The 288358-nt window shown below is 42.6% G+C and overlaps 1 protein-coding gene, 2 long non-coding RNA genes and 1 pseudogene across 7 annotated transcripts; 3 read left to right on the forward strand and 1 right to left on the reverse strand.

Annotated features, from left to right (window-relative positions):
- Positions 1-6015: 6015 nt before the first annotated feature.
- Positions 6016-18198, forward strand: LOC138836339 (uncharacterized). The gene is made up of 3 exons (XR_011374938.1): positions 6016-6110; positions 17308-17416; positions 17511-18198. It is a non-coding gene; the product is annotated as an uncharacterized lncRNA (long non-coding RNA).
- A 9642-nt stretch (positions 18199-27840) lies between these two features.
- On the forward strand, positions 27841-29090 carry LOC138838061 (mitochondrial glutathione transporter SLC25A39 pseudogene; annotated as a pseudogene).
- Positions 29091-48162: 19072 nt separating this feature from the next.
- On the reverse strand, positions 48163-66882 carry LOC138839819 (uncharacterized). Of its 4 annotated transcripts, none has more exons than XR_011376021.1 (4): positions 66707-66882; positions 50520-50640; positions 50148-50317; positions 48163-48572 (listed from the first exon to the last, which is right to left on the reverse strand). It is a non-coding gene; the product is annotated as an uncharacterized lncRNA (long non-coding RNA). The 4 variants fall into 4 exon arrangements; XR_011376020.1 differs by having other exon boundaries at positions 50148-50336; XR_011376022.1 differs by lacking the exon at positions 50520-50640.
- On the forward strand, positions 65781-237892 carry Ano6 (anoctamin 6). Of its 2 annotated transcripts, XM_070039342.1 has the most exons (21): positions 65781-66076; positions 112013-112075; positions 134900-134979; positions 169307-169435; positions 185022-185087; positions 186409-186696; positions 187186-187299; positions 189035-189150; positions 190879-191013; positions 193711-193816; positions 196198-196258; positions 202410-202552; positions 207588-207665; positions 210538-210760; positions 212211-212380; positions 212805-212902; positions 216008-216138; positions 222101-222306; positions 226175-226377; positions 229310-229415; positions 234174-237892. In XM_070039342.1, the coding sequence occupies exons 1-21, from the start codon at positions 66007-66009 to the stop codon at positions 234378-234380; spliced, it is 2793 nt and encodes a 930-aa protein (XP_069895443.1). In that variant the 5' UTR covers positions 65781-66006; the 3' UTR covers positions 234381-237892. The 2 variants fall into 2 exon arrangements, with proteins under 2 accessions (XP_069895443.1, XP_069895446.1); XM_070039345.1 differs by lacking the exon at positions 112013-112075 and having other exon boundaries at positions 65782-66076.
- The last annotated feature ends 50466 nt before the right edge of the window (positions 237893-288358 follow it).

A 288358-nucleotide genomic window follows, 5' to 3' on the forward strand; every position in this document is an offset into this window, starting at 1 on the left:
GTTCAAGTGCCAGTATTTGTGCATCTGAACACACACACACACACACACACACACACACACACACACACACACACAGTTATTACAGGAGCATTTGATAGCATTTTTTCAAAGAAATTTAAAGTTATCACCTATCCTCCTAACCAAAATTATTAAAAAGCACAATCTCTTATTGTTAAGCAATCAGGTCTTCTTAACTTCTCCAAAACAATACTATAATGGACAACCTATACCATAATCTCTCTATACATTGTGATAATTTCTCAGGACAAATCCCCTCACATATAATTTCCAGATTGTCAAGGCATGGATATTTCTGTGTGTGCATGCACATGTGTGAACAAGCCAGCATTAGGGCTGGAATTTAGGTCCTCACTCTCTTGTTTGGCTTTTTCACTCAAGTCTGAAGCTGGTCAGACTTTGGCTGATCAATTAAATTTGAGAATCCTTTTTTGTTTTGTTTTGTTTTGTTTTGTTGCCGGTATCGGAGCTTGAACTCAGTGCTGTCCCTTAGCTTTTTTTTTTTTCTTTTTTTTTTTTCTCAAAGCTGGTACTCTACCATTTGAGCCGTAAATCTACCATTTGAGCCACAACTTCACTTACAGCTTTTTGTTAATTGGAGATCAGAATGTCACAGACTTTCTTGCCTAGGCTGGCTTTGAACTTCAATTCTCAGATCTCAGCTTCCTGAGTAGCTAGGTGTACAGATGTGAGCAACTGACACTGGGCTTCTTCCTCAACCTTTGGATGGCTGTCCACCCCAAGCTGTATGATGACCCTTTTTTTTTTTTTTTGCCAGTCCTGGTGGTTGAACTCAGGGCCTGGGCACTGTCCGTAAGCTTTTGCTCAAGGCTAGCACTCCACCATTTGAACCACAGTGCCACTTCTAGCTTCTTCTGTTCATGTGGTACTGAGGAATCAAATCCAGGGTTTCATGCGTGCTAGGCAAGCACTCTACCACTGAGCCATATCCCAGGCCATATGATGACCCTTTTTTTTGGGGGGGGGTCCGGACCTGGGGCCTGAACTCTGGGCCTGGGCGCTGTCCCTCAGCTCTTCAGCTCAAGTCTAATGCTCTACCACTTGAACCACAGCGCCACTTCCGGCTTTTTTCTTTTGCTTATGTGGTGCTGAGGGCCTGAGGCATGCAAGGCAAGCGCTCTACCACTGAGCCACCATCCCAACCCTGATGACACTCTTCAATCTTACTTCTCACCTACACTTACCTCTCACCCCCATTCCTTCTCTTTCCTGGTTTCCTAGGCAACATTTTTCCAACTTCATAATGAACCAATACTTGCCAAGTGAATGTAACAGAAGATCAACGGAAAGCCCAGGATTCTCCTTTGTTCTTACATATTACCTTCAATCTTAGGCTTCCGTTCTGAGGATAGTTCCAGGAACTTCCTTAGATATCTGATCTTAAAGGAGGTTGGGATTTCCTGAAGGGAGTGGGTGATATAGATTTTGAGAGAATTATTTTTTGGAGAGAGAAACTTTGCAGTATCCTTCAAATCCAGTTACATAAGCTGCTGTCTGCTGATTAGTTAAGCAGAGTCATTTTCAGAAATAAACTCGTGTGTTCAACATTCTGACTACAAAATTAATTCAGGTTTATCTACATTTTACCTCCAAAGGTCTACAAGGAATTTATTGTCCTATAGTGGAGGGCTCTGAGAGAGAAAAAAGGGAGCTAGTAGGTAGGTAAATAGGGATAAGAAATGGTGAACAGCTGGGCACTGATGGCTAATGTCTGTAATCCTAGCCACTCAGGAGTCTGAGATCTGAGGATCATAGTTGGAAGCCAGCCTGGGCAGGAAAGTCTGTAAGACTCACCTCCAGTGAACCATCAAAAAGCCAGAAGTGAGGCTATGCTTCAAGTGGTAGATTGCTAACCTTGAGCACAAAAGCACAGCAGTCAGGCCCTGAGTTTAAGCCCCAGGACTGGCCCAAAAAAACAAAAACCTCCTCCCAGAGGACTCCATTGGACTTCTCTTTGGGTCCCTCTCCTCATGGAGAGTTTTTCAACCTTTTCCCAGCTTTGCCTTCTCTTTCAAATAAGCTTACTGTTTACCTTGATCCCGCCTTAATTCTTTAATGGATAGAAAAAAAAGAACCTGCCCCTAGAAAAGGTATCATGAGAATTCTTCCCTTGCCTACAAGGAAAGAAAGTACTCAAGATGGTCCAGTCTGGCCTTTGGTAAATCTTTATTCCTTTGCTTCTTCAGGCAGGAGACCACAGGTTCACTGGGGAAATACTCCTACAGAGCCCTAACACTTGACTAACCACAGGAAATAAATTTCTGACCAGGTACATATTGAAAAGATAAGTGTCACATGATAAAGTCAGTGAGACTGGCCTTATTATTGACTGTACTTTAGTTAATGACATGAAGTACTGACAGATAGATACATGGCAGAATCTGAAGCAAGTTTGTTGCTATTGAACTGAACAGAGCAGAAGCTGCACCTGGATTTCTCTTCTGCTGACAGAGTGTAGACATCATCAGCTAGCAGGTTGCCTACATTGGAAGGTTGGGCCCAGCTGTATAGCCATTTTGAAGGTCCATGCTATACCCTGAGTTGACCAGAATATGATGAGAGGCCATCTTTCTCCATGAAATGAGGAGAGAAGACCAAAGGGCCAAGGAGAGAAAGAATCTCAGAACACAGGAAGGGCTGAGAGGGAAGATCATGAATCTGATTAATTCATTTGCAGTGTTCACAAGACATTTCTTCCCTGAATCCTGAACCATTGTTATAGCCCTGTACCAAACTTCCTTCCCTTCCTTCCTTCCTTCCTTCCTTCCTTCCTTCCTTCCTTCCTTCCTTCCTTCCTTCCTTCCTTCCTTCCTTCCTTTGTTCATTCCTGTATTGCCTTAACCAATTTCAGTTACCAACAACCTCAGTGGAAAGGGAAATTAAGGAGTCATTACTGGTTGGGTAGACTCTACAAAAGGTAAAGACTGTATTTGAGCACTTTCCTGAGACAAGCTTAAAATAGTAAACAGTAGAACTGGGCCCTGGTGTCTCACACCTGTAATCCTAAACTGCTCAGGAGACTGAGAGCTGAGGATCACGGTTCAAAGTCAGCTTGGGCAGAAAAGACCATAAGAGATTGATAAGAAATGTACTCATTATCTTGCCCATGTAATTGTAACCCCTCTGTACGGTATTTTCACAATAATAAAAAAAAGTCCATAAGAACTCATCTCCAATAAACAACAAAAAAAGAAGCCAGAAATGGATTTATGGCTCAATGGTGGAATATTATCCTTAGGCAAAAACACCCTCAGGGACAACACCTAGACCCTGAGTTCAAGTCCCAGGACCAGCATGAAAGGAAAACAGTAAAATGTTTTCACCGTTGGTAATAAAAATTGCTGGTGGCAAAATTGTGATAAAGCAAATTCAGACTAGTAATAAAAGACACGTTTAAAAAATCCAAAAACATTATAACTAGGGGTTTGCTTAGAGCCCTGAGTAGTACATATCCCAGCTATGATTAGAACATTTGCACAAAACAATTTTGCTTTGCTAGAAAAAAATAAAAAGACCTTTTTCAAAGATAAGTCATATTTTCCAAGTCTGAAAGCTACCAGAAGTTTAGAAATGTCGGGGTTCTTTATCTAGCACCTCCTTACTGCATGCATGAGATAAGAAGTTCCTGCCTTCCCATGTTTTAGTGGATGGTTCTTTTGTTTTAGATCCCCAGAGATTTTCAGACTTACATCAGCAAATTCTTCCAAAAGCTGAGGGAGGCTGCCTTACAAAAACCTTGTGCTGGCTTACAATGAAGCACAAGACATAGACACAGCCATGGGGGGGCGTGGCACTGCCACAGTTCTTTCTCTAGTAGCAGAACTCAGAGTAGCCAATCGCTGACCCAAAGCCAAAGGAGGCTCAGAAGAAGACCACATGAAGTAAGTTGGGTGAAGAAGCAATGACCCTACCAGTGGCTTCTCTGGCTCAAAGGACTTGTTTTCTGTCCTAAATTTGACAGACCTTATAGGAAACTTCCATCAACGTTCCTACATTGCTATATATCCTACTGCCTACCAACTAAAATTTTATTTGTTCTTCCTTTAAGGAGCAACGCAAACTCTTCTCTAAAGAGTCTATTCTTGAGGCTAGAAATGTGGCTTAGTGCTGGAGTGCTTGCCTAGCATGCATGAAGCCCTGGCTTCGATTCCTCAGTACCACATACACAGAAAAGCCAGGAGTGGCGCTGTGGCTCAAATAGTAGAGAGCTAGCTTTGAGCAAAAGAAGCTCAAGGACAGTGCCCAGGCCCTGAGTTCAAGCCCCAAGACTGGCCCAAAAAAAATTTTTTTTAATTAAACTATCTACTCTTGCTAGATACCAGTCACTCACACCTGTAATCCTAGCTACTCAGGAGGCTGAGATCTGAGGATCACTGTTCAAAGCCAGGAAAGGAAAGTCTGTGAGACTGTTATCTACAATTAATCACCAAAGAAGCCAGAAGTGAAGCTGTGATTGAAGTTCTAGAGTGCTAGTCTTGAGGGAAAAAAAGCTCAGGCCCTGAGTTCAAGCCCCAGGACCAGCATCAAAAAAAAAATGAGAATGTTGAAGGGGTGATCAAGATGCATTGTATTCATAAACTGCTTTGTTATATAGCACCTCCTTGGTACAACTACTTAAAGATAATTTTTTTCAGGCAGGAAAAGGTTTATTTTCGAGCTACAGACTGTCTCTGGTCAAGTAGGAAGCCCACTCAGCTAAGAATAAGGTTAAAGATAATTTTTAAAGCAAATAAATAATAAAATAAACCTAAACCTGTTACGGCAAATGAGATGAAGGAAGGAAAATGTAGCTTCCCAAAAGAATAAAGCTTTTCCTTTTGCAGACCATCCTGTCCAGCAATTCTTACTAGAATCCATCTTCACGAATTGTGAAGGCTGATTTAAATTCCCAATTGCAAGTGGAAACACTGAGAAATAAATTAAGACACAGGAAGGTAGAGGAAAAAAAAAATCTCCCAAAGCTAAAATACCATTAAATGAATCTTTCCTACAAAAGAAAAAAAAAACTAAAGCCAGATTACAAATGAGTACTCTCTTTAGTGAGCCGGCTGAATGGATGTGCAGGCCCCGAGAAAAAGAACAATGGCTACCTTCTGACACCAGACTGGGTGTCTGGTGAGCATCTCCTCGTGTAAATGTTAGCACTGTGTGAGTATTTATTGTGTTTCTATAAAGTCCTAATGAGCTCCTTGGGTGAGAGTGAAACCCTTTGCTTTTTCACACTGTGCTCAAGACCCCTAAACTTCATGGGGTCAGCTCGAAAGAAAGGGTAATGGACCATGTGGTCCGGCTTAATAGACCTGATATTAACACAGTAGCAAAAATGTCACCGAATGCAAAGTTTAGGGCAAGCCATGAATGGAAGTATTTGTTACACTTAAATAATATACAGAGGTTATAACGGAGTACTGGCACTACATCAATGTCATCGTGGTAGGACTTTGAACATCTCCCATGTATGAAATTACCCCAGAGCACATCGTTTACTTGCAATAAATGTATTCACAGCAGCAAATAAGAAATCGAAAAGTTACGCAGCTAGTGGTGACTCTCTATTTATTTTTAGATATAGAAAATCTCATAGAAATAATCAATACAGTTCAGCATCTTGTACTTCTATAATGAAATTGCATTCTACTCTGTGTTGATTGCACAGTTTATATGCTTTAATGAATGTTTTCTCTAAATGAGGTAGAGTTGGGGGGTTTTTTTGCATGTTCCAGAATGCAGGGCCTGGGCACAGTACTTTAACTTTTTAGTCAAGGCTGGCACTCTACTACTTGGGCCACAACTCCACTCTGGCTTTTTGCTGGTTAATTGAAGATAAGAGTTACACAGGCTTTCCAACCTGGATGGCCTTGAACTTCAATCCTCAGATCTCAGCTTCCCAAGTAGGATGACATTAGACAATGAGCTACCAGAATCTAGAAAATTTTTGTTTTAATTTTTTTTTTCAGTCATGGGGCTTGAACTCTGGGCCTAGGCGCTGTCCCTCAGCTCTTCAGCTCAAGGCAAGCACTCTACCACTTGAGCCACAGCACTACTTCCGGTTTTCTAGTAGTTTATTGGAGGTAAGTGTCTCACGTACTTTCCTGCCCATGCTGGCTTTGAACTGTGATCCTCAGATTTCAGCCTCCTGAGTAGCTAGGATTACAGGCCTGAGCTACTGGCACCTGGCTCCGGAATTTTTTTGTGTGTGTGAAAAATTTTTTATGTATATATGTGCCAGGCTTGGAGCTTGAACTCAGGGTCAGGGCACTGTCTGTGAGCTTTTGTTCAAGGCTAGTGCTCTACCACTGAGCCACAGCTCCCCTTCCAGCTTTTTTAGCTGATTAATTGGAGATAAGAATCTTGTGGACTTTCCTTCCTAGGCTAGCTTTCAACCTGGATCCTCAGATCTCAGCCTCCTGAGTAGCTAGGATTACAGGTGTGAGCCATTGGTGCCAAGTCAGTGTTTCTTTGTTTTTTTTTTTTTAAATAGTGGTCTGGTGGCTTAGGACAGCACTGATGTCTTTTGTTTTGAAATGGGTAGAACATGGCCAGCCCAAGTCCTCACAGACAGAGCTACTAGTGTAAATATAGGCCTTTTTCATTAGACTTCTTGATCTCTGCAGGTTTGGCCCATTGCAATAACTCTAGTCTCTTCCACAGTGAAATTCCAGTACAGCTGAACACGTGCTGTGGTTCAGATAGAACTATGTCCCATGGTCTTGCTTGTTTGTTAGAATTAGAGATAGCATCCCTCTCAGGGGTAGAAATGGAAGATCTAGGGGTATGGACCAGTAAAAATATTGTGTGTGGCTTGACCTTTCTTGGTTTTTTTTTTATGCTGTGTCTATTAAATAATTTTCTTTGAAATTACCTCAAATAAATTCTAAGTCATTGAAGGACCAATATGTGTCTCTACTTTGGCCACATGTGTGTGTGTGTGCATATGTATGTGCATGTGTGTGTATGCACCCGCATGTACATGCCTGTACTGAGGCTTGAACTGAGGGCCTGTGTCCTCCTCTGTTTTTTTTAACTCAAGGCTGTTGCTCTACCCTTTGAGCCACACCTCCACGTCTGGCTTTTTATTGACTAATTGGAGATAAGAAGCTCACAAACTTTTCTACTCAAGGTTAGTTTCATACCACCATCCTCAGATCTCAGCCTCCTAAGTAGCTAGAACTATAGGTGTGAACCATGAGTACCTGCTTCAGTTTTCAATTGCTTTTTTTTTTTTTAATCAGAGTTATAAGGTATATGTGTTGATTATCTTTTTGCATGTGGATATTGGCCCCATTTTCTGAGCCTGACTTTTCCCCATTACAAGTCTGTTTCTGGGCCCTCCCTATTGTTGGTTGGATATAATTGTCCATTCTCTCACCAGTACAACCTTGCTCTTTTTCAATATCATGTTAGCTATTCTGGACCTTTTGTCTTTCCACATAAACTATAAAGTTAACTTTTTTTAAAGCAACATGTTGGGAGTTCATAGCTGAGATTTTGTTTACTCTATAGATCACAGGACCTACGCAGCTTAATTCATAACAGGAGAGCTTTAGGGTCCCTGGTTGCTCTATTCCAAATCTGAGTGCCAGAATCTAGGTAACAGAAGTAGCCAGGTGTACTTCAGAATGTTTGTTGTGTCTACTTGTGGTATGTTAGATTCCCTAAGCTGCAGAGTACTGGCATCTGTCCTCTTTATTTTTTTTTTGTCAGTCGTGGGGCTTGAACTCTGGGCCTGGGCACTGTCCCTCAGCTCTTCAGCTCAAAGCTAGCACTCTACCACTTGAGCTACAGTGCCACTTCCAGTTTTCTGGTGGCTTATTGGAGATAAGAGTCTCACAGACTTTACTGCCCCGGCTGGCTTAGAGCCGCGATCCTCAGATCTCAGCCTCCTGAGTAGCTAGGATGACAGGCGTGAGCCACCAGTGCCCGGTGGCATCTGTCCTCTTGCTCACTCTTAAATTCATCTAGGTCTTGGCTCAACTGTCATTTTAATAGGCTAACAAAGCTACTGATTGCTGGTCATTGGTGGCTCATGACCACAATCCTAGCTATTCAAGAGGCGGAGATCTGAGGATCATGTTTCAAAGCCAGATTGAGCAGGAAAGTCTGTGAGACCCTTATCTCCAATCAATCACCAAAAAGCCAGAAATGGAGGTGTGGTTCAAGTGGCATGCTGCCATTCTTTTTTTTTTGGGGGGGGGGGTCCTGTCATGGGGCCTGAACTCTGGGCCTGGGCGCTGTCCCTCAGCTCTTCAGCTCAAGGCTAGCGCTCTACCACTTGAGCCACAGCGCCACTTCTGGCTTTTTTCTTTTTGCTTATGTGGTGCTGAGGAATCAAACCCAGGGGCTGAGGCATGCAAGGCAAGCACTCTACCACTGAGCCACCTTCCCATCCCGATAGTGCCATTCTTGAGCAAAAAAGCTAAGGAACCAGTGCACAGGTTATGAGTTCAAGCCCTAGGACTGGCACAAAGAAACATGAGGCTGACAAAGAAAGACCATAACAATACCCTATAATAAAAGTGTCTCTGTGAAATCATCCCTCTTTGGTTTTGTGCACCACAAGCAGTCTCATCCTGGCATTTTTTTTGGCCGGTACTGTCCTTGAGCTTCTTTTTGCTCAAAGCTAACACTCTACCACTTGAACCACACTGCCACTTCTGGCTTTTTCTGTTTATCTGGTACTGAGGGATGGAACCCAGGGCTTCATGCATGCTAGGCAAGCACTCTACCACTGAGCTACATTCCCAACCTCCTGGCACTTTTCTTCTGTGCTTAATGTCTACTGAGCAACATGGAGGAAGATAAGCTCCCCCCCTACTCACTGCTCACTAAAGATTTGAACATCAGCTACAGCACGGAGCCCAAAGTCAGCCTGGGGTTGGACTCTTACCCTAGAACTATTCACCATGTTACTCAAGTGTGAGCTTTTTTGTGTGTGGGCAGGTACTGGGGCATGAACTAAAGGACTCATGTCTATCTTTGCTTTCTTGCCCAAGGCTGGCACTCAACTACTTGAGCCACAGCTCTATTTCTGACTTTTTGATGGTCAATTGAGATAAGAGGTTCTCTGACTTTGCTGCCCAGCCTGGCTTTGAGTTGGGATCCTCAACCTTCTGAATAGCTTGGATTATAGGCATGAGCCACAGGTACCTGGACATACTTCTTTTTGTCTTTCTTTTTTTTTTTTTTGACAGATTGAAATTAGATTCTACCTCTCTTATTAAATTCAGGTGGTGGTGTTGGACATCAATTTTTCATTCATTCTGCTTATGCGTTATGCATATTTAAGCACTCAGATCAAAGCAACTAATAGGTATGACATAAGCTGATGAGTGAGTGGCTTTCATTATAGAGAGAAGTAATGTCAAATTATTATTCCAGGATGTAGGATGAAATATCAGTCATTAACTTATTAAGAAGACTGACATCTATCCTAAACTTACTATATGTGATATAATAAATTTGCTTATAGCATTTTCAAATAGCAAGATTTAGAAAATGTAATATAATTTTTGTTTGAAAATACATGCAAAATATTCATTATTTATTTATTTATTTGGGGGGGTGTCCAGTCGTGGGGCCTGAACTCTGGGCCTGGGCGCTGTCCCCCCCGCTCTTCAGCTCAAGGCTAGCACTCTACCACTTGAGCCACAGCGCCACTTCCGGCTTTTTTCTTTTTGCTTATGTGGTGCTGAGGAATCGAACCCAGGGCCTCAGGCATGCAAAGCAAGCACTCTACCACTGAGCCACCTTCCCAGCCCTTCATTATTTATAATCTTGTGTTTTTGCATGCATATTGAGGGGCGGGGGCAATACTGAAGCTCAAACCTTGGGTGCTGTGCCTTTGCTATTGATTACTCAAGTCTAGTGTTCTACCAATTGAGCCACAGCTCCATTTCTGGCTTTTTGCTGGCTAATTGGAGATAAGAGTCTCATAGACTATCCTCTCCCGGCTAACTTTGGGGCTAACTTTGAATCACAGTCTTCAGATCTCAGTACCTCCAGAGAAGTGAGGATTATGTTCATGAACCACTGTCACCAATTTATATGTGAATTTAAAGGATACACCCTTAGCTGGGTGCCAGTGGCTCACGCCTGTAATCCTAGCTACTCAGAAGGCTGAGATCTGAGGATCACAGTTCAAAGCCAGCCCAGGCAAGAAAGTCCTGTGAGACTCTTATCTCCAATTAACCACCAGAAAACCAGAAATGGCACTGTGGCTCAAGTGGTAGAGCACTAGTCTTAAGCTGAAGAACTTAGAGACAGTGCTCAGGTCCAGAGTTCAAGCCCCATGACCAACCAAAAAAAAAAAAAAAAAGATACACCTTTCCTCAAGAATCAGGAGGAAATGCAACAATATTTAAATAGAGTTAGCTGTCCAAAACAGTTTGGAATAGGAACATACCCTCCACTGAACTAACCAAATCCAAAATAGAAGTGTTGCAAGAACTGAGCTTCGTAAAAGCAACACAGCACAGGTTCTAGTTCGGTAATTGGCTGTGACCATAGCACTCACGCTGCTTTTCTAACATCCTTTTTTTTTTTTCCTTTTCTTTCATTTTTGTTGGTCATGGGTCTTGAACTCTGGGCTTGGGCATAGTCCCTCAGCTCTTCAGCTCAAGGTGAGCGCTCTACCGCTTGAGCCACAGTGCCACTTCTGGTTTTCTAGTGGTTTATTGGAGATAAGATTCTCACAGCCTTTCCTGCCCAGGCTGGCTTTGAATCGTGATCCTCAGATCTCAGCCTCCTGAGTAGCTAGGATTACAGGTATGAGCCACCGGCACCCGGCTTAACCTCCTTTCTCTGCTGAGTTTTGCACACAAAACTTGTAGATGAAAATATGTACACTAATCGTCCTTGAGAACTTCAAAAGCTATCACATATAAACATTATGTTTTTGACAGTGTGCTTATATTAAAAGATTTTAAATGCTAATCTTACAATTTTAAATTCAAGAGAAAAACTTACCACATAAAGGATTTTTCAAATTTTTGTATCATAAACATATCTCTCAATCAGTTTGCTTTGGTAAGTATGTGTGTGTGCACATGCGTGTGCCAAAGTAAGGACTTGAATTCAGGGCCTCACACTCACTTAACTTTTACCCTTTAAGGCTGATTTTCTATCATTTGACCAGCACTTCTACTTCTTTTTTTTTTTTTGGGGGTCTGGGCCTGGGCGCTGTCCCTCAGCTCTTCAGCTCAAGGCTAGCGCTCTACCACTTGAGCCACAGCACCACTTCCAGCTTTTTGCTTATGTGGTGCTGAGGAATCGAACCCAGGGCCTCATGCATGCAAGGCAAGTGCTCTACCACTGAGCCACCTTCCGAGCCCTAGCACTTCTACTTCTTTATGGCTTTGTTGGTTAATTGGAGGTAAGAATCTCACAAGCTTTTCTTGCCCTGGCTGGCTTCGTCTTCACTCCTTAGATCTAGGCTTCCTGGTGGCTCACTCCCGGAAGCGGTGTGATCTCACGACCCTGGCAAGTTTGTTTTTCTTCATTCTGTCTATATACTCATTGTTGGTTGGCTGATTGACTCAAAACATTCTGTTCTTCGAGGTCTCTTCCTGAACTGCCAAGTTGGCAGTCATCACTTTCCATCCACATCCTTCTAATTGAGGATAGCAAAGGTAGTGCTGCCACCAGCAGGAAAATGAAAATGAAGGCCCCTGTTATTCCATTAAGCCAAAACTTTCCAATTCCAATAGAACTCTAGTTAAATAAATAAGGGTATCCTGTGTGTAACAGGGGAAAAAAATGGAAAAAAGCTCTTTAGATGCATGGAACCTAAATTTAAAGCTAAACAAAACAACCTCCTCCTCCTCCTCCTCCTCCTCCTCCTCCTCCTCCTCCTCCTCCTCCTCCTCCTCCTCCTCCTCCTCCTCCTCCTCCTCCTCCTCCTCCTCCTCCTCCTCCCCCCTTTCCTCCTCCCCCCTTTTCTGTCATGGGGCTTGAACTCTGGGCCTGGGCACGGTCCCTGAGTTCTTCAGCTCAAGACTAGCGCTCTACCACTTGAGCCACAGCGCCACTTCTGGTTTTCTGGTGGTTAACTGGAGATAAGAGTCTCATGAACTTTCCTGCCCAGACTGGCTTTGAACAACAATCCTCAGATCTCAGCCTCCTGAGTAGCTAGGATTACAGACGTGAGCCACCAGCATCCAGCAAAACTACTTCTTTTTCTTATTTTTGTTAATGTGGTACTGAGGAATCGAACCCAGAGCCTCTTGCATGCTAGGCAAGCACTCTACCACTGAGCCACCTTCCCAACCCCAAAACTACTTCTTAATAACAAAAAAAAGAAGATACCCAAGACAATAGACTCAAAATCAAATGTTCTAGTAATGACTGTTAAATACCTAGTAGAATCTCCAAAAAAAGATTCTTCCAACAGTGTCATGACTAAAAGACAAAGGAAAATACTCAAAGAAAACAGTAGTACGTGCAGAGTTTCCCTCATTTGTAATAAATAGAATGTGTCTATAAATCTACAAGTAAACCCAATGGACAGTAAAAGACAAATAATTACACCTGGACATGATTAATTAAACATTATTCTAAACATTCACACAGTGAGACCAAAGGAAGATATTCTTAGGAGAGGATCATAAAGGCTCAATAGCTATGTGCATATGATATATATCAAAATGAACTCCAAGAAATGGAAACAGGCTGGGTGCTAGCTACTCAGGAGGCTGAGATCTGAGGATCACGGTTCAAAACCAGGCCAGGAAGGAAAGTCTTGTGAGACTCTTATCTCCAATTAACCACCAGAAAACCAGAAGTGGTGCTGTGGCTCAAGTGGTAGAGCACTAGCCTTGAGCTTCAGAGCTCAGGGTCAGCACCCAGGCCCAGAGTTCAAGCCCATGACTGACAAAAAAGAAAAAAAATGGAAACAGGTTTTTAAATGTAATGTTTTCAATTCTTTTTTCTTTGGTTTATTCCCCTTTGTCTCTATTTTTTATTTTGGTACCCTTTGTATTATATATAATTTTATCTGATTTGGGGAGGGGAAGGGGAAGCAAAGAAACAATGGGGTAAAGGGGGAACCAATTCAGCAGTGATACTCACTAGACACTGCCTTGGAAATAAACTCTACAAGACCTCCCGCCACCCCTACTGCCATCTCCACAAATAAGCTGTGTCTGATATCATGCACCTGTCACCTGGTTACAGTAAAACAGTTAATCTAGTCCAACCTAGGCCTGGGCAAAAACAAAAGACCTTATTTGAAATATAAAGCAAAGAGGATTAGGGTATTGGCTCAAGTGGTAGAATGCCTGCACAGCAAATGTGAGGCCCTGGAGGGAAGAGAAGAGAAAAATGGGGGGGGGGGGGAGAGGAAGGGGGACAGAAGAAGAAAGGGAGGGAAGGAAGGAGGAAAAGAGAGGGTGAGAGATGGAAGCAAAAGGTATAATTTGTACTCCTTTTGCTGTGATGTTTTGTTTCTATTGCAAAAGTAAGAATAGAGCACCAGCCTTGAGTGAAAAAAACTAAATGAAAATGCCCAGGCTCTGAGTTCAAGACCCAGTACTGGCAAAAAAAAAAAAAAAAAAAAAAAAAGGAAATATGGTGGAACAAGAGAGCATATGGCGTAGATATACTACAGGAAGACCACACTTCAGTCCCTGTCTGCTATGTTGGTCGGTCTTCCAAGATTCTTTTGCAATTAATTGTGCAAATGAGAATCTGCATGAGGATAATTGCTTAAAACATTTTCTTGTGTCTGAACTTTAAGCATCATGTTGCTGCTGACATTGAATTTACTGGTAAGCAAGCAATACAAAGGAGGAACTGAGAGTGGAAAGCCGTTGGGGAACTATAAGTGAAGCCTATTTGTCCCAATTGACTGCTCACATGAAGCAACCATCAGTTGGTCTAATCACCCAACAGGCCTTGTTAAATGTCCAATTTTCTGGTGGCTCATGCCTGAAATCTTAGCTACTATACAGGCTGAGATCCAAGAATTGTGGTTCAAAGCCAGCCCAGGCAGGAAAGTATGTGAGACACTGATCTCCAATTAACCACCAAAAATTCCAGAAGTAGAGCTGTGGCTCAATTGGTAGAGTGTTAGCCTTGAACATAAAAAAAGCTCAGAGAGAGGCTGGGAAGGTGGCTCAGTGGTAGAGCACTTGCCTTGCATGCCTGAGGCCCTGGGTTCGATTCCTCAGCAAAAAGAAAAAAAAAACTGGAGGTGGCACATTGGCTCAAGTGGTAGAGTGCTAGCCTTGAGCTGAAGAGCTGAAGGACAGCTCCCAGGCCCAGAGTTCAGGCCCCACAACCGGAACCCCCCCCCAAAAAAAGCTCAGAGAGTGCCCAGACCCTGAGCTCACACCCCAGGACTGGCACACTAAAAACAAAACAAAAAACAAAAACAAAAAAAATCAACCAGAGCTAGAATGTGGCTTAGTGGTAGAGTGCTTGGCTAGCACTGGGTTCGATTCTCAGTGCTATATAAGCAGAAAAAGCCAGAAGTAGCACTGTGGCTCAAGTGGTAGAGTGCTAGTCTTGGGCAAAAGAAGCTCAGGGATATTGCCCACAGGCTCTGAGTTCTAGCCCCAGGACTGGCAAAAAAAAAAAAAAAGAACAAACAAAAAAAAAAAACCCACAATTTTCTTTCCAGATGATGTCTTTCCTTTGTTATCTGATAATTCCTAAATGTAACAAATATAGATGAGAGGCTCAGGAATTAGTTTTATATATGACTTATATATGAACAGCCAATCAAAAGCTGACTCAAGACCCAGTCTTGAAAGTGTTCCTTGTCCCTCTGATTTCTCACAGGGCTGCTGATGGCAGGTTTTCTTCTTCATCCAGGTTTGTAGACTTGGATTAAGCAGTTCTTCCCAGCACTAAGAGTCTAAGTCTATTCTTTATTATTTTCCCTCATTGATATGCTATTACTATTTTTAATCATTCTAACTTCTCACCTTTAGAAAGAAGCCAAGTTTGCTTCTCACAGACTTTTCTGACCAGACTTGCTATGAACCATAACCTTTAGATCTCAGCTTCCTGAGTAGGTAGGATTACAGATATGAGCCACCAGCACCTGGCTTCAAGATAACTTTTTTATACTGTTTAAGATTTGAAGTTCATCTTATATATGGCTATCTTATTGTCCCAGTATCATTTGCTTAATCTTCTGGGTAATAAAATGTGAAATTCACTCCAGACATTTGCAAACATAAAACATATACGTAACAGGTAGGTATATATTGCATAAGCATATATTTGCATAAGCAGTCATGATGTTCAATGAACATATGTGAAAATGGAACTAGCGAACTCCAGAGTATGTATAGGGTTGAGACAAATGGGGAAAAATGATATCGAAAATGATATTAACTGGTGATATTGAACAAGATGCGTCGTACTCACACATTGTTATGCTAAATTGAAGCCCATTTGTACAACTACTTAGAGAAAGAAAGAGAGAGAGAAAGAAATTTTTATTTTTATTTTTTGCCAGTCTTTGGCTTGAACTTAGCCAGGGCTCTGTCCCTAAGCATTTGAGCTCAAGGCTAGTGCTCTACCACTTGAGCCACAGCTCTACTTCTGGCTTTTTGTGGTTTATTGGAGATGAGTCTCACAGACTTTCCTGCCTGGGCTGGCTTTGAACCATGATTCTCAGATTTCAGTCGCCTGAGTAGTAGGATTATAAATGTGAACTACCCGCACCTCACATTAAAGATATATATATATATATATTTTCTAATTTAAAAAAGAAAAACATTGCCAGGCACCATTGGCTCATGCCTGTAATCCTAGTTACTCAGAAGGCTCAGATCTGGGGCTGGGAAGGTGGCTCAGTGGTAGAGCGCTTGCCTTGCATGCCTGAGGCCCTGGGTTCAATTCCTCAGCACCACATAAGCAAAAAGAAAAAAGCCGGAAGTGGTGCTGTGGCTCAAGTGGTAGAGCGCTAGCCTTGAGCTGAAGAGCTGAGGGACAGCGCCCAGGCCCAGAGTACAGGCTTCACGACTGGACCCCCCCCCCCAAAAAAAAAGAAGGCTGAGATCTTAGGATCTCAATTCAAAGCTAGCCCAGGCAGGAAAGTCCCTGAGAGTTTTATCTCCAATAAACCACTCAGAAAACTGGAAGTGGCATTGTGGCTCAAGTGGTAGAGTGCTAGCCTTGAGCTGAAGAGCTGAGGGACAGCGCCCAGACCCAGAGTTCAAGCCCCATGACCTACAGGAAAAAAAAGGAAAAGGAAAAAATTTTAATTAAAAAGATTATGTAACTGTGACCCCCCCTCTGTACATGACCTTTATAATAACAATAAAAAATAATTTTCATTTTAAAGAATTAAAAAGAGAAAAAAAGAATCTTCTTGAGGAAATCACAGTGAGAGTTAAATACATTTTAAAATGCACAATTGAAACAAATAGATTCTCAAACACTCAAGGTCTTAAGAATGCAGAGTATAAACTTTGAAATCCCTTAAGGAGGGAGGGGCTGGGAAGGTGGCTCACTGGTAGAGCACTTGCCTTGCATGCATGAGGCCCCGGGTTCGATTCCTCAGCACCACATAAGAAAAAAGCCGGAAGTGGCGCTGTGGCTCAAGTGGTAGAGTGCTGGCCTTGAGCTGAAGAGCTGAGGGACAGCGTCCAGGCCCAGAATTCAGGCCCCACGACCGGACCCCCCCCCCCAAAAAAAAGAAAAGAAATCTCGAGTTTGGCATGCAGCCCGAACTGCATTCCAAAATGACTTACCAGTTGACTTGTTCCAAAACCTTCCACTTGGTGGCGCTATGGTGCTGTTTCAGGGAGGAGTCTGGATTTGGCTAAAGGTTCAGTTAGGGATTGACTCCTCATGGAAGGTTTCATGATTCTTAAAACATGTGGTCGGACTACAATGTGTGCCAGCAACAGACAATAACCCTAGTCATCTGTGCAGAGGAAGAAAAAAAAAAGCATTTGTAGGTTGTGCTAGCAAAGCCAAAATGGGCAGGATTTAAGACAACTGGTAGGTCAGTTTGAACAAGCAAATGGGTGAAAGCCAAAGCAGCAAGTCTTTTTTTTTTTTTTTTTTTTTTTTTTTTTTAACTCTGGGCCTGGGCGCTGTCCCTCAGCTTTTCAGCCCCTCAGCTTTTCAGCTGTAGACTAGCGCACTACCACTTGAGCCTCAGCCCCACTTTCAGCTTTTTCTGCTTATGTGGTGCTGAGGAATCGAACCCAGGACCTCATGCATGCAAGGCAAGCGCTCTACCACTGAGCCACCTTCCCAGCCCACGCAGCAAGTCTTTCATCTGTATTCTTGACACAAATGTCTCTACAGGTTTACTGTCCTTACCGTCTTACGACCTGACTCTAAGCAGAAAAAGAAATGGAAACTAACAACTTCAACCCAAAAGAGAGTTGTGCAGCAGTGGCTCCTTATCCAATATGTAGGTATTGATATCTACTGTTCTGTCACTACCAGCCATCCTAAGTTACAGTAGAGCAGACTGAACTCTGTTCCTTTCTTTGGATGTTTTGCAGGCTATGTGAGAAGATGAGACGTGTACTGATGAGAAGATGAGCTGTGTACTGAGGAGGAACTAAGTGGAAACCTTCCCTGATGGTTGTAAAGAATGGCTTCTCGCCAGGCCTCTTGTGGCTCACACCTGTAATCCCAGCTACTCAATAGGAGGCTGAGATCTGAGGATCATGGTTTGAAGCCAGCCCAGGCAGAAAAGTCCATGAGTCTTTTATCTCTAATTAACCACCAAAAAGCCACAAGGGGAGCTGTGGTTCAAATGGTAGAGTGCCAGCCTTGAACTGGGAAAAGCCAAGGGAAAACACAAGCCCTGAGCTGAAGCCCCAGTATAAGCAGAAAAACTAAACCAAACCAAAATCCTTTGTAGGTTCCTTGACCTTAATTTTCTAGGTCTCCCTAACTGTACACAATTATGCATAACCCATATAAGGTATTTTGGATTAACAGCCTACATGGACTGAAATTTTTCACAGAAATCCCATTACAGTCTGTTAACCATGTGTTTTTGAAAAGTTTTGCAAGAGTTGAAGGACATAATTCAGCTCATCTCAGACAGCTCTAGGTTAATGCCATTATGTTCTCATTAACTTATTTTCATAGCATTTGTATTTTATGCACATTTCCATTTGTTGAAGGATTATATCCAAAGGAACTGGACAAGTTGGACCTTCCTTGTCCCCCCCCCCCATTCCCCCCATGCTAAGCAGCTGGAAGCAAGCCCTTTTGCCCATGGATTCAAGCCATGGCCATGACAAGTTTTGCCTGTGTTCTTCCTGTGTAAATTTGCATTTTTCCATACAATTTGCATGTTACTATGTATATGTATACCTGCTCCATTTGCATTTTGCTATTTGTGTTATAGTTCCAGACAGTGAGTTGGTACGTCAAGACTGTTATACTAAAGAGTAAAAGTCATCATTGGCAAGCTGACTCTTAAGATTTATATGGAATTGCAAACCATCTATAATAGTTAAAACTACCTTGAATTGGCCTGGCTATGCTTGTAATCCTAGCTACTCAAGAGGCTGAGATCCAAGGATCAGTGTTCAAAGCCAGCTTACACAGGAAAGTATACACACACACACACACACACACACACACACACACACACACACACACACACACACAATCTTGAATAAAGAAATGAATTATTTTTAAATTTCAGAACAACTAGTTATGATTTTAAATGACTTGTATGATCTATGTAGTATGTCACATAGCTTGAACCTATCACTTTAGGACTTGGTTGGCAGATTAGTTTTCATCATAATCAATACGATGAAAAAGAAGACGTCAGAATTTTTTTTTTGGGGGGGGGGTCTGGTCGTGGGGTCTGAACTCTGGGCCTGGGCACTGTCCTTTGGCTCTTCAGCTCAAGGCTAGCGCTCTACCACTTGAGCCACAGCGCCACTTCCAGTTTTTTGTTTTCTGCTTATGTGGTACTGAGGAATCGACCCAGGGCCTCATGCATACAAGGCAAGTGCTCTATCACTGAGCCACCTTCCCAGCCCCTTTCACTGTATTTGATGTTGGTATAATTTGTGGAGGGGAAGGGACAAAAAAAAACAAATCGTTTCAATAGGGATACAGGTGGACCCATTGCAACAATGTGACCTACAAGTCATATGTCGAAAAAACAAACTTTACAACTTTGGTGGGGGGGAGGAGGGTTGGGGGGAGGCGGGGTGGTGGGAGGATGGGAAGGGATGGGAAGGGGAAACAAAGGAGGAGGCTACAACGCTTGATAAGAAATGTACTCATTATCTTGCCCATGTAATTGTAATCCCTCTGTACAGTATTTTCACAATAAAAAATAAATAAAAAGAAAAGACATAAAGAGATAGAGCTAGCCAGGTGCCAGTGGCTCACCTCTGTAATCCTAGCTACTTAAGAGTCTAATATTTGAGGACTGATGTGCAAAGACAGATTGGACAGGCAAGTCTGTGAGACTCTTACCTCCAATTAATCTTTTAAAAGCTGGAAGTAGGGCTGGGAAGGTGGCTCAGTGGTAGAGCGCTTGCCTTGCATGCCTGAGGCCCTGGGTTCAATTCCTCAGCACCACATAAGCAAAAAGAAAAAAGCCGGAAGTGGAGCTGTGGCTCAAGCGCTAGAGCGCTAGCCTTGAGCTGAAGAGCTGAGGGACAGCGCCCAGGCCCAGAGTTCAGGACCCATGACTGGACCCAAAAAAAAAAAAAAAAAAGCTGGAAGTAGAGCTGTGACTTGAGTGATAGAGTGCTAGCCTTGAGCAAAACAAACTCAAGGACAGCACCCAGGCCCTGAATTTAAGCCCCAGTACTGGCACACAAAAGAGATAGAAAGAAAATGAAAGGACAAAAGAGAAAGATTGGGAGAGAAGGGGGAGAGAGGAAGCAAGAGAGGAAGGCAGGAAAAAAGGAAGGAAGGAAAGAAGGCAGAAAAGGAGAAATGATCTTAAAAAATAAATTGCATCTTAAATGCTCCAACTAGAAGGGTTCAACTTCCAATACGGGGGAGACTACACTGGTGGTTGGTCCACTGGGAACGAGAGCCTCCTCCTCCAGTCTTGGCATCCCCTGCTATACCTCCATCACAGGATAGCTCCAGAACTCTACTGCGGTTTCCTGCTGAGAGAACACACTCAAATCTGTTACTGTCTTTCCACCAGACAACTATGCTTCTTTCCTTATATTCCCAACTCATAGTAGACCAGCACTTCCTTTAGGAAGACATTTTAATGGTATGGAAGCAAATGGATGCTTCAGTGTGGGTGGAAGAAAGACACGGACTTCAGCTTGCCCACTTCCTTCTAATATGTTATAAATATCCTGGTAATTTCCGCTAAATGCTATCTGCCCCATACTTAGGCCCTGAGTATGGCTGAAGCTACTGAGAGGGAGCCATACTTCTGTAAGTGGGTGCTTCTGGGTAGTGTTTCTTTTTCTCTGGCCCAATGGAGGAGAAATGTCCAGAACAAAATTTTGGTTAATAATAGGCATGGGGGAAAAAAATCATTGATAAAGTAAGATCTTTGAGAGTCTGGAGAGGATAAGAAGGGAGAACACAGGAAGAAGAGAAATAGTAACAGTTTCTCTTCTGTTCACCAGTAAGAAGAAGGGAGTCAGGGAAAGAGTGGGGGGGAGTCTTAGACTCAGCCCCGTGCCAGAGCTGTAACAGGGACTCAACCACTTACTGGAGTCAGTTAATATTAACTAGTGGCACAGGCAACCAGCTGTTGGTGAGAAAAGCTGTGTTGACATACTTGTCATCAGCAACCAGTCACATGGAACTTGAATGGACAGGTTAGAACACTGGGCTGGGGTGGGGGCTGTGTGGGTGATCTCCCAGGGCCACTGGAATACTCAGTAATCACTCTTTTAATTATAACAATTACCAAATGCACTTCATACTTGATAAAGCTGAAATAAGCTGCGCCAGCAGCCTAAATCCTCTCTCACCTTTAGACATTTCTAGAAGATTAAAGGAACTAATAAGGATTGAGCTCTGAAGTCTGAGGCTTTGTGCCAGTGCCTTAATACATTAGTTCATTTAATTGGTCACAACAACACTATTGAAGGAACTGACTCAAAAAAAAAAAAAATCAAGTAATTTGTCAATCAGTGCCATGGACCAAGAAAGCAGAGTCAGGATTTGAACTCAGACCTGCTTCATTTAAAAGCTCACTTTTGCCTATAATCCTAGCTGACTCAGGAGGCTGAGATCTGAGAATCATGGTTTGAAGCCAGCCCACACTGAAAAATCCGTGAGACTCTTGTCTTTAATTAGCCAACAAAAAGCCAAAAGTGGAGTTTGGCTCAGACGATAGAGTGCCATCCTTGAGTGAAAAAGCTAAGGAACAGTGGCCAGGCCCTATGTTAAAGCCCAAGTACTAACACAGCAATAACAATGACTAAAGGCCACGCTGCATGCCACAAAGCAAAAAGAAAGAAAGAAAATTGAAAATAAAGAAAAGTTTAATCTCCAGTAAATTAATTCTATTCCAGAAAGAACCCATTCCAGCACAGCACAGAGATGATATCCAGCCAAAAAACAAGTGCTCCTCACCTAACTCATCTCTGGAGCCTCTTACTAGAGATTCCTAGATTTGTGTGTGTTTTCAGAAAATTGGCAACTTGAGGATGGCACATAACTTTTTGTCGGTCTCTAGACTCCCCTATTTGTGGTGAGAAAGCAATTGTACAGTGCCTCTTATTTCTCTCTTCCCCTCCCGCTCTCCCTCTCACTAAGTTTGAGGTCCTCTATTATTTTCTTTTGTCAAAAAATTCAGACAAACCTTATTATTTTAGTAAGTCAGTGGCTGTGATTTATACGTCTCCTGGGAGAAGTGACTACAGAAAGAGTGATAAGACATGCCCGCCCCCGAGTGGACTGAGCTCACCCATTAAGTTCACCAGTCTGCCCTGCACTTGACGGTTATTAATGCCTCTGTCCCCTGTAGCGATCCGTGTTTGTCCTTCTGGAGGGCCAATTCCAGATGTTATTGTTGCATTGTGGCGACACTGCCCATCTGTGCCAGTGGTTTTCATATTTGGGGCACAGATTCTTGGTTGGCTCTCCTCCAGTGTGTTATATGGCAAGCTGGAATGGCCAATATAAGCCAGCCTTGGAAATAACTAGCATACTCTGCCGGGCTCAAGCTCTGTTCACATTCAGGAAGCAATCATTGTGTTTTACTAATCTGACCGGAAATACTTTTCTTTCCCTTCTTCAAGCTATATTATATCTTTATAAACTGATCAACTTTGACACAATGACCATTTTACCACCATAATAGTTATCTCTAGCTATAGTGTGGGCAAATAGAAACAATGAGATATAATTTCTTTTTTTATCAGTCTGGTTAGGCTAAGTTATGCTGTTGTAACAAATGATCCCCAAAGCTCAGTGTCTTAGAATAAAGGCTATTTCCCTCCATCCTGTTAAATTGCAACACCCACACATATTGTCTTTATGCCAGGTTAAAGAAGCCACCTCTCTGTAGAACATTTAACAAGCAAAGCAAATGAGACATGACTTACATGTGCAAAATCATTCTTAAAAGTTGTAGCTCCTTGCCAGGTGCCAGTTGCTCACACTTGTAATCCCAGCTACTTAGGAGGCTGACATCTGAGGATTACATTTTAAAGCCAGTCTGGGCCAGAAAGTCTATGATATGACACTCCAATTAACTTAAAAAAGATTAAAAAAAAAAAAAAGCTAGAAGTGGAGCTGTGACTTAAGTGATAGAACACTTAAACCAAAAAGGGACAGTGCACAGGCCCTGAGATCAGGCCCCAGAACTGACATACACATATACAAAAAGGATTCTGCCCCTACTATCAACAAAGCAAGTCACATGGCCACTTCTGATATCAGGAGAGGAAACAAACCTTCATCCCCTACATAGAGAAACAGCATACAGCCATGATGTTGTCTGCTATAATAAAAGCAGCTACACGCACTTTGATGGAGACCTGTCATGCCATTCCAAAATTACCCAGGAAAGAATGCCATGCACAGAGTACATACATCAGGACCGTTGATAGGACTCTGCCAGGCCCGCAGACACCTGCTCATTTTCTCCGCCATACCTGCTATACTGAGTTGAGTTCACCTCATACTGACAGATGGCCCTGATTTCCTGAGGCCTCCCTGAGGTGAGTCAAGGTGTTGATTCAGGTCTTTGTAATCCTGGACTGTATGATTCCCAATAGCTAATGAGGCAGACCTCAACCCTCAGCCGCCCCCTGGGCAGAGGAGGTCCTGAAGTCGTTCCCTGGGAGCCCCACGTTTTTGTCAGTGAAGGACAGTGTACTCTGACTCACTTCTTTTTACAACCTGTCAGAAACCAAATTAGATCACTTTTGGAGAAATATTTTATGACCCATCTGTCTGTTCAAATAAATCAATGACCTTCCTTTTTTCCTTTTTTTTTGGCCTCGCCAGCAGAGTGTTTGATAGAGTTGTCTCTGTAATAAATCTTTACCGGTTTAGTAGTATAAATGTTGTTGAGCTTGACCTTTAATGCTATGATTATTCTTGTACTGAAATGTATAGGCCTTAAGAAGATAATTCAGCCCATGGCAATTTCAGACACATATGACATCAAGATGATTATATTTATGTTAATATACTACAGAAATGTCTGTGCAGAAAGCTCTTCCTTAACGTACAATTATTCAAACTCTAATTGAAGGCCATTTCAAAAGTTAATGTAATACTCAAATTTGCTATTTGTGGTTTATACAGATAGACATAGACACCCAGACAAGTTTTACATAGGGGTATGGTGTGTAGTGCTATTGGGACTTGAACTCAGGGCCTGAGCACTGTCCCTTAGCCTTGGCATTCAAGGCTGGTTCTCTACCAGTTGAGCCACAGCTCCACTTCCAGCTTTTTGGTGGTTAATTGGAGATAAGAATCTTACAGACTTGCTTGCACAGGCTTGCTTTAAACTGCAGTCCTCAGAACTCAGCCTCCTGAGTAGCTAAGAATACAAACGTGTGCCACCAGCACCGGGTTTGTTCATAGTTCTTTGATTATCGTAGCCCTAAGTCAACAGTTCAAAAATAGTTTCTTGTTATCATCTGATGAAAAAAGAAATAAGTACACAAAAGAAATAAGTATAATAAATTATATACAATAAATTATATATTTATATATATTCTGACATCTAATAAATTAGATGTCAGAAAATTGTGTTGAGAAAAACAACCAGAGAAAGCAGATAAAGAGTTCTGGGTCAACGGGAAGATGATTTTTCAATAGGGTGGTCCAGAGAAGGTGTTAGCGTTGACATATGAAGTGTAGCAGGTCCCTAGCTGGTGGCATGCTATCTTGGGAGGTGATGGAAACTTTAGGAAATATAATCTAGGTTACAGGGAATGACTGTTGGGAGGTGTTGTGTCCCAGCCCCCTCCAATCTTCCATGAGATGTATAGTTTCCGTCACACCTACCTGCTGCCATGATGCCTTGCCTCCCTACAGCCCAGAGATAATGGAACCAGCCACACTCTGACCATGAGCCAAAAATAAGTCTGTTCCCACTTCAATTGTTATGGCAGATATTTTGGTCACAATGATGCAAAAGTAATTAATACAGTCAGGCACTGGTGGCTCACTCTTTTAATCCTAGCTACTCAAAAGGTTGAGATCTGAGAATTGCTGTTCAAAGGCAGCCCAGGACAGAAAATCTGGGAGACCTAGCTCCAATTAACCAGTAAAGAAACTTGAAGTGGAGCTGTGGCTCAAGTGGTAGAGTGCCAGCCTTGTGCAAAATAGCTAAGGGACAACAGCGAGTAGGCCCAGCGCGCGCACACACACACACACACACACACACACACACACACACACACACACACACACACACACACACACACGAAACTGATACAGAAGGCTTCATCAGTATTATTTTCTAATACTACAAATCTACTTGTCTCAAACTTGTCTTTCAAAGGAAGCCTTACAATGACACTAAGCCTAGTGGGGAGAATTTATCACTGGTGAAGTAGATGCAAGAGTTTGGTGAGGGCTCCCCTGAGGGACCTTAATCTTCCAGTTCCCACAAACTCACCCACCGCCCCACTCTGGGCTCTCAGCACATCTTGACTGACCCTAGGGCTTTGAGATTCACAGATCTAAGAGAGATACAAAATCTTCAGTTCCTAAGCTTTTCCAAGTCTTAAGACATAGCATTCCCGAATAAAACATAACTATTCATCTCATCCCCGGAGAATTGTTCCCTTGGAACTGCAGTTTACTGTCCTGTCTTCATCGCTTACTTACTGCAGAAGATAGAAGTGGCCTCACATAGGTTGTTTTCAATCTTCATAAAATCGACTCTCACCATCTTGTCCCTATTTTTCTCCATGACATCTATGTAAAGACAGACATGATAAATTATCTCTGATCTCAGGGCCAGCAAAAAATGTTGGCCTCTCCTGACGAACTGTGATGTTTCTTTTTTTTTTTTTTTTTCTGGACAATAAGAGGTATCTGGGGCTGGGAAGGTGGTTCAGTGGTAGAGCGCTTGCCTTGCATGCCTGAGGCCCTGGGTTCGATTCCTCAGCATCACATAAGCAAAAAGAAAAAAAAAAGCCGGAAGTGGGGCTATGGCTCAAGTGGTAGAGCACTAGCCTTGAGCTGAAGAGCTGAGGGACAGCGCCCAGGCCCAGAGTTCAGGCCCCACGACCGGACCCAAAAAAATAAATAAATAAATAAAAAATAAGAGGTATCTGTTCTTTCATGTTTTCTTCTTGGCATTGACCAACAGGAAACTCAGATCTAAATATCCTGTTAAATTCCTATGACTTTTCTCAAGAATGTTTCTTAATGCAGAATTATCCATTTCTATGGCTTTTCTTTTGCATGCTTCATATTATCATGTTTATGATTGATTCTCTTATAAAGGTGCATAAGTTGTAAGTATCTATAATATGTATATTTGTACAATGTCATATGTAACACATGGCTGGGTGCCAGTGGCTCATGCCTGTAAGTCTAGCTACTCAGGAGGCTGAGATCTGAGAATCACACGTTGAAGCCAACCTACGGCAGGAAAGTCCGTGAGACTCTGATCTCCAATTAAACACCAGAAAACCAGAAGTGGAGCTGTGGCTTAAAGTGGTAAGTACTAGCCTTGAGCAAAAAACTCCAGGGACTGGGCTGGGAAGGTGGCTCAGTGGTAGAGCGCTTGCCTTGTATGCATGAGGCCCTGGGTTGGATTCCTTAGCATCATATAAGCAAAAAGAAAAAATGCTGGAAGTGGCACTGTGGCTCAAGTGTTAGGGCGCTAGCCTTGAGCTGAAGAGCTCAAGGCCCAGGCCCAGAGTTCAGGCCCCATGACCGGACCCCAAAAAAAAAAAAATCCAGGGACACAACATCCAGGTTCTGAGTTCAAACCCCATGACCAGCAATATATATATATATATATATATATGTATATGTATGTATATGTATATATGTATATATATGCATAATGCATATTTACATGATACATATATGTATATGAGATCTGAGGATTGCCATTCAAAGTCAGCCCAGGCCAGAAAGTCCGGGAGACTTATCTCCAATTAACCAGCAACGAAACCGAAGTAGAGCTTGTGGCTCAAGTGGTAGAGTGCCAGCCTTGTGTGAAATAGCTAAGAGACAATAGTGACCAGGCCCAGTTCTGTGTGTGCATGCATACACACACACACAAAAGAACAGAAGGCTTCACCAGTAAAATTTTCTGTTACTGCAAATCTACCTGTCTCAACCTTTTCGTTCAAAGGAAGCCTTACAATAACACTAAAATATAAGCTTGAATAGGCTCTTTCTGGCATAGAATTCATTTACTGGAGATTAAACTTTATTTCAATTTTCTTTCTTTGTTTCTGCATTGTGGCATGCAGAGTGGCCTTTTATCATTGTTATTGCTGTGTTAGTACTTGGGCTTTAACATAGGGCCTGGGCACTCTTCCTTAGCTTTTTCACTCAAGGATGGCACTCTATCGACTGAGCCAAAACTCCACTTCTGCCTTTTTGTTAGCTAATTAAAGACAAGAGTCTCACGGATTTTTCAATGTGGGCTTCAAATCAATACATATATGTATTCATATAAATATGCATTACATGTATAAAAATAAATATAAGTAATCCATTTATATAAATATATGTATATTTATAAATATCTACAATATTCATATATTTATATAAATACAAATTGTACATATAATGGAAATATATATTGTAGATATGTATTTACATGAAAATGAATTCTATATTATATAAGTATATCATAAATATACTAATATAATGTATTGTTATAAGATATATATTATTGTATATAACATACATATAATATATACTAAATATATAATATATAGGTATGTTGCATTATAAATGTATAACATACTTATATGTTATATAAACACATTACAAATTTAATATATATTGTATATAATACAATATAACAAGTATTTTCTTTTGAGTTTGGTTGCCTGCTTTTTCCAGCTGTATTATCATCAAAATAGTATATAAAATAGAATCTTTATGCCAATTAATTATTTTTGGTCTCTGTGGTAAATAAATTAAACAATTTGAGTGAATTTTCTTTCCTATTAAAGAGAGTATATTTCTGCATTCATAAAAAGAACTAATGCTTCCACTGATTCCACTGATTGCATTCCAGAAATGGCCCACACAAGTCCAGAGCTTCACCCTTCCCCAAGACATAGAACTGCATTTCCTAACGCATAAGAGTTGGGAACAGAGGATTTCAGTGAAGAAAAGGAGGTCCTAAATTCCAATATCAGCTCTCATTGTCTCTCCATCAAAAAGAACTTCTAATCACCAAAATCTGTGCTCAATTTAAGGATGAGTGGTACAGAATCTGTCCTTAAGGAATTGACTGTCAAGAACTAAAGAGCTGTTTTATTCTTTGAAGCTTCTTGTTCAGAACCAGTATTTATTTGTACTTAAAAACGAATTTGCAAACGAATCTAGTTTTGAAAGCAAAATTTATTTTTCTACTTATTTCTAAATCTCTCATGACAGGAAACATAGATAAAAGAAATAAACATCCTAAGTCTTCTACATCTGTAGTTTGCCTCAAATAAATGTACTTTCTGCAATAAGAATTTCTCCTGGCACTGGTGGTTCACATCTGTATTCCTAAATACTCAGGAGGCTGAGATCTGAGGATCAAGGTTGGGAGCTGGCCAGGACTGGAGCTTGCGCAGCCTCAGTGCTCCTCACCTCCCTCCAGACTCAAGCCTCTCCTACACCAAATCACCCTCCTCCCCAATCCACAGGGAAGTGTCTCCTATACCACAATGGTATCCTAGAGTCTCTGTGCCCAAGCGGTACCCCTTGTTCCACCTGGTGTTGAGATCCTACCCACTTCCCTGACACCCTGGATATCTGTGAAGATTGTAAGGCATGAGGGCACCAAGGATCCTATGAAGAGGCTCCCTGCCACCTTGGCCATGACTCCGTGTGAGCTACAACCTTCTACTTCTCCTACAAGGCCCTCCTGTGCAGCCAAGCCTTGACCACTGACATCTGGGCACCCATGCGTGCTGGGGCACTGGCCCGCAGTGGACACTGTGATTGTGGTCAGCCTCCTGGAACTTGTGCAGATCAAGCTAAGGCTCAGCAGTTGTATCATACATGAGCTAGCCACCTGCTTTCAGGCTGCGGTGGCTGGTGCTCACCATGGCTGGGCTGGGGCCCCACAGTCCTTCGACAGGTGCCCCCTCTTAGCTCTCTACTAGTTCAAGTATGAGCTGGTGAAGAGCTGGCTGAATAGGTTCCGGCCAAAGGACCAGACATCTGTGGGTGTGAGCTTCATGGCTGGTGACATCTCAGGCACAGGAGCTGTCATCCTGACTCTACCCTTGAAGCTGGGCTCTGGGGAGCCTGTCAGGACGAAGTCCCCATGTGTCTATTTCACCTGCCTGCTGCTGAGGAGAATCTGGGCTGAATCAGGCACCAAAGGTCTCTTGGCAGGTTTCCTCCCCAGGATCACCAAGGCCGCACCCTCGTGTGCCATCAGGATCAGCACTTACGAATTCAGCAAAAGGTTCTTCCAGAGGTTCAACCAGGAGCAACCTCTGGACCACTGAAACAGGCACCAAGATGCCCCTGCTTTTCCACAGATGGGGCAGAAGACAGCCAAGTGCCTTTGCCTCAGTACTGGGGAGGGGTGCCCTGCCCCTCCTTTTCCTTTCCTCCCCTCAAAAAAGCAAGTAGCCTCCACCCACCCCCACCTCAGCCTTTCTCAGGCACAGCAAGTTTCCTGTTGTTCCCCTTACCAAGACTGTCGCTCTTCCCTCCAAATTCAAGATCAAATCCAAAACTCCCCCTCTCCCCACAGCTCCTAAGCCTCTGAGTTCAAGCCTCAGTACCAACAAAGAAAAAGAAAGGATAAAGAATTTCTGGGAGTCAGCCAAGGCTTCTGATGAGCTGCTAGGATTGTGGTGGTTTTTGCTCTGCCAGCTTTGCTGATCCCATCTGGGGCTGGAGGTGGTGGGTGGGGGAGGTCATCCTTACTTGGAGGTGTGGCCCATACCAGTCCAGAGCTACACCCTCCCCCTAGACACAACTCCATTTCCTAATGCACAAGGAAAGGAACCGAGGGGATTTCAGGGAAGAGAAGGAGGCCCTAAATTCCAATATCAGCTCTCATTCTCTCTCCATCAGTGAGCAGCTCTCCTTCAGAGCTCCCAGCCAGCTGCTGTGCTGTTGAAATCAGTGTCTGTTCAAATGAGCATCTGGCCGTGACCCAACCTGTCTCCTGTGGCTAGGGCCCAAGTATTCCATTTCCCATAGCACCACCTGGCAGGGACTAACCCATACAGTCCTGTAGTAATCTACAAGAATTGCCAAGCTGCACACGTAAATAGTAGAGGAAGGAGTTTCACCCCTCTGTATCCTGACTTTTTCCCTTGTACGGTGGCTTCTTGGATTTACTTAACTTGGCAAATCAAAAAGCCCATCAAAACTTTCCCCCCCCCCCAAACTAAAAAGCAATCTTACGTTAGGAAACCATTCTGTTCCCTCCCCCTTGAAGATAGCTGGAGGAAGTTTCTGAAATAACATTTTTAAGTTTTTTTCTATAGATGTAAAAAAAAATTCATTTTGTGGCAGAAAAATTATACATATACCCACAGCTTGTTTCTCAAATATTTCAGCCTAATTACTTCTAAGAAATCAGAATTCCAGAAGGAAGTGGGCGTGCTATGCCAAAGCAGCCCAGGGTGTATGCACCGTTTCTCCAGAGTCTTTACTTGCTAAAATGCATAGACATTTTTGGCATTCCAATGCATAATATGTCCATTTGTTTTTAATATGTAGCAATGGAATAAACACATTTAAAACTGGCCATATTGCTATGAGCGGGATCCACAAAATTCTATCATCTAATTTGTATTTTGCAATGATTTCTTGAGATGCTCAAGGAAAGGTAGGAGGTGAGAGTTCTGTGGGTCCCAGAACCAATCATGTGTGTGTATATATATATGAGATATATTATATATTGCTAATATATGATGTTATATAATATATAATACATTTATATACTAAATATATATATACTAAATAAATATATATATGAGATATATTATATATTGCTAATATATTATGTTATATAATATATAATACATTTATATACTAAATATAGTCATAAACAATATATGTGCATATAAATACTATATAAACATATATATTATTGTGGGCATCACTGATACCCTTTATTGAGAACACTTACTGTAGTATGTAATTTATACCCCAAAATGAATATGAAACATAAATATATATATATATTTATTAATCAAGCTCAGTTGTATGTGGAATGTGGTCACTTCTGAAGTTCACTTGCTTGTTAAGAGGTTTGATCCCACCTACCAATTTCCTTTGTGTGTGTATGCCAGTACTGAGACTTGAACTCAGAGCTTATGTTCTCATTAAGCTTTTTTCACTCAAGGCTGGCACTCTTCCAGTTGAGCCACACCTCCCTTCTGGCTTTTTAGTGGTTAATTTACTTTCCTGTCCCAGGAAGGCTTTGAACCAAAGAGCAAAAAGCAAAACAAAGATACCAGATGTTGGACTAGTCCATTGGAGAGAGAAAGAATGAAGAATTTATTTAAACGTTGTCTCCTAGCTCCAAAATTTACTTCAGAAAGATCTAAGCTTCTATTCTTTTGGCCATTGTTCAGGCCTGTGTAATCCACACTTTAAACGAAAGGATTTCACCTTGTGCAGTTGGCTCATGCTTGCAATCCAGCTCTTCAGGAGGCTGAGATCTGAGGATCCCGGTTCAAAGCCAGCGAGGGCAGAAAAGTTTGGGAGATTTTTATCCCCAGTTAATCACCAAAAAGTTGGAAGTAGAGCTGTGGTTCAAGTGGTATAGAACTAGCTTTAAGAAAATAAATAAAGCTCAGGGACATTGCCGGGGCCCCGAGTATAAGCCACAGTATTGGCATACACACACACACACACACACACACACACACACACACACACACACATTTCATACAGTGTCTGGCATACAAGATTTAAGACATATTTGTTATCACTATTAATTAGCATACTTCACACTTAGTAAAGTATAAAACATACTATAAGTGTCAGGAAAAAATGTGTTTATTAATGGAGTCATGCATGCGCAGATCTTATCCTTTCAGTTTACCCTGTGCAATTATTAGATAGCAGTCATAAGAAGTGTAATTTGTTGCTGGGTACTGGTACTCACACCTAGCTACTCAGGAGGCTCAGATCTAAGGATTGAAGTTTGAAGCCAACCTAGGTAGGAAAGTCCACAAGACTTTTATCTCTAACCACCAGAAACCCAGATGTAGAGCAGCTCAAGTGGTAGGATACTGCACTCTAAAAAAAAAGTGAAGGAAGGCAAGTCCTCAGGCTCTGAGTTCAAGCCCCGGTACCTGTCTTTTATACTAGCCACCCGTCATATCAGGTGATGGTAAATCTTATTTACCTCTGTAGCTAGTCCATGCCTGACAAGATAAATACTGGAGTAAACAGCTTGAGTCATTCTTGTTTTCTTGATTGGAGCCAACTAAAACAGACTTTTGACAATCTTTTTCTTTTTTTTTGGTCGGTTGTGGGGCTTGAACTCTGGGCCTGGGCGCTGTCCCTCAGCTCTTCAGCTCAAGGCGAGCGCTCTACCACTTGAGCCACAGTGCCACTTCCGGTTTTCTGGTGGTTAATTGGAGATAGGAGTCTCACTGTCTCTCCTGCCCGGGCTGGCTTTGAACTGTAATCCCCAGATCTCAGCCTCCTGAGTAGCTAGGATTACAGGCGTGAGCCACCAGCGCCCAGCTGACAATCTTTTTCTTATATCAAGTAATGTCAATAAAAACCATCAGGTTTAAGTGCCCTTCAATTGTGGGTTGGTTACAGACAATCTTCTTGTCCTTCTAGAACCCAGTCTACTTTTCATAATCCTGTCACCATAAGACATCTAAGCATGTCCGTCAGTCTAAAATGATAGCTAACAATCGGTCTTTCCCGTTATATCTCTGGCTGTAACAGTTGACAAATCAAATTGGGAGCCCCCGGTGTAAACACAAATATTAAAAGGAAATGATAACATGCCAGAGGTTTTTTTGTTTTGTTTTGTTTTTTTGGGGTCCAGTCGTGGGGCCTGAACTCTGGGCCTGGATGCTATCCCTCAGCTCTTCAGCTCAAGGCTAGCGCTCAACCCACTTAAGCCACAGCACCACTTCCGGCTTTTTTCTTTTTGCTTTATGTGGTGCCGAGGAATTGAACCCAGGGCTTCAGGCATGCAAGGCAAGCGCTCTACCACTGAGCCACCTTCCCAGCCCATGTTTTTGCCATCTTGGGGCTTTAACCCAGGGTCAGGGTGCTACCCTGAGCTTCTTTTGTTCAAGGTTAGCAGTCTACCAAATGAGCCACAGCACTACTTCCTGCCTTTTCTGTGTATGTGGTACTGAGGAATCAAACCCAGGGCTTCGTGCATGCAAGGTAAGCACTCTACCACTAAGCCACATTCCTAGCCAGGATTTTGTTTTTGTTTTTGTTTTTTGTAGTGAGGAAATTTTTAAATGGAAATACTGCTTAGGGATGATATAAAGGCAATGAAAACATAAATCAAGTCCAGAATTATGACAGAAGAAGAAAGGGGAATCCCAGCTAACATTCAAATCAATAATGGCATAGAATCAAATCCACGGATCCCACATGTGTAAGCAATAGTAACTGTGAACAAGCAAGGATTGAAGGGCCTCAGCTCCACTGGTTGAGTGGGATCAGAATAGAAGGTCCTCTCTAGAAGGCAAGCTTGTCTCTTCTTCTAAAGTAGCTGTCAGGGGTTAAGCTGGAGCCACGCCTGGGCCTCTCTCTGCTACAACAGCTGTGTAAGCAGCAGAGCTGGGTAACCTTCAGAGCAGCTGTTAGGAAAAGCAGACAGTGGGAGTCAGCCCACGTGGGGGAGAAGAGGTCATGTCAGCATTTTATTACAGAGAAAAAGTCAAGATATAAACTTCTCTTAGGGTTTTCTAATAGAACATTCTGCAGTCTCTAAAAACCTTTTCATCGAGCCATAGCAACAAATCCAAGGTTCCTAGATTTCCTCAGGCCTCCACTGAAGAATGGACCAATGTTTCTGTGCCTAGGAAGAAAACATCTGATGGTAAACTGAGCTGAGTTTTAAATGTTCTTTGACTGTAAATGCTGGAATCTGCGTACATGTGCCCACATGGGCGGGCACACACATGCACACACTAGTACTAGAGCTTGAACTCCAGGCCTGACTGAGTACCTATCACTTTCTCTCAAGGCTGGAGTTCTACCACTTAGATCCACCTCCACTTCCAGGTTTTGGATGGTTAATTGGAGGTAAGAGTCTCACAGACTTTCTTTCCCAGGCTGGATTTGAACCACAATACTCATCTCAGTCAGTAGATAGGATGGATAATCTCCTTCTATTTCTGTTCCCAGAAGATACAAGCAGTGGCTAGTTTTGATTATGATACATAGTAAGAAACATACTACTTCTACTTTGCTTCACAGTGCACATAAACACCCGAAGAGAAACTTCACAGCATTATGCATTTTTCTTTTTCTTTTGTGCTGGGTCCTGTGTCTTGAATTCATGACCTAAGCATTGTCCTGAGCTTTTTTGCCCAAGGCTAATGCTCTACCACTTGAGCCACAGCTCCATTTCTGGCTTTTTTGGTGGTTAATCGGAGATAAAGAGTCTTATAGACTTTCCTGCCCAGTCTGGCTTCAAACTGTGATCCTCAGATCTCAGCCTCTTAAGTAGCTAGGATTATAAGACTGTGCTGCTGACACCTGGCCACGGTGTTTTCTAAAAATCTCTTAAGTTCTGATTCCTATTCTAGCCTATTGCTCCTCCTCCTCCTTGTAATGCTGGTTGTAATCCATTAAAATTATTGCATGCCTTCATGTGTGAATACAAGAGAAATTGGGAGAGTTGATTGGAATTTTCAACACCAAGCAATCACACCTACATGCTTACTCTCCCCTCAACACAGAATCATAATGCCACAGAAGTCTGCACAGAAGAAAGTGAAATTCAGAGAACTCATTTTCCCACTCTCAGGGTTTTTGTTCAGCTACTAACTACAAAATCGGTAAGAGGAACAAAACCTTGAAGGATTTATTCCTACCTTCACCAATGACACATTGAGCATGTTTTATTTGTTTACCTTTTTAACTTCGAATATAATTTGTTTTCGTTGTCTTTAGGTAGTTGTACACAAGGTTCTCAGAATTCAGCATGTGAGTGTATGAGTACAGTACATCTTTATCAGTGCTATCCCTTCCATTGCTATCCCCCCTCCCCCATCTCTCCCAGCTCCCTCCCCTCCCCCCTCAAAGTATTGTGTTTCAAATACTGGCTCTAGGAGCAGTATTGGCTTGAAGGAGTTTTCAGTACCGAAAGCCATCGAGAATAAACAGAGCTGTACTTAAGGTATTTCAGGTAATAATAATGAGAGAAATGAAGCATGGTAGGAGGCAAGGATTTGTGAGTCACAGTGGCAGGCGGGGAGGGAGGGGGTAGACCCGTCTGTGAAGGTGAGTCTGGGCGTGCAGCCACCAGGGAGCACTTGTTGCTCTGTCTGCTCACTGTGTTTGTCTTTAAGGAAGGGAGGTGGCGCGGTAGTCAGTAGATTCCACAATCACATCTGAGGCACAGCATTCAGAGCTGGAAGAAAATACATTTGTTCTTCATAAATTACCTATACTTGGGCTGGGAAGGTGGCTCAGTGGTAGAGTGCTTGCCTCGCATGCATGAGGTTCTGGGTTCGATTCCTCAGCACTACATAAGCAGAAAAAGTGGGAAGTGGCACTGTGGCTCAAGTGGTAAAGCACTAGCCTTGAGCTGAAGAGCTGAGGGACAGTGCCCAGGCCCAGAGTTCTAGGCACAATAATGAAGAAAAAAAAATTACCTATACTTAGGGATTTTGTTATAGCCGTGCAAACAGACTAAGACAACTTCCATTGGTTAAAACAAATAATTATAATTATTATTATTATTATACTCTGCTCAATGAGTACAAAATTGGAGTTAGGAAGAAAAAGCTCTAATGTTCTGTTGCCCAACTAGGTGATACTAGTTAATAATGGTGTATTTTAGAAGGTATTTCAAAATGACTAGAATGCTCTCCCCACAAATAGTTGATAAATATTTGAGGCCATAGATATGTTAGTTAGCCTTATTTATTATTTCAAAGTATAAACATATATCAAAGCATCAAATCAAACTCCACAAATATGTAATAATATATAGTATATAATAATTATATGTATAATTATAAATTGTTATAATTAAGGATAATTGTATAATTATTATAATTATACATAATTATAATGTAATTATATACTTTAATATAATTTATATTTTACATATATACATAATTTATAAGTATATGTATAATCATATACCATTGTATAATTATAAATCACAATTATTTGTCAAGTAGAAATGAAAGTCCAAAAAATGAGCACCACAGATATCGATTAAGAACTGTCAGCAGGCTTTATTTTAAATATATTATCATATGGGTGACAATGTTATCAGATACCTTGTATTCATATACTGTTTTGTAGAATGGGAACTTCTTTTTTTTTTTGTCCTTTGTGGGGCTTGAACTCTGGGCCTGGGCGCTGTCCCTCAGCTTTTCAGCTCAAGGTGAGCACTCTACCACTTGAGCCACAGCACCACTTCCGGCTTTCTGGTGGTTAATTGGAGATAAGAGTCTCATGGACTTTCCTTCCCAGGCTGGCTCTGAACCGTGATCCTCAGATCTCAGCCTCCTGAGGAGCTAGGATTACAGGCTTGATCCACCAGTGCCCGACCAGAATGGGAACTTCTTTGTACAACTATTTAAAGATAATAAGTTAAAAAGTTAAAAAAAATACATTATCATAATAGGTTCTTACAGCAATCCATTTTATCCATGAGGAGAATGATTCATTCATCATGACTGAGGAACATTAAGTACAACAGTGCAAAAGTCATATAACTAGCAAGATCTAAGGAACTTTGTTTATATGATACCTGAGTCAATTTTCAGTCTCTTTTCAACTAATCATCAAGAACGAACTATGATTACAGGCTCAGGTCTATAATCCTAGCTACTCATCTGGCTGAGATCTGAGGATCTCTGTTTGAAGCCAACATGGATAGACAAATCCATGAGACTCTTATCTCCAGTTAGCCAGCAAAAAGTCAGAGGTGGAGCTATGGCTCAAGTGGTAGAGTGCCAGCCTTGAACATAAAAGCTCAGGGACAGCCCAGAGTTCAAGCCCCCAGGACCAGCAGGCACAAACAAATAAACACACACACACACACACACACACACACACACACACAATTAGATCTGTAGTTCAAATTGTAGAGGACCAACCTTGAGTGAAAAAGCTAAGGGACAGCACTTAGGCCCCGAGTTCAAGCCCTAGTACCGGCACTATAATTTTTAGTCACATATTTGAAGTCATTTATGTCGTCAAGACTTAATAACCCGGGGTTCTAAATTCCCTGTTTTATGTATCCTGTCTCTAAACCTTCCCTCGCTCTTCCTAAATGATTTGACAGTTTGTGCAAATGCCACACTATTGTGGCGCTCCCTCCTGGTGTCTGTTCAACACTGTTGCCTTTAGAAGAGCTCATTAGAAGGCTCCTGCAGATGATTAGACACAATTAAGAGACAGAAGGTCTCCTCTCAGTATTAGACATCATCACTTCCAAAGCAGCAGGATCTGAAAGCCTTGTGGTTACTCTACTTTGAGGGCCAGACTAATGAAAATAAAGCAATAACTAAATCTACAATGCACCAGAGAAAGCATTCACTTTAGTAGTAGTAGTAGTATCTTTAAGTAGTTTTAACAGGCTTGTTTTATGCTAGGACCGTGACTTGAACTCAGGGCCTAGGGCTTTCCCTTAGCTTTTTAAAATTTTTGGTCTGTGTGTTGTGGGGCTTGAACTCAGGGCCTGGATACTCTTTCTGAGCTCTTTTGCTCGAGGCTAGAGCATTACCACTTTGAGCCACAGCTCCACTTCCAGTTTTTTTAGTGGTTCATTGAAGATAAGAGTCTCACAGGGACTTTTCTACTGGGCTAGCTTTGAACCTCAATGCTCAGATCTCAGCCTCCTGGATAGCTAGGATTACAGGTGTGAGCCACTGGCGCCTGGCTAGCCTATTCGATCAAGGCTAGCATCTGTCATTAGAGCCTCAGCTTCACTTCTGGCTTTTCTGCTGGCTTGTTGGAGATAAGAGTCTTACCGTCTGTCCTTCTAAGGCTGGCTTTGAACTCAGCCTCCTGATTAGTTAGGATTATAGGTGTGAGCCACTGGGGACTGGCTCAGTATTTTTTGCACTCCACTATAAAGGCAAAACTCAGGCCTGGGGGTGACGCTGGGACCGAGAACATCTCTCACAGCTGTGGTAGAACCACCAGTGCAGAGGCTATAGGTCACCATCTAGCGCTGGTGTCTATAGAACCATTGTCTGACTTAGGTTAAACTCAGGGCAAGGGCTTCATGAGACTCGACTTTACAAAGTTGTAAGTGACCAGGACCCTGTGTCCCTTAGGGTAAACTATATGCAATAGCATGTCGACTCTTCCTAAGTTTAAAAGGATGATTCTAAAGTTACACCACTTGACTTCAAACTTGAATTGCAGCGCAAAATCCCTATCTGTAATTTCACTTTCCAAAGTTATTTGTGGTCAACCAGAAGAGTGAGTTAAGTACTAAGATACTGAGAGAGGGAGCGAGAGTCTGAAAAACCAAGACAGACAGAAAGTCAGAAAGAGATTTATTTAGAATACCAAATAATGAACCTTTTACCTTTTTGTGATGTAATATAATAACTAACATTACAGTGTATTGTTATGATTGCCCTTATTGTGATTACTCTCTTACTGTGTCTAATTCATAAACTATCATGGGTATGTAAGATTTGTGACAGGAAAAAAGAAACAGTATGTAAGGCATTTGGTTCTCCAGAATTTCAGGCAACCATTGGAGGGGTCTTGAACATAATGGGGCCAATACTGTGTATGTGACTCTGCTATAACCAAAATGTTTCCCCCTTCTTTTGGTCTTATATGATTAGTAAAATATAGTAAAATCAACACATAATTATGTACATGTATGTGTATACATGTTATACATATATGAATGTATGTTAAAATTTGACATTTGCCCCTGGAGCTTTACATAGAAAGTAGCAATCTCATTTAGTACATCACATGATTGTGGCTCGAATGTATATAATTTAGAAAACCGAGCCAGGTGCCAGTCAGTCCCTCACACCTGTAATCCTAGCTATGCAGGAGACTGACACGTGAGGAACATGATTTGAAACCAGCCAGTGCTGATTTGAAACCAGAGAGTCTGTGAGACTCTCATCTCCAATTCACCACCCAAAAGCCAGAAGTAGAGCTGTGGCTCAGGTGAAAGAGCAGTAGTAGCCTTGAGAAAACACACACACACACACACACACACACACACACACACACACACACACACACACACACACACACACACACTCAGGGACAATGTACAAGTCCTGAGTTCAAGCCCCAGTACTGGCACAAAAACTAAAGAAAATTGGGCTGGGAAGGTGGCTCAGTGGTAGAGTGCTTGCCTTGCATGCATGAGGCCCTGGGTTCAATTCCTCAGGACCACATAAGCAGAAAAAGCTGGGAGTGGTGCTGTGGCTCAAGTGGTAGAGCGCTAGCCTTGAGCTGAAGAGCTGAGGGACAGCGCCCAGGCCCAGAGTTCAGGCCCACGACTGACAAAAAAAAAACTAAAGAAACTCATTTCCCAGTGGTCTATAAGCAATGCATTTCAGAAGCTCCTATGCTTATTTTCCAAATCTGCAACTACACCTTTTAAATACACTTGTAATGCAATCGTGGCGTTTTACAGGTTCCTCTTTGCTTAGAAGAACTCATTTGCAAAGTAGTCTACATTATAGACAAGAGTCATTCCTTCTGAGGAAACGTCTGACTCCTTTTCCTTGCTCAGTGCGTTTACCATGCTGTTTCTTCCTTGGAGGGGGGGAGGGGAGGCCCGTGGGGGAAGGGAGGGAGACATTTTCATGGTGGTGGCATGGCCGCTGACAGTTGACCACCAGGGGGCAGCACAGAACTAAGAATCGGAGATGGCTTTGGGCCTGCTCAGCTCTAGCTTAGCTGTGTCTTCTTGGATATTAACTCTCAGGGGTCCTCAGTTTCCTCATCTTAAGTACATCAGGATTTTGATAGAGCTATTGTTGTTCTTAGGATTCTTTTTATTTGCTTATGACCCACTTGGACAAGCTGAAGTGCTGGGGAAGACATAGGTTGGACACCAGACTGACTCGACCAAATGTCTATTTGTTTGAAGAGAGGCAAACTCTTGGGAATATCCATTCTAAGCACAGTGGCTTAGTCTCAGTGCAGAGAGAGAGTAGGGAGGGACACACTTGGCTTTCGGGAGTCCAGTCACTCATTTTTCTGCCTTATTTCTAATGCAGGAAGGTCTGGGATGTGAGGTATTGGTTATTGAGATGGGACCCATTAAGATAAATACCATTTTGATAACTCATAAGACTTTGCTGTCATCGATGCCGATGTCTCTGTGACAGAGAGCTTTCGCTCCTTGTGGGCAGGCTGACATGAAAATCTAAACAGTAATTTTAAAAGTGCTGAGTGGCTGCAAGTCCGTAGGCTTGTAATCCTAGCGACCCTGGAGACGAGATCTGAGGATCAAGGTTGAGTGCCAGCTAGAGCAGGAAAGTTTGTGCAATTCTCATTGTCAATTAATCAGCCAAAAGCTGGAGGGGGAGGTGTGGCTCAAGTGGTAGAGTGCAAGCCTTGAGCAAAAAGCCAAGGACAGCATTCAGGACCTGAGTTCAAGCCTCAGTCCTGGCATCAAAAAAAAATTAAAAATAATTTTTTTTTAAAAAGAGCTGGATGACTTTCAAATAGCAGACATGGTTTTTATTGGTGAGATCAAATCATTTGACATCTGATGGCTAACACCCCCTCTTCTCCTCTCTTAATGGGGTATAACCTCCACCCATCAGTGTGAATTTATATTAGTTTCATGCACAAACCTGGGGTCCCACTATTTAGTGGGTCATTATCTTTGTTTGGTGTGTGTGTATGTGTGCTGGTACAAGGGCTTGAACTTAGCACCAAGGCTCTTTTCCTTAGCTTTATTTGCTCAAGGTTGGCGCTGACATTTGAGCCATAACTCCACTTCTGGCTTTTTGGTGGTTAATTGGAGATACAGTCTCATAGATTTTTCTGCCCAGGCTGGCTTTAAACCATGGTCCCCAGATCTCAGTCTCCTGAGGAGCTAGCCACTGACAACCAGAAGTTTCTTATCTTTTTTTTTTTTCTTTGCCAGTCCTGGGGCTTGAACTCAGGGCCTGGTCACTGTCCTTGAGCTGCTTTTGCTCAAGGCTTAGCACTCTACCACTTGAGCCATAGCGTCACTTCCAGCTTTTTCTGTTTATGGAGGAATCAAACCCAGGACTGCATGCATGCTAGGCAAACACTCTACCACTAAGCCACATTGCCGGCTTGGTTCCTTATCTTTTTAAAGAACTGGAATGCACAATAAATCTCTGCCATCTCCTTTGGGTTAGTGTTTCGAGGTAGTACTACAGAATCACCAAACAATAGTGTAGCCTAATGGTAGACACCTGGTGTTGGGCCACAATGTCTGGATTTTGAACTTGTTATTGTGTTTTGCTATATCTGTATCCATTTTGGCTAATGTTTCATTTCTCTTTGACTTTATTTATTTGAAACTCTTAATGGGGGGGGGTAGTGATACCCATTTTTCCAATGTTGTCATGAGAATTAAATGACTTTGTACACAGAAGACATCTAATATAGCTCTTATCACAAAATAAACACATATTTGTCTTGAGAATGTACTTGCCCTTTGCAATTTTTGTATTCTTAATAGGTCTAATAAAAGTCATGAATCATGTTCCATAATGCAGTCATGTGCTTAATATAAAAACAATGTCAATTTTTAGTAGTAATATTATTAGTATTGCTGCAAGGAATCACAAAGCGAAGAAGAAACTTTCTAAATTGATGGGTGCAGGCATTCTGTAGGCACAAAAATATTAAGTGTCTATTTCTGGTTGAAGTCCTTTGCCTTTTTCAGCTAAGACAATGGCCTTCAAAGGAGAAAGTCTATTGATCACCTCCGGAACTATGCCCTAGAGAGATGGGAGTGGAGGAGAGAGGGAAAGGGAGAAAGAGAAAGAGAGAAGGAGAAAGGGAGGATCTTATTCTTACTGTAGAGTTAGAGAAGTTAAAGAAAACATGTAGTTCTGAAGTATGAATAGAAGTTGGAAAATTAAAAAAAGAAAGCAAATCTTATAGGACTCATTTAGCAATTCTAAGTTGAGGAAATTGGTTTAACTTCTTTTTGTTGTAGTTGTTGTTTGTGGGGCTTGAACTTAGGGCCTGGGCTCTACCACTTAGAGCCACAGCTCCACTTCCAGTTGTTGTTTTTTTTTTTTTTTTTTTTTTGAGTGGTTAATTGGAGATATGAGTCTCATGGGGTCTTTTCTGCTTGGGCTGGCTTTGAACCAGCTTCCTCTCAGCCTCCTGAGTAGTTAGGATTACAGGTGTGAGCCACCAATTTTCTTCTTTTACAGTTCTTTAATCATTTGATTTGTGTAAAATATATTCTCTCAGCTGAGCACCAGTAGCCTACACCTGTAATCCTATCTATTCAAGAAGCTGAGAACTGAGTCTTAGTTCAAAGCCAGCACAGCAGATAAGAATTTCATGGACTTTTCTCCTCTGGCTGGTTTTGAACATTGATCCTCAGATCTCAGCCTCCTGAGTAGCTAGGATTACGGGCATAACCACCGGCACCCAGCTCCATGAAACTCTTTTCTGCAATTAATTACCCAAAGCCAAAGTGAAGCTGTAGTAAGTGGTAAAGCACTAGCCTTGAATAAAAAAGTTAAGTGACAATGCCCAGACCCTGAGTTCAAGCCCCAGTATTAGTGCACACACACACACACACACACACACACACACACACACACACACACACACACACACACACAATGCTAAAGATCTCATAGCAATTAAGGAATGTAACTTGTACTGGACTATTGAATCATTTGATTGGAGCCTAATTTCTCCTACATTTAGCCCGTCTGATCGCTAATCTCAGTCTGGGAATTAGTTCCACGTTCCGCAACAACTAGATCCTCAGATTACCCAGACTACTAGATTGTTTTTATATTGTCTAGAGAATAGCTTGGGATACTTACATTGATGTTATGCTGAAGTTTCATCACTTTAAGAGACATGTCCCACCCTATCAGAAGGGAAAGGAAAAGGAGGGGGGAGGATGGATTTGTCAACTGTGCTACCATAAGAGCTTGGAGTACAGCTGGGAGACTTTGAAACTAACATAACATTAAGCTTCGGGATTATCTGCTTCTTTCATCTTTCATTCATCTGGATATAATGAGAAGATCAGCCAGTTGCCAAATCCTACTAACAATTGTGATGTTAAGTATTAGAAGAAAAAAAATCTCACATTATACTTCTGTTCCCCTCAAGACAATTACTGTATAGTTTCATTTTCATGGGTAGAATTCTACACATATGATTCATGAATAGAATTTAAGAGCTATAAAATTGAGTTCTCCTATATTGAATTCACTTGTGTTTGTTTTATGACAGCATCTCACTGCGTAGTCCAGAATGGTCCTGAGTTCTCTATGTAGCCTAAGCTGATGGTAAACTGGAGATCTTCCTACCTCAGCCTCCCTGGTACTGAGATTATAGGTGGGCACCACCATGCCCAGTTTAACTCAAGTTAAAACATACTTATAGCTGGGAGCTAGTGGCTTATGCCTGTAAATCCTAGCTACTCAGGAGGCTGAGGACTGAGGATCACTGTTGTGGGTTCTTGAGACTCTTCTCTCCATTTAACCACCAAAAAGTCAAGAATGGTGCTGTGGCTCAAGTGGTAGAATGTTAGCCTTGAGTGAAAAGCTAAGGAACAGCACCTAGACACTGCAAGGCCCAGTAGCAGCCCATAAAGTCAAGCTAATATATTAATTGCTTTCATACCCATTTTTCCAACTTTTTTTTTTTGTCGGTCATGGGGCTTGAACTCTGGGCTTGGGCGCTGTCCCTGTGCCCTTCAGCTCAACGCGAGCGCTCTACCGCTCTACCGCTTGAGCTACAGCTCCACTTCCAGTTTTTGAGTGGTTTATTGGAGATAAGAGTCTCACAGATTTTTCTGCCTGGGCTGGCTTTGAACCATGATCCTCAGATCTCAGCCTCCTCAGTAGTTAGGATTACAGGCATGAGCCACCAGCGCCCGGCTAATTTTTTTTCCCAACTTTTATGTCTATTTTTTCTAAAGTACTTTTGTATGATTTTTATAATACGTCTAAATATTAAGAATATTATCAGTTAAAATACATTCAGAAAGATATCCATAAGAGTTTTATCCTATTTTAGTCATTTCTTTCTTTTTTTGGGGGGTGGGGGGGTGGGGGGAAGAGTCTGGTCTTGGGGCCTGAACTCTGGGCCTGGGTGCTGTCCCTTAGCTATTCAGCTCAAGTCTAGCGCTCTACCACTTGAGCCACAGCGCCACTTCCGGCTTTTTTTCTTTTTGCTTATGTGGTGTAGGGAATTGAACCCAGGGCCTCAGGCATGCAAGGCAAGTGCTCTACCACTGAGCCACCTTCCCAGCCCCCCCTTTTTTTTTTCCTTTTATGCCAGTATTGGGGCTTGAACTCAGGACCTGCCCAGTATGTCTTGGTTTTTTCCATTCAAGGCTAGTACTCTTCACTTGAGCCATACCTTCACTGCTGGCTTTTTGGTGGATAATTGGAAAAAAGAGTCTCACAGACTTTTCTGCTCTGATTGTCTTCAAATCTCAGATCTCAGCCTCACTGAGTAGCTAGGATTACAAGTGTGAGCCACAGGTGCCCATGCATATTTTTAATGATTCTAAAGAAGATAATTCACAATTTCCCTTGTTATTTTTTTTTTTTTTTTTTTTTTTGGTTTCCAATGTTCCGTTGAAAGGATTGTTCTTTAATCTCTAAGTCCTATTCCTGTGAGATACATTCCTTCTTCCCTTATCCTTATCCCTGTGCATATAGTGATTAGTTTGTTATAGGGACAGGAAGGGGTTAACAGAAAAGGGTTACCTCAGATGCTATAAAAAGTTCTGAGCTTTATATACAGAGAGAAGACCCAGAAATTAAATTTTAATAGGCCTTCAGATTTGGGCAGCAATCAAAGGCTTTCTCTATAGCAACAATTACACACATCACTGATCTGAGATCAATTATTTATGTCTTCCTCGAAATGCTAGAGAAGGAGCATTTTGCTGGTCACTGTTGTTACCAGGACAATTCAATAGAGGGCAAGAGAGATTAAAAATGTCATCTTACCATCACACTGTCAGGAGAGCAGTAATCAGCCTGGAAAACACAAAGCACGACTGGAAATAAATCTAACCAGATATATAAATTAATATATCTAAATAGATTTTTTAGGGCCATAATTTTTTTAATGCTGTGTTTTCAGTATGGGGCTTGAATTCAGGACCTGGGTGCTGTCTTTTAGTTTTTATTGCTCAAGGCTAGTGCTCTACCATTTGAACCACAGCTCTCCTTTAGCTTTTTTGGTGGTTAACTGGAGATAGGACTCTCACAGACTTCCCTTCCCAGGCTGGGTTTTTTTTTGTCGGTCGTGGGGCTTGAACTCTGGGCCTAGGTGCTGTCCCTCAGCTCTTCAGCTCAAGGCGAGCACTCTACCACTTGAGCCACAGTGTCACTTCCGGTTTTGTAGTGGTTTATTGGGGATAAGAATCTCATGGGCTTTCCTGCTTGGGCTGGCTTTGAACTGTGATCCTCAGATCTGAGCCTCCTGAGTAGCTAGGATTACAGGCATGAGCCACCAGTGCCCAGCTGCCAGCCTGGTTTTGAACCACGATCCTCATATCTGTTTCCTGAGTAGCTAGGATTATAGGTTTGGGCTATAATTTTAACATCTACTAAAGAACTGTCATTTGCCTATCATTGAAACAAACAAAAGAAGAAAAGAAGGCTGCCCCTCATTTTAAAAAAAGTTCTCTATTACTTCCTACAAGATCTTTCATTCTACAAGTATATTGTTCCAATATGGCTTTTCCATTATGCCTTAGGGAAAATGTAATCTTTTTTCTTTTTTCTTTTTTTTTGTCATAGGCCTTGAACTCTGGGCCTGGGCACTGTCCCTCAGCTCTTCAGTTCAAGGTAAGCACTCTACTACTTGAGCCATAGTGCCACTTTGGTTTTCTGGTGATAAATTGAAGATTAGAGTCTCATGGACTTTCCTGCCAGGACTGGCTTTGAACCACAATCCTCAGATCTCAGCCTCCTGGGTAGCTAGGATTACAGGTATGAGCCACCAGCACCTGGCGAGAATGTAATCATTTTAAAAAGGAAATGGAAATTATACTTCTCTTTGGGAAAATGCTATTTTCTTTGGATTGCTAATTTAGAAAGCAGTAACTTACATTCTGTCCATGCAGGACCCCATGCAATACTATAGTCTCATCATCTTAAATCAGCGTTATCCTCGAGATAATCACCAATGCTGGGTGCTGGTAGTCACATCTGTAATGCTAGCTACTCAGGAGGCTGACTGACTTCTGAGGATTGAGGTTCGAAGCCAGCCCGGACTCTTATCACTAATTAACTAGGAAAATTAACCAGAAGGGTGGATGTGGCTCAAGTGGGAGAACACTAGTCTTGAGTGGAAAAAAAATCAAACAAGATCACACATACACACACCACCACCACCACCACCTCCTCCTCCACCACTTCTACCACCCTTACCACATTCTCAAGCACCTTCCTGTAGTGTTTTTGGAAGTACACACATTCCTGCAATAGTCTTATATAAGGTATTTTTCAGGAATTATGATAGAGCTGCCCATGAAGAATTTATGTAATAACATATTATTATATTGTCTTTCTGACAAGACTTCCTTTCCTTTTATGTTTACATTTCTAGCAGTTTATTATCTCATTGGGTTCCAAGAATATAACCCAAATGGCATTCTTAACATCTCTTCAGTCTCCATGGCGGGGGCGGGGCGGTAATGCCAGGAATGGATCCAATGAGGCTGTGGGCCCTGGACAAATGACTTAAAATTTTCAGATAGGAGGCTAAGAGACTAGCCAGGAGAACTAAGCCAGTTCTGCACCTGTAATCCTAGCTATTCAGGGGGCTGAGATCTGAGGATTGAGGTTCAAAGCCATCCCAGGTAGAAGTCTGTGAGACTCTTATCTCCTATTAACTACCAAAAAGCCAGAAGTGGAGCTGTGGCTCAAGTGGTAGAGTGCCTAGCCTTGAGCAAAAAAAAAAAATCTAAGGGCCAATGCTCAGGCAAGAAAAAAGGAGGAGGAGAGGAAGAAGAAGGGAGAAGGTGAAGGGAAGGAAGGAAGGAAGGAAGGAAGGAAGGAAGGAAATAGGAAGGAAGGAAGGAGGAGGAGGAGGAAAGAACTAATTCCAAAAGGTGTGGGGCTGTAACCTCTCTAGTTCACCCCACCTCCAGAAGTCTCTGTTGTCAGGATGCTCTCTGAACCCTGACCACTTGAGTTTGTATGGAGATGTCATCACGTGAGCATGGCTGAAGCATGGGTGAGCATGGAGAAGCATGTAGAAAGGAGACCGAACATCATCTCATGTGAACAGACAGAGCATGGAAACCCAGGGGCCGGAGACGACTTCGTCTCTGCTGAAATGGGGGTCTTATGCTGTTCTAGCAGACAAGGTAGGATGAGTTCATTTTCCCCCGTGTTTTACATCCATGCCACTATTTTTATTTTGCATCTGCTAACAATTTTTGCTTGCTTGTTTGTTTTAGTATGAAAGGTATCTATAAATTTTTATCAGAATTCCTAAGTTTGGGATTTTTTTCCCCCAAAATGACTTCATGTGGATCAATTAGAGGCAAGCGTCTCTTGGATTTGTTTCCATTTGTGTCATTGTCTTAAAGTGTATGTTAACTGTTTAAAGAAAGTTCACTCTGGTATTTCACCCAGGCATATACTGTGCCTTAATCAGATCGGCACTTTTGCTTATCAGAGAATTTCCGTAGGGCCAACCTCCAAGATAAATGTGGGGGGATTTTAGAGTTTCTATGACCTGCTTGAGGACAAAAATGTCTAGTTCCATAGCCAGGCATCAGGGACTCACACCTGTAATCCTAGCTACTCAGGAGGCCGAGATCTAAGGATCATGATTTGAAGCTAGCTCAGGCAGGAAAGTCTATGAGACTCTTATCTCCAATAAAACTGCCCCTGCTCCGGAAAAAAAAAAAAAGCAGAAATGGAGCCTGTGGCTCAAGTGGTAGAATGCCAGCCTCCAGCAAAAACAAAAACAAAAACCCAAAGTCACTGTCAGGGCCCTTAGTTCAAGCCCAGGACCAGGAAAAAAAAGGGAGGGGGGATGATCTTTTGATCATTTTGAAGCAAGGAGGAAGACCAGGACAGAGCAGTCATGTTGGGTTGTCTGAGGAGGAAGGACAGACCAGTATGACAGGACACAGTGAGTAGAACTGGACGTGTGGTCCAGAAGGTAAGAAGCCACAGAGAACACAGGCCTTGTAGACACCTGCAGAAAGATGCTGGCTTTATTATTAAGAAGTCCAGTTTCCTATTGCTGAATAACAAGACAAAACAAAACAAAAATGAAACAAACAAAAACCAAAGCCCAAGTGGTTTAAAGCAGTGATCACGTTGTGTTCTCTCGCACAATTCTGGCTGGGTTTGGCGGGGTGGTTTTGTTTCACATTAGGCCCTTAGGATCTGCACCTTTCTAATCTGATGCAGTCAAGATGGGTCAGTCCTAGCAGGGAAGGCGGCGGGGATGGGGGTGGGGGGAGAGTAGGAGGGAGGAGGAGTTAACAGAGAAGACTAGATAGCTAGATTCTGCATCAGAGGCATGGTTAGGGCTCTCTCTTCCCAGTTTCTCCTCCTCTTTTTTCTTCCTCTAATTGTTCCTCTTCCTCTCCTCCAGTTTCAAGGGGTTTCATGTGATTTCTACAAGACAGGTAGAGCACTCATCTGAGAGTTCTGGGATTCTAAAAGAACGAAAAGAAACTGCCCCAGTACTAGTAACACAGTCACTCACAGACAGACAGACAGACAGACAGACAGACAGACAGACAGACACACACACACACACACACACACACACACACACACACACACACACACACACACAAAAGGTTAGGAGTATAGCTCAAGTATTAGGATGTTTGTCCAACTAATAAAAGGTCTTGATCTCATACCCCAATGCTGTCAGCTCTCCCCTCCACAGGAAAAAAAAAATATATATATATATATATATATATATATAATGTATATGTTTTCTGTGAGAAGTCCAGTGTTAAAGTCACACAAGTTGTTGAATTAGAAAAATACATAACTCTATTTAAGAATTTAAGAATGCACTAGAACTCCGGGCAAAGCTCAAGTGGTAGATTGCCAGCTGTGAACAAAAAAGCCAAGCAAGCACTTGTGCAGAGTTTAAGCCCTATATCAGTACAAAAAAAAATAGGAATAACTTAATTTACTTATAAAGATGAAAATGTAAGCTGAGTGTGATAGTGTATACCTATAATCCCAGCACCTGGGAGAATTCTGAGTTTGAAGCCCACCTAGAATATATATTGAGATCCTGTCTCAAAAAGCAAACACAGAAGAAAAGTAAAACTTGCTACATTATATAAACAATAATTCAAAATATTTTTTTCCTATTCTTGAGTTAGAGAGGACTTCTCCTTTTCTTCCTCCTCTTCTACCTCCTCTTTTCTCTTCTCTTCTTCTTTTTTGTTAACTGAAGATAAGAGTCTCATAGACTTTCCTGCCCAAGCTGGCTTCAAACTGTGATCCTCAGCCTCCTGAGTAGCTAGGATTCTAGGCATGAGTCACCACCCACCTGACTTTTTCTTCTTTTTAAAAAAAAAAAAGAAAGAAATTAATCACTACTTCTTTGTCAAGAAAAGGAAAACATGGCTTAGTCCCTTTTCAGTGCAGAATATAGTTGTCCAGATCTCTGTTGGGTAAGGGTCATAAGGGTGGGGAGAGGTTTATTTTTGTTGTTGTTTTGTTTTTAATTGAAGTAGAGACTTTACCAAATCTTCTTGACAGATTCATGCATTTACCAACTGGAACAGAATTGTAGATTGCCAGGCTGTTCTACCTTTAAGCCCTCTCTTGGTACAGAGTTGGCAAGGAGACAGCAGATTTTTCTTTTTGAAGTGGCCATAGATTTGCCTCTTCCTTCTGTAACTCATTAAATAAGTAGTTCACATGAGTCACCAGGCCAGGCTGCTAGAGGCTTGAGATATTTCCAAGAAAACTGGAATAAAACTGCCATCTCTGAAAAAAGCAAAACTCTTTTTGAGAAGTTAAGACACACTTCCAACTGCTTGCTTCTGCACTGTAATAATTAAAATGTGTGTGTGGCATTGCAGCCAATATTCTCTTGACTTGCTCTTGTGTCTAAGAAACATGGGCATGAATTGGATTCAGCAAATCTGAATTTAAAATCCTCCTTCACTATCTGTGCCAGCAACGAAGTACTCCAGTTTATGGTCACATTGTACTTACAAATTTATAGAGTTGCTTGGATTTCAACTGGGTGCAAGGCCATATTTTCTAGCTTCCCTTGCAGCTAGGTTTACCAAGGCAGCTAAGTTCGGCTCAATGGGATTTGAATGCAAAGGATTTTCAATTTCTGTTCATCTTCTTCACCTGATGGAGACTAGGTGCTAGAGGACCTGAAATAGACACAATGGGCTGAGAAAAGATATGGAAATAAACATTAATTAAGTCCTTGTTTTTGTGGCTGCTTTTTTGTGGTTGCTTTATTACAGCACGATATAATTTGAAGATTGTGTGAGAAAATGTACAAGAGGACCAAAGCCCAACACCCGAAAGGTACACCATTAAGGTTTGTCATTTTTTCCTTCAGCTACTTACAAACATGCATTTCATGGGTCTCTTCCATGAACTTAGAAAACTCGGAGACTGAATATCAAGCAGCAGAGTAATATGACTTTCCATGGATAGAAGACACTTCATTATAAGACACCGCAGGAGCCTTTTGATTAAAATCAGAAAACAACCATACTCATAAGCTGATGTTAAATGATCCAACAGCATTCCCCACTACAACTCCAGGGTCCAGCACAAGGCCCAGCTCGTCATAGACCTTCAATATATTTATCAAAAGAGCAACTATTCAACCACAGACTATTCTGAGCAGGAGTGGTGAGGGTGCCACTCTTACTGTGATGATTGATTGATGCTGTATAGGTGCAAATCCCTGCCAAATGCTTGACCTACATACGAAACACACTCAGATAAAAAGTTCCCATCCGGGCTGGGAATGTGACTTAGTGGTAGAGTGTTTGCCTTGTATGCATGAAGCCCTGGATTCAATTCCTCAGTATCACACAACAGAAAAGAACCAGAAGTAGTGCAGTGGCTCAAGTAGTAAGTGCTAGCCTTGAGCAAAGAAGCTCAAGGACAGTGCCCAGGCCCTGAGTTCAAGCCATATGACTGGCTAAATAAATAAATTTGCATCCTTGAGGACCAGTGCTATGTCTGGTCCTCTCTCTATATATATCCAAAGTACCTGGAACAGGGTTAAGATTAAGTAAAGAGCCAGACACTGGTGGTGTACACACCTGTATGCCTGGCTGCTCAGGAGGCTGAGATCTGAGGACTGAGGCTCCAAGCCAAGTTGGGCAAGAAATTCTGTGTAACTCACATTTCCAATTAATCAACAAATGCCAGCTTGACTAGGATACTTAAAAACTGAGACTGCTTAGCAACTTGACGACTTTAACCCAGACCTGACTGACTATGTTTTGAGGCTTTACTATTTTAAACCCTAGAAGGACACTCAACAAAGGAGGACATGTATCAAAGCAAGGGACGCAATTTGCTAAACTGACTCCATTTGTCAGAGCAGCCTTTGATCAAGTGACACATACAGCCAAGCAACTGGAAAAAGTTGAATAGAATAATTTCTTCTACTTATGAATTTTTTTGGATCCTACCCAGTTCTATAGACTAACTGGCTACTTTTGTTTTTCTTTCCCAGCTTCTTAAGAGTTCACAGACTGTTCAAAAGCTATCCTTCCTGAGGTAGAGCGAAGGAAGGGGTGACATTGTCCAAGAAGCATTGTACTTATAACCTGACTTTTAGAATTGTAACCCTTCTGTACAACTACTTAATAACAAAAGAATAATCTATAAAACACAAAAAATACATTTTAACAGGAAAAAAGTCCCATTCACATTTCCTTTCCCCCATCTGTGGTGTAGCTAGAACTTTAGATCTTTATGGGAAACAAAGACTTTTCTTAGACTCTTTGTTGTTGGTCCCTTAGTTGTTTACACCTGGAATCCTACATACTTGAGAAGCTGAGATCTGAGGATCATCATTTGAAGCCAGCCTGGGACTGGAACTCTTAAGTCCAATTAACTGGCAAAAAGCTGGAGGTAGAGGTGTGGCTCAAGTGGTAGAGCACCAACCTTGAGCAAGAAGGCCACAAGAGAGCTTGAGGCCATGAGTTCAAGCCCTAGTACTGGTACCCCGGACCCCCCCCCCAAAAAAAAAAAAGACATGTGTTTAAACAGATTAACAAATCTTCAGTCTTCAGGCTTGGTTAATATTTAGGCCAGGGGAGAGCCTCCAGGTAGATGATAAAAGTTCTTCTTCTAGCTGATCTGCAGTACCTTTCACATCAAATCCTGCCGCCCTTCCCCCAGGGGTAAGAAGACCTGTGAACTGCCAGTGCTGTGCCTCACTGGTGCCTACGGTGGCTGAGGCTGATCGTGAACCCTTCAGTGTGGGCTGGCTCATGCTTCAGTCTTGAAGGTTTTTCCCCTACTGTGTCTGCCTTTTGTCTCTCATTACTTGATCTAGGACCTGCCACTTTGGGGAGTGTCTCTCTGATGATGAAGATACTATTTGAAACATGATGTGTTCACAGGGATATTTGTAGATGTAAAACAAGCAGGTAAGGATAATAAAAGTTCCAAGTGAGAAAAAGGGCCTTTTGTGCAGCTTGTTTTTCTCTGGTTTGTTTCAGAAATGCTGTCATTTTGGTAGCTCTGGATTGGTGGCTGACTTAAAGAAACGGAAAGCTGGCAAAGTACAATAGCTCAGGCCTATAATCCTAGCAACTCAGGAGGCTGAGATTCAGAGAACCACAGTTTGCCACCAACTGGGGAAGAGAACTCCTCAAGAAACATTAACAAGCCGGGTACTGGTGGCTCACACTTGTAAGCCTAGCTACTCAAGAGGCTGAGATCTGAGGATCACGGTTCAAAGCCAGCCCGGGCAGAAAAAGTCCGTGAGACTCTCATCTCCAATAAACCACTACAAAACCAGAAGTGGTGCTGTGGCTTAAGCGGTAGAGCACTGGCCTTGAGCTGAAGAACGCAGGGTTAGCGCCCAAGCCCAGAGTTCAAGCCCCACGACTGACAAAAAAAAAAAAAAAGAAACATTAAAAATATTAACCAGAAAAAAGCAAGGGTCAGAGGTACGGCTCAAGTGGTCAAGCAAGCACCAGTCAAGCAAGCAAGCTGAGTGAGAGAGCAAGGCCTAGTTCAAACTGGCAAAGTTAATTAGTTCATTAATTAAATTAAGTTAAAATGGAAACAAGCTGCATATGTGGTTCAGTAACAGGGAACATGCCTAGCATGTACAAGATCTTGGTTCTATCCCCAGCAACACACACATACACACACACACACCATACATTAATGAAAATACAGTAAATATAAATTAAAGAAAATACAGTAAAAATAAAAACCTGAAATTGATCATCCTTCCATATTTCTTCTCAAGATATACTCCCCCCAATAAGAGAAACTAAGATGTATTTGTTATACACATATGCATATGTGGACACATGTATTCACAGTAGATGTACATGTGTATATATGTATGTGCATATGTGTGCATGCATATATACACGTGTGTATACACGTATCATGTGTGGGTTTATGTAAGCTTTAGAACATTTCTTTTTTTCAGGTAATGAGTACCTTTCTTTTGAACAGTGTCACCTCTTCCATTGTTCTCTCCCAGTTTTTTCCCCTCCCGATCCCCCTGCCCCCACAGGTTGTAAAGTTCATTTTCAACATGGTGTCTAGTGAGTTCACTGATGCATTTGTTCACCTGGCTTTGTCCCACTGTTTTTGTGCTTCCCCTTCCCCTCCCCAAATCAGTTAAACTTAAATACCACACAAAAGGTGCAGAAATAAAAAAAAAAACCAACAGCGACACAGGGGAATAACAGAAAAAAGTACAATTAAAAAACTCTTGGGGGGACTGGGAAGGTGGCTAAGTGGTAGAGTGTTCGCCTTGAATGCATGAGGCCCTGGGTTCAATTCCTCAGCACCACATAAGCAGAAACAGCCGAAGTGGTGCTGTGGCTCAAGTGGTAGAGAGCCACCCTTGAGCTAAAAGAGCTGAGGGACAGGGCCCAGGCCCAGAGTTCAGGCCCCACGACTCACCAAAAAAAAAAAACTCTTGGGCCGGGCGCCGGTGGCTCATGCCTGTCTGTAATCCTAGCTACTCAGGAGGCTGAGATCTGAGGATCTTGGTTCAAAGCCAGCCCGGGCAGGAGAGACCGTGAGACTCCTATCTCCAATAAACCACCAGAAAACCGGAAGTGGCGCTGTAGCTCAAGTGGTAGAGCACTCGCCTTGAGCTAAAGAGCTGAGGGACAGCGCCCAGGCCCAGAGTTCAAGCCCCACGACCGACAAAAAAAAAAAAAAAAAAAAAGTTGGGGGGCTGGGAAGGTGGCTCAGTGGTAGAGTGCTTGCCTAGCATGCATGAAGCCCTGGGTTCAATTCCTTAGTACTACACAAACAAAAAAAGCCTGAAGTGGCGCTGTGGCTCAAGTGGTAGAGCGCTAGCCTTGAGCCAAAGAAGCTCAGAGACAGTGCTCAGGCCCTGAGTTAAAGCCCATAGCAGGCAAAATAAATAAATAAATAAAAATAAATAAAAATATCTCATTTTTTATTTCTTTAGTTCATATGGATGTGTCATTTTATGTGATTATATACACATATCTATTAAGCACTGTCTGTAACCATTATACTTGACCTGCGGATGTGTACTTAATCTTTTTCCTGTCTCCATCCTTTTTTTTTTTTTTGTCGGTCATGGGGCCTGAACTCTGGGCCTGGGGGCTGTCCCTCAGCTCTTCAGCTCAAGGCTAGCACTCTACCACTTGAGCCACAGCACCACTTCCGGCTTTTTTTCTTTTTGCTTATGTGGTGCTGAGGAATCGAACCCAGGGCCTCATGCCTACAAGGCAAGCGCTCTACCACTGAGCCACCTTCCCAGCCCTCTATCCATTCTTTTTAAACCCCCTTTCTTCCCTGATTGTTCCTCTTTCCTGAGACCTGAAACACCAGGGCTCCCTGAGGGCTTTGGGAAATCATGCCAGTCTCTGTCCTTTTCTCTGTAATTATAAGGAAGAATGAGGCTCTTCCGGCTCACCACTCTCGGTCTACCTTTATGGACACTCTTTACAAGAGTCGCTGAAGCCACAAAGGCAATAATACAAGCTGACTTCCTGCAGAATGTCATTCTCAGAGCTATGATGGATTCTACACATGAGTGCTTCGTGCCCAGGGCATACATACCTACATCTACCTCAGCATAAGCAAACTATACAGACAAGAAAAAGCCCTGCCGCATGAAATCTTTCTTTGCCTGAACTTTGTGTCTTCTGAGGTTTGCATTAGATCTTGATGGAAACCAAAGTTTTTTTTTTTTTTTCCAATGAGAACATATAAAGTAAAACAATAAGAGAAAATGTATTTGGGCAGACAGAAAATTTAGGGATAACAGTTCAAGAGGCTGATAGCAAGAATCAAGGGACACTTTCTGGAATTTCCAGCTCTTCCCAAACTCTATGAAGGATAAGTATGATTGGTGCACTGGTGGTATAATCTCAGGGAGGAAAATCGATATCAAGTCTTTCAGTTTAAGATATCCAATCTAGAATCTCAGGTTCATTTAATTTCCCCCCTCTTTCCTCTTTCCTCAGGCAGAAAACCTGCTTAGCGGGCTGAGAAAGTGGCTCAGTGGTAGAGTGCTTGCCTTGCATTCATGAGGCCTTGGGTTGGATTCCTCAGCACCACATAAGCAAAAAGAAAAAAGCCGGAAGTGGCGCTGTGGCTCAAGTGGTAGAGCGCTAGCCTTGAGCTAAAGAGCTGAGGGACAGCGCCCAGGCCCAGAGTTCAGGTCCTATTACCGGACCCAAAAAAAAAAAAAAAGAAAACCTGCTTAGCAAGTGCAAGGCCCCCAGTACTATACATGCATATATGCATGCATATATGCACGTATGTATGTACACATGTATGTATGTGCACATGCATGTGTGTATGCATGTATGCGTGCATGTATGTGTGTTGTGTATGTGTGTGTATGCATGCATGCATGTATGTATGTGTGTATCTATCTATCTTTTTATCTATCTATCTATCTATCTATCTATCTATCTATCTATCGATCTATCTTTTTTCTTGTGCCCATCCTGGGGCTTGAACTCAGCCTGGGCACTGTCCCTGACCTGGTTTTTTTTTTTGCTCAAGGCTAGCATGCTACCACTTGAGTCACAGTTACCCTTCTGCTGAATTGGAGATGTGTCTCACAGATTTTGCTGCCCTGGCTGGCTTTGAAACATGATTCTCAGATCTCAGACTCCTGAGTTGCTAGGATTACAGGTGTGAGTCACTAGCACCTAGCTATCACTGACATCATTCCTATTGAAAACCTTAGCTAAGTAGTATTAATGTATATGAAAGGCTAGCGTCCTGGTGGACACGGGGTGCCCTCAACTATGTATCAAGGGAATACAATACTGATTAGGAAAAATCAAGGAAGGCTTCTAGGAAGACGCAAAAGTTAAGCAGAGCATCAACAAATAGTGAAAGGCAAGTTCAGAGATGGAGATGAGGGACCCAGCAGCACAAAGGGTAGGGAAGAGGGATAGAATGAAGCATGGGGTGACTAAAGGCACTGGGAGGGGTGAGAAAGGAGGGAGGTGGGGGAGAGGGAGTTGGGAGGGGCTGTATCAGGAAAGGGCTGGCCTTTCTACAATGGGATGTTTTCGATTGGTTTTCATGACAGGAGAACCATTGTGACCATGGTGAGAATGGGTTGGAAAAGGTAAAATAGCAAGAAGGTTTCATGAGGAATCCATCGGCAAAATAACACCAGCAGTTCTGATAGCTTGAGCCTTCCAGCATCTCCCATTTACTGAAATGGGGGCGCATCTCCTGCATACCAGCTCTGCCCTACCTTTGGAATTTTATTATATGCCAGTAAAACCATTCCTTTATCTGCACTTCACTCCTTTGCTGTCCTGTGTTTAACCCAACAGTGGCCAAAGTCAACTGTCTACCTGCCATTACACACACAAGAAGTGGCCTATCCTGGGAGGGAAATTCATCACCATGCTGACGTGCTTGCAGATGTGTGTGTATGTATGCATGTATATTCATTAATGGTACTGGGGATTGAACCCACGGCCTTACATTTGCTAGGCAAGTACTTTACCCTTTGGGTTACTCCAGCCTTTTCAGTTTTGTTTTAGAGATAAGGGAGTGCGTACTTTCTTGCGCTGGCCTCAAACTAGGATCCTTCTTCCTCTTGCCTCCAGAGTTGCTGGGATTACAGGTGAGCACCATCCCTTCTAGCTGACAGGTTTTTAAATTTCATGGGGGTCTTTGGTATCATCTTTTGCTATTTCTGTCTTCTGTTCCCAAGTATCCTAGATAAATAGCTCACACCTTTCTTCATAAACCTTCTTCCACAGTCTCATTCTTGCTAATAGACCTTGTTTCCTATTCTATGGTGAAAGCAAAATTAAAGGTCACTTGTGAACCTTGAAGAAGACATTTTCTAGTCATTAAAATAAGGCAGGCACAGAGAGATTAAACATCATCTGCATGATGTCCTTTGCATGAGTTGTGTCAGTTACAACTGATGGGACTGGTTGGCTGGCCTTGGCTGGTGTGGGGAGAGAGGAGAATACAGAGTTTCAGTTCTGCAAGATGAAATATTAAGGCGCTAGTCTGTTGTTCAACCATGTGGGCATACATAACACCACAGAGCTGTGTAGTCACAAGATTAAGAGCAAACTGTATGTCAAGTGTTCTTGTTGATGTTAAGCATAATTTAAAACAAAATGCTTTCCTTCCTGTCTGTATCCTGGCTCACTTTCAGCTAGGTGCACTGTACTCACCCAGATAGATCTCCAGTCCCTACCCTGGCCCACCTGTGTGGCAGTGGATACCTAGGCCAACAGAAGCACTGGCTTCCTCAGGGTGGAGGCATTCAGGGCTAGAAATTGCACCATGGGGCTGGCTGGGCATAAGCAGCAGCTGCTGGGCCCAGGCACCACCCAGAGACTCCGTACCCTGCTGACTTCCTCTACTTCTGGGAGTCACGGGCCCCACCCATGATGCTGAGCCCCGCCCTTCCACACAGGCAGAAGTGGGGGAAGTAAAACAGGAAGGTAGGTGTGGCTAGTGTGAAAAGTCTTAAGAGTTCTTACAAACAGCTTAGTTGCTGCGTGGACCGCTATGAAGAACAAGCTGTGAGACACAGGATGGAATGTACTGAAAGGTGATGTGGCTCATCAGGCAGATGGAGGGAAGACTGGAGTCCCTGGGGAGAATCTGTACCAGGAAACGGAGTGAGCAGGGGAAAGGGAACAAGATCATCATCAGGTGGCCTGGGGTGGGTGGGGCCATAGATGAGACCCAAGGCATCAGGTGCCTAGAGGAAAGAGGCAGAGCTTGGCAATATGACCTTTAATCTTCCCTCCCTCCCTCTTCCATCCTTCCTCCTTCTCTCTTCTTCCTTTTCTTTTCTTTCCCAGTACTAGGACTTGCATTGTTGCTTTGCTTTGTCACTCAAGTTTGGCACTCTACCACTTGAGCCCCACCTCGACTTGTGGCTTTTGGAGATAAAGTGTCTTACAGATTTTTCTGCCCAGCCTAGCTTTGCATTGCAGTGCTCAAATCTCAGCCTCCTGAGTAGCTAGGATTACAGTAAGCCACTGGCATCTGGCTCTCAGTCATTTATTTAAAAGCCAAACAAACCTCTAAAACCTAGTGTATACATGGACCAAAAGAACAGAGCACAGATCTCAGAAATAAATCCCACAGGTTTACAGTCAATTGAGTTTTCACAAAAATACAGAGAAAACACAATGGGGAAAGGACAGTCACTTACATAAGTGGTTTTGGGGCAACTGAGTGTTCACATGCACAAGAATAAAATGAGATCTCTATCTCCAACCTACACAAAAATCGACTTAAAATGGATTCAAAACTTCAGTGCAAAACCTGAAGCCATCAAACCTTTAAATATATAAGGAAAACACACCAGGACAATGGGCTCCCACAATGATTTTTGGTTTTGAATCCCAAAGCATAAGTCACAAAAGCAAGAGGACACAAATGAGAGTCTATCAAACTAAAACCTAACAGCCCCCAAAAACAACCAATAGAGGGGAGAGAGGGTATGGGACAGGAGACAATATTTGCAAATGATACCTGAATGTGATCAATGACTGATATACCCCAAATACATAAGGTACTCAAACAAGTCAGTAGTCAGAAAACAACCTGATTTAAAAATGAGCAAATGAGCTGAACATATATCAAAAGAAGTCATACAAAGGACCAACCATTGTATGAAAAAACGATTCCCCAAGTCATTAGTCATTAGATAAAGGCAAATCAAAACCAAGTTATATCTGTTAGAATGGCTATTATGGAAAAGCCAAGGTAAGTGCTGATAGGGATGTAGAGAAAATAAAACCCTTGTCATTTGTTGATGGGAAAGAATATAAATTAGTATAACCATGGTGAAAAACAGTTTAGAGGCTCTTCAAAAAATTACAAATAAAAGCCAGGCACTGGTGGCCATGCCTGTAATCCTAGCTACTCAGGAGGTTGAGATCTGAGAATCACCGTTCGAAGCCAGCCCAGGCAGGAAAGGCTATGAGACTCTATATCCAATTAACTGTCTAAAAGCTGGCAGGATCTCAGGGACAGTTCCTAGGTCCTGAGTTCAAGTCCCATGACTGGCACTGGTGCGCGCGCGCGCACACACACACACACACACACACACACACACAATTACAAATAAAAGCCAGGTGCTAGTGGCTCCGGCCTGTAAGCCTAGCTACAGGCTACAGGCTGACATCTGAAGATCATGATTTGAAGCCAGCCTGGGTAAGAAACTCTGTAAGACTCATCTCCAATTAATTACCAAAAAGTTGGAAATGGAGCTGGGGCACACATTCTGTCTTGACAGAAAAAGCCAAGTGAGATCACAAGGCTCTGAGTTCAAGCCTCAGTACCCGCCCCTCCCCCTTCCCCATATCACAAATACAACTAGTATACGATCCAATAACCCCAGTACTAGAACATATCTATGAAATGGGGATGTGAAAGTGTGTCTACACTGCCTTGTTCACACTGTAGCATTGTTTATGTCAGCGTTCAGCTACAGACAAAGCGACAGAGAAAACAGCTAGATAAAAATGAGATGCTTATGGAGACTTCAAAAAGATGCAAACCTGGAGGACATTGGGTTAAGTGAAATAAGTCAGACACTGAAAGACAAATACTGCATACTCTCAATTCTCTGCAGAATATTGACTGATTGGCTCATTTACTGATTGAGATAGTCTTGCTATGTTGTTAGTGTTGAATGCCACTGTACCTGGTAGAATCTAAAAGGGCCAAACATACAGAAACAGAAAATAAACGGTAATTATCAGAAACTAGAAGACTGAGGAGATATTGGTCAAAGGGTACAAAATTTCAGCTGGACCTGGAGACTCACACCTATAATCCTAGCTACTCAGGAAGCTGAGATCTGAAGAATCCTGGTTTGAAGCTAAGCCCTGGGCAGAAAGGTCTGTGAGACTTGTGAGATGCATCTCCAATTAACCAGCAAAAGCTGGAAGTGGAGCTGTGACTCAAGTGGTAGAGTGCTAGCCTTGGGTGAAAAAGCAAAAGGACAGCAACCAGACCCTGAGTTTAAGCCCCAGTTCCAACACACACACTATAAACAAAACAAAGTATTGTGTCCATGCTTAAATCCCCAACCAAGCACTGATTAAAGATAAATCTCTAATGGATCCTTTTGCAGGGCTTTAACTGACAGGACTGGCTCTTCACCCCTAGAGCTTTATCACCTAAAGCCACACCTCTATCTAGCCCAGCTTTTTTTGCTGGAGGTGGAGTCTCACGGATTTTTCTGCCTAGCCTTGCTTCAAATATTGATCCTCCAGGTCTCAGTCTTCTGAGTAGCTATGATTACAAGTGTGAGCCACTGGCTCTAATGGAATTTTTAATGCTTTGAATTCTCTTTCTAGTAACATCTGAAAGGGGGGAGGGGAGTACAAACCAAACTTGTATTGATTCTTGGCATGCATAGCATCTCAGATACATTTCCTCTTATCACAAAGACTGCTGTTGAATAAATAGGAAAAGTCATGCTTTTATGTTGTCTATTTTTCAGATCGTGTCTTTATGTTTTTTTTGCCTGGGACTGGTCTTTCTACCTTGGCCTTCTGAGTAGGTTTGTACTACCATGACTGGCTTTTTTTTTTTTTTTTTTTTTAAATAGAGTCTCATTAAATTTTTGCTTTGGTTGTCCTTCAACTGAGATCCTCCTATCTCTACCTCCTGAGTAACTGGGATTACAGGTGTGAGTCAATATGCCTGGCCCTTGTATAGTTCATGTGCCTCTGTTAAAATGGTCTCCTATGTTATCAGGAACAGGCAACAGATTCTAGTGCATTTCTAGTGCATTTCTAAAAGGGTACTTACACAGAAACTGTGGGATAATGCAGTTATTTCTGCCACTATATTTTGAAGTAATTTGTTGTCTGGGGAGGGGGGTTTGGGTGTGTGTGCCAGACCTGGGGCTTGAACTCAGGGTCTAGGTGCTGTCCCTGAGCTTTTATGCTCGCTTTTTTTTTTTTTTGTAAAGATGCTGTGCAGAGGGGTTATAGTTACGAAAGGTAATAAATACCCTTCTTGTCTAGCAGTGTTACCCCTTTTGTTTTTCTCAGACTATTCCTTCCCTCCTCCCCTGCCCCTCCCCAGCCCCCCAGTTGTAAAGTTTATTTCCCCAACATAGTGTCTTGTGAGTCTCCTTATTGCAATGGGTCATCCTGTGATTTCGGCATTTTGTTATTCAACTTCCCTTCCCCAAATGAGATAAATGTATATACAAGATGCAGGGTACCAAAATCAAATATATCATAGGGGGAAGAACATACAAAAGAAACAGAAGAAAATCACATTAGTACATTAAAAACAACAACAAACAATAACCTTATGTCCATATCTTGGGGTTCATTTCGCTTAGCATCATCTTATATGATCATATGTCCGGCTCAAGCTTTATGTTGTACGATTTGAGCCATACCTCCACTTCTGGCTTTTTGATGGTTAACTGGAGATAAGAGTCTCATGGCCTTTCTTGTCTGGGCTAGCTTCCAAGCGTGATCTTCAGATCTCAGTCTCCCTTGGGCTTGGAAGTTGGCTAAGTGGTAGAGCACTTGCCTTGCATGCCTGAGGCCCTGGGTTCGATTCCTCAGCACCACATAAGCAAAAAGAAAAAAGCCAGAAGTGGCACTGTGGCTCAAGTGGTAGAGCGCTAGCCTTGAGCTGAAGAGCTGAGGGACAGCGCCCAGGCCCAGAGTTCAGGCCCCACGACCGGACCCAAAAAACAAAAGAAAACAGATCTCAGTCTCCCAAATAGCTAGGATTACAGGCATGACCCACCACTACCTGGCTTAATCTGTCATTCTTATGCCCTCTTTGCTAGTTTTCTTTGAACATTTGCCTTTACTTTTCCTTCTTCCTACAGCACTATTTCCCTCAGTTACATGGATTAATGTGTCCTTGATAAAATGTCATACAATACAGCAATAGATAACAAATACAAGAAATATTTGAAGTAACCAAAAAGTAGAATCAGGGCTTGAACTCTGGGCTTGGGCGCTGTCCCTCAGCTCTTCAGCTCAAGATGAGCGTTCTACAGCTTGAGCTACAGCACCACTTCTGGTTTTCTGGCAGTTAATTGGAGATAAGAGTCTCACAGACTTTCCTGCCCGGGCTGGCTTTGAACCATGATTTTCAGCTCTCAGCTTCCTGAGTGGCTAGGATTATAGGCCTGAGCCACCAGCAACCTGCTTAAGTCAGTCTTTGATAGAGAAACTGTTTGCCAGTGGAGACCATCTGTTTGGGACCTGATAACTTTAAAATATCTAAAGAGAACACACACACACACAAAAACGTTTAGCATCTAGGCAGATATACTATCTGTAACATAGAAGAGAGATCTGGTCAAGCGCCAGAGGCTCACACCTGTAATCCCAGCTACTCAGGAGGTTGAGATCTGAGGATTGAGGTGCAAAGCCAGTCTGGTCAGTCAGGCCCATGGAACTTATCTCCATTTAACCACCAAAAAGCTGGAAGTAGAGCTATGGCGCAAGTGGCCGGGTGATAGCCTTCAGCAAAACACTGCACCTAAGCCCAGAATTGAAGCCCCAGGACTGGTTAAGAAAAGCAAAGAATAGAATTTACTAATAATACACCTCACCTAAGTAAATAATTCATTTCCCTCTAACAGCCATGTTTATGTATATAAAACCAGCAATATCTTCCTGCAACATTTGCCAGGCATTAAAACAAAAATGTAATCTCTAATCTTTGAAAAATTCCAAGTGACTCATTGAAACGTGTTGTGAAACCAACTGTGAAATGTTTCTAACTACAAACTAACTTTGATCAAAGTCTTAGGCCTGAAAAATCAGAACTTTTGGTTTAATTAAAAAAAAAAAAAAAAAAGACCCAGGTGCCCGTGGCTCGTGCCTGTAAATTGTAGCTGAAATCTGAGGATGGTGATTCAAAGCAAAGCCAGGGGAAGGAAACTGGAAGTAGCTCTGTAGCTTGTGGTAGAGTGCTCCCTGTGAGCTGAAGAGCCCAGGGACAGCGCCCAGGCCCAGAGTTCAAACCCCACAACTGAAAAAAAAAAATTGACAGCGTGCTGAGAAAAAGAGTGAAGAACTGATGTGTGTGTGTGTGTGTGTGTGTGTGTGTGTGTGTGTTGGGGAGATGCTTGTGAAAAAAAAGTGAGATTTGGGCTGGGAATGTGGCTTAGCGATAGAGTACTAGCCTAGCATGTACAAAGCCCTGGGTTTGATTCCTTAGCACCACATAAACAGAAAAACTAGAAGTGGCACTGTGGTTCAAATAGTAGAGTACTAGCCTTGAGCAAAAAGAAGCATTAGGGACAGTGTTCAGGCCCTGAGTTCAAGTCCCAGGACTAGCAAAAATAAAAATAAAAAGTGAGATTTGCCAACATCTCTGGAAATGGCTAGTGCGGTGGCTAAGAGCTCTGGGTTTGAATCCCAGTTTTGCACCTTCCTCCTCCTGTGATTATGGACAAGCTATTCTACCACCCAAAGCCTGAGGGGGAAATCCACAGCTGCGTGTACATCTACAACGGTGCTTAGCAACAAGGAGCACTATGGAAGCATTTGTTAAATGAAAATTGTGAAACTGCCCCCTGTCTCTAAAATACTTCTGGGGACTGGAGGCTCAGCTCAAATGGTAGAGTGCCAGTCATGAACAAGAAAGCATTTGACTCCTTTGAATTCACCAGTATCTTTGAAGAGTTCTGTATTCACATAACCTCAGGAACCCACAGTTCAAAATAATGAATTAAAAGCAGAAATTCATTTGTTCTTTTTTTGGGGGGGTGGGGGTTCAGTCGTGGAGTCTGAACACTGTCCCTCATCTCTTCAGCTCAAGGTGAGTGCTCTACCACTTGAGCCACAGCGCCACATCCGGCTTTTTTCCCCCTGATTATGTGGTGCTGAGGAATCAAACCCAGGGCCTCTTGCATGCAAGGCAAGTGCTCTACCACGGAGCCACCTTCCCAGCCTTTCACTTGTTCTTTGTTAACTTTTGCTCTTATTGATTGATGTGGGGGCTTGAACTCAGGTCCTGGGTAGTGCTCTTGGGCTCTTTCACTCAAGGCTAGCACCCTACCACTTTGAGCCACAGCTCCACTTTCTGCTTTTCTGGCGGGTAATTGAAGATGGGTCTCAAAGACTTTCCCTATCCGTGAAGTCACCAGCACCCGGCTCTAGCTTTCCTTTTATGGAAAAGGGGTAGGTATAACTTATAAGGGTGTGGGAGAGCTTTCCTCTCTTTGACTTTGAGGGCTTAATTTGCATCCTCCACAAGGTCCTCCCAGATAAGGGTTTAGGATTTAGGCTTGCACAGTGCTACTGAAGGCAGGTGTATGTGGGCGTGTGGGGGGAGGGGGTCACTTCTCTGATCCCCTAAACATCATTTGGGGTGAAAATCCTCCTTCCTTTGGGGTGCACATTTCTTCAGATGAATTTCTTTCCTTTTTTTTTTTTTTTTAAATACTATTTTTGTGCCAATCTTGGGGCTTGAACTCAGGGCCTAAACACTGTCCCTTAGCTCCCCCCCAATCCATCCAAGGCGGGTGGTTTTATCACTTGAGCCACACTTCCACTTCTACCTTTTTTGTTAAGGCTTCCTGACCTTTCAGTGCCGGCAGGTTTCGAACCATCATCCTCAGATCTCAACCTCTTTCAAGTAGTTGGGCCCAGAGCTCGAGCCTGTTTCCTCGACTGCTTATTTTCCATGAGTTTTTAAAACCCTTGCGCCTCTAGTCCCATTGCATGTTTCCGACAGCTGGCCTTTCACCCTGTCCCCCACCTGGCAATCAGCGTCCTGGGCTGGAAGATCTCCTCCCCCCCATCAACGAAGACGGGGTTCACCTGTGCTGGCTTTGCTTCCAAAGGGCTGCAGCTGTGCTGTCAGGCTCTGCAGTAAAGTCGAGGTCAACACATGGCCAGGCCTGTGCATGTGCCTAGAGCAATTCCTTTCTGAGGTGCCTCGTGCAGGGTCGGGGCTCCGGGGGGACCCTCTCCTCCCCACCCCACCGCGGGTCCGGTGCACCCCCTCCCCCTTCCCCGGCCGGGCCGCAGCGCGCCGCGACCCCGCTCCGCTCCACGCCCCGCTCCACGCCCTCGCTCCCGACTTCCTTTCTGGGCTCCGCATAAAAGCCGGGAAGTTGCCGGACGGCGCCGCGGGCCGCGTCTCCGCACTGGGCATGCTCCGTGGCCGGCCGCCCCGGGCAGGGCTTCGCGGAGCGCGCGGGGCAGACAGCGGCTGCGGGGCGCTGCGGTCCCCACGCGGGCTCCGATCCTTCCCCCTCCCCGCCTGCCCGGGCTCTCCTCCGCGTCCCCGGGGCCCGTCGTGGGGCTCCGGCACCGCTGCCTGGACGTCCAGATCGCAGCCATCTCCGGGGCCGGCGGGTGGTTTGGGGGTGTCGGGGGGAACGTAAGCTATGCAAATGATGACCAGGAACGTGTTGTTAGACATGGAGGAGGAAGAGGACGAGGACGACGGGGACATCGGTGAGTGGCCTGGCGGTGGGGGGGGGGGGTGCGGGGACCCCGTCCGCACCGGCGCGAGCGGGGAGCCCCGCGTCCCGGCTGGGACCGCGCGCCCGCCGCTGCCGGCCGCCTCCGGGCTCCCCGGCGGGGTGTGGGGGGGTCCTGGCTGGGGGTGTGGGTGCGTGTTGGGGGGGGCCGGGAGCGCAGCCCCCGCCCCGAGCACTCGGAGGGCGCCTCCGCGCGCGCGGAAGTCGGCGGCGCGGGGAAAGAACTTTGGGGTCATTTCCTGCGCCTCCCGCCGGGCTCGGGGATTCCGGGGCGCAGGGGCGGGGGCCTCGGCTCCGGGGTCCGGGGTTGGCGATCCGCGGGAATCCGGGTTTAAAGTGAAAGCGGCGGGGCGGGGCGCGGCGGGAGGGCGCGGCGACCCCCGCCTGGGCGGGAGGGAGGGAGGGAGGGAGGGAAGGAGGGCGGGCGAGGCGGGCGGGCGCGGCGACCCTCGCCGGGGCGGGCTTCCCTCTCCCGGCCGCCGGATCGCAGCTCCCGGCCCGGGGAGGGGGGCGCTTCCCCTCGTGCTGGGGGAGGGCCCTGCAATGTGGGGTGGGGGGGTGAAGCCGGGGAGCCCCCCCTTCCCCCCCTCTTTGCGTAACTTGCCGGGTGCTGGAGGGAACGGAAGGCCGGTTGTTGAAACAACAAAGCGGACCGAAGGGTGGGCCAAGGGACCCGGGACGGACCGAAGGGTGGGCCAAGGGACCCGGGACCGAGGCCAAGCCCCGCGAGGGACGCAGTCCCAGCACCGCGGGTCGGGTGGAGTCTGCGGTGACCGGGATTCGGGGCCCGGGGGGCTGCACCGCCCGTGCGTCACAATCGGTTTTAAAACCGATCCGTGGACTACACAGGAGGAGGGGTGGGGTGGGGTGGGGTTAGGGAGTAAGGGGGTGGGGTGGGGGGTCAGGGAGTGAGGGGGTGGGGGTCAGGGAGTGAGGGATGGGGTGGGAGTCGGAGTGAGGGGGTGGGGTGGGGTGGAGGTTAGGGAGTGAGGGGGGTCAGGGAGTGAGGGGGTGGGGTGGGGGTCAGGGAGTGAGGGGTGGGGTGGGGTGGAGGTTAGGGAGTGGGGGGTGGGTGGGGTGGAGGTTAGGGAGTGAGGGGGTGGGGTGGGGGTTAGGGGGTGAGGGGGTTAGGGAGTGAGGGGGTGGGGTGGGGGTTAGGGAGTGAGGGGGTTAGGGAGTGAGGGGGTGGGGTGGGGTGGGGGTCAGGGAGTGAGGGGGTGGGGGTGGGGTGGGGGTTTGGGAGTGAGGGGGGTGGAGGGGTAGAGTGAGGAGTGCACTGAGCAATCCTGCAAAATGAAGAATGGAGGGGTGGGGTGGGGTGGGGGTGGGAGGATGAGAGGGTTTGTAGCCCTGGTTGGGATGCTTCCTTGAGCTGCAGCTCCCTTGTGCAACTACTTTAAGATAGGTATCCAAGAACCCTTCCCTCCCGCGAGTTCTTCCAGCCTTTTGGGCTCAAAAGTTTAAAAGTAATGGGATTTTAGGCGGGGGGGGGTGTGTGTGTGTGTGTGTGTGTGTGTGTGTGTGTGTGTGTGTGTGTGTGTGTGTGTGTGTGTGTGTGTGTGTGTGTGTGTGTGTGTGTGTGTGTGTGTGTGTGTGTGTGTGTGTGTGTGTGTGTGTGTGTGTGTGTGTGTGTGTGTGTGTGTTCTTCCTTTCACATTTTGACTGGCCACTCATTTAATGGAGAAGAACTTCCTTGTCTCTGGACAAATTAACTCCATTCGAGGAGGACGTTATGTATTTGTGTATTTATTTATGAGGAGAGGAGCCATTTATCAAGTATCCATCTCTGTGGGAAGAGCGAGCTGTATTTCTGTGAATGTGTGTGCAGGTACTGGAGCTTGACCTCCGGGCCTGAGTGCTGACCCCTAGTTTTTTTGCTCAAGGCTAGTGCTCTACCACTTGGGCCACAGCTCCACCTCCAGCTTTTTTGGTGGTTAGAGATCTGAGTTCTGGCCTTGCATCCTCCACTCTCAGCCCTTGAATACATTTAGGATTAGAGGTGTGGGCCACCTAGGGTCTGGCCAGGATCGTTTTTTTTTCTTTTCTTTTTTTCCTAGGCAAGAAAGCTGACACAGGTAGTTCTTGGTAACTGCTCATACTTTACTCAGGTTTTCTGATTTGCTAGCCCTGTACAAATTAAGGGTCTTTGTACCTGATTTCTGTGCTGAGGCTGATACCACTTAACAAGATTAGATAGTAAATGATAATGACTTATCAGTCATCCTGGGAACAAAGTTTAATAAGACATTTACAATAAAATTTGCACCCATCAGTTTCCTTAGAAGATTGCTGCCTGTTTTGGTGGGGTGGCACGGTTGTATATTGTAAATAAATGTAAATAAATAAACTAGAGCCAGAGGTGTTCTGAGTTTTTGTCTGGTCCACTGAGCGGTCAATAGAACTCAGTTTAGAAAAGTAATTAGGAGGGGCTGGGAAGGTGGCTCAGTGGTAGAGCGCTTGCCTTGCATGCATGAGGCTCTGGGTTCTATTCCTCAGCACCACATAAGCAAAAAGAAAAAAGCCGGAAGTGGCGCTGTGGCTCAAGTGGTAGAGAGCTAGCCTTTAGATAAAGAGCTGAGGGACAGCGTTCAGGCCCCACGACCCCCCCCAAAAAAAACAACAGAAAAGTAATTAGGATTGATAAAGTTATAAAATTCATTTTAAGTTCATGGCAAGAAGCTTTTTTAATTTGTGCCCTTAGTGGAGCTTGAACTCAGGACCTCACAAACTCTGAGCTTTTTCACTGAAGACTAGCCTTTTACATGAGCCATGCTTCCACTTCAGCTTTTGGGTGGTTAATTTGTAATAGGAGTCTCATGGACTTTCCTGCCAAGGGTTATTTCGAACTTAGTTCCTCAGATCTCAGCCTCAGTAGGATGACAGGTATGGGTGACCGGCTCTCAGCTTCTTTATATTTTTAATTAAAGATATAATACATCCTTTTTCCATCAAATATTTACAGTAGTCAATATATTTTGTCGAGCAACACATTTAAACAGGTTTCAGCCATTTTTGTACTTTGTAATACTAATTTAACGTGGTTTTATTTATTTATATCAGAAGCTTTTCACCATGCCTATGGAAATTTTTAAGTCCTCATACAATAATAAATCTCTTTAAAGGTTACCGGAAGTAGACTGATGATAATGGTGTACAGCCTGTTACAAAATAATTATGATTTCCAACTGTGCAAGAGGAGACTCTGGTGGAATGATTATAATTTTAACCTCTGCCTCTAGTTTTGTAATGCTAAAGTTCTTGGGTAATAGATTTTTCCTACATCTAGTTATTAGCTCCTGGTAGTAGTATACATAGTTTCAAATTCACTCACACTGAAAAATGTAGATTTATTTTTGTGCTGGTCCTGGGGTCTGAACTCTGGGCCTGGGCGCTGTCCCTCAGCTTTTCAGCTCAAGGCTAGTAGTGCTCTACCACTTGAGCCACAGGGCTACTTCCGGCATTTTCTGCTTATGTGGTGCTGAGGAATTGAACCCAGGGCCTTATGCATGCAAGGCAAGCACTGTACCACTGAGCCACCTTCCCAGCTCAAGGCTAGTACTCTTATCACATGAGACGTAGCTTCACAGCGGGCTTTTTGGTGATTAATTGGAGATAAGCATTTTAATGAGCTTTACTGACCTGACTGACTTTGAACTGTGGTCCTTAGATTTGAGCCTTCTGAGTAGCAAGGACTACAGGTGTGAGCCATTAGCTCTCCCTGCCTCTCAAATACTAATTTTATAATTCAGAGTAGGATTATTTTGATGCAGGTTCCTAGGTATAACATCTAGTGTTATCTTGAGCTAATTTGCAAGCACAAAAAGAAAAATTTTCCTAACTAGGTCTAGTGGCCCCTAACTCTACCACATAGATTTTCACATATAGATAGGATTGATTTTATATTGGGCTAAAGGTCTTTCCTAGCATTGTCTTCCATCCTTCTGTCCTTTTGTGTGTGTGTTTGCACTGGGACTTGAACTCAGAACCTCTCTCTTGGATTTTTCACTCAGAGTTGGCCACAGTAATACTTCTGGCTCTTTGATAGTTGGAGATTAGAGTCTCGTAGACTTTCTTGCCTGGTCTGGCTTTGAACCCTGATCTTTACACCTTAGCCTCCTGAGCAGTTAGGATTACAGGTGTGAGCCTTGGTGCCTGGTTGGGAGGAGCTCTAGCAGTTTTCAGGGAAGGATGGTTGGATCTGATAATGCATTTGGAAAGATCTCAGTCGTAGTATGTTGGAAAGTAGAGTGAAAGATGGAGAAGTTGGTGATCCCTTCCAGTAGTTTAGAAACGTCAGCAGCCGCCACTGGGATAGACAGGCGTGGGTCAGTGAGTTTTTTTGAAAAATGTTGTGTGTGTAAGCATCAGATGTCTTCATGTCAAGTGAGGAGCCTAGGAAAGCTCTGAACTTGAGCTGAGCAAAGGAAGAAAAGTGACAGCAGACAAGTTTTCTTTGAGTGCACCAAGTCATTTTCTCCTCTGTTTTGGCTTACACCATTCCCCTCTGCCCTGATTTCAGCTCCATCTCTCTTCTCTGTGACTCTTCTTCCTTCCAAGCCTGCATCAAACCCAGAAGCTTATTACTGACCCTGCAGCTCCACATCTCTATCCAATGAACGATCACATCCTGATTCCTGGGTTCCATGCAATTATCCTGTTTTTGGTCTTTGTAGTATATTGTATTTGCATTTATTATCATAACCAGAGTGTACATTTCTTGATGACTGGGTCCAGTCCTTTGAATCTTCTAGCAGCCATGCAAAATATCCTAGATGTTGTAGACATGTTATAGTCTTTTTTTTTCTTTTTTCTTTTGCCAGTCCTGGGGCTTGAATCTGGTCCTGGGCACTGTCCCTGAGCTCCTTTTTGCTCAAGGCTAGTGTTCTACCACTTGAGCCACAGTGCCACTTGGAGCTTTTTCTGTGATTAGAGATGAGTCTGATGAGGAGCTTTCCTGCCTGGGCTGGCTTCTAACCACGATCCTCAGATCTCAGCCTCCTGAGTAGTTAGGACTACAGGCGTGAGCCACCAGTGCCTGGCTTTTCCCTTAGCTTTTTATGTGCAAAGCTGATGTTCTACCACTTGAGCCACAGCTCCGCATCCTGCTTTTTGGTAGTTAATTGAAGAGTCTGAGACTCTTCCTGGCTTGGCTGGCTATAAACCATGGTCTTCAGATTTCAGCCTCCCTGAAGATTACAGGTATAATGGCTCCATTCACACACATTCTCTCTCTCTCTCTTTCTCTCTCTCTCTCTCTCTCTCTCTCTCTCTCTCTCTCTCTCTCACACACACACACACACACACTTATTTTAATTGTCTTTTATATTGTTATAAAATGTAAGCTCCCTGAAAGCAAGTCTTTTAAATTTCAAGCTGAGTCCCTAGGGGATATGGATGAAGACAACCAAATAATTGTTGAAGAAATGGCTGATTGACTTTCTGACAACTTGATATACTGTCTAGTGGTTTTATAGGCCCAGTCTCTTCTGTGGAGCACTGAGATTCCTGTTGTCTGTTGGAGAATTGTTGGGTGTATTTCTTTTCCCAGGCACCTGGCTGTGCTAGGTTCTCTATCCTGACCTTTAGTACCTCACTATCTAGGAAGAAGATACCTGAATACGAATTGCAGTAATCTGAGATTATTGCTGTAATTAAGGATTGTGCCAGGAGAATGCATGGTACGCAGCATTAGCTTGCTTAGGGAAAATATGTTCTTGATGCTCAGTACCTGGACTAGGTCTGGAGGGAAGAGAAAACAGATGAGGAAACAAGGTTGTGAGAATGGAGTATCCTAACTATTCCTCAAAAGGCGTGACTCTTTCCCCCAAAGTAAGCCCTGGTGCTACCCTGGATGCAGTGTGATATACTAATACATTTCATTTATATGTATTTTCTCTACCAAAGGGGTGATAGTTTAGCAACAACAAAAGGCCAGGTATAAGTGGCTCCCACTTGTCATCCTAGCTAGTGAGGAGGCTTAGATTTGAATTTGGAAGCCAGCCTGGGCAGGAAAGTCTGAGCCACTCTTATCTCTAATAAACTATTCAGAAAAAGCTGGAAGTGATACTTTGGCTCCAGTGGTAGAGTGCTAGCCTTGAGCACAAAAAGGCTCAGGGACAACATCCAGGCTCTGGGTTCAAACCCCCAGTACCATTACAAACAAACTGAACCAAAAGAATATATTCAGTGAACGCTTGCAAGTCTTTTTCATTTAGTATAGTCAGACTTGCTCCTTCTCATAAACCTTTTTCAGGTTCAAATTCAGTCATGATTCATCAACTGTGTTCCAAGTTTTGAGTCTAATTTCTCTCCAAAAGGTGACTAGATTCAGGCAACTCCGATTATTATTATTATTATTTTATTTTGTGCACTTCCTGGGGTTTAACTCAGGGCCTGGGCACTGTCCCTGAGCTTTTGTGCTCAAGACTAGCACTCTACCACTTGAGCCACAGCTCTACTTCTGGCTTTTCTTTGGCAGTTAATTGGAGATAAGAGTCTCTAGGACTTTGCTGCCTGGGCTGGCCTCCTGCAGAGATCCTCAGATCTCAGCCTCCTGAGTAGCTAGGCTTATAGGCCTGGCTTCATACATTTTTGAATGTCACAAATGTACTCTTGCCTCACACTTCCGTTTTCTCAAAGGGGTTGCAGTAGTCATGTGCACTTAGAATGTACTTAAGGCCCCTCTTCCCTTTTGACTTTAAGAAATTTAAACCAAACACTCCTACAGAGATTTCTATTATGGATATGATATTTAATTCTGACCTTTGGTGACAGGAGATAAGGATTAAGAATCCAAAGCAATATAACCTTGAGTTATGGGATGGTATTTGGTGATATATTTGCAGCAGGCTACATTGAAATGATTATATTTTAATAAACATCCCCACTCTAATTAATACATTATGTTGTTTATCTGGTCAACTTACCAGGTTGATTTTTTTTTTTTTTTTGTCGGTCATGGGGCTTGAACTCCAGGCCTGGGCGCTGTCCCTCAGCTCTTCAGCCCAAGGCTAGTGTTCTACCACTTGAGCCACAGGGCTACTTTCGGCTTTTTCTGCTTATGTGGTGCTGAGGAATCCAACCCAGGGCCTCATGCATGCAAGGCAAGTGCTCTGCCACTGAGCCACCTTCCCAGCCCTACCAGGTTGCATTTTGTATTCTTGCTTTAGTGTGAGTTAGTATGGCCTAACCAGAGAATGTGTCTTTTGTATATCCCATGTATCAAAATACATTTTACATTAGTAGGTATGTGGCAAAACATTTGCTGTGAGACCATAACTATTTATTTATTTTTGTCTGTTGTGGGGCTTGAACTCTGGGCTTGGGTGCTGTCCCTGTGCTCTTCAGCTGAAGGTGAGCACTCTACTGCTTGAGCCACAGTGCCACTTGTGATTTTCTAATGGTGTATTGGAGATAAAGCCCGGGCTGGCTTTGAACCATGATCCTCAGATCTCAGCCTCCTGAGTAGCTAGGATTACAGGCGTGAGCCATGGGCGCCCAGCTGAGACCATATCTTTAATAGGAAGTTTTTCATGTCATATTATTTAAACTTCCTGATCTACTTTTTTTTTTTTTTTTTTTTTTTTGTCGGTCATGGGGCTTGAACTCTGGGCCTGGGCGTTGTCCCTTAGCTCTTCAGCTCAAGGCGAACGCTCTACCACTTGAGCTACAGCGCCACTTCCGGTTTTCTGGTGGTTTTATTGGAGATAGGAGTCTCACGGTCTCTCCTGCCCGGGCTGGCTTTGAACCGCGATCCTCAGATCTCAGCCTCCTGAGTAGCTAGGATTACAGGCGTGAGCCACCAGCGCCCGGCTCCCTGATCTACTTTTTAATTTTTTTTTTTTTTTGAGTCTGGTCGTGGGGCCTGAACTCTGGGCCTGGGCGCTGTCCCTCAGCTCTTCAGCTCAAGGCTAGCACTCTACCACTTGAGCCACAGCGCCACTTCCGGCTTTTTTCTTTTTTGCTTATGTGGTGCTGAGGAATCGAACCCAGGGCCTCAAGCATGCAAGGCAAGCGCTCTACCACTGAGCCACCTTCCCAGCCCTACTTTTTAATTTTTTAAATTAATTAAATTTTTGCTCATCCTGGGATTTAACCTCAAAGGGGCTCAGGCTTGGTTGGTTGGTGTTCTACCACTTGAGTCAGCCCAGCTTTTTGATGCTTTATTGGAGATGGAATCTCTTGGACTTTTCTGCTGTACCTGGTTTCAAATTCTGATCCTTTGATATTAGCCTCCTGAGTAATTTAGATTATAAGCTTGAGTGCCACTAGTGCCTAGCTTTTAGAATATTAAAAAAAATGTTCTGAAGCAATTCTTTCTTTTTGTTTTTTTTGATGTGATATCACAAGAAAAATTTATCCTTTGTCTGGACAAAGCCATGGATGATTTTTTTCCCCTAAAGATCTAGAAAGAATTTCTGGAGAAATCGGAAGAGATGGTAAAAAGTTCAATTACATATTTCTTTTTTTTTTTTTTTGGTTGGTGGTGGGGCTTGAACTCTGGGCCTGGGCACTGTCCCTGAGCTCTTCAGCTCAAGGCTAGCACTCTACCACTTGAGCTACAGTGCCACTTCCATCTTTTTCTGCTTATATAGTGCTGAGGAATCAAACCCAGGGCATGCAATGCAAGCACTCTACCACTGAGCCACCTTCCAGCCTGAAAGTTCAATTATGTAAACACAGTCTTAGTTTCTATAAAACAAGCTTTATAAATAAGCCTCTAATTTGCCTAATTGTACTTTGTATAAGAACATCCATTCACAAGACTTTGACCTAAGGTTAAAGTTCTTCCAAAATTAAAATAAACATGATACAGAAAAGGATTCTAAAGACTAATATCCTTTTTCACCCTCCCTCTACCCATTTTCAATTACTTGTATTTTTAACATAATGTAGGAAATAGCATTTCAATGTTCTAGTATGAGAATATTAAATAGAGAAGCAATATCTGGACTTCACAAAAGAATATTTTATGCTTTCATTTGTATTTCTGGCTGCTGAATAGCTTACCTCAGCAAGAGCTGTCAATTAGTATTCAGATATGTAATGAGGGCAGTAATAAATAGCGTGTTACAGAGAGTTGCCTGTTAACCCTTTCACTTGTCTGCTAGATAAAGGTTTCATATGATACATTTTGGCTGAACAGTATCTGAATTGCTCTTTGGTTCATGTCCAAAAATATTGTTGATATATTTGCCTTGCATTCTTCAAACTGGCTGCTTCGGGAGATGGGGTGCTAATTAATTTTAGTTGTAATACTAAAAGCAAAAGGAAAAATTAATTGTTAAAATAATGGGGGCCAAGAGGACAGCTCTGTGCTAGATCCTTTGTTTTTTTATAAGAATGTGTGAAGCTCCAGGGTTCTATCCCCAGACAGCAGTAGTAATTACAACAATACAAATAAGGATATAAAATAATTTTATTGCATTAGATTCCCATAGTCTTTATATCTGGTAAGATTTACCAGTTTGTCTGGCAATACACTGTCTTGTTGACTAATTGGAAATGATGATTCTCATTTTAAAACTTTTTTGGGGGGTTTGGTCTTTTCCTTTTTCCCTTTTTTTTTTTTTTTTTGGTACTGGGGATCAAACCCAAGACGTTGCATTTGGTAGGCAAGCACTTCGCATGTGAGCTACATCCAGCCCCAAGCTAGTTATTTTTGTGTAGACTCAACTCAGAATGCATTGTATCTGCTCTGGTAGACAAATACTGGAGACTCTCTTCTCCAGTTAACCACCAAAGTGCCCAAAGTGGAGGTGTGGCTCAAGTAGTAGAGCACCAGCCTTGAGCACAAAAGCTAAGAGTGTGAAATCCTTAGTTCAAGGTCCAGTATTGGCACTGAAAAACCAACCTCCAAAACATTCTACATACAGATCATTCCTAGGTAGACACAATATGACTCTTAATGTTATTTTATAGGCTTTGTCCTAATTTATGTAATACTTTGAAATAACTGCATCCAGTAATTGCATCATTGTATTTCTTTCTACTATTAACCTACTAAAACAAATCCTGAGTGTTGGTGGTTGGGAAAAACAGAAGATCACTTTCTGGAAAGAAAAATACATTATTTTCTAGGTGAGACATGGTAAAAAACGGTATGTAAGTTTACTGATGGAGATGCTGCTGAAGAAGGAATTTACAAAGAGCCTCTTAGTTTCTTGTGGAGGGGTGTATGTGTGAAGTTATCCCTTAGAGGTAAGGAAACACAGGGAAAGATAGGTTTATAAAGGTTATTGGTCATTGCTGTTGATATGGGGTAGTAAGGAAGGAAAAGGAGCCTTGCAGTCAGATGACTCTAGTTTGTGACAGCTAGTATTTTGTGCTGTCCATCTGGCATCTGTCACCGAAGGCTAGTTTCTCAGCTCTGAGTTTTTTTGTTTTTTTTTTGTCAGTCATGGGGCTTGAACTCTGAGCTTGGGTGCTGTCCCTGCACTCTTGAGCTCGAGGCAAACACTCTACCGCTTGAGCCACAGTGCTGCTTTTGGTTTTCTAGTGGTTTATTGGCGATAAGAGTGTCATGGACTTTCCTGCCCTGGCTGGCTTTGAACCACGATCCTCAGATCTCAGCCTCCTGAGAAGCTAGGATTACAGGTGTTAGCCACCGATGCTGGCTCTGAGTTTGTTTTTTCAGCCCCTGATGAGAGTTCTGGGAAGGGGCCTTTCTACTGAGCTATGTGAGTGACAGTTTCACCATCCCCTCCCTCAATCCCTCCCTCCTTCCCTTCTTCCTTTCCTCCTTCCTTCCCTCCCTTTCTCTTTCTTCCCCTTCTTTCTTCCTCCTTTTATCCCCTCCCTTCTTCCCCACAGCCGAATTGCTCATCCTCTAAGATCAGAGTCCTTCCCCTTTCCCCCTGGCGGTCTGCTCTATGTTGCTGTGTACCGCAGGGCACGCAGGGGCTGCTCAGTAATTGCTAGGCTAAGGCTCCTCACCACATAGGCTGTGTTGTAGATACATGTAGTCAGAAGGGAGAGGCGTTGGAGACCAGTAGCCTATGGTGTCAGCCAAGAGATGATTGTATGTTTTATCATATAGTCTCAGTTACTCAGACAGACTGACAATGTTCTCTGAATTCTGAGAAGCATATTTCTTTTACCTTTTTTTATACCAGTATTGGGGTTTTAGCTGGCTCTGAGCTTTTTTGCTCAAGGCAAGTGCTATACTACTTGAGCCACAGCTCCGCTTTTGGCTGTTGGTGGTTAATTGGAGATAAGAGTCTCATGGACTTTCCTGCCTGGCCTAGAATTGAATAGTGATCCTAAGAGCTCAGCCCCCTGCCATAGGTAGGGTTACAGTTGTGAGACACCTGTGCCTGGCCTGGGAGGGATATTTCAGGAGTCATTTTTCCCCCCCAAGAACGTAAGCAAAAGGCCATTGGAGTGGACATTTAGCAGGCTCCTAATGGCTCATGAATGTGAGGATGGCAGTTGCACCTGTGGTTTATTCCATTTGTCATTGAATAATTGTATGCACAACAAGAGTGGAGATATTTAAATGAGTGAATAGCTCTTATTACAAACACAGTATGTAATGAGGAAGAGAAAAGGGTGAGGGTTTTAATTATGTTTTTATTATGCTTTAGTAGTTGTAAAGGGGTTTCAATTCATCATACCAGTTTGTGAGCACAATGCATCTTGATCAGTGTCACCTCTTCCCTCATTCTCCCCCATCTTGCCCAACCCCACCCATCCCTCCCCACAAGTTACCTGATTCTGTTTTCACACATTTGCCTTGAATATAATGATTGCATTCACCTACCCTTCTCTTTCCATTTGTCTGTCCCCTTTCCTTTAACGGCTTGTACATATCCTAGCTTCCTGCTGTTCATGTTGTTAAACTGTAAGGTTTAAAGGAGTTAGTTGTTGAGGTTCTTACTGGTCCTCTTTTGCATGATCCTACTGGAAGTACTGGAAGTGTGAAACACATGTTAGAAAAAGCTTGGATATTGGTTATCATGTAGGAATAAGGACACCAACTTTGCTTGCTTGACAGGGCAAGTTTACTTCTACAGAAGGGTTTGTACCCTCAGCCAGACCTCTGGCAAGCAAGTACACAGAGCAGCAGGCAGGCTGCTCCCTTTTTATACCTAACCCAACAGGCCCCATCCCTCTGCTCCCATTGGCTGAGCTCAGGTTCACAATCTGCAAAAGGATGTGGCTTACTAAACAGGATGTAACTCAAATTTAGAGAGCTTCTAATGCTATCTCTTGAAGTGCTCAGGAAAAGGATTTATATAACTAAAAGGTGATTAACAAGGGCCCAGTCATCTGGCCAAAGCAGTTACCCTTCAGGAAAACCATTTTCTCAAAATTAAATAGAAAAAAAAAATAAGAGGAGTCAGAGTTCACTAGACAGTGGAAGGGGAGGGACAGCTGTTGACTACCATAGCATAGGGCAAATCATCGGCCTGATGTTTAAAAGCGTTTTATCTTTTCCATTCATGCCTCTTCCCCCTACACCGTAGTGTTCTGCTACTACATATGTCAGGTGGTCTCAGTTTTGTTTCTGGCTGGCTGTGTCCCTAGCATTGGAGGTGATACTGGATCTCAGGCCCTTCACAGTCATCCTGGTATTCATGGCCTCACAGTGCTGTGCCTGCCATGGGCATCCATGTAAGGAAGATCCTGGTCAGGTACTGGCGGCCTCCATTCTCTTTCCTTCCAACATCCCTGGATAAACGTAGGTAACAGAGATTGGGCAAAGGCAATTTTTCTCCCAAGGTCTGAAGTGAAAAGCTCAACCAAATGATAAGTACGTATTCTGGAGCTCAAAATGAATGGATGACTAATGCCTATGCTAAATGATTATTTCTGCCATCTGTTATAAATACAGATAGCTTCACCTTTATTTGGTCAAGGGTGTGGACTGGCATCTTGTGCTTGGGCTGTCGATGGTGAGGAAGAAGTATGTCACTACTGGCTTGCAGGAATTTTTCTTTGTTTCTTTCTTTTTTTTTTGTTTCTTTTCTTTTTTAATGCCTATACTGGAGCTTTAATTCAGGGCCTGAACATAGCCCTTAGCTTTTGTCACCCAAGGCTGGTACTCCACCAGTTGAGTCACAGATCCACTTCCTGCTTTATACTGGTTAATTGGAGATAAGAGTCTCACAGACTTTCCTGCCTGGTCTGGCTTTGAACCGTGATCCCTAGATCTGAGCCTCTTGAGTAGCTAGGATTACACTGACTCCAGGCTGCAATCTCAGTTGAAAAAAAAATTAAATATACATACTACTTTGGAAAGTAGTATAGAGGTTCCTCAAAAGATTCCACATAGAACTCCCCTGTGACCCAGAAATCCCACTTTTGGGCATTTACCCAAATGATCACAAACAAGACCATACTAAAGCTACCAACACGACTATGTTTATTGCAGCATTATTTACCATAGCTAAGATACGGAACCAACCCAGATGCTCCTCAGTAGATGAATGGATCAAGAAAATGTGGTATATATACACAATGGAATTCTATGCCTCCATCAGAAAGAATGACATTGCCCCATTTGTTAGGAATTGGAAAGACTTGGAAAAAAATGATCTTAAGTGAAGTAAGCCAGGCCCAAAGAAACATAGGTCCCATAGTTTCCCTTATTTGCAATAACTAGTATATGTCTGAGACAAGCAGAAATGGTTAGATAAGTTATGTTAAGCAAAATGAACCCCAAGATAAGGACTCAAATGTTTTTTCTTTCTTGCTATTGTTTCTAACATATTTATAAGATATTTCTTTGTTGCTTTGTATGTCCCTCCCCCACGGTATAACCTCAGCTTTCACTGTATTTGATGTTGGTATAATTTGTGGAGGGGAAGGGAAAAAACAACTTGTTTAAATAGAGATACAGGTGGACCCATTGCAGCAATGAGATGTACAAGATGTTATGTCGAAAAAAATGAACTTTACAACTTTGGGGGTGTAGGGGGGAGATGGGAAGGGATGGTAAGGGGAAACAAAGGAGGAGGCAACAATGCTTGATAAGAAATGTACTCATAACCTTGCCCATATAATTGTAACCCCTCTGTATGGTATTTTCACAATAAAAAATTAAATATAGGGGGCTGGGAAGGTGGCTCAGTGGTCGAGCTCTTGCCTTGCAAGCCTGAGGCCCTGGGTTCGATTCCTCAGCACCATATAAGCAAAAAGAAAAAAGCCGGAAGTGGCGCTGTGGCTCAAGTGGTAGAGCACTAGCCTTGAGCTGAAGAGCTGAGGGACAGCGCCCAGGCCCCGAGTTCAGGCCCCACAACCGGACCAAAAAAAAAAAAATTAAATATAGGTATATTTAAGCTTTTACTTGTTCTAACATCAAGTCAATTTAAAAGGAAAATCACACTGAAATTAGTTTAATTTCCCCATGAGACTAAAGTTTTCTGTTCATTGAGTGTGGTTGAAAAAGATTGAGATTAAATAAACTCTACCAGAGATTAAGGACAAATAACACTGGAGAGATGAACACAGGAAGAAATGATTACCCCTATACTTTTAATAGCTTTGAATGTAATGATATCACAAGTGAAGTGATCACTACCTCCTTTGCAAAACAGCTCTGTGAAATAACTTTCTCCTTTTGTATATTGAAGTCAGGAGTGGTTCCATTTGTCTGCAGTCATTTGAGCCTCAGCTCTGGCGGCCTGCTCCAGCAGCACTGGGCACAAGTCAAGTTTAGAATTCCATTCCATTTGGGTTAGTGGACGGAGGAACAAGGCAGTTTCTATGCCCAAATAAAGTAGAGTTTATTGCCGGGCGCTGGTGACTCTTGCTTGTAATCCTGGCTACTCAAAGGCTCAGATCTGAGGATCATGGTTCAAAGTTAGCCGGGGCAGGAAGTCCTGGTACATACACTCAAAACAAAACATAACAGAAGATTATTTATATTTTTGTTTTGTTTTGTTTTTGGGTCCGGTTGTGGGGCCTGAACTCTGGGCCTGGGCGCTGTTGTCCCTCAGCTCTTCAGCTCAAGGCTAGCTTACCACTTGAGCCACAGCACCACTTTCGGCTTTTTTCTTTTTGCTTATGTGGCGCTGAGGAATCGAACCCAGGGCCTCAGGCATGCAAGGCAAGCGCTCTACCACTGAGCCACCTTCCCAGCACCAAGATTATTTATATTTAAGCCTTCCATGGAAGTGGCTTGTGTGTGTATGTACATGTGTATGTGCTCATGCAGGTGTGCCTGCCAGTACTGGGGTTTAAACTCAAAGCCTGGGCACTGTCCCCGAGCTTTTTCGCTCAAAATTAAAATCACTCTGCCATTTGAGCCATACCTCTACCTCTAGCTTTGTGCTGGTTGATTGGAGATAAGAGTTTCACAGTTTTTAATGCATGGGCTGGCTTCTAGCGTTGATCCTCAGATCTCAGCCTCCTGAGTAGCTAGAATGACCAGTGACATTTTTTTTTTTTGTGGTCGGTCGTGGGGCTTGAACTCTGGGCTTGGGCACTGTCCCTGTGCTCTTCAGCTCAAGGTGAGTGCTCTACCTCTTAAGCCACAGCGCCACTTCTTGTTTTCTAGTGGTTTATTGGAGATAAGAGTCTCATGGACTTTTCTGCGCTGGCTGGCTTTGAATCATGATCCTCAGATCTCAGCCTCCTGAGTAGCTAGGATTACAGGCGTGAGCCATCGGCCCTGGCTAGACCAGTGACTTTTTAAATCAAAGAGCCACCCTGTGGTTACAACTCTTGAAATTACAGATCTGGTCATCTTCTTGATTTTAGTCTCTGTGCCCTTTACAAGATTACCTGACCACCCCATGTTTTCTGTTTCCATTTAAACTGAAGTGGTATTTAGCATCCCCAGGAAGATGTTTCTATAACAGGCTCATTGCAGCCTGCAAATCATAGAGGGGATGTGAACATTTCCAAACAGGGCTTTCATCACTCTTTCCCTGTGCAAATGACTGCAAAAGGTTTTTTAGCAATAGGTTAATCATGGTTTTCATGAGAGTTGCAGTTGCCTAAGCTGCAGCTAGTGACTTGTTTAATTCTTCAAAAAACCTAGAGTTCAAGTGTAATTTTTACTAGCTTAGCCAAAAGGAAGAAGAAGAAAAATCTTCCTGAATGCTGAATATGGAGGGCTAGCCCTTAGTGAAGCAGGCCTACTGTTTTTTTTTATTTTGTCTGTCGTGGGGCTTGAACTCTGGGCCTGGGTGCTGTCCCTGAGCAATTCAGTTCAAGGCTAGTGCTCTACCACTTGAGCCACAGTGCCACCCTAGTGGTTTTTAAAGCATTGAGATTTCATTTAGCTCAGAACACTGAATTGAACTCATGTTATAATTTATTCCTTCAGTATTACTTACTGTAGATCTCCTGTAGGTTATGTGATTTTTTTTCTTTTTTTTTTCTTTCTGTTTTTGATGTTGGTACTGGGGCTTGAACTAAGGGCTTAGACTCTGTCCCTGAGCTTTTTTTTTGCTTTAGGCTAGTATACTATCATTTAAGCCTCAGCTCCACTTCTGGCTTTTTGGTGCTTCACTGGAGATAAAAGTCTCACAGGCTTTCCTGCCCATCCTGGTTTCAAACTGAGATCCTTAGATATCAGTCTTGTAAGTAGCTAGAATTATAGGTGTGGTGCCTGGCAAGTTATATGATTTTTTTTTTTCCCAGTCCTGGGCCTTGAAATCAGGGCCTGGACACTGTCCCTGAGCTTCTTTTGCTCAAGGCTAGTATTCTACCACTTGAGAGCCACTGCACCACTTCTGGCTTTTTCTGTTTTTGAGGTACTGAAAAATCAAACCCAGGGCTTTATGCCCTCTACCACTAAGCCACATTCCCAGCCCAAGTTATATGGATGTTTAAGTCTGAAGATACCCAAGAGGATAGAGAGAATACAATCTTTAGCAGAGCCTTATATTCTCCACATGATGAAGGAAAAACAAAGATGCCCTCTGGATTCCATTCATTTACCTGGTGTTTATTGTGTGTCTTCCATGTGCTAGGCATCGTGGGAGGCGCTAGGAATTGAGCGATGGATAAGACACAAATGACCCCTTGACTTCAAAGAAAAGACAGCCGGTCAGAGAAGTCAAACATACCCACCTCGTAACCAGCCAATTATATTTAAAGGTTCTCAGAGAAGAGACTGAACCAGAATAGCACCACTGAGAAGAGAACTTGGGTGTGTCCAGTGCTATCTCCTAGGCCATGTTCCTCCCTCGTGGGGGGTGGGGGGTGGGGGGTGGCTGACAAGTGCAGCTGTTACTTCGGTAATTCTAAAAATAACCTGGCTTTAGATAATCATCTCTACCCTGGAGGTCAGTGAGAGGCTCAAGTTGTACATATGTGGTGGAAAATGCCATGTATGATTTCAAGCTAATTTCTGATAACTCCAGTATTCACCAAAAGGCTTTCATTTATATTGATTTCTATAGTTAGTGCTGATCCTGGGGCTTGAACTCTAGGGCTGAGCATTGTATCTGAGCTTTTGTACTCAAAGGCTAGCGCTCTACCACTTTAGCCACAGCTGCACTTCTGGCTTCTTGGTGGTTAATTGAAGATTAGGAATCTCACAGACTTGCCTGACCAGGCTGGCTTTAAACCTTGATTCTCAGATCTCAGCCTCTTGAGTAGCTAGGATTACAGGCATGAGCCACCAGCTCCAGGTACAGCAACAGGGTTATTAATAAGCAATAGTAATGCTGTTGGTAACAGACCTAAGCTCCCTTCTTGCTTGGAAAGTGGGCTGGCTACAGTTGGAGCAGTGGGCTAGAGAGTAACAATCTTGGCCTGGGAATGTGGCTTAGTGGTAGAGAGCTTGTCTAGCATTCATGAAGCCCTGGATTAGCATTCCTCAGTACCACATATACTGAATAGGCCAGAAGTGGTGCTGTGGCTCAAGTGGTAGAGTGCTAGCCTTGAACAAAAGAAGCTCTGGGACAGTGCCCAGGCCCTGAGTTCAAGCCCCAGGACTTGCAAAAATAAAATAAAATAAATGTAAGTAACAGCCCTTGATTGTTTCGGTTTCCCTTCTTTGCAGTTCATTTTAACATCATGTTACCTCTTAAGTGCAGGAAAGGGGTATGAACTCCTTCAAAGTCAGCAGTTCTCCTGGTGGGTCCCTAAGATGACAAAGAAGGAAGAAAGGTGGAGACCCAGCTATTTTTCGGACTACCTCTACTTTCTGGTTGTCTTGAGGTCAGGGAACTAGAAGGGGATGAGCCTCATGGATTCCAGTCAGGATTTGGTTCTTGGGCCTTCCTGCCCTGCTTGCTGAGGGCTTGTGACTCAACTCCACAGAGAGTAAGTAGGCCTGACTGACTTTGCTGGTCTTTGGTTTGAGTCACAACCAAGCCTCGAGGCTATGAATCAGAATTTCTGTGAAGGAGGTACAGCCCCACAGGTGACTCTTCAATAAGATATTTATTCCCCTCAAAGTGATTTCTTTTGTGAAATTCTAACTCTAGAGAGTTATAATTCTCTAGAATTCCTTCTCTGTGAGCTGCCAAAGCACCCTAAGTACTAGTGACAGGGAAGATGATGATGCAAATGAATGCTTGTTTTGTTTTTCAATTCCTGGGCTGAAGGAAACATGCAAATTCTGTTTCCATGTACTGTACAAAAATCCTGTGTCTCTTTCTCTAATTTGGGATCTAGAAGGCAATGCTGTTCAATATGCAATTTAATTTTATGTCAGAATTTGGAATCTTAAAAAAGTATCCATTCAAGGGCTTGGTGCATTGCTTAAGTGGTAGAGTGACTACCTAGCAAACATGGAAAAATACAACTTACGGGTGGGAATGGGAGTGGAAAAACTGGGAGAGAGTGAGGGAAGGGGCGGAGTTATCAAAAAAGAAATGTAGTCTCTCTCTCTCTCTCTCTTTTTGTTAGTCCTAGGGCTTGAACTCAGGGCCTGGACACTGTCTGTCCCTGAGCTGCTTTTGCTGAAGGCTAGCACTCTACCTACTACTTGAGCCACAGCGCCACTTCCAGCTTTTTCTGTTTATGTACTTGAGGAATTGACTCCAGGGCTTCATGTATGCTAGCCAATTGCTCTACCACTAAGCCACATTCCTAGCCAGAAATGTACTCTTTACCTGACTTACGTAACTGTAACCATTCTGTAGATCACCTTTAAAATAGCAAAATAGAAAATAAAAGCTGCAAGTAAAGCTATGGTAGGGTGCTAACATGAGGAGCTTGAGGCCTGAACTTCATTACAAGAGTTACTGCCCTTACCTTTTGCTTTGTTTTTGTTAGAAGCCTCTATTCCTTGTGATTTTTCCCATTCAGTAGTGTGTGTGTGTGTGTGCTCGTGCGTGCGTGCGTGTGTGTGTGTGCTCGTGCGTGCGTGCGTGCGTGCATGCGTGCATGCGTGCCTGTGTCTGTGTCAGTGTCTGTGTCTTCTGGTGCTTGAACTCTGGGCCTGGGCACTGCCACTTGAGTCACAATTTCACCTTTAGCTGCTTTTGCTAGTTAATTGGAGATGAGTTTATAGACTTTCCTGTTCAAGCTGGCTTCAAACCAGGATGGTCAGATAGATCTCATTCTTGAGTAGCAAGGATTAGAAGTGTGAGCCATCAGTTTCTGGCTTGGTTATAAAGTGTATGTTACATTCAGCAAAGTGTACTGTTACTTATTTGGTTAGTTAAGACTGGCCTGTAACCACCACTCAGAATAAAACATGAACTTCTTCTTTAAGATGGCCTCCTGTCCTCAGTCCAGGTGAGCCCCTGAGTGACCTCCACTGCATGCTGGCTGTGCTCATTTGATGTAAATGGGAACAGGCTGAAGGTTGACTTTTGTGCCTGGCTGCTTTCACGTTACATAATGTTCTTGGAGATTCTTACATGTTGTGCTAGTAGGAGTCGTCCAGGGCATTTGAACCCTGGTGACTCATGTCTGTGACCCCAGCTACTCAAGAGGCTGAGATCTGAGGTTTATTGTTCAAAGCCAGCTGAGGCAGACAAATCCATGAGACTCTTACCTCCAATTAACAAGCCCAAAACCAGAAGTTGGAGGTACAGCTCAAGTGGTAGAGAGTCAGCCTTAAGCAAAAAAGCTAAGGAGGAGTGCCCAGACCCTGAGTTCAAGTCCTAGTGTGGACACACCTCCCACCCTCACCCCAGTGTCTGGAGAAAGTTATTTTTGGTGTTGGTTCTAAGGCTCAGGGCTTGGATTCGGCCCCTGCCCTTCTGTGTTCAAAGCTTATGCTCTACCGCTTGAGCCACAGCTCCACTTTTGGCTTTTGACTTGTTAGATATAAGAGTCTCATGGAATTTTCTTGCCTGGGCTGGCTTTGAATCAGGATCTGTAGATCCCAGTCTCTTAAGTAGCTGGGATTACAGGTGTGAGTTACTAGCATTGGCTAATACTGTAGTTTTTAAGTAACAATACTTTCCCTTGCAGTTCTGTTTTTTACTTTAAAGCAAAGTTTTTTTTTTTTTTTTGTAATCTCGTAGCAGCTCATACAATGCCATGTCTATAATAGGAAATGAGCAAGAAGTCTTTCTTGAAGTTGGGAGGGAATGTGTGAGGAAAAGTAACGTGTAGCTCATTCAGTAGGAATTTCAAGAATTTTGTGTGTGCGCATGTGCACCACTCCTGGGACTTGAACTCAGGGCCTGGGCACTGTCCCTTAGCGTTTTCATTCAAGGCTGGTGCTCTGTCACTTGAGCCACAGCTTCACTTCTGGCTTTTTGGTGGTTAGTTGGAGATAAAAGTCTCCCAGTCTTTCCTGCCCTGGGTTGCTTTGAACTGTCATCCTCAGATCTCAGCTCTTGAGTAGCTGGGATTGATTACAGATGTGAGCCACTGGTGCCTGATAGAAATTCAGATTTTAAATTGCTACTGTGGCTGTGAAGGGAAACTCATATTCATTCCCATGGCTGGACCCCAGCAGGTTACTGGCAAGGATGGCATCAGTCTAGAGAGAACTACATGTAGACACTTCGCTTCAGCATAAGGATGTCAAGTGTAATAATTTATTTTTCCCAAAGGTCAGCTCTTATTTACTTTTTGTTTCTTACTGGTAAAAATATTCTAGACAGATATTATTAGCCATGTTAGGTAACTGCAGACCTCTCTGAGAACAGAAAAAAAATAAGAGTGACCTATGCAAAATGAAGGAGCGATTCAGTGTTAGCCCTAGATACAAGACTGGGAAATATTTGTGCAAGCCCTTATGTTCCCTGAGAAGTTATTTGACGCTGACGTGGTTTCCCTTAAGAGTGAGTCATGTTTTGAGTCTGGTTTACAGTTAGTCATCTTCACTGCCTGGGTTAAAGTAGGGTTGGTTCACTTGGATTTTAGGCCCCCCCTAGTCCCACCTCTACCTTGGCCTGTTGGTTCCCTCTTCCTTCCTAATTCAGCCACACCCCAGTCTCCACCCAGTTTGGACTCTAGGCTGGGGGAGGATGGAAAAACAGCCTTGATGATCAGTCTGGCATTAACCTTACATTTTGGTTCTGATAATACTTGCCTATCCTTTCCCCTAGTCTACTTGTCCCAAACTTCTCAGAAATTAGGCCTAGGACTTCAGTATCTTAGCTCTTCAGGTTTTCTCTAACTCTCAGTGGCTTAGGATAACCCTCTTGCCTGGAAATAGCCTACAGCCAATGGTGTGGTACCTTCTTCCTACCTGGTAGATGCTGATAATCAATCACCTGCTTGGCTGTGCCTATTCGTGAACTGTACCTCTGGACCCTTCTCTAGCTGTTATACTGTTGTTACCTTAAATCTTGGGCCCTGAATCCTAATTCAAATGTCCTATGTATCTTTACTACACTTTGTTAGGATGCTGGGTGTTGAAAAAAGAAAAAAAAAGGGGTGTGCTATCTTGCAGGAAGAAATAGGAGGCTTAACTTCAACCTGGCACTTTATAAAGACCCAAGTGTTGATTGGAATCAGGGAAAACCACATTCAGGCACAGGAGAAATCCAGGCTTGGCAGGAAGCACTTCTCATCAGAGCAGCTCCCTAGGGCTGTAGAGTGACCTCCTTGAATTTCATGATAATTTGAGCAGAGTGAACAAGAAATTCTGTTGGCTTGATGTGCTGGGGACTTGTAAACAAATAATAAAAGCTGTCATCTCCATTCTTCAGTATGGTACATGGACATTTTCTCAGTCTTGTGAAAAATGCAGCTTCAAGAAAATCTTCTGAGTGTTTAAAATGTACCGAGAATCCAAAAAGCAAGATTCCTCTTTTTCCTGTTCTTCCTGAGGCTGGTAGCATCCAGACCTCGTGTGCCTGTCTGTTCTCTTCCTGTCTGGTCCTTCAAGGTAGCCTCCTAGAAAGAAGGCTTTGTTCTAAATTGTTCTAAATTGATCTAACTTTTGGGATAAGTCTTGTCCCAGGCAGCCTTTAGTGCCCTGCCTGTGTCCATTTTGGAACTGTGAAGGAAAGACAGGACTTAGTTGCTTTAGAGGAAGGAAATGAGCTATATGTGTGTAATTTTACCAACAAAACACCTTGTCTGCATTGAACAAGATTTAGGAGACATCTGGTTCCGTTTTCAACATAAACTCAGGTGCCAGTGGCTCACACTTGAAATCTTAGTTACTCAGGAGGCTGAGATCTGAGGGTTGAAGTTTGAAGCCAGCTATCACAGGAAAGTCTGTGAGAACCTTATTTCCAATTAACCATTAAAAAAGCTACAACTCCAGGGGTAGAGCACTAGCCTTGAACAAAAAAGCTAATGGACCATGCCCAGGCCCTGAATTCAAGCCCCAGTACCAGCACCAAACAACAACAACAACAACAGAAAGAGAAATTGGTATGTAGGTAAATTTTGGTGTTTATTGTCAGTTCCACTCAGAGCTAGCCATGTATGCTACTGTCTTCTGTTTTATTAGGTTCTATGAATTCTCACACTAGAAGTTTAAAATGGATCAAGAACAGTTGCTTTCTCCATTTTTTTCAAAATTAAAATAAATATTACAGTTTTCCTATCTCTTTCAAAAAAGAGTGGTTTTTTTTTTGTTTGTTTTTTGTTTTTTGGTTGGTTGTGGGGCTTGAACTCTGGGCCTGAGCGCTGTCTCTCAGCTCTTCAACTCAAGGCTAGTGCTCTACCACTTGAGCTACAGTGCCACTTCCGGTTTTCTGGTGGTTTATTGGAGATAAGAGTTTCACGGAGTTCCCTGCCTGGGCTGGCTTTGAACTGTGATCCTCAGATCTCAGCCTCCTGAGTAGTTAGGATTACAGGTGTGAGCCACCAGCGCCTGGCTTAAAAGGAGTGTTTATGACTTGATTTTTAATATGTAACTAGCCCAAGGAAGTGTGCAATTGTCCTGGTACCTATGGGGTGGACATAGGTTTCAGAACAGAACTCTCCCCATGCTGAAATCCCTTAGCTATTGTGGCCTGACATTTGCCTGTAGCTTTTTATAATACCAAATGCAATGTATGTAAATATGACGTAAATAGTTAGAATATTATATTGTTTAGGGAATAGTGACAAGAAAAATATTTGTACTTTTCAGAATAGGGGCAGTATTATTATTACTATTATTGGTGCCAGTATTGGGGTTTGAACTCAAGGGCTGGGAGCTCTCAGCCTTTTTGCTCTGGGCTAGCACTTTTATCAGTCGAGCTACAGTTCATTGCTGGTTAATTGGAATAAGAGTCTCTCAGACATTTCCATCCAGGCTGGCTTTGAGCCTTGATCCTCAGATTTCAGCCTCCTCAGAAGCTAGAATTACAAGCTTTGAGCTCCTGGCACCCAGCCCAGATATTCTCCTGGTTCAAATACCCTGGACTACTTCTGATAGCCATAAGACAGATGAATCTCCAAGAACATCTCGTGAAGTGAAAACAGCAAGGTACAGAAGACAGTCTTAACCTGTTCCCGTTTACAGCAAATGGAGGTCATTCAGGGGCTTGCCTGGGCTGCAGTGGTAGTGGTAGGTCTTCACTTACCAAACAGAGTTAAAGCATTTCTGTGCTTGTGTGCACATGTGTGTGTGTATGTTAGTATTGGGGCTTGAACTCAGGGCCTGGGCACTGTCCCTTTGCCTTTCATCAAGGACTAGCACTCTGTCACTTGAGCCACAGCTCCACTTTCCCCTTTTTGGTGGTTTATTGGAGATAAGAGTCTCACAGACTTTTTTGCCCAGGCTGGCTTGGTCCGCCTGGATTTTAGGCCCCCACTAGTCCCACCCCTACTTTGGACTCTTAGTTTTAGCCTACTGCTTAGCTAGGGTTACAGGCTGGTAGAGGGTTTCTTCTCCCTTCCCCCTCCTTTTGTATAGTGTCTTCTGTTCCCCCACTCTCTGCATGGGATTTCTTAACTGGTGTCTGTAGCTCTTCATAGGGGGCTTGGGGAAAGGGAGCATTTGCATTTGCAACACTGTAGAGGCCCTGCATTTGTTACTCACATTGTTTCAGGTCTCCAGTTAGTGTGGAACTGTGTCTCCTATACTGGCTGAAGGGAACCCTTGGACCAAAAGGATGGACTTGCCCATTGTTTTAGGATAATTATGACCCAAGTGAAGGTTTGCCAACTTCACAGTGCGGTGACAGACTGGATTTGTACTGGAGGAAGACAAGACCAGAAGGAAGCTAGACTTTTAACTTCCCGTCTTAATTAGCAAGCCCAAGCAGACAGTCTGCACAACCCAGGGGAGCGAGAGCTCACAAGGCCCGAGTTAGTGTGGTTCAGGAGAGAGCCTCATCCTCCTTGATCCTCTTGGAGGACCCATTCAAGAGAGTCATTGCATCATCTACAGGAAGAAAGAGTAGCTTCTCTTGCCTAGAAATGGCAGCAAGTGGCTCTGAGGCTGGTGGGCAGGGGTTATTTGACATCTAGATCATTTGCCCTGGCTGGTTCACAAACCAGCTACATAAGGCACATATATACAACTGGGGAATAGGAAAACACATGCATATATATATATATATATATATATATATATATATATATATATATGTATATGTATATATATACACACACATACACATACACACATATATACATGTATATGTATATACATATATGTAAATAATCTGTGCCAGTCCTGGGCCTTGAACTCATGACCTATAGTTTTTGATTAGCCTTTTCTTACCCAGAGCTGCCATTCTTCCACTTCTGGCTTTTTGCCTGTTAATTGGAGATAAGAACCTCTTGTATGCCCTGGGCTGGCTTTGAACCTTGATCTTCAGTTCTCAGCCTCCTGACTAGCTAGGATTTTAGGTGTGAGCCACTGGCACCCAGCATTCCTTTTTTTTTGGGGGGGGGTCTGGTTGTGGGGCCTGAACTCTGGGCCTGGGCACTGTCCCTCAGCTCTTCAGCTCAAGGCTAGCACTCTACCACTTGAGCCACAGTGCCACTTCCGGCTTTTTTCTTATGTGGTGCTGAGGAATTGAACCCAGGGCCTCGAGCATGCAAGGCAAGTGCTCTACCACTGAGCCACCTTCCCAGCCCCCAGCATTCCTTTTTTGTTTTGTTGAAATTTTTCATTCTTTTTACAGGGAAACCCTCTGCTAATCCAGTATACTGAAATGCAGTATAAACTACAATCCTAATATTTTTGTTTGTCTTCATATAAAAATTAGAAGCAGTCATATATTTTATTTGTCTTACAAAAATATAGAATTGAAACTGCGTTTTGGGGTCTTTGGTAAAACCCCTTCTCTTTCCTTAGATTGATGGGTGTTGAAAATTTTTTTTACTGTTACTATGAAGGCAGAGTATAGAGGGATTATAGTTACATAAGTCAGGAAATGAGTACATTTATTTTTGGACAATGTCTCATTTTCCCTTGCTCTCTTTTTTTGTTTTTGTTTTCAAATAAATTATTTCTTGCCTTAATTTGCCTTCCCACTATCTTATTGCAAGTGTTTTCTTTAAATCTCTGTCTAGTATAAATCAGGAGAAATGGCTCATTTTGGAGGATTTTTCTGATGTCTGAATGCCTGAGTTAAAATCATGACTCTGCTACTTACTGATTATGGAACCTTAAATAAGTTGTTGGATTTTTCTGAGCCTGTTCTTTTTTTGTTGTTGATGTGAAGATAAAATGAGGTAATATACTTAAATGGTTTGGTACAGAGTCTGGAGCTAGTAACTGTTGATATTAGTCAAATAATGCAAATCTCATGATTTCAAATAAAGTTAATTATATATAAAATCACTTAATCATAGGCTTTCATGAATGGGCCTATGTCTAATTACTGTGCCTATAGAATGAATCTCTTAATTATAATTTTGCAGTGATTCTCTTGGGTAGGATTCCAGACGTTAGATTGACATTTTAGTCCAAAAAACCCCCAAGATTAAGTTGGCAGAGATAGCTTATGGTACATTAATATTACTAATAAGCGTTACTTATGTTACTGAATTAAGTTCTGGAAATACCAAGAGGGAAATTAACTGAAAGTACTGAATTCCAAAGCCCGTCTGAGCATAAGTACACAGAATGTCTTTAATTGATTTTATTCCTCTGGTGACTTCATTCAGTTTTATACCAGCGGCTCACTTTTTGTATTAGAAGAGAAAGGGATTAAAGTGAATGTCTTCATTTGCTTACAATGATACATTATTCTGATCAGAATTTTTTCATGGCAACGTTCTTCAGAGCCAATGAGTATAGGCAGAAACCCAGTGAACATTTATTTTGTGGTTTTTGGTTTTCTTGCACTTTCCAGTGTATCCTTTCTTTGAGTTCTTAAGAATTTTTTTAACCTGGGTCACTAAAGTACTTGAAATACTTCTGTATTTGAGAATTCCAGTTTAAGTAAATGTTGCAGCTGGGCTGAAGGTGTTCGTTTTGGAAGAGAGCTCACTGTAGCCTATAATAATGTGAAGGTGACATACCAAGCAATCTTCAGATTCAGAAAATTAGTTTTTACTGAGGCTTGACTCCAGAGACTCCTGCTCTAGCTCAGCGTGTGTGCTCATGGCTGGTGCTTTACCACTAGCTGTATCTCCAATTCAGCTTTTGGCTAGTTAATTAGAAGAGTCTTGGCAGACCTTTCTGCGCATACTCGCTTTTAAAGGTGATCCTCCACATCTTAGCCTTTTGAGTAGCTGGAATTACAGGCAAGAGCCGCTGGCACCTAGCAGGAAATTAATAATCTGTTCCATTAGGTTAATTGTAAGAATTAAAAACATTTAATAGGGTCCAAATATAGATTTGTTTTCCAGAAGTGATTGGTCTGATCATTGTTTTATGGCCCTGCCGCAAATGGGGGTAGACCAGATGATTTTACAAGGCTCACTTCCATCCTTTACAATGAAGTTTTACATGTAGGCCCATTAGGATTAAACAAGAAAGAGGCAGGAAAAAAAAGCAGCATAGATACTGATGTATCCAAGCACTTGTCATAACAATGCTATTGGTCCATTATTATAATACCCATTTTTACACAGGACAAGGTGGGAATCCAGAAAGTTAACATTATACCCTCAAGTAAGTGGTTAAGTGGCTGAGTGGCTAAGGATGGTTTGTGGTCACAGTTTAGCTTCTTTGTCTGCCTAATCCTAGTACGTTAGAACAATAGAAAGGGATGTTCTCATAGTTCTGGAGGCTAGAAAGTGAGGGTAAGAGGCCAGCAAAGTCAGTTTTACATGAGGACTGTATTCTGGCTTAAAGATGACCATTCCTACCTTTATTTCTTTATATTTTGTGCCATCAGTGAGGCTTGAATTCAGGGCCTGGGTGCTGACCCTTTGCTTTTTTGTATGAGGCTGGTGCTTTGTTACTTAAGTCACAGCTCCACTTTCAGCTCTTTGGTGGTTCATTGGCGATAAGACTCTCACTGAGTTTCCTGTGCTGGCTTTGAACCTTGATCCTCAGATCTCAACTTCCTGTGAAGCTAGAATTACAGGCATGAGCCACCAGCTCCTGACTGTGTGTCTTGTGTCTTGATTACTGTCAGCCCTTTACATCATTCTCCCCTATCTGTCCCAACCCCAGTCACCCTCCTCAAATTACCTGGTTCTAGAAGAGTCAGGGTTGTATCACTCAGATATGACTGGGTCTAAGTCAGTCTTAAAGAATTCCACTCCAGTTCCAAGTACCTGTATCTGGGCCTGTGTGGCCAGCCTTAGCTACAAGTGAGGCTGCTGTTTCTTGGGTGCTTTCTTCCTGAGGATGAATGTGCTGTGGAAAGAGAGGCTGGCATCCTGTGGCAGGATGACAGTCCAGGAATGCAGGCCTTTCTGGTCCTCAAGTTGTCTCAAAATCATTGTTATCTACCACTGGTGCCATGTAGGACTTGTGAAGAGGAAATGGTAGAAGCTAAACTGCCTGGAAGGGTTTGAATTGTAGGTTGGTGGAGAACATTGTCCCATCATCCTGTTCTCATATCTTAGACTTATTACTGACATTGTAGCTGTCATCTCACACAAGCAGAATCCCAGCATGCGTGATTAAAGAACTATGAGCTAGGAAATGGTGTGTTGCATGGTACATGTGTGTATGTTTGGGGTGCGCTTGCTGGTCCTGGGGCTTGAACTCAGGGTCTGGGCACTGTCCCTAAGATCTTTTGCTCAGGGCTAGTGCTCTGCCACTTGAGTCATAGCTCCACTTCCAGCTTTTTTTTTTTTTTTTTTGGTAGGTTTTTGGAAATAAGAGCCATTCAGACTTTTTTTTTTTTTTTTTTTTTTTTTTTTTTGCTGGTCGTGGGGCCTGAACTCTGGGCCTGGGCACTGTCCCTCAGCTCTTCAGCTCAAGGCTAGTGCTCTACCACTTGAGCCACAGCGCCACTTCCAGCCTTTTCTGCTTATGTGGTGCTGAGGAATCGAACCCAGGGCCTCATGCATGCAAGGCAAGCACTCTACCACTGAGCCACCTTCCCAGCCCCCCATTCAGACTTTCTTGCCTAGGCTGATTTTCAGTACTCAGCCTCCTGAGAAGCTAGAATTACAAGTGTGAACTACTGGCACCTGGAAAATAGTGTTAAAGTTGGAATCAGAGTTTCATCTTGTGTAATTCTTCTGAGATACATTTTATTTGTTTGCATTCTATCTAGTCTTCTCTTTGAAGTTGATTTACTAAATGTTCTGCAGGTTTATAAAGGCTGTCCAATTAGGAAAGTCTTTGAGCATAATGGAGCCCTTATCCTGATTCTCAGATATGCTGCCATGATTTTAAAATCAATGTGTTTTTGCTGAAGACTGAGTCATTGGCAGAGCAAAGTGTTAGCATTTGAACGCATTTCAGAGATCTTCTGGTGTTGAGGATAGGATACGTTGCATTCAAGTTTATTAAAGGAATAAGAGTATATTTACCAGATAGAAAACTTGAATGTTTCATGTACATCTAAAGAAAAGCTGCTGCTTGATAAAAATTAAGATACTGAGAATTTTCCCAATTATTTAAGCTATTCATGACCTCTAGTTACCTCCAATGTTCACTTGAACAGGCTGAAATTTTACTAATACTCTACCTTTTTATTAAACAACAGCCAGAATCTGGTTGTTTTTTTTTTTGTTGTTGTTGCTGTTGTTTTTGTGCCAGTCCTAGGGCTTGAACACAGAGCTCTGAGCATTGTCCTTGAGCTTTTTTGTTTAATGCTAGCACTCTATCACTTGAGCTCTAGCTCTACTTAAGCTAATTAATTTTTCCTGCCTGGGCTGGCTTTGAATTAGGATCCTCAGATCTCAGCTTCCTGACTAACTAGGATTACAGCATTAGCTACCAGCACCTAGCTGCTTATGCTTTTTTTTTTGGGGGGGGGGCCAGTTCTGGGACTTGACCTCATGGCTTGAGTACTGTCCTTGAGCCTCTTTGGGCTCAAGGCTAGCACTCTACCACTTGAGCCACAGCCCCACTTTTGGCTTTTTCTGAGTAGTTTATTGGAGATAAGAGTGTCATGGACTTTTCTGCCCAGGCTGACTTCGAACCATGATCCTCAGATTTCAGCCTCCTGAGTAGCTAGGATTACAGGCATATGCCATTGGTGTCTCGCTGCTTATGCTTCTTTTTTTTTTTTTTTTCTTCTTTTTGGTCGGCCGTGGGGCTTGAACTCTGGGCCTGAGCTCTGCCCCTCAGCTCTTCAGCTCAAGGTGAGTGCTCTACCAATTGAGCTACAGCGCCACTGCCAGTTTTCCGGTGGTTTATTGGAGATAAGAGTCTCATGGATTTTCCTGCCTGGGCTGGCTTTGAACCTCAATCCTCAGATCTCAGCCTCCTGACTAGCTAGGATTATAGTCGTGAGCTACGGGCGCCCGACTCTGCTTATGCTTTCCTAAACATAGTTTTTAAAGAATATAATGAATTTCACACTTTTATTTTTTCCCACTTTTAATGTAAAATCATGCAACCATTGTGGAAGGCAGTTTGGAGTTGCCTCAAAAAAAAACAAACACACACACACACACAAAAAACTAAACATGGAACTGCCCTGTGATCCAACAATACCAGTATTACACATTTATCCAAAAGATGATAAGTCAGGATACAATAAAGACACTTGCACACCCCTGTTCATTGCTGCACTACTCACCTAGATGCTGCAGATGTTGCACAGTTGGCTTTAGGACCTTTGCCCCTCCTAGAGATGTATGGAAGGTCCATAGATTGATAGCAGGTGGTGGTGGGAACGTCATGGCTCCTCTTCTTTGAAACTTCCTACTTCTCTATTTTTAACTTTAGCTTCCAAAACATATTTGCTACAGGGCATTTCCCTGTAGCAAATATCTTGGAGTAAATACAGCTTTGAAAGAGAACAGTGCTTCTTGGGAAAAGGAAGTAAAGCAGCAAGCCTCTTCATCATGCTCATTCCTACCAAGCTTCCTCATCTGAAGTCAGCAGGAGCCCACAGCTTGCGTTCTCTTCTCTCTCTAGTCCCCAGGCCACTGATCCAATTGCAGAGAGGAGAAAATAGAATTTGGAATTCTTACAACATAAACAATTATTCATTGTTGGGAATAATTTATGAGAGCCATGTTGATGCCATTAATAATGATGTGAGAGTGGGGCCCACAGAAGTAGCCCAGGATGTGACAGTTTGAATATGAGCTCTATCTCGCCACATGATTGGAGATAGTATTATCCAAAAATGAGTTTTAATTTAGTAACCTCCTACAACAAGGATTTAAGGCCACAAAACATGAAGATGTGTAATTTAGGCATCCCACTCAAGTTAATGTGAATGTGTTTGGTTTCTTCACATTAGATATTATTTTGATTATAAGTGATCACCAGTACCTTTGGTTCCCTTATCTGGAAAATAATGGGATTTGGACTAAATTATATCCACGATTTGCCCGACTGGATGAGAGGATGTGGGTAAGCTCAGATGGGAGACTAGGAATGTTTTGTTTATGCTTTAGGTGTTCAAATCTCTTCTGAACTCTTGATGTAATAATTCCATGGAGTTCACTTTTTTGTCAGTGATGGGCTTGGTGGGAAGGTTGAAGAGAGATAGACTTGTGATTGAAGAGTTTGGGGGGGCCAGGGGAAGGTCACTCCAACATTCTGAACTTGTAATAGAGTTTTCATACTGCCTAAGGGTTGACTGAGAAGTAGGAAGATGCCAGGCATGAGTGGCTTATACCTGTAATCCTAGCTAATCAGAAGGCTGAGGTCTGAGGAACATAGTTCAAAATTAGCCTGAAAGGCTATGAAACCCCCATCAACAATTTACTATCCAAATACAAGGTTGCAAAAGTGGCACAAGTGGTAGGTCACTAGCCTTGAGAGAAAAAGCTAAGAGACTTGGTGCTCAGGTACTGAGTTCAAGCATCAGCACAGACACAAACATTTATCACCGTCTTGGTAGAGAGAATATAACAAGGTGAAAGTAAACTCTTTTCACTATAGATGATCCTATTATTAAATGGATTGTGAAGATTTCTCACAATTATATCTTCTAGCAAATAAAATATTTAAATACATAAGCATTTAACAAATCAGTTTATGAATCCAATATATCTTGTTTTTGTTTTTTTTGAGTCTGGTCGTGGGGCCTGAACTCTGGGCCTGGGCGCTGTCCCTCAGCAATTCAGCTCAAGGCTAGCGCTCTACCACCTGAGCCACAGCACCACTTCCGGCTTTTTTCTTTTTGCTTATGTGGTGCTGAGGAATCGAACCCAGGGCCTCATGCATGCAAGACAAGCGCTCCACCACTGAGCCACCTTCCCAGCCCGAATCCAATATATCTTGATCAGTATCATCCCTTTCCACATTCTTACCCGTCCCTCCTCTCCCCAACCCTTCTGTCATTCTTAATTTTGTAGGATATACATCGGCTACTTGTTTGCAATTTCACTCTCTTCTCCTCTTCATTTGCCTACTCTTTTCCCCTTGACTACACCTCACCCCTTTCAAGTACCAAATTCCTGGTGTTGTATTTTGCTGAACTTTGTGTTAGGCATTCTAAGGAATTATACTACTTGATCTGAATCTACCCTATTTCAGTTAATACAGGTATATAACCTAGCATAACGCCCAATGTGTCCTTAAGTTTTTAAGCTAAATCTAGCTTCTACATATAAGGGAAAACATACATTCTTTGTCTCTCTGGACCTGACTTACTTCACTTAACATTTTTTTTCTAAGTTTTCCATTTCTTTACAAATGATACAATATCATTCTTTGAGTAAAATTCCATTGTGTATGTATACCACATTTTCTTGATCTGTTTGTCCATTGAGGGGCATTCTGGATGATTCCATACTTTGGTTATGGTGAATAGTGCTGCAATAAACATGGTTGTGCTGGTGGCTTTACTGTATCCTGGCTTTGTAATCTTTTGGAGCAAATTGGTTTCTCTCTTTCTCTTTTTTGGTGGTGCTGGGATTTGAACTCTGGGTCTTGAGTTTGCTAGCCAGATGTTCTACCAATTGAGCCCCACCTTTTTTATTTCAGTTGTTTAATTATATAGATAATTATATAGATAATTATAAATATATGTACATATCTATCTATCTATCTATCTATCTATCTATCTATCTATCTATCTATCTATCTATCTATCTATCTATCTATCTATTGCCAGTCCTGGGGCCTGGGCACTGTCCCTGGGCTTCTTTTGCACAAGGCTAGCAATCTACCATTTGAGCTATAGCATCACTTCTGGCTTTTTTCTGTTTAAGTGGACTGAGGAATCGAACCCAGGGCATCATGCATGCTAGGCAAGTACTCTGTCACTATGCCACAATCCCAGCCTTTACTTATTTTTTTGATAGTACATCATGGAACTGTGTTCCTCTGACCTATGCTTCCTCTGTAGCAGGGGTAATGGGTCTAAACCATCATACCTTTCTTATTGAGAGCAGATCTTGCTAACTTTTTGCCCAGACCAGTATGGAACCATGATCCTCTTAATCTCTCCCTCTCAAGTAGCTGTGATTACAGTAGTGAGCTACTATATTTGACCTATTTTAGCACATTAAAAAAATCTGATTGTCATACCATGAAAAATTTAAAATTACCCTGGTAAAAAATACTTGGACTACTTTTAAGTTGTCATACTTCATAATTGAAAATATGTTAGCTTTGACATGTCATCATATTTAAATAACCCTTATATTAATAAATGCTACAAAATTGTTACAAATTTTTTTGCATGTCTAGATTATCAAAAAGATAACTTCTGTTTACTAGATGGCTAATTTTATAGCAGATTATTCCCTATATTTACTTACCCCATTTCTCTTTCTTTTTCCTCTGTGTGTGTTTGTGTATATGTATGTATGTATGTATGTGTATGTGCATGTGCCAATCCTAGCAATTCAGGACCTGGGTGCTGTTCCTTAGCTTTTTTGCTCAAGGTTAGTGCTCTACCACTTGAGCCACAGCTACACTTCTGGGTGTGTTTAGGGTGGTTCATTTGGTGGTTAAGAGTCTCATGGACTTTCTTACCCCTGCTGGCTTTGAACCATGCTCCTCAAATCTCAGCCCCCTGAGTAGCTAAGATTACAGGTATGAGTACTGGTGCCCAGCTCTTTTTCGTTTATTATTCTAGTATTATATATTTTGATGGCAGCTCCCAATTTTGATTACCTCTGAATAGATAGGCAAGATTACAACCACTGCAGCAATTTCCCTCTGTCTTTATTTATCTCCTATAAAAGCAGGAAAGTTGCCAGAGGATGGTGTTCCTGAGGGAGTTTTCATGGAATCATAGGCTTCTTAACTTCAGAAGAAGCATCTCACTTTCATTTTATTAAAAAACAAAAAAGTAGGCCAACTATGGCAGATCTTGACTATAATCTCAGCAACTCCGTAGATGGCAATAGGAGAATCGTGGTTCAGAGCCAGCCTGAGCAAAAAAGTATGTATTCTAATCTAAAAACAAGCAAAATCAGGAAGTGCTGGGGTTGTAACAGAGTGTAGAGCACTTGAGCCCTGAGTTCAAGCCCTAGTACTGCCAATACCAGCCAGGTCTGGTGACACATGCCTACAATCCTAACAACTAGGAGGCTGAGACAGGAGGATTGAGAGTTTGAGGCCAGTCTGAGGTACTTAGGAAGATCCTGACTTTTTAAATTATTATTTTTTATTTTGGTGATACTGAGGTTTGAATTCATGTCCTGGTGTTTAGCTTTGCTTAACTGGCCGATACTCTACCACTTGAAACATGCCTCCAGCCCTGCTTTTTGCTGGTTATCTTGGAGATGGAGTTCCCTAGACTTTACTCCTGGGGCTGTTCTTGAATTATGATCATCTGGATCTCAGCTTCCTGAGTTAGCTAATGGGCAAGACCCATTAATGCTCAGCAAGACCCTGTCTTAAGACCAAAACAATAATTAATGAAAAGGCTTTTTACCACAAACCGGGAATAGTCACTCATAGAGACTATAGTAGAGTTAATAGAGTGGCTCTAGGAGCAGGCAGCTTGTTGGTTAAAAGTGGAAAATGGAACTCTTATCAGTTCCCTGGATGAATATATCTTGTGTCTCTATCTGGTGTGGGGTTTGGCCCTTATAATTATGAAGTCATTTTATGTTGTCTGATGACCAGAATGATTCAACACTGAGTGTCTTGTATATGCACACACATACACACACACACACACACACACACACACACACACACACACACACACACACACACACACACACACACACACACACACACACACACGACTCAGATGAGCAAAGATTTCACATCCACAGGTGTTCTGTCTCTGACCCCATCAAATATTGCCAAAGTAATCATTTCAGATTCTGCCCCTTTCTCATTTTTCTAAACCACATTTACCTAAGAGCATTGGGGTAATTTATTTTCATGTCTGTTATTGTACTGGGGCCTTGGAAAGACCAAATGTTTTCCATTTATTTGATTTCTACCATTGTTAGAATTTACAGAATCTTATTATTACTGCCCATATAGAAATCAGGAGAAACAAATTTGATTTCCAGCATTCTCTTATGGGTAAAAAAAAAAAAAATTCATGAATTGTGGAAAATTCTTATGCAAATGTCAGAACTGACAGAATAAATACAGGCACAAGCTCTTGCTATTATAACCATCTTTTTGACCTCATCCACCCTTTATATAGGCCAAGTAATGAGTGTTTGATATTTATTATAAAGCATATTACATTCCTTGATTAACTGAACCGTTCATTCCCCTTTTTTGTTTCATGTAGCTGTGTAAATAGATTGTTCTATTATCATTCTGGCCAAGAAATTTATAAAATGTATAAAATTATTCATGAAGATATTTTAAACTGGAGATATATTCATGTATTATTAGGTGTACTGAGCAGAAAACATTTCTTTTCACATTTGAATGGCAGGCACATGATTATAAATTCACTTCTTCCTGAATATTAATCGTCAACACCATATGGCTAGTGGATAACGCTCTGAGAGACAGCCAGGAGATGTAAATTCTTACCCTCACCATGAACTTTTTATGTGATTTTGTTTAATGTTTAAAACCGACCAAGTGACCTCTGAATTATAAAAATGAAATCACTTTTTCTGAGATATGCAAAAAAAAAAAAAGAATGGACTCAAAATTGGTTATTATTCTTCCTTCTTCTTCCTGGCTTCTCAGATCCAGAATCTTCCCTCTGTTCTGCTTAGAACACTTTTTTGGTTGTTGTTATGCCAATCCTGAGGCTTGAACTCAAGGCCTGGGCACTGTCCCTAAGCTTTTGTGCTCAAGGCTAGCACTCTACCACTTGAGACACAGTGCCACTTGTTGTTTTTTGGTGGTTAAGTTGGAGATAAGAGTCTCATGGACTTTCCTAACCTGGGCTTTGAACTGCGATCCTGAGATCTCAGCCTCCTGAGATCTCCTGTAATCCTAGGCATGAACCACTGGTGGTTGCATTTAGGAAACTTGTAACTCAAGCACCAGCCAATTCTGTTCTTGTTCTACTGATTCCAAGGGTGAGCTCACTCGCCTTGAGATTTCATGAGCCTTGACCTCATGAACTTCAGGAAGTTAAGAGCCTCGTCCCCTCAAATCCTCACTCAGCCCTTGTTGCTGACTCACTAGTATCTCCATACCAGCCTGTCAGCACTGGTTGGCCACTGATCCCCATGGAATATGTTTGATGTTCACAGTCCAGGACTGGGGGTGCAGCTCAAGTGGTAGTGTCTACCTAGCAAGCACGAGGCCCTGAGTTTGAACCCCAGTGCTGCGAAAATAAAATAAACAATAATAATAGTGATTGTAATAATGATGTCTAGAGTTGAACTCATTATTCCTCTTCGCCATCTTCCTGTCACAATGCCATTCCTTGCTGCTTTTTTTTTGTTGTTGTTCCGCTGAACTGGCACCCATTTCCCAAACTGTCTGCCCTACTTCCTCTTTCCATACCCCTGCTTCCTATTTTTGCACTTACCCATGGGCCACAGTTTTGACTTCTGCCTTCTGTTCTTGTTTAGTCCCCTCCCCTCTCTCCCAGACATCCCTGCCTCTTCTGCCTTGTTCCACATCTTTGTTTGATTTCACCCTTCTCAAGTCTACCCTTTTTCATACTGTTGCCAGATTTATCCATTAAGAGCATGTGTCAGACTCTGAAATTTACAGTCCTTCAGAGACTTCACCAAGACTGTGAAAAGACCAACTGAATGCCAGGTGGTTTTTATTCTCCTAAAGGCAAGACAATATAGCCAGGAGTTTACTTTTTTTTTTCCCAGGATAAATTATGCTAAGCAAGATCCCACAGGGATCTTGAGAAAACTGGAAATAAGAATCCACATATCCTACTAAGCAAATGACAATAAATAAGAGAAAGAAAGCTTCCAAATAAGGAAAACTTGGTATTGGATCTCAGCTCTACTGCATATAAGCTGTGGACTTCCAGAGGCCCTACTCTCTTTACTATGTCTTCTCTCAAATGGGTGATGGTTAATAGTATTGAGTTAAGGATGTTGAGAATTATATAATATAACGCATGCAGTAGACCCAGCACAGTGTTTTGAATCTAGTAAACTGTGTTATCGCCAATTTGTGTGTATGTGTGCGTGCCAGTACTGAGGTTTGAACTCAGACCATGGGCATTGTTTGGATTTTTTTTTTTTTTTGCTCAGGGCTGGCATTCTACCACTTGAACCACACCTCCACTTCCAGCTTCTTGCTGGTTGATTGGAGATAGGATTCTCATGGGCTTTTCTGCTGTGACTGGCTTTTGAACCACCATTTTTAAATCTTAGCCTCCTGAATAGCTAGGATTCTAGAGGTAAGCCATCAGTGCCTGGCAGAATTATCCATTCTCCAAATCATGGCCCAGGCAGATCCAGTGTCTTCCTCCTGTAAGCTGTCACAAACCTTTGGCTAGCTTTGTTCTAGAGCATCCTGCATGGTAGGAAACTAGCTAATATTTTTCCTTCTGTGCGATGAAGTATTGTGGCTTCCTTCTGAATGGGTTCTCACTGGGTTCGGTGTGTGTTTACAGAAGGAATGAGTTTGAATTTTCCAGCCTGAGGGTAGTGGACTTTGGTTGTTTGCATTTTGCTCTGCGCATAGAAAAGCCTGAATGGTTGAAGATTGACACTGTGCGTGTTGGTCAGCACTCCAATGAGAGAGCCAGTCAAGGATAGGAGCTGCTTCTTTGCCACTGTTTGAAGGGAGAGCATTGGTGGCAGGCTGCTCAGGGAAAGTAGCTGCTTGCTAAATCTCATGGGTAACCCAGTGCAAAAAGGACAAAGGTTGTGGAGCAGAGCAGGGAGGGGAGGGCACTGTGGGTCACATTGGGACCTGTCTCAGGGGACTCCACACCCTGTCAATCACTCAAGATCGAGTCATCTTCAGAAGCAAAACATTTTTTTGTACTTTTTAAAGCTCAGTGCTGGAATGTATGATCAGGAGTTTGCCTTGAACCATGCTAAGCCTGGATCGGTGTATTCTGGCTTGAAAAATGTGTCAGCGGCTGTGCAGAGCTCTGAGAAGCCACAGAGGTCAAGGAATGCAAGATTTGAAAAAGAATGCTAGCCAGGTGCCCGTCACTCACACCTGGAATTCTAGCTACTCAGGAGGTTGAGATCAGAGGATTGGGGTTTGAAGCCAGCCCAGGCAGGAAAGTTGGTGAGATTCTTACCTCCAATTAACCACAAAGAGTTGGAAGTGGAACTGTGGCTCAAGCGGTAGAGCTCTAGCCTTGAGTGGAAAAGCTAACCGTTAGTGTGCCTAGGTACTGAGTTCAAGCCCAGTACCATGACCAACAAAACAAAACAAAAACAAAGACAAGAAAATGAGAAAGCTTGAAGTCATAAAGGGCAATTTTGTGGTTTCTAGGCAGATAACTGAGAACAGTGATATTTTCCTATTGAAAAAAATAGGAAAATTGTTTTGAATCATGTTTGTGCTGTACTGAGGCAGTTGACGGCTGGCAATCTGCCACTTGAACCACAACTCCAGCCTGGCATTTTGCTGGTTAGTGGGAGATGGAGTCTCTTGGATTTTTTTCTGCCAGGGTTAACCTCGAACTGTGATTCTTCAAGTCCTAGCATCCTGATTAGCTAGATTTATAGGCATGAGTGAGCCACTGGTGTCTGGCTGTATTGAAAGTCTGTGTGATTTATCCTCAAAAAGCCAAGGGGTAGAGTGCTAGCCTTGAGAGAAAAGCTAAAGGACAGTGTCTAGGCCTTGTGTTCAGGCCCCTGGTACTGTCACATGTCCAAAAATAAATCTCAATTCATTGCTAACAGACCGTTTCATTGATGAGTACAAGGAGCGATTTCTCCCTTCTAAGCTTTTTATGGCAGCAATTCTATCTTTAATTAAAAAGGCATTGGCATTTTCATTATGAAAATGTTTTTTTTTTCTGGATTTACTGCCCAGTCCATTAATTTAATTTTAGAACTGATTAGTGTTAGGCTGCATAGTTGTTTGTATACAAAAGCAACTTAGTTAGGAAAGAGGGGGAGAATGATAGAATGGGTACTGTTGATCAAGATGCATTGTACTTATAAGCTGGTTTGTTGAGTGAAATACAACTACTTAAAAAAAATAATATAATGAAGGTAACAGCGACTTAAAGTTGATTTTGAAGTCTTTTCATTGACAGCATCTGTTTCTCCTAGGTTGGATCTAGAATATTGATGGATCAAGTTGTAGAGAAGTAAGGAATAAGCCTCACAGAGTTTGACTTCCAAAACAAATAAAGCAGGTGGAGGCATGATTCAGGTGGTAGAGTACCCACCCAGCAAGTGCAAGGCCCTACGTTTAAACCCAAGTACTTCACAAAAAAGAAAAAGCCATTGCTGTTGTTTGCTTCAGGGACTTGAGATCCTGAAGAGACATGTGCCCTGACCCTATGACTGTATGTTGCATACTTTTTCTCAAGCTTAGTTTCTTGTATATTGTGCAGTGTGGTGTAATAGTAATTAACCATAAGTATATTTTCCTAAATGTGTATTGACTGGCTTGAACTCAGGGCTGGGCATTGTCCGTTAGCTTTTCCAATCAAGGCTCGTGCTCTATCACTTGAGCCACAGCTCCACTTGTGGCTTTTTTTTTGGTGGGGTGGGGGTGGGGGGGCATAGTCATCAGAGGGCTATAAGTGGGAGGACGGTTTGTAGGCCTCGTGCTAGTAGTATAGTTCGGCTGTGGATGCGTTCGTAGTTGGTATTGGCTAGGCAGAACAATGCTGAAGAAGTAAGTCCGTGAGCAATTATTATGGCTGTAGCTCCTATTTGGATTCATGGGGTGGTGTGGTTAATTGGAGATAAGAGTCTCAGACTTTCCTGCCTGGGCTGACTTGGAACCACAATCCTCAGATCATAGTTAGGATTCCAGGCATGAACCAGCCATGTCCGGTTTTAATGCTGGTAGTGTTGATATGTGGTTTACAATAGGAAGCTTTTCCCAACTTACCACCTAGTTAGCCTCAGTACCTGCAACTTTTGTCATTTCCTTGCCACCGCTAGTCTATTCTGCACATCAGTGCCAGCTCTGTTGCATTCATTTGTCCTTTGGAAATATTTTCAAGGACTCTATACTGTACTGGGATAAGACCTCAACTTTAATAGAAGTACAGGGCAGCTTCAGCTTTATTTAATCTGTGTGTGTGTGTGTGTGTGTGTGTGTGTGTGTGTGTGTGTGTGTGTGTGTGTGTGTGTGTGTGTGTGTGTGTGTGTGTGTGTGTGTGTGTGTGTGTGTGTGTGTGTGCGCGCACACGCGCGCGCATGCGCGCGCACTTGTGATACTAGTGCCTGAACTCAAGACTGTGTACTTTCACTTTTTTCACTCAGTGCTGGCGTGAGTCAGTGCTCCACTTCTGGCTGTTTGCTAGTTAGATGGAGATAAAGAGTCTCACAGATTTATCTGCCCACGCCGGTTTTGAACCAGGATCCTCAGCTTTCTGAGTGGCTAGGATTACAGATTCTGTGAGCTAGCAGTGTCTAGTTGAACTGATTAATCACACAACTTCCTTGGGAAGGAAGGTCATTGTGGATTAAGAAATACAAGTTTATAGCATAAATCTTTATAAGTTAAAGATGCTATAGGTAGTTTGTGGCTTTATGTATCTTTGATACCTGAGCTCCCCTTTTTAAAGGAAATGCTAATTCAAAAAATCACTTGCCGGTCACCGGTGGCTCACGCCTGTAATCCTAGCTACTCAGGAGGCTGAGATCTGAGGATCTCGGTTTAAAGCCAGCCCAGAAAGGAAAGTCTGTGAGACTCTTATCTCCAATAGACCACTAGAAAGCCAGAAGTGGTGCTGTGGCTCAAGTGGTAGAGCACTCACCTTGAACTGAAAAGTGCAGGGACAGCGCCCAAGCCCAGAGTTCAAGCCCCACGACCAAAAAAAAAAAAAAAAAAAAATTACTTAAAGAAACTTGAGCTTTGAGTTACAATATCTCTTTGAATATATTGCATTGTATTCACAGAACACATTTATTAGGCAGACACAGAAACATGGCATAGCATTTGCTTCTCTAGATTATTTTTTTAAAATCCTGGCATGTGTCCTTTTTCTCTTAAACTGAAATAACATTTCTGTGACACCTTCTTCATTAGTTCTTGGCATAGGAAAGAAAATATTTGAATATAAGCCAAGCCTTAAAAATGCACTAATATCTTGAACTATGAGATTTACTAAACATACTGTAAAAGCTGGGTGCTGGGGGCTCATTCCTATCATCTTAGTTACTCAGGAGGCTGAGACCTGAGAATCAAGGTCGATGCCAACCTGGGCAGAAAAGTCCGTGAGACTTCTTTTTTGGTTGGTAGTAGGGCTTGAACTCTGGGCCTGGGTGCTGTCCCTCAGCTCTTCAGCTCAAGGCAAGCACTCTACCCCTTGAGCCACAGTGGCACTTCTGGTTTTCTAGTGGTCTATTGGAGATAAGAGTCTCAGGGACTTTCCGGCCCTGGCTGGCTTTGAACCGGGATCCTCAGATCTCAGCCTCCAGAGTAGCTAGGATTACAGGCATGAACCACTGGCGCCCAGCTCATGAGATTCTGATCTCCAGTTAACCAGCCAAAAGTTGGAAGTGGAACTGTGGCTCAAGTTGGTAGGGCACCACTACAGAGTGAAAAATCTAAGCAAAAGTGCTTAACACCCTGAGTTCAAACCCCAGTATTGCTTCCCCCCTCCAAAAAAAGAAAATACCATGAAAGATGAGTGTCATGAGCAGACAGAACCCTAAAATAGGAAACTTGGTGCAATCCTGGCTTGTCTTTTTTTTTATTTTAGTTTAATTTTTTTTTGTTGGTTGTGGGGCTTGAACTCTGTCTGGGCCTGGGCACTGTCCCTCAGCTCTTCAGCTCAAGGCAAGCGCTCTACCACTTGTCTCAAGTCATTTTACAGGTAAACTTGACTCAGTCACCTACCATGAACCCCTTGCATGTCAAATGAAGCCTTCAACATCATGGCAGCCAATGGTGGCTTTTGATTTATGGGTGCCAAATGAAATACGTTTTCTATTCACATTTTTTATTAGTTTGCTAAAGGCTGCTGTAACAATATCACAGACTAGATCTCTAAACAAGAGATGATATTTCCTGAAAGTTCTGAAAGTCCAAGGTCAAAGCGTTCACATTTGTTTTTTGTTTTTTGTTTTTTTGAGGTCTCTTTGCGTGCTGTGGACAGTTACCCTCTCGGCACCACATGGCCTTCTCCGTATGCACGAACCTCCATCTCCTCTTGTGATCAGATTTCCTCCTCTTATTTAATATGCCACTTTGATTGGATTAGCTTCTTTAGTGGCCTCAGAATTTGATGTGTCAGCCTATAATCTAATTCATTACTCATTCGTGGACAGTTCCAAGTTCACCCTACCCCCAGCTTCCTAAGTGCAGTGGTACTAGATTCCTACAAAAACTCAAGGTGGGGAAAAAATAGTAGTGAAGAGAGCCACTTAATAAAATCAAATAGCTTCTTCAGAAAACAAAACTTAGGGTGACTCTAAGATCCAGTCATACCAATCTTGGCTGTATTTACCCAAAAGATTGTAAATCAGAATACAGTAAAGACACTTGGGTATCTGTATTGAATACTACACTATTCACCATAGCCCAGTTATGGAAACAACCCAGTTGCCTTTTAATGGACGAATGTGTGTACATAAATGTATATATATGCACTATACACATGTATGCACACAATGTGCTTATGCATGAATATGTACACATATATACATATTTATATACTACGTATATATAACATACTAAACATACATACACCTACACAATGGAATTTTGCTCATCTATCAAGAAAAATGATATGTCATTTGCCAAGAAATGCGTAGACCTGGAAAATATCACAATAAATGAAGTCAGGCTCAGAGACAAACAGCACATGTTTTCTGTCCTATGTGGAAGTTAGATCTAAATTATAAACATATGAAGAAGCATAAATACACAAACGGACTAAAGTATGTATGTATGGTATACTCAGGAGTGGATTCCAGTAGTGTAACTCTCCAACTATACTTTCACAAAATGAATACTAGAAGCTGAAACATGTTATCTGGGACTGGGGGCGGTGGGGGGGGGGGAGAAGAGACTAAAGGGATGGGGGCAGATGAATGGAGAGAGGAAGGGTAGGCAAAAGACTGTCATAATATTGAATGTATATATGTGAAAATGGGACCAAGGAACCTGACAGGCTGGGTGGGGTTGGGAAAGATAGAGGAGAATGATAGAAGAGGTGACATTGACCAAGATGCATTGTCATAGATAGAAATGGAAACCCCTTTGTACAACTACTTAAAGATAATTAAAAAAAAAATCAACTAGCCTCTGAAAACAGCTTTCCACTTGTAATAGAATTGAATTGTTATGCGGAGTATTTCAGTCTATTTGGACCCCCTCCCCCAGGCCCTTTGAGCTGGAGTTAGTCCCTCTTGCATAGAAGAAGGGAAAAGCATTTTTGGCTAAGTGAGGTCACTTCTGCCCCTGAGAGTCCTGCCAAGGAACAAGGCTGCATCTGAATCGCTAACAGGCATAGCTAATTTTTAGGGAGGTAAAAACCATTTTTCCTTCTTGTAAGAATTGCTGTTGTCTTGTCCATGCGGGCACACGAATGCTTTCTGGAGGCTTCCGCCCTTTGGCAAGGGCCCAGCTTCCTTAATGGGATGTGAGCCCAAGATTTACAGCAGAGCCCCGTGCTGGCCAGCACTCATTGGATTTGCAAACCCTTGGAGAGTTCAGTGTGGAGTGCGGGTCCAGTTCTAGGCCCAGCCTCTCAGCCCCGCGTATGATCTGGTATTCTGTTTCTAAGCTATGCCACAGTGGAGACATTCTTTCCCAAAGGACTTTTCATCTCTGAGTCCTTGCAGGAAATTAAGCAGTCCATCAGAGAAAGGTTCATTTCCAGCCCTCCCCCAAGTACATTTTCACCTAGGGATTTCTAACCACATGTGGTTAGCACTTTATTTACCCAGATGTGAGAAACCATTCATGTAACAGTCTCTTTGAAAGGGGCTCTTACCTGCCTGCAGAAAATCCCAGGGAAGTGTGTGAAGACCCAGAGGTGGCTCATGCCCTTCTTCATATAAATATATCTCAGGCTTTGGTTTTATGATGCTTAAAGACATACTGTATCGTATGGGTTTTGGTGTGTTGTGGGGAGGGGAGTGGAGGGGAGGGAATCAGAATTTAGCCACAAATTTAAGAGGTAGTCTGCAGTTTCTAATTTGCTTAGTTCAACATTGCCTAATAAGGGGATTTAAGTAACCTCTGGGGTAGAAAATTTAATGCTCAGATTTCAGGCAGTCATGCAAATCACACTCTCACTAAGTACTGCAGTACTTACTTAGTGGAGTCGCTTTATAGACATATTCTATTCAATTTGAAATTTAGAACTGAGGGCATTTTAGGATGGCCATTTCTCTCCTGTCCGGAATTAGCAGGAGTGATGTGGAGGCAAACATCCAAAATTAGCCTGCTGTATGATACAGTCCCATTGAAAATCCATCAGTGTCTGGGTGCCGGTGGCTCATGCCTGTAATTCTAGCTACTCAAGAGGCTGAGATCTGAGGATTCTGGTTCAAAGCCACCCTGAGCAGAAAAATTTGTTGGACTCTCTCTCCTATTAGCTATTCAAAAAAGCTGGAAATAGAGATGTGGTTCAAGTGGTAGAGGGCTAGTCTTGAGCAAAAAAAGCTAAGGGACAGTGTGTACACATGTATACACACATACACACAATTTACTACTAGCCTTCTTTCTAGCTTGACATAAGGATGGGGGAGAGAAAAACTTAGAAGCTCCTTCCTTCTTTCCTTTCTTAGCTTTCATTGGATATAATAGGAAATTAAAAAGCCAGGAGCTTGTGGTGACTCATGCCTGTAATCCTAAACTACTCTGGAGGCTGAGATCTTAGGATCATGGTTCAAAGCCAGCCTGGACAGAAAACTCCATGAGACTCTTTATCTCCACTGAAAGTGGAGGTGTGGTTCAAGTGGTAAAATGTTAGCCTTGAGTGAAAAAAATCTAAGGAAATGAGGTGCTGAGTTCAAGCTCCAGTACCAGTGCGCGCGCTCGCGCGCGCGCACACACACACACACACACACACACACACACACACATGCATGCACACGCACACATTAATGTACTAACAGGATTTGGAACAGTAGTTACCAACCTTGGGTGCAACTAGGAATTAGCCTGGGGACTAAATTTAAAATTACCAATGTCTGAACCCTCTCTCCTCGAGATTCCAGCACAGTTATCTAAATTGCCATCTGGATTAGACTTTCCAAAATCTCCGCAGAGGACATTATTGGGCACCAAGGTTTAAGATGGCAAGAACTTGAGAGTCTCGTGCAATCCTGCCTGCAGAGAGGCAGTGACAGGAGAAAAACGGATAGCCCATTGGTTCAAACTGTATTTCTAGAGGAGGGAGGGAGTAAGGGAGGGAGAGAGAGGCATGACTTTATAATAATAATTATTAATTTTTTTTTTGTACCAAGCTTCCGGGCAATTCTGTCACACACCAAGAGTTTGGCAACTGATCTAAACCATTCCAGGCCCAAGGTAACGAAAAATGAGACCTGGGAAGGTCAGTTGATGTGATGGTATGGCAGAAGCAGGTCTGGGATTCAGGTTCAGCCCCTCCTGCTGGTGTTCTGCAGCCCGGCACCAGCCCTTGTGCTTGTCTTTTATATTTATTGATGCCTCCTCATCCTTCAGGTGATGTTCCTGCCTCCAGGAGGCCTTTTCTGATTCCTCATTCTCTCCTCCCATCCAGTCTAGGTAAGATTTGCGTTTGCGTTTGAACAGTACCACTAACTAATGTACCTTGCCCCTCACACTGTTAGGTCAAGGATAGGTTCATGGATGTTGTTGGTGTATGTGTGTGGGACCTGAGGTTTGAACTCAGGACCTGGGAGCTATCCTTGAGCCTTTTTGTGCTTAAGGTTAGTGCTCCCACTTAAGCCAGAAGTGGAGTTGTGGCTCCTTTTGATTTGATTTGACTTGATTTGATTTGGGTAGTGGTTAATTGGAGATGAGTCTCATGGTCTTTCCTGCCTGGGCTGGCTTCAAACTGTAATCCTCAGGTCTCAGCCTTGAATTTAGGGCCTGGGTGCTGTCCCTGAGCTCTTTTTGCTCAAGGGTAGCACTCTACCATTTTGAGCCACTACTCCGCTTCTGGTTTTCTGGTGGTTGATTGGAGATAACAGTTTCATGGATTGTCCTGCTGGTCCTGACTTTGAACCGATCCTCTGATCTCAGCCTCCTGAGTAGTTAGGATTACAGGTGTGAACCACTGTGCCATCTTTTTTTTGTGTGTGTCCTGTTATACAAAAATATATGAGGGTCCTAGATAATGTCAGTTGTGTTGAAGTTTCCTAAGTTTTAACTGATCAGTGAGGCCTTGCAGTTGGTAAAAATGGTCCATGTGTGAATGCCAGCTCCTGCACGTGCTGGAAGAGCCCAGTTCACTTCTGCATAAGGAATGAACATTCCTCCCTCATGCTGAATCCTTGGGTTCTCTGCTTATCTCATCCTTACTGGGGCTGGGCCTTCCTGAAATTCGTTGCCCTGGCTTGGTGATGCTATTCTGTCTTGATAGATTCAACTCCCAACTCATTTTCTACATCCAGTATTGAAAATTGGGTGCTTGAGGTTTAGAGCTTGATTTCTTTCCTGTCTCAACTTGTTCCTAAGCTGATTCTGGTCAGGCTGATTCTGTCCCAGGCTTAAGATACCATCTGTAGGCTGATGATGTCTGTCTGTCTGTCTAGGCTTCTTGCTCTGCCTGCTGTGCCTTTCCACTTGGTTGTCTGGTTCCACCCCTTCTCCCCTCTCTCCCTTCTCTTCTCTCGTGCTCTTTTTTTGTGTTGGTTACTCTTTCTTGTGCTGGTCCTGGGGCTTGAACTCAGAACCTGGGCATTGTCTCTGAGCTTTTGTGTTTTTGGTGTTGGTTGTGGGGCCTGAACTCTGGGCCTGCGCACTGTCCCTCAGCTCTTTAGCTCAAGGCTAGTGTCCTACCACTTGAGCCACAGCGCCACTTCTGGCTTTCTCCTGCTTATGTGGTACTGAGGAATCGAACCCAGGGCCTCATGCATGCGAGACAAGCACTCTATCACTGAGCCACCTTCCCAGCTCTGAGCTTTTTTTCTTTTGCTCAAGGCTAGCACTCTACCACGTCAGCCACAGCTCCACTGCCAGCTTTCTTGCTGGTTGATTGGATGGCTTTGAACCATAACCTTCAGATCTCAGCCTCCTGAGTAGCTAGGATTACAGGTGTGACCACTACCTCCTTTGTAAAGGGTAAGAAATAGGAAGTTTTTATTGGTATCAGATTTGTACATAATTACCTTATGTTATCATAATTAGAAAATTAAGTGATGCTATATGACTTTGTTATGAAAAACTGGAGTATCTTTTCAGTTCCCCAGAGATGAGTATTCTCAATTTGGGGGTATTTCTTTTAGTAATTTTCTGCCAACATGCTTAAATTGTCATTTATCTGTTCTGTTTTGTTTCCATTTTAGAGGGTGCTTAGCTTGCTTTCCTCTGCCTTTGCCTGGGGCCCTTCCTCACATAATCCCCTCTTCCTCCCCTTCCCCATTATCATTATATTGTAATTGTGTTGTGATTTTGCTAAGATCAATATTCAGTGTTTATTGTAACTGTGTAATGCGCTCCGCAGATGAGCCACAGCATATAGAGTTTGATTACTTTTCCTCTCAAGACTATACAGTGGATACTGATTTTTATTTCTTCATTTCTGATGTGGTTAGGAATCATTCAGCCTCAAACTCCTGGATGTGAAATGTCCTTATCCTATAATCCACCACACAAGAAGCTGTCCGGGCCATCCTTGCTGAGGGTGAAGGCCTTTTAGAGCTTTTCCACATTTCCACATTCTGGACACCCCATAGAATTGGGGAACAGATCCCTTTTATCACCATCTCAAAAATTCTTTGGCTTGGCACTTGTGTTACAGGCCTACGTTTATGTCTTACTGCTTTGCGACTTCGTTTTGGCATAGCATCTTTTTCCATGCTTTCACATGGACAAAGGGTATGAGTGAGAGAGGCTGTGGTGGTTCTTGTTAATCTGGTGTTTGTGACTACTCCTGGGCCCAAGTAAGGAGTCAGTGTCCTTCAGTGAGAGCAGCCTTTAACTACCTGTTAGATTTTTCTAGGGAAGAAATCCTATCTCAGAATTCTGGGTCTAAGGGTTCTTGTTAAATTCCTTAAGTCAGATTCTGATTTAGAATCCTTGTATGAAAACTTTCTCTGGGGTTTTGTAGAGCTTTATCTTTGAATCCAGTGTTTGTGTTATCTGTTTTGTGTGTGTGTGTGTGTGTGTGTGTGTGTGTGTGTGTGTGTGTGTGTGTGTGTGTGTGTGTGTGTGTGTGTGTGTGTGTACATACATGCATGTCTGTCCTGTTTATGTGTATATGCACATGCACACACACATGCACACCAGTTCTGGGGCATAAACTCAGGGCCTGCACATTGTTCTTGAGCTGTTTCTTTTTTTTTCTCAAGACTAGCTCTTTACCTCTTCCAGATTTTTGGTGACTAATTGGAGGTAAGAGTCTCATAGACTTTCTTGCTCAGGCTAGCTGAGCTCTGAGAATCGTGGATCTCAGCCTCCTGAGTAGCTTGGAGTACAGGTGTGAGCCACCAGCATTCGGCTATGTTGTCTGTCTTATAAGTAAAGAATCTGCAAGTTTTACAAGGCCTGGTACTTAGGAGCCCAAGGAACATGGTGGAATCCTAGTAGACACTCCCAGTCTCTGGTGTGGGAGCTGAAGATGAGGGACTGGGGGAACACTCCTCAGAGTGGCTGAACTGGAAGAACCTGTGTAGCCAGCTCCTCAGCATGTGCACCTAATGACAGCCTCTGGGCTTTCCCAGGTCAGGATGAAGATTGCTCCAGCTTAGCCAGTTTCCACTTGCCTGTAGCGTTCTTAGTCTTCCAACCCGGGGACACTGTGTGCTCTCTTACTCTATTTGTCTTTCTTGGTTTACATTTTAGTAGAAGCAGAGATCAGTGTATGCATTTAGTGCTCCATATTTAAATAAAATATACTATGAGTTTTTGTTGTTGTTGTTCTTGTTGTTTTGCTGGTCCTGAGGCTTAAACTCAGGGCCTGGGCACTATCCTTGAGCTGAGGATCAGGGCTTGGGCTCTCTCCCAAGTGCTGTATCACTTGAGCCACAGCGCTGTTTCAGCTTTTTGTGCTTAAGGTAATAGTCTCGCAGACTTTCCTGCCTGTACTGGCTTTGAACCATGATTCTCAGATCACCCTCCTTAGTAGCAAGGATTATAGGTGTGAGTCACCAGTGCCCAGTTATTATGAGTTCTTTTATTATTATTATTATTATGAGTTCTTAATGACTATTTATATTGCATTTGAACACATATATGATGAAACCGATTTCTGTGATTCTTTTATACCACAGAGTGAGGGTGGAAAATGGTAGAAATTCTCTAGCCCAGGAGTTAGGAGGTCTGGAATTGTCAGAACTGGCTACACTTTCCTAGTTCGTCTATACAGATTCTTGAAATTTCAGCTTTCTCTCATCCTCATGAGATTCAAGTACTTCAGGGGCTGATTTCAAGGTCTGTCTTTACCCACAGGTTAATTTTATTTAGAAGAAGTCAGAGTATAATTATGTGTAATTGAACAGCAGAATAGTGAACAGAATTGGAGCAACTAGTCAGAGAAATGAGAAATTGATTGGCTGGTTCCAGCTGTAATCCCAGCAACTCAGGAGGCCAAGATCTGAGGAGCAGAGTTCCAGCTAGCCCTAGGGAAGAAAAGTCTGTTGAATCAGCAAAAAAGCTAGAGGCGGAGGTGTGGCTCAAGTGGGAGAGTGCCAAATTTGAGCTTGAAAAAGCCAAACGAGAGAACAAGGCCTCAAGCCCCAGTACCACCAACGAAATATTAATTGTAATAATAAAGTAAAAATTTGAAATTGAAGTCTCTCTTTGTATTTCTTCTCCTCCTCCCTCTTCTTCCTCCTCTTCCTCTACCTTCACCTCCCTCTTCCTCCTTCCTTCCTTCTTGACAGTCCTGGAGTGTGAACTCAGGGCATGTATGATGTCCTTGAGCTATTTTTTAATTTTATTTTGCTCAAGGCTGGTGCTCTACTACTTGATCCATAACATCACTTCTGGTGCGTGCGTGCGTGCGTGCGTGCGTGCGTGCGTGTATGTAGTCTCACAGACTTTCTTGCCTGGGCAAGAGCTTCAGATCTCACCTTCTTGAGTAGTTAGGATTACAGGCATGAGCCACTAGCACACAGCTGCTTTTTCTCATTTTTCAGTTCTTGCAATATGTGTAAAGTAAAATTTCGCACATATTGAAACCCATACTTCATGAACTAGAAATGGTTAAAAGGTTAAGAATGCTGACTCTTCTCCTCTGCCCTACCTCTCCCCTTTTGGGGCTTTTTCCCCCCCTGATGACAGCTCATCTCCAAATATACTTGGCTATCTAGACAGTTAGTTGTGAGCAGAAGAATAGAAAAGATAATCACAAGGAATGTCTATTTTCCCCCCCTTTGCTCTGTGCCTGTTCTTCCTACAGGAAGCTTGCCTTCTGTCAGAGCCCGTGTGGGGAGATAGGAGGCCCAGCTGGATTTTGTTTCTCTCTTCCAAGTTGGCTTTTCTCAGTCATGAGGGTAAGATAGTGGCCATTGCCTGTCACTGTGGTTTTGATTGGGGTTGTTTGATCATGCTGCCTGTGGTCAGTACAGGGACTTGAGAGGTTGAAAAGGGGCTGCCAAGTCATTGACCTTGGGGCTTAGAGACCAACAAGGGGTTTGCTAGGGCTGTGCTTTGCTAGTTCATTTGGGTAGCTCATCTGAGTTGAATTGCTAAGGACAGCATCTGGTGAATTGAGACCGAATCTCTAGGTGGTTTGTTTCATGTTTAATTCTGTCACTGCCTTTTGGGGACCATGTGAAGGAAAACAAAGCAGAAAAGAATGTTACATTCTTTCTGTGAATTTTATTTTTGTGTGCTGGTTCCTGGGGTTTGAACTTGGTGCCTTATGCTCTCACTTGGCTTTTTCCCTCCAGGCTAGCACTCTTTAATGTGAGCCACATCTTCACTTCCAGTGTTCTGATGTGTAATTGGAGAGAAGAATCTCATGGGTTTTCCTGCTCCTGCTGGCTTTCAAAGTGTGATCCTCAGATCTCAGCTCCTTGAATAGCTAGGATTACAGGCATGCGCTCCTGGCTCAGCTTAGATTCTTTTTATTTTTCCTTATTGTAAAGGTGATGTATAGAGAGGTTGCAGTTACATAAGTGAGGTAAAGAATACATCTTAAAATTTTTTTTATTGTAAAGATGCTGTACAGAGGGGTTCAGTTACATGAGTAAGGCAATGAGTACATTTCTTGTCGAGCATTGTAACCCCCTCCCCCGCCCCCTTTGCAAAGTTGTAAAGTTGATTTCCAATATACTGTATTGTGGGTATCATTGTTGCAATGGGTCATTCTGTGTCCTTGTTTCAGTGTTTTGTTATTCCCCTTCCCCTCCCCAAATTAGATAAACGTATGTACAAGAGGCAGGACACCAAAATCAAGTACAGTGACAACAGGGCATCTACAATAGGGGGAAGAACATACAAAGGAAACAAAACCACATGGTACATTAAAAACAACAACAAAGAATGACTTCTTGTGTCCATATCTTGGGGTTCATTTCACTTAGCTTCATCTTAGATAGTCATATGTATATAGCTTTTCATCTTCTGCTCATCTGATAAAATTATCCTAGACGTATACTAGTTATTGCAAATGAGGGAAACCATGGGACCTATATTTCTTTGGGTCTAGCTTACTTCACTTAATATGATTTTTTTCTAAGTCTTTCCATTTCCTAATAAATGGGGCAGTGTTACTCTTTCTGATGGAGGCATAGAATTCCATTGTGTATATATACCACATTTTCTTGATCCATTCATCTACTGAGGGGCATCTGGGTTGGTTCCAGATCTTAGCTATGGTAAATAATGCTGCAATAAACATACTTGTGCTGGTAGCTTTAGTGTGGTCTTGTTTGTGATCATTTGGGTAAATGCCCCGAAGTGGGATTGCTGGGTCATAGGGGAGCTCTATGTGTAGTCTCTTGAGGAACCTCCATACTGCCTTCCAGAGTGGTTGAACAAGTTTACACTCCTACCAACAGTGCAGTAGGGTTCTCTTTTGGCTACATCCCCTCCTGCATCTGTTGTTATTAGAACCCGCAGACCTATAGTCACCTAATCTTTGCTAAGAGAGCCCAAAAAAATAGAATGGAAGAAAGACAGCTTCTTTAGTAAATGGTGCTGGCAAAATTGGTTAAACACTGGTAGAAAAATTAGATTCTTATATGCCACCCTGCATCAGAATCAACTCCAAATGGATCAAAGACCTAGAAGTAAAAACAGACACCGTAAAAACATGACAGGAAGGAATAGGAGAAACCCTACGACTACTTGGAACAGGCCGAAATTTTAATAAAGACCCAGAAACACAACAAATCAAAGAAAGACTGGACAAATGGAATTGCATGAAACTGCAGAGCTTCTGCAAAGGACATAGCTAGCATAGAAAGCTTACAGAGTGGGAGAAGATCTTCACTAGTCATACAACAGACAAGGGCCTCATATCTAAAATATACTTAGTACTCAACAAATTAAATCCTCCAACAACATCTTCAAAGAAACAACTGCCCCATTAATAAGTGGGCTAAAGACTTAAAGGGAGACTTCTCTGAAGATGAAATAAGAATGGCCAATAGACACATGAAGAAATGCTCAACTTCTGTCTGTAAAAGAAAATGCAAATCAAAACAGCATTGGATTCCACCTCACCCCAGTTAGAATGGCTATGTCAAGAATACCTTTTTTTTTTTTTTTACAATGTCAACCTTTCTCTTGCTGTCTCTTGCTCTCAACCAGTTTTTCCCTCCATCCCCACCCACAAGTTGTATAGTTCATTTTCTACATAGTATCTAGTAAGTACCACTGCTGTATTTGTTCACCCATTGTCCCTCCATTTCTGTGTCCCCTTTCGTACTCCCAAAGACAGATAAACAAATAAGACAAAAGATAAAGAAAATAAAAACAACAGGAAAGGAAAAAAACCCTTTTGTTTCTATTTCTTGGAGTTCATTTTGATAAATATTATGTTATATGATCAGATGCACATAGGCATTATGCCTTTGTGATCCTCTCCTAAGAGTGTCGTCCTATGTGTGGATCTAGCTTAGATTAAGAGCATTAGCTCTGGAAAGAACCCATGGGACCAGTGTGGTCAGTTGACAGTGGACCCTGCCCTGTGAATCCCAGGGATTTTTATTTTTTTAATTTTTTACTGTGAAGATACTATACAGAGGATTACAGTTACATGAGTAAGGTAATGAGTACACTTCCTATTGAGCATTGTTACCCCCTCCATTGTTTTCCCCCTACTATCCCTTCCTTCCCTACTTTCCCCGAGGTTCTTTTTTTTTTTTTTTAATTGTGATTAAGTGATTACATAATTTCCCAAATTTCACAGTATTGTGGAATAATGATGCTCATTTAAAGTCAGAAGTTCATTCTAATTTTCCTGGAGCAAATTGTCTATCACGGTCTATAACATATAACGGTGTACACATATACACCATTCATGTGATCAGCAGCATGGGGATATTTAGTAGTGGTTCAACCAGATGAGTGGAAGTTCTTCGTTTCTTAAGTCCTGTTAATTTTGTCGTATCACCTAACATTTTGGATTTAGCATCCACTTATCAGGGAGACCGTGTACTGTTTGTCTCTTTGCTCTTGGCTCACCTCGCTCAACATGAATCCCAGGGATTTAAGATCCTTCTTGTCTTCAGTCTTACTCCAGACCCACCTCTCACCTTTGTCACATCATCCTGTGCTCAGAAAGCAGGTGGAGCCTTTGCCTCCCTCACTTTCTCTCCCTCTTAGATAATTCAAATATTACAGTTTGTATAATGAATATAGAAATGCTTGTTTAGTCATTTTCCCTTCTTTTCATCTTGCTGATTCATGTTAATACTTTGCTCTGTGCCTCTTTACTTTTCTGCTCTTCCATCATATTTTGTGAGAATATGTAACAGGAATGTATGTTTCACTTTACAAAGCAGTACTTTTCTTAGCCGAGTGCTGGAGGCTCAGACCTATAATCCTAGCTTCTTGGGAGGCTGAGATCTGAGAATCATGATTTGAAGCCAGCTTGGTTAGGAAAGTCTGTGAGATCTTATCTTTTAAAACTAACACACACACACACACACACACACACACACACACACACACACACACACACACACACACACACACACACACACACACACACACACACACACACACACACACACACACACACACACACACACACACACACACACACACACACACACACACACACACACACACACAGAGAGAGCTAAAAGTAGAACGATGGCTTAGGTGGTGAAGCATTAGCCTTGAGTAAAAGAAGCTCAGAGATAGTGCCCAGGCCCTGAGTTCAAACCCCAAGATGGAGATACACACACATACGTATAAGCCAGGTATTGGTGGTTCAAACCTATAGTCTTAGCTATTCAGGAGCTTGATTGCTGAGGATCCCAATTTGAAGCCAGCCTGGACAGAAAAGTCCGTGAGACTCTTATCACCAATTAACCACCAAAAAGCCAGAAGTGGGGCTGTGGCTCAAGTGGTAGATCTACAGTCTTTTTTTTGGGGGGGGGGTATGGTTGTGGGGCCTGAACTCTGGGCCTGGGCACTGTCCCTCAGCTCTTCAGCTCAAGGCTAGTGCTCTACCACTTGAGCCACAGCACCACTTCTGGCTTTTTTCTTTTTGCTTATGTGGTGCTGAGGAATCGAACCCAGGCTCTCAGGCATGCAAGGCAAGTGCTCTACCACTGAGCCACCTTCCCAGCCCCTAGATCTACAGTCTTGCATTAAAAAAAAAGCTCTAAGTGAGCATTTTATTTTCAGTAGTGTCTTTAGTAGCCAAAGGAGATGGAGTTCAGAAACGTAGACAGTTACTGATAGAGGACCAGCTGAGTGAGCCTGGGTTCCCGTCTGGGCCTGGCAGTGTGAGAGGGGAAGGGGAAGACAGAGGGCAGGAATCTTAGCTCCACAGAGCAGCGTTGGGCTATGAGGGCAGAGGAGAGGGGAGGTCAGGAGTAGCTGCTGGGTTTCGGGCTTGTCCAGCGGGAGAGGGTCTCCTAGGGAGGCCCCGTCAGCGGTAGGGATGTGAGACTGTGATAAATGGAAATAGGTGTAGTGTCGGTGAGAGCTAGTTAAAGTTGTTTCAACTTCTTATGATGATCACTTAATCTTTATTGTTTTATTCTGCTTACTGAGCAATATATACTCATTATAAAAGTCGTAAGCTTAATAGCACTGAGGATCATTGTGTTCTCCTGTGTAGCTCTAGTTCATACGTTTTAGGTATATGCTTCCAGATTGTTTGGTGTCTAGGCGCACTCTCTCTCTCTCTTTCTCTCTTTTTTCTCTCTCTCTTTCTCATACACACACACACTCTCTCTCTCCAAATGTTTAGTTAATCACTATGAAGTCTTCTTAACTTTGATTTTGTTTTCATATTCTTCGTTGGATATGCCACTACCTAAAGCAAATGGATAATATTCTGTTATGTTTTGTAGTGTCATCTGGATATTTGAGTTTTACTTAGACATTTTTTGTAGTCTGTCTTGAAAGTGCAAACATACCTGTATGGTTTGTTTTTTTTTTTTTTGGTCTGTTTGCTTTTGCTTTTTGGTGCCTGTCCTGGGGCTTGAACTTGGGGCCTGGACACTGTCTCTGAGCTTTGGTGTGCAAGGCTAGTGCTCTGCCTTTTGAGCCCCAGCTCCACTTCTTGTGTTTGCAATTTTTTTGAATGTGTATGGGAATAAGGTCCTAAGGTAAAATTGTGGATTCAAAAGGAATACTCAGACATTTTGCTACTACTACAGTGCCCAAAAGAGGGGCACTTTTTGCCTTTTTTTTCTTTTATGACAGTACTGTGGAATTGAACTTGGAGCACTTGACTTTAGCTTTTTTTTGTTGGTTGTGGGGCACTGTCTCTGAGCTTTTCAGCTCAAAGCGAGTGCTCTACCACTTGACCCACAGCATCACTTCCAGTTTTCTGGTGGTTAATTGAAGATAAGAGTCTCATGGACTTTCCTGCCTGGCCTAGCTTTGAGCCATGATCCTCAGATCTCAGCCTCCTTTGAGCCATGATCCTCAGATCTCAGCCTCCTGAGCAACTAGGATTACAGGTGTGAGCCACCAGTGCCCAGCTGACCTTAGCTTTTTTGCTCAAGGATGGCACCTGTACCATCTGAGTCACAGCTCCACTTCCAATTTTTTGCTGGTTAGTTGGAGATAAGAGTCTTAAGCACTTTTCTGTCTGGGCTGGCTTTGAACTGTGATCTTGAGATCTCATCTTCCTTAATTCCCAGTATTATAGGCATGAGACACTGTATTTGTTGTTTCTTGTTTGGGGAGTACTGGGGATTGAACTTAGGGCCTCATACTTGGTGAGGCAGGAGCTCTACCCCTGAGCCATGCCTCCAGTCCCTTTTTGAGTCGGTTATTTTCAAGGCAGTGTCACACTTTATTCTAGACTGAGATTCTCCTTGTCCTTTCTCTATGCCACTAGAGATGTCAGGCACACAAGGCTGTGCCCACTATTTTTGCTTCCTCTGTAGTTGAGATGATGACTTGTACCACCATGCTCAGCCACTGGTTGAGATGAAGTAATGCAAACTTTTCTGCCTGGGCTGTCTGGGAATCATGATATCTAATCTATGCTTCTTAAGCAGCCAGGGTTACAGGTGTGTGCCACTATACTGTGTTTTTGTTTTTTTTTAATACCAAGATCTAAAAGAGGCTACCTTTTGTTGGCATATAGTAGGCATGCAAGAAATATTTGCAGGTGAAAGAAGTATTTAGTTGATTCAACAAGGAAATTTAAGGATGTTTCCATGTGATGACATCTGGTGTGTATGTGTGTGTTTGTTTTGTTTTGCTTTTGGTTGGTCATGAGGCTTGAACTCTGGGCCTGGGCGCTGTCCCACAGCTCTTCAGCTTGAGGCTAGCACTTTACCACTTGAGCCACAGCACCACTTCCGGCCTTTTTTGCCTTTGTGGTGCTGAGGAATTGAACCCAGGGCCTCATGCATGCGAGGCAAGCGCTCTACCCCTGAGCTACCTTCCCACCCCATTTTGGTTTTTGTTTTTGTTTTTTTGCCAGTCATGGGGCCTGAACTCTGGGCCTGGCACTGTCCTTCAGCTCTTCAGCTCAAGGCTAGCGCTCTTCCTCTTGAGCCACAGCACCACTTCTGGCTTTTTTCTTTTTGTTTATGTGGTGCTGAGGAATTGAACCCAGGGCTTCATGCATGCAAGGCAAGCACTCTACCACTGAGCCACCTTCCCAGCCCCGTTTTTTTTTTTTTTAAGAACATTTTTATAATTTTTTTAAAATAAAATTTTCTTTACCAAATAAGATTTCCTGTTGGAACTGATGAACGAGTACTTAGAGTTTCAAAAGACCTCTTCTGCGGGGCACTGGTGGCTCAGGCCTATAATCCTAGCTCCTCAAGGGTCTGAGATGTGAGGATCGCAGTTCAAAGCCAGCCTGGGCAAGAGTCTATGAGATTCTTGTCTCCAGTGAACCATCCAGTAGAACTGTGGCTCAACTGGTAGAACACCACTTTGGAGTGAAAAAGCTAAAGAACAATGCCCAGGCCCTGAGTTCGAGCCCTAGTATTGGCACTGGGCTTTCAATAGTTACTTATTATTTATTTTTTTCAGGTGGGAGATGGAGTCTGGAACCTTGCACAAACTAGGCGTGTCCTCATGCCTTCTTACTTTTGGATATAAAGTAGGCACTAGAGTATATTAAGTCTTCTAAAAGCGTTTTCACGGTGTTGATCCAGGCAGGCAGGCTCGTGGGAATGGGGAATAGTGGCTGGTTTTCCGGGGGAATTTTGTACCCTTGGCTAAGCAAATTGCATGTGGAGGGATGAGGGAAAGGATATCTGGGAGTGTGGATTGGATTCATTTCATGGGTTTGGGTATGTGTACTGAAGCGGGAAGACAGGAGGAACAAAGAGTAGGCTTAGCAGGGAGAAGGCACAGTGGAGAGTGGACAGGTTAATGTTTAGTTTTGTTCAGGCAGACCCAGCACTAAGAATGAAGATCAAAAATCATAGAGGGGGGAAGAGGGGTGCAGCTGAGGAGGTGGGAGGGAAGGGATGGTAGGGGAAAAACAAAGAAGGAGGCAACAATGCTGGATAAATGTACTCACTACCTTGCTCATGTACCTGTAACCCCTTTGTACAGTATTTTCACAATAAAAAAACATATCATAGGGGCTGGGAAGGTGGCTCAGTGGTAGAGCGCTTACCTTGCATGCATGAGGCCCTGGGTTCGATTCCTCAACACCACGTAAGCAAACAGAAAAAAGCCGGAAGTGGCGCTGTGGCTCAAGTGGTAGAGCGCTAGCCTTGAGCTGAAGAGCTGAGGGACAGCGCCCAGGCCCAGAGTTCAAGCAGAGTTCAAGCCCCACAACCGGACCCGCCCCCCCCCCAAATAATTATATCATATTCTCCTACTTCTTAGATTTCTGTTTTTTTGTTTCTTCTTCAACTTATGTTTATCTTCATAAAGTCTTACACATTACATACAGCTTTTTGTTTGCTTGTTTTGTTGTTTTATCTGTCACTGGGCTTAAACTCAGGTCCTGGGAACTGTCCCTGAGCTTTTCTGTTCAGGCTAGTGCTCTACCACTTTGAGCCACAGCTCTACTTTTTGTGTTTTGGTGGTTGGAGATAAGAGTCTAACTGACTTTCCTGTGAGCCAGTCCAGGATCTTCAGATCTCAGTCTCCTGAGTAGCTAGAATCACAGGCTTGAGCCACCAGTGCCCAGCTTTGTTTTTTTGGTGTGCAGATACTGGTGCTTAAACTTAGGGCCTGGATACTGCCTTATAGTCTTTCACTCAAGGGTAGCTTTCTGCCACTTGAGCCACAGCTCCACTTCCAGTTTTTTGGTAGTTAATTGAAGATAATAGTTTTAAGACTTTACTGCCCAGGCTGACATTAAGCCATGGTTCTTAGATCTCAGCCTTCTGAGATTATAGGTGTGAGCCACCATTGCCCAACTAGTGAACATTCTTTAATTATTTTGTATAATCACATGCTGTACTGTCCAAATGATTTAAACATTCAGGTATTATTTACTTGTAGTCAAATTATAAGATCAAGGGGCTTGAGTGACATTCAAACTTTATATTTACAAAATTACCATTCAGAAAACTATTACCTGACATTGCCCATGTGTGCAATTGTTCCAAGAACCTTTGCTATATTAGTTCTTAATAACCTTTTTTTGGTGCTGGTAGTGAAGCTTGAACTCAGCTTGAGCTTGTGTTCTCACTTAGCTTTTTTGTTCAGTCAGGGCTGGTACTCTTCCACGTGAGCTACTGTTCCACTTTGGGCTTTTTGCTGGTTAATGGGAGATAGGAGTCTCATGGACTCTGCTGCTTGGGCTGACTTTGAACCTCAGTCTTCAGATCTCAGTCTCCTGATTACAGGCATAAGTCACCAATACCAGGCAGGTTTTAATAACTTCTTTTCTACCAATTCAGTAGCTAAACAGGGTATGTGAGTTCTGATTTTTATTTCAAATTTGCCAAATTTTAGTATTCACTCACAGGGTTAAAATTTATTTGTAGCTGTTCACTAGAGTAAATGTTGATATAGTAACACTCATGAGATGGACAGCGAGAGGAACTGATGTGTGCAGTAGGAGTCTAGCGAGTCCCTCCTCTGGTCATGTGTCTTCTGTTCTGGGTAAGAGGCCTGTGTGAATATGGAAGGCTTCCATACGTGGGGTATTGAATGTCTGTTATTGTATGTTGGATCCATTCCCTGTTGTTTTTCCAATCAAGACGTCCAAAAAGCAATGGAAAAACATTTCTGGCAGTTCATTTAGTTGTAAAACCTGATAAATCTTACGCATTGCAGCGGTGTGACCTGAACCAACACAAGACTCTGTATGTGTAATGTCTCCCACCCTGCCCCCAGAGTGAAGCTCTACATGTGGCTGTAATGGGAATTTTTGGTGAGAGGTGCTGTTCTATACCTTGTTTCAAGTATACAGCGGTAGACAATGCATACATGTGGAGGGTTATTTTGAGTTCCAAATTCTCAAGCATACCACTTAAAGCATAAAAGGTTTGGTTGAATGTAGACAGGTAATTTTTTTTTTCCATGCTGGTACTGGGTTTGAACTTGGAACTTCTTGTTCATGCTTGGCTTTTTCCTTTTAAGGCTGATATTCCACCATTTAAACCACAGCTTATATTCTAGATAGGTGTGTGTGTGTGTGTGTGTGCTTTATTGGAGATGAGTCTCATGGATTTTTCTGCCCTGGTTGGCTTTGAACCACAATCCTCAGATCTCAGACTCCTGAGTAGCTAGGATTACAGCTATGAGCCCTCAGCACCTGGCTATCTATGTTTAATTTCTCCTCCTTCCTATGCCATAAAAGTTGATTTTGGAACTGAGGCCTTCCTCTGGTAGGTTAAGCATGGAGCTGTGATTCAAATGTGCTTTGAGTTTTTATAGTTCGTAGGAATTTAGAGTGGTGTCCTGTTTTGTTGCTGGGGCATATATAGTCGCTAGCATCTGGCAAGTGACTGATCAGAGACCAGAACCAAATTTCCCCTGAACCATAGCCAGCTACAGACTCAAGAGTTTATCTGAAATCTTCAAGGGTCCTGAAAGACCGGAATCATTTGAACTTGAAAAAAAAAAAAGATAGCCTTCCAAGATATGACTAGAACATATTTTCTATAATTAATACCATTTGTCTTTTATAGAACAGCAACTATGGAAGCCAAGCTTTTTAAGAAAAACAAGATCAATTCAGCCTTACTCTTCAGTTATGTAATAGGTGGTTTTGAATGTAAAGGTGTTGGTTAAATGCAAGGGTGCCTCAAATTCATATGGTATTAAAAAGGTCACAATGTTGTGAAGATAATTTTAAAAAAGAATCAAGTTGGAAGACTCACACATTCTGATTTCAAAACTTGTTGCAAAGATAGAGCAATTGGGGGGCTGGGAAGGTGGCTCAGTGGTAAAGCGCTTGCCTTGCATGCATGAGGCCCTGGGTTCGATTCCTCAGCACCACATAAGCAAAAAGAAAAAAGCCGGAAGAGGTGCTGTGGCTCAAGTGGTAGAGCGCTAGCCTTGAACTGAAGAGCTGAGGGACAGCACCCAGGCCCAGAGTTCAGACCCCATGACCGGACCCCCAAAAAAAAAAAGAGCAATCGGGAGAGCATAGCACTAAGACAGGAGCCCAGAGTCCAGATGTAAATTTATACATCTATGGCCAAGAGTTTTCCTGAAAGTGCACAATGTACACACATAGAGGAATGAAGTGTCTCTTCAACAAAGAGGGTTATAACAACTGGATTTCTACACACAAAGAATGAGGCCAAACCTCTACCTCAAATCATACAGAAAACACATAAGAGCCAATCAATAAATTATAAGGGCTAAAATAATAAAACTCTTAGGAGAAAACATAAACACAGGTCATTGTGACCTGGTTTGGCAGTAGGTTCCTGGACATTCGCAGCAAACGCGTGAACAACAGAAGAATTTAAAACAAGTTGGTTATCATCAGCACTCAGAACTTTTGTGTATCAAAGGTCATTATTGAGTGACAATGTAGAATTAGGAATAATATTGAGACGTCATGGATCTCTATCTGATACATGAGTTTGGTGGTTCTGGGGTTGGACTCAGGGCCTTTTGCCCTGTCACTTGGCCTGTTTTGCTCAAGACTGATGTTCTACCACCTGAGCCACAGCTCTATCCATCCTTTTGGTACTGAATTGGAATAAGAGTCTCATGGGGTTTTCCTTCCTGGGCTTGCTTCAAACCTTAATTCTTAGATCTCGGCCTCCTGCGTAGCTAGAATTTCAAGTGTGTCACCAGCACCCGACTGTTTTGAGATCTTGGCACCTTGTTGAGCACTAATTTTTCTTTCCAAGTTTACCTTGACTGCCCCTGCTTTTAAGATAGTTGAGCGAATTGAACAAAGTTTAATTTAAACTTAGACAAGGGTAACATTAATTCAGCAGATAGATTTGAATGGACACTTTGTCCTTAGCACTCAGGATTTTACTTCCCTCAAATGTGACTTGACTTATAGTGATTTTTGGTTGGATGTGGGAGAATTCAGGACCTAGGTCTGTCCCTGAGCTCTTTTGCTCAAGGCTAGCACTCTTATCACTTGGAGTTACAATGCCACTTTCGGGTTAGAAGTGGTTGTTAATTGGAAATGAGTCTCACAGACTTTCCTATCCTGGCTGGCTTTGAACCACGATCCTCAGATCTCAGCTCCTGAGTAGCTAGGATGACAGGCGAGAGCCGCCAGCTTCAAATGTGACTTTGAAAATGCGTCTCTCACTTTCTTGAGCCTGGAGAAATCTTTACAGCCCAACTGGTTACTGGCATGCGCTACAATGAACTCCCTCTCCCCTTCCCCCCAAATGCTCTGTAGTTATTTCTGGAATGTGAACTCTACATCTAAACTGGCCTCCATGGAATTCTTTATCTTCCTCATCTTGAGGAAGTGAAGATCTTTCCCTCTCTCCCTGCCTAGTTTCCTTTTTCTCAACAGAGATAATTCTGGAATTATCTGTCTGACTTTAGCTACTTTTTGTTGGGGAAGGAAAGAGGGAGGAGGGAAAGAAAATAAAAAAAGGTCATTCATGAAAATCTAAACTTTGTTCGAATAAGGACATTTTTGGCTCTTGGCTGGGGTCCAGTAGTATGCAGTTAGAGGCTTAGAGGACTCAGCAATTTAGAACAAATGCTCATTTGCCTTGTACTATGGTAAATAAATAATGCCTTTTCCTGAAGGTTCTGAACTCCTATTGAGCTATTGAGCTTCCCTTGTTAAAATGGGTCGCCACCAACTCACCTACCCCAAGCATGGGGCCATTCTTGATGATTTCATGACCCCCATTCTCCAGTGCTCACCCAACTTCATCCTTTTTATTTTTAATGTCATTCTAAGTATTTTCTGTCCAGAGTGTGTATCCCTCACTAGACCCTTCAATTTTTATTTCTTTGGCACCGTTTATATGCAAGATGAGGTCACTGGCCCCAGTGCCATGTTCCTAAAGCGTGGTACATGTCTCATAGAAGTTAATCAAGCCAGTGCTGGTTGGCTCGTGCCTGTAATCCAAGATAACTCAGGAGTGAGATCTGGAGATCACAGTTTTAAGCCAGTCTGAACAGAAAAGTCTGTGAATCTGTATCTCCCAAATAACCACCAAAAAAACGGTATAAAGAAAAAGCCCGAAAACTTACTGTAGATTGAAGAAGACAGTACAGAGTTGTAAACAACTTTAAGTCACTGGTGTGTGTGTGTGTGTGGTGTGTGTGTGTACATGTCTAATGACTGGTTGTTCACAATGACCTGTGATGTAGATACTGTGGTCTGCATTTTATTGATGCAAAAACAAGAGACAGAATTATGAAATGTACTCAACACAAGACTGGTCTATGTTTTGTTCTTCTGACTCAAGTTCAATGCCATGTGTAGTAGAACACAGCTATTTTTATCCCTTGCTAGAAACCTTTCCATCTTTGTATTTTATAATCCACAATTAGTAGTAGCATTAATACTATTTTCATGCTGATCCTGGGGCTTGAACTCAGGGCCTGGGCTCTGTCCCTGAGTGCTCAATGCTAACACTAACCACATGAGCCACAGCTCCACTTCTGGCTTTTTGGTGGTTAGTTGAAGATAAAGAGTTTCACAGGCCCCATGAGTGACAAGGAAAAAAAAAAATCAAATGTGCTTCTGTAGACAAACACAAATATATGAAAAGAAAAAAAATTGGTAAAAAGAAATCCCCATTTTGCTAGGCACCGGTGGCTTACACCTGTAATCCTAGCTACTTAGGAGGCTGAGATCTGAGGATCGTGGTTCAAAGACAGCCCCAGCCAGGAAGACTCCATAAGATTCCACTAGATAATCGGAAGTGGCGCTGTGGCTCAAGTGGTAGAGTGCTCGCCTTGAGCTGAAGAGCTCAAGGACAGCACCCAGGCCTGGAGTTCAAGCCCTATGACTGACAAAAAGAGAAGTTTTCCTGGGCTTTCCTGCCCAGGCATTCTTGGAATCATAGTCCTCAGATCATAGCATCCTGAGCAGCTAGGATTACAGGAGTGAGCTGATGGTACCCGGCTCTGAAGAACATTTTGATTGCATCTTTCATTTGTGACTGTTGTGTCAGTAAATTTTATGCATTTTCATTGTTCTTTTACATGTGTCTATTATATCTCTGACTATATATTGAAGCAGTTATTTGCAGATGCTATTTTACTTATATTTACAATGCTGTTTTAATTCCTAATTAACTTTAATACTGGGGTGCCCATTGAATTATTCATAATCATTCTCAGACAAGATTAATGGATTCAAAAGATAATCAATTTTGGAACCGAGCAGGTTCAGGTTCCCGTTGCATAACTTTTTTGGAGATTGCCTTGAGGTGCCTAACAACCCTAAAATATTATCCATCAGTGAAATAGGCACACACAAAAAAGATTAAATCTGAGTGCTAGTGGCTCACATTATAACAGGACTAATTAGGATCAAATATTCAGAAGTGCCAGGCACAGATGAATATGCTCAGTACATTTCCATTCCAGTTCCTCACACCACTGAGCCTGTGTGCATGAATGTTCTTTGCAGAGTGCTTTATTTTTCTTACGACATGGTTTTGAATGGTCATGTCTATCTTTGCACAACCTCATGAGATTACCAGAGTAATGTTATCACTAGCATCAGATAAATGGAAAGTAAGTAAACCCAAGATTATGTAATCAAGCAGCAGAAGAATTATTGAGTGAGAACCGGAACCTATTCAATGCCCTTAGTTTATAACTAGTGCCCTTTGTACTGTGACATGGTGTTTGTGTGCATGCATGCCTGCCTATATGTGTGTATATATGTACATATGTGTATATACACATATGTATATATGTACATACATTTACATATATGTACACACATGCACATAAATATATTTTGGTGCTAGGAGTTGAGTGCGAATCTTAGGCAATACACGCGCTCTCTCTGTGGTTCACCTCCAGTTCATGTCCTTTTATAATCTTACCTGTTCTTACTCACGTATTTATGGTGTTTCTGATTATCTCAACGGCTACCAATCACCATAATAAATAAATCATGAGAACCCAGCCCATCTATCTGCCATGTGGTGCTCTAAGGTTAGATAAATATCCCTGCCTGATTCTGGTTACCTTCCTCCCTGGGGCTCAGCTTTATTGAGCACTTTGGTTTTTGACCCATGAGTTTGCTGCTGTTTTCTGTTTTCTGATGGGTGAGCTATATTTATCTAAGTTATAAAGTTGGAGATAATGTATCTTCTTATGGGCATGGTATAGGTTATCTCTCAGTTTCACAATCGGGATAGTAAATTTTTGTTGCTCCATTTTCAATCGGTGGATTAGGTGACCATGTGCAGTGCATCTTTTGGTTCATGTCCTCATAGTGTTAACCCATTACAATGACCAGGCCTCTAGATATTTTTATGGGGCCCCTGATTTTAGAATGCGAAATAAGTGAGTCAGAGCCAGTACTGCCTTTCTTGATGCTTGAGTGTTTCAATTTTATTATTCTAAGATTTAAAAAATACACTCTCTCAGCCAAGCTTGATGGTTCACCTGTAATCCTAGTTCTCAGGGACTGACACAGAATTACAAGTTTTGGGAATGTCTGGGCTATACAGAGAGATCGTAGCTTAAAAATCCAAAATAAATGATTGAATGAAAAAATAAACATACCTACACCATCCCTCCCCTTCTCTGTGATACTGGGAATCAAGTCCAAGGCCTTGTACATGCTAGGCAAAGCACTCTTTTTTTCTTTTTTTAGTGCTGGTGCTGGAGTTTGGACTCAGGGCCTAGATGCTGTCCAGGCTAGAACTCTAAGTTAAGTTACAGCTCCACTTTTGGCTTTTTGGTGGTTGATAGGAGATAAGAGTCTCACAGACTTTCCTAACTAGACTGGTGTTGAACCTTAGTCTTCAGATCTTAGCCTCTTGAGTAGCTAGGATTACAGGCGTGAGCCACCAGATCCAGCTTCAAACTTCTTAAACTTTTGTTGTTTTAGAGTAGTTTTCCAGCCTTGTGGGCCTGAACATGTGACAGAGAGTTCCCAAATATTTTTATGTTCTAAGTGCTGAAATTAAATGAACTAATGATACAGTTCAAGATAGTACTTACATTTTTTCTAACACAGGAAATATATACAGTACTGAAAATACATTTGAAAGGCACACGCAAAACAAATACATTTTAAAAGATATTAAGAAAAGCTGATTTTTTTTTTGTATGTCATGGGGCCTGAACTGTGGGCGTAGGTGCTGTCCCTCAGCTCTTCAGCTCAAGGCTAGTGCTCTACCACTTGAGCCACAGCGCCACTTCCAGCTTTTTCTGCTGAGGAATCAAACCCAGGGCCTCATGCATGCAAGGCAAGCACTCTACCACTGAGCCACCTTCCTACCCCCAGGAAAAGCTGATTTTTAATCAACAAAAGTAACATTTACCTTTTCAGAATCCCTTCCAATTCTATTTTAACATAAAGACTTCAAAGTGTCACCTTAATTTTGACTATTTTATTTTTGCTAGTATGTGATTTTTTTTTGTTTTGGTATTTTTTGTTTTGTTTTGTGGTTGTGGGGCTTGAACTTGGGGCCTGGGCTCTGTCCCTAAGCTCTTTTGCTCAAGGCTAATGCTCTATCACTTGAGTCACAGATCCACTTCTGGTTTTCTGGTGGTTAATTGGAAATAAGGGTCACACAGACTTTCCTGCCCGGGCGGCTTTTAACTGTGATCCTCAGATCTCTGTCTCCTGAGCAGCTAGGTTTACAAGTGTGAGCACTGGGGCTAGGCATGATTTTTTTTTTAGGTCAGATTACCAGAAATGATAATTCCACAATTCCTGGTGCCCTGCAATAATAGAAGCATAATTATCATATTAGCATCAGAAGTCTTTTGCCATCTCAGTATGATATTAGGTGGTGAGATGTCCAGCTGTGGCTTTGTTCTACCTGATTGGTTGTTTCCATGAAGCCATTTCTATTTTGATTCACTGAAAGTTAGCTTTTGGCTCTGTGTGGACATTAACCCGGAAATATGTTCACTTCCATTACCAGAAGAATAAGTAGAACTATAAATACTTCCTTTTTTTCTCTATCACAAATCCTTTCAGGCAGCATAGATGCCTTTAACTTAATAGAACATCTGGGTAATAAAGGCATCTTGTACCTCCCCTGTCTACAAGCAAAATGCATACTTTGAAGGCTTTCGGATTCCCTTCCAAAGGGAAAGGAAGGAAAATCAACTATTACAGCTCTGTCCATTAGATACAGTGCACATAACTTGGTTATAAAATTATAGAAAAAGGGTGACATCATTCTGACATCTAGCTATCAGTTTTATAGTACTCATATCAAACTGTATATAGGCATTATATTTTATTGGCTTGCTGTTTTGACATAAAAGAATGTATCATAAATACCATGATGGGATTTCTTCTCCCCCTCCCCTCCCCCTCCCCCCCCTCCCCCTCTCCCTCCCCCTCCCCCTCCCCCTCCCTCCCTTCCTTTTTTTCTTACTTTCTTTTTTTTTTTTTTTTGTCGGCCGTGGGGCTTGAACTCTGGGCCTGGGCCCTGTCCCTCAGCTCTTCAGCTCAAGGCGAGCGCTCTACCACTTGAGCTACAGCGCCACTTCCGGTTTTCTGGTGATTTATTGGAGATAGGAGTCTCACGATCTTTCCTGCCCTGGCTGGCTTTGAACCGCGATCCTCAGATCTCAGCCTCCTGAGTAGCTAGGATTACAGGCATGAGCCACCAGCGCCCGGCTCCTTTTTTTCTTTTCCTTTTTCTGTCCCTCTCTTTTCTTCTTTCTTCCCTTTCCCTTCCCCTCTCCCTTCCCCCTTCCCCCTTCCCCTTTCTCCTTTCTCCTTTCTCCTTTCCCCTTCCCCTCTTTTCCTCTTTTCCTCTTTCTTCCCTATTCCCCCTGTCCTTTGCTTTCCGTTCCCTTTCCTTCCATGCCAGTACCAGGGCTTGAACTTAGGATCTCACAGCCTTACTTGGCTTTTTCTCTCAAGGTTGGCATTCTACTACTTGAGCCACACCTCTACTTCCAGCTTTTTGGTGGTTAATTGGAGATGAGAGTCTCCCAAATTTTCTTGCTCATGGATCTTTGAACCTCGATCTTCAGATCTCAGTCTCCTAAGTAGCTGGGATTGTAGGTGTGAGCCACTGGCACTGTGCAAGACCTAGTATGTTTACCAGCATGGCGTTATCCATGGATGAAACAGTTGCTGAAGATTTTGGCTATCCTTACTAAGCTTGAGAGCATTAAATAATGTCGACTGCAAGTGTACTGCCTATACTAAATATACATAGTTGCTTCTGTGGGCTATTTTAAATAGAGCTATGCTTTATGCCTCCTATTGTATTCATTTATTTCTCCATTTATCTTCAGTGTTGGAAAACTTTGAACGAACAATCATCCCCAATTGTGGATCACTGGAGGGTCAGCAGGATTTCCGAACCCCGGATTTTGTGAGTACTGCTGCTTTATCTTAAATATATTGCTTAGCTGGAAGTTCCTACCCATGGGAGAGGGAAAGGTTCCTTCAGAGAATTCTCCTGTTCACTGGCTGCAGCTGTAGCAGGGGCTGTGTTAAAGGTTGTGGTGTCTGAGTATCTTGGCATTGCAAGAGATAGGAAGCTAGTTTTCTCACTACTCTGAGAACTGCAAATAGAAACTCCTTCAGGAGTAAAACAGAAACGTGTTCTCAAAACTGACTTCGGGAAGGTGGCTCAGTGGTAGAGTGCTTGCCTTGCATGCATGAGGCCCTGGGTTCCATTCCTCAGCACCATATAAGCATAAAGAAAAAAGCCAGAAGTGGTGCTGTGGCTCAAGTGGTAGAGCGCTAACCTTGAGCTGAAGAGCTGAGGGACAACGCCCAGGCCCAGAGTTCAGGCCCCACGACCAGACCCAAAAAACAAACAAACAAAAAAACTTCCGACTTCATGCTGGGTTCCACACTGGGTTTCACACTGGGTTCCAGTGTGAACCTTGCTACTCAGGAAGTTGAAATCTGAGGATTTGGGTTTGAGGCCAGCCCAGGCTCTTATCTCCAATTAACTTCCAAAAAACTGGAAGTGGAACTATAGCGCTAGTCTTGAGCAGAAAAGCTCAAGGACAGTGCCCAGGCCCTTTGTTCAAGCCCCAGTACTGGTGCAAAATCATATTCATGGATTGTGCTGCTTCCAGTTTGTGCTCTTAGTAACTCTGGACCTCGTTCTTTATTGAGCACATATCCTGTGTTGACCAGTGCTGGTCATTTATAGTGGACTAGCACGATTCTTCATGTCCTTCTGGAACCTTCGGTAATACGTTGTAAAACCAAGGAGTGGTCTGTGGTTTGTTCTGTCCAAGAGAACTAATATGCTCCCACTCAATTAGACTCATTAAAGATTGCCATGGTTTCCACCCTTAAGGAATTAAAAATCTTATTAGATGCTACTGTGATTTTATTAATGCCTTGTTTAAAGAAAATGAAGCATGCAGGATACCTTGCCAAATGGCCTTCACTAAATAGATTTTTTTTTTTTTAATAGGCAGCTCAAGTGGAGAGAGGAGATGGGAAAGGGAGAGGTGGTCCTCTGACTCGGGGGCCTGTTTATGACTCCAGATGTGGGGAGAAAGTGTGCCAGCACTCACCTGGATTCACTGAGCTTTGTTCCCTCGAAATGGCATGTCAGCCATTCGCTTTAGCAATGCCAAGATCTTTTGTTGTTTTGTGTTTTCCAAGTACAATAGACATTTGTCCCTCCGGTAATCAGCAGAGCAGGATTGCATTATTGATAAAGTCTTTTCTGTTCACACTTTATGGATTTCCCACTCAGTTCAACCAAGAGTAAAGAAAACCAGCCAGGGCTCCAGACTGAAGAAAGGATTGCATATGAAATGATCCCCAATGCCATTTTTGTTCTAAGTCTGAGGCTCTCCTGTGGTGTAGCTGCTGGTGGCCTACTGGGAAAATCACTTGGGTATAATAGAAAGACATAGTATTCAGTGACTTCTCCATTATATGCAATGAGATTTTCAGTGAAGGAAAATTGTGACTGCTTACCAGGACTCCCGTGTCTTAAAAAGCAGAGCAGTTTTGTGCTTTTTGCAGCTAGATTGCAAAAGCAGAATTCACACGTTTCAGATTTGAGTAGGATACTGATACAAACTCAGAGTCACTCCTTAAATATGTATATATATATATTTTTTTTTTTGGCGGGGGGAGGGGGCTCCCTGTACCTTTGTGCTCAAGACTAGCACTCCACCTCTAGCTTTTTGGTGGTTAATTGGAGATAAGAGTTTTACAGACTTTCCTGTCTGGGCTGGCTTCGAACTTCGATCCTTGGTTCTCAGCCTTCTGAGTAGGATTATAAGCGTGAGCTACTAGCACCTGGCTCATTAATCTCTAAGTAGTTATATAAAGGGGTTTCAGTTAAACATTAAAGTATATGAGTGTAATGCATTTTGAGCAGTATCACCTCTTCCCTCATTTTCCCCCTTCTACCCTTTAAAAAATTTTTGGTGCCCATGATAGGGCTTGAACTGAGGGCCTCTTGCTTAGAGTATTTTACTCAAGACTAGTACTCTACCTGTGGAGCCACAGCTCCACTTCTGGCTTTTGGTGGCCAACTGGAGATAAGAGTCTTACAGACTTTCCTGCCCAGGCTGTCTTCAAACCATGATCCTCGGATTTCACTATTCTAAGTAGCTAGGATTATTAGGCATGAGTCACTAGCTCCTGGCTACCATTAACTTCTTGGAATCTACATTTTAATTACTTACCCATCAGTAGTCTATACTAGGAATGGTTGTGGAAATAACATAAGGTCTCTGAAAATATTCACTCTCTGGAGAGATTTCTTTTAACCATCACTCTGAGGCCATTTAAGCCAGAAGGATATTCTTAAACCAAATGCTCTTTTAAAAGATTTTCACAATGCCTGTCACTGGTGGCTTATGCCTGTATTCTGGCTACTCAGGGCTGAAATCTAAAGGTGATAGTTCAAAGCCAGCCTGGGCAAAAAGGCACATAAGACTCTTTTTCTCCACTTAATACCCAAATAAGCTGGAAGTGGAACTGTGGCTCAAGAGGTAGAGCACTAGCCTTGAGCACAGAAGCTCAGGGACAGTGCCTAGGCCCTGAGTTCAAGACTCAGGACTCGCACATAAAATGTTTGTTTTTTTTTCTGAGATTCATCAGAAGTCCTTTTATTAGCCAGCAGTGGTGGATTTGAAAGCTATTCATCATGATTGTTCTGAGTGGTTGGTATCAGATCTCTGTCCCTCTGTTCTCTTCCTCTAATTGTGGGTTAGAAAAAGAGCCTGTGATTTTCTGGCGCTTTATAGATTGTTCACACCTCTGATGCTCATTACCTGCTGCTTATGTTTTTAGTTTTGGTACCCCAACATAAATAGCAGCTTCTATTTTTCTCCTTGGTATCCCAAGGCAGCGTACTTCCAGCCTCATAGTAAACACATGTTATACCCAACTGCTGTCTCCATGGTAAACAAACAGGAGGAGCGGAGGAGGTGCTCTGAGAATGGGGCACCCCAGAGAATCAGTGCTGCCCGCCTTGCGTTTCAGAGTGGCCTCTCAGCAGGCGGAAGGTTACGGGCCTTAGTGAAAACCGAGACAGGCAGGTGGGACCAGGCATATGCCAACACCAAGTTGGGTAAGTGGATCCAAACCAGAATGTTTTGACACAGAAATGAGAGGATAAAAAGAACCTGGGATCGATGAATACCCAAAGGCCAAAGCAAAATTGAAAGCAGAAAGGACACTGGGAAGAATGAAAAGAGCTGGGGGGGAGAAAAAAAAAAGATCAGTATTGTATATATTTTCTCTCTGGCATTTTGGAAGGTCCAGCTCTAGTTAGCTAAGTTGAACTGAAATAAAGCAAGACAGAGACCTTGTTTATCCGGGCCTTATTCTCAAATAGTTCAGATTTTAGAAAGATTAAGAGCCTGGTGTATAAAACACAGAGGGTAGAAATAACAGGCTATTTATATAGTTTGGCGAACAGAGAGAATACAATGCTTTCTGGTGACCGGTTTGTGCCCTTCAGAATTGGTTTTTCTTGCACTTGGACTAAGGCCTGGGAAAGCAGAGCTTGTCTCTGATCGGAGAAGCCTGCTGCAGTTTTCTCAGCTCAGGCAGACCCAGCTTTGCTCTGGGGTGGAGTCTGTGGAGATCTTGTCAGCCTTGTGGTATGGTCAGAGGATAGCAATCCATCTGTTTTTAGGACTGCGCCCCTACTGATCTTCTGCTTTTCTTGGCTATCGTTGCTGGATTACCTGTCACCTGTACACTTGTGTTGCATCCCCTTTCTACAATCTTTGTGGATGGAGGCAAGTGAATACAGTCAGTCTGTGCTAGAATGTGGAAGGGACGTGCAGAAATGTGGACAGAAAGCCCCTGTGTTCTTGCTGCACCAAAGCTTGTGAAGATCTGGGACATGTAGCAAGCAGAACCGCTGCCTTAGACCTGCTCGGAGGTCAGGTGGGTATTGGGGAGAGGGAGTCGACGGGAGGATGTGCCAGCACAGACAGCAACCGAGTGAGCTTGCTAGGGTGACTCAGATAGACATATTTTAAAGCATGATGAAATTCTGATGAGTGTGTGTGCATGTGTGCATGCATGTGCCGGTCCTGGGGCTTGAACTCAGGGCCTGGGCAGTGTCACTAGGCTTTTTTTTTTTTTTTTTTCCTTCAAGGCTAGCACTCTGTCACTTAAGCCACAGCTCTTCTTCCAACTTTGTGTGTGTGTGTGTGTGTGTGTGTGTGTGTGTGTGTGTGTGTGTGTGTGTGTGTGTGTGTGTGTGTGTGTGTGTGTGTGTGATTAATTGGAGATTAAGAGTTGGCTGGATTTTGCTGCAAAGCTTGGCTTTGAACTGCAATCCTCAGATTGCAGCCTCCCAAGTAGATAGGATTACAGGCATGGGTCACTGGTGCTGGGCTCCTCAGCATTCTTGCCTGGTGGGGCCCAGGCTCCTGGGCTCACATTCTCAAGTGTGTTTAAGAGCTAAAGGTCTGGGCCATTGTGACTGGCTCCCTAACTCCAGGTACACTGGAGGAGATCCAAGGGGAACTGAAAAAACATTGGGATTGAGGATTCAATATGGGGAGAGGTAAAGTCAAGGCTATTTGTAGGAACCCTGACTCTAAAGACACTGATCAGAAGAGAAAGACAGAGACACAGAGAGAAAGAAGTTAGGGGCTAAAGAACTGGGACTGCAGTATTAACAGGTCAGAAAGATGAGGGAAAACTGGAGACATGGCAGGGCAGTGAAGGGAGGGAATGTAGGAGGGAATGGCCGAATGCTGTGGACAAGAATGGAGAGATGACCATTACACTTAAACAAGGGAAATCTCAATTGACTAGTGGTATCTAGAGCCTCATTAAGAAGGATCCAAAACAAAATGGGATAAGAATTGAGTACATAGAATTTAGATACACCCTTTTCCCCTTTCCTCGCTCTCCCTCTTCCCCTCTCCTCCCCTCCATTTCTTCTTTTCTTTCCCTCCCTTCCCCTCCCTTTCCTCCGCTCTGAACAAGCTGAATACCGTGGCCCCACCCATTGCTGTAGCTCTTGGGAAGCTGGGGCAGGAGGATTGGAAAGTTTAAGACTAGCCTGGTGACATACTTAGCAAGACCCAGCCTCAGGAAACAAAGTAAGAAACAAGTCATCTGGAAGATTTCAGGTGAAAGTTTAAGATATCAGGGAATTTTGTTTCTAAGAGGAGAGAACAATCTGGTAGGCACATGGAAATATTTTTGGAATGAAGTCCTTAGGAGGTAAAGGAGGGGGTGGAAATCTAGTCCAGAAGGGAGGAGGCCACCACTGTAGGCCTTGGTCACATTTAGAAGTAGGAGGCCAGCAAGAGTAGGAATTGATTGAAAAAGCATTTCTTTTTTGGTTGCTGATCATTGATTAGTAAAAGGAGTAAGGCATTAGAAAAGACCAAGGGAGGAGAGATTAGCAGAGAGGGCCAGGATCCTCTGAAAGAGAGAGAGCATGATTATCCTAGGGGTGGGAAGGGGTATATATCGTGATCAGTGGCAGCCAGGTTAGTGATCATGATCCTATCCCACTGAAGTCCAGCTTGAGTAGGCTACAGTTTGATTTCACCAACTTTCAGCAAAGTAAGACGATGATGAGGGAGTCAGGGGAGGTTTGCATGACCGCAGAGGACTGTGGGTATGAGGAAGGTGAGGCCACAGGATCAGTGGATACAGATGTTAGTGGAGTGTGACATTTTAATGTTGGAAGCTTGGAGATAGTCAATCCCAGTGAACTGGGATTAAGGAAAAATACTTACAACTGTGGGAATATGTATATGGCAGCTTTCTGTCTCTGTAACAGAACCCTGAGCTAAGCAGGGCACCAGTGCCTTAGGCCTGTAATCCTAACTACTCAGGAGGCTGTGATCTGTGATCAGGGTTCGAAGTCAGCCCCAACATGAAAGTCAGTGAGACTCTTTATCTCCACTTAGTGACCGAGAAAGCAGGAAATGGAGCTCTGGCTCAAGTGGTTGAGTGCTAGCCTTGAGTGAAAAAGCTAAGGGATGGCGCCCAGGCCCTGAGTTAAAGCCCTAGTACCAGCATACACAGACAAAAACTCAGATACCTGGGATAGTCGACTTGGAAGGAGTAATTTTGGCTCCTAGTGTGAGAGCATCCATCTCATAATGAGTTGGCCCTGTTGCTTTGGGCTTGTAGTCAGGCAGTGGGAGTACAGAGCAGAGCAAAACCATTCCTCTCATGACAAGAATTGTGTGGGGAGTGGGGAAGGGGGAGAGGTAGGAGTGGGCCAGGGCCCGGTAACTCTTCTCATGACCTGAAGACTTCCCTTTAGACCCTACCTTGGAAGGACATTAGCATCTCTCAGGAGTGCCCTCTTGTGGACTAAGCCTGTAACACAGGGACCTCTGGTTGGTGCTCATGCTGAGAAGGTACTGTGACCAATAGGGATGGAATCTGGGTTGTGAGCATTAGAATGTGGGTGGAGGCAGGATAGAGCAGCAAGACAGGGTATCAGACGGATCACACATATGATTATGGAACTCCCCAAGAATTAGTGTCAGCAGGGGTCTATTAGCCTGGCATCTGTAAGGAATGTGGGCCAGTGACTTGAGGATGGGTAGGTGGAAGCAGAATCTGGAGGAGGAGCAGGACGAGGCCCAGAGTAGATGTGGCCAATGATGAGCTGTAATGTTGTAATTAGGGATCCAGCTAGAACACAGTTTCTCCATCTCAGCCCTCTGGCATCTAGAGCTGGATTGCTCTCTTTTCCTCCCCCCTTCCCCCCCCCCTCCATCAATTGTGGGGCTTGAACTCAGGGCCTGGGCGCTATCCCTTTTTCACGCAAGGCTGCTGCTTTGAGCCATAGCTCCACTTTTTCTATGGTTATTTGGAAATGAGTCCCCTGGACTTAACTTACCTGGGCTGGCTTCCAATTGTGATCCTCAGATCTCAGCCTCCTGAGTAGCTAGGATTACAGGTGCCAGGCTTGGATTTCTCTTCCGTCGAGGTTAATGCTATCCTGTGCATTTTGGGATGTTTATGAACATTTCCTGGTTTCTTTCAACTAGACAGAAATGGCCAGTGGAATGGCCTGCCTTCTGGGTGACAAGCAAATAACTTCTAGACATTGCCAAAAATGTGCCGTGGGAACAAAGCTTGTCTTCTCTGAGAACCACTGGGTTCCATGGCTACTGAAGACATTGGGGCCCCTCATGTCCCTAAGTGGAGCTGTTTTGGGGCCAATGTTGGGGACACTAATCCAGATTCTAGTAGATCATGAAATACACAAGGAGAAAATAAATACTGACCCCCCATTCCCCTCCACAGAGCTTGAGGAGGAGGAGCTGGAGAAAGACACAGCAGGAGACTGGCGGCCTTCATGGTTTCCTAGTATTCGATGGAAGGCCTTGGACACATGTTAAAGGGGCTTCACACAGGGAGGGAATGGCGTCTGGAGGGAAGGGTGGCTCTGGGAGGGGCTGTGCCAGGGTTTGCAGGGCTCACGCTTGTGGAGGACTCAGGATCACGCAGTTGTGTCTCTGAGGAGCAGTTGTCCAGGATGATGCCTGTGGCTTATGGGTTTCAACCCAGATGTTAAGGATTCACTGAGAGCTGAGAGACAGAGGCGAGCCAAGGGCAGAACTTTGGAAAAGTCAGGAAGAATAGGAGGGCAGGAAAAGCCCAAAGCAAGCCCTGGAGTTTCTAGGCAGTGGTGAGGGCTTTGGTGGTGGCGGATGCTCCTGAACTTCTGTGTGGCTTTCCCTGCCATCGCTCAGACATGGAGGAAACAGGATGTGCCCAGAGTTGGGCTTCACTGGGTGGACACGGTGCCCAGTGGAGTGTGGACAGTGGTGTTACTGGAAGAAGGAGCTCTAATGTGACCTGTGTGTATGCCAATCCTGGGGCTTGAACTCAGGGTCTGGGCATTGTCCTGAGCTTTTTTGCTCAAGTCTCTGGCTCTACCATTTGAGCTCCACAGTTCTACTTCAGTTTTTTGGTGGTTCATTGGAGATAGAGGCTTCACAGATTTTCCTTCCTGGGTTGGCTTTGATCTGTCATCTCAGCCTGATGAATTGCTAGGATTCCAGGCATGAGCCATTGGTGCATTGCTCCTAATGTGACTTACTTTCCCTTTTTTTTTTTTTTTTTTTTTTTTTTTGGTTCCAGTCCTGGGGCTTGAATTCCAGGCTTGTTTGCTACCCCTGAGCTCTTACAGCTCAAGGCAAGTGCTCTACCACTCAAACCACAGCGCCACTTCTGGTGGTTGATTGGAGATAAAAGTCTCGTGGACTTTCCTGCCCGGACTGGCTTTGAACTGCAATCCTCAGATCTCACCCTCCCGAGCAGCTAGGATTACAGGTGTGTGCCACTGGTGCTTGGCCTAATGTGACTTTTGAGGAGGGAAGGAAGATGGGCAGGATGGCTCACACCTGTAATTGTAGTTATGAGGAGCAGAGGCAGTGGAAGCGTCCGGGAACTGCAGCAATAGTTCATGAGACTCCATCTCAACCATCGGCTTGTATGTTGTCCCAAGCTATGTAAGAGCACAACAACTAGGCATCGTGTCATTGGTCTATCATCCTTAGAGATACAGGGAAGTACGAATAGCGTTGCAGCCTAGGTTTGCCCAGGCATAAAGAGAGACCTTACAGGAAGATAACCAATGCAAAAAGAGAATGGAGGCATGGCTCAAATGGTAGAATGCCTTCTTTGGAAGTGTGAGGTTCTGAGTCCAGTACTACACACACAAAAAAAAAGGTAGATAGAGGGAGAGAGGAGAAAGAAGGAAGAAAAGGGATAGGCTGAATAATTTAAAAAAAAAAAAAAAAAAGACCCAGGGGCCTCTGAGATCTTGGTACCATGGTTAGGAAAGGGAGTTGCGGTCAAAAAAGGGCTTCTTGATGGGGATGGGAAGGTGGTTCAGTGGTAGAGCGCTTGCCTTTCATGCATGAGGCCCTGGGTTCGATTCCCCAGCACCATATAAGCAAAAAGCCAGAAGTGGCGCTGTGGCTCAAGTGGTAGAGCGCTAGCTTTGAGCTGAAGAGCAGAGGGACAGCGCCCAGGCCCAGAGTTCAGGCCCATACCTGGACCCCAAAAAAAAAAAAAAAAAAAAGGGCTTCTTGAATAGACAAGTTGTAGGGATGTTTTTGTGGGATCACAGGTCCCCACATGGATGTTAGTCCGTGAAAAAGAGCAACAAGAAGCCATACAACCAAGGGCCCAAGTCATACCATGTCGTGGTCATGGCCATGTCGCTTCTGAGGCGTGCCCTTGATGTCATTCTGGTGTGAAGGCAGTCTGCCTGCCTGTTGGAGCAGGAAATGTGGGCCAGTGGCTAGATTTTCAACACTCAGGAGCACCATTTGGGAAGTAGGAGGTGACAGGTGACTGACAGGCGCTGGGAACGCTGGGTACTTTCTATTCACATGGACCTAGGGGATTTCGCCAAGCAACCCTGGCAACATGGTGTAGAGGAATCTTGATCTTTCCCTGGGGTATGAAAAGTGTTTGAGAAGAGCAGCTGGTGATGCACCGCCTGAAGACCTTTAGTGTGTAGATGTTGTCTCAAAAGAGGGTTTTTTGTTTGTTTCAAAAGAGGGCTCAAGAAGCTATTTTAAAGCTGGGCTCCAGTGGTTCATGCCTATAATCCTAGCTACTCAGGAGGCTGAGGTCTGAGGATTGAGGTTTAAAGCCAGCCTGGGCAGGAAAGTCCATGAAAATTTATTTATTTATTTTTTACATTTTTTGTTTTGTTATTATAAAGGTGACGTACAGAGGAGTTAAGTTACGTAAGTCAGGTATAGAGTACATTTCTTTCTTTCTTTCTTTCTTTCTTTTTTTTTTTTTTTTTTTTGGTCCAGTCGTGGGGCCTGAACTCTGGGCTTGGGCACTGTCCTTCAGCTCAAGGCTAGCACTCTACCACTTGAGCCACAGCACTACTTCTGACTTTTTTCTTTTTGCTTATGTGGTGCTGAGGAAGCGAACCCAGGGCCTCATGCATGCAAGGCAAGTGCTCTACCACTGAGCTACTTTCCCAGCCCCCCAGAGTACATTTCTTTTTGAACAGTGTCACTCCTTCCCTCTCTCCCAGTTTTTCCCTCTTGTCCCCACCCACAAGTTGTATAGATCATTTTCCACACAGTGTCTAGTGAGTACAACTGCTGCATTTGTTTACTCCTTGGCCCTCCATTTCTGTGCTCCCTTTACTCACTCAAAGATAGATATATGAACGAACAAGACCAAAAGAAAAGAAACCAGCAACGATGAAATAAATCTTTGGTTTCCATTTCCTGGAGTTCGCTGATAAATACTATTTTAAATGATCAGATGCGCATAGGCATCGCACCTTTGTGATCCTAAGAGTGTCCTCCTTTGGTCCCTCTGTCCTGTATAATTGATCATGCCCTCCTGTATTTTAGGTCTAACTTCCACATATGAGAAGAAAACAATGCCCTTTGTCTCACTGAGCTATAAAACTCTTTATTTCCAGTTAACCACCCAAAAGCCAGAAGTAGCACTGTGGTTCAAGTGGTAGGATGCTAGCCTTCAGCAAAAAAAAAAAAAAACAAAAAAAAAACAAAACAAAAAAACCCAAACCCAAACAAAACAGTGCCCAGGCCCTGAGTTCAAGCCCCGGTAGTGGCATACATGCACACACACATACACACATGCGCACATACAATCTATTTTAGCCTTTTTTCCCCTTTTCTTTGTTTTGGTGACTTCTGAAATAAGTGAATTGGGGCTGAGGCTATTGAAACAAATATTTCTGTTTATTTTGTGGCCAGCCTGACATCTTAGTATCCCAGAAACTCAGTAGTCTCATAGTCTGGCTAAAATTCCCAGGTGCATCAGAGTCCAAAAGTCTGAGAGCACAACAGACCTTCCACAGGAACTTATGTCCGTGGACCTAACTTGGACACAGACTCCTTTTCTCTTCTGTACGCCGATGAATAGGATGGCTTTATCTTGGGGTCAAATTTTAAAGAGAAAAGAACCCCCCCTCCTTCCAGGGTTCCCCAAAGAAAACAAATATTAATTTGGCCAGAGGGCTCTGGGGAAAGGAAATGGAGGTCAAAGTTAATGCTTTTTGCCATAGTTGAAATGCACATGACATGTCAACTTGATAAGCGTTCTAAGAAGCCTCTAAGAAGGAGATGATGGGCCATAGACTTTGAAGATGGAGGAATACTACATTCTGTGTGGCTGACTTCAGAGATCTGTGAGGGTTGTGGAGAATCAGGAAAAGCTGCAGGCATTTCTGAGCGACAGGCAGAGGTGTCATTGGAACATTTCTTTCCCTGTTGTTTCTGCGGGATGCACAATGTCTCAACTTTTCCCAAGAAACAGTCATAAAAAGGTGATCTGGCTTTCAACCCCACGGTGTTGAGACCCTCCAGAGCCATTTTTAACCCAGAGGACCAACAAACTGCCATCCCGAACTAATAATAATCTTCTGGAACATTCCAGTCTCTGGTTTTTCCATCATGAATTCTGAAATGTTACGAGTCGAATGGGAGCCCGTGGTGAGCTGAGGCAGGTGGGAAAGTGCTTAGCATGATGAGATTAACCGATGGTGGGTGCTAGTTTTCAAGCAGGCTAGGTGGTGAAGCAGTAAGCTTCCCACAGCTCAACAACAGAGGATCCAGGTCACTGAGTTTCCCTCTTCCCTTTGTCTTTTTTACTTAAGAAGGAGAAGGTTTAGAATGATTTAAGCTGTGGCCAGTGGCCGCCAAATCATATGCTGTTCAGAATGTTTTCAGAAAGGAGCCAGGTATGGAAGTACACACCTGTAATCCATGAGTTCAAGGCTAGAGTACATAGAGAAACTCTGTCTTTAAAACCCTAAACAAACAGAAACGCTTTAGAAAGGAATATGATTGTTCCAAAGGGGTTTGGATTTTCTGGCTTCAGGAAAATTATGAATCAATCAGGGTATTTCAAAAGCTTGTAGATTTGTTTGGTAAAGTTGGTCATTTTGAGGTGATAATAAGGGGTTGGGGACAGTCCCCAGTCAGAGGATGAGAGTGACAGATCGCCCAGTCTATACAGAGGGGCTGGGTTAAGGTGGGTGCTACATATAGATTAAATTAGGACAAATGGAATGTTTAAGCGAGAGACTTCATCTTTAAGAATGCCACAGAACAGAACTGTTCAGTAGGATTTTTTTTGAGTATTAGATAATTTAGAAGGTTTACTGGGAACCATAAAAGAAATCAAAACATACTATTTTTTTTTTTTTTTGGGTCCGGTCGTGGGGCCTGAACTCTGGGCCTTGGCGCTGTCCCTCAGCTCTTCAGCTCAAGGCTAGCGCTCTACCACTTGAGCCACAGCGCCACTTCCGGCTTTTTTCTTTTTTCTTATGTGGTGCTGAGGAATCAAACCCAGGGCCTCAGGCATGCAAGGCAAGCGCTCTACCACTGAGCCACCTTCCCAGCCCCATACTGTTTTTGTTTTTTTTTGATAGTGTTGGTATTTGAACTTAGGAAGTCAAGCTTGCTAGGTAGGCAGGCACTCTACTACTTAAGCTATGCCTCCACACCTTATTGACCTGCTTATTTTTGAGGTACAGTCTTACATTTTTACCTGGACCACAATCCCGTGTTAATGTCTTCTGCATAGCTGGGAGGACACTTAGCAGGCATGTGCCTGCTCTGTGTTTCCAGTCAGTGGTTTACAGGGGATCCTGTAGACTTTTTGCCTAGGCTGGTCTTGAACCATTGGTCTTCCTATTCTCCTCTTCCTGAATAAATAAGATTATAGGAGTGAACCATCAATGCATGGCCTTCTTTCTCTTCCCTTTCTCTCCCATTCTCTCTTCCCTTTCCCTCCCTTGCTCCCTTCTTCCCTCCCTCCCTCCCTTCCTTTCTTCTTTCCTTCCTTCCTTCCTTTCCATCCATGCCTCCCCCCTTTCTCTCTTTTAACGAGGGAATATTAGATAGGCAGAATAGTAGAAAGACACAGGCTTCTTTGTGTGTCTTGATTTAAGCAAGGTGTGTAGAAAAAACAGCCTTTCAATAGAAAATGAAGAAATGTAGTCCTAGAGAGTATGTCTACGTAATGGGTAATTGATCTCAGGAAGACTGTGGGATAATGGATAGAAATCAATTTCTAGTGGAGGCGGAATCAATAGGCACTAAAGTAAACTCCTGCCCTTAACTCTAAATACCAGCCAGTTAAGTGAGGAGCATGAGAGCAGAAGCTAATGACTGAAGACAGGGATGGATAGGTAATAGGTGCTTGGCTAATTAAGCCTGGTATGAATTGAGCAGGTGATAGCAATGTCAAGAAGTTAATCTCAGTCCAAGATTGTATCCACATTTCTGGGTGTCTATAGATCAGGCCTTTTTTGCTCAGTGTTGAAGTCACCTCCTACTCTAGAGAGGGGTGTGTGTGTGTGTGTGTGTGTGTGTGTGTGTGTGTGTGTGTGTGTGTGTGTGTGTGTGTGTGTGTGTGTGTGTGTGTGTGTGTGTGTGTGTGTGTGTGTGTGTGTGTGTGTGTGTGTGTGTGTGTGTGTGTGTGTGTGTGTGTGTGTGTGTGTGTGTGTACACGTACGTACGTACACCAATACTAGAGACTGAACTCAGGACCTTGAGCTCCCAGCTGGCACTCTATGACTTGAGCCAGGTTTTCACTTCTGGCTTTTTGTTAGTTCACTAGAGATGAGTCTTTCAGAGCTGTCTGTCCTGGCTTTGCACACAGTCCTTAGATCTCAGCTTCCTGTGTAGCTGGGATTACAGGTGTGAGCCCCCAGTGTCTGGCTCAAGTGTTCTTTTGCAGAAGGGCATGGGAAGAGAGAAGGACCACCACTGATAATGGAATTGCTGCACACGTGCAGGCAAGGGCATGACTGGAGCTAATTATCCAACAGTACTACCTGATAGGTACAGATACAGTTTTAAAAGCCATGAATAGGAGGTAAATGGAGAAGACAGGTTGCATTTTAGTAGGAAAGCATATGTTGTCATGATTAACATACCTTACATTGGCCAGGCACCCCAGGTTCACTCCTGGTGAACCCCTGGTTTAGGTTCACCTGCAATCCTACCTACTCAGCCAGCTGAGATCTGAGGATCGTGGTTCAAAGCCAACCCGGGTAGGAAAGTCTGTGGATCTTTTGTCTCCAGTTAACTACCAAGCATCTGGCAGTGGAGATGTGGCTCAAGTGGTGGAGTGAAAAAACTAAGAGACAGTGTTCAGACCCTGAGTTCAAGCCCTAGCACCAGTGCACACACTCATACAAAATACCTAACATTTTGCAAGAGTCCAGATATAGCCAGATGGAATAGGAAAAAAAAAATCTAGCTAGAAAATAGTGGAGACAAGAGACAGGACATATCAGTTGGCATGGGAAATAGGGTGTATAGGTTTCATATTAATCAGTACTTGATAATTGATGGGAAGTTGGGAATGACAGGACAATCTGAAAGTTTTTCTTTTTGTGAATATCCATCCCTGTGAGTTACATGTGGCTCATTGATGCATCTAACTTAATTCCCTTTTATGTTTCTCCCTCATTCGACTTACTAACAGCAGCAGCATATCATAATTGATTTAAGATCTTCCCTTCCATAAAACTGTGTTTATTTGACCTGGTTTTCTTCCCTGACTTTCAGAAATTCATGCCTGTAAAATGTCTTGTGAATTCCTGCCTTACCGAGTATCACATTTGAAATTCAGGGAGCGATCTGTTATCTGGGGATGTCAAAATTAATTTGACAAACACATGGGAGAGGAAAGCAGGAAGCTGTGGGCAGGGTGGACAAAGTTGTGATATCTGTGTTTACCATGGAACTCGGCTGATTCTAAGTCATCCGGAAGCATATTACAATAATGGTTGGGAAAGCCCACAGAAGCGAAAAGAATTGTGTTCAAGTTGAGATTCTGTTGGCAAATAACTTCACTGTACCGTGACCTAAAAAAGCCCAGCATGCATGCGAAAAGCCATCATAAAAATTTAAAGAGAAAGCATAGGACTTGGTGGAAATGCACACACAATATGAATTCACAGGGATCCTGGAAAATTGAAAAGGGGAGATGGAAAGGATTTCCACTGTGGCTGTTCCCCTCTACCCCATAGGTTGAATTTTTAATTAATTTAGAAGGCAAAAGGCTCTGGAAGGATGGCTTGAAGTCCTTTAATTTCCAAAGTCCCCTCATAAACTGTAGTTTGGCTTATATCATCAGATAATAATAATGATAATAATAATTGTTTAATCCTTGTACATGCCTTATGTTTGTTCTGGCAAGAAACTATAAACATGCTCTTACCTGGAAAACACAAATGATGCCTTTAAAAGGAAAATGCTTCTTCAGCTCCTGTTCCCAAGTCACCTTTTGAAATGTAGGTTAATGTGACCCGACAGGTTGTCATAACTACCAGAGAGCATCTTCATTAATTATGATGGGGGAGCCAATAAGACAGATCTTTTTGCAGTGCTAATAGGAATTAGAATGTATAGAGTCAGTACTACTCTTGTTGCTACTACAGCAAAATTTGATTGCTTAGTCCCTAACCCCCTAAAATAAAAGCAGCTTATGAAAAATTTGAGGAACCACTCAGCAATGCTCAAGTATCAGGACTGTTGCATGGGTGTACATCTTTAGGTGTTGAGTTTGTGTGTGTGTGTGTGTGTGTGTGTGTGCACGCGTGCGTGTGTGCATGCGCGCACACATGCGTGCATATACATATGTGCACATACACTCATGGCTCTCCCTTAGTTTTTTACTGCTCAGGGGTAGTTTCTAACTCTTGAACCACAGCTCCACGTCTGGATTTTTGGTGGTTAATTGGACATAAGAGTCTCACAGATTTTCCTTCCCTGGCTGGCTTTGAACGGTGATCTTCATATCGTAGCCTTCTGAGTAGTTAAGATGACAGGTGTGAGCCACGTAGTTCTGGCTAATCTTGTTTTTTTCTTTTTTCAGTAAACATGGGATCTTTTTAAATTTTATTATTAGATTTTAAAGGTGCTATACAGAGGGGTTACAGTTATGTAAGTAAGGTAATGTGTACATTTCTTGTAGCACATTGTTACCAATTCCTTTGTTTTTCTCCCACTATTCCTTCCTTACCCTGACTCCCCTCCCCCGAGTTGTAAAGTTCATTTCCAACCTAGTGTCTTCTGAGTATCACTGTTGCATTGGTTCACCCTTTGTCCTGTTTCACCTTTTGTTATTCCCTTCCCTTCCCTAACTCAGATAAATGTATATACAAGACACAGGGTACTAGAATAAAAAACAATGACTATCGAGGATAAACCAAAAGGGGGGTGGGCGGAGAAAGAACTCGCTACAGCACATTAACAACAACAATGTCAAAAACAATTTAAAAAATCCTCTTGTTTCCATATCTTGGAATTCATTTCAATTAGCATAATTTTATATGGTCATGTGTACATAGCCATTGAGTTATTGTAATCCACTGCTAGGACTATCCTAGATATATATTAATTATTACAAATGAGGGAAAACATGGATCCTGTGTTTCTTTGGGTCTGGCTTAATTCACATAATATGTTTTCCAAGTCTTTTCATTTGCTTACAAGTGGGGTGATGTCATTCTTTCTGATGGAGGCATAGAATTCCATTGTGTATATATACCACATTTTCTTGAACTATTCATCTAATGAGGGGCATCTAAGTTGATTCCATATCTTAGCTATGGTAAATAAGAATTCAATGAATATAGTTGTGTGGTAGCTTTAGTGTGGCCTTGTTTGTGGTCATTTGGGTAGATGTCCAGGAGTGGGATTGCTAGATCATAGGGGAGCTCTATCTTTAGCCTTTTGAGGAACCTCCATACTGCTTTCCAGAGTGGTTGAACCAGTTTGCATTCCCACCAGCAGTGTAGTATCATTGCCTTTTGGACACATCCCCATCAGCATCTACTATTATTTTAAGCATGGGATCTTATAAAATAGTATGTTTGAAGAGTCAGGTGGCAGCAAGGTACTTTTGAGAGTAAGGTATTTTTACGTTTTATTTCCAGCCTTTCTTCTTAAATAGGCAGAAGTTGTTCTGAAAGCTCCATTAGGAGCACAAGTTGAACGGAGGAGTTAGTACTCTGTGTTCCCATGCAGCTCTGCTCCAGGGCCCCTGGAGGCAGGTTGCTTTTCCTGTCAGGACCTCTGTTTCTTTGTATATAAAAAGCAGAAACTCAACAGGAGATTTTCAGAGTGGCTGTGGTGTCATTCAGGGACCACACATGGATGGAGAAACCTTGTCGCTGTCTTAAAAGCATAGTCATAAAATAATAATTCATTGAAGAGTCTTAGCTAACATTTCTAGATTCCCATAGTGGCAAAAACACATTGCAGGCAGAGTGCTTGCCAACATTGAAATAATGACAGCCCCCCCCACCCCCCCATTGCTCAACCCAGCTAGACCTTTTTGTACCCTTTCACATGAACTCAGTTCATTGCAACCAGAAATTGTTGTTTGTTTTTTTTTTTAAAGAAACTCCAACAAGAGCTTTTGTACCTTGTATCGATGAGAAAGTAGAGTCACAGGTACCAAAGTACTAACCAAATGAATCGAGAATTAATATTACCCAACAGTTGTTATAAAATATCAGCAGTACCATCCATCAGTTTATCTACTGAGCACTTGTACTAACTCTTGCTAATAGAATTTTCAGTGAATTAGGGATAAGAGATTTATATTATGCAGTATTTTGATTAAACCAATAACAGCTTCACCAGAGTTTTAGTCAAATTTTCATCCATCATTTAGCAATTATTAATCAGAGTGCTGAATAGAAACATACAAAGCAGTAACTGCTTGTATTTCAGTATTTACCAAGAGAGTGCTCTTAAAATTTGAAGGCCCAATCTCCATTCTGCTGGGTTAATCATACTCTTGGTTAGAACTTAGTTTTTTGTGAAATAAGTGACTGTAAACATGTAAGAATCATTGCCTTAGCTGGGTGCTACTCAGGAAGATGATATCTGAGGATTACAGTTTGAAGCCAGCCTGGGCAGAAAAGTCCATGAGACTCTTATCTCCAATTAACTGGAAGTGTGGATCAAGTGATATAGCACAAGCCTTAGTGAAAAACTGAGGGAGATTGCAAGGCCCTGAGTTTAGACAGCAGTTCTGGTACGAAAAATGGTCTTAGACTTCTGTTTTGGCAGGAGGTGATCATGTAAGTCAACCTTAATGTTTAGTAGGAAATGTTTCAGTAGTCTCTACAGCCTATAAAGGCTGTATCCTTCAGGGCTTTGCCAGGCCTTTCCGCTGATGGGATTGAGGACCACCGAGATCAGAGAAATCCTAAGACAAGAGCTGGTAGTAATGTCAAACACACCTACCAAATGACCTTTCTAGAGACACCTAGGGTTAATGTTGGCATAAATGGGCACTGTATAGTGTAGCCAAGTTTTTACGTAAGCCTGTCCTAGTGGATATATTGCAGGCAGGAGTCCAAGTGGCCTTCCACGAGGAAATAAATGAATGTGGAGATTGAGGATGAAGCTGCTCTAGTGGAATTGGGAGGTGATGAAGTTAGAAAGATACGGTTCAAGGTAGAAATTCTGGGCTATAGAATCCTGACTGTTGAGCTGAGGAGACACAACAATGATCTTTCATTGTCATCCCATGGAACTTGCCCTGATGCCAGTGGTCCTGCTCCTGTGTTGTCCAGGATATTCACTGGCCATGGGAGGCTTGCAGGCACTTGAGATAATAAGACTGAGAAACTGAATTGTTAGGGTTTTTTTTGTTGTTGGTGGTGGTGGTCATGGGGCTTGAACTCTGGGCCTGGGCACTGTCCCTCAGCTCTTCAGCTCAAGGCTAGTGCCCTACCACTTGAGCTGCAGTGTTCTTCCAGTTTTCTGGTGGTTTATTGGAGATTAGAATCTCATGGACTTTCCTGCCCGGGCTGGCTTTGAACCATGATCCTCAGATCTCAGCCTCCAGAGCAGCTAGGATTACAGACCTGAGCCACTAGAGTCCAAGTTAGGCAGTTTAATGTATTATATAATGTACATTGAATATGATGACTGTCTTTGACTGCCTTGAGGAACTGAATTTTAGATTTCATTTTATGTTAACACATCTAAATTGAGCAGGTACAGTGGTTAATGGGCATTTTGTTGGAGCTACAGAGAGATCCATCAGGTTGGGACACCTAGGAGAAATCGGAAGGAGGTCAGAAAGAAGCCATGTGTTTACCACATTGCAGTTAGAGTGGCCATGAACAAGGCAAGTAGAAAGGAGAGAGGAGAGGAGGAGGGGAGGGGAAAGGGAGGGGTTTTGACCTTGTGGTTTGACCTTCTGTTTCCTTCTTCCACCCAGGCCCTTCCTGTGGCTCTGCCCTCCTTGTCTTTTCTTTCTCTTATACTCTTCCTCAGCTTCAGCTGTCTCTCTTAACCCGTCCTAGGTTTAAGCTGGTGTGGTTTTCAATCTTTCTATCCAGACTCTGAGAACAGTTGACTCTTGTCTCCTTCTATTCTTGTTTTTTTTTCTTCTTCCAGTTGTCCACATTTTGATCAATGCAGCCATTATCCTCTTGGCTGCTCAAGCCAGAAGTTTGAAATTCCTTCATTCTGTCACTCCTTTTGATCAGTCACCAAGACCTCCTAATTCTGCGTGTTGATTGCAGCTTCTGTCTGTCTCCATCCTCCTATCTGTCCCCTGTCCATCTTCATCTTCATTACTCTCCACAATATTTGCCTCCTCCTTTCTTCCTTGGACTCAGAGCCTCAGTCATTGCTCTTCCACCCACGGGCATCTGCTGTCCTGAATGAGTCCTTTAAAAAATAAAGCAAATGGTTTATTCATTCTATGGTAAATATATAATAGAACCCCCCCCCATGCTTTGTCTGCTGTAGTATTACAAAATGTCACAGGATAAATGAATAATTTCAGTTGATTTATTTAATAATAATCCATTTAACATTTCTGTGACTGTTGGCACTGTCTGTCCCTGTGGGCATGTATTCTAGCAAGAGAGGTAGGGTTTCATCAAACAATTACAGAAATAACTTGTCACTTCTCACTATTGTAAAAGTCATTTGAGGGGAATGTGAAGTGTTCTAGGAGTTTATAAGAGAAGAAACTGGACCCAGGAAGATCAAGAAGGTTAAAGAGGTTAGCCAGGGACAGGATAGGAAGGGGATTCTAGGAAGAATGAGCTGTGTGTGTGAAGATAGAGGGAAATAGCCATTCAAATCCGTAATGGAGCTGGGTGTGCAGGTACAAGCCAAAATCCTTGCAATTTGGAAGGCTAAGGCAGGAAGATTGCCAGTTCCTAGGCCAACCTGGGAAACTTTATGGGGCACCGTCTTACAAGAATCAAACAGCCAGGTGCCAGTGGCTTACAGCTGTTATCTTAGCTACTCAGGAGGCTGAGATCTGAATATTGCTGTTTGAAGCCAGCCCAGGCAGGAAAGTCCATGAGACTCTTTATCTCCAATTCATTAGCCAAAAGCAGGAAGTGGGAAGTATGGCCCAAATGGTAGAGTGGCAGCCCTAGGTGGAAAAAAAGCCCCAGTACTGGCATGCGCCCCCCCCCCCAGCCCAAAATCACATGTTCTTGTTCATTTATAAAATATAGGACTAAAATGATCATGATTACCTCTGGTGAGAGTATGGAAACTTTTATGCTATTCTGACATCTTTAACTGTATACGCATTTAGATAGGCAGTTGACAAGAAACAGATGTCTGTCAAATCATAGACAAATGATTTGTTGGGCTTTGTAGGGCCTACAGACTGGATGTTCCCCACTCCTGGCTAGGGGAGAAGTGGCAAGATTGGGGATGGGGAAAAGAAAAGATTGTATGAAGTAAAGGGGACCAGAGTATATTATTAAGTATAAATATATATGAAGGCAGAATAATTAGATCACCAAACGTTATCTAGACAAGGGGGCAGGAGGAAGAGGTATAGGATATTATATACATCTATAATATACGTACACTATAATATGTATTATATAATGTATATATATCATATTGTATATGTATAAAATAGCCTATATACCACACACACACACACACATACATATAAATGAAACTTTGAACCCTCTCAAAAGGGCACGTGTAGAATTGCCACAATATAATCCCCTGGTTTATATATGCTGATTTGAGAAACACAGCTACATAAAGTTCTTAAGGTCATTATCTTGTGCTGTTATCTCTGTGAGTCTGGGTGGTGATGTGATTACTGGAACAGTACAGTCAGTGCTACTTTGGGTTCGGTCCACCCTCCATTAGTTCTGTGCATTATTGCAGATGATAACATGAGAAAACCAACAGCTTGATGTAAGAAAAAATATGTTGACCTTTCAAAACAGGCTAGGAGTGCCCACCGACGCACAGAGCATATGCCCACTACATAGATGGTAGTACGGAGGGCTAGGGGCAGGAAGCACAAACCCCAAGTTGCCAAGGAGGCTTTTTTTGTTTTTTTCTCGGTTGTGGGGCTTGAACTCTGGGCTTGGGCGCTGTCCCTCAGCTCTTCAGCTCAAGGTGAGCGCTCGGCTGCTTGAGCCACAGTGCCACTTCCGGTTTTCTAGTGGTTTATTGGAGCTAAGAGTCTCACGGACTTTCCTGCCCTAGCTGGCTTTGAACCGTGATCCTCAGATCTCAGCCTCCTTGAGTAGCTAGGATGACAGGCGTGAGCCACCGGCGCCCAGCTTCGAAGGAGGCTTTAAGAGAAGAGCATAAGCTAGACCTGGACGGAGAGCTGGGGTCTGGAGCTGTGGCAAGTAGAAAAGACATCACATGATCAAAGCAGCAGAGGTTTAATCAACACTCAGAATGTTGGTCTCACTGGTGTATGGGGAATCTTGGGCCTTCTACGACTTGGACATGCTGCTTCAGAAGCTTTCCTTTGGTGGCAGTGCATCAGGTGATGGAGAACTGGGAGCAGCAGACACGGGGATGAATGTGTTAGCCACGGAATGATGCAGTTGATGAAACAGAGGAACTAGATGAATTGTTTCAGAAGTAGAAGTGATACACAAACTAAGGAAGAGGTCCAAGGTTCATGTTTGTAACTCCAATTTCTTACCAATGACATTGTAGAGAAATGGACAAAAATCAAGTTTTAAAGAGCTCCATCTAAGACTTCCCAAAGGTATCAGAATGCTCTGTGTGTGTGTGTGTTTATGTATGTATGCATGCATGAATGTAGGTAATTATTAATTACCTATTTTATGGGATGGGCCTTCTCTGCTTCCGTCACATTTTAATCAGAACCTAAAGAGAGCTAAAATGGTCTCTGGAATGGAAGCACCATGACTTAATTTCAGAGAAATTCAACAAATTGAGTTAATCTGGCATTCAAAACTGATTAAAAGTATCAAGTAATATGGTAGTAAAATGGCTTGAACTCAGCCTAGGTGCTGTTCCTGCTGTTTTGTGCTAGTGCATTACCATTTGAGCCACAACGCCAGAAGGTTTGGGGCTAGTTTTTGTGTTACTCTCCTAATAATTACACTTGTCTCAATAGTTAGTAGGTTTTCTTCTCCTATTGTCTATTATTTCTCTATCTCAATTTACATGTTCATTAATGTAACTGCATTCAATCCCTTTAATGCCAAAAGTCCTAAGTTACCTTTTTATTTTTATTTTATTTATTTTTTTAGGGGAAAAAACACACAAAAAATCATATATTTATTGATTATAGATGTCACACAAGAGTCTACGCTAACAAGCTATAAAACATTAAAAATAAGATTTTCAAAATTGACTTAGTGCATTAAATGCCGTCATTTTTTAGATCATTGCAGTATACAATTTAAAAACAAGATTCAGAGAATTATTCCCTGTCTAAGTTGTAACCCTTGTAATAGTCTTACCTAAGCCACAACTAGCAAGAAGTTGCCAGAAACATTAAACTTCACCTGCCATCTTGAGCATCCTCCTTCCGTCAGTTATAATCAGGTTTTATTCCTTACTGCTCCCTTGTGGCCAGGGTGCCCTCCTGTCTCCCACTGTTTCCACACACAAATTCCATCACTTCTGTGCTAACCGCTTAAATCACTGGCCTCGCATTTCTCTATCTAGATATATCTACCTCCTTGATGGAACACAGCTAAGTTACCTTTTTAAAACAGTTGTAGGGAGAGGTGGAATACAATTTAATGATATTAATTAAGTAGGTAATTATTAATTACCTATTTTATGGGATGGTCCTTCTCTGCTTCCATCACATTTTAATCAGAACCTAAAGAGAGCTAAAATGGTCTCTGGAACTGAAGCACCATGACTTAATTTTTAGAGAAATTCAACAAATTGAGTTAATCTGGCATTCAAAACTGATTAAAAGTATCAAGTAATATGGTAGTAAAATGGCCCTTGAGACAGGTAGATTAATAACTGAAGGAAGTGACCGCTAAGAATGTGAGTTACATGAGAGAACAAACATGGCGCAAAGCAGACCCAAAAACCAGTGGAACAAAATAGAATACCCAGAAATAAAACCACACAGCTACAGCCATATCATTTTTTTTGACAAAGGAGCCCAAAACATATATTGGAGAAAATGCAGCCTCTTCAACAAATGGGTGCTGACAAAACCTGAGTATTCACTTATAGGAGACTGAAAATCTCTCACCCTGTACAAAAATCAACTCCAAAAGGATCAGTGAACCTGAACGTTCAGTGAATGTTCACTAAAACTTGAACGTTTAAATCTACCATAGGAAAACATAAATTCTGGAAGTAACAGATACAGGTAATTATTTTCTGAAGAGGACTCCAGTTGCTCAGAAAACAAGCAGAAGAATTGACAAATGGGACTGTATCACATCCAAGAGATTCTGCACAGCAAAAGAAATAATTACCAGAACCAAGAGACAAGCCACAGAATGGGAGAAAATCTTTGCCAGCTGTTGAACAAATAAAGGATTAATATCCAGAACACACAGAGACCAAAATATAAAAGAAAAAACATCAACTCCCCTCCCCAACCTTAACAACCGGAGAACAAAAAAAAAAACCAAAAAACCAAACAAACCAACCATTAATGAATGGACTGATGAACAGACAGTTGTCAATAGAAGGAATATAAATGGCTAGTAGATAATAAAGAAATGTGCAACATCCTTAACTGTAAAGGTTAAAATAAAATCAAAATTGCCCTACGACTCCATTCCGACTCTAGTCAGAATGGCAGTCATCAACCAAAACAAACAAATGCTGACTCTGATGGGAATGTGAACTAATGAAACCACTAAGGAAATCAGTATGGAGATTCCTCAAAAGACTAAAAGTAGATGCTTTCTGTGACTCTCTTGAGCATCTGAAGAAGATAAATAATCTGTGTTGATTATAATTTACAATAACCAAATGGTGGAATCAGTTGAGAATGAATGAATGAATGGATCAAGATTTATGTCAGACTGGGCTGGGAAGGTGGCTCAGTGGTAGAGCGCTTGTCTTGCATGCCTGAGGCCCTGGGTTCGATTCCTCAGCACCACATAAGCAAAAAGAAAAAAGCCAGAAGTGGCGCTGTGGCTCAAGTGGTAGAGCACTAGTCTTGAGCTGAAGAGCTGAGGGACAGCGCCCAGGCCCAGAGTTCAGGCCCACGACCGGACAAAAAAAAAAGATTATGTCAGACATCATTAAAGAAAAATACACGGGCCAGGTGCTGGTGGCTTATTCCAGTAATCCTAGCTACTCAGAAATCTGTGAGCTGAGAATCATGGTTCAAAACTAGCCAGAGCAGGAAAGTCTGTGAGACTCTTCTTTCCAGTTAACCACCAGAAAACCAGTGTTGTGGCTCAAAGTGGTAGAATGCTAGCCTTGAGTGAAAGATCTCAGGGACAGTGCCCAGGCCCTGAGTTTAAGCCCCACAGCCGACAAAAAAGAAAGCACAATAAACTGTCATTTTCAGGAAAATAAGTGGAATTGGAGGACATCATCTTAAGCAAAAGAAATCAAGATACGTATCAAAGCAAATATCACATGTTGTTTCACATGAAAAGTAGACCTAAATGACATAAACATTCATGGACACATACATGCATATATATATATGTATGTACATAAATTTATATACCTGTACATAGAACATGATTCTAAGTATGAAATTATCTAAGGCGGAGGAGAGGGAAAAAATGTGAAAGGTCGAATAATTTTGTACTACACTGCAACTATGTATGAAGACAAAAAGTACTAAGGTGTAACTTGAGAAGAACAAGGGCGAAGGTACAGGTAGAGGTTCCTCATGGATGATTATGAGATGCAGGAAAGCATCCAGCACAGCTGGAAATCGGTGAAGAACTGTCCCCTGTTAAAACAGAAGACAAATCACTCATGTTTATGGAGCTTTCATGGTGTTCCAGTATCTGTACTAGCGCCCTACATGCATGAACTCATTTTGTTTTCACAATAACCAGCACTTTTTACAAATCTCTTAAAGGGATAAAGTCTACACAGCTAGCTGTCCAGAAAATTGGGCTTCCAACCCAGGTCTGCTGTACTCTGGGCCCATGTTTTCTTACTCTAAGGTCCCTTATATGTTTATCTTCTAACTAGTGACAATAGTTTAGGTTATAGGGCTGGGAAGGTGGCTCAGTGGTAGAGCGCTTGCCTTGCATGCCTGAGGCCCTGGGTTCGATTCCTCGGCCCCACATAAGCAAAAAGAAAAAAGCCGGAAGTGGTGCTATGGCTCAAGTGGTAGAGCGCTAGCCTTGAGCTGAAGAGCTGAGGGACAGAGCCCAGGCCTAGAGTACAGGCCCCATGACTGGACCCCCAAAAAATAGTTTAGGTTATAGTTGATAATTTTTTAAGATGCCCCAGAATATTATATACTACATTTGAGAAAACTTCACACACAGTGACCATTTAAACATTGGTGTAAAGTTAATTGTCTGAAAATTCATTTCTTCAGAGCATTTAATTTATTGAAGATTCCCAATGATTTGTAAGGAGAAAACTGGTAAGGTTTTATTTATAATTATAACACATAATTATATGACATAATTATGTTAATAGGGTTTTGCTTATATGACATAATTATGTTAATAGGGTTTTGCTTATATACTTCTTTAGTCAGTCTAAGATATCTTTACACCATTGTTGTCAGTGAGCCATATGGGTTGTATGTTGGGGAAACATTTTTACCCCACAACAAATAGCCATTTCTTAAGCTGTTCTCTCAGCCTTTTGTTTGTGTGTATTTTGGTTTTGAGATAAGGGCTGACAGCCCATTGGAGGTGATCTTACATCTGTCTTCTGAGTAAAAAGGATTACAGCCTGCGTCAATCAAGTTTGGCAATAATACCCATGCTAGCTGGGTGCTGGTGGCCTACATCTGTAATCCTAGCTACCAAGAAGCTGAGCTCTAAAGATTATGGTTCAAAGTAAGCTCAGGCAGGAAAATCCATTAGACTTTCATCTCCAATGAAGTTCCAAAAAAGGCAAAAGTAGAGTTGTGGCTCAAGTGGGTCGAGTGTCAACTTTGAACAGAAACAAGCTCAGGAACAATGCGCGGGACCTGAGTTGAAGCCTCAGGACTTGCACCCCCCCCCCCCAAAAAAAAAAATCAACTGAACTGTTGAAAGCTAAAAATAATTCAGGGAAACTCTGAAGCTAGAAACTGAAACCTGTGTCAGCTGAAGAAATCTTAGAAACCTTTACACAGCTGTCAGACTTGTGTCAGTAGCAGAATGACAGATTGTCACCTAAGGTCTATGTGAATATACAGAAACCTCATAAAGAGCTTAAGATGTAGTACCTTGGTTACATGCTCAGCTACAGTTGTGTTCTTTAGCTCACAGTCTGCAACACACAGTCAGAAAACTCTTCTGTCCATTTTCAGGTAAGAGCCACCAGCTCTAAGATTAGCTCTGTATAATATCTCAAGGACATAACCTGGGGCCTGGAGAAAAGAGCAGTTGTTCACAACTTTGGACTTAAAGTAGAAGCTACCACAACAATACCACGTTCCAGGCAATTGAAATATTTTTCATGAAGAGGAACAGGGTAGAGGGGAGCTGGGGAACCACATGGTTCTGAAGTGAAGCAACAAATACTGTTTCTGGAAACAAAGGATCTTAAAAATCAAGCTGTAGATAGGATATTGTCCAAGGCCATTAAATCATGAAGAATCATGTTCCTTGTGTGTGTGTGTGTGTGTGTGTGTGAGAGAGAGAGAGAGAGAGAGACAGAGAGAGACAGAGAGAGAGAGAGAGAGAGAGAGAAACTAGGATTCAGATTCTTGATTTATATTTTGATGCTCTACCAACTGAGCCCTATCTCCAAACCCCCTAGTTTTAATTTTTTTTTGATCTTCAAGGTCATTTCAAAGTTCTGTCTTTATTTCATCTATCCTAATTCAGAAACTTTAAGAATATTAAGATCATATGAAAATCACTTCCTTGCATGGACAAGAGCGAAATATTTAATAACAATTTTGCTGGAGGCAATGTGCTTTCCTTCACCCTTATCCCGTGTGTATCTCTGTGAGAAACGTGATGTTTTAATAATAGAATTCCAGGGTTTATTTTAATACAGAGAAATAGACAAAACCCATCTACCAGATTAGGAGCCACTGCTATATAACTGCTCCCTGTGTGAATAGCAGCAATGTGAGGACATTTTCATGATACGGTTGGATATTTATAAGCAAATACATCTGTATCATATGAGAAATAACTAAAAATAACTAATTCGGCTATTTGGGAGCTAGTTGTAGTCGTTTGTCAATGTAAAATAGCATTGCATTTTTTTTTTTTTTTTAAAGAAAGGGTACATCAGATTTAACTAGCAAATTAAATCAAAAAAGCAGTAGGTTCTAAGTCAAGGGAAGTGTATGAGCCAAAATACATAACTGGTATGTGGTAGGCATACAGGTGGCATGTAATCTGTGAAAGAAAAATCAGTGGGGTAATGACCTAAAACACTTCGAACCTTAGAACCTAAAATCTTAGAAACACTACAGTTAAACCTCCACAGAAAGATAATGTGTCAATACTGCTGAACTTATTGCTGGCTGACAAGTCCTGAAACCCCTCTCACATTTCCTTTAGGGACTTACTTGGTAGAAGTGAATTCTTCCTATTCTGCTTTCCATTCCTCTGATGCCTCTTCTAATGGTGTCTTAGCCAGCAACAACACCACCGTCAACCATGGGGACAGCTCAGTCCATTTCTGCACTTAGGTTGTTGCATGCACAATTTATAAATGAACATGACCCTCTCCTAACCCTTAGCTCCATATCTTGAGTATTTATCATTAAAAAGGCATTGGTGCCCTTAACTTCTCAGTCTTTCTTTAGCTGCAAGGGTCCCAAACTGAACCTCATGGAATCCTGTAAGTCTGCTCTATATTGCCCTCTGCTCACCTGCCCATCCCTGGGAAGCCTGTAGGATCTCCTCAGAAAAACTCAAGACAGTCTACTGCAAAGTGAGTAAATAATCACATAGTTTGGTTAGGCCAAAGCTCTCCATTGGAACTATTCAGCAAAGCAGTGATTCCTTTGGGCACTGATGTTTACACTCTCTAGTTAAAAGGTATAAATTACCTAACTGAGGTGTCCGCATGCCTGTAATCACAGCCATTTGGGAGGTTGAGTTTAGTTAGGTGGATCATTTTGAGACAGGCAAAAAAGTTCCTGAGACCTCATCTCAATAAATACAAAATTCTATGTGGCTATACATACCTGTTAACCCAACTGTGAGTCCTGGGACAGGCTGGGTATAAATGCAAGAACCTTATTTGAATGATAACAGAAGCAAAAAATGATTGGAGGCACAGCTCAAGCGGTAGAGTGCCCACCTAGCAAGCAAGAGGCTCTAAGTGCAAGTCCCAATACTATACTACCCCCTCCATACTCCCCAAAATGCCAACCATCACAGTATGAATTCTGACTGATTTTGGAAAGATTTGACAAATACTCATGTGGTGAAGGTGGTCCAGGCAGCCTTACTCTGCTGGTGGATGTGTTGGTTTTGCATCTTCTGTAATCACTATTTAGCAGCCTATACATCAGAAGCTTTTGAAAAGCCAAGGCACTTAAGATCTGCTTCCAGAATTTGGCCTAATGAAACAGCGATTGAACATGTGCACACATACATACGTACAAGGGCAATCATCGCAGTGGTGTTTATGAAAGCGGAAAATTGGAAGCCGCTTCTGAGTTTCTCAGTATAGGAACTGTTTAGCTAAATTATATTGCAGCTATTAAACATGATGATGCAGATTATGTAAAACTCGAAAATGTCTATGATAGATGTTTATGAAACAGTTCGTATGGTATGGTACCATTTTGGTTAGTGTGTGTGTGTGTGTGTGTGTGTGTGTGTGTGTGTGTGTGTGTGTGTGTGTGTGTGTGTGTGTGTGTGTGTGTGTGTGTGTGTGTGTGTGTGTGTGTGTGTGTGTGTGTGTGTGTGTGTGTGTGTGTGTGTGTGTGTGTGTGTGTGTGTGTGTGTCTCTGTATGAGCCTGTACTCCAAAATAGTAGCTCATCTCTGGAAGGTACTTACTTTGTCCTGAATGTAATTTTATTTTTCCAGTTGTGGGGCTCAAACTCAGGGCCTGGACTGTGTCCCTGAGCTTTTTTGCTCAAGGCTAGCACTCTAGCACCTTGAGCCACAACTTTACTGATTTTTTTTTTTTTTTTTTGGTGGTTAATTGGAGATAAGAATCTCAGACTGGGAGAAGGGGCTGAGAAGGTAGTTCAGAGGTAGAGCACTTGCCTTGCATACATGAGGCCCTGGGTTTGATTCCTCAGCACCACATAAGAAGAAAAAGCCGGAAGTGGTGCTGTGGCTCAAGTGGTAGAGTGCTAGCCCTGAGCTGAAGAGCTGAGGGACAGTGCCCAGGCCCAGAGTTCAGGCCCCATGACTGATCACCCTCCCCCCCCCCAAAAAAAAAAACAACAAAAAAACCAAACTCATAGACTTTCCTACCTGGATTGGCTTTAAACCACGATCCTTAGATCTCAGCCTCCTGAGTAGGTAGAATTATAGGCATGAGCTATCACTACCTGGCTAAATATAAATCTTATCAGAAAAAAATATAAAAGGTCTTTGTAGCCTAAGGAAAAAAAATTAATCTGGCCTCAATGACTCATATTAGTACTTCTAGCTCCTCAGGAGTCTGAGATTTGAGGATCAAGGATCTAAAGGATCTAAGTCAGCCTGGGAAGGAAAGTCTGTGAGAAGTTTATCTTCAATTAACCACCCAAAGCTGGAAATGATGGTGTTTTTTTTTTCATAGCAATCTGATCGAAATCAAAAGAATAAAGGGCAACCATCTTTCTTTGATTTCTGCAGTGTTTTTGCAGGTTGTATAAAGGAAAAGGAGATTCACTTATTATTTATACCTCATGTCTACCGAAACTGTGCCATAATTAGGCAAAATAGGAATATATGTCTTTGCTAACTTCATGGAATGCAGATAAAAATCCAACTCCATATTTTATGAGAGCTAAATATTTACATAGAGGGTTTTGCTTCTAAACTTGTCTCCCCTAGAAGTTTTTATGTAAGTCAATTCAGGATTTACTGAAAAAAATAGAAGGTCTAATGTTTTCAGTTTTGTTCTCTTTTCTGACTACAGTTTGGTTTTTCTCCTGGTATTCTGCTTGGCATTGATGATTTGGACTTCTAGTCTTGATTTCTTTCTCTTTTTTTTTAATTGTGAAAATACCATACAGAGGGGTTATAATTACATGGGTAAGATAATGAGTACATTTGTTATCTAGCATTGTTGCCTCCTCCTTTGTTTCCCCTTCCCATCTGCCCCCTTCCATGCCAAAGTTGTAAAGTTCTTTTTTTGACATAACTTTTTGTACATCTCATTGTTGCAATGGGTCCTTATTTAAACAATTTGTTTTTTCCCTTCCCCTCCACAAATTATACCAACATCCAATACAGTGAAAACAGGGATTATACTGTGGGGACATACAGAGCAACAGTGTTAGAAACAATAGCAAGCAAGAAAAAACATTTGAATTAGTCGTGATTTGTGTGTGTGTGTGTGTGTGTGTGTGTGTGTGTGTGTGTGTGTGTGTGTGTGTGTGTGTGTGTGTGTGTGTGTGTGTGTGTGTGTGTGTGTGTGTGTGTGTGTGTGTGTGTGTGTGTGTGTGTGTGTGTGTGTGTGTGTGTATGCGCGTGGCTGGTACTTGAACTTGGGCTTTGTCCCTCAAAGACAGCTCTACTTCTGGATTTTGGGTGCTTAATTGTTGCTTAGAATCTCAGGGACTTTCCTGCCCAGGTTAGCTTTGAACCATGATCCTCAGATATCAGCCTCCTGACTAGTTAGGATTTACGTCATGAGCCATTAGTGTCTGACAATGTGTTTTTGTTCTTCAGTGAGTCATTGTCTTTAGACCAGCACTTTTGTTGTTGTTTTTGTTTTGTTTTTTTCACATATGCTTTCCAGCCCAGTGGAGAGCTTCCTCCATCTTCCCGCCTGCCTGGTAGGATGGCTTCTGCCAAGGAAAGGGAAAGCTGGTTTTCACAGCAGTAGAAGCCTGGCACCCTCACCCCAGCCACCGCTTCCTCCCAAGACCATATCCAAATATGGCTTCTTGCTTCCAGGACTCACTCTTGCCAGCTCATTGGTTCTTGGCACACACTCAGAAGGCATACTAGCATGCTGGGAGCTTAGCTGCCACTAGGAGCTTAGCTGCCAGACTGCGCGTCTCTACTCCCCTCAGTGCAATGCGTGGGACTGTGTGCACATGTTCTCATGCCAGTCTCCATGCTTCAAGCTTCATTCTCGTATGCTCTTGCTGGACTCCACTGAAGTCTGAGAAAACATGTGTTTGTTTTTGGGGTATACTTTTCAGACACCTGCGATCACCACCAAGCTTTCCTGACTGTCCCACCCTACCTTTTGCTCTCCTCAGACTTTATTCCATTCTCTCATTTCTACATAGTTTTCTTCTAGCAGTTGCCCTGGGTGTCACCAACCGTAAATTATTTTTTCAAAGACAGGCACTGGTAGCTCATGCTTATAATCCTAGTTACTCAGGAGGCTGAGATTGAGTATCATGATTTGAAGCCAGCTGGGGCAGGAAAGAGGAAAGTCCATGAGACTCTTATCTCCAATAATATACTCAGAAAAAACCGGAAGTGGCTTTGTGGGGCTGTGGCTCAAATTGGTAGGGTGATAGCCTTGAGCACAAAGAGGCTCAGGGACAGTGCCCAGGCCCAGAGTTTAAGACCCAGGACTAACATAAAAGAAAAAAAAAAAAAGTGAAGCTTGGCCTCAGTGGCTAGCAACCTGACTATTCAGAAGATGAAGATCTGAAGATTGAGGTTTGAAACCAATGATGTTCATGAGACTCTTATCTCCAATTAATTCGCCAAAAGCCAGAAGTGGAGCTATGGCTTCAGAACTTAAGAGTGCCAACCTAGAGCAGAAGAAGCTAAGGGATAGCGCCTAAGGCCAGAGCTCAAGCCCCAGTAAGGGCAGCATAAATGAAAAAGTATCTAACAGAACTCAGTCACTGAAAGGAAAAAGGACTTTGCATGCCTCTAAAGCATTAAAGTACCCTTTTGCTCAAGGCTAATGCTCTGCCATAACTCCACTTCTGGCTTTTTTGCTGGTTCATTAGAGATCAAAGTCTCTCACGGACTTTTCTGCCTGAGCTGGCTTTGAACCTTGATCCTCAGATCTCATCCTCCTGAAGAGTTAGGATCACAGGTATGAGCCACCAGTGCCCAGCATAGTAAGTACTTTTAAGAGAAACGTATTACTTTTCAATAACTGAAATCGAAAATGAGAGAATTGAATAATGGCCTCAGACTCAGACCTTGATGTGTCTTTTACTCCAGGTTCTCAAGGCAGAGAGAAGCAGCACACTGTGCTTGACACTGGGGTAAGGCCAAGGGTCCCTTTGCGGGTGGCACGAGCACCCTGCTTGGTGGGTGACAAGCCTCCCCGCACCCTAGGATGGGGAGACAGGAAAGAAATAATAAGCATCAGCATGATAAGTTTTTCAAGAAATCCATTTCAGCTAAAGTGTGAGGAAAAGGAGGAAGTGGTGGAGTGGTGGTAAAATGGGGTGTTTTTTTTTTTTCTTTTTCCAATTGACACTGAATACAGAAGAGAATCACATTTAATGAGCAGAATGTGCAAACTGTTTCGTCAGAAAATTAGAGTGCATTCCTCTATCGTTTTCTTATTATTTTTTATTTATTTATTTTATATTTAGTTGGACAAAAGCCCTTCAATTCAGTTTTCTCAATCCATTTTTAATGAGAAAAAAGGAGGTTGTGTGTGTGTGTGTGTGTGTGTGTGCATGCGCACGCGCATGTGCACACACAATCATTGCCAGTACTGAAGATTGAAATCAGGGTCTGGATGCTGTCCCTTAGCTTCTTTGATCAAGGCTGGTATTCTACCACTTGATCCACAGTGCCATTTCTGGCCTTTTGGTTATGAATTGGAGATAAGAGTCATAAACTTTCTTGCCCTTGCTGGCTTTGTACCATAGTCTTCAGATCTCAGCCTCCTGAATATCTAGGATTAAAGATGTGAGCCAAAAGTGCCTAGTGATTGTTGGTACTTTTCAAAACACTTCTTCGGTTTATTTGCTATTGGTGAGGGGACATTGGGGATTTAAGAAAGAGCAGTATGTCTTTTGGATATGTGGGAACCTTTTTTTTTTTACATTTGTTTATGGTTATAAAATAGTTCTTTCTCTAGAAAAAGTGGTAGGGTCTAGAGGGAAGTAATTGAAAAATGATTTAAAACTTAAAAAATAATACATAGGAAAGGTGAGATTCTCATCAAATACATCTGGTTTCTGTTTTCTTGCTAAATAAACTTCTCATGTCACTGTGCTCATATCCAAACATGACACCCCTTTAGCTGTTGGAGGAGGAAATAACTCCGGAATGATGGATGAATGTGTTCTGTGCACAATGCCGATACATCCCCAGACACCATAAGATAAGGCTGAACTGCTTGATTCAAAGATACTTCACCAAGAACACTTTGTGCTTGAAAAGGCCTTGCAGCATCATCAAGCATCCAATTAGGAACCTATCTTGCTTTCTCGATGATCACATCCTTATGGTTCTTGAAACTAGAGACTACTTCTAAAGCTGTATGCTGCTGGTGCCTGCCTAGAATCGTAGCTACACTGAGAATTGAGGTTTGAAGCCAGCCCAGGCAGAAAAGTTCATGAGACTCATATCTAACCACCAAAGAGCTGGAAATACAGTTGTAGCTCCAGTGCTGGAGCATCAGTCTTGACTGGACGAAGCTAAGGGACAATGCTTGGGCCCTAAGTTCAAGCCCCAGTACTTGTTTCCCAAAAGAGGGGAAAAAACCCAAAGGCATATCTCACAATTTGTTTTCTTATTCCCTACAGGAAGAATTTAATGGAAAAGCAGACTCTCTCTTTTTTAATGATGGACAGCGAAGAATTGACTTCGTCTTGGTATATGAAGAAGAAGGTAGAAAGGAGAAACATAAAAAGGGTACAAATGAAAAACAAAAGGTAAGAGCCTTTTTTCTATTTCCATTTTCTTCTAGTAACCATTTTCTTCTAGTAATAACCTGTGTTATTATTTAAGTAGTAACACGAAGTTGATGTTAGACTATCACATACTAAAACATGTTGATTATATTTTTTCTACGCCTGTTACCTCAAGACATGTTAACTGCAATTTCAGAAAAGAAACTTTGCAATGGAAACTTCTTCAGGCTCTTCACCTTCCTTGCTTTTATAGCTAAAGTAGGGTCTCATAAGAGAGTCACATCAAAGTGTACCTGGCTATTTGCACTGAGGTGGGGAAGGAAGCTAATTAATAATGATTGACAGATGTCTGCTGGCATGCCCTGTGTTCTCACTCAGGGGTTATAGGTGCACTGGCATGTATTTGCTGATTTCAATCTCATCATAGCATCATCTGAGTTCTGTTACCACATCATTGACAAATGACAGCAGACTTGTAGCGTGGGTCAACGGATTGCCCAAGCATATGGATGCAGAATCTAGCCCTGCTTCCAATATCTGCTTATTGTTGGTATTGCTCTGTTTTTTAGTGATGGTACTAGGGCTTGAACTCAGGACCTCAAACTCCTGCTTGGCTTTTATTCACTGAAGGTTGGCTACCACTTGAGCCACAGCTCCACTTTCGTTTTTTGTTGGTTTTTTTTTTTTTTTTGGTGGTTAATTGGAAATAAGACTCACAGACTTTCTGCCTGGGTCTGGCTTCTGACTATGATCCTCAGATCTCAGTCTCCTGAGTAGCCAGAATTGCAGGAATGAATCTGGCTCTCCATTGTCTTGTCTTAAACCCAGAATTTGTGCTCTCGACCTCTTAGATTCTCTGCTGCCTCCTTCCTTTTCGTTCATTTCCACTCATAGTGCTTGTAACTCTTTCCTTTTTTTAAAATTCTTGGATGAGGGGCTGGGCTGGGAAGGTAGTAGCTCAGTGGTAGAGTGCTTGCCTTGCATGCATGAGGCCCTGGGTTCGATTCCTCAGCATGAGCAGAAAAAAAAAAACGGAAGTGGCGCTGTGGCTCAAGTGGTAGAGTGCTAGCCTTGAGCTAAAGAGCTGAGGGACGGCGCCTAGGCCCAGAGTTCAGGCCCCACGTCCGACCAAAAATAAATAAATAAAATTCTTGGATGAAAACAGAGCCATCTTAATCTTGAGATAGTAAAACAACAGGGCAGATGTCTTATCTACTGCCTGGAACTCCTACACCCAAACTGCTTTAAATCCAAACAGGACAAAAAAGAGTGTGTGTTACATTGGCAGTGTTAGTTTTACACTACCCTGGAAATCATTCTCTCATTATTTTTCTCAAATATGTGCGATGGTACATACAATTGTCCCTCCCTGCATTACTTCCTGAAATTCATACCAATCTCATTATTATTGTTAATTTTTAAGTAGTTGTACAGAGAAGTCTCAATTCAGCATGTCAGTGTATAAGTACAGCACATCTTGATCAGGGTCACCCCTTCATCTGTTGATTTCTGCCTATTCTTTCAAGCCAAGTGATGCATACTTTTTCTAAAATGAAAGCAATCAGTATTATTTTATCTGCATGTATAAATTTGGAATGGATTAAGCCTGGAGTTGAATATTTTCGTGTTGCTATTGAATGAGCTCCAGCTCTTGGAAGCTGCTGTTCCACTTCACTTTCTGCCACAGCACTATTTGGGCGTAAGTCTGATTATGTCAACCAAGTCCTCCCATGACAATGGCTTAACAATAAGCATGCACTTTGTCACTCCTGCAAAAGTCAAATGTGACTGGGCTCTAGTGGCTCATGCCTATAATCCTAATTACTCAGACTTGAGATCTAAAGACCACAGTTTGAAGCCAGCCTAGGCAGGAAAGTGTGAGTCTCTTATCTCCAATTAACTACCAAAAGAACAGAATTGGAGCTGTGGCTCAAGAGGTAAAGTGCTAGCCTTCTGCAAAAACAAACAACTTAGAGACAACACCCAGCCCCGAGTTCCAACCTCCAAATAAAAACAGCACAAAATGAAAACAAAAAGTCAGAGATGGCACAACTGTTTGGTTGAGACTTTGTTCTGTGCAGGATGGGAATGCAGGCTGACACAGAGGCTCGTCATAGTGAACAAATAGTTCTGGGGCCATTGGGCCCTGGATTAGAGATGTTGGGAAAGAGGTGGTACTTCATCACAACTTAGGTCTGCAAGAAACCACCTCACTGCTACTCACTTCTCACCTATCAGAACTTAGCAGGGTGCCAAGCCTGACTTCTGGCAGCTGCTAACCGGCTGGAGACCTATGTAGATTTCCTTATTCATTTCCCATGTCTTCTGTTTGTTTTTCACATTTTTACAGCACTAGAATCAGAGTGCATCTTCCAAATGGTATATCATAAGCTAACTGGCTGGGTTTTTTTTGTTTCTTTTTGTACAATACTGGGTCTTGAAATCAGGGCCTCGGTGCTGTCCCTTAGTTTATCTGCTCAAGGCTGGTGTTGCACCCCTTGAGTCCCACACCTCCACTATGGCTTTTTGTCAGTTAATTGGAGATAAGAATCTTACAGACTTTGCTTCTTGGGCTGGCTTTGAACTGTGATCTTTGGATCTCAGCCTCCTGAGTAGCTAGGATTACAGGCATGAGCCACTGACACCTCGCTTGAATTTTTCCTTATTGACACATGAATTATTATCATGTACTCATCAGGAAAATGCATTGTGGTTAAGATTAAGTAAAATAGCAAACACATATACATTTTGCATGAATCTTCAGCACATACTAAATAGTGTATTAACACTCTCTTTATCTCTCTCTGTCTCTCATGGGGTTTGAACTCAAGGACCTTGTACTTTTCCTTGGCTTGCTTGCTCATGGCTAGTACTCTACTCCTTTTGCTAATTAATTGGGAATATTCTCTTGGGCTTTTCTGCCTAGGCTGGCTCTGAGCTGAGATCCTTCAGATCTTAGCCTCGTAAGTAGTGAGGATTTCAGGCATGGGCCCCCAGTGCCTAGCTGCCTTTCTCTTTTTTTATTTGCTGTTTTCTTAACAATGATCTGGGATGAAAAGGCATTCCTTTTCCTGTATTATATAATTTTATCACTGGGAGCAGAATGACTTAAAGTAACTTACTTTCCTGTGGACACTAAGGTCTATTCTGTGCATTCATAGCTAACCATCATCAAATATTCATCAGCCTTCCATCTGTCTGTAGAGCAGGATTGAAGCTATATAAGGTAAGTTAAACAGACCTGATCCATTAAACTATAAAGGAAACAGTTCTGATTATAGACAAGAGCCTTACTGCCAGGGCAAAGGGGCCCTAGAGCTGGCTCGTTACATTATTAATGACTTTTGCTTTTGCTTTAGATGGAAACGTAGATCCTAGGGTAACTTATAAAATCAGGAGGAACAAGATCGCCCTTACTTTTGGCAATCCTGGAACTCCTGAACTGATAGAACTTGATGTTGGGTTTTATAAATTAGACCTTCAAGTATTTGTGTTTGTATAGAATCCCATTTTTATGAACTGGAAAAAACATTTTCAAGTTGGATCATACTTATTGAGGATTTAGGATGGTACCAAAAGAAGGCAATTTCCAAAACCCTGTTTCTTTTAAGAAGAAAGTAGATTGTGTAAGTCATATTGATTTCCTAATGCAACGCTGTGGTTGACTGTCAGGCTTCATGAAAAACGACGTTACCCATGTTTTAGGGCTCCAGAAAGATAAGAGACAGGCTGTCAAAGGGCAAAAACACAAGCAGAGCCTTAACAGACCATGTCATCTTGTGATCAAAGGAGAAGATGCTGTCCTCACCAAGCCTCCAAATGGCCAACCTTCCTGCAACCTTGTTCCTTCACACTGCTTGAAGCCATTCCAGAAACTCTATTCCTGCCTCCAAAAACAACTGTATAATAGCTTATATATTCCCATTTTAGTTGTAGAGGATTTGAAGTTGTTTTAGCAAGCATTAGACGAGGCTCAGCCCCAAATCAATTTGGATTTTTTTTTTCTGGTCACAAGGAAACTAAGCTCAAAATAATGCTTAAAAGCTAAAAGGAGATAGTCATTTTGACTTTTGCTGGTCACTTTAACCTTAGCTACTCAGGAGTCTGAGGTCTGAGGATCTTGGTTCAAAGCCAGCCTAGGCAAAAATGGGGACTATAGAAAATGAGAATGCTGTGAGATTGATGTATTTACCACAGTAGTCCAGGAATTAGCATCTTGAGGCTCATTTTAGGAGAGTTGGGAAGGAGATCTGTCCCCAGTGATGGACGGATTGGAGGCCATCAGCCCAGATAACTTGGTGCGTGTTCTGTGTTTTGTTTTAGGGTGAAATCAGCTCTAAATCTTTAATACTTCATACTCAAAAGCTCTTCTTTTTTTTTCTTCTTAACATTGTTGTTGTTTTCCTTGCTTTTCCATCTTTCTGGGTGTTGCTAAGATTAGAGGTTAAAAGAAATAAATTGGGATCAGCAGTTTCAAATTAGAGCAACAAAATGTGTTGCTGGTATAAGCATGTTTGGTTTTATTTTTGAATACGTGGCACAAAAACAAGGAATCCAAGTCTTGGCTGCTGGCTTCCAAAATGGGAAATATCCTTAGGCTCCAACCTTAAAAAACACACACACAGAAAAGACAGCAAAATACAGGAAAGTAAAACCGATTATTCCACATGAGCTCACAGAAGGCTTTATCAACATGTTCACAAAGACAGAAAAAGGAGAAAACCCTTCTTCTGACCATTCCTTTTGTTTGTTTGTTTGGTTGGTTTTGGTTTTGTGGTGATACCAGGGCTGGAGTAAATTCAAGACCTTGCAATTCTTGCTCAGCTTTCTTGCTCTAGGTTGGTGCTCCATGGCTTAAGTCAAACCTCCAGTCTAGCATATCTTGCTGCTTAATTGGTGATGGAGTCTCATTGGCTTTTCTACTTTGGCTGGCTTTGAACCAAGATTCTCAGATCTCAGCCCCTTTAGTAGCTAGGATTACAGTTGTGAGCCACCGGCACCCAGCTCTATAATTGTTCGTCTTGAGGTCTAGCCTTACATTTGAATGAAAAGGCCATCATTTGCCTTGGTATTCAAAGCCAGCTTTGTCTCACCCTTTCTCTGGTCATCTATAAAAGGTATAGGGTTGGTAAAATATCATCTAGAAAACATTATGAGGTAGTTGAGGCTTGCCAGGATTAATCATGAAGGATTAGCTACGTGTGGGCCCTGTCCATGTGTATTCATACATGTGTCCACAGAAAACACAGGTCCTAGAATATTTGTCTATGAGAAGACTTATCTGAGCTGCTTGTTAAAAACAATTACCGCTGGGTGCTAGTTGGCACTAGCTACTCGGGAAGCTGAGATCTGAGGATCATGGTTCAAAGCCAGGCCAGGCAAGAAGCTCAGCAAGATTCTTATGTCCTATTAACCACCAGAAAACTGCAAGTGGAGCGGTGGCTCAAGTAGTAGAGCACTAGCCTTATGTGAAAGAGCTCAGGGACAGTGCTCAGGCTCTAAGTTCAAGCACAATACCAAACCAAGAAAACAAAAAACAGATTGTCCCAGCCTGATCTTTTTTCCACTGAATCGTTTTCTCCATGAATAGAGTCTAAGACTACATTTAGATTACCTTTCCAGGTTATGAGAAGCAGGTAAGTTTGGAAAACACTTTGTAAAAATATTTTCAGTGGATACAGGTGGACCCGTTGCAACAATGAGAAGTACAAGTTGTCATGTCGAAAATGAACTTTACAACTTTGGTGCGGGGGGGGGGGTGGGAATTGGGTGGTGGGGGTGGGGGGAGGCTGGGAAGGGATGTGAAGGGTAAACAAAGGAGGCTGCAATGCTTGATAAGAAATGTACTCATTATCTTGCCCATGTAATTGTAACCCCTCTGTACAGTATGCTCACAAAAGATAAAAATTAAAAAATTATTTTCAGTGGGTTGCTGGTGGCTCAGTCCTGAAATCCTGGCTATACAGGAGGCTGAGAGCTGAAGATCAGGGCTGGAAGCCAGTCCAGGCAAGAAAGTTCACGAGACTCTTATCTACAGTTAGTGAGCAAAAGGATGGTAGTGGGATATGGCTCACGTGATAGAATACCAGCCTTGAAATAAAAATCCAAGTGAGTACATGGCGCCTGAGTTCACACCCCAGTACCAGCACTAAAAATACATAGATATAGATATTTAACATATATATAAATAAATGCATATATTTAATATCTTCATCTATGTGCATGTTAATCTTAAATGATTTATACTACTTTGTCATCATAGTAAATACACCATGAGTTTACTTCTTAGTCATTGCAATCTTTTCTTGTTTGTGTGACTCTGTGCATGTGTGCATGCATGCATATGTGTGTGTGTGTGTTTGCGCGTGTGTGCGCACACATGCATCAGTTCTGGGGCTTGAACTCATGGCCTAGGTGCTGCTCTGTTCTTGAGCTTTTTTGCTCAAGGACTAGCACTCTACCACAGCTCCACCTTCTGGCTTTTTCCTGGTTAATTGGAGATAAGAGTCTCAGAGACTTTCCAGCCCAGGCTGGCTTTGAACCTTTATCCTAAGATCTTAGCCTCCTAAGTAGTTAGGATTATCGGCAGAAGTCACCAGCTCCCAGCCAACGGTTGCTTTTAAACACTGCCAACGCTGGGACCATGAAGGAAGGAAACTCCAGGAAACAGTGCTTACTCTGGTGTTACTGCAGTGTAATCTGCAGGGGAAGCCTGGACAACAGTGACTTTATTAGGCTGAATGACATATACAATGTCTAAGATGCATAGAGACAGAAGCTTCCTTAATCATGCCGGTGTGTTCTTAGTGTTTCTGATTGCTTTAGTCTTCTTTGACAGTTTTATTAGTGTCTCAAGAGAGGTATAAATAAAACTCCAGTTTCTGGAAGATGCTCCCTCATTCGTACCCTTGGTCCATTTGAGCCCTCAATGCAATCCACCCCCAGCAGTAATAGAATCCTGTTTATTTTTAGTGATGTACCTAGGTCTTCAGTGATAAACAGGCTCTTTAGCTTTCCTAGATTTCGAATAGGCTTATAAAAAAAAAAGTGGGATATAATTACAATGCAGATGAATTTGCTCCCCTAGAGATACAGGAATTTACAGCATGGTTTAATTTATGACTAAGCTTTTAATTTCTTTTTAAGACCTAGTAAGTCTAGTCATTTTTTTCTGATATTGCCTACAAATCATAGGCCATGGTATAGACTGAAGTTTTTTGTTTTTTTTTTTTAAAATGTACGCTTGCCAACAATGCCCTTAGGTAATTTTTGGTTACAGATTGTGTGGGTTCCACTATTTATTCCACAGATATTTATTGAGCAGTGGCTGTGTCAGCCAATATGCAATATTAATTATCTTCCCTTTTTAACATGGAAGGCAGCTTTACACTAATTTTTCACCTGTCAAGAAGAGTTACTTGTGCCAGTGTCAAAAGATGAGTTCCTATTAAAGGGATTTAAGCAGTCTTTTCTTACAGAAGCAGTCCATCTCTGCTGGGTGCCTGTTGGATAAATAGACCACATATGCTAATTTACTTCAGCTTCCTGACATACCAAGGAAACTGGTCCCATCCATTTTTCTTAGTTTTCCACTGGTTCTTTGTGAACAGGCATGCTAAGACAAGAAGAACTGGCCTATTAAAGCAACACCAAGGTGATACATTCACATGTTTAATAAGCAAATAGAAATGCTTTATCCTTGATTTAACTGCTTATATATTTACACTTCATAGTGAAAGGCGAGACTATAAACTAACTTCCAAGGTCTCCCAGTTATCTCAAGAGAAATCAGGTGAACATGTCAGGAGTTCTTTGTAAAGACCTAAATAGGAACTGAAAGGAGATAAATTAGTACAATTTTTCTGGAGGGTCATACAGCTATTCATATTAGAGAATTTACAACCAAAGTACACTGTTTGATTGCACGGTTTTATTTCCAATGTTGTATCCCGAGGAAGTAATAAAAAATACATGAAGATTGTTTTACAAGGATTTTCAACACAGTGAAGAATTAGAAACGATCACAATATCCAGTTATTGGAAGCGGGTTAAATAAAACCCAGTGCGTCTTCCTGAGTGGCTATTCCCAAAGCCACTCAGATGGGGCTGAGGGAAGGTTTTGTAATATGTTCTGAATATGTGATGGTCACATAGGCTGGGCATGCTCACAAGTGACCTCTCTTATTACACACAACGATGGGACAAAAGAGCAGAGACACCTAGATGTCAGATCCCCAGGGGGTGAAAAGAGTATGTGTTCATCAGATATCTTAAGGAGTCGTTCAAGGACTAGGCCACATGGCATGGAAGCATCCAGAAAGGGGAATGCTGGAGTGACTCAGAGTTAGGATCCATTTCCCAGAGTTTCCAGTACATGAGGTCAGGCATTTGGTGGGATCAGAAGTCACTGGGTGCATAGTCTGGAAACAGAGCAGTTATGAATGCCTATTTTGTCAGATGTTTGGTTTTCAGAAGGAGTCAGTGGCTCACATCTGTGGCTCACGCCTGTAATCCTAGCTATTCAGGAGGCTGAGATCTGAGACTCAAAGTCAAAAACACCCTGGGCAGAAAAGCGAGACACACACACACACACACACACACACACACACACACACACACACACACACACACACACACACGGTAGAAAAGCGAGATACACACACACACACACACACACACACACACACACACACACACACACACGGTAAAACATCTACCTTCAACACCCTGGGCAGAAAAGCGAGATTCTTACACACACACACGGTAAAGCATCTACCTTCAGCAAGAAAGCTAGGGAACAGTACCCAGGTTCTTAGTTCAAGCCCCAGTACCGGCACACACAGACAAAAATCTAGGGAGGAAAACTAAGGACGAGGGAGTTCGGTTGCTGTAATGCAGGACTTGAGACTCCTTTAATCCATTCTTGCATAATAGATTGCCATTGATCCATATTGCACTTTGTTTATTCAGCCATTTATGGCATGCTTTTTTATAGGCCTCGTCTGAATACTTATGATATCAAGATTTAAAGACCAGTATCTCTGGAGGCAGAGATGGTCATTGAAGAGCAGTTAGGACCATGGAATGGTGTGTGTGTGTGTGTGTGTGTGTGTGTGTGTGTGTGTACGTGTGTGTGTACGTGTACGTGTACGTGTACGTGTACGTGTATACACACATATGTTGGTTTTTTTGTTTTTTTTTTTTTTCTGTGCTGGGGACTTGAACTCAGGCCTGGGTGCTGTCCCTGTGATTTTCTTCTCAAGGCTAGTGCTCTACCATTTTGAGCCACAGCTTAGCTTCCAGTTTTCTGGCAGTTAATTGGAGGTGAGAATTTCACAGACTTTCCTGCTCTGGCTGACTTCCAACCATAAACTTCGGATCTCAGCCTCCTGAGTAGCTAGGATTATAGGCATGGACCACTAAATGCTTGGCTTTTCCTTACTCTTCTCAAAGGAAGAAGGTCTACAAGAGCTAAATCCCTTGGGCCTGAGCCATCACACCCTAACTGTGAACTCCCTCCCTTCTAGAAGATTCCAGAGCTAGAGGCACGGGTCATTCTGTGGCAGATGAGTGAGTTGATCAAAGCTGCCGGGTGTCAGCCTTAAGGAGGGTCATTCCCCTGGAAAGCACCTCTGTCATTCCTTCTTGGAGCACTGTGTCCTCAGTGACGGGGCTTCTAGGCTAATGGGGTTTTCTCTAGTTTATATCTACTCTCAATCAGGATTCTTGCTTGGAAATAACAAAACTCAGCTGTATCTTGTGCTCACAGACACCTTGGAAAGGTTACATAAATAAGTCAGTATAGAGACAGAGCAGACAGTGGACTAGGTAGAAGCAGATCCTCACATCTTGGGGGTGACACAGTATGAGAGGAAAAGATGGTGGTTGTCTTGGACATAGGCTAACCATTGGCATCAGTGACCAGCCTACCTGTCTTCTTTCACAGCTTCTGTGGTCTTTGGAACTGGTCTTTGCTCCCATCCATCCAAGCCAAGAGGCCAGGAAGCTCATGCTAGTAGTGGAGCTTCACTGAACACTAGGAAAAGGAGAGTGTATGTTTTGTTGTATTGCAATACTTGGGCTTGAACGGAGGCCTAAGCACTGTCTCTTAGCTTTTTTTTTTTTTTTTGAACTCCAAGCTGGTGCTCTACCACTGAAGCCACAGTTTCACTTCTGGCTTTTTGGTGGTTCATTGGAGATAAAAAAAAATCTCATGGAGTTTCCAGCTTGGGCTGGCTTTGAACTTTGATCCTCAGATCTCAGTCTCCTGAGTAGCTAGGATTACAGATGTAAGTCACCAGTGCCCAATGAGAGCGTGCATTACCTGCTGTAGTGAATATAGAGTTTGATGTAGGTTGAAATGTTGAGCAGTCATAAAGAACAACAAGTATCCATTATAATGCCACAGAACACAGAAACCTATTTCATCTAATATTAGAGAAAGTAGTGAGTAATTGGGCACTGGCTTTCTCTATAGATCCTTTTTTGTTTTGTTTTGTTTGCTTGTTTGCTTTTGTGCTGGTACTGGGTCTTGAACTCAATCTCCATTTCTCTCTTGTTTGGCTACTGCTCAGGTCTTGTGCTTTACCAGCTGAGCCACACCTCCACTTTCATATGTTTGCTGGTTAATTGGAGATAGTCTCACAGATTGGTTTGCTGAGGTTGGTTTTGAACTGTGATCCTTAGTTCTCAGCCTATTGAGTAGGTGGAATTAGAGGTACGAGCCACGAGCTTTGTAGATCCTTTATAGCAGACTGTTATATATTCTTTGAGTCTTCAGCACTTGAAGGTTTCCTAGAACATAGCAGGGCCTCAGGAAATGTTTATAGGATGAATTTATAACTGCTTATGGTTATTTTGTTTTGTGTTAGTGCTGTTTCAGGGCTTGAACTCGGGGCCTGGGTACTGTCCTTCAAGCTTTTTCACTCACTCAAGGCTGGTGCTCTACTACTTGAGCCATAGCTCCACTTCTGGATTTTGGGTGATTAATTGGAGATAAGAGCCTCATGGACTTTTCCTGCCTCGTATCTCAATGCTCAGATCATAGTCTCCTGAGAGGCTGGGATTACAGGCATGAGCCACCAGTGCCAGGTATTAGAACTGCTGGTTGAGTTGAGTAGCTTCTCGTCATCTTTGAGAGATCGATCCCAAGATGCCCAGTGGATGCCTACTTGTAGCCCCAAATTCTACACATAGTATGTTTATTCTCTGTGCATGCCTACACATACTTACTGTGTTCTCCGCCTTACCAAAACATGTGTCATGTTCTGTAAGTTTTTCTGCTTGAGGTGTGACAGCAGAGCCAGTGTGCATTTCTTTTCTCCTTCACAATGTCACAGAAGATCCCTTCTTCCCGTGTATCTTAGCAACTGCAGCATATACTACTTTTCTGGTTATCAAGTTAAGAGCTTCCATTTTTTTTCACTCAGACGCTGTACTGTATGACATCCACATTGCTCACGTCACTGCTCCTGCACTTGGGTGTCATGAAGTAAAATAACGGTTACCTGAACACACTTCATCCAACTCAGCAAGTTGATTGCTGAGTACCTCACAGGCAGTAACCATGTGTGCGTGTTCAGCCACAGGGATGATAGACGTTCCGAGCAGGATAGATTACATCACACTACTCGGAAAGGAGCAGAATTTAAAACCTACTTAAATTTTTTTTAATTGTTATTATAAAGGTGATGTACAGAAGGGTCACAGTTAGGTAAAGAGTACATTTCTTTTTGGACAATGTCACCCCTTCCCTTGCTCTCTCCTAGTTTTTCCCTCCTCGATAGTTCATTTTCCACATAGTGTCTAGTGAGTATCATTGCTGCATTTGTTCACCCTTTGTCCCTCTATTTCTGGGTCTTCCTTCTTTCCCTCCCAAAGACAGATGAATGAACAAACCGGAGAAAAAGAAAACAAGCCAGTAACAAAGAAAATAACTCCTGTTTCCATTTTTTTGCAGTTCATTGTGATAAATATTATTTTATGTGATCAGATGCACACAGGCATCACGCCTTTGTGTTCCTCTTGTAAGAGTGTCGTCCTCTGGGCTAGGAAGGTAGCTCAGTGGTAGAGTACTTGCCTTGCATGCCCGAGGCCCTGAGTTCGATTCCTCAGCACCACATAAGTAAAAAGAAAAAGCCGGAAGTGGCGCTGTGGCTCAAGTGGTAGAGCACTAGCCTTGAGCTGAAGAGCTGAGGGACAGCACCCAGGCCCAGAGTTCAGGCCACGACTGGACCCCCCCCCAAAAAAAGAGTGTCGTCCTCTGGTCTCACTGTGTGTGAATGCCTAGAGTCTTGTATACTTTATTTTATCCCATGATATTTTAGATCTATCTTCCACATATGGGAGAAAACATGCCTTGTTTGTCTCTCTGAGCTTGGCTCACCTCATTTAAAATAGTTTGTTCTAGGTCTAGCCGGTCCCCTGTAAATGACATAATATTCTTTCTAATGGCTGTGTAAAATTCCATCGTGTATAGGTACTGCATTTTGTATTTACTCATCTACTGTGGGCATCTGGGCTGCTTGGCTATTGTGACTAGTGTGGCAATAAACATGGATGTGCAGGTGTCCTTATCTCTTGGCTCATGGTGTTCAAGGTAGATGCTCTGTAGTGGTATCCACATTTAGTTTTTTGTTTTGTTTGTCAGTCATAGGACTTAAACTCGGCCTGGGTACTGTCTCTGAGCTCTTCAGCTCAAGGCTAGCACTCTGCCACTTGAGCCACAGCCCCACTTCTCATGGACTTTCTTGCCTGGGCTGGCTTTGAACCATGATCCTCAGATCTCACCCTCCTGAGTAGCTAGAATTATAGGCATGAGCCACCAGAGCCCAGCTCCATGTTTAGGTTTTTTTTTTTTTTTTTTTTTTTTTGGGTCCAGTCATGGGGCCTGACTCGGCCTGGGCGCTGTCCCTCAGCTCTTCAGCTCAAGGCTAGCGCTCTACCACTTGAGCCACAGCTCCACTTCCGGCTTTTTTTTCTGCTTATGTGGTGCTGAGGAATTGAACCCAGGGCCTCAGGTATGCAAGGCAAGTGCTCTACCACTGAGCCAACTCCCCAGCCCATCTTTTTTTTTTTGTTAGTCGTGGGGCTTGAACTCTGGGCCTGAGCGCTGTCCCTCAGGTCTTCAGCTCAAGACAAGTGCTCTACTGCTTGAGCCACAACACCACTTCCACATGTTTAGTTTTTTAAGGAACTTCCAGACTGCTGTTGAAAGTTATTGTGCTAGGTTAATACCTCCTTTAAAAAGCAGCTGGGCCAGGTGCCCGTGGCTCACACCTATGATCTTAGCTACTCAAGAGGCTGAGATCTGAGGATCATAGTTCAAAGCCTGCCCAGGCAGGAAAGTCCATGAGACCCTTACCTCCAATTAACCAATAAGAACCCAGAAGTGGAGCTGTGACTCAAGAGGTAGAGCTCTAACCTTGGGCAAAAATGCTCAGGGACAGCCTCAGAGAACACACACACACACACACACACACACACACACACACACACACACACACACACACACACACACACACACACACACACACACACACACACACACACACACACACACACACACACACACACACACACACACACACACACACACACACACACACACACACACACACACACACACACACACACACACACACACACACACACACACACACACACACACTCCCTCTCTCTCCTTCCTTCCCTCTCTCTCCCTCACTTCCCTCTCTTTCCCTCTTTCCCTCCCTCTCTCTCCCTCTGCCTCTCCCTCTTTCCCTCTCTCTTTCTCTCTCTCCTTCTCTCCCTCTCTCTCCCTCTGCCTCTCCCTCTTTTTCCCTCTCTCCTTCTTTCCTTCTTTCTCCCTCTCTCTCTTACACACATACACATATACATATATTTAGCTGGGTGCCAGTAACTTTTGCCTATAATCCCAGCTACTCAGGAGACTTTCCAGCATAGAAAGAAAAGTCTTTGAAACTCTTCTCCAATCAACCACTGAAAAGCTAGAAGTGGTGCTGTGGTTTAAGTGGTAGGGCTAGTGCTTTGAGCAAAAGAAGCTCAGGGACAGTGCCCAGGCCCAAAGTTCAAACCTCAGAACCATCACAAAAACAAACAAACAAACAAAAAAACAAAACAAAGGAGGCCAAAATCTCCTTCAACCATATTTAAAGAGACATTGGGGATGGGGGAATACTCATGGGAGCAGAGTAGGAAAGTGACACACAAAGCTGTCCGCTCTCTCTTCCAGCTCAGCATGTCCAGGCCCGTGGATTTGTCTCTGTTAAGGCAGGTAGTTTTAGCATTTGCTGGCTTTTTTCCTAGGTACTCTGGTCTATGCTCAAAGTGTAGCAAGCAGTTACTTGTGTTGCCTCTGGAAAACTCTTAGCACAATATCTGGCATCTTATTAGAACCATACTACATCCTATAAAGCAGTAGTTTTGTGTCTGATTCCTCTTCTAAGGAGTTGTTTTGCCTCAGGGCCTGGCTTCTTCCCCATACACCTCATAGCATCCTGTGTCACTGTTACAGCGCTGTCCACATTGTGGCTCAGTCCTCCTCTGTCCCTTTACCGCGGATTCAGCATGAAGGGTGTTCCCTAAGAAAAGCGGCCTGACTGACTTTTCCTATCCTGTCACTATTGGAGTCATTATTCAAACACCATCCCAGAATCCTTTGCAGTTGTATGCAGTACAAGCATTGGGTCCAGTTTATCAACTGTCAGTGGAAATGGGAATTCTAGTGTGGTTGAAACCCTGTCCTCATGGGAATGGAACAAGGAAGCTAGTGAGTGTTCTCTGCTTAGTGGATGCATTACATGAAGCACAGAGGTTTTACTTCTCTTTCATGTGCCATTGAGTTGTTAACTGCTATGGTGACATTTTCATTATTTCGTCTCACAGAGGAACATTTTTAATGATAAAGCATTTTCCAGCCTAGTTCAGCGGCTCACGCCTGTACTCTCTGCTACTCAAGAGTTTGAGATCTGAGGATGGAGGTTCAGAGACAACTCTGGCAGAACAAATCATCCAGTCTCATGTCTCAGCTCACCAAAAGCCAGAAGCAGAGGGCATGGCTTCAGTGATAGAGAGAGTACCAAGTAGAAGCAAAAAACAGCTGAGTGAACCTTTACACTGTCCTTTGGCTTCTTCCCTCAAGGCTGGCACTCTACCATGAGCCTCTGTTCCATCTCTGGCTAGCTTTGTTGGTGGTTAATTGGAGATAAGAGACTCATGGTATTTCCTCATAGCTTCAGACCGCCACCCTCAATGATTTCAGCCTCCTGAGTAGGATTACAGGTGTGAACCACTAGCACCGGCCTGTCCCGTAGGAGCCAAAAAAGACTTGGGGATTTTGCCAAAGCCAGAAAGTTTTCTATACTGCCAATGTTTCCAAATGCCATCACGCAACTGGGAGCTCTCCTGAGAGCTCAGGGCTTCTAGAACAGAGCCAGCACTCCCAGGTCATCAACAACATTGCTGCTTCTGTTCCATTGTGAGCACATGTATCTTTCTCATCAGGTCCAAACCAGTATGCTTGTATTATTTATGTATTTTTGTTTTCTTAAAGGCCTTTTCTGCCAAACTATAAAAGACTTACTTATATTCTAATATCTCTTGACAGAGAAAAAGACAAGCATATGAATCTAATCTCATCTGTCATGGCCTGCAGCTAGAAGCAACCAGATCGGTAAGTGCTGGTCCCTTTGCGATCCTCCTTTGAACATTGTTTTGGGGGAACTGGCAAGTTACTAGGGATTCAGAAAACAGTGGATGGAGAGGAGACTCAATCAGCATCCGTGCTGTGTAGAATGTGTTACTTTATCTGATCAAAGCCAACAGATGCTTTTTTTTATAGCCAAAGAGTTTACTAATTAATGCACTATGTGGTTAATTTTTTTCCTTTAAAATTTTTCAAAGTATTTTCTTTCCTATACACAAATTAGTTCATGGTAAAAATGAAAAAATAGAAGAAATAAGGAAAACTTAAAATCATCTGAACCTTAAGTGCATACAAATAACCTTGTAGCCCTTCTATGTTTTATATCTTTAGGAAGAGATAAAGACATAGTTCAGTCTGTATTGATACATAAAGATACATCTTTGTATCTTTCTCTCTTTTTCTATCATTAGGTATAAACATAATCCCTTCACAAAGGGGAATTATTTTTATATCTTTATCTTTTTTATTTCTTTAGATATATGCCTTTTCTGTTCAGAAAGATCAAATTGGTATCACAATTTTCTAATTTTCTATTTTCACATAATATATAGTAAATGCCCCTTTATATCAATAAATAAAAATTTTTGACATTTTAATGGCCACAGAACATAATGAGTAGATATTCAATAAATTAAGCAGTCTGATTTAGGTTGAGAAAATTAAAAATTTTTTCATTAGTGTAGCATTGCCATGAATATTCTAGTGTTGTTATTTTAAGTCACTAATTTGAAAGATGTGACGGACAAATTAACAAGTTTAATTTTCTCATTTAAAATATTAGATAATGAAAGAACTGTGATCATTTGAATTACTGTCTTAATAGTTCAAACTAAGAAATTCTCTTTAAAAAATTTAGGATGTTTTTCAGATCTGATGTAGCCTCACTATTACTGGTATCTTTCTGCATGAGTGTGATTCTTTCTCTTTTTGTGCCAGTAACTGGGGCTTAAACTCAGTGCCTGGGCCCTGTCTCTTAGCTTTTTCACTGAAAACTGGTGCTCTACCAATTGAGCCTCAGCTCTACTGCCAGCTTTTTACTGGTTTATGGGAGATAAGAGTCTCATGGATTTTCCTGCTTGGTCTGGGTTCAAATTGTGATCCTCAGAATTCAGCCTCCTGAGCAGCTAGGATTACATGCATGAGCCATTAAGGCCAGCTTATGTTTTTATTGGTTTTGTTGATGGTGGTAGTTTTTCAAAAAACTGCCTGCACATAAAACAATCAGTTGGAAAATTGAGGACAAGGTAGGTTTGTTTCTCTGATTTGTTTGTTTATTCTTTCCACATAGGTTTCAGATGACAAGCTTATATTCGTAAAAGTACATGCACCTTGGGACGTGTTGTGTACATACGCCGAGATAATGCACATCAAGTTACCTCTGAAACCCAATGACCTGAAAATCCGCTCCTCGGCCTTCGGCACTCTCAACTGGTTTACCAAAGTCCTCAGAGTGGACGAAAGTGTCATCAAGCCAGAGCAAGAATTCTTCACTGCCCCCTTCGAGAAGAACCGGCTCAACGATTTCTACATTCTTGATAAAGATTCTTTCTTCAATCCAGCCACTAGGAGCCGCATTGTAAGTTTAAATACAAGTTAGTTTTATTATGGGGTGATTTAGACCCTCCTTTGGAATGGTTAGACCCTCCTTTGGAATGGTTAGATGGTTTTTTTATTTTTTTAATCTGTGAAGGGTGTTAGAGAGAGAAAGAGAGAGAGAGAGAGAGAGAGTGTGTGTGTGTGTGTGTGTGTGTGTGCACGCGCGCGCATGCACGTGCGCACATGTGTACATGGGTGCACAGGTGCATGCTGGGGCTTGAACTCAGGACCTAACCCCTCACATTGCCTTTCCTGCTCAAGGCTGGAACTCTCCCACTTGAGCCAGGCCTCTACTTTCCAATTTATTACTGGTCAATTGGAGATAAGAGTCTCTCAGATTTGTCTGGCCAGGTTGGCTTTGAACCATGATCCTCAGATCTCAGCAAGAATTGTTTTTAATGCCTACCAATGACCATTCTACAGTGACGTTGAATTCTGTATAACCCCATACTCTTAATTTTCAATCTAGGTTTACTTCATCCTCTCCCGGGTCACCTATCAAGTGGTGAATAATGTCAACAAGTTTGGGATTAACAGACTTGTCAGCTCTGGGATCTACAAGGCTGCCTTCCCCCTCCATGATGTAAGTCCAGAGGCCTGGGGCCGGGAAGGTGGCTCAGTGGTAGATTGCTTGCCTCGCATGCATGAGGCCCTGGTTTTGATTCCTCAGCACCACATAAGCAGAAAAAGTTGGAAGTGGTGCTGTGGCCCAAGTGGTAGAGTGCTAGCCTTGAGCTGAAGAGCGAGAGACAGCGCCCAGGCCCAGAGTTCAAGCCCCACAATGTGCAAAAAACAAAAACAAAATGAAGACGCCTGGTGCTGACCAGGGGAGAAGCCAACCAGTGACTGGCTTTCTTGACCTCCTGTCTCTCCCTCACTATTAAAAGATACTGAAAGATTACAGGCTCCTCAGGGTCATAAAGAACCCAATCTTCTTCAGTAATGGGATCTATGCCAGTAGTTAAGATGATTAAACAAACCCATGTCTCCAATGCTGGTGGCTATGCCTGTAATCCTAGCTACTCAGGAGGCTGAGATCAGAGGATCATGGTTCAAAGCCAGCCTGGGAAGAATAATCTACGTGAGACTCTTAGTTCCAATTGAGCAACAAAAAGCCAGAAGTAGAAGTGTGGCTCAAGTGGTAGAGTGCCAAACTTGAGTGAAAAGAGCCAAGTGAGGGAGGGAGGGGGGAGGAGGGGAGAGGAGGGGGGAAGGGAGAGGGGGGAGGAGGGGAGAGGAGGGGGGAAGGGAGAGGGAAGGGGGAGGGGGAGAGGGGAGGGAGGGAGAGGAGGGGGGAGGGGGGAGAGGAGAGGGGAGGAGGGGGGAGAGGGAGAGAGAGAGGAGTTCAAGGCTTAGCACTCTACAACTTGAGCCACAGCTCTACTTCTGGCTTTCTAGCAGTTCATTGGCGATAAAGAATCTCACTGACTTTCCTGCTGGGGCTGGCCTTGAACTGTGATTCTCAGATCTCAGCTTCTGGAATAGCTAGGATTACAGACATGAGCCATCATCATCAGGCCAGTCTCTTAGGGTTTAACTGTAGCATGACATGAACTTTGGAAACAAAAACTTGTCCTGAATATGAATCTGCAGTGCTATATAGTTCTATAGAATTCCATTGGAATTTCCTGATGCCTAGGTCTTATCTCAACAAAGCTTCTTAGAACTGCAGTGGTCCCATCCCCAGGCCAAAGAATGACACATTCTATATGGTATTTGGGAGGAAGGTGGGTGCAGGCCAAGACCCATCCTGAGTCTTGGCTGTGTGATAATCTGGCTCAAGTCCCTGAAGAAGGAAAATGAATCAGACAGGAGAAAGGTGATGGAATTTAAGCAAAGGCAGGAGGTTTTGTTTCTTGAATATGCTAAGTGTATAACATGATACCAAGTTTCTTTCTTTGCCTATTTTCTACGTTTTCTTAAGAACTATTGAATCGGGGACAAAAGAGCCTGGTTTTTTGTTAATGCCCTGGTTATCCAAGGAGAATTCAGAAAACTCGAATGTCCCAAGTTTTCATTGCTTAGGACTGCCCCCATGGGTAGGACACTAAGCAACCTTGAGGCTCCTGCTGAGTACCTGCATTGCCTCCCAACACTGTCATCCACGCTGCCTCCCCCCTCCAGGGGAGTCATGGCCTTGGTACAGAATCACTGCAAGTTAATTAAAGTGGTATTTCTGACCCCTTCCAGGATGTGCATTTCCCCCCGTTGTCACAAATGACTACGAAATACTACACCCAGGAGCGCCACATGTAAGCCACAGATTTGTGGGGAAACTGGATGACTAAGACGCTAATTTGTTCCATTTTGCTACTCAGTGCAATTTCAGCTCTCCGTCGGAAGATCCCAGCTGCCCCAATGAACGCTACCTTCTGTACAGAGAGTGGGCGCATCCTCGGAGCATATACAAGAAACAGCCCCTGGATCTCATCAGGTGAGCGAACCCTGCACATAGGACCAATATCTTTTGACTCACAGACCCAGCTCTCTCTCTGATCACCTGATTGGCCTTGGCATGCTTATCCGTGTTCCCATTCATTTCAGGGAGGATCATGGGTTCAAGGCCAGCCCAGGCTATACAGCAGGAAGAGAAGGAAAGGGAGAAATGAGGGGGGGGGGGGAACCTAATCAAAGCTTTTCAATGGAGAGTTGAGGTAGTTTTGGTAGAGAGACAGTGGTCAAAAGACATCTCATTTGAAAGGAGAGGTCCTTCATGACTCCTTGCTTCTCAGAAGTAGGAGAGGAGTTTACATTTAAGCCTTAGAACCTTTTTAGGCCTTGCTTGCAGGGTAGCAGAATATAACCAACTCTCTATTATTGCCGGTCTCTAAGCAGAGTATATGCCTGACCAGTGCTATTAAATATGGTAGAATAATTTTACTACTTGGGAGAGGTTGGTTGGGGCAGCATCTGAGATTCTTAGCAATTTCAAATAAGTCGTGACCAAGGGATAATGGTTTGTAAGAACTGTGTTAGCTGGGCGCTGGTGGCTCAGGCCTATAATCCTAGCTACTCAGGAGCCCGAGATCTGAGGATCATCGTTCAAAGCCAACATAGGCAGGAAAATCCATGGGACTCATCTCCAATTAACCACCAGAAAATTGGAAGTTGTGCTGTAGCTCCAAGTGGTAGAGTGGTAGCTTTGAGCAAAAAAGCTCAGGGACAGTGACCAGGGGCCAAGTTCAAGTCCTACAACCAACCAAAAAAAAAAAAAAAAAGAAGTAGAAGAAGACTGTGTTACTTTATGTTGAATCACTGTAACAAAATACTTGAGTCTGGATACTAGATGAAGATGTTTACTTAGCGCCCAGTTCAGGAGCCTGAAAAGTAGAAAGTACAGAGTACTAGCACTTAGAAGCTCTCTTGTCTCCACCTCATGGTGGACACCATAGCAGGACTCTACCAGGGAAAGACACATGGCAAGACCAGAAGCCAAAGGGAAGGGATAGTGGGGCTGTTGATGGTCTTTTTTTTCCTCTTCTTTTTCTTTTTTAAATAACATCCCTCTTGCAAGAGCTCACTCAGGGCCTCATGAGAACTCTCTTAATTCCTTCCAAAGATGATTCCTTTCTGTGCTGAGAGCTAAGTCCCCAGAAGGCAAGGTCTAGCTGGCTCCATCCTAGCCTGGACTCTTACATCAGCATCATCGCTAAGGAAATAGTCAGGTTCTACAGATCAGAAGGGAACCAGTCTAAGGCAGCAAGAGTCATCTGAACTGTCACTTCATTGGTTTCTTCTTTTGTGAGTTGTGGGGCCTGGCCACTGTCCCTGAGCTTTTTCACTCAAAGCTATTCCTCTACCACTTGAGCCACACCTCCACTTCCAGTCTTTTGGTGGTTAATTAGAGCAAAGATCTCACAGACTTTCTGGATTCAGCTGACCTCAAACTATGATCCTCATAGCTGAGCCTCCTGAGTAGCTAGAGTTACAGACCTGAGCCATCGATGCCCAGCTTCCTGATGCATAGCAAGGATATACTTCTGTTTCAGGGTAGTGCATTTGACTCTGAGGTCTACTGTGTAAATACATGTGTTCTCAAAGTGAATTGAGTCAAGTTTGAACGTATCAAAGACTTTTATTAAAAAAAAAAAAAAGAGAACTATTCACTTGCAAAGTGGCAGAATGGTTATTTGTGTCTTCTAAAAGTGATTTCTGTCTTCAGGAAGTATTATGGAGAGAAGATTGGAATCTACTTTGCCTGGCTGGGCTATTACACCCAGATGCTGCTCCTGGCTGCTGTTGTGGGCGTGGCCTGCTTTCTTTATGGATATTTTGATCAGGAAAACTGCACTTGGAGGTAATCTCCGCTGGTTCTGTGTCGCTGTGCCACAAAGTTCATTATCCATGAAAGTATTTGCAGGGTTTTGGTAAAAGAAGACTCATAGTGGAACACTCATTGTTTAAGATGATAGAGCCCCTTTGTGCTGAGTCTACTAACTAAATAAAATTAAAACAAAATAATCCTCAGGTAAGCCAGCCCAGGCTCTGACAGGAACATTCCCCTCAGGAAACACATCACTATTTTGAGACAATTCTTTGTTTGAAAAAGAAAGGAGTGCTTGAGGGAGGATTGTCCTTGAACTCCTGGCCTCAGACGAACACTCTGTCAACCAGTCTTGGCGATCTGGGTCCCACACAGCTCAAATTTCTTCAGAGTTCCAGTGAGAAACCCGTAATGCTCCAGAAGTGGAGCTGTGGATCAAGTGATAGAGCACCACCCTAGAGCATAAAACCTAAAGGACACTACCCAGGCCCTGAGTTCAAACCCCAGTGCTGACACACATCACACATCACACATCACACATCACACACACACACACACACACATCACACACACACACACACACATACACGCTCGCATGCTTGTACTTAGCTCATTTTGTCCTCTCCCTTTTCACGAAATAACTACTGAATGAGATTGTGTATTTATAATTTCTTCACATTTAGTGTATGTTTTTAAGTTGCTTATTTTTACCCCTACCAAATACACTCAATTCTGTCTAGTTTTGACAGCGTGTGTACAGAAGGGGAAGATACTCTTGGTCTTCCCTCTATCTTCTAGGGGATTTTAAACTTTTCTTCTTGCTTCAGGCTTAACCAGACAAGAGGAATTAGGATTTTCTTTTTTTCTTTGTACTTTCTAGGCCTCGTGCACCATTTTATTCACGTGCCTGGCCACGAATGTGTTGGAGCAATTTAATCTAGATGCCTCAGTCTTCATTCTCAAGATGTGGGGCTGAGGCCTGCAGGCCCCCCTTGCCGCAGGCAACCACAGTGTCCATTGCTCTTGATTGCCATGGCAGACACAGGAGGGCTGGGGCTGATTGTCCCGTCTGAGCGCTGAGGATCAGGTCACAAATGGCAAATTCTCCTCATGGAGCTTTTCCCAGCGAGCTGTTAGACAGGTCAGATAGAGATAGCACTCTGGAGTAAGTTGTTGGGGTTATTCCAAACTAATTGTTCACACACACACACTAGGCTGTGTTTTGTTTTGTTTTTCTTTTTTTGTCAGTCATTATGTTTGAACTCCAGGCCTGGGCGCTGTCCCTGGACTCTCACTCAAGGCTAGTACTCATCACTTTGAGCCACAGCTCCACTTCCAGTTTTCTGATGGTTAACTGGACTTTTGTAACCCTGCTAGCTTTGAACCACAACCCTCAGATCTCAGCCTCCTGAGTAGCGAGGATTATAGGGGTGACATCAGCACCAGGCAGCTGTTTTGTTTCGTTTTTGTTGTTGTTGTTGTTGTTGTTTTAATAACTACTGTGGTTGAGAGCCTGTTGGCTTGTAAAGCTTCTATGGGGAGTAAGGATGGGAACTAGTCAAGTTAATAAGCCACAAAGTTCACTGCTCACACAGAGATTTAACTAAATTCCTTAAATATTCTTCCAAGAAGGGCAGTCTAGACTTTTGCCAAGGTTGATTTGTATGTGTGTGTGTGTATATGTATATGTTGTATGTGTGTGCATGCTACTAGTGGGGCTTGAATTCAGGGCATAGATGCTGTCCCGTAGGTTTTATGCTCTAGGATGGTGCTCTACCACTTGATCTACAGCTCCACGTCTAGCTTTTTGGTGGTTAAATGGAGATAAGAGACTCAATGGACTTTGCTCCCTAGGCTGGCTTTCAACTGTGGTCCTCATATCTCAGCCTCCTGAGTATTTAGGATTACAGGTATAAAGTATTAGTGGCTGGCCATTTTTCCATAATTCAAAGTTATCAGCTTGTGGCTAGGTTTTTTCTTCTTACCCTTTTTCTTTTTTTTTTTTACTGTTTTTTTTTTTTTGGGGGGGGGTCCGGTCATGGGGCCTGAACTCTGGGCCTGGGCGCTGTCCCTCAGTTCTTCAGCTCAAGGCTAGCGCTCTACCACTTGAGCCACAGCACGACTTCCGGCTTTTTTCTTTTTGCTTATGTGGTGCTGAGGAATCGAACCCAGGGCCTCAGGCATGCAAGGCAAGCGCTCTACCACTGGGCCACCTTCCCAGCCCCACCCTTTAATTTTCTTAATTAACAGCATTTCTTCATTTGAAGCATGTTAGTATTTTTTTTCTTTATGGTTTATGCTTCTTTGTTTGATACTTATGAACTATCTCCTTACCCTAAGGTTGTCGGGCTTTTTCCCTTTTTTGGTACCATTGGCATTCTTATTTCCTACCTAGCTATGAATTGTGTGTGGTTTGGGAGAGTTCAATTGCTTGGTTCTCCATATGTATATTCTATCATGCAATCCCATTTGTGGAAATGTCAGTTTTCACTTTGCTAAGTTACTGGGCCAACTCTCATAAATTGGGGTTGGGGCAGGGCCATTATTGGCTTGGTTGGCTGGTTAGTTTTTTTTGGTTTTTGTTGTTGTTGTTTTGTGTACCAGTACTGGGGCTTGAACTCAGGACCTGGATGCACTATCCCTTAGCTTTTTCACTCATGGCTGGTACTTTACCACTCTACTACTCCACTAAAACTTTTAAATTAAGTTGTATTTTCCTCTCTTCTTTAGCAAAGAAGTGTGTAATCCTGATATTGGCGGCAAGATTGTAATGTGTCCCCAGTGCGATAAACTCTGTCCGTTCTGGAACCTGAATATTACTTGCGAATCATCCAAGGTAATATTTCCTATTCTAAATATTTATACATAACAAAACTTTCCTGGTGATCATTATGCAGGGCATTAGAATTATCTTTTTTCTTTCTGGGGATTTCACAAAAGTCCTTTTCAGTGAAGCTTCCAAACATTCCAGAAGATAATATGGACTACATATTTTTTTAAATAAGTTTTTTATTGTGAAAATACTGTACAGAGAGGTTACAATCACATGAGCAAGGTAATGAGTACATTTCTTATCAAGCATTGTTTTTCCCCTATCCTTCCCTCCCACCTCCTCAACTACATTTGTTTCCCCCCCGCCCCCCCCCCCCCCCGCCTAAATTGTAATGTTTGGTTTTCAACATAGCATCTTCTTGTACATTTCATTGTTGCAATGGGGCAACCTGTATGTTTTTTTCCTTCCCCTCTCCAAATTATACCAACATCAAATACAATGAAAATGGGTTATACCGTGGGGGAGGGACATACAAAGCAACAAAAAAATCATGTGGTACCTTATAAATATGTTAGAAACAATAGCAAAAAAGAAAAAAACCTCTTGTGTCTTTATCTTGGTGTTCATTTTGCTTAACATCATCTTATCTGACCTTTTCTGCTTGTCTCAGATATATACTAGTTATTACTAATAAGGGAAACCATGGGACCTATGTTTCCTTAGGCCTGGCTTATTTCACTTAATATAATTTTTTCCAAGTCTTTCCATTTCCTTGTCATTCTTTCTTATGAAGGCATAGAATTCCATTGTGTATATAGACCACATTTTCTTGATCCATTCATCTACTGAGGGGCATCTGGGTTGGTTCCATATCTTAGCTATGGTAAATAATACTGCAGTAAACATAGTTGTGCTGGTAGCTTTAGTATGTTCTGAACTACATATTTTATTCTTCTGTTATGAATAATAAATTGAAGCAGGCACCAGTGGCTCATGCCTGTCATCCTAACTATTCAGGAGGCTGAGCTCTGAGGAACACAGTTCAAGGCCAGCCAGGGCAGGAGAGTCCATCAAGATTTCTTGTTTGTTTTCTAAATTCTGGTACTGTCTTTGTGCTTGAACTCAAGGCCTGGACACTGTCTCTGAGCTTCTTTGCTCAAGACTAAACTCTCTCACTTAAGCCACAGCTCCACGAATAGCTTCATGGTAATTAATTTGAGACAAGAGTCTCAAGGACTTTCCTGCTTGAAGTAGCTTTAAACCTCAATCCTCAGATCTCATCCTCCTGAGTAGCCAGGATTACAGACATGAGCCACCAGCACCTGGTTCATGAGACTCATATCTTCGATTAACCAGCAAAAAGCTGAGTAGTGCTGACACTGGAGTTATAAACTCAGGGCCCTTCACATGCTCAGCTTGCTTGTTCAACTGGTACTCTACTACTTGTACCATGCCTCCAGCCTACCTTTTTGCTCATTATTTTGGAGATGGAGTCTTATACATTTTTCTGCCTGAACCATAATCCTTCTAATCTCCTTTTGAACCACAGACCTTCCTGGATATAGTAGGATTACAGGAATGAGCCACTGGTGCCTACTTACTCCCTGTTATCTCTACAGCTTTTTTTCTTTAGAAAATACAAACATGTTTGCTAATAAAAAAAATTAGTAATTTCTCAGAACATCCTATAAGGAGATAGGTAATTTGTATATTAACAAGAGATCAAACTTAGCAGAACCAGTGAATAGCCCCCTTCTTTGGGGAGGTTTGCTGACAGTTACTCTTATTAGGTTCTTGTGCAACCTCTCCCCAGTGGAGGTGGCTGCCAGCCACAGGAGAAAAGCCATCCTTGGTTGGGAAGAAGCAGAGCTCTCCTCCATGAGAGCCATCTCCGCATAAACCCAGTGTTGTGCTTCTTTCCACAACAAGGGAAGACATTCTGGAGATTAGCTTCTGAGGAGGGTGAGATGATGCTAGCCAAATCATAAATCTCAGAGTTGTCCAGGAAGTATTTTGTTGTTAGAACCATTGCATGCCTTCCTCATGTTCCATATGGCAGTTCAAAAGTAGAAGCCATTTTAGAAGGGGGTTGCCCAGGGCTCATTGCTTGTCAACCTAGCTACTTGGGAGGCTAAGTTCTGAGAATCACAGTTTGAAGCTAGCCCAGGCAGGAAAGTCTATGAAACTCTTATCTACAATTAAATGCCAAAAACCCAGAAGTGGAGCTGTGGCCCAAGTGGTAGAGTGCTAGCCTTTCGCGGAAAAAGCTAAGGGATAGCACCTAGGCCCTGAATTCAAGATTTGGTTTGGTACAAACGGAAATACACACACACCCTGCAGATTGAAGAATGTTATTCAAAGTCAAAAAGTGTTGTGTATTTCCTGAGTTCTTCTAAGGGAAGAACTTAATGTCATTATTGTCATTATATGTCATTTTTTTATAGAAATTGTGCATCTTTGACAGTTTTGGAACCCTTGTCTTTGCAGTGTTTATGGGAATATGGGGTAAGTATTTTTCACTTTTTCATGAACTTAGTATGTGGTTTTAGATAGGCTATCAAAGTACCCACATATGGACCCTCCTATTGTGTACACTTCTGCTTTCCTCATACTGTATTTGTAAGTAGGAGGCCATTGTGCCAGCTCTCCTTATATAAAAATACTTCAAAATATAGTAGCTTAGTACAACACACCTGCTTTCCTCTTTGATTATTTCTTCTAATTCTCTGGACCAGCTGGAATGTTCTTCAGGTGTGGGCTGGCTTGGGCGATCTCTGTGGTGAGCTCAGTGGCTCCATGGGTAATGGATGTTCTGATAATAAGAAGGCCTCGGATAGATAGTCTCCCACCCAAAGTAAACTAGCCCGAGATCCCTCAGGCTTCCAAAGAGAAGCCTCAATGCATTACATCAAGTGTGCTAACAAGGACCCATCAGCTGAAGCAAGTTCTGTGGACAGGCCTCCAAGGGTGGGAAGCAGGAAGGAAGGTTCGCCGGAAGCCATGACAGTTTGATGACCCCGCCCCTCATCCATCCCCAGTGCTTGAGATCAGAAGGATTTTAGAGTCTTCTCTGATCTGGAGATATTTGCATGGTCTTTACTGGTTGAATACCTCTAGTCCAACAGTCTGGGAGCCTGCTCCAGATTTGGGAGCATCATGTCCACAACTCACAGAATTTCAGATTTGGGAGCGTTTTGGGTTTCAGATGTTTGGTTCAGACATGCTGAACCAATAGGGCAACAACTCCAAGAACTGTGGACCCAACTTAACTTTTATGGGGGTGGGAGAAGCAACACAAGGATTATGGATGAGCTTTTTAAAAAACTGTTATTATAAAGGTAATATACAGAGAGGTTACAGTTGTACAATTTTTTTTTTGTTGTTAGTCCTGGGGCTTGAACTCAGGGCCTGGGTACTGTCCCTGAGCTTCTTTTGCTTAAGTCTAGCACTCTACCACTTGAGCAACAGAGCCACTTCCAGCTTTGTCTGTTTATTTGGTACTGAGGAATCGAACCCAGGACTTCGTGCATGCTAGCTAAGCACTCTACCACTAAGCCACATTCCCAGCCGTGTTTTGTGCTTTTTTATATGTATGTATGAGTGAAGACTTAATAGGTATTCATTAGTTTTATAATAATAACTTATTCTGTTGGAATACAGCCCTAAAGAGCATTAAGTTTAAGCCAAGTGCCAGTGGCTCACACCTGGAGCCTGAGATGAGGATCATGCTTTGAAGTCAGCCTGGGAAGGAAAGTCCATGAGACTCTGATCTCCAAAACTTATCTAGAAAACCAGAAGTGGCACTGTGGCTCAAAGTGATAAAGCATTAGCCTTGAGTGAAAATGCTGAGACAGCAATCCAGGCCCTAAGTTTAAGCCCCTGACGGACCCCCCCCAAAAAAAAAAAAAGAATCTAAGTTTAGATACAGTCCTAAAAATTATAAATTCTCTTAAGTTTAGAATCCTAAAAATTATAAATTCTCTATAAGAACTTGAATGCTAGATTCAACTTACATACTCAGCATTCCCTCATTAATGGAATGCGACAGTTAATTTCTTTAATTGCAGAATTATAAACGAGATATGAAGATTGTAGTTCAAAGCCATCCTAGGCAGGAAAGTGCAGGTGACTCATCTCCAATTAGCCACCAAAAAGCCAGAATAGAGCTATGACTCAAGTAGTAGACCACCAGCCTTGAGTGACAAAGCTAAGGGACAATGCCCAGGCCCTGAGTTTGAGCCCCAGTTCTGACTAGCATACACACCCAAATCCTTTGCACTCCTCCATTCTAATAAAATACATCTTTTTTTCTCTAGCAAGAACATAGATACTGCATGCATGGGTCAGCACTTTGTCTTAACTATGTTCACAGGGGCTGATTTGTTTTTTTTTTTTAATTTTTATTTTTTATTGTGAAAATACTGTACAGAGGGGTTACAATTAGATGGGCAAGATAATGAGTACATTTCTTATCAGGCATTGTAGCCTCTTCCTTTGTTTCCCCTTCCCATCCCTTCCCAGCCTCCCCCTCACCACACCCTCCCCCGCCCAAAGTTATAAAGTTCGTTTAAGACATGACAACTTGTACTTCTCATTGTTGCAACGGGTCCACCTGTATCCTTATTTAAATGACTTGTTTTTCCCCTTCCCCTCCATAAATTATACCGACATCAAATACAGTGAAAGCAGGGGTTATACTGTGGGGGAGGGACATACAAAGCAACAAAGAAATAATCTTATAAATGCGTTAAAAACAAATGCATGAAAGAAAAAAAAACATTTGAATACATATCTTAGGGTTCATTTTCCTAACATCACCTTGTCTGACCTTTTCTGGTTGACTCATACATATACTAGATATTGCAAATAAGGGAAACCATGGGACCTGTGTTTCTTTGGGCTTGGCTTACTTCACTTAATATAATTTTTTCCAAGTCTTTCCATTTCCTAACAAATGGAGCAATGTCATTCTTTCTGATGGAGGCATAGAATTCCATTGTGTATATATACCACATTTTCTTGATCCATTCATCTACTGAGGGGCATCTGGGTTGGTTCCAGATCTTAGCTATGGTAAATAATGCTGCAATAAACATAGTTGTGCTGGTAGCTTTAGTGTGGTCTTGTTTGTAAACATTTGGGTAAATGCCCAAAAGTGGGACTGCTGGGTCATAGGGGAGATCTATGTGGAGTCTTTTGAGGAACCTTCATACTGCTTTCCAAAGTGGTTGAACAAGTTTACACTCGCACCAACAATGAAGTAAGGTTCCCTTCTGTCCACATCACAGGGGCTGATTTGTGACCGCTAAAGTTCTCACACAATCTCTCAAACTCCATGTACTCATGGATGCCTGTATATCCAATTTTAAAAAAGTTATTTTTCTAAAGGTGATGTACAGAGGGGTTACAGTTACATAGGTCAGGTAAAGAGTACATTTCTTTTGAACAACTCCACCCTTCCCTCACTCTCTCCCAGTTTTTCCTGCCTACACGTTGTGTGGTTCATGTTCCTCATAGTGTCTAGTGAGTACCACGGTGCTATTGCACATAAGAAAAAAAAAAAGATGAATTTTTGACTAGGAAAACCACACCTGTAGTTCCCTAGCCTAACTTCCTTCCCCTGATGATTAACTACACCATGTTTCCAGAACTGCCTTGCGCATGGGGCGGGTGGTTCATTTCACCGAGTTTAGCGTGCAGAGTGCATTCTAGCGCTGCTTGTCGCAACCAAGGTCTGTCTTTAAGGATGAGTATGATGATGGAGTTTTTATTTTAAGTGCTTTATGCGGCTTTCCTTGTTACTTCTGCCTCATGAGAACTACTGCTGTGAACCTCATTACAGAAAGTCTGAGGCGACAGAACGGCACAGGCAGGGGCTCCTGCGAAGTTCCTTATTATCACCAGCGAGCTATTCCTGGAGCCTCTCCGTGCCCAGATGCACGCGCCACTTAGAGTATTTTTCTGCTCCCTAGAAATAAGAAAGTGCGGAGGGCAGCAAAACTTGTGTCATCAACACAGTACAAATCAGCTATTTATCGGGAACAAGGCCAAGCCAGCCCACTGGATTGCTGTGATCCATGGAGTCCTAAACGCAACCCATGGTTGAAGCAGAGGTTGTGAATACCTTCCACCTGCCTCCCTCCCTCCTGGATGTTGCTTACCGCTTTCCACCTGATTTTCCCTGGCCCAGACTCTTGGCTGAATGAGTACAGTCTTCAGTTTTCACATTGGAGTACTGAGGGGTTTTGTTGTCTCTGTGTGTATATGTGCGCACGTGTGTGTGCATGTTTGTGTGTGTGTGTGTGTGTGTCAGTTCTGAGGCTTTAATTCAGGGCCTGAGCACTGTCCTTGAGCTTTTTTACTCAAGGCTAGTGCTCTATCACTTAATCACTTCCAATTTGGGGGTAGTTAATTGGCAATAAGAGTCTCAATGTTTTTGGCCAGGCTGGCTTCACACTGCGATCCTTAGATTTCAGCCTAGGTTTACAGCGGTTAGGAAGGTAACAATACTATTCTACTTTATAGCAATGTGTTAACAATGTGGACTGAATATTAGAGTCTTGCCAAAATAGCTCAGAAGTTGACCAGTACATTGTTAAAGCAACCAAACTACTCTCATCTGCCAGAGTCTTATCCTCGTATCAGGATGAAACACTACCAGTGCCACATAACCAGGAACTTTTTCTCTTCTTTGGCCAATGGGGCTTGAACTCAGGGCCTGGGCACTGTGCCTGAGCCATATTGCAGGGAGTCAGAGCAAAGGATCTACAACACAGGAAATGAGCATCCAGTCAGACATTGCCACCGCTGCCTCACCCTGGGACCCTTGATCTGGGACACACAATGTGTGCATCAGCTGTGGGTTACTTCATAGCACTGGGTGACTAGTATGTTCCATAGTCTTTGGGATATGAGAAAACTCAACACCTTCTGTTTCCTACAACTCCCAGTAGTTTGCCTTCATGGTTGAGGATTTTCCAGCAACTCCACATCCACATCCACATCCAGCCATTTCTTAACAACACACCTGGCCATAGCATCTGTCACTTCTTTATGTCATGTTTCCACTCAGTGAGGAGGGGCGAGGCGGGGGCGGGGGGGGGGGGGAGGCTTCCATTGTTCTTTGCTTCTGACATCCATTAGGATCGCTTATGATGTTTTCTGTGGAAACAGGAACATTTAGTTTCTTGAATCTGTTGATACTGTTGCTAGACAGACTGAGTAAATGATGTGATTTTTAAAGATGCAGAAAATGACACCACAGGCAGACTATGCAAATTACCTAAGGTGCCACAGACAGAAAGTGACATACATAAAGAACTCTGGAAATCATTTGGATTCCATTCTCGGCTTTTGGATCAATGACAAAATACAATGTATATTAGTCAGTGTGTAGCTTTACTTACAAAAAGATGCAGAAATTTTGATGTTCAGGTGTGTTCTGGTAGCTCACCCCTATAATCCTTGCCACTCGGGAGGCTGAGATCTGAGGATCAAGGTTCAAAGACAGTGCCGGCCAGAAAGTCCATGAGACTCTGATCTCCAGTTAACTACCAAAAAGCTGACAGTGGAGTGTGGTTCAAGAGGTAGAGTGCTGGCCCTGAATGTCAAGTCAGTGTTCAGGCCCTGAGGTCAAGCTTCTGATACTAGCACACAAAAAAATTACTGATTGTATAATTGCATTGTTTGGTTTGAGGCACTAAAAACAATAGGAAAAAGTTAGAAAATGTCAGTTCTGTCTTCTTGGTTCTACCTCATCTGCCCTAAGTACACACTCATCATTCTAATCAGTGGAAATAAGAAACCACCATTCTCATTTTCACAGGCTTACAGGAGATCCATACTGGTTTGTTCCACTGATGCCTGTGGGCACTGTATTTGTTTTCCATGGCTATAACAAAGTTCCTGAAGGTAGATCATGGATAAAGAAGGGATGTATTTAGCTACAATTTTGAACGTTCCAGAACATGGAGCCGCTCTGGGTTCCACACTGCTCAGAACCCCCTTGGCTGTGCTAAGTGACCGGTAGCATCATGACCGAGCACTCTAAAAGAGATCTTAGAGCAAGACAGGAAGCGAGATGAGACTGAGGTGAGACCAGTCTCATTTTTAGGTCATTTCTCTTTCTTGGGAACTAACTGGAATTCCTTGAAAAATACTTAATCCCTTCCCAGGGCAGCACTTCAGTGCCCTGATGACCTTTCAGGAGGCCCTTAAAAGCATGGCTGAGCTGACACTGGAACGGTAGCCAAACTGTGCCACAGTACAACAGGATTGTGTGTGAGTGTGTGTGTGAATGTATGCATACCTGCTCACAACCCGGGCACTATCTGCAGTCTATCACTTGAGCCACACCTCTGCTTCTGGCTTTTTGTTGGCTAGTTGGAGATAAGAAACTCATGGACATTATGGCCTAGCCTGACAAGATCCTCAGATCTCAGCCTCTTGGGCAGCTAGAATTATAGGGGTGAGCCACCAGCACCCAGTCAACATTTGTTTTTCTTGAAAAACAATCTTCCCTTCAAATATTAGCATCACTTCTAGATTAGAATTTGAAATGTACAAATGTATCATAGGCAATAACCAAAATAATTAAGGCTCATATGCCATGCTCCTCATCGCAAATGCATCTGGCTCCATTCTCTTCCTTCCTTAGTGACTCTGTTTCTGGAGTTTTGGAAGCGGCGGCAGGCAGAACTCGAGTATGAATGGGACACCGTTGAGCTGCAGCAAGAAGAGCAGCCGCGGCCTGAGTATGAAGCACAGTGCAATCACGTGGTCATTAATGAGATCACCCAGGTAAGGGGGCTGTGATGTGTGTGCACTGCGGTGTGCATGCTGCTGTGGACTGCAGCTGTGAAACAGAAAGACATGAGTGCTTCCAGGCCATCAGCCTGCTCTCTGAGGGTGGGTAAGCCTGGGGGCCATCTGGGCATAGAGCATTTTTATGGATCTCCTCTGATGATTCTAATTCATTGCCAAGACCTAGAGACAAAACAGAGTGGCATGGTGTTCTCTCTCATTATAAAGGTGTAAATACAAAAAAAAAAAAATATATAGACTGACGTACATGTAGAAGGAAAGATGTGTAAGTTTTTGTAGGTGAGTCTCAATCTTTACCTAGAGTCGCTGCCTCTTTGTCCTGTACTAGGCCTCAGCCACTGCTCCACCTTCTGGTTGAGATGTTCACAAAATGGTATGTAGCTCCTAGTCTACAGTTAGAAAAAAAGGAGGAAGAAGGAAAATATGCCTGGTGTAGTGGCTCATGCCTGTAATCCCAACTACTCAGGAAGCAGGAGAATAGAGATGGAGGACCGGCTCAGGCAGAAAAATTACATGTATCCCTTCCTCCCCATCTCAACTGAAAGCTGAGCATAGAGGTGCACAATCTGTTGTAATCCTAGCAAGGTGTAAAGTGTAAATAGGAGGATCATGGTCTAGGCCAACCCTGGGCATAAATGTAAGACCCTAATTTTAAAAAAGTGTCTGGGACATGGCTCAAGTGGCAAGTGCTGAGTTCAGACTCTGCTATTGCCAAAAAAAAAAAAAGGTTAAGATTTTTTGCATGTCCTATTATGTGAGCATGTGTGCACACATGCGCATGTGCATACACACACACACACACACACACACACGTATAAAAGCTTGAACTCAGAGCTTGAGCCCTATTCCTTAGCTCTACCACTTTGAGCCACAGCTCTATCTCCAGCTTTTTGCTAATTAACTGGAGGTGAGTGTCTCACGGACTTTCCTACCTACACTGTCTTCAAACCTCGATCCTCAGATCTCAGCCTCTTGAGTAGCTAGGATTATAGGCATGAGCCACTGGTACCTGGCTGAAGGTTAGCATGTGTTAAGACCCCACTATATTTAAGTACTGTGTCTTGCATTTGTGTCATTTGCTGCTGCTGCTGCTGCTGCTACAAAAGGAAATGATGAAACCATAGATCTCTGTATATTGTCTTGCCCTCAAAGGTGATTTCTGAATCGTCTTTGTTACAGCTTCTTTCAATCAACAGGGAATTTAGAGCTGCTGTTGCTTGCCTGTCACTAGGATCGGGGCAGCAGGTTTTGAATACAAATAGCTCTTGGGAAGACAATGCTAAACCAAAAGCATCAGAGACCGTCCCCAACTATAGGTTTCATACACTAAATCACAGATTTATAAAGGATTGTCAATTGAAAGGGAGTGGCAGGAGCAATTTGATCTCTCCATTTTATGAATGGAAAAAAAAAGAGAAGGTTCAGTTCTGAATGGAAGCTGACAGTTGTCTCTTACAATGTCATGGGCTTCAAACAATCCCTATGATGAATACTAATGGCTGCGTCCTGGAGCAGGTAGACAGGGTCAGCACATGTGTGGCTGGAAGATAATGCCGAAAAGAGAGCTGAAACTTAGGCACAATTAACATGTGCATAAAGTGTTTTTGGTACTGAAAAGTAAAAGCATGAAAACACAATGTTATCATATAAACCTTCCAGTTATATGTTTAAAATCATCACGACATCAATTTGTTGTTCCCATTGGACTGTCACTTGAAAGTGGTAGGCATTGGCAGCTCATGCCTGTAATGCCAGCTACTTAGGAGATTGAGACCTAGAGGATCATGCTTCAAAGCTAGCCCAGACAGAGAACTCCACAAGACTCCATCTCCAATTGACCAGCAAGATGTCAGACTGGAGGCATGGCTCTAGTGGTAGAGTGTCTATAAAAGCTAAATGAGAGGGCTGGGAAGGTGGCTCAGTAGTAGAGCGCTTGCCTTGCAGGCATGAGGCCCTGGGTTTGATTCCTCAGCACCACATAAGCAGAAAAAGTCGGAATTGGTGCTGTGGCTCAAGTGGTAGAGCGCTAGCCTTGAGCTGAAGCGCTGTGGGACAGTGCCCAGGCCCAGAGTTCAGTCTTTTTTTTTTTTTTTTTTTTTTTGGTGCCAGTCCTTGGCATAGGACTCTGGGCCTAGACACTGTTCCTGAGCTTTTGTGTTCAAGACTAGCTCTCTACCACTTGAGTCACATCTCCACTTCCAGCTTTTCTTTTTGTAGTTTTAGTGGAGATAGGAGTCTCATGGACTTTCCTCCCTAGGCTGGCTTTGAACCACGATCCTCAGATCTCAGCCTCCTGAGTTGCTAGCATTGTAGGTGTGAGCTACTGGCACCTGGCTTCTTTCTCATTTTTTTTGTCTTTATTTTTAAATGTTATTATCTTTAAGTAGTTGTACAAAAGAGTTGCCCTTTAACAAAGCAGTTTATGAATATAGAGCATCTTGATCAATGCCATCCTTTTCAACATTCTCACCCATCCACTTTCATTGCTAATATATTTTGTGTTGTTTAGAGAGACCTATGATGTACTTCTAGAGTCTCAGGAATGAGATTGCCCGAGTTCAGGTCTGAACAGAGCAATAAGTTACTTCCACATTTTTGTAGAGTAAATTCATTGAGGTCATGTAAAAGCTACTTAACACAGAGTAGATGCTAAGTATTTGCAGCTATCTTTTTTGTGTGTGTGCTGATACTGGGGCTTGAACTAAGGACCTGAGTGTTGCTGTCTCTTCTCTCTTTTGCTCAAGTCTGGTACTTTGCCACTTGAGCCACAATTTTGCTTCCAGCTTTTTGTGGGGAAAGAAGAGTCTTATAGACTTTTTCTTCCCAGGCTGGCTTTATTTGATCCATGTTCCTCACATCTCAGCCTCCTGAGCAGTTAAGATTTCAGGCATGAGCCATTAACTCCAGCTATTTTTATACTCAGGTAAATGAGAATTACTGATGTATTCTCAGCAATCTTCAAAGATTCTTATAAAGTGAAAAATAGAAACCCTCTAAAAACTCATTGTCAAACCAAATTAATATATAAAAGCACTGCCAAGACCCCGTGCCAGATTCCTCTGTGAATTTTTGTCCTGTCTGGGCTCCAAACTCCTCTATCACAAGTATTTCTGAATCCCATGCCCAGGGCCTTCACAAGTTCTAGAAGTTCGGGTATGGAGTCTTTAGGGTCTTTTAGGTAGGTATAGTTTGATTTCTTTCTTCACTATTTTGATCCCTTTTATTTCTTTTTCTTCCTTTGCTGTTGTGTCTAGAAATTCTAGTACTGTATTGAACAAGAGGAGAGAACAGACATCTTTACTTTGTTCTTAGAGGAAATGGCTTCAGTTTTTCCCCAAGTAGTATGACATTGGCTAAAGTTTGTCATATATATAGTATTTGTTATGTTAAGGTACATTCCTTGTATTCCTAATTTCTTCAGAGCTGTTATCAGAAAAGGATGTTGAAGTTTGCCAAAGGCCTTTTCTGTATCATTGAGATAATTATATGGTTCTGTTATGTAAAATAAATATGTTTTGGTGATATATTGGTTATATACATACATGTATATATATTTGTGCTATATAATCACATTATATATGTTGGTCCAGACTTGCACACCTAAAAATGAAACCAATTTGATCATGATATATGATCTTTGTGATCAGTTGTTGAGTTCTGTCGGTATTTTATTGAGGGTTTTGAATCTGTGTTCATCTAAGGTTGTCTCTCCGTGCAGTTTTGGAATGAGTGTAATGTTGGCTTCATAGAATGAGTTCAGTAGTGTTCCTTCCCTTTCTGTTTCATAGGAAAATTTGAGAGGTGCTGATGTTTTTTGCATTTTGTTTTTTTCTAGTCCTGGGGCTTGAACTCAGGGCCTGGGCACTGTCCCTGAGCTTCTTTTGCTCAAGGCTAGCATTCTACCACTTGAGCCACAGTACCACTTCTGGCTTTTTCTGTTGAAGTGGTACTGAGGAATCGCACCCTGGACTTTGCATGCTAGGTAAGCCTCTACCACTAGGCCACATCCCCAGCCCCTGGTGTCCTTCAAAGATGTTAGAGACTTAGGCTGTGAACCCATCAGGCTCTTCTTTGTTGGGAGGTTATTATATTCCAATCTCATTGTTTGTTGTTATTAATTGATCTGTTTAGATGGTTTATATCCTCTTGGCTTAACTTTTGTGTGTGTGTGCTAGTCCACAGGCTTGAACTCAGGGCCTGAGCACTATCCCTGGGCTGCGTTTCTCAAGGCTAGTGCTCTACCAGTTGAGCTGCAGCTCTACTTGCAGCTTTTTTCGGGGTTGGAGGGGGGCGTTTAAGGGAGTGCTTATTTAAGAGTCTTTCCCGGCTTTCCTGCCTGGGCTGGCTTTGAATTGTGATCCTCAGATCTCACCCTCCTGAGTAACTAGGATTAGAGGTGTGAGCCAGCAGGCACCTGCGATTTGGGCTCAATTTTGAGATGATCTAAGAACACATCCATTTCTAGTAGGCTTTCCAGTAAAGGTGTTTGAAATAAGCTAATGATTATTTGGGTTTCACTTGTATTTATTGTGATATCCCCATTTTTTATGTCTGATTTTGAGTCTTGACTAAGGGTTTATCAGTTTTATCCTCTTGAAGAACTAAATTTTTGTTTCATTGATTTTTTTGTGTGTGTGTGTGTGTGTAGTTTTTGTCTCTACCTCATAGATTTTATTCCATCTGTTAGTTTGGGTTTACTTAGTGTGGCTATGTGACTTGGCACTGTCAGATGCATGGACTTCTGAGTTCAGGTCCTGGCAGATAAAAAATAGTTTGTTACTCATGCTTACAGTTTCCATAAAAGCTGTTTTGAAAATGAACATAGCATGTGTCTTATTGTATCTGTCTGAAGTTATTAACAACAATGTGTAATTATGGCTTTTTGTGTCTATAAGTTCAAACTACATGTTTTTGTTCTGTAAATGAAGCTCAAGAGGTGGTATTGACAGATGAAGAAAAAATAATTTTCTTGGAGAAGTTCATCCTCTTGCATTTGTTTCTTTCTTTACAGGAAGAAGAACGTATCCCCTTCACAGCCTGTGGAAAATGTATTCGAGTGACCCTCTGTGCCAGTGCTGTCTTCTTTTGGGTAGGAGTCTAGCTTAATGGTGACTTTTACATTTCTTTAATTGAGTGACACAGTTCTCAAAATCTAACGTTAGATATTAAGGGGATTTAAAGCCAAGCTTGGAGATGCTACAATCTCATAGAAACAGAGGTTTTCAGAAAGCCTGCCTGGCTATCACATGGGGAATTCCCAAGGGTTCAGCATCTTAATATTCATGGTGATTCTTCCATATTCTTCCCTCACATTTGGTTCAGACAGGTCAGTGGTTCAGGATTTTGCATTTCTCTGTGAAGCACAAAGAAGAATAAAAATGCCTAGGAATATCCTTAATAAAAAGCTAATAGGAGCTTGGCACCGGTGACTCACACTAGTGAACCTAGCTCAGAAGGCTGAGACCTGAGGATCACAGTTCAAAGCCAGTGAGGGCAGGAAAGTCCCTGTGAGACTCTTATCTCTAGTTAACCACCAAAAAAGCTATGACTCAAGTGGTAGAGTGCTAGCCTTGAGCAAAAACACTCAGGAACAGCACCTAGGCCCTGAGTTCAAACCCAAGTATCAGCACGCACAAAAATAAAGGGGGGGAAAAAGCTAATAAGAGCTAAAAAGAGAGGGAAGGAAGATTCCTGAAAGTGAAGAAACCTTCAAGAAAAGACAACACTTCTAAAATACCGGCACTTAAAACACTCGGTATTTTGCTTATTATTAATGAAATCATAATAGTAATGTAATTTGGTGAGGCTTTGGTTGGCTCAGGAACAATGAGACCAAAGAATAGGACATGAAGGCCCACCTCTTCTCTGAGTTATGAGAAGAAGGCGTTAGAAATCCACAGGTGAAGTAGAGATGAGCCAAGAAGTGGTCATGGAATCCTTATACACTTTTGGAGGGACAAGTATAGGCTAAATCATACTTTGAACCACACACGATAATAAATTCCTTTTTTTAAATTGTTAAACCATCACTAGGAGAAGTGGCATTGTGACTCCAAGTAGTAGAGTGCTAGCCTTGAGCAAAAAGAACTCACGGACAGCACCCAGGCCCCAAGTTCAAGGCCCACAATTAGCAAAAAAAAAAAAAAAAAAAAGACAAAAACCATCACTGAATGCCAATGGCTCACCCTGGTAATCCTAGCTACTACTCAGGAGGCTGAGATCTGAGGATCAAGGTTTGAGGCCAACATAGAAAAGTATGTGTGACTTTTATCTCCAGGGAACTGGCAAAAAGCCAGTAATGGAGATGTGGCTCAAGTATTAGAGCTCCAGTCTTGAGTAAAAAAGCTGAAGGAGCGTACCCGGACCCTCTCAAACCCCAGTATATTATACAGGCACACACAAACATACTTTGCTCCTCTGGAGAAATTCCACACTCCGTAAAAAGAATGGAAATGATGCAAGTTTGCCAAAGCTTTGGAATGAATCTGAATTCCTGTCCTAAAGCCACGTGAGAGACGGTATCAGCAGGAGTCATGGAGTTTGGGGGGCGGGGGGCTCTTTTACTTCCTGCCTACTTCCTCTCTACCTGATTACTCTCTCCCTCCTAACTCTTCACCTGTAAAGGAATTATAATTACAGAATTCCAGGGATTCCACCGATTTATATACATGCGCCCAGGTGAACAGGAAGTGCTTAAGGAATACTATTATAATCACACAACCGTTCTAAAAATAATCCTGGTACATTTTAGAAACATGTAATATTTAAATGGCTTATGTGTTGTGTTGGGTGAAGGAAACTCAGTACATCTTCTGATGTTTCTCAGCCTTAACTAATTTACACACGCTACCCATTTCACAAGATTTTAAGTGTAAAGGGAAAAGAGCTGGTTAGCAAGATTACAGGGGAAATACACTGCCTGCTCTATAAGCACACTGCTTACAAGGAAGAAAAACAGCTTTTTGACAATTCAGTCATCGTAATCAAAGCTAGTATTTTCTTGTAGCATATTTCCTGTGCCTGGGCTACCTATGCTAAGTGTTCTGAGGGTTTGGGGGGCTTTTTCTGTGCTGGTACTGGGGCTTACTGAAGCTTGAATTCAGGGTTGGGAGATATCCCTTAGCTTTTCCACTCAAGGGCTAGCTCTACTGTTGTAAGGTGAGAATTCAGAGAAGCCACATTTTGAAAGGTAGAATCTTGGAGTCTTTATTACAGTGAGGAAATAGACCCGAGAGGAAAGAGAAAAACAATACCAACAAGCCATTTAGGCTCCATTGGAGAGCTGAATAGGGATGCTATGGTGACCAGAGAAGAGACAGGACACAGGATGTGAACGTGGAGACATGTGGAATGGTGTAATCGTGCCTAAATAGGGTCAGGGCAGGGGACAGGGTCACAGGAAATTCCCAGGCACTGGACTGACAGGTCTAGCAACCCATCAGCCAAGAGCCCACTGCTGGGATTTGAGCATACCCATCACCTGGAAGGCTGGGGTGTCACCTTCTCCCAGCATGAAGACAAGATACCAGACCTTGTCATTCACCATGTGGCCAATATGGCACCTGTCAGACCTGACCCCCGCCCCCTACTTCATTACCACTTGAACTACAACTCTCCTTTTGGGTTTTTGGTGGTTAGTTGGAGATAAGAATCTCACAACCTGCCTGCCCAGGCTGACTTTGAACTGCAATTCTCAGATCTCAGCCTCCTTGAAGAGCTAGGATTACAGTCGTGAGCTACCAGCACCTGGCTTGCTTCCTCTTGACTTCCCCTTTCATCTACCCTATTTTCTATGTCTTTTTAACAAAACTCTGAGCACAGCTGGAAGCCTGGTTTAGTAGGAAAGCCCCTATCTTAGCAAGCCAAGGCCCTGAGTTGAAACCCAAGTACCACTAACACCAAGAAAAAAAGATATTCTCATTATTGGTGAGTCTCATGCTTTGTATCTATTGTGCTTTCAGATCCTGTTGATCATTGCTTCTGTTATTGGGATCATTGTCTACAGGCTCTCAGTGTTCATTGTATTTTCTGCAAAACTTCCCCCAGTCAATGGGACAGACCCAATCCAGAAGTACCTGACTCCTCAGACAGCCACATCCATCACTGCATCCATCATCAGCTTCATCATCATCATGATTCTCAACACTGTGTATGAGAAAGTGGCTATCATGATCACAAACTTCGGTAAGTCCTGCCCTCAACTCGCGCAACTTGGTGTGCGTGTGAGATGGTCCTGGGGCTTGAACTCAGTTTGGGTACTAGCTGAAATTTTATTACTCAAGGTTAACATTCTACCATTTGAGCCCATTTCCAGTTTTCTGGTGGAGGTAAGAGTCTTATCAAGTTTGCCAGTTTGGCTTCCAACCAAGATCCTCAGATCGCAGTCTCCTGAGTAGCTAGGATTACAGGCATGAGACATTGGTACCCAGCTCACATAAGCAATTTGAGACATTTGTAGCTTCCTGGTTAAACTGCAGATTGTACCTTGTAGGCACTTCAATTCCTATAAGCTCCAATTTCCTAGAAATCTTCAAGTGGAAAGGTATTTCCGCCAGTCTGTATAGACATGATCTCTAGCTTTGTATTCACAAAAGGGACGATGCAGACACGATCATTATAACGCCCTAGCTCTGTGTAAACACATCAGGGCTGAATAATATTTTCAATTACATTAGATCATGTACTCTGTTGCTGAAAGCAAATAGTCTTTTTATTGCAACTAAGTGGAATAGGGTCATCATTCCAGGGGCAACTGAGTTCCTGTGTCTCGGGAAGGATGGGCATGGCCAGCACCATGTGGCTTCCTCATGCTGCTCCTTAATATCCTCAGCAGCACTGGCCTTTGTGCTAAGCATTGTTTCCCTGGCTCTGTATCCCAGCCTCAGTGGGCCACAGTTTAAGGCTTTCCATTTGATAACATAGTATCTGTAAATTGTACGCAACAGCTGAAAATACATATACATACAGATGTAATACATGTATGTACTCAAGAAAGTTCCTAAATGTCCCATTCGGTCATGTGTTTGTAAATTTTAAAGAACTGTTGGGAAAAAAAAATACATGTGATCTAGCTATGTAATACATGTTACTTCTTTATGTCCATAATTATACTGGCACATATTCACATGTATATTTATATATAAACAATATAGACTCACATATCACACATACATATTTGTGTACACGCATATGTATGTATGTGTTTGTGACATGTGTATGTGCATGCCTGTATGTGTGTATAGTGCAGTGACTGGCACATATCAACAGATCACTCATGACTTTCAAACGTATACTCTAAAAGGAGGAGTAGAGGTTGCAGGATTTGTGGGAAGAGTCAAAGCTTTAACCAGGGGTCTCTTATTCCTGGGATACTCAGTCACCAGTCACAGTTTCAGAGATGTGTATGTATGTCTGTGCCCTGGATATAGTACTCCTGTGAAGAGAGAACATGTAGCAATGTGTAAACTTGGAATTAACGCAGTGGCTATATTAAGGAGTTGCAAACAGCTTAAGTGGAAACAGTGTGAATTATACTTTTTCCCAGCATGCTTGCTCGTGTACGGGTGTCTGATGAGGCTTCCAAAGCTGTTCACGGCGTAACTCCCTACCTTCCTTTCCTTTGTTTTCCCCACAGAACTGCCGAGGACACAGACAGATTACGAGAACAGCCTAACCATGAAGATGTTCCTCTTCCAGTTTGTGAACTACTACTCCTCCTGTTTCTACATCGCCTTCTTCAAGGGCAAATTTGTGGGCTACCCGGGAGACCCAGTGTACTGGCTGGGCAAGTACAGAAATGAAGAGGTGGGAAGACAGAACTGTTTGATTCTCTTGACACTTTTAGCTGCATTGTGTTTCACTTGCCTAATGAATACTCTCTTCATTGTCTAGTCCTTAGATTTGTGTGCTTGCTGGTCCTGGGACTTGAACTCAGAGCACTGTCCTTGAGCTTTTTCACTCAAAGCTGGTGCTCTACCACTTGAGCCACAGCTCCACTTCAGGCTTTTGGGTGGTTAATCAGAGATAAGAGTGTCCCTGGCTTTCTTGTCCAGGCTGACTTTGAACCATGATCCTCAGATCTCAACCTCTGAGATGTGAGCTGAGATTACAGGTGTAAGCCTAATATACTGGACAGAATGTCAAAAAAAAAAAAAAAAAAAAAAGAAATGTAACCACTGTATTCTAGGTTCCAGTCATCTAAATCGTTTTCTTTGTTAACATTTCCTAGTGTGATCCTGGAGGCTGTCTTCTTGAACTGACAACCCAGTTGACAATAATCATGGGAGGCAAAGCAATCTGGAACAACATCCAGGAAGTGCTACTTCCGTGAGTATGAGGCAGGAATGCTGGCCAGGATGGGACAGGGCCAGGATGGGGACAGGGCCAGGATGGGACCGCCCCCTCTACCTACTGAAATAATTTACCCATATAGCTAGTTTCAGGCCTGCCTCTGCCACAGCTTAGAATCTATCAGGTTGATTTTTGTGGTGGTTGGTTTTTTGTTTTTTTTTTTGTCGGTCATGGGGCTTGAACTCTGGGCCTGGGCGCTGGCCTTCAGCTCTTCAGCTCAAGGCGAGCGCTCTACCACTTGAGCCACAGCGCCACTTCCATGGTTGGTTTTTTTTTGTGTGTGTGGGTACTGGGGCTTGAACTTGGGACCTGGGTGCAATCCCTTAGCTTTTTTCCTTCGAGGCTCATATGCTACCACTTTCCAGTCTGGGCTAGTTTTGAACTACAGTCCTCAAATCTGAGCATCTCAACTAGCTAGGATTATAGGCATGAGCCACCAGCTCCTGGCTTTGCTTGACTTTTTTTTTTTTCTTTCAAGAATGGCATTCAACAGATTGAGCAATACCTATACTTTCAGCTCTTTGGTGGTTAATGAGTCTCACAGACTTTCTTGCCTGGGCTGGCTTTGAACTGTAATCCTCAGATCTCAGCTTCCTGAGCAGCTAAGATTATAGGTATGAGGTACCAGGCTAGAATCTACTGTTACTTGGAAGTACTGGGGTTAGTCTCAGGGTCCCAGGCTTGCTAGGCAGCCCTCAACCATTAGGGCCACAACCTACTTAGTATCTTGTCTGGTGACTTTTAATAAGAATAGATTCTAAAACCAAGCATCTAAGTACAGCCAGTGTTTAATAGTTATGGTGATATCTCTGCAACCATGACTGGTGACTATATATCCCAGCAACAAACCAACACCCTGGTTAGAGCTTTGACTATGCCCCACAAATTTTGCATCCTCCCCTCTCGCTTTGAGAGCATACATTTAAGTCAGCAGTAGTGATCTGGTGATATGTGCCAGTCACAGCACTAAGAGTTATGTAGGGTTTAATCTTCTGCACTGTCCTCATTTTGATCTCCTATCTCCAAGTGAAATCAGTGACTCAAAGAATTTAAATGATTTGCCCAAAGTCATCCTGGTAGTAAGAGACTACTGTAGGATTCAGCTCCTATGACTCCCAACTCCTATGCTTTCAAGAAAGTGTTCTTGGGCAAGGTGCTGGTGGCTCACACCTCTAATCCTAGCTTCTCAGGAGGCTGAGATCTGAGGATTGTGGTTTGAAGCCAGCCTTGGCAGGAAAGTCCATGAGACTCTTAACTCCAGTTAACCAGCAAAAAGCCATACATGCAGCTATGGTTCATGTGGTAGAGGGCTAGCCTTGAGCACAATAGTTCAGGGAAAGCACCCATGCTCTGGGTTTAAGCCCTTAATACTGGCACATGTGTGCATACACGCTTTACTTGTGATCCCAAAGGCACAGACATACATATATTTGAAGAGGTCATTGTCTACAATAATAACCACTGAGATTTCTACTTACAGCTGTTGCCCTAAACATGAGATCAGCAGGATGTTAGCTGAAAATCCCAGATTTTCATTTAAGCCCCATCTCGTATCAAAATCAGAAGTCCAGAGCATTTCCTGCAGATAGCAGGGAGCCTCTTGTGCTCGTTGTCTATTGCCGTGGTAACAAGTTATCACAAAATTAATAGGTTAAAAACAGTGAGATGTTAGTATCTTATAGTTACTGAATCTAGAAGTCTGCTCTCTCTCTCACTGAGCTGAAATCAAGGTGTTGATAGGGCAGTATTCCTTCCTGGCAGAGAAACTTTTCACTTTTTTTCTGTACCTCAAGGCTAGCAGTGTTTCATGTCTTTGATAATTTTCACCATTTCCTTCCTGCTCCTTTTCCCTCCCGCCTCGATGGTTTTATTGGGCTCACCTGGACGATATAGAAATCTCCCTGCCCTAATATCAGCTGACTAGCAACTTGAATTTCCTTTTGCCACATAACTTAACCTGACCTGTTTCATATGTTCTGGATGGGGAGACCATTGTTATGTCTGCAAAGTATTGTGTATGTGTCTATGTCAGTACTGGGGCTTGAACTCAGGCTGGTATGCTTCCACTTGAGCCATACCTCTGCTTCTAGCTGGCTAATTGAAGATAAGGGTCTCACAGGGTTTCCTGCCTGGGCTGACTTTAAACTGAGATGCTCAGATCTCAGCTTCTAGAGTAGCTAGGATGACAGGCGTCCGCCAGCAGTGCCTGGCAAACTCCTTACTTCTTGTCATACAAAGTCTTGACCAGCTCCCCTGTATCATATAGTGTATAGAGTAACCCTGTATCAGTTACTCTTGCTGGCCAGAAGGACATCCATCCTAAAATAAGGCAGAGGAAAGCCTTACAAGCCAGCAGCTAGTTTCATATTGTGTTAATGAGTCCAAGGGAAAATGGTCAAATAACTTGACAAGGGCAGCAAAGGTCACATGTCAGGCTCTGAGTATGGACTGTTGATTGTTCTATAGGTTTCCAATCCAAAACATCCAAAGAACAAGCTCAGTGAGCCCTTTGGCCCTCACAGCTCCACATACTATTTTGATATTTAAGCATTGCTGCTACTTTGCTTTATTCAGTACTTGATCAGCTAGTACAATTCCTGGGTTAAGACAAATCACTCTGCTGGGCACTGATGTCTTATGCCTGTCATGCTAGGTACTTAAGAGGCTAATATCTGAGGATCATGGTTCAGAGCCACCTCAGGCATTAAAGTCCACGAACACTTATCTCCTGTAAACCAGCAAAAAGACAGAAGTGGAACTGTGGTTCTAGTGATAGCATACCAGCCTTGAACACAACAGGTAAAGGACAGAACCCAGGCCCTGAGTTCGAGCCTTAGTACTGTCCCCTTACTCCCACCCCAAAATAGGCCATTTGCTTGTTACTACATTCTTAAATCCAGGTAAGCTTTTTTCAAAATATTCGGAAGGTGCAAATATTTTTAAAATATTTAATACTTAATATGCAAAAAGGAAATCAACTTCTTGAGAATATGATGTGTTTACCCTTAAGATAGCCAAAAATAGTCTTATGACCTTGGTATGACAATATTCATTCTAATTCTATGTTGGTCTTTCTGGCAGCTGGATCATGAATCTAATTGGACGATATCAAAGAGTTTCCGGGTCAGAACAGATAACCCCACGATGGGAGCAGGATTACCATCTGCAGCCCATGGGCAAGCTTGGATTGTTTTATGAGTATCTTGAGATGAGTAAGTTGTTACTGGTATTACATGTGATCATGAAATATGGCAGAATATGTTTTAGAGTCCATAAGCAGCTGTTACGCAGCCCCATAATTATTTAGCATAGTGTCATGCACAGGAGTTAACGTTTATCCACTAGAGAAAAATCATACAAGCAGGCCTTCAAATGCAGTAGTTATGTGTGTATCTCCATCAATATATGTATTGTTTGAAAGCAAAGATTTCTTACCACCACAATGAAATGGCTATGGGTCGAGGCTCTTGTGGGCTATTTATTCTCCAAGTATTCTATGTTGTCTGAGAGAATGGACTGGCGAATCATCTGGGGTGTGATTCTGCTTGGGCTGATCACCTGTGAACTAAGTCATTGGAAGAATGTGGCAGGAAAGAGCCCTTGATTCTTGATCTAGGTCTTGGATGCAGGCCAGGATCTTCTAAGTAGAGGACCAGGGTTTCTACCTGGTGTCCTGAGTCAAGCCTTAGTACTGTCCCCTTACCCCCACCCCAAAAAAGGCCTGTTACTACTTTCTTAAATCCAGGCAGTCTTTTTCAAAATATTTGGAAGGTGCAAATATTTTTTAAAAATATTTAATACTTAATATGCAAAAAGGAAATCAACTTCTTGGGAACAGACTCATTCTGCTGGTTTGGAATTAGAGTTGGCACAAGCTCTTCTTCCTGAATGTCTTGTCTGCTTGTGTAAGCTCCTTTTCTCTCCCATTGAACTTGATTTCAAGCTCTCACTTGTCTTTAAATGGATGGATCTCAACATAGACTTCCATAAGAAACACTACCTTACTATTATGCATCACACATGTTCTAAGAGATAGCTATTATATCTAGATATCATATTGTCCTTTTGGCTTAATCTGTTGAATTATAGTTTTTATAAGGCTAGAAAAAATAGAAAAAACAGGCACAAAGTTTGGTTGACAGGCCTGGCATTTGTGCAGAGGAGGTTGAGTTTTTGTAAGAACACTTCTTTATGGTTCCTGTTTGTAAGTCTGCAGATAAGAAAGTGGGCGTTATTAAGTCACATTCTATATATAAAATAATTGCTTTTAATAATACGCATGAAAGCTGGGTACCAGTGGCTCATGCCTGTGGTCCTAGCTACTCAGAAAGCTAAGATCTGAGAATCATCATTCAAAACCAACCCAGGCAGGCAATGCATTCATGAGACTTGTATCTTCATTTAACCAGCAGAGAGCTAGAAATGGAACTGTGGCTCAAGTGGTAGAGCACCAATCTTGAGCAAAAAAGCTAAGGGACAGCACCCAGGCTCCAGGTTCAAACCGCAATACTGGCACCCCCCAAAAAAAACAAAAAACAAAAAACTATGCATTAGCCAGGCACTGGTGGCTCATGCCTGTAATCCTAACCACTTGGTTGAGATATGAAGATCATGGTTAAGAACTGGCCTGGGCAGACAAATCCAAGAGACCCTGATCTGTAGCTAACTAGCAAAAAGCCAGAAGGGGAGATGTGGCTCAAGTGGTACTGCATCCACCTTGATTGAAAAAGCTAAGCGAAAGTGTGAGATCCTGAACTCAAACCCCACTACTGCCATTGCTGAGTTAAAAGTTCCTTTTGTGGTTGCTTTCATTGCCATTCTTTGCAGCAGTCTGAGGTATGGTTTGAATTTCATTTTTGCCTATGTCTTGTGATTGGGTTAATGAAGGGTGTAGCTTATTTATTTATTCTATGTGTTTTAAAAGGACTGTGAGACAACTACTTACTATTCACAAATGAGTGGTCATTTTAAGTATTTCTTATTTGGAGCCATTATCATCATTAATAACATCCTGGCACAAAATCTCATTTGTTGTTTTAGGCAATCCCATCCCCCCCTTCCCCCCAAAAAACCCTCAGAATGAAAGTTATTTTTCTGTACTTAGGTAAGTCAGGTGCTGAGAGGAAAAGAGTTGTACTTTAAAGAGTAGTCAGTGTGACATTGTTTATTAGACTTATTCAAATAGTTGTGAATGTAATCATTTGACCTTGTCCTACTCCAAAAGAAAAAAAATAGAATATTCTAATTCTAGGCAGATTTTGAGATGTTAGTTAAATCGTTTTCTAATGATCCAAATAATACCTAATGACTTAGAAAACAGAATCATTTCCTGAGAGGGTAGGCAGTCTGTTATTGTGTGTTGAACAGCAGAGTGAAGTCTGGGCTAGATTTTGTCCTGTGATTCAGTTAACCCCCAGAAGTGAAAGCTGGGTCTTACGTGGTAGAGCTCTAGCCTTGAGCACAAGAGCTCAGGGACAGTGCTCAGGCCCTGAGTTCAAGTGCCAGGACTGACGGGCACACACACAAAAGGACATTTGGTCTGAGCTTTATGTCATCAACAAAAATTAATAAATGTGGCTAAGAGGGTGAGCATGTTGTACAGAGAAGTGGAGATATTTAAAATACAAAAGACTTCAAAGAAATTCAGGTAGACAGCTGGGAAGGTGGCTCAGTGGTAGAGTGCTTGCCTTGCACTCACAAGGCTCTGGGTTCGATTCCTCAGCACCACATAAGCAGAAAAAGCTGGAAGTGGCGCTGTGGCTCAAGTGGTAGAGCACTAGCCTTGAGCTGAAGAGCTCAGGGACAGTGCCCAGGCCCAGAGTTCAGGCCCCACAGCTGACCAAAAAAAAAAAAAAAATTCAGGTAGACAACAGAAATACCACAGGTAAGAATATTTATCTGGTAAACAAGGGCCATATCGTTATGATACTTGTGTAGTTAGCCAGGAGCCTTGAACTTTAAACAGGAGTCTGTTGCAGTATTGCTAAACAGGAGAATTGTATAATGTTTGTGCTGGAGAAGATCAGATTATTCTTTATGTGTGTGTATGTACCGATCCTGAGGCTTGAAATCAAGGCCTTGGCACTGTCCAGAGCTATTTTGCTCAAGGCTAGTGCTCTACCACCGAGCCACACATCTGCTTTCAGCCTCCTGAGTAGACAGGATTACAGGTGTCAGATACTAGGGCCTAGCTGTTCAGATTACTCTTGACAGCAGAATGGAAGATAGTTTGGATGCTGTCTGTATTTGATGGGGAGAAGATATTTCAAGAGGTACAACAGGTAACCCAGACAAGCAACAGGTGCTTAGCTAGAGGCTATGGGCATACACACAGGAAGGCAGATTTGATTTAAAGACATGAATCATGGCAGGTGAGGAACAGAACTATACAGGCAAAGTAGAAATAGGGAGAGGACTGCTGTGGAGGAAATAGTTCAGTGCTGGATGTGTGTATGTGCAGGTGTGCGCCCATACTGGGGCTTGAACTCAGAGCCGAAGCACTGTCCCTGAGCTCTTTTGCTCAAAGCTAGTGCTCTACCACTTGGGCCACAGCTCCACTTCTGGCTTTTCTTTGGTAGTTAATTGGAGGTAAGAGTCTCTAGGACTTTGCTGCCTGGGCTGGGTTACAGGTGTAAGACTGGTGTCAAGCTGAAGTTTTGTTTAACTTCTATAACTTCACTTGCTTTTTAAAATTATTAAAGGGGCTGGGAAGGTGGCTCAGTGGTAGAGTGCTTGCCTTGCATGCATGAGGCCCTGGGTTCGATTTCTCAGCAGCACCACATAAGCAGAAAAAGCCAGAAGTGGCACTGAGGCTCAAGTAGTAGAGCACTAGCCTTGAGCTGAAGAGCAGAGGGACAGTGCCAAGCCCCATGACTTACATAAATAAGTAATAAATAAATAAAATTATTAAAGTAAAACAAAAACCAGGGGCGGAATGGTTCCATGGAGAAGGGACTGTTTGGTCACCTCATGACTGCTTAATAAGCTTCAATGTATGCATGCACATCACTAGCAAAAGTGCCAGGAGAAGGCTGTCTGGAAGAGAAGGAGTGGTGGAGAAATAACCAGCATTACAAACTTTCTAGGAACTGACTGGAGCTAGGGCTCACGCTTATGGTTCTAGACACTTAGAAGGCTGAGATCTAAGGCTCATGATTCCAGGCCAGCGTGGGCAGGAAATTCTGAGAGACTATTATCTCCAGCACCCACCAAGCTGGAAGTGACTCAAATGGTAGAGCACTAGCCTTGAGCAAATAGAGCTCATTGGGATTATTATCTGAATTTTGTGTTACAATCCTAAATTATTCTGCAGAGGAAAAAAAAAATCTTGGTATGTCTCCAAATTAAAACCTGCACAATCAAGACCCTACACATCCTACATCATTATTTTATCTTCCATTCGCATGGCAGCGTTACCATTCCTGCTGAATTCATTCCTAAAATGTGCTCTTGTTGTCATGATAAATGGTCTCTCTCTTCTCTTTGGGAATTTGCACTGGTTTCAAAACTCAACTAATCCTGATATCTGGCTTCTCATGAACAAATCCAGAAGTCTGGCTGCAGCAGGCCCTGTCCCTCCACCGTGGAGACTGTGCGGGACCATCCGTCCCAGAGAATCACGTACTAGCCCCTTTGACCATGGTTGGCTTTGACCCACTCCACATGATCTCCCACTTGCTTGGCCCCAAGGCTGCTAATAAGCACATGAGGGTTAGATGAGTTCCATATAGATGCTGACATCACTCACCGTTGTTGAGGCAGACCTCACCAGCTCTGGTCCTTTACTAACTTCTCTGAATGTCTGAGTGGGCCTACCTGGCCCGAGTGACTTAACAGATAGAGCCTCACAGCCCTCTGCTCTTTTGTACCAGTGCCTTCAATCTTGTGCATCAGAAACAAGTGCCAGATTCTGCCATGCCAGACCTGCCACAGCCTTGCCCATTCTGGCTACAGAGATGCATGCTCCCTATCTAACCAAAAGCCCAAAATCACCTCTCCTCCATTCTTAGGCATGTATCAAATCTATGCTGTCCCAATTCTACAGGAAGGCCATTCAAAACAGATTAAGAATTTCTGAGCTACCACTGATACCTAGACATACTTTGACCACATGGATTGCAACACTGAGATTAAAATTCCTAATGAAGAATCATGACTTCAAGACAATTTCTATCATGGATGTGTGCCAATACTGGAGCTTGAATTCAGAGCCTGGGCACTGTTCCTGAACTTTTGTGCTCAAGGCCAATGCTTGGAGCCACAGCTTCACTACTGGTTCTCTAGTAGTTGATTGGAGATAAGAGTCTCATGGATATTCTTGCCCAGATTGGCTTTAAATCATGATATTTAGCTCTCAGCCTCCTGAGTAGCTAGGATTACAGGCTTGAGCCACTGGCGCCCAGCCACGTGCCTTTATGATTGTAGTCATGTCAGTTCTGAGCAGGCTTTGCTCTTGCATTCACACTCACTTGCTGCTTTTAAACATATTTTCTCCAACATTCACCAAGCACAGCCTTCTCACACATACACTTATTATGTTTCTTTACTTGAGAGAAATGTCCACATGACTCCTTTTTCTAATCCTGTCATGAATCATCTTCCAATATTATCTCAGCAATCAGAATTTAGTGCTAGCCAGGCACCTGTGGCTCACACCTGTAATCCTACTGAGGGAGCTGAGATCTGAAGATTGAAGTTCAAAGCCAGCCCAGGCAGAAAAGTCTTAACACATTATCTCCAATAAACCACTACAAAGCCAGAAGTGGGGCTGTGGCTCAAGTGGTAGAGTACCAGCCTTGGGTAAAAAAGCTAAGAGACAATGCTCATAGTTCAAGCCCCACTACTGGCACAGGAAAAAATATTATAAGTTAATAAACTTAGAATACCTTGAGTTTATCATTAGTAAGTCATTATGGTTGATTAGATTTCACAGTTTATTGTTCTATTACCTAAAGATCTGTGGAACTGGTAAGCTGTCATTAGTCATCTTTCCAGAGAGTTCACATTTGTGTTTTGTTCCAGTTGCTTCAGTGTTATTAAGTTCTTGTTGGCCATGGATGTGTTTTTTCTTTGGGGTTGGATTCTTTGTCTGCCTTTCTCTACTAAAAAAGAGAATATGTTGTCTTCCCATCCATCCATCTCTCCCTCCATGATGTGTGTCTGTTCCATTGACAGTTATTCAGTTTGGGTTCGTCACCTTATTTGTGGCCTCTTTCCCACTGGCTCCTCTGTTGGCTTTGGTGAACAATATACTGGAAATAAGAGTGGACGGGTGGAAGCTGACTACCCAGTTCAGACGCATGGTGCCAGCAAAAGCCCAAGACATCGGCGCATGGCAGCCCATCATGCAAGGAATAGCTATCCTGGCTGTGGTGACCAATGTAAGTAGACCTAGGCTTCTCAGTACAAAAATGCATGCAGGTGCTTGCTAAGGCTGCCAAGGCAGTATCAAATAAGCACTACAGCTGTTACCTGTTGTATAATTCGTATTCTTTTAAAAGTGTATTTTTTAATTGTTTATAATTATTTGTGACTTACTGGGTAAAGTCCTACTAAGGTACCATGGTTGCTTCTTTACTAGGAAATGACTTAAGAAGTACTAACTCATGTGTGTGTGTGTGTGTGTGTGTGTGTGTGTGTTGGTAGTGGGGTTTGAACTTAGGAACATGATTCTGCCCCTTACCTTTTGCTCAGGGCAAGTGCTCTACCACTTGAGCCATAGCTCTACTTCTGGCTTTTTAATATATTTTTTTTAAAGTTATTAGAGATAAGGAGCCTCACACTTTTCTTTCCTGGCTGGCTTCAATCATGTCGCTAGGATAGCAGACACAAGCCATCGAAGCCTGGCTACATCCACTATTTTACTGCCAGTCTCACTCCCCGCTTTCCTACTAATGACTTCCCAGGTTGAATTTCTTCAAACCATCCAAGTCCCCCATCCTTTTCCCACAAGCTCCTGGAGAATGGAATTGAGCGGTGCCTGAAGACCAGCAGAGCCTTTGAGCCACTGGTACATCAGGTCATCTTGAGTCTGTGAGACTCATTTCTCCAGTGAATTACCAAAAAGCCAGAAGTAAAGATGTGGCTCAAGTGGTACAGTGAAAACCTTAAGTAAAAAAGCTAAGGGAAGCATCCAGATAACACACACACACACACACACACACACACACACACACACACACACACACACACACACACACACACACACACACACACACACACACACACACACACACACACACACACACACACACACACACACACACACACACACACACACACACACTTCAAAATCACTCACTGTTTTTAGACTGTGGTTCTAGTTCTAAGCTATAAAGCAAGCTATCTGGAACCCAGCTGTCAATCCCTTCCCCTAATCCCTCTACTTATCTGATTTGCATTGCTACTTCTTGAAATATCACACAGTCATACCCAAAGCCAAATAATAGGGTATCTTAGGATCTTTTCTCCCACACAGATCATAGCTCCAATAGCCACTGTATTCAGAGTGAAGGCTATTGTTCAAAACTATGGCAGCAAGGTCTTTCAAATTCCATAGTCCTAAAAGAATCTGTCAGCCAGGCTCAAGCCTGGCATTCTAGCAACTCAGGAGGCTGAAATCTGAGGATTGTGGTTTGAAGCCAGTGTGGGCAGGAAAGGCGGGAAGATTCTTATCTCCAACTAAGTGCCAGAGAAAAGCTGGAAGTACAGTTGTGACTCAAGTGATAGAGCAGTAGCCTTGAGCAAAAGAAGTGCAGGGACAGCACCCAGGCCCTGAGTACAAGCTCCAATAAATAAATAAATCTGTCATGTTCAAAATGCTAGAGTTAACTGACTCAAGGCAGGAACACAAATTTGTATACTTAAGGAAAAATTTCAGCAGCAAAGTTTGAAACTAACAAGGTTGTTTTGTTTCATCTTTGACCAACAGCAAATTCAATTGACTCAAACTCCCCACCCTCAAGCATTTTGCTTTGATTGAATTAGGTAGCTTTCCCCAGTATCCAGGTCACGGCTGCATTCCATTAGCACAAATGGAAGGGCTGGCTGTGTGTCCAAGGCCACTGTGTGTGTGTGTGTACCCAGATACATGTTGCCTTTACTGGTTCTTAGGAAAATTGCTGATTAGATTTGTCATTCATTAATCTGTGGACATCCTTATTTTCATCATTGTTAGGGTACAAATACAGTGTACATATATGCATACATGCATATGTTCATAAATGTGTTTGCAAGCGTTACTATGTGTAAGCAAATGCCTTATGTGTATGAGTACAACCTCATGGCAACAAAGAAGAGAATAGGTACCAGGCCCGAGAGTGGGCGTCCAATACGAGTTATAAAAACCATTCCTTGTAAAAGCTGCTGGTTCAGTAAATAAGCTGAATGGACAATGTTGTATCATGCCAGAGCACCTGCAATTGAAAACCAGTTTTATTTCTATATAAACGGAAAATTGTGTGCAGTGCAGCGTGGGAAACGCTTCTAGCACTGCACTCAAAGCCACTCAAATCAGGAGGAAAAGGCATCTTGTCAGACAACAATGGAATTATCTTATTGGAACTTTATGTGTCCTAAGACTTAAACTCAGGTCCTGGGCTTTGCCTCTTAGCTTTTTCTTTGCTTATTGCTGGCACTATAGTACCTTGGCCACAGCTTTGGCTTAAAGTGGAGTTTCTCCTTTGTCCTTACCTTAAACCTCTTTCACGTTTTGGAGGGTTCAAAGCCCAAAGTAAAGAATTTTAGAGAGTTGCATAGAACTCATACTGGCCTTCGATCTTAAGAGGTCTTCTGCCTGATATAGATACAGGTTTGTGATTGACTAATGTATTTTTCTTTTGTATAGGAACATTAAACTCTCTCTGTTATTCAACCATCAGTGACTTCCAAAGTTTTTTAAAGTTTAATCTTTGGGAAGCTTGGAGGCCTAGACACTAGATCTAATAAAGATGATATCATCACTTGGCATTGTGGACGCAGCAGTCCTAATGTTCTCTAATGAAGCAGCAAGTAAATAGATACTGAGCATTTACAACACATCAAGTCACGGGTTGACTTGTCTAAACAAGTCAAGATTCTTTGGAGCTTGGGAAAATTTGAAGGCCATTATTGTAATTTAGATCAAGAAAAATTTCATTCAGTGTATATTGTTTTCATGAGACAAATGAAAAACAGTTGTTGGGTTTTTATGTTTGTATAGGTGTGGGCCACTCCTGGGTCTCAAACTCATCTTGCAATCATCTTTGGCTAGTATTAGTGCTAGGCTAGTGCTCTACAACTTCAACCATACCTCCACTTTTAGCTTTTTGCTGGTTAACTGAAGAGTCTTACAGACTTTTCTGCACAGGCTGGCTTTGAACCATAATCCTCAGATCTCAGTCTCCTAGGTTTCTAGAATTAGATAAGCCACCAGCCAAAAAACAGTATTTATGCCAATTCTTCAAAGTAATTTTTACAGCCTAATTGTTTTCATAATGTTGATGTTAGTGTTCTATCTACAAACGTTATAAATCATGGAAGGCCAAAATTTTATCAAAGTAGAACATTCAGTCAGCCCTAGAAATATAACTTATTGAAAAATACTTGCTTACATATACTTTATGCAAGCTACTCTTCAGTTACCATTATCATAGTTTACAATTATTTTGAATAAGTGGTGCTTGTGTTTTAAAAGAGTAAATATCAGATCTTTGCATTTAAAAACTATAGGCCTTTCTCTAGAATTGTAGCCCAAAGAAAGGAATATAATAATAATAATAATAATAATAATAATAATAATAATACTTTACCATTGTGGATCAAGCTGGGTACCAGTAGCTCCTACCTGTAATCCTAGCTCCTCATAAAAGAGAAAGTCTGAGGATCAAGGTTCAAAGTTAACCCAGGCCAAAAAAAAAAAAAGTCCGTGAGGCTCTTCTCCAATTAACAACCAAAAAGCCAGACGTGAAGCTGTGGCTTAAATGACAAAGTCCTAGCTTTGAGAAAAAATCCAAAGATCATGAGGCCCTGAGTTCAAGCCTCCATTACCAACACACGTGCATGCACGCGCGCGCACACACACACACAAACACACAAATTCTGCTCTAAAATTGTATGGCATTCCCTATTTATATTTTGTATGTAAGAAAAATATTTGGGTCTGAGGTTTTTGTTTTTTTTTTTTTTCTGAGTCAGATTGATGGAGACAGTAATTTTGGCATGCTAATTAACCCTAGTTATACAAGTTGTACTGCTTTCCTCCCAATGTAGGCCATGATCATCGCTTTCACGTCAGACATGATCCCCCGCCTGGTCTATTACTGGTCCTTCTCTGTCCCTCCCTATGGGGACCACACGCAACACACCATGGAGGGCTACATCAATAACACCCTCTCCATCTTCAATGTGATGGACTTCAAAAGCAAAGCGAAGGACAATCCGTATGTTGGGCTTGGCAACTATACCACGTGCAGGCAAGTTCTGTGCTAACTGTTTAAGAGTGAACTTCCTCTGGGAAAAACTGTTGTGATGTCATTCTCTCTGGTATTATTTAAGTCAGACTGCTAGAAACAGTTTTCCCCTATGACTTTCTTTTTCATAAAGCTGTGTGAGGGTACCTTATGCCTATAATCCTAATTACTCAGGAGGTTGAAATCTGAGGATCACAGTTCAAAGCCAACTTGAATAGGAAAGTTAGTGAGACTTTTACCTCCAATTAAGCACCAAAAAGGCAGAGGGGAGCTCTAGCTCCAGTCATAAAGATCCAGCTGAACAACAGCACTTAAAACCTGAGTTCAAGCCCCAGTGCCAGCACTGAGAAAAATGGTAAGATGTTAATAAAGACTACAGTTGTGCAGGGCACTGGTGGCTCACGCCTAGAATTCTAGCTACTCAGAAGGCAGAGCTCTGACAATCATGGTTCCAAGCCAGCCCAGACAGGAAAGTCTTTTGTAAGACTCTTCAATGAACTGCCAGAAAACCAGGAGCCGTGGCTCAAAGTGGTAGAGTCCTAGCCTTGAGCAAAAAAGCCCAGGGACAACACCTAGGCCCCATGCCAACCAAAAATTAAAAAAAATAGACTACAGTTATGATTTGTAAAGCTATCTATAAAATGGTTACAGAGAGATGGATCCAAGAGAAAAGTCTATGACATCTTAAAAGCAGAACCTTTACGAGTTCTAGAAACCAAAATAATTTACATCATTAACAAAATAGGACTATTCTCTTAAAGTGTCTTAAAGACCTGGCTCAGGCCTATAATCCTAGCTACTCAGGAGGTTGAGATCTAAGGATCACAGTTCAAAGCCAGCCCTGGCAAGGAAATCCATGAGATTCTTATCTCCCAGAAAAAGCCAAAAGTGGTACTGTGCTAGCCTTGAGCACACAAAGACTCAGTGACAGCGCCTAGGCCCAGAGTTGGAGCCCCAGGACCAGCAAAAAAAAAAAAAAAAAGTATCTTAAAGATTTCAGCATTGGTGTTAATGGCTGGTAAGATCAACTATGGATGGTATACACCAATTCAGTTACCTATCAATAGTTTGTTAACCATTTTGGTCCTAGACTTGTTTGTTTTGGTTTTTTTCCTCCCAATCATAATCTTTAAAGGAGGCTTCACAATTTTTTTCAGTCTGATTCTTCAACTCCTTCATTGATTCAGTTTCTCAATAGCCACAATGAAGAAAGCACAAATAAGCCCAAAATAAATGGGTCTGAAGTACTGTTAACTTGAAAAAATGCTACCTGAACCTGCTTACTCTTGCTTTAAGTAATCCTTGTAAGTCTTGTGGATTCTAGGCAGGACATTAACAACACAGCGCTAAGAAATGATGAGCATAGACAGACCCTGTAGGGAGACATGGTCTCCTGGATGCATCTACCCTAAGGATGCTGGGACATAAATCCAGGTGTGGCTCAAGTGGTAGAGCAGAAACCCCAGAGCTGGCTAAGAAAATGTGCAAGGCCTCAAATAGGCTAAATTGTTTTACATAGTTAGCAAGGAAAAAGTCCTTCCCCCCCACATAAAAAGATCAAAGATGGGTTCTTTGGATTCTTTGTCATACAGAGTCCATCTGTAATGTCAGTTTCTGAGTACATGTCTAACAACCTATTTTTGGAGTACTTTTTAAGAGTTTTGTTGCTACATCAAGCTTTACAAGGAAATCTAATTTACAAGACTGCCTCAGAGATCACTTTTTAAAAAGTTGAAGTGAGGTGCCAGTAGCTCACGCCTGTAATCCCAGCTACTAAGGAAGCTGAGATCTGAGGCTAACAATTCAAAGCCAGCCGGGGCAGGAAAGTCCAAGAGACTCATCTCCATAAGCCAGTAGGAAAAAAAACAAAAAACAAAAAAAAATTGGAAGTGGTGCTGTGGTTCCAGTGGTAGAGTGCTAGCCTTGAGCTGAAGAGCTGAGGGACAGCGCCCAGACCCAGAGTTCAAGCCCCACAACTGACCACCCCCCTCAAAAAAAAAAGTTGAACTTTTAGTATTTCACCAAAAAAGACTTTTCTCCCAGCATTTGTGTGTGTGTGTGTGCGCGTGTGCATGCACGTGTGTGCTTGCGTGCACGCGCATGTGCCAGTACTGGGACTCAGGATCTTAACAGTGTCCCTTTGCTTTTTGCTCAAGGCTGGGCTCTACCAATTTGAGCCACACCTTTACCTCTGATTCGGCTGGGCTCTACCAATTTGAGCCACACCTTTACCTCTGATTCTTGGTGATTAATTGAAGAGTTTCTCATGGGTTTGCTGCCCAGGCTGGCTTCAAACTGTGATCCTCAGATCTCAGCCTTCTCAGTAGCTAGGATTTCAGGAGTTAGCCACCAGTGCCCAGTTTATTCTTATTTGTATGTATTACTTGTACAAAGTAAGACATTTTATTTGCTATTTCTATGCATGAATTTAATGTACTTTGATTATATTTACCCCTCTATTACTCTTTACCTGCCAGCTCCTTTAACTTTCTCACAATTTTATATTTTATTACTAATGCTATATTTATGTTTGCAGTAGTCGTGTTTAAACTCAGTGCCTTGAGCTTGCTAGACAACTGCCTTATTACTTGAACCACATCCCCTGGCCCTTTTTGTTGCTTTATTTTTTCAGGAAGAATCTTGCCTTTTATACCCAGCTCAACCTAGGAATACACTCTTCCTACCTACCACCTCCCACTGTGAAAAACTACAAACTACCGTGCGCACAAGTAGCTGAGATCACAGTCATGAGCCAGTGGCTTCTTGAAAAGTTTTAAATGGGTTTATGAGTTTTTCATGCATGCATACAAAGTATTTAGATGTATACTCACCCTAACTCCCTTCTCTATGGATCTTTAAGATCTAGAGTCTGCATGTGGGAGGAATCGTGCAATATTTTGTCTTTTTGAGTGGTGTGCCTTTGTTGTGTTTCCAGGTACCGAGACTTCCGAAATCCACCTGGTCACCCGCAGGAGTATAAACACAACATCTACTACTGGCACGTGATCGCTGCCAAGCTGGCGTTCATCATCGTCATGGAGGTAAGACATGGAAACTCAAATGGTGGAATTCCTTAGAGACAAAATCAGAGAGGAAGGAGAGGAGAATATAGTCAAAACATCAATACATTTCCTACAAAATTAGGAAAAGTGAGTGAGGGAGAGATGGATTGGAAGGATGAAAATGTTGAAAAGAATGATGTTGATCAAGACACATTGTATTCTTTAAAGGCCACTTATTTACAGGTCTTCTAATTTATGTACCTGCCAATTTGACTTAAAATGTATAACACTTTCCTGACTACTTGTGAATTAATGATTTTAGGCCATGAATTAATTAGGTTTGTCCTGTATACAACCATAATGCTCTAGGTAGAATTTGGTCATATGCTTTATTTTCTTATGTGCCGGTCTGGGGCTGGAATTCAGGGTCTCACACCTCTTGCTTGGCTTTCCTGCTCCAGGCTGGTGTTTTACCACTTGAGCCACATCTCCATTTCTGTTGCTTAACTGGAGCCAAGAGCTTCAGGGACTTTTCTGCCTGGGCTGGCTTTGAATTACAATCCTCAGATCTCAGCCTCCCCTGCTACTAGGATTATAGGGTGAGCCAGTGGCACTCTGCTTTGGTTGTGAGCTATAAAAGTACAAAAGGATGTTATCTTCAAGAAGAATTCATACATTTTAACTGAGTGCCTCTTGTTTAATTTGGAGCACTGACTGGTGAAAGGTTTAAGGAGAATGATGTTAGTGCCCTCTGCCCACAGGAAACTTTTACAGGCATAGGAGTTTTATTCATAGTGTTACTCAATTATTGTACTTTCATAATTCATCAACTTCTTAAATTAGTTATTATGGTCCCTAAAATTAACTAGCTCTGAAAAATAAATGACTCTGGCAGCTATCAGTGGGCTCTTGATCTAGCCAACTTCTTTTCAGAATGAGCATTACCCAATCACAAAATTCTTAAAATTTGTGGTGTGAAAAAGTATACCAACCCTTATTTTGAAACTACCAATGGATGCGGTGAAGCTACTTTAGCAGCAGGTTTTCTGTCTCCTGTAGCTAACATTGAAACGTCGATCAAATTCTGAGGCTTCCTAATTTGATTGAACAAAAATCAAAGAATAATAAGATGGGAAATGGAGGAGAGGACGTTTTTCCATAATAGATGCAAGACCTCAAGTCAGGGTCCAGAAAGCATGAGAGTGTATCAGGCCGAATCAATAACAAAGAAATGCTCACTTAAACAGCAAAGTGCAGCAGGGCAACCATGCGGTTGGTTACCAGGGGGAGAAATGAGTGCCCAAGAAAACTAAAATGAGGAGGAGAGACTGTATAATAGCAGAAAGAACCAACGAGTAGGCTAATGTCTAAAGGAATCACAGCAAAACTTGAAAGATATTTGAAAAACTGCTATGGAAATAAAAACACCAGACCATAATGGTTTTTGTTTTTGGTGGAAGGAGGGGAGAGGAAGGGTTTGTTTGTGCCAATACTAGGGCTTGAACTCAGGGCCTGAGCACTGTCCCTGAGCTTTTTCACTTTGACTTTTGAGCTATAGTCCCACTTCCGGTTTTTTGGTGATTAACTGGAGATAACAATCTCAGACTTTCCTACCCAGTCTGGCTTGGAACTGCAATGCTCAGTTCTCAGCCTCCTGAGTAGCTAGGATTATAGGTATGAGCCACTGGTCCCTGACTGGAAAACACTTATTTTTTTAAGCCAGTCTAGAGAAGAAAAGAAGATCACCATATAATGATAGGAGTCAGTCTTGCAAGAGGAAATAATGATAGGAGTCAGTCTTGCAAGAGGAAATAATTATAAACATACATGCACCCAATGCTGGATCATCTAATATATTCAGCAAATTAGTAAATCTAAAGGGAGAGCCAGGCTTCAGTACAGTAGCAGTGGGAATACTTATCACCCACTTGCAGCTGTGAATAAACCACCTAGACAGAACAAGCAACACAGAGACGGCAGAGTTTGATTTCACCTAGGGCCAAATGAGCCTAATTGACTCTCCTGATGCTGGGTGGAGTGTTGTGGATGCCATCTTTGTCTCAAGGGTACATGGAACTTGTTCTCCAGGAGAGACCAGATGGTAGGCCACAAAACAAGTCTCCACAAGTCTCCTTTCTGCAATAAAACTAGGATAAGAAAAGCTTGTGGAAAAGCATACCAGTACACGGAAATAGAGCAATGCACCTCAAATAACTAATGAACCCATGAAGAAATGAAGGGAATCTTGAAATATTTAAAGCTGGACATCTGTGGCTCATGCCTGTAATCCTAGCTACTCAGGAGGCTGAAATGTAAGGATCACGGTTTGCAGCCATTCCAGGCAGGAATTGATAAACACCAGAAGTAGAGCTATATAGCTCAAGTGGTAGAATGCCAGACCTGAGCAAAAATGCTGAGGGATAACACCTTGGCCCTGAGTTCAAGTCCTAGTTCCAGTGCATGTGCGCGCGCGCACACACACACACACACACACACACACACACACACACATAATGTTCTAAACAAATGATAATGTAAATAGCATACTAAAACCTATGGGAGATTGCAAAAGCAATCAGTACCTCCATCAAAATAGCAGAAAAATCCCCTTAAATGACCTATCATTGCACCTGAAAAAAAGTAGAGAAAAACATTTCTGTCCTGAACTCAAACTGTAGCTCCAACTGCCTTCACCCTTTCTGCTTGGGTATTTATTGCATCGACATTCAAATCTGCTTCCCCAAAGTCCTACTTTTTCTTAAGTCCAGTCCAAATTGGACGTCTCTTCCCTGCCTTGGTTATGGTGGCTTCTAGCTCACCAGTTGCTCAGGCCAGAATACCTGGAGCCCTCCTTTCCCACACCCCACATCCAATGCAGTTTCAGGAGAAACTAATTTTTCCTTTGAAAATAGATCACTGGGGCTGGGAAGATGGCTCAGTGATACAGTGCTTGCCTTACATGCATGAGGCCCTGGGTTCTATTCCTCAGCATCACATAAGCAGAAAAAGTTGGAAGTGGCGCTGTGGCTCAAGTGGTAGAGCACTAACCTTGAGCTGAAGAGCTCAGGGACAGCGCTTAGGCCCAGAGCTCAGGGGCCCCGACCAACAAAACAAAAACGAAAATATATCACCGACCACTTCCTGTGAAGTCTGCTGCGTTCACCAGGTATCAGTCCACTTGGTATTACTGTAACAGAACACCTGAGATCATTATGGCTCATGGTTTTAGAAGTTTCAGGCAACAGTTGATTGGCCCTGATGCAACTGGACCTGTAGTGAGGTCATACAGGAGCACATGGCAGAGGAAGATGCTCACCTGTTGCAGTCAGGGATGGGGAGGAGGGGGGGAGGGTGGAGGATGGGAAGGACAGGGTCTTGATATCCCTTTTAGAGACATGCCCCAAGCTAGGGAGGTGTCAGTAGCTCACACCTGCAGTCCTAACTGCTTAGGAGGCTGAGATCTGAGGATCACCGTTCAAAGCCAGCTTAGGGCAAGACAGTCTATGAAACTCTTATCGCTAATTAAACCAGCAAAAAGCTGGAAGTGGAGCTGTGCCTCAAGCGGTAATGCACCAACCTGGAGAGAAAAAAGGGAGAGCTTGAAGGCCTCAAGTTCAAGTCCTAGTACTGATGCAAAGTGAAGTAATAGCAAAGTTAATGTCCATTTCCTAATCCAGTTGGCTAGTAAAAATGTCTGGTGTTACCAAGCACTGACAGGATGTACAGCAGTTGAGACTGGCCCATTTCATTGCTGGTGAGAATATAAGGCTGGGTCAACTTCCTTGATAAATACTGTGCAACCAGACCTTCCTGTGACCAGGAGTGTTAGCAGTGCCACTTCCCTGTCCTTTGCTCTTGAGAAACTACATGCTTGTTGATGAGAGGACAAACGAATGACCGCATGTCACACAGTAAAATAGTATAAATTAGCGAGAAATGAACTGGCTGTGTACAACATGATTGATGGATCTTGGAAACTAATTTTGAATAGAACAAAAAGCCATTTTCAAAAGTACCACACTGGTGTTAAAAAAAAGTACTGTATTATACTTTTAAATGTGAGATATACTTTTAAATATGAGAATGATGTATTTAGGATGCAAATAGAATAGCATTTACCTTTGGGCAAGTGGCAGGGTCTTAGGAAAAGAACCCAAAATACACCAGCATTGTCAATGCTGGTCTTTTTTATTTAATGGAGGATTAGTGACATTCACTTTATCATTTGAGTTTTGTTTTGTTGACACGGTCTTCTGTGTATGTAGCCCAGGTGAACCTCAAATTCACATACACACAATGCTAGGGTCATGAGGCATTCCATTTTATCTTTTGGGGGTTGGGACTAGGGTTTGAACTCAGGGCCTAGGCACTGTCCCTTAGCCTTTTCAATCAAGGCTGATGTTCAATCACTCCAGCCATCATTCAGCTTTTTGAAGGTTGGGGATAAGAGTCTCACAGATTTTTCTGCCCAGGCTGGTTTTGAATCTCAGTTCTCAGACTCGTGAGTAGCTGGGATTACAGGCATGAGCCACTGGCGGGTGCTCCCTTCGGTATTTATAACATTGCCAGGGTGACAATGATCGAGATAAACTGCTTTGTTAAATGGCAGCTCTTTTGAGCAACTACTTAAATATAAAAATAAAAACAAGCATTTTTCATAACACTCAGCTCTAATGGGACGTTCTTTCCTATACACCACCTAACAAGTACCCATTCATAGGCTGGAAAATCAGAAAATCAATTAAAATGCAGGGTTCCCGTCTCCTTGGTACCTGACATTCTCCTCCTTTCCCACAGCACCTCATCTACTCTGTGAAATTCTTCATTTCCTACGCCATTCCAGACGTGTCCAAAAGCACCAGGAGCAAGATCAAGAGAGAGAAATACCTAACCCAAAAGCTGCTTCACGAGAGTCACATAAGAGACCTAACGAAGGACATTGGCGCCATCGCTGAGAGGATAGCAGGGGCCGTTGATAACAATATTCGGCCCAAATCAGAATGAGAGGCTTAGGCCAAAAGGCACATTAAGGGATGCCATTGGTTCTTCTCGCAGTGTATGATGAGCCAATCACTAATGACCGGGTGTGAGTTCCATCACTTTGGCAAATATGAAGACTGTTGCCCGTTTCATGGATCTCCTAGATTTCTGTTTCAGCTATCCAGGCAGGAACTGGAAAAATGCAAAAGCTTAGATCTAGAAGTAGCATAAAAACGAATCACCTGAAAAACCTGAATCTATTACCCCTATTTTTTGCTTTGGGTTTTTTTTTTTTTAAATCAATAACACAAAAAAAATCATACAATGTCCTTTAAACAAAAATGCCCCTTTAAAGCAGAAAGGATTATTTTTCCTATTTGATTACTTCTACTATTTTGTCTTCCAAGTGCACGATCTCCTTTTATTTTCAGATCAGGTCTCATTTCCTCACTTTGCCAAATCAGGTCCTGAGTTATCTTTTCCTTCCAGTGCCATCATTATTAAAGACTACACATGCTCCTGCCTTGATAGCTTTCATGTGATTGAAAATAGCTAACTCAGAATTGAGTTCAAATCCTCTGTCAGGTGGCACGTAGATTCAAGATTTCATAATACGGAAGTATATTACCAAATCTTGACAGAAAGGAAACCTTATTTAAGAAGAAAAGTATTTTGGTCTTCCTTTAGACCTGCCTTTCCATCTTGGGAAAATACCATGGATGGGAATGGCAAGGTTTTGAGGCCCAACTGACACTCATGTCTTCTTTCTGAGCATTGCTCTGATGCTCTGTGTCTAATCAATGTTGACTGCTCTGAAGATTTCAAAGCAACCAGATGACAAAAGTCTGGCAATTTGCACTCATCCAGAACTGTAGCTTACATTGATCTGAATCCTTAATTTCTCTCCTAAATATATGTACTTTCTTGGGGTAGAAAAATGCTAATCAATTGATTACAATTACATTTTCTAATCAATGTAACAGTTTGAAGTAGGCTTATCTATCCAGTGTCTATGAGTTGACTTTTTTTTTTTTTTTTTGGTGCCAGTACTGGGATTTGAACTCAGGCCTGGGCACCTATCCCTTATAGCTTTTACTCTCAAGGCTAGTACTCTTATCCCTTGAGCCACAAGTCTACTTCTGGCTTTTTGCTGATCAATTGGAGAGGTCTCATGACTTTCCTGCCCAGGCTGGCTTTGAACTATGATCCTCAGATCTCAGCCTCCTGAGTAGCTGGGATTACAGGTATGAGCCACCAGTGCCTGACTACCAGTTGACTTACGTTCTAGGCGATACAGAAGGAATGTTATTACAAATCACTAAGCGCCTTCCCAAACACATCACTCCATAGCCATGTGGCCTGACCATGCCGTGTGCATGGCCGTGTAGAGTCAGGATCCCCTCACTGTAAGAGCCAGGAATCTTGTGTGACTTTTCCGTATGCCAAAGCATCACAACATACCAAAGCACCTGCCACAGTGCACGTGGCTTCCTTGCCCCTCCCATGCCCTTAATTCTGAGCCCAGTAATTCATTTCTGATGTACTTGAGACAAGAATCTATTTCTGTTAATCAAGAAAGGAAAGAGTGCATGGGATGTGAGCTCCTAGCCTCCTCTAGGCCCCATCAGGTGGGTAAATAAGAAGTGGATTTGGTCACAAGTCCTTTCTTCCTCTGGCCTTCACATCCTGCTACACCATGATGCCTTTGTTGCCCCCAGTGTTGCTCAGCCTAGCAGTCTTTTTGTGGTTTACGACTTACGGACCTGAAGATGACTTGTGTCTTGATCAGACTGCCTGGGCCTGTCTACCCACTGGGTCGCTGTTCAATGCTTAGGGGCCCCAGGCTGGACCAAAGGAGCAGAATCCCAGCCGCACCGGAAATGGTTCTAGCAATTGAATTCTACAGGCTTATTGTAAAATAAAGTAGCTTTGTGCCATATCACAATCCTAGCTGCCCTCCTGTAAAAGTTTTTAGTTTAAGTTTAGTTTTAGCCAGTACTGGGGCTTCAACTTAGGGCCTGAGCACTGTATCTTCGCTTTTTGCTCAACACTGGTGCTTTACCGTGTGAGCTGTATTTCCACTTCCAACTTTTTGAAGGTTCATTGGAAATAAGAGTCTTACACACTATCCTCCCTGTGCTGGCTTCGAACCCCAATTCTCAGATCTGTTTCCTAAGTGGCTATGATTATTGGTGTGAACCACCAGTGCCCAATTGTTTTAAGGTGTTTGGTGGTTTGTTTTTCTTTTAATACATGTATGATTCATCAAATCAGTGTTCTAGACTTTTGAATTGTCCCAGTGGGTCAGGGAAACCATTTCTCCATCTTCCTGGCTAATGTATATTAATGGTACAATGAGGGAGAGCCACGGTAAGCCACATGGAGTCCAGACAGACTGGGATGGAAGGAAGATGGCTTCCCTAGAGGGACTCTTGTCATTCTCACAGCCTTTGGGGCCTCCATTGTCCCTCCCCTCACCCTCTATGAGATGATTCTTCTCTTGTTACCTCTTCTCCCAAAGTGTGTGACAACCTTTGCACTTGTTTAGGCAGTTATTGGCTATGTATGACACCCAAGAAAGGGACACTTTTTTTTTTTAACCTTATCTACTTGTATAGATGAAATGATTTCCAAAGAAATGTGCATTTCTGTGTTCATAAGCCCCACCTGAGAGAACCTTCAGAGTTTAAAATGTGCTGCTGTGGATGGGAGGATAAAAATATACATTTCTAAAAGGCAGCAAATGTAACATCGGACACTGCCAAATATGCCCCCAAAGGGCTAAATCACTGTCGAGACTCTTGAGTTGCCCGTCAGCTCAACAGAGCTCATCTGAGTCCAGTGGGGACGTGTGGGTGATAGAGAAACACAGAGGGGGTGGGGAGGTGGGACCATTTCTGCAGACAGTGAACAGGCTGCATCTATAAATAGGAACAGGGACAGCACCCCCCCCACACACCCCAGGAAAACAGTGGGTGTCCCAATGTACCAACAAAGGAAGTATCCTGGCCTTTGACATGTCTAATGTTAACCACTAGAGAAATTGTAGCTTTGTATCCTTTCATAATGCCTGTGAATTTTAATCGATTGAAGCATTAGACCACTCACTCAGGGGATTTTTCTTTTAAATGTCCCTCAGATATTTTAGATCTATTATTAGAAATAGAAAGCCATCATTCTTTTGGTTGTTTTGTCACTCGATGAGGACATCCTGCAAAATGTTCATCACTAAACTCTTCCCCCTTTAAATGCTTTTGCGTCTTGAATTTTAATAGAACATTAGTTCCCAGTAGGGGGGACAGAATGTGATCTGTGGGTGAAAGGACATTTCTTGTACCATTTCCTTATGTTCATATTATATTTGGTTTGAAAAGTTAAACATCTGAGCAGTTTAAGGTAGACGTTAACTAGTTAGCATGCTTTCCAAACACTGTGGCATACAATGTAAAGTTTGTAATTAATGTTTGTTAATTTCTATGCATTTTAATATTCTTTTATAATTATGAGAGTTTTAATAAATTCATTTTTACAAACAATACTGTGATCAGTTCTATTTGACTTTGTGCGTTGTCTGTTTTTGTGCTAGTACTGGGGCTTGAACTCAGGGCCTCACATCCTTGGTTGGCTCTTTTTTTTTTTTTTGGTCAAGACTGGTGCTCTACCCCTTGGGCCACACCTCTACCTTCATGTTTTTCTGGTGAATTGGAGATGAGAGTCTCAATGACTTTCCTGTCTGAGCTGGCTTTGAACTATGATCCTCAGATCTCAGCCTCCTGAGTAGCTAGGGTTCATAGGTGTGAGCTATCAGTGACTGGCTTTTTCTTTGCATTTTTAAGGAATTTAGGGCAGCTATTTACTAGTGACTAGTTAGGTACTGAGACAACATATGTTTGCTTCCGTGTAAATTATACCCAGAGTTAGGCTTTATGTAGCCTGAACTAACTTTGGAACATGGGTTTCCTAGGAAATATTTGAGTCGTTTCATTTGGGGCTGTTCCACACATATGTTTGGCCTGCAGCAGGCCCTGTGCTGAAGGGCCACCAACTGCTCACCAGGCAGCTGCCCTGGTGCAGCCATTGGGTCTGAGGGCCACACATGGGTACTGTGGCCCCTCACCAATGCTTCTCCCTATACAGCATCTGGCACAGCACTGACTAGCTGAACAAATACTTTTAGGCCCCTTGCTGCTGCCGTTGTTGAGGCTGCCCTGATCAGAGAGCCTGGCTAGCAGCAGAGTTTGAATTAATAGTGTCAGATAAAATCTGCATTGGTCAATAGAGGTAACCTCTTACGGTGAGATGTACCCATATCCACTGCTTTGCTTACCATAGCTGCCTGGCCTGCTAGACTGTATCCACTCTTTCATGGCTCACAAAATGGTGGGTCTTTCTGACTCTACCATGGTATACCTACTACCCAAATCTGCTACAGGCAGACTACATGATAGCACCCAGGTAGAAGCAAAACTGACATTTCCTAAGAAACCGGCATCCTAAGATAGATCACCAGGAGTAAGTGGATTACTGATATGGACAGCCTTGGAACGTGGTATCTCTAGCTACTCTGCCAGCTGAGCACATAGAAACATGGCACCTCCAAAAGGCACCTAACTAGTAACAGATTCCAAAGAAAGAGAAATGAGTGGAATGCTTGACAATTGTTACTGTTTTGTTTTCCAGCAGTTCTGAAGTTTGAACTCATGGCCTTGTACTTGCTAGGCAAGGGCTTTGCCACTTGAATCATGCGTCAGCTTTTTAAAAAATGACTTTTGAAGAGCCAAAAAGATCCACAAGAATATAGATAAGTGAAAGTAGGAAGACAGTAGAATTTGAATGAGAAATTGAACAAAGACAAGATTTTGAAAAGAACCACACAGAAATCTTGGAACGGAAAGGTTCAAAAGGTCAAATTAAAAATATAGTTAAGCCAAGTGTCAATGGCTCATGCTTATAATCTTATTTACTCGGAAATGAGAATCTTAGCTCAAAGCCGGTCCAGGCAGGAAAGTCCATGAGACTTTTCTCCCCAATTAACCACCAAAAAAGCAGGAAATGGAGGTGTGACTCATGACACAGCACCAGCCTTGAACAAAAAAAAAAAAAAGGACAATGTCCAGGCACTTGGTTTAAGTCCCAGTAATGGCACACAAAAGTAGTTAAAAGCCTCAGCAATAAACTAAGAAGAAGAAAGAGGCTGTCTCAACTCAAAGATAGGTCACAGAAGTAACCCATTCAGATGACAGAAAGGAAGAAGAAAGCATTCAAGAACACCAACAAACACATCTGCATTTTAGAATATTCCAACATGTTAAGAATGGTCCAAGCCGGGTGCCAGTGGTTCATGCCTATAATCCTACCTACTCATGAGGCTGAGATGTGAGGAAAGTCTGTGAGACTCATCTCCAATCAACCACCAGAAAACCGGAAGTGGTACTGTGGCTGAAGTGGTAGAGCGCTTAGCGCTTGCCTTAAGCTGAAGAGCTCAGAGACAACACCCAGGCCCAGAGTTCAAGTCCCACAACCAACAAAAAGGATCAAAGGAAAAGGAATGTTCCAAGATGTTAGAATATTCCAATGTTAAAAGCATAAATATGTATGTGCATGCACACAAACACATAAAATGAGATAATAACACACAATCTGGGGAAAGATAGTCATTCACATACAGGAAGGTTACAGAACTCCAAAAAGATATGACCATAAAAAGATCTTCCCCTGGTGTATTATAATCAAAGTGTTCAAAGACAATAAGTATGTTAGACAAAATCTGTGATCACAGAATACCCAGCATTCATCTGCACCTCCACAAAGAACCAAAACAATAGCTATATTGCTGCATATTGAGGTAAGTGACCAGGAAAGAACATGGATGCATGGAAATGGTAAAATCCAGAGATCTAGGATAGCAGCACAGCAAAATAAGTAGCTGGGTACCGGTGGTTCACACCTATAATCCTAGCTACTCAGGAGGCTGAGATCTGAGGATCATGGGCAGTTTCTGTGAGACTCTTATCTCCAGTTAACCACTGAAAAACCAGAAGTAGAGCTGTGGCTCAAAGTGGTAGAGCACTAGCCTTGAGCAAAATGGTTCAGGGACAGCGCCCAGGCCATGAGTTCAATCCCAACAACCAACAACAAAAAAGTAAATAAAATATCCTGGTGATCTGGTTCTGAAGCTGGAAACAAAGACTCTCCCTCCCAACAAACTCAGCACAGATGCTGTTTCCTGGGCTACTTGCTGGCTCATGGCTTACATAGATACCAAGCCTGGAATGTGCATGTGAAGTCTGGCTTTGGAAAAAAAGAGTCCACAGCATCTCTCAGCAAAGCCCTAGGGTGCTGTGTCTGGGAGCTACTTTTAAGAGGGGCAGTATTTATCTAAATTCAGAAACATCAGAAACCTGTGCATATCCCCATTCTCTGGGACTCCACAGAGATTCCATTACACTGAGATGATGGCAGCTTCATGAGCCAGAGGTAGCTTGGTGGAGGAGTTGTCACAAACCCACTTCAAATGGGGAATGATGCTGCCATGCAGAGAGTCACATAGGAGTAAGTAGCCATCTATGAGAAACGTGGGGATCAGGGAACCTCTCTGAGGCTGGTGCATAGCTTGTCCAGTTGTGTGTGGTTTTACATGTAAACAAGGACTGAAAGTGACTGTCTTGTGGTTCCTACTGTTCCTTTCTATGCATCACACATGGATGCCTGTCCCTAAAAAGACAAGGAAAAAGCTGGGCACAAATGGCTCACACATGTCATCCTTGCTACTCAGGAGACAGATCTGAGGATAATGGTTCAAAGCCAGCCTAGGCAAGAAAGTCTATGAGAGACTCATCTCCAGTGACTATAAAAAAGCTAGAGGTAGAATGCTAGCCTTGAGCAAAAAAACTCAAGAACAGTGCCCAGGTCCTGAGTTCAAACCCTAAGAATGGCACCAAAACAAAACAAAAAACAACAGAGAACGTGCCCCAAGTTTCCATTACTCTAGCACACTGAGGAGTCCAACAGCTCCCTCTCTGGGGCTCATAGCTTAAAGAGGCATAAAGAGAAATTCTGCTGCATGTTAGCTTCATTACACTTGCGATCTTTTGAAGAATTTGCTCAGCTCCTATGCAATTCTTCCTGGGAAGTATAGCTAAAAGAATCAAAGGAAGCCAAGTGCTGGTGGCTCAGAACTGTAATCCTAGCTACTCAGGAGGCTGAGATCTGAGAATCATGGTTCAAAGCCAGCCCCAGCAGGAAAGTTGTTAAGACTCTTATCTCCAACTAACCACCAAAATACTGGAAGTAGAGCTGTGCCTCAAAGTGGTAGAGACTAGCTTTGAGCATAAAAGCTCAAGAACAGTACCCAGGCCCTAAATTCAAGCCCAATATTTGACAAAACATTTAAAAAATTAAAGATCAAAGGAAGACTCCAGGTTGCATTCTGCCTCCAAGTGTACATAAAGCTTGCAGCAGGGTAGAAAGTTTCACTCCTGGGCAGGCCTGACTACATAGCAAAACACACACACACACACACACACACACGCACACACACACGCACATGCGCACACACGCACACGCACGCACGCGCGCGAATAGAAGGGGGATCCTGCATCAGCCATCCCATATGCTGCTGACAAGATGGGTATAAGACAACACAGTGAGGTGCTGTGAATTCTGCCCCACCTCTCCCCATAAAGCACTTGATCCCACATCAGTGTCTAATCAGAGAGGAGAAGGTTAAGGGCAGGGAGGAGAAGAGGGTATGGGAGGAGAAAATAAAAGAATATAGTTAATTGGAATGAAGAAAAACAGTGCAGAAATCGAGAAACTTTTTAAAAAGGAAATTAGAAATTTTGGAAATGAAGAGCTCTATAAATCAGACAAAATATTTGCCTGAACACCTTAACAACAAACTACCTCAAGTGAAAGAAAAAAATATCAGTAATTCAGGACAAACCTTTTGAAACATCACATTTAAACAGTAACAAAGAAAAAATAAGAAAGAATGAAAACAGCATACAAGAGCTTCTGGATACCATGAAGACATCAACTACATTATCACTGGTGTGTTGAAAAGGAATAAAGTTAAGGGCATATAAAAACTATTCAGTGAAATAATAGCAGAAAACATCCTTAATCTTGTAATAGAGGTATATTAGACCTTCAAAACCCTAAATAAATATGACCAAAAAAGGGAGTCCCCATGACAAATTATAGTCATAAACTTTCTAAAGAACAAGGCCAAAAAATAATTTTTTAATCTGCAAGAAAAAGTTCCAAGTCACATTTAAGGACATTTGCAAATTTCTCAAAAGAAACTGTAGGATGGGAGGGCACAAAATGATGCATTTGAAGTCATGAAAGAAATGCTGGCCACAATTACTATAACCAGCAAGGCTATCCTTCAGAATTGAAGAAATAAAAACATTCTGTGATCAAAGTCTAGAACTAAATAAATCCAACTGGCCTTACGAAAAATACCTTCAAGTATCCTAGACCCAGAAGTAGATGAATGATGACTCCTATCATGACATGTAATTTTCACTTAGAAGCATACACAAATAAGAAATAGGAAAGAATCAAACATTACCAATACAGTAAATCAAATCATAAAAACAAGGCCTAACCAAAACTATTCAAATCAACTGGAAGGTAATCAGCAAATGACAGACTTAAGTTCCTATCTTTTATCAGTGTAAAGGATCTTAATTCTCCATTTAAAAGATAGACTGGCTGAATCGATCAAAAAGAATGACCCAACTAGGTGCTACCTCCAAGAAACTCATCTCATCAACAAGGATGGGGATACACATACACACACATCAAACACCACATATACACACAACATCACACCCACAATACACATGTCATAAATACACCCACACCATACACACATGCATACATACACATATACATATATGCATATATATAGATATATATACACTCTAAAAGGATGAAAAATAATCCAAGCAAATGGAATCTGAAAACAAGAAATATGATGAAATACATTTTAACACAAAAACAGAACAAAGAATGTCATTATATAATGATCAAGAGATCACCACCTTAAAATATCTATGCACCTAATCTCAAAGCACCCAATTTTACAAAACACTGTTAGACTTAAAAGGAAGAATAGTGTCCAAATTAATAGTGGTTGAGTATTTCAGCATCCCACTGTCATCAATGGATAAAAAAGGGAAACAAGTTAGACGACACTATAGCTCCAAATGGTTTTAAGAGATGTTTACAAACAAGTGAAAGAATATACATTCCTTGCATTGGTGCATGGAATTTTCTCTAAACACACACACACACACACACACACACACAAAACATTAAACCACAAAACAAGTCTTCACAAATTAAAAATACTGAAATTACGTCCTGTATCTTTTTTGATTACCATGGACTAACACTAGAAATCAAAAGCAAAAGAAACATCCAAATTATGGATATAAGCTGGGTACTGGTGGCTCACACCTGTAATTACAGCTACTTAGGAGGCTGAAATCTGAGAATCATGATTCAAAACCAGTCCTGACACACAAATCAAAGAGACTCTTATCTCCAATTATCTGTGCAAAAGCAGAAAGTGAGGGTATGGCTCAAGTGGTAGAGCTACAAAAAGGCAAAGTTAATACAAAAAGGCAAAAATGCAAGTTAAAAATACAACGTACTCTAGAAAGAAGTATGGAGCTTCCTCAAAAGACTACACATAGAGCTCCCCTATGACCCAGCAATCCCACTTCTGGGTATTTACCCAAATGATCGCAAACAAGACCATACTAAAGCTACCAGCACAACTGTTTATAGCAGCATTATTTACCATAGCTAAGATATGGAACCAACCCAGATACCCATCAGTAGATGAGTGGATCAAGAAAATGTGGTATATATATAGATATATATAAATATACATATATCTATGCACACGTGCACACACACACACATACACACACTGGAATTCTATGCTTCCATCAGAAAGAATGATACCACCCCATTTGTTAGGAAATTGAAAGACTTGGGAAAAAAAATCCTATTAAGTGAAGCTAGACCCAAAGAACTATAGGTCCCATGGTTTCCCTCATTTGCAATAATTAGTATATTTTAGGATAATTTTGTCAGATGAGCCGAAAAGCTCAAAAGCTATGTACAGATGACCATATAAGATAATGCTAAGCAAAATGAATCCCAAGATATGGACACAAGAGGTCTTTCTTTGTTGTTGTTGTTTTTAATATACTATGTGATTTTTTTTTTGTTTCTTTTGTATGTTCTTCTCCCCTTTGGTATATTCCCTATTGTTACTGTACTTGATGTCAGTACCCTGCATCTTGTACATACATTGGTCTAATTTGGGGAGGGGAAGGGGAATAACAAAACGCTGAAACAAGGACACAGAATGACCCATTGCAACAATTATAACCACAATACAGTATATTGGAAATGAACTTTACAACTTTGTGGGGGGGCATAGGAGGGAGGGAGGTGGGGGAAGGAAGGAATAGTGGGAGAACAACAAAGGAGGGGGTTACAATGCTCAATAAGTACTCATTGCCTTACTCATGTAACTGTGACCCCTCTGTACAGCATCTTTACAGTAAAATTAAAAGTTTTTAAAAAGAATACAAGGCCCTGAGTTCAAGCCCCACTACTGGTGCACAAATTAATTATGTACATAGGTGCAGACTGAACAATACCCTTTGAACAAACAGGGGTTATTGAAATCAGAAGGAAAATTTTTAAATTCCTTGAAACAAATACAAATGGAAATACAACATACCAGAACCCGTGGAACACAGAGAAAGTCGTACCAAAAGGGAAGGTTAAGCCAGGCACCAGTGGCTCATTCTTGCAATATAAACTATTTAAGAGGCTGAGATCTGAGGATTGTGTTTTGAAGCCAGCCTAGGCAGGAAAGACTGTGAGACTCTTTTTTTGGGAGGGGGAAGGGGGGGAAAGGGTCAGTCATGGGGCTTGAACTCAGGGCCTGGGCACTGTCCCTCAGCTCTTCAGCTCAAGGCATGCACTCTACCACTTGAGCAACAGCGCCACTTCCATTTTCTGGTGGTTAATTGGAGCCAAAAGTCTCATGGATTTTCCTGCCAGGCTGGCTTTGAACTGTGATCCTCATATCCCAGCCTCCTGGGTAGCTAAGATTACAGGTATGAGCCACAGGTGCCTGGCCCCTAAAACTGTGAGACTCTTATATTCAACTAATCAGCAAAAGCTGGAGTTGGAAGTATACTTGTGACTTAACTGGTAGAGTGGCAGCAGCTTGTAGCAAAAAAATCAAAGGGACAGTGCCCAGACCCTGAGTTTAAGACCCAGTACTAGCACCAAAAGAACAAAGCAGTTTAGAGTAGTTAGTGCCTACCTCAAAAAAAAAAAAAAAAAAAAAAAAAAAGACAAAGTCTCGAAGAACAATACAAAAGCTGAAAAAGTTGGTTCTGTGAAAAAAAATAGGCAAAACAACTTGAGCTAGGTTGGAAAACAGAGGGAGAGGAAGAATAAATAAATAAAATTAGAAACTAAAAGGGAACTGGGCACTGGTGGCTCATGCCTGTAATCCTAACTTGGGGGGGGGAGGAGAGGGAAGGGGGTGCTGAGATTTAAGGATCACAATTCAAAGCCACCTCAAACAGGAAGGTCTGTGAGACTCTTATTGCCAATTAACTACCAGAAAACTGCAAATGGTTCTGTGGCTCAAAAGGGTAGAGCACTAGCCCTGAATGAAAAAACTCAGAAACAGCAACCAGGCTCTGAGTTCCAGCCCCATGATTGACAAAAAATAAAGAGGAGATAATACAAGTGAAATACAAAAATTTAAAGAATTATTAGAAGAAAATGACACATTTCTGGGCATATAAGACCTACCAAATTTGAACCAAGAGGAAAAAAAACAGTCTAAAAACAAGTAGTGAATTTTTAATTAGTTTGACAAAAAAAATGAAGTCTCCTAACAATCAGAATAAGACCAGGACTGGATATAATAATTGCTGACTTTTTGTGTAATGTTTCCTTTTTCTCCCTTTCTAGTTTTCTTCTTCTTTCTTTCTTTTAGAGGTACCAGGATTTGAATTCAGTGCTTTGTATTTGTTCTATCACTTCAACCGTGTTCCTTTTACTTTTTGCTTCAATTTATTTTTCAGATAGGGTCTCTTTCTTTTGCCCATATGACTCTCCAACCACAATTCTCCTACTATCACCTCCTGTATAGCTGGGATTTTAGGTGTGAGCTCTCAGGCCAATCTCTTAATTTTACCAAACTTTTAAAGAAAAACCAAATGCTTCTAAACTATTCCATAGAATTAAAAGGAGCCTGTCTAATTCATTTCATGAGGCCAACATCCTACTACCAAACCTTACAAGACTACATGTAAACACACACACACAAGTACAGACCCACAGCTCTGATGAACAAAGCTGCACAAATCCTCAACAAAAATACTTACAAATTGAATTCAAAAATGCATTAAAACTGGGTGCTGGTGGTTCATGCCTGTAATCCTAGCTACCTAGGAGACTGAGATCTGAGGATCATGGTTCAAAGCCAGCCCAGGCAGGAAAGTCTATGAGACTTTTGGCTCCAATTAACTACCAGAAAACTGGAAGTAATGCTGTGGCTCAAAATGCTAGAGTACTAGCCTTGAGCTGAAGAGCTCAGGGACAGTGCTCAAGCACCACAGAATTCAAGTACCACAACTGACAAAAAGAAAAATGCATTAAAAACATTACTTGCTATGATCAGGTTGGTTTTATTTCAGCAATGTATACAATTCAACCAACCATATAATCACATCAACAGATAAAGGATTAAAAACCGCACAATTGCTCAATCAGTGCACAAAGGGATTTCATTTTCCCTTCATGATAAAAGCCCTAAACAAATTAGGAATAAAAAGATCATAAATAAACACAATAAAGGCTACATCTAAAAAGATCCATAGCCAGCACCACAATGAATGGGGGAAAACTGAAGGCATTTTATCCTAAATCAGAAATAAGACAAAAGTGTCCATTTTCAGCACACTACTAGAGACATTAGCCAATGCAATGATGCAAGAGAAAGAAAGGCCATACAAATAAGAAAGAAGAAAATCAAACTAACTCATTTGTAGATGATAATGATTCTAGACATAGGAAAATTAAAACACCACCAAAAAACTATTAGGAATTTTTTTGAGTATCAATACACACACACACAAAGTCAGTAACTTCTCTATACAATGCTGACTCTTTTGAGTAAGAAAACAGGGAAGGAATCCCACTTCCAACAGTCATACATACCTAGCTAAACTAAGAATAGGAAAGATCTCTACAATAAATTTACCCAAAAATGGAAGAATTGAGAAAATACTAAATATTTTCCACGTTCATGAACTGGAAAGGTGCGTACTATTAAAATGTCCATACTACCCAAGTGATCTACAAATTCAATGCAATCTCCATCAAAACAACGATGCTCTTCATATAGCTAGAAAAACAGTTCTAAATCATATGGAAACACCAATATCCTATTTTAAGACGTAATAGAGAATCGCAGTAACAAAAATAGCATGGTATCTTCATAAAGACAGATGTGTAGACCAACAGCAGACTAGAGAACCCACAAATAAACCCTTGATCTCAAGACAACTGATTCTTAACAGAAGTGTCAAAAACATACAATGGAGCTAGTGTCTCACACCTATAATCCTAGCTACTCTGGAGTCTGAGAGGCAAGGATCATGGTTCAAAGCTAGTCCAGGCAAGGAAAGTCTGTGATAATCTTATCTCCAATGAGCTAGCAAAAAGCTAAAAGTGGAGCTGTAGCTCAAGTGGTAGGGCCCCAAGCCTTGAGCAAAATAGCTAAGGGACAGCACCCAGGTCCTGAGTTCAAGCCCTAGAATTGGGGTGCATGCACACATACGTACATGCATGCATGCGCGCACACGCGCACACACATACACACACACACACACACACAGTGAAAGTACACTGGACAAAGGACAGTCTTTAAACAAATTCAGCTGGGATAATTAGATCTCCACTGTAGAAGACTGGAGCTTGACCTTTCTTTTTCATTAGTTACAAAACTCAACTCAAAATAGATCAAAGGCTTTAATGTAAAACCTGAAACTCTGAAGCTAGAGAAAACCATAGGGAGAATTTCCAAATATTAATACAGGCTATAATTTGGGGGTAGGACCCCAAAAGCACAGGAAGCAAAAGCAAAAATTGACGAGTGGGATTTATCAAATAAAAAGACTTTGGCAAAGCAAAGAAATCAATCAACAGAGACAAAAGACTGTCTACAGAATGGGAGAAAAGAATTGCCAGCTGTGTATCTGATAGCAGGTTGATATCGAGAACATATTAAAAACTTGAAAAAACTTAAACTACATAATCTATTTTTAAAATTGACAAGGTATCTCAATACTTCTCAAAAGGAGAAATTACAAATGGCCAACATAATGTACATCCAAACGATAATGAGCTTGGTGCTATTGGCTCATGCCTATAATCCTAGCTACTCGGGAGTCTGAGATTTAAGGATCTCAGAGCCAGCAAGGGTAGAAAAGTCCATGAGATGCTTATCTCCATTTAACTGAGGAAAAAGCTGGAAGTAGAGTTGTGGCTCAAGTGGTAGCATGCTAGCCTTGAGCAAAAGCACTCAGAGATAGCACCCAGACGCTGCATTCAAACTCCAGGACCAGCATGCACATATACGTGCACATGCACACGCATGCAGCATATATACATACACACACACACACACACACACACACACACACACACACACACAGTCTATCTGAAAGAACACTAATGTGCTAGGGATTGAAAAGAAGCATGTGGTAAGGTTTATGGGGCAGAAGTAAATGAATGGTTGTGTGTGTGTGTGTGTGTGTGTGTGTGTATGTGTATGTGTGTGCACACACACCTGTGTGCATGCCTGTGCATGCATTTCCCAATTCTGGTGTCTAGTCCCTGTCCTTGAACTTTTTTGCTCAAGGCAAGCAGTTGAGCCACACCTCTACTTCTGACCTTTTGATGGATAATTGAATCTCCATCCTCAGCCTCAGATCTCAGCCTCATGAATAGCTAGGATTCCACGTGAGCCTCCAGTACCCACCTGACTCATTGGATTTTATTGGAGTATGCACATATGAAATATCACACTGAACTCTAATATGTGCAAGTAGCACATTCTAGAACATTTGCCTTGAAGATAAATTTGTATTCCATTTCATTTTCTTTGTTTTGTGCCAGTGTTGGGGCTTGAACTCCAGATTTGAGGGCTACCCTTAGCTTTCTTTTCTTTTTCTTTTCTTTTTTTTGTAGGTCATGGGGTTTGAACTCTGGGTCTGGGCACTGTCCCTGAGCTCTTCAGCTCAAGGAAGCACTCTACCACTTAAGCCACAGTGCCACTTCTAGTTTTCTGGTGGTTAATTGTAGATAAGAGTCTCATGTACTTTCCTGCCAGGGCTAGCTTTGAACAACGATCCTCAGATCTCAGCCTCCTGAGTAGCTAGGATCACAGGCGTGAACCACCAGTGCCCAGCTTAGCTTTCTTTTTTGTTCAAGGCTGGCATCCTACCACTGAACCATGTCTCCACTTCCACCTTTTGCTGGTCAATTGGAGATAAGAGTCTCAAAGACTTTCCTGCGTAGGTTGGCCTCAAACTGTGATCCTCAGATCTCAGTCTCCTGAGTAGCCAAGGATTATAGACATGTTACTTACTGGTACACAGATTCATTTCCTTTAAAACAAATTTTTTTAACGCAAAGTTCCAAATATATGACTAATATGTGGCAGAGAAAATCTAACATTGGAACTACGAACTCTTCTTTCTCTGCTACTTTTGAAAATACACCATTTTACAAAATCATTTAGGCTGTACCCCTCCAACACCCCCCCACACACACACACATTACTCTTCATTACTGAGAAACAAGATATACAAAAGGACAGTGGCCAGAGCAGCTACTAAAATACATCTCTGAGCCAGGCACCGGTGGCTCACGCCTGTATTCCTAGCTACTCAGGAGATTGAGATCTGAGGCTCACAGTTCAAAGCCAGCCTGGGCAGGAAAAGTTCATGAGATGCTTATCACCAATAAACCACTAGAAAACCGGAAGTGCCGCTGTGGCTCAAGTGGTAGAGCGCTCAAATTGAGCTGAAGAGTGCAGGGACAGCACCCAAGCCCAGAGTTCAAGCCCCACAACCACCACCACCACCACCAACAATGATAACAATAATAATAATACACCTCTGATTCACAAACCTACATCTATCTTCCCAGGATATCAACCTCTTCTCCATGGTAGACCAAGCAATCAGGCCAACCTGCTGTAAATCAAACATAAAAAAATTCAGACCTCCCTCTCTAGTGACAATCCAGCAACTTCTACTAACAATTCACCAAATATAGCCAAGACTTCCTTCGTGCCTGGCTACTACCCTAATTTTTGTTTCTGATGGCAAACAATCAGAACTAAGCAGACACCCCTCCCTACTCACATAGAGTGCCAACTTCCACACAGCATTCTCACCCGCAGCCTCCACTCTACGCACCCCTGCAGTCTTTCCTCGTTTCCCCCTCAAGGTCTCTATTACTCTGCCAAGTCTCTGCCTAAACACAGAAGATGGTGGCCAAAGCTCCCATGCAATATATCAGGCTCTAAATAAACAGCCTTTGCCAGTTCTCATCCAAGTGCGCTTGACTGCTTTTTTACTTTGTAATCCATACAAGGAGGTGGCTGTTTGGAGGTGTAGGAACAGGGTCAACATTAGGAAGGGTTAATTTGGCCACTCCTTCTCTGAAGGAGGTGCTGTAGGTACAGAAAACCAATCTTCTGCAAATGGACCAGCAGAAGGGAGGCTGTGAGCCTATTACAGTTTTGTCTTTGCTAGGCAGGGTGGACTCTGTGCAAGACTTGGTTAGAAAAGACTAGAAGCATAAAGTTGGTCCAAGATGAGGCCTCATCCACCCACAAGGATCAGCTGCCTCCTGAAATGTTCTGCACATTCAAAGGGGAGTCTGGTAGCATTTTTCACAATCGGAAGCCTGCAGTACATTCCTGAATTCAGTCAAAGACAAGCATTGTTCTCCCTGAATCCTCACATTCTGTGCTACACTCAAGCTGAAACTGGAGACAAAAGAATCCATGGTAACTGGCTGAGAGGATTTTATTTTATTTAGACAGATGTTTTCCTTTGGTTATGAAACAACTGTGTGTGTGTGTGTGTGCGTGCATGCGTGCGTGCGCGCACGCACACTCACCCGTGCGCCAGTACTAGGGCTTGAACTCAGGGCCTGGCCATTCTCCCTTAGCTTTTTCTCTCAAAGCTGGATCCTTCACTTAAGCCATATCTACATTTCCAGCTTTTTTGGCGGTTAATTGGAGATAAGAGTCTCATGGACTTTGCTACCTGGACCGGCTTTGAACCTTGATCCTCCCATTTCACCCTCCTGAGTAGCAAGGATAACAATCATGAGCCACCAGCACTTGGCTGAAATAAGATTTTTGCACATATTCTTAACTAGATTGCCATTTTCCATGAGAAAACCTGGATATAAGGTAGATGGCCCTTAAAAGTCTTTGGCTTGTTTGTTAAAAATAACTCAGCATTTGATTTCTCTTGCATAAACTTATTGAAAGGCTGCCTGGCCTTGTCCACATGTGAATCAGTTCTGCTTCACTTGTCTGGGCTCTTTGTCATGATTATACCTAGTTATTATAATTAGAACTACTTAAGAATTCAAGCAAGCCTGGTACCCATAGCTCACACCTATAATCCTAGCTATTCAGGAGGCTGAGATCTGAGGATCATAATTCCAAGTGAGCCTGGGCAGGAAACTTGTGAGACTCTTATCTCAGTTAACCAATTAAAGGCCAGAAGTGCAGCTGTGGCTCAAGTGGTAGCACAGCAGCACTGAATGAAAAAGCTAAAGGATAGCACCAGGCCCTCAGTTCAAGCCTCAGTACCAGGAAGAAGGAAGGAAGGAAGGCAAGAAGGAAGGAAGGAAGGAAGGAAAAGAAAGATATAATTCAAGCAAGTAGAATGTAATCCCAAATATTTTACCAAGTGGAATATGCACAGTTATGTTTGTAAATGCTGGTAAGGTGGGAGGGGACACAGGAATGGAGAGACAAAGGGTGAACAAATGCAGCAGTAGTGCTCACTAGACACTGTGTTGAAAATGAACTATGCAACTCATGGGTGAGGACAAGAGAAGAAAATTGGGAGAGCGTAAGAGAAAGGGGGTGACATTGTCCAAAAAGAAATGTACTCTTTACCTGACTTATGTAATTGTAGCCCCTGTGAACATCACTTTTATAATGACAATTTTTAAAAAATGCCCTGCTACTACTTTCTCTCTCATGAGTGTCATACTAGGCAAGAGATGAATCTTACCACAGGTGAATCATCTACTCTGTGGGGCTGATCTCACCTCTGAGCCTTTTTTACTCCTATTTTTAAAATAATAAAATAAACTTTACCTTGAACTATTTTGGTTCTTCTCAAACCCTCAATAAGCTCTTCTAGCTTCTGGATGAAAATTTAGAGAAATGCACTTCTAGGATGGGACATAACTGAAAGGAGGGAAATGGAAGGACTCATATAAAAAGTCCAGGGAATTCAGGTGCTGGTGGTGACTCATGAGGCTGAGCTCTGAGGATCACAGTTCAAAGCCAGCTTGGGGAAGCAAAGTCCATGAGAGTCTCAGCTCCAATTAACCACCCAAAAGCTGGAAGTAGAACTTTGCTAAAGTGGTAGAACACCAGCCTTGAGCAAAAACGCTATACAAGAGAGCAAGGCCCTGAGTTCAAGTCCCAACACTCTCTCTCTCTCTCTCTCTCTCTCTCTCTCTCTCTCTCTCTCTCTCTCTCTCTCTCTCTCTCTCTCTCTCTCTCTCTCTCTCCCTCCCTCTCTCCCTCCCTCTCTCCCTCCCTCTCTCCCTCCCTCTCTCCCTCCCTCTCTCCCTCCCTCTCTCCCTCCCTCTCTCCCTCCCTCTCTCCCTCTCTCAGAAAACAGGCACCAGACTGGGCTGAGAGCCACTAAGTGTTCAGATAGCTGTGGGTCTACTCACTGTCTGACTATAGTCAGGTCCTACCACTAAAAATGTAAGTTACCCCACCTTCCTGAGTGTCAGTTTCCCATCTGTAAAGATAGACATCTACGTAAACTTGAGCAGGAATGAAGAAATGCCTCAAGATTCTCCTTTTGCAGATGCTGAATCACAAAGCCAGGAATAATGAGTGAATGCACAGGTGTGAAAATGGAACCCAGTGACTTTAGGGAATGGACAGAATTGGGAGAGATGGGGGAAAATGATGGAAGGGGTGACATTGATCAAGATGCACTGTGCTCACAAACTGACATGTTGACTTGAAACCCTTTTGTAAAACATAAAGATTAAAAAAATAATAAGGGGCTGGGAAGGTGGCTCAGTGGTAGAGCGCTTGCCTTGCATGCCTGAGGCCCTGGGTTCGATTCCTCAGCACCACATAAACAAAAAGAAAAATGCCGGAAGTGGCGCTGTGGCTCAAGTGGTAGAGCACTAGCCTTGAGCTGAAGAGCTGAGGGACAGCGCCCAGGCCCAGAGTTCAGGCCCCACGACCGGACCCCCCCCCCAAAAAAATAAAAATAAATAAATAAATAAATAAATAATAAAACAACCCTAGGCATTCACACACAGTGAGACCAAAGGAGGATATTCTTAGGAGAGGAACGCAAAGGCGCAATGCCTGTGTGCATCTGATCATCTAAAATAGCATTTATTGATGAACTCCAGGAAATGGAAACAAGAGGGTTTTCCCCCCTTTGTTACTGTTTCTGTTTTCTTTTCTTTTCTTTGTTCATTTATCTGTCTTTGAAGGGTAAGGAGAGGTATAGATATGGAGAGACAATGGGTCAACAAAAGCAGCAGTGGTACTCACTGGACACTATGTTGAAAATGAACTCGTGGGTGGGGACGAAGGGGAAAATTGGGAGAGAGCAAGAGAGAAGGGGGTAACATTGTCCAAAAAGAAATGTATACTTTACCTGACTTATGCAATTATACCCCTCTGTCTCTCGCCTTTATAATAGCAATTTTTAAAAGATAAAAATGAATAAAATTGAAAAACACGTATAAGAAAAATATCTAAATATATGTGTATAAATAATAAGATATACATTCTATATGTAAAGTATGTACATGAATAATAAAACCACAGGCAGCCCACACCTAGACCTGTGATGAAGATAATTCCGCCTTATTCCCGTAGCTCCCCATGTCAGCATGAAGACCACACATGCTGAGAAGCACCATCACCACGTGACCCGGGAAGACCAAGCAGTGTCAAGTGCATGGGTGCCTGCTCCCACCTGCTCAGAAGCCCAGGTCTACAAAGTCCCACAATTAGGGAAGGCCAACGCACAAGGGAAACGCGCTAATTTGAAAGAATCCTGCCAAAGGGGGAAAGTATCAAGAAACCCAAACCATTCTTTGAAGGGCCCCTCTACTTCTTTTCTGCTATACAAAAAGCCTCTGGGTAGAAATTGGGAGGGAAAAATAGTATTTGGATTGATCTTTAAGCTCTTTAGAGGCTAGCACACGTGAGTAAGACCTCCCAGGGTGTTGTGTCAAATGCCTTTTGCACTAATGTGGGGGTGGGGTGCAGCCTGGGGCCCCAGGAACTCTCACTGAGATCCCCTTAATACTCACCATTATTGATCAAGAGGCAGGAGGCTGGCTAATGCAATCTCGGCCCCTCTTCTTCCATTTCCTTTGCAAGGCTAAATCACTTTATTACCTTCCTTGTTTCCATCTAGGAGATTGCACTGAAAGCCTAAGACAAAACTGCTCTGAGATAATATTCTTCCACGTCCCCTCCTGAAGTTTTATTACCTGATCAATGGAGATAGTGTAACCCTGCCTGCCCCACCGTGGCCCTCCACAGTATAAAAGGAATGTGTCTCTCGGTGTCTCCTCCTGGGTTTTCTTGTATTCAGAACCCCAACCCTTGTAATTGGTCAGCTCCCATAAAACTACAATCTTTTTGTTTTTGGTGCCAGTCTGGGGGCTTGAACTCAGCTTTGAACTACAAAAGTCTTCAAAGCTAGTGCTCTATCACTTGAGCCACAGCTCCCCGCCTGCCATTTTGGTGGTTAATTAGAGATAAGAGTCTCAAGGACCTTTCTGCCCCTACTCACTTGGAACCAAGATCCTCAGATCTCAGCTTCCTGAGTAGCTAGGATTACAGGTGTGAATCACCAGTGCTTGGAAAAACCAGTCTACATGTTTATCCAGATCTTATTCTGCTTAACATCTCCATTTACTCACAGACACCTACTTGCTTGGTATTATTTCTTCTGCTTTCTTTCTGCTGCTACCTTGAATTGTCAGAAAGATAACACTCTGGAGCCTTGCTCACAACCCACCTCTCAATGCAGCCCAGATTTCCTGGATCTCCAGCTGGCTACAAACACACTTCTACCTTCTCATCATCTTCTTTCTTCTAATCATTTTCTGAGGAACCTACTGACAATGATATATCATCCAAACTAAACCAAATCTTGTTCATCTGTGAACCAGAGTCTGAGAAAATGTATCCCCTTCCTTCCCTGTCAAGCCTAAATATTGTAAATAATGAAAAGAAAAAGAAAGAAACAAGAGATTTTACCTGGGATGAGAAGTGATTATTTTAATCTACTTATCTAAGTATCTCAGGAATAGTGTTGGTCAGGTATACAACTGGCAAGGACCTAATATCCAGTATATACAAGAAGCTCAAGAAATGAACTCCCCCCCAAAGTCGTTAATTAATTAATGGGCAGAGGAGTAAATAGAGATTTTTCAGGAGAAGACAGGCCAATGAACACATGAGGAAATGCTGATCATCCCTGGCCATAAAGGAAATGCAGATCAAAACAACTCTGAGATTCCATCTCATCCCAGTAAGATTGGCCAGCCTGGCAAATTTGAACAATCACAATGCTGGTGTTGATGTGGAGAGAAAGGAACCCTATTACACTGTTGGTGGGAATGTAAACTATTGTAAATTATGTAAACACTCTGGAAGACAGTTTGGAGATTCCTCAAAACACTAAACATTAGCACTACCCTACAATCCAGCCATATCACTCTTGGGCATCTACCCAGAACATTACAAGTTGGGATACAGCAAAGACATCTCCACAACCATGTTCGTTGCTACACCATTCATCATAGCCAAGTAATAGAAACAGCTCAGGTACCCTACAGTAGCTGATTGGGTAAGAAAAATATGGTACATATATACAATGAAATTTTGCTCATCCATTAGAAAGAATACTATGTCATTTACAGATAAATGGATGCATCTAGAAAGAGTTAAGTGAAGTCAGGCTCAGAGAGAAAAGTGGCACATGTTTTCTCTCATAAGTGGAGGTTATATCTAAGTTATAAACATATGAAAACATAATAGAGTCATGTGCATATATACACAAATGGACTCAAGTATGGTGTACTCAGAGGAGGATTCTGATGGTATAACGCTTTTAAACAACAAACAGTTTAACAAACCGAATACCAGAAAGCTGGAATATATTTTGTTAGGAGGGGAGGTTAAAGGAAGGTAGATGGAGAAAGCAAGGGTGGGTGACCATCCTTATAATATTCAATGTACATATGTGAAAATGGAGGCAGGTAACTTGAGGGGAGGGGTGAGGTTGGGAGAGATTGGGGAGAGCATGGGAAGGGGTGACATGATCAACATACACTGTATTTATAAGCTGATGTGTTCAATTGAAACTCTTTTGTATAACTACTTAAAAGATTTTAAAGAGAATATAGTCGGCTTATCCAAAAATGCGTCTGTTTTAATTATAGTCGATGAGTACATTTAGAGTATAATCGACAGAGGGAACTATTTGAATAGAAGCCAGTCCTACCAGTTATTTTTCTTGGGTTCAAGACAGCTAGGCCTGGGGCATGGGGACATAAAGAAGATTTAGACATAAAGGATTAGCTCAAGGATTGCAGTTTGACACCAGACTGGGCAGGAAAGTCTGTGACAGTTTTATCTTCAATTAAACACTAAAAAGTTGGAATTGGACCTGTCCTCGAGTGGTAGGGCATCAGCCTACCACATGAAAAAGCCAAGAAACAGCACCCAGGCCATGAGTTCAAGCCCCAAGACTAACACACACACACACACACACACCTCTCTCTCTCCTCTCCCTCTCCCTCTCCCTCTCCCTCTCCCTCTCCCTCTCCCTCTCCCTCTCCCTCTCCCTCTCCCCTCTCCCCTCTCCCCTCTCCCCTCTCCCTCTCTCCCTCTCTCCCTCTCTCCCTCTCTCCCTCTCTCCCTCTCTCCCCCTCTCCCCCTCTCCCTCTCCCTCTCCCTCTCCCTCTCCCTCTCCCTCTCCCTCTCTCTCTCTCTCTCTCTCTCTCTCTCTCTCTCTCTCTCTCTCTCTCTCTCTCTCTCTCTCTCTCGGCATGTGGCATGTGGCTCACTCCTGCAATCCTATTTACTCATGAGGCTGAGATCTGAGAATCATGGTTCAAAGCCAGGAAAGCCCATGAGACTTTTCTCTAATTACCTTCCCAAAGGCTGGAAGAAAGTATATGGCTTATATAGAAGAAAGCCTATATAGGAAGATATTAAGTGAACTAATATGGGAATTCTAGGTAGAGGAAGTGGGAGATAAAGAGGAAAGACAATGAAAATTTAATTTTTAAAATAGCTGAAATATGATCCCAATAGCTGAAATAACAGCTGAAACTTTTCCAAGTCTTCAAAGACATCTAGACGTTTAGATACAAAGAGTTCAAAGGAATCCAACTAGATTTGATCAAAGAAAGACCTTTACTAGGACACATTACAGCTAAAATGTACAAAGTACAAGATAGAGAGAAAATTCTAAAAGCAGTAAATAAAAAGTCACCTCACATACACACAAAGGAATGTCCATTAGACACATCATTATTTCTCAACAGAAAACTTAACAGGTCAGCAGAGGATGAGATAAAAGTTCTTAAGTGGAACAAAAATAAGTAGAAAAATATTGCCCACTAAGAATACTATACCCACCAACTCAATCCTTTAGAAATAAAAAAATAGATTTTCCCAGATAAGCAGAAATGGAAGGAATTCATCACTACCAGACCAGTCTTACAAGAAATCGGGGGGGGGGGGGGTGCGTGCGCGTGCGTGTGTATGTGTCCTGGAGCTTAAACTCTGGTCCTGGGTACTGTCCTTGAGTTTTGTTTTGTTTTTTGGTTGGTCGTGGGGCTTGAACTCTGGGCCTGGGCACTGTCCCTCAGCTCTTCAGCTCAAGGCGAGCGCTCTACCACTTGAGCTACAGCGCCACTTCTGGTTTTCTGGTGGTTTATTTGAGATAGGAGTCTCACGGTCTCTCCTGCCTGGGCTGGCTTTGAACCGTGATCCTCAGACCTCAGCCTCCTGAGTAGCTAGGATTACAGGCGTGAGCCACCAGCGCCCGGCTGTCCTTGAGTTTTTTTTGCTCAAGGCTAATATTCTACCACTTGAGCCACAGGTCCACTTCTGGCTTTTCTGGTGGTTAATTGAAGATAAAAATCTCATTGACTTTCCTGCCTAGGCTGGCTTTGAACCGCCTTCCTTAGAGCTCAGCCTCCTGAGCTCACAGTTGTGAACCACTGACACTGGGGCTTACAAGAAATCTTTAGGGGAGTTCTACACCAGAAGCAGAAGGATGATAGCCACTATCATGAATACACACAAAGGAATAAAAGTCACTAGAAGAACAGATACACAAAAGAGAAAGGAGAATCAAACCTTGTGACTGAAAAATACCAAATACAAAGATAAATAACAAGAAGCAGAAAAGAGTAATATATAAAACAAATAGAACACCATTAACAAAGTGAGAGCAGGATGTTCACCAAAAGACATAGACTAGGTAAATTTAAAAAGCAAAACAAGCTGTGGGCTGGTAGCTCATGTCTGTAATCCTAAACTCTTCAGGAGGCTGAGATCTGAAGATTGTACTTGGAAGCCAGATTGGGCAGGAAAATCTGTGAGACTCTTCTTTCCAACTAAGCACCAAAAAATCCAGAAGTAGAGCTGTAGCTGAAATGGTTTATCTATCCTTGAGCAAAAAGTTCAGGGTCAGCACCCAGGCCCTGAGTTCAAGCCCCAGAATCAGCGTGCATATGCACACAACACACACATACCACACACACACTCCTTACACACACACCATGAGAGCTAACTATAGGTTTCTTAAGAAACTCACTTCATTTGCAAAGATACAGAGAACAAGGCTAGAAAAGGTGTACCATGCAAATGAAAACCAAAGCAAGCAGGAGAAGCTATCCTCACATCAATTAAAGCAGGCTTTAAATCAGAAACAACAAGAATACAATATCCAGGTGGACAGCATATTCCTCTACCTTAGCATTTGGAAGGCTGAGGTAAGATTATAAATTTGAGGCCTTACAAAACTGAGACCTATAAGAGAGATAGGGAGAGACAGACCGACAGACAAAAACAGAGGAAAGAAAGGGAGGAGAGAGAGAGAAGAAAGGAGAGAGAAGAAAGGGAAGAGAGGAGAGAATTATATGTTGATCAATTCAACAAGACATAATTATAAACCTACATATACCAAAAACTAGACCACATAAATAGAGCAAAAATTATTAGCTCTAAAAGGAGAGATAGAGTTCAAGAGATAGAGGGATGGAGTTCAGCACAATTATAGTTTGGAACTTTAATACCCCACTTTCCTCAATGGATAAATCTTTTCTGAAGAAAAAAAATCAATCAGGAAACATCTGAGTTGAACGGGACTGCACAGCAAATGGACAGAACAGAACGGAAATTCCTCTCACCAGCACCAGAATCATTAGAGCACAAATCAAATATGGCTATTTATTTTTTTGGTTGGTCATGGGGCTTGAACTCTGGGCCTGGGTGCTGTCCCTCAGCTCTCCAGCTCAAGGTGAGCGCTCTACCACTTAAGCAACAGCACCACTAGCAGTTTTCTGGTGATTTATTGGAGATAAAGGTCTCAGGGACTTTCTTACCTGGGCTGGCTTTGAACTGTGATCCTCAGATCTCAGCCTCTTAAGTAGCTAGCATTAAATGTATGAGCCACCGGTGCCCTGCCAAATAACTTTTTGTCATTGTTGTTGGTTGTGAGGTTGAACTCAGGGCCTGGGCCCTGTCCCTGAGCTTTTTTATTCAAGGATAGCGCTCTACCACTTGAGCCACAGCACCACTTCTGGTTTTTTGGTGGCTTACTGGAGATAGGAGTCTCATGGACTTTCCTGCCTGGTCTGGCTTTGAACCACAATCCTCAGATCTCAGCCTCCTGAGTAGCTAGGATTACAGGTGTGAGCCACTGGCACCCATGCTAGAAAAGATTTTTAAAAGTTTTTTTTTAAAACACATTGGGAAAACTTGAGCTATTAAAATCAAGAAAAAGAAATAGCAAATAAAATCAGAGACCAAAAAGGAGCCATCACAAACAACACAAAGGATCATGAGCAGCTACTATGAACAATTACATGCTAGCACATTAGGATACCTAGAAGGAAGAGATAAATTCCTGAACACAAACTATCAAATTTAAATTTAAAACCAACTACAGAATACTGACACACAATGATGAGTTCAAGGCAGTAATCAGGAGATCCTGTAAAAAAAAGAGTCCAAGACTCAAATCTATAAAAGGCCTAAATAAAGAACTAGTTCTGGAAATGGTGCTATGGCTCAATTGGTAGAGCACTCACCTTGAGCTGAAGAGCTGAGGCACAGTGCCCAGGCCCAGAGTTCAAGCCCCATGACCAACCAAAAACAAAAACAAAAAACAAGAACTAGTTCTGGGCTGGGTACCAGTAGCGAATGCCTGTAATCCTTACTACTCAGGAGACTGAGATCTGAGGACTGAAGTTTGAAGCCACACCAGTCAAGAGACTTCATGAGACTCTTATCTCCAATTAACCAGCAAAAGGCTGGAAATGGAGCTATAGCTCAAGTGGTAGAGTACCAGCCTTGAGCAAAAGACTAAGCAAGAGCTCAAGGCCATGAGTTCAACACGAGTATCAACATACAAACATACACACAAAAATCTTAAACAATCCTGAAAAAAACTTTAAAGGGAAGAAATTCCTCCAAACTCTATGAGGCCAGTATTACCCTGACTCCAAAGTGAGATACTAGAACAATCTCTGATTGATATAAATGTAAATATTCTCAGCAAAACACAAGTAAATCAAATTTAACAGTACATCAAAAGTCACCATCATATCAAGTAGGACTCATCCTACTTGAATTTAAGGATGTTCAACATGCATGAGTCATTCTATTGATAATCATTCGATTGATGAAATCTATCAATGGAATGGACAAAAACCATACCATTTCTCAAGAGATGCAGAAAAAGCACTTAATAAAGGTTCAACACTTTCTCATGATTAAAAACCATCAACAAGCTGGGCAATGGTGGCTCATACCTGTAATCCTAGCTACTCAGTAGGCTGAGTTCTGATGATCTTGGTTCAAAGCCAGCCCGGGCAGCAAAGTCCATGAAACTCTTATCTCCAATAAACGACTAGAAAATGGGAAGTGGCGCTGTAGCTCAAGTGGTAGAGCGCTAGCCTTGAACTGAAGAGCTGAGGGACAGTGCTCAGCCCAGAGTTCAAGTCCCATGACTGACAAAAAAAAAAAAAAAAAAAAAAAAAAAAACCAAAAAAAACATCAACAAGCTGGGTGCCAGTGGCTCACACTTATAATCCTAGCTACTCAGGAGGCTGAGATATGAGGATCTTCATTCAATCCCAGCCCAGGCAGGAAAGTACGTGAGACTCTTATCTCCAAATAACCACCAGAAAACCAGAAGTGGTGCTGTGGCTCAAGTGGTAGAGTGTTAGCCTTGAAGCTGAAGAGCTGAGGGACAGCGCCCAGGCTCAGAGCTCAAGTCCCATGACAAAAAACAAACAAAACAAAACACCATCAACAAATTAGATATAGGAATAACAAACCTCAAAATGTTCAAAATTATACATGAAACACACACAATTAAAGTATTTCCTCAAAGAAATTAAGGTAAGGATGCCACTTACAACTATTATTTAATTTAGGATTGGAGTTTTAGCAAGAAATTAAAGAGCCAAAGTGGAAAGAATTATTCCTATTTGCAGATTCTATCTATCTATCTATCTATCTATCTATCTATCTATCTATCTATCTATCTACCTATCTATCTATCTATCTACCTACCTACCTACCTTTCTATCTATCTATCTATCTATCTCATCTGTGTGTATAGCAGAATCTTCCATCAAAACTATGCTAGAACTGACAAGTGAACTTCATATGTTGATAATTGCCTATTGAACATTAACAGTAGAGTTTCTATACATGAATAATGCATTTGCTGAAAAAAGAAACAAAAATCTGTGCCCATTCACAAAGGCTTAAAAAATTAGTAAGAAATGTAATAAACAAGGTAAGAGAGCTCTATAATAAAAAGTATAAAATTCTGGGCTGGGAAGGTGGCTCAGTGGTAGAGCGCTTGCCTTGCATGCATGAGGCCCTAAGTTTGATTCCTCAGCACCACATAAGCAGGGGAAAAAAAGCCGAAAGTGGCGCTGTGGCTCAAGTGGTAGAGTGCTAGCCTTGAGCTGAAGAGCTGAGGGACAGCACACAAGTAAGTAGGGAAGATATCCTGTTCTCATGGACTACAAGAATGAATATTGTTAAATGGTCATACTACTCATGGAATGAACAAATTGAATGGAATCTCCTTCAAAATATTCTTGATTTTCTTCATAGAAATAGAAAAAATCCTTTAAACAGTCAGCTGGAACTATGTAAGACACAAAATAGAAAAAGTGATACTGAAAGCAGAAAAACCTAGAAGACACTCCAATGCCGGATTTTAAAACATGCTACAATGTTATATATACTAAAACAGCATGTTAACAGCATATAAAAGCAAAGACGAATGGATACGATTAGATAAACCAGAAGTTAAGCCATATTCACAGACACACAGACACACAGACACACAGACACACAGACACACACACACACACACACACAGACACACACAGACACACACAGACACAGACACAGACACACACACACACACACACACACACACACACACACACACACACACACACACACACACACACACACACACACACACACACACACACACACACACACACACACACACACACACACACACACACACAAACAAAACAACTCAAAGTGGATCAAAGACCTAAATGTAAGAAGTAAAACGGACAGTAATACAAGAAATCACAGTGGAGATGCTTTAAGACATTCATGTAGGCAATGTTTGTTTCTTGTTTTTGTCCCAAAAGTACAGGCAAAAAAATAATAGCCAAATGGGATTGTAGCAAACATGTTCTGCTTAGTAAAAGAAATAAGCCATTGTGCTATAAAATGTACAGAATTTAGGAAAATATTTGCAAACCATTTAGTAAGGGGTTAATATCCAGAAGATATAAGGTGAATACTAAATTTTTTTAAAAATGAGCAAGCAACCTGAATACTTTTTAAAAGACACACAGAGGGGGCTGGGAAGGTGGCTCAGTGGTAGAGCACTTGCCTTGCATGCATGAGGCCCTGGGTTCGATTCCTCAGCACCACATAAGCAAAAAGAAAAAAGCCGGAAGTGGCGCTGTGGCTCAAGTGGTAGAGCGCTAGCCTTGAGCTAAAGAGCTGAGGGACAGCGCCCAGGCCCAGAGTTAAGGCCCCACGACCGGAACCAAAAAAAAAAGACACACAGATAACTGAACACATGAAAAGTTGCTCAGCCTCAGTCTGTCTCTCTCACTAGCCACTGGAAAATACAAATCAAAACCATGAGGAACAGGGTGCAGCGGTACACACCTGTAATCTTGGTACTTGGTAGGCTACAACACGATCCCAAGTTTGAGGTCAACTTGGGCTACATTGCAAGACCTTGTCTCAAAAACAACAAGGAAAGAAAATTACAATGAAATGGTTATCATATCACCGTGAACATGGCTATCATCAAAAAGAAAAAAAAAAAAAAAAGCAATTGTCCGTAGTTCACACCTGTAATCTAGCTACTCAGGAGGCTGAGATCGAGGTTCAAAGCCAGCCTAGGTAGGAAAAAAAAAAACCCTTGAGATTCCAATCAGACAACAAATAATCTGGGAAGTATGGCTCAAATGGTAGAACATCAGCTGTAAGCAAAAAAAAAAAAAAAAAGCCAAGACAGAGCACAAGGCCCTGAGTTCAAACTCTGGTAAAGCACAAAAGAAGGGAAGGGTCGGGGAGGGGAGGAAGGAAGAAGGAGGGGAAAGAAGGGGGAGGGGAGGGGAGGGAAGAGAGGAAGAAAGAAAGAGAACAATGCTGGTGGTGATATACAGAAAGAGGAACTCTTCAGACACTGCTGGTGAGAATGTAAATTAGTGCAGCCACTATGGAGAATGGTTTAAAAACTAAAAGTAGAATTCGGGTGCTGTTGGCTCATAATATAACATAAGCCTAGTTACTCTTGAGGCTTAGATCAGAGGATCATGGCTTGAAGCCAGCCCAGGCAGAAAAATCAGTTATACTCTAATCTTCAATTAACCCCACAAAAGCTGGAAGTGGAGCTGCACTAGGCCCTGAGTTCAAGCCCTAAAGGACTACAAAACCTAAAATTAGAACTACTCAAATGATCTAACAATCCCACTAGTGGTTATCTCCTAATGAGATGACATCATTATACCAAAGAGATACTTGTATGTCCTTATTTATTGAAGATTATTCACAATAGACGAGACATGGAATCAAACTAGATGCTTATTAGTGAATGAACAGATCAACAAAATGTATCTGTGTGTGCAAGCATACACATACATATACAATATTAATTAGCCATCAAAGAGAATAAAATCCTGGCCTAGCACTGGTGGCTCACACCTGTAATCCTAGCTACTCTTGAGGGTAAGATTTGAGGATGATGGTTGGAAGCCAGCCCAGACAGGAAAGTCCAGGAGACTCTTCTCTCTAATTAAGCCTGAAGTGGAGCTGTGGCTCTCATAGCAGAGCGCTAGCCTTGAGGAAAAGAGCTCAGGGACAGCACCCAGGCCCCTAGTTCAAGCCTCAGTACCAGTACTCAACAAAATAAGTTAAAATCCTGTCACTGGTAACAATGTGGATGAAACTAGAGAATATTATGCTCAACGAAACAAGCCAGAGAGAAGAGACAAAACACCACATGCTCTCTCAGATTTGTGGGCACAGAAGTGTGTTAGAAAAAATGAAGTGGACTAGTAATCCAGTAATAGCTTCCCAAGGGGAGAGCTAAGGACAGAGGGAGGAAGGAGGGACAGAGGGAAAGGGATGGGAGGGACAGAGGGGAGGGGTAGAAGAAGGTAAGTGAAACATGAAACAGGGAAAAAGGAATTCTGGCTTTCTAGAGCACAGGGAATTAGCTATTGGTTAAAACCACCTATGATCCTGTACAAAATGATTAGAAAAGATCATGAGACTCCCAACACATGAACGATCTCATTACTCTAGCATCACACACAGTGAGACCAAAGGAGGACACTATTAGGGAGGAACACAGACGTGATACCTATGTGCATCTGATCATATAAAATAGTATTTGTCTAAATGAACTCCAGGAAATGAAAACAAGAGGTGTTTTCTTCTTTTGTCTTATTTATCTGTCTTTGGGATGGTAAGGGGAGGCACAGAAATGGAGGAACAAAGGGTGAACAAATGCAGCAGTGGAATTCACTAGACACTATGCGGAAACTGAACTGTGCAACTTGTGGTTGGGGACAGGAGGAAAAAACTGGGAGACAGTGAGGGAAAGAAACTTACTTTTGTTTTTAGTTGGTCGTGGGGCTTGAACTCAGGGTCTGGGTGCTGTCACTGAGCTCTTTTGCTCAAGGTTAGTGCTCTACCAGTTTGAGCTACAGTACCACATCTGGTTTTTTGAGTGTTAATTGACGGTAAGAGTCTCATGGACTCTTCTCTAGCTGGGTTTCAACAATGATCCTCAGATCTCAGTCTCCGGACTATCTAGGATTACAGGCATGAGCCACCAGCATCCAGCAAGAAATGTATTCTTTACCTGAGTGAGTCACTATAACCCCACTGTACATCACCTCTATAATAACAATTTAAAAGGTTTTTAAAAATTATCTCATCCAGATTTGATGATTGCACATTGTATTTATGCACCTAGTTATCATAATCAACCTGACAAAAAATTACAAATATATCCCAAAGGAAAAAAAAATACAGAAGAACAGAGGAGTTTCCAGGGTCTAACCTAGGCTTTTCTTTTTTCTTTGTAGGAGGGGACTTGAGTGAGCAAGGCTGAGAAGTGGGAACGTGTGTTGGAAGCATTCCACCACCTGTAAGACTGTGAAAGAGTGCTTTGCAACTGTGGTCCAGCTGTCCCTGGAAGGTTGAGACCATTTCAGGAAGGCCCGAAAGACAAAACAATTTCACACTGATACAAGGATCATTTGCCTATTGCCTTTGTTCCCAGACTTCCATGGAGTGGGGACAGCCCCAGACTGGAGCAGGAGCAGCTAAGAGCATCTATTTTCTATTCAGCCAGATATTGAGAATACAAAACAGAGCCGGGCATCAGTAGCCCACACCTATAATCCCAGATATTCAGGAGGCGGAGATCTGAGGATCGTGGTTTGAAGTCAGCCCAGACAGAAAAGTCCATGAGATTCTTTTCTCCAATTAACCAGTAAAAAGCTGGAATTGGAGCTGTGACTCAAGTGAGTGTCAATATTTAGTGAAAAAGCTAAGCCAAGAGGCCCCCCAGTTTAAGCTCCAGTACCACCAGCATCTATCTATCTGTCTGTCTATCTGTCTATCTGTCTATCTATCTGTCTATCTGTCTATCTGTCTATCTGTCTATCTATCTGTCTATCTATCCATCTATCTATCCATCTATCTATCCCTCTATCTATCATCTTATCTGTCTGTCTATCTATCTATCATCTATCTATCCATCCATCTATCCATCCATCTATCCATCCATCTATCCATCCATCTATCCATCCATCTATCCATCCATCTATCCATCCATCTATCCATCCATCTATCCATCTATCTGGACTTGCATATACACATATATACATACATATAGCTGGGTGTCAGTGGCTCATGTCTTCAATCCTAGCTACAGAGGGGGCTGAGAACTAGAGGATCAAAGCTCAGAGCCAGCCTGGGCAGAAAAATCTCAAGACTCCATCTCCAATTAACCAGCAAAAAGCTGAGTGGGGGCCAAGGTTCAGGTGGTAGTGTGCAAACCAAGCAAGAAAGCCCAGCAAACATGAAGCGCTATATTACGCATACATATATATGTGTGATATGTACATGATTTATATATGTGCATAATTTATAGGATATAGATGTTGCTTATGTGTGTATAATTTATATGTGTGGTATGATTATATACATATATGATTATGTATTTTTGGATCTTTTATTATCTTTTAGTTGTACAAAGGAGTTGCCATTCAACCAAGTTTATGAATACAGTGCCTCTTAAACAACGTCACTCTTCCAACATTCTCACTCACTCCTCCCGACTGGTTGCATCCCTTACCTTTCTTAATTTTAGGTTATGTATTGAATTTTTGGCCACTTAATAAAACAGTTTATGTATTTAATTCTTCTTGATCTGTGCCAGCCCTTCAACATCTTCACCCACCCCTTCCCTTATTTTTCTCAGTGCTGTGATCTATACAGTGAATTCTTGCCAGCATTCTTCTCCCTTTCCCTGTCCATTCTTCTACCCCTCTCCTTGCCCCACTTCCGAGTACACATTTCCTCTGTTGGGCTTTGATTTAGTCTTTCTAAAGAATTCTATACCATTCATGCTCTCCATACAGTCTATAATACTTTGGTTAATTCATTCATAATACCTTGCTAACCACCCAGTGTGTTTGATTACCGATTTATAGACACCGTCTGACTACTCCATGGATTCACTAAAAATTTACACGAACAGCACTATCTACAGGGCATCCTGATCCGTTGAAAAAAAATGAACCCTTTTATTCAAGGTACCCTTAGTCACTTTTGTTCATCACTTGGAGCCAAACATCGTCTTCACAGATGCTAACACTGTACAACGTGGTAAAGATGACTAGAGTGGGAAGGATATTTTTAATCCGAGGAAGGAAAAATCTGATTTGAAGCATTTCAAAGAACTTTCTAAATGATTAAAAAATTACAGAAAAATGTCAGCCTAGAATTCAGGAAATAGGTCCTCTGTGGCTTTGAGGAATACCACATACCTTAATCTCTCCCAAATGTTGCAGGAAGCTGGTGTGTGCTGTGTGAAGTGACACCTCTGGGGAAAGAGGCAGTTGTGGTGGCTGGGAATCATGGGATGGGGATTGACAGGGGCAATATCAGAGATGCTGGGGGGCAGGTAGGGAGAGAGACTGCCTGCCCATGGTGAGAAAAAACATTATCTGTTGTCACCATCAAGGTGAGGGAGCATGGTAGCCAGATCCTCAGAGACACTGGCTTAGCCCTCGACTATTTGAGCCACACCCCCATTTCTGGTTTTTTTGCTAGTTAATTGAAGATAAGTATCTCAGACTTTCTTGCCCTGGGCTGGGTATGAACCTTGATCCTCAGAGCTCAGCCTCCTGAGTAGCTAGGATTAGACATGAGACAACAGGACCTAACCCAGAATTACTTTTTTATTTTTTACCGGTCCTGGGGCTTGAACCCAGGGCCTTGGTGCCGCCCCTGAGCCTCTTTGTGCTCAAGGCTAGAACTCTACTACGTAAGCCACAGCATCACTCCTTTTTCCAAATGGACCATTTATTGGAGATAAGAGTCTCATTCTCACAGATTTTTCTGCCCAGGGCTGGCTTCAAACAACGATCCTCAGTTCTCAGAAGCTAGGATGACTGGTGTGAGCCATTACGTCCCCTCTCCCCTCCCTGCCCCTGCAGTCCAGAGTTACTTTTGCTTTTGCTAATTCCTTTATCTCCTTCATAATTTTGCTCAAACCTCATCTTCGCATTGATGCTTACTTGGGCCACGTGGAACAGTGCTAGCCCATACCTCCTCACGATTCCTAACCACATCCTTATTTCTTTCATGTTCTCCTTTTAATGTCCTCTAGGTGCATTTATTATGTCCATTATATATTTCTTCCTCACCTAGGTAGTCCTTGAGAGCAAGGGGCTTGGGGCTTTTATTTTATTGACCATCTCCAAACCATGTGGCACAATGGCCTGGCACTTCCTAGGCACTGTCCAAGAGTTTGGTGAACAGATGGATGGTTGAAGGTAACAAATAAATGCTAAAGAAGTTGAGCACATATTGAAATGTAAATAACAACACAGCTCTTAGGCCCTGAGTTCAAGACCCAGCATTGGTATATAAAAAAAAAGTTCTGTCTTCACCCTGCTGTTTTAGTTTTTTTGTTTGTTTTTTGCCGGTTATGGGGCCTGAACTCTGGGCCTGGGCGCTGTCCCTCAGCTCTTCAGCTCAAGATTAGTGCTCTACCACTTGAGCCACAGTGCCACTTCCAGTTTTTTCTGCTTATGTGGTGCTGAGGAATCAAACCCAGGGCCTCATGCATGCAAGGCAAGCACTCTACCACTGAGCCACCTTCCTAGCCCCTTTGGTTGCTTTTTTTAAACTGTCCTCTCAGGACAAAAGCTATTTGATTGGCTGGCAGAGCAGACATCATTCTGAATTTTGAAACTCCTGAGTGTCAAAATCTTCAGCCTGGCCTTACCTTCTTTCGTTTAATTTACTTAGTTGCTCAAAAGCAGGCGAGAAGGAGCTGTATTTGTGTGGGTTTATTTTAGAGTATAATGAGCAATTCAAATGATCGCACATCACACATTCAAATGTTGTTGAATGTGCAATCATTTAAATGAACACAGGTGCTGCGCGTGTGGGAAAAACCACCCTCGGTGCCTCGTGCGGAAAGAAGAGCATGTACTTGGCTCTACCAACCTCCTATCTTAATTTCTTTTTAATTCCCTTCATGTTGAAACACACTGGGGTTGTTTTTTTTTTTACCCAATAAAACATGCTGAATTTTGGATTCTGTAAAATTGATATTTGCCCTCAACAGGCAGCCTGAAACCACTGCTAACACACACACAAAATATCAAGCTTACAAAGGCCAAGTGGAATTTTTAACTTGGAGCTGAGGGGAGGGGGGTATTTTTAGTGCCAGTCCTGGGGCTTGAACTTAGGACCTTGATACTGTTCCTTAGCTTTTTTTTTTTTTTTTTTTTTTTTTTTTTGCTGAAAGGCTAGTGCTCTACTAGAGACACAGCTCCACTTCTAGCCTTTTTGCTGGTTAGTAGGAGATAAGAGTCTCCAAGACTTTCCTGCTCCAACTGGCTTTGAACCAGAATCCTTAGATCTCAGCTTCTAACAAGGTAGAATTACAGGCATGCCACACCATCACACAGTCAAAGCTGGGCTGTTTTAAATTATCATTTCCAGCAAGATACGAAATCATGGAAACAAAAAAAATTAAATGATCTCCTGTGATAACACCCATGTGAATGACAGCATAGAACATTCTTTGCCACTGTGTGTGTTTGTGTTTGTGTGTGTGAATCCTGGGGCTTGAACTCGAGGTCTGAGCACTGTCCCTGAGCATTTTTGCGCACGGCTACTGTTTTACCACTTTAACCACAGCTCCACTTCTGGATTTTTGATAAATGGAGGGAAGAGTCTACAGATTTTCCTGCCTGAGCTGCCTTCGAACCTTGATCCTCCTATTTCAAGCTTCCTGAGGATTGTAGGTGTGAGCCACCAGTGCCTGGCTTCCTGAGCTTTCCATATGTGCACAGCACTAAAATCTGACAGAGGCCGAGACCAGGGAAGGAAGGCCCTCTACCACCTGAGCTATACCAAGCATGGCTAGTCAGAAGTCCTTGTTCATTTGTGCTACCAATATCTCAGAAGTCCACCACTGAGCTCTGGTTGCACCTGACTTGTTGGCTCAGCAGAGAGAGCAGCACAAAGTGCTGTGTGGACTACCTCATCTCATCAAACTCCCCTGAAGGACCTGTGAAGCAGCATTCCATCCTGGCTGTTTTTCTGCAAACTCAATCAGGAGACTAGAATCTACATTTTTGGCACTGCTGGGCATCGAACCCAGGGACTTGCTCATGCTAGGTAAGCATGCTACCACTACGCTACACCCCACATCTAAATATCTACATTTGTTTCCTCTTTTTTTTCCCCCTTTTTGTGCCAATCCTGGGGCATGACCTTAGAGCCTGGACACTGTCCCTGAGCTTTTGTCCTCAAGGCTGACAACTCTACTACTTGAGCTATAGCTCTACTTCTGATTTTATTGGTTGAGACTCAGGGATTTTTTTTTCCCTGCTCAGGCTGGCTTTGAACTGTGATTCGCAGATCTCAGCCTCCTGAGTAGCTAGGATTACAGGCGTGAGACATTAGCACTCAGCAAGTATTTACATTTTTGATAACCTATGGTCTGTAATGTTTAAGCCTCACTGAGATTAAACTATTTTATATTAAATACCTTTCACAAAGGATTTAACCCCTCATTATGCCATCTCTTTTTATATATGTGTAAGTATACATACACATACATGTAGCATGTGTGTATATGTGTGTGTATGTATGCTGCTGTGAGCCTTGGGCCCACCTGCTCACAGGTGAGATTGTTTCCTAAGGGCCCAGCTGGTACTCTCTGTTTTGGTAATGCTGGAAATGTCTCTGGATATTGGAGTGTCTCCTGCAAATAAGAAAGGAACTCAGCAAGGCTGGATTCTATTTCTGCAGAAGGGGGCACGCTACTGACAGGAAGCAAGCATGCCAGGGCGGGCATCCTGCCCAGCTTTTATTCCCTAATGCATTCCTGCCTTTCCTTTGGACTGCTTAGAACTTAGGTTCACCTTCTTGTCTGGTGGGTGATTGGGAAGGGGTTAATCCATCCAAGACCAGGACACCTGGCCAAAGCAGGAACTTGTCAGAAAAACAATTTTTACTCAGCTGAGGCTCTACCACTTGAGCTACACCTCCAGCTTCTAGAAAAACAATTCTTATAACCAGACATAATCAACACCAACAGCTTCTTACATGGCAACTACCCCTAAAATGGCAATGCTTATGTCAAGCCACTACCATGACAGCAAAGAGTCTAACTCTAACATTAATGCTGTTGCTCAGCGTCAATGCAAGCAGGTGCTTCTCTTGAAGAGGCCAGCTGAGATGTTTTGGAGACTGAGTGGATGGAGGGGAAGCAAGGAGAATGATGCCATGGTGGGGAGCAGAAAAGTACAGCAGATGCTTTGGCAAGGCAGAGGTTAAATATAACGTAGAAATAAAACACACTGTAGAGAAACAGAGGAAAAACAAATTCTAAGTATGGGTAAGAGACACAGGTGCAGAGAACAGGAACTGCTTCTCGAACCTTCAGGAATTTACCACCCCATGCTCTCGTTTATGTCCGACACGTAAGATTTTCCTTACTTAAGCTGGAATGCTTTATTCTGCTCTGTGCCACCAAATAGCACCTGAACTCAATGGGAATTCTTTCCATTGTTCAGAATAAAACAAAGGAGGCCCTAGTTTACTACTAAGGCCTTTCTGGAAAAACTGGTTTAAAAACAAACGGGGGAGGGGAGGAATGAGCAAATGCAGCCATTGTATTCGATGTCTATCATATAAAATATGAACTATGTAACTTGAGAGTGGGGATGGGAAGGGAGGAGGACAATGAAGGAAGGAGTAACATTGACCAGCAAGCATTGTACTCATAGCCTGACCTGTGGAATTGGAACTCCTTTCCACAGATACTTCAAAGCTGAAGAATTACAACAGAAAAACAAGTTGTCCTGAGCTACTGGGAAGATTTAAAAAAAAAACTCACAAAATGGAACTGTCAAATACCTGAACTGTCTTCTAGCCAGAGAACTTGTCCAATCATGCTGCCTCTCTCTTCTTTTTGGAGAAAATTGAGGAGACAAATTGGCAGGAAAGAAACACAAGAACTTTCCGGGTCGTGCATCTATTCCTAACGGCAACACACACGCGCACATCTTAACAGAGCTGAGATTCACTAAAAACAAACAAACCCCAAACCTTGGTTTTAAAGATAACAAACAAAAGGGAAAGAAATGAGGCCCAGTGCTAAGAGCAGCGAAGTCCTGGTAGACTTGTTTCTGAAGTGCTGAGAGTCCTGTGTCACTTACCCTGCTCTTCGGGCAATATACCTGTCTCCCCTCCGGAGACCTTCCAGCCATGCAGATGAAAGCTTCCAGTCCCTGAGCTTTTATGCTCAAGGCTGGCGCTCTACCACTTGAACTACACCTCCACTTTCAGCTTTTATTGGAGATAAGACAGACTCACAGACTTTCCTGCCTGGGCTGGCTTTGAACTGAGATCCTCAGACCTCAGCCTCTTGAATAGCAAGGACTACAGGTGTGAGTCACCAACATCCAGCTAAGAGATGACTCTCTGCGAAATCCCTCCCTCCCCTTTGGTTTCTCCCTCTCTTATTCCTCCTTCTTCTCCCCTAACAGCTGTTCCAAGGGGTGGGGGGAGGAGCCTGGAGCTACAGTGGGATCTCAGGCTAGTCTGAGTCAGAAACAGCTGCGCCAGGTTTTCAGCTGCAATTCATTTTCCAGATAAATTCTAATAAACCTCCAAAAAATGTGTTTGAAATTAAAATGCGGATAGCGTCGTCAACCACGGCAGTACGAGCCACCATAAATCCCAAGCGCAGATAGGTTTGGTTGGTAATAATGAAGTACAATATACATTTAATTAGTGTGAGATTTAGGAAATGGCCAATGTCATAAAACAATATTCTAATTAGGGTGGGAGGGATTCGTGTTTGAATATGATTTGTGTACAGCCTTCAAAGGAGTTCTTACAAAAGACATTGGAATCTACCAGTGGGTTTTTTTTTCACTAAGCAAATAAACAAAAGAAGAAACTCAAAACAGAAGAGACCACATCTTTGTGCCCTTGAGTATTAGTTCCAAGGACAATGCTAGATTAAAGACAAATGCTTGGTGGTTGGTCATGTGGAGAGGTCGGCTCAGGGGGTGGAAGGTTGGGGGTGGGAAGAAAAATCCCAGGGTTAACTAAAGCCCCTGGCTACTTTTGTTAGAGAAAATCCAGGCTGTCTTCTTATCTTAGTGTAGGTCCTATGAGTTTATGCTTTGTGTTCCTCAAATTCCTGTTCAAATCTGGTCCCATCTTACCTGGGACACCACCTGTGCTGCAAGGTGCAGGGTTTCTGTACTTTTTATTTGTGATGTGTTTCTGAAGGGTCCCAAGTCTTGCAGAAGGATGGATAAACTGACACTGGGGAAGAGAATAACCTTGCAGTCCTGAAATCTAGAGCTGCAGCCCTACCTCAACTAGAATATTCTGCGTAACCTTGGGAAAGTTCATTAACCCTTCCCTGCCTCCATCTTCTGATCTGGAAACAGGCTGGCAGGCCTTACTGCAGGTAATGCTGTACAGAGTGCTGGTGATTCTTATAGAAGCCAGGAGGTGAATAAAAGGTGCTTGCTCATGGGCACACATGCGTGTGTGCACACACGCATGAGAAAATAGAAGGGCTGCAGTTTCTTAACATATTACACCGGTTTTTGTCAAAGAAACTTTGTAAAGTTAGAACATTTACTGTGTTGGGACACAGTTCGTCTTAATTGTAATCAAACTATTTCTCCTGAATGCAACAATCCACTTGAAAAGAGTAAAAATAATTTTAGTATCTACCTAAAGTAAAAAAAAAATTAAAAAGTCTAGATTCTAGGAAGGTTTTTTTTTTTTTTGAAGTTGCTCTTTTGGAAGAATAAGATTTCTCTATACATAGACCAAGTGTAATGGGTTTGGTAATTTGGAGCAAGTTAATTAACCTCTCTGTGACTGTTGTCTATTTGTAAACACATCACATTGCCTTATCAAGAAACGGCCCAGCTGGGTGCTGGTGGCTCACTTTGTATCCTACCTCCTCAGGAGACTGAGATCTGAGGATTGCAGTTTGAAACCAGCCTGTGCAGGCAAATCCATGAGACTCTTACCTTCAATTAACAGAGAGGAAAGAGGAGGGGGAGAAAGATCAGAGAGGAAAGAGAGGAGGGGGAGGGAGAGAGATAAAAGTGGGGAGAGAGTTGTGAGAGAGAGAAGGGAGAGGAGAGAGGAGGGAGTAAAAGGGGAGATAGAGGAGGGAGAGGAGAAAAGAGAGGAAGGAGAGAAAGGAGAGAAGAAGGGGAGATGAGAGAGAGAGGGACTTATTCTTTTTCTTCCATCCACGATTGAGTGTTCTCAGAGGCATGACATCTGGGTGCAGTTGCGGGAACAGCATGGGTAGGACTGGTGATGGATGACAGCCCGTTGTGCACCTGCTCATGCTCTAAACCTCAGGCACTGTGGGTCAGGCTCACCCGGAAGGCAGCATCTTTCATGTGCAATGTTAAGACAGGTCCAGCAGCCAGGAAAGTCTTTGCCCACCAAGCAGCATTCATCAATAAAGAGTGGGTGGCAACAGATCAATCGCAAGTCAGACAGACACAAGAGGAATCCAGGGAGCATTAATAATAGGAAGGCCTGGGAAATGAGTTCCACTCACCAGGGCCAGGGTGGAGAGCTGTGATTCTCTGGACTCCCTCTTTCTAGCCTCAGTCTCCTCCACGGTGAGGGTTAAGAGCTTGTTGAGGACTACTGAGATCATGTGGGCCCTTCCTTCAGAAGCAATGGAGACCTCACCACAGACTCACCATTTTTATATTGTATTAATATGTTTTGTCATATTGGCATCATCCACATGCCTTATCCACCATGCACACTCAATGTATTATGTCAAGTTTAATTAGAAAGAAGTCATGAACACGCACTGATGGCTCACACCTGTAATCCTACCTACTTAGAAGACTGAGATCAGAGGTTTGCAGTTCAAAGCTAGCCCACCCAGGAAAGTCTGTGAGACTCTCATCTTTCATTAACCATTAAAAAAAACATCCCAATGTGAAGCTGTGGCTCAAGTGGTAGAGTGCTAGTCTTGAGCACCCAGACTCTGAGTTTAAGTCTCAGGACTGGAACAACAACAACAACAAACCATAACCAACACAAAAAAAAAAGCAAGCAAGCAGACTTCATCCATGTATTGGTGGCTTGATCAGTGAGGCTCAGTATCTAGTACTCTAATTTGTATTTAGGTGTCCTTAATTAAGACAAGACTCCATTTGTCCCTGATCTGCCACAGGAGACCAGCCTCAAATATGATGAACCAGGGTCATGCAAGCTCAAATACTTTGCAGCAAACCTCATTAAAATATCAAATTCCTGCTGAGTACGAGTGGCTCATGCCTATAATCCTAGCTACCCAGGAGGCTCAGATCTGAGGATTGCAGTTTGAAGCCTGCCCAGGAAGGAAAATCTATGAGACTCTTATCTCTAGTTAACCAACAAAAAATGAGAAGTGGAGCAACATCTTAAATGGTAGGGCACCAGCCTTAAGTAAAAAAGAATAGAGAAGAGAAGAGAAGAGAAGAGAAGAGAAGAGAAGAGAAGAGAAGAGAAGAGAAGAGAAGAGAAGAGAAGAGAAGGGAAGAGAAGGAAAGAGAAGGAAAGAAAAGAAAAGAGAGCTCAGGAACAGCACCCAGGCCCAGAGTTCAAGCCCCGGTAATGACATAAAATAAGAAGTCAAATTTCTAATAAAAGACACTCAAAGCATTAGTATTGGAAATAGCTATTTTTCCAAATGCATATTATTGGGTGGTTCTGACTGAATGAATAATACAAATATTCATAAGATTTTTTGATGATTTTGTGTAAAATAACTTAAAATCTGAAGTTTTATCAAGTGGATTTGAGGGGCTCATTGGGACATACTGCATCCACACCTATGGCTCCCCTAATACACATCTGTTTTAAGGTTGGAGAGAAAATAGTGTGGGTTGGGGTTCTTTCATAGAGAGCCTCATCTGAAGGCAATGAAACACAAGGATAAATGATACATGCTTTTCTACCTGTGTCACAGTCCAGATTAGTCACCAAAAATAAAACAAAATACAAAAACAAAAAAACAAGTTAGATGTATTACCTAACATTCTAAAAGATAAACCATCTAAATCCACTAATTTGGAATGGGTATAGCTTTTTAAAATACCACCCAGTTTCATCTAAGGGTTATTGTCACATCTTTTCTTTTTCCATTTCTTTATAAAAGTCCAACCTCTATCTTCTTTTTCTTTCTTTTGACAGAAAAAAATTAAATGCCATATTCAATGTAAAACCAGTATTTTCAGCTAAGGGCTGGTGGCTTACACCTGTCACCCTAGCTACTCTGGGGGCTGAGATCTAAGGATCATGGTTTGATGCCAGCCTGGGCAGGAAACTAGTGAGACTCTTATTTCCAATTAACCACCAAAAAGCCAGAAGTGAGGTGTGACTCAAGTGGTAGAGCACCAGTCTTGAGCAAAAAATCCAAGCAAGAGTATGAGGTCCTGAGTTAACACTCCATTACTGTCACACACACATACACACACACACACACACACACACACACACACACACACACACGTGCAATAAAATGATAAAATATTTTATGGACTGTTGTAGACAGATCTGGATCAGTGTTTGTCTAGTATTTAACCATATACCATCTCCCTAAATATGTATCTTTCAAAATAATTTATCACAATCATCACAATGTTTTATTAGTGTCTATGAATATCACCATGTCATTCTTTTAGCCTAGACAGGATCGCATGTTATTGAAGAACTATTTACAGAAACTAATATAGTATTCTCTAAATAATGAAAAGGAAAAAAAGAACTGATGAAAATATTTGTGAAGCCGGTTGCTGGTGGCTCAGGCCTGTAACTTTCCCTGCTTAGGAGGCTGAGATCTGAGGACCCCAGCTGGAAGCCAGGCCAGGCCAAGAAAGTCTATGAGACTCTTATATCCAATGATAAGGCTAAGAATGAAAAGGCTAAGGGACAGAGGGGGATTTGTGGTAAATGGAACTGGGAGAAATGATCAAGTTGGTTTTCATGTAATGACACAGAACAGGAAGTGTTTGGCCATCTTGTTTACATCTGTGATATAAAGAGAAACTGAACATTCACTGTTATCCTTTGGACTTATTCTAGAAGTATAGTAGACCAAGAATTACAGGAGACTAGTAGTGAACTTTTTAAAAATTCCTGTCAAGTAGCCCAGCATTATGGAAAAGACTCAGCCTTGTTTCTGGATATTATCACATTCTTCTTTGTGAACCAGTGCAGATAAAAATATATCTACTGTTGGCAAGAAATACTTTTTTATATACATATTCTGAGGTCTCCAGAGAGAATGGGTAAAATCTTTAAGACAATCCCCTTCTATGAAAATAGTCTTAGCTGGGAGCTGGGAGCTACTACCTGTAATCCTAGCTACTCAGGAAGCTGGGTTCCAAGTCAATCCAGGCAGAAAAGTCTGTGAGACTCTTATCTCCAGTTAACTAGCAAAAAGCTGGAAGTAGAACTATGTTCAAGTGATAACCTTGCTCAAAAAAGCCAAGGGAGAGTGCTCAGGCCTTGAGTTCAAGCCCCAGCATGCATGCGTGCGTGCATCGCACACACACACACACACACACACACACACACACACACACACACACACACACACACACACACACACACGTCTTATTTCTATGCTTTCCATAGGAATAGGAGTTGCAAAGGAAAACTCTGGAGTCTTTACTACAACTGTCAATCTCTACCCAGGAGAATATTTTCTGATAAACTCAGTATTCATGAAGCTTGTGTCTATAAGCCTATAAACTCTGAGCCCCATCCTTGTGTTGTTATTGTTGTTTTTTTACTTGCTTTTTTTTTTTGACCAGTCCAGGGGGCTTAAACATTGGACCTAGGCAATGTCCCTAAGCTTTTGTGCTCAAGGCCAGTGGTCTACCACTTTGAGTCACAACTCCACTTCTGGCTTTTTGTGGTTAATTGGAGATAAGACTCTCACAAGCTTTCCTTCCCTGGGCTGGCTTTGAACCTGGAACTTCAGACCTCAGCTTCCTGAGGAGCTAGGAGCTAGATGTGAGCTACTGGTTTTCAGCTTTGCTTGCTTTTTTTGAGACAGGGTTTTGCTATATAGTCCTGGCTGGCTTCACTCTAACAATCCTCCTACCTCAGCCTCTCAAGTGCTAGGATCACAAGCACAGAGCATCATGTCTAATCTGAGCCACATCCTTGATCCCACACATCAATGCACATGATTAGGCCTCCACAATCTCTGACCTTAGGAGTTATTATATGTTTTAGGGTAGAAGGAAGGGGGCTGTGTTATGATTTGAATACTAATGTTTCTTCCAAAATTCGTAGGTTCAAACCTTATGCGATCATTGATACAGTAGTGCCTTTCAGCGAACATTAAGCTATGAGACTAGAGCCCTCAAAAATGGATTGATACTGGGCCAGGAATGTGGCTTAGTAGTAGAGTGCTTGTCTTGCATGCATGAAGCCCTGGGTTTGATTCCTCAGCACCACATACACAGAAAAGGCCAGAACTGGCACTGTGGCTCAAGTGGTAGAGTGTCAGACTTGAGCAAAAGAAGCTCAGGGACAGTGCCCAGGCCCTGAGTTTAAGCCCCAGGACTGGCAAAAAAATAAAATAAATAAAATAAAAATGGATTGATACTGTTATAAAAAGTACTAGCAAAACTGGCCTTTCTATTTTTGCCTATCCACCTTCTGCCACATGATGGAGCAAGGAGGCCTAAGCTACATGCCAACACCTTGATCTTGAATTTCCTAACCTAGACTGATATAGTTTGTTTTTTATTTTATTCTATTTTTGTAGGAGTACTGGAGCTTGAACACAGGGCCTAGCTTTGTCCCTTATCTTTTGTGCTCAAGGCTGGTACTCTACCACTTGAGCCATAGCTCCACTTGTGGCTTTTTGCTGATAAATTGGAGACAAAAATTTCATGAACTTGCCTTCAAGGGCTGGCTTTGAACCTTGACCTTGATCCTCAGGTCTTAGTCTCCTGAGTAGCTACGATTGCAGGTGTGAGCCACTGGCATCTGGCAATTCTTTTTTTTAATTTTTGAAATAAGTCTTCTCTTTTGAAGAAATCCTTAAGGGAACATACACATACAAAAAACTGAATCTACAGGGCTGGGAAGGTGGCTCAGTGGTAGAGTTCTTGCCTCGCATGCATGAGGCCCTGGGTTCAATTCCTGAGCACCACATAAGCAGAAAAATCTGGAAGTGGCTCAAGTGGTAGAGCGCTAGCCTTGAGCTGAAGAGCTGAGGGACAGCGCCCAGGACCAGAGTTCAGGCCCAATGACGGATAAAAAACAAAAACAAAACAAAAAACCCACTGCATCTAATCCTTCCCTGGGGAGCTATATCATGCCTCCATACTTACTATCAGTGGATTTTTAAAAATATATTTTTATTGTGAAAATACTGTACAGAGGGGTTACAATTACATGGGTAAGATAATGAGTACATTTCTTATCAAGCATTGTAGCCTCCTGCTTTGTTTCCCCTTCCCATCCCTTCCCATCCCTCCCCCCCACCAAAGTTGTAAAGTTTGTTTTTCAACATAACGACTTGTACATCTCATTGTTGCAATGGGTCCTCCTGTATCCCTGTTTTAACAATTTGTTTTTTCCCTTCCCCTTCACATATACCAACATCATATATAGTGTATCAGTGGAATTTGGAAGCACTTTATATGAATGAGGCAAGTAACAAGGCTCTCTTTATACTTGTAGCAAATGAACAATTCATGCAAGTATGTGTATCTTATGTTTTAGGAGTCACAAAGTCAAATGCCTATGGGGCCAAGGGGATGATGTAAAAAATGTGACAATGGCCTAGTGCTGGTGGCTCATGTCTGTAATCATAGCTGTTCAGGAGGCTGAGATCTGATGATCGCAGTTCAAAGCCATCCTGGGCAGGAAAGTCTGTGAGACTCTTATCTCCAATTAACTATTAGAAAACTGAAAGTGGAGCTGTGGCTCAAGTGGTAGAGCACTCACCTTGAGTTAAAGAGCTCAGGGATAGTGCCCAGGCCCAGAGTTCAAGGCTCACGACTGACAAAAAAAAAAAAGACAAAGACTATGTAGGACCCCAGTACACGGGGGAACATCCCCTGTGTAAGGGCTCAGGGCTCACACTGTCCTATATTTTTAATAAAAGATACGGCTTTCATGGGTAGTGTGCTAATTTTATGTGTTGAAACTATTAACCTTTATGTCCTTCTCAGGGTAAACAACAGAACTATTGTACAGATGAATGACAGACCACGGCCACCATGACCATCCAGCTGTAATGTCCAACTTAAATACTTAAAATTCTCTGCTTCACCTGATCAAATTTTTATATTGCTCCCTCTGACCTCAGAGGGAAATGGACCCTAGAGACTGAAAGTGAGCAGCCGGAAGTGGAGAGTTGTATTTTTTTTTAAAGTTTTTTTTTTTAAGAAATTCACTGAGATTTCAGAAATGATATAAAACAAAGAACTGTGACATCTTCCATTAGACTCATCGGGGTTTCTTCACAAGGGATTCTCTGCTTTAGTTGCATTAAGTCATTTTACATCCTCTATCTTCTTTAAAACTTTGAAATTGCTGGGCGCTGGGGACTCATGCCTGGAAGCCTGATCACTGAAGAGGCTGAGATCTGAGGATCACAGTTTGAAGCCAGCCTAGGAGAGAAAGTCTGTGTGCATGCGTACATGCACATGCACACACACACACACACACACACACACACACACACACACACACACGTATCTGGTTCCTCTAGAAAGAGTACCCAGAGCTCAAGTCTCTGGGTACTCTTGAACGCCTCTAGTCTACAGATGCTTGCTTGTGCGTTTTGTTTTAGGATCCTCTCCTATTAATAAACATCTGGAAAAGATTAATGCCATGTCATCTCTTTGTAATTAAAGTCTTATAAAGTGTGAAGAGCAACACCAGTCAAAATTCCCTCCTCGATGCCCAATCTGAAACCATCTTCATACAGACTACCTTTCCTCTGCCACTGGCCACTCAGAGAAATTTTTTAGATAATCCTTATGAGAAAAAAACCAACGTTTCATCCGTGTATGGGATTTCAAAACCTATTTCCTTCACATTCCAACTCATAGCAGATGTTTCCTTGGCTTGACAGGTGCCACCCACAGGCGAGACCGCTCAGTATGGCTCTCATTGTCTCCAATGAGCCTTCATCAACCGAGTGAGTGCATTCATTTAAAAAGCAAACTCAGAGAAGTGGCGCTGTGGCTCAAGTGGTAGAGCACTTGCCCTGAGCTGAAGAGCTGAGGGACAGCTCCCAGGACCAGAGTTCAAGCCCCATAATTGACAAAATAAAATAAAAAACACTGCTCCTATAAAAAGCAAACTCAGAAAAGCCATTGCTATTTTTCCGACAAAGTCTTTCCATTGCAAACATCATCCATATCCTAAATTAAGTATGGCGTCAAAGCCAAACACTGGTGATTCACTTCTATAATCCTCCCTACTCAGGAGGCTGAGATCTGAGGATCATGGTCCAAAACTAGCCTGGGCAGAAAATCTATGAGCTTCTTATCTCCAATGAACTGCCAGAAAGCCAGAGATGGACATGATAGATTGCTAGCCTTGACTGAAAAAGCTAAGAGACAGCGCCAAGGCCCTGAGTTCAAGCTCTAATACTGGCATACACAAAAGCCTGGTGCTGATTCACTCATTTAACACATAGTGACTGAGGCAGTGATGCTAGGAGTCAGAGTCATACTGTGAGTCAGATGGACTCAGTGCCCCCTCTGTGCACTCCCAGCAGCAGAAACCAGTCACAGAAATAAGCATGCGCTTGGGAGCTTTGCTAAGTACGTTCACTAAGGGGCAATCGTAATGCACTTCAGGAGCGTATCTAACCGGATCCAACTCAGGATCTGATCTGGAGGAGAGAGAGGCTTTCTTGAGGAAGGGGTGTTTAAGATGATAGCTCCAGAGTGGCTGAGGGACAACCATAAGGCAAAAAAGGAGTGGGAAAGAATATTCCCGGTGGGTAGAGAGGAGAGAGCGTGAAGGTGGGGGAGGGTTGTGGAGGGAGGGAGAGAAGGGACGAGAGGAGAGGGGAGGGGAGGAAGGTTGGAGGAGGAGGAGAGAAAGGGGAGGGGAAGGGAGAGGAATATAAAAGGCCAGGGAGGGAAATTGGCACCTTTTAAGAACTAAATGCAAAGCCAGGTGCTGTTGGCTCACTCCTATAATCCTAGCTACTCAGGAGGCTGAGATCTGAGGATTACAGTGCAAAGCCAGCCCGGGCAGGAAAGTCTCTGAGACTCTAATCTCCAATAACCTACCAAAATCTGAAAGTAGAGATGTGGTTCAAGTGGTAGAGCTCTAGCCTTGAGCATAAAAGCTCAGGGACGGTGGTGCTCAGGCTTATGAATCAAGTCTCAGGTACAGCATGTGTACATGCACAGAGAGAGACAGAGACAGAGACAGACAGACAGACAGACAGACACACACACACACACACACACACACACACAGAAAGAGAGAGAGAGAGGACTGAAAGCAAGCAAGCATGACTGGGCTTCATAAAGACATGAGATACAAGATAAGACCCAGTTGGTAGGTAGGAAGCAAGTCATTCAGGGCCTTCTTGAAAGAGAGCACTAGAAAGTAACATAAGGACATGGAACTGAGAGTGATCATTTTTAAGGATCTTTCACTTGGTGGTGGAAGGGGGCATGAGAAGACTGGTAACAAGGTGCATTCGCTATGTGTTTCTGATGTTTTACTCTTTGGAGGCATTTCCACTTTCTCAGTATTAACCAATTAGGTCATTTCCAGTCAATGCCTGGTTTACATAGACAAGCTAACCGATCCAAAGCCCATATGTGACTGTGGTGGTTCCTACCTATAATTCCAGCCACTGGAGAGCAGAGGCAAGAAGACTGAGTTCAAGCTGGGCAAAGGTAGCAGTAAGACCTCATAATAAAAGGCTGTGGTATTATGGCTCAGGGGTCTAGTGTTTGTCTAGCATGTACAAGGCCCTAGCATATATTCCCTAGTACCAAAAAAATAAACAACAACAACAACAAAAACCCACCTTCTTTAATCTGTTTGACCATAAGCCATTTGCACTGATCTCACAGGAGCAGCTATTAGGGATAGCCTCCATCTTCTAGAGTCTGCCAGAATTTTCCAAACTAGCCTTGCTCATTCCTTCCCATGGAAACCACAATAAAAGTCTCTTGGCCACATGTTCCCCACCCCCTCTGGCTCCTAACCAAACCTGCTCTTTCCTCCATGTGTCTCCCTCTATGACACTATGCTCCAGTTTCTAGGTAACCATGAGTGAAGTTTTCTTCCTTCATGACAATCATTCTCTTCTGTGTGTGGGTGCCAGTCTTGGAGCTTGAATTCAGGGCCTGGGTGCTGCCCCTGAGCTTTGACAGCTAATGCTCTACCTCTTTAAGCCATGGAGCCATTTCCTGTTTTTTTGGTAGTTAATTGGGCATGAAGAGTCTCATAGACTTAACTGCCTGGGCTGACTTCAAACCTCCATCCTCAGATCTCAACCTCCTGAGGAGCTAGGATGATGGGTGTGAGCCACCAGTACCTGGCATGACAGTCATTCTTGTGTCTGTAAGAAGACAAATCCTAGGTGGATTGTGAAATTCAAGATCACTGTGGTAAGCCACGTGACTCTGATGGTCACTTAGACTAGGGATGGGCCCAGAAAACATTGTTATATACAAGAGACAGATGAAGGATAGGAGTGAGGAAGAGAGAGGTTTATCTAGGGTGTTTCCTGAGGGGTTTTATTTTTTCATTCCTTTCAACGCATTGGAAAACAGTGGTTTTGACAAAGACAGGAAATCTAGAAAGAAAACCAAGTTTGAGAAAGAGAATGAATGAAATTTTGCCTTCAAGATAGCCAAATGTTTATATGTTGCATTGATCCTTGGATTCAAGCTCACATGCGGAGAGGAATCTCCCTGCCCTTGCTCAACTGAAGAGGCAGATGCCAGGGTAATACTATTTATAGACTGTGACTTTTTTCCCCTAATATATCACATTTCTGTTTGATGTAAATGACACTTTAAAATGAAAAGCACTACTATATTTATATCTTTCCTGGTTGTGGAAAAATTAGCTATCATTCGCTGCAGATGCTACTCGATCCACATCTGTCTGCCGGCTGTCTATGTCAAAGTCAAAATCCATTCTGATAGGGAAAAGTTTTCGGAACATGAGCCAAATTGCCTTAAAATATCCTTCCTTCTATGAACATAAGGCAGAGTACTTTCTTTAATGTGACAAGAAATCACATTGTCAAGTTCTCCCGATTCGCCCTAGTCATCACATTTGTTTGATTCACATGGCAATACAGGTTGCTCTCACATTGACATTTAAATTTGTAAATGAAAAGTATGACAGTCATGAAGAAAATTCCAACTTGGCTGTTATTCTTGTTGGACACGTTTTTTGTTTTTGTTTTTGTTTTTTCTCAAAATTCCCAGATAAAAATAGGGAGACCAACAGGGCAATGTGGAGAGTCTCCCTCCTTGTTACTCAAATGCCAGAGGAGCTGAAATAATGGCTTTGTGACTGTTGTCGTGGACATTTGTGGGTTGTTCTTCACCTGTGTTTCAAAAAAGTATTAACAAAGGTAACTCTTTTTTTTGCATTTTTTTTGGTCGGTCGTGGGGCTTGAACTCTGGGCTTGGGCGCTGTCCCTCAGCTCTTCAGCTCAAGGCAAGCATTCTACCACTTGAGCCACAGCACTACTGGTTTTCTAGTGGTTTATTGGAGATAAGGATCTCACGGACAGTCCTTGCCTGGACTGGCTTTGAACCATGATCCTCAGATCTCAGCCTCCTGAGTAGCTAGGATTACAGGCATGAGCCACTGGCACCTGAGTTTTTTTTTTTTTTTTTTACATTTTTATTGTTACTGTAAAGGTGATGTACAGACGGGTTATAGTTACATAAGTCAGGTAAAGAGTATATTTCTTTTTAGACAATGTCACCCTGTCCCTCACGTCCACAAGTTGTATAGTTCATTTTCTACATAGTGTCTAGTGAATACCACTGCTGTATTTTTTCACTCTTTGTACCACCAATTCTGTGCCCCCTTGACCCTCCCAAAGATAGATAAATGAACAAATAAAACAAAAAGAAAAGAAAACAAAAACAGCAACAAAAAGGAAAAAAATCTCTTGTTTCCATTTCCTAGAGTTCATTTTGATAAATATTACTTTATATGATCAGGTGCACATAGGTATTGCCCAACAGAACACAAACCAGGCCACACTAAAACTACTAGTACAACCATGTTCGTTGCAGCACTGTTTGTCATAGCCAAGATATGGAATCAACCCAGATGCCCCTCAGTGGACAAATAGGTCAAGAAAACATGGAATTCCATTCCTCCATCAGAAAGAATGATATTGTACCACTTGTAAGGATATAGGAAGACTTGGAAAAAATATATTAAGCCAAGTAAGTCAGACTCAAAGAAACATAGGTTGCATGGTTTCCCTCATTTATGGTAGCTAGAATGTGCCTATAAATCTACAAGTAAACACAGTGGATTGTTAAAAATATACGCTTGGACATAATAAATTATACAGGTCTGTAAACATTCACATACTGTGAGACCAAAGGAAGATATTCTTAAGAGAGGATCCCAAAGGGTACAAAGATACCTTTTGAAGACATGGTTATTTAGCCTTCTAATAGGGCTGAGTAAAAAGGAAGCAGTTTGTACAACATCAGAAAGAGGAAAGACTCTTTCCTTGGGGTCACATTTAGGGTTCTGATCTTGGGTTGTGTGCAAAAATCCAGGTTGCCTACAAGCAAGCTCTGACTTAGAACTATGGCTGCTTTGCTGAGACCAGATCAATAAGAAAGTATTTGTAGTTTCCAGACAGACAGATGGACAGACAGAAGCAACTGGCAGACAAGTTAGTAAGACATTGTAGGCCCCAGTGAAATCCTCTGATAGCTTTGAGAAGACTGTATAGACAAAATAAGCCTGGCCTCTAATCCACATCTGGAGAGAGGAGAAGAGTCCCCAGCCCATATTACCTTATTTCCCACTTACTATGGCAATGGGAAGGAATGCATGCCACATGGTGTCACCTGGGACAGTGGCTATTAACACTAATGATTAACCTCAGGAAGCCCTTATAGTAAACCAAACACTCTCCTATATTCCTTATTAAATTACCTCAGTTAATCTTACAGGGGCTGGGAAGGTGGCTCAGTGGTAGAGCGCTTGCCTTGCATGTATGAGGCCCTGGGTTCGATTCCTCAGCACCACATAAGCAAAAAGAAAAAAGCTGGAAGTGGTGCTGTGGCTTAAGTGGTAGAATGCTAGCCTTGAGCTGAAGAGCTGAGGGACAGTGCCCAGGCCCAGAGTTCAGGCCCCATGACTGGACCCCAAAAAAAAAATTTCATTTACAGCCCAGTGAGGTGGGGGTGGGCATTATCTTCTTAAAAGAAAATAGGAACTAGGCTAAAATGGAAAGTGTGTTATTTTCCCAAAATTATAACAGAAATTGCTTTGTATTCCGCAACTCCAAGCCCCTCATTGTGCATGCATGCGTCCGCACACACACAAATCACTGTAAGAAGTTATAACAAACCTAAAGAATACCATGAACATTTATCTAATAAATTTTAAAATCCACTTTCTAAGATTCTTCAAATGTCTATGAGGTGGAATAAAATTGCTAGTGATAGCAGCAAACACTGGTTCAAAAGAAAGAACTCAAACTAAATTATTTCAGGAATTGTCAAACTAAAGGTGGGGAAAGAGCAATACTTCTAAAGTGTTAGTTTGCATATAATCAAGTTCTAATGAATACATATAACTAAATGTTTTGTTTTATGCCTGTGTATATGTGTGTGTATGTGTGTGTGTGTGTGTGTGTGTGTGTGTGTGTGTGTGTGTGTGTGTGTGTGTGTGTTCATGCTGGTACTAGGACTTGAATTCAGGGCTTGGGTACTCTCCCTTAGCTTTTTCTCCCAAGGGTGATATTCTA

This window comes from Dipodomys merriami, unplaced genomic scaffold, assembly GCF_024711535.1.
Source record: "Dipodomys merriami isolate MVZ:Mamm:240054 unplaced genomic scaffold, mDipMer1.0.p SCAF_10, whole genome shotgun sequence".
Lineage (NCBI taxonomy): Eukaryota > Metazoa > Chordata > Mammalia > Rodentia > Heteromyidae > Dipodomys > Dipodomys merriami.

What these genes read in the sequence shown, in the direction of transcription:
- Ano6 (XM_070039342.1), top strand. Translation starts at nt 66,007, where the DNA reads ATGCAAATGATGACCAGGAACGTGTTGTTAGACATGGAGGAGGAAGAG. An exon ending in TCTCCTCCCATCCAGTCTAG is followed by an intron (nt 112,076 to 134,899) that starts GTAAGATTTGCG and finishes ATTTATCTTCAG; the next exon opens with TGTTGGAAAACTTTGAACGA. An exon ending in GGCAACTATACCACGTGCAG is followed by an intron (nt 226,378 to 229,309) that starts GCAAGTTCTGTG and finishes TTGTGTTTCCAG; the next exon opens with GTACCGAGACTTCCGAAATC.